Source organism: Macaca nemestrina, chromosome 8 (genome assembly GCF_043159975.1).
Source record: "Macaca nemestrina isolate mMacNem1 chromosome 8, mMacNem.hap1, whole genome shotgun sequence".
NCBI lineage: Eukaryota > Metazoa > Chordata > Mammalia > Primates > Cercopithecidae > Macaca > Macaca nemestrina.
The window spans coordinates 111,516,180-111,804,537 of NC_092132.1; the positions used below are offsets into that span (position 1 = coordinate 111,516,180).

Here is a 288,358-nt window from a genome sequence, read left to right on the forward strand (position 1 = left end):
TTGAAATCAGCAAGTATAAGCCCTTCATATTTACTTTTTATCATGGAAAATTTCAATGCAGACAGATATAGGGGAAATAATTCAATAAACCCTCATATCCTCTCAGCCAAGTACCAAAACAATCATCGACTCAAGGATATTGATTTCAATACTTTTCTCTCTCTCTCTCTTTTTCTTTTCTTTTTTTTTTTTTTTTTTTTTTGAGACACATTCTTGCTCTGTCGTCCAGGTTGGAGTGCAGTGATGCAATCTTGGCTCACTGCAACCTCTGCCTCCTAGGTTCAAGTGCTTCTCCTGCCTCAGCCTCCCAAGTAGCTGGGATTACAGGCGTGAGCCATCAGACCTGGCTAATTTTTGTATTTTTAGTAGAGACAGGGTTTCACTATATTGGCCATTTCTCAAATGGCTAACCTCAAGTGATCCACCTGTCTCGGCCTCCCAAAGTGCTGGGATGACAGGCATGAGCCACTGCGCTTGGCCCCAATACTCTTCTCTTAATCTCTCACCCTACAGAAATATTTTGAAGCAAATTCAAGACATCATATAACATCATTATAATATAAAAAATATAACTGTATCATTATCCTGCCTACAAAATTGACAATAAAGATTTCTGTGGCTCATGCCTGTAATCCTAGCATTTTGGGGGGCTGAGGCAGGCAGATCACCTGAAGTCAGGAGTTCGAGACCAACCTGACTAACATGGTAAAACCCCGTCTCTACTAAAAATACAAAAAATTAGCTGGGCATGGTGGCGTGCACCTATAATCCCAGCGACTCAGGAAGCTGAGGCAAGAGAATCGCTTGAACCCGGGTGATGGAGGTTGCAGTGAGCAGAGATGGCACCACTGCACTCCAGCCTGGGCAGCAGAGCAAGACTCCGTCTCAAAAAAAAAAAGAAAAAAAGAAAAAAAAAGTTTTCTGCTACTACCAAGATGGAGTAACAGGGATCTCCCACCTGAAACAACTAAGACAACAGGACCAAAAACACGAGACAACAGTTCTCATCAGGACATCAGGAAAGTAAGAACCATAAACTCTAAGCAATGTGAAACCTGGCCAGGCACGGTGGCTCACACCTATAATCCCAGCACTTTGGGAGGCTGAGGCGGGTGGATCACGAGGTCAGAAGACCGAAATCATCCTGGCCAACATGGTGAAACCCTGTCTGTACTAAAAATACAAAAATTAGCTGGGCGTGGTTGCGTGCATCTGTAGTCCCAGCTACTCAGGAGGCTGAGGCAGGAAAATTGCTTGAACCCGGGAGGCAGAGGTTGTAGTGAGCCAAGATTATGCCACTGCACTCCAGCCTGGGCAACAGCGCAAGACTTTGTCTCAAAAAAAAAAAAAAAAAAAAAGAATCCTGAAATTGCCTTAACTTATAGCTTATGATAACTTTCTAGGGGCTGGGTGTAGCCCTTATACCTCTAATTTCAGCATTTTAGGAGATTAGATCTCTCTAATCTCCTGAATTGCCTGAGATCAGGAGTTTGAGACCAGCCCAGACAACATAGCAAGACCCTGTCTCAAAAAAAAAAAACTAGTTGGACTTGGTGATGTGCACCTGTAGTCCCAACTTCTTGGGAGGCTTAGGTGGGAGGATCGCTTGGACCCAGGAGTTCGAGGTTGCAAGGAGCTATGATCGCACCGCTGTACTTCAGCCTGGGTGACAGAGTGAGACCCTGCTGCTAAAAAAAAAATTAAGTAATTAAAAATGTGCAGGCCATGGCTGGGCACAGGGGCTCATACCTGTAATCCTAGCACTTTGGGAGGCCAAGACGGGCAGATCACTTGAGGCCAAGAGTTTGAGACCAGCCTGGCCAACATGATGAAACCCTGTCTCTACTAAAAAAAATACAAAAATCAGCCAGATATGGTGGTGCGTGCCTGTAGTTCCAGCTACTCAGGAGGCTGAGGCAGGAGAATCACTTGAACCCAGGAGGCAGAGGTTGCAGTAAGCTGAGATCGCACCACTTTACTCAAGCCTGGGCAACAGAGTGAGACTCTGTCTAAAAAAAAAAAAAAAAAATGTGCAGGCCATGATGTAGAGAGGCAGAGCACAATGGCCCCTCCAGAACTGAAGAGGCAGCGCTGGACAATTGAGGAAGCCAGTGTGGCTGCTTTTTACGGGGCAGGATACCTGAAGGAGACAGTTACAGAGAGAAAATTCTGAAGACCTGCTGAGGGTCGCCCTCAAGTATTCAGTTGCATAACGATCAGTGTATGTATTGGAAGAATAACCAAGGATGGAGAAAGGATCACACAAAGGATTAGATGAGGGAATTCCTGAAGCTCACACACGGTCACGGATACTGCCTGTTCAGATGGATTGCTTGGGCCCAGGAGTTTGAGGCTGCAGTGAGCTATGATCATGCCACAGCACTCCAGCCTGGGTGGCAGAGCAAGACTCTGTCTTTAAAATAACAACAACAACAACAACAACAACAAAAATACTGCTTGTTTTTAGTTTTTACCACCTACAGTGAGAAATCTTAAAATTCACAGGGTATCAGGTAGAGTACTCAACAGGGTCTTCCCTTAGTTGTGGGGTGAAATTATCCCAAATGTAGACATGGTTGGGCAAGACCCAAAGGGATCAATCTGCTTCCAATTAACTTAACTGTACCCTGTTAAAAAGTTCAATAATTATTTTAGAAATAGAAAGATATTCATCATCCAGTAAAATAAAGTTCACAATGTCTGGCATCCAATTTAAAGTTTCCAGGCACACATAGAAGTAGGAAAATTTGACTCATTATGAAGAGGAAAAAATTCTCTCTCTCAAAACCAACCCTGAACTGACACAAACATTACAATCAACAGACATGGGCACTAAGACAGTTGTAACTGTGTTCTTATGATCAAGAAGCTAGCAGAAATATTCCACATGGGATGGCATTAGCAGCATATTAGACATTCTAGACAAAAAGATTCATGAATTTGAAGATACTAATAGAAATTATCCAAAATGAAACTGAGAGAAAAGATTGGAAAGAGATCCACAGAGCATCCGTGAGCTGTCAGACACCCTTAGCTCAGTAATATCTGTGTAACTAGAGTTCTCAGAGAGGAGTAGAAGGATAGAAAATAATATTTGGAGACATAATGGCTACAGTTTTTCCAAAGTGGAGAAAAATTATAAACCTACAAAGAAAGCCCAAAGAAGCCCAAGCACAAGAAATGTTCAAAAAATACATGACAAATCAAAATCAAATTGCTCAAAAGCAGTGATAAAGAGAAAATCTTAAAATCCACCAAAAAAGAAGACACATTAGGTATAGAAGAACAAACCTGGCTGGGCGGTGGCTCATGCCTGTAATCCCAGCACTTTGGGAGGCCGAGGCGGGTGGATCACCCGAGGTCAGGAGTTTGAGACCAGCCTGACCATTATGGTGAAACCCCGTCTCCACTAAAAACACAAAAATTAGGCTGAGCGCAGTGGTCATGCCTGTAATCTCAGCACTTTGGGAGGCTGAGGTGGGTGGATCACCTGAGGTCAGGAGTTCGAGACCAGCCTGACCAACATGGAGAAACCCCGTCTCTACTAAAAATACAAAAAAAAAAAAAAAAAAAATTAGCTCGGTGTGGTGGCGCATGCCTGTAATCCAGCTACTCTGCAGGTTGAGGCAGGAGAATCGCTTGAACCCAGGAGGTGGAGGATGCGGTAAGCCAAGATCACGCATTGCACTCCAGCTTGGGCAACAAGAGCGAAACTCCATCTCGGAAAGAAAAAAAAATTAGCCAGGCATATTGGTGGGCGCCTGTAATTCCAGCTACTGGGGAGACTGAGGCAGGAGAATTGCTTGAACCCAGAAGGTGGAGGTTGCAGTGAGCTGAGATAGCGCCATTGCACTCCAGCCTGAGCAACAGAGTAAGACTCCATCACAAAAAAACAAAACAAACAAACAAACAAAAAAACCTACAGATGACAGCAGATTCTCACTGGCAGCTGCAGTGGGCAGTCTCACAGATGGTCCCTAAGGAGCCTCTTGGAATTCATACCCGTGTAAAGTCCCCTCCACTCGAGTGTGGGTTGACTTCATGACCAGCTTCTAATGAATAGAATATGGCAAAAGTGGCCAGACCTGTAGACCCTACTACTTGGGAGGCTGATGTGGGAGGATCACTTGATCCCAGGAGTTTGAGGCTGCAAGGAGTTATGATCATGCCTTGAACTCCGGTCTGGGTGACAGAGTGAGACTCTGTCTCAAAAAAGAAAAAAAAAAAAATAGCGACAGTGATAGCACGCCACCCTGAGATTGCAAGACTGTGACTTCCACCATGTTTGCCCCGCTGCTCCTGCCCTTACGTCTCTAGGAGCCCTCATTTTGAGGGAAGCAAATGGCCATATTGTGAACTGCACTATGCAGAGGCCAATGTGGCAGGAAACTGTCATATCTGGCCAGTAGTTGGTAAGGACCTGAAGTGTGCCAACAGTGATGTAAGTGAACTTGGAAGCAGATCTTCCCTTCGCCCAGCTTTTTTTTTTTGGCAGGGTCTCCCTCTGTCGCTCAGGCTGGAGTGCACTGGTGCGATCTCAGCTCACTGCTGCCTCTGCCTCTTGGGTTCAAGTGATCCTCCTGCCTCAGCCTCCCCAGTAGCTGAGACTATAGGCATGCACCATCATGCCTGGTTTTTAAATTTTTTATAGAGATGGGGTTTTTGCTATGTTGCCCAGGCTGGTCTCAAACTCCTGGGCTCGAGACATCTCCCACCTTGGCCTCCTAAAGTGCTGGGACTGGCCTGGCACAGTGGCACACGCCTGTAATCCCAGCACGTTGGGAAGCCGAGGTGGGTGGATCACCTGAGGTCAGGAGTTAGAGACCAGCCAGACCAACATGGTGAAACCCCACCTATACTAAAAATACAAAATTAGCTGGACATGGAGGTGGGTGCCTGTAATCCCAGCTACTTGGGAGGCTGCGGCAGGAGAATCGCTTGGACCCAGGAGGCGGAGGTCACAGTGAGCCGAGATGGTGCCACTGCACTCCAGCCCGGGCAACAAGAATGAAACTCCATCTCAAAAAAAAGAAATACAGTGCTGGAATTAGAGGAGTGAGCCATTCTACCTGGCTTTTTGTTTTTGTTTTTTTGTTTGTTTTTTCTGTAATCCCAGCTACTTGGGAGGCTGCGGCAGGAGAATCGCTTGGACCCAGGAGACGGAGGTCACAGTGAGCCGAGATGGTGCCACAGCACTCCAGCCCAGGCAACAAGAATGAAACTCCGTCTCAAAAAAATAAATACAGTGCTGGAATTAGAGGAGTGAGCCATTCTACCTGGCTTTTTGTTTTTGTTTTTCTGTTTGTTTGTTTTTTCCTTATCAAAAGTCAGTAATATTTTTGTGTATTTCATCCTAAGAGGTTTTTCTACACATATTTTTACATTGTGATAATTAGATTTTATATACAATTTTGCATCCTACTTGTCACTTGACATATCCTCATGTTATTTATTGTAAATGCAACATCCCATCTGGAGGAACATTCCAAATTTTATTTAACTATTTATTGCTGGACATGGAGATTATTTTTTATTTTTCTCTATGTAATGTGGCATGCCCCTTTATGCATACAAGACCTTTCTGCAGGTAGGATTACTTCTTTGGGCTAGTGAAATTTTTTTAAGGCTTTGACACATATTGCCAAGTTCCTTTTTCAAAGAGGCTGTACCAAGGCACACTCTGGCAGTTGTGTTGAACATGCCTGGTACCAAAGTTGTAGACACCCTTGCAGGAGTATGGGAGTGTGAGTGAAGGTAATTTGCTTAACTCATCTCGTATTCTATTTAACGTCTTCCCTCATTCTGGTTTTTTGTTTTTTGTGTGTTTTTTTTTGAGACCGCATCTTCCTCTGTTGCCCACGCTATAGCGCAATGGCACGATCTCTGCTCACTGCAACCTCCGCCTCTGGGGTTCAAGTATTTCTTCCTGCCTCAGCCTCCCAAGTAGCTGTGATTACAGGCGTCTGTTACCATGCCTGGCTAATTTTTTGTATTTTTAGTAGAGATGGGGTTTCACCACGTTGGCCAGGCTGGTCTCGAACTCCTGACTTCAGGTGATCCGCCTGCCTTGGCCTCCCAAAAGTGCTGGGATTACAGGTGTGAGCCACCATGCCCAGCCAGTCTTCCCTCATTCTTATGTGATATTTTAATGACAGTATAACACATATATAGAAAAATACAAATTGTAAGTCAACAGCTACACAAATGATCACAAACAAGACACTCTCATGACACCCTCTGCACCAAATTACAGAATATTCCCACTGACCAAGCTGTCCTTGTGTCCCCTCCCAGGCATTCCCCCAAGGGTAATTATGTTTTGCTCGTTTTTGAACTTTATATGTATAGGCCATGCTGCATCCATTTTTGTGTCTGGCTTTTGTTCAATACTATATCTACGAGAATTACCAGTGTTGTATGTAACAGCAGTTCATTTGCTGTCACTTCTGAGTAGCGTTCTATTTTATGGATGTGCCACAACCTCTTTATCCATTTTACTTTAATGGATATGTGAGTGGTCTCCAGTTTTGACCCTTATATACAGTGCTACTGTGAACATGCTAATATATGAGCTTTAGTGAACACACGCGTGCTTTTCTGTTGGGCATATATGTAGGAGTGGAGTGGCTGGGTCATGGGGTATATGTGTTTTCAGGTTCCTGCTCCAATTTTTAATGGATCATCTTCAGTTGAAAGGAGACGGAGGTTCAGCAGCAATGATCGCATTGAGGAGTTGGGAATTCTGATCCCCAAGGCTTACGACCTATGGGGGAGGGTAGGGGTCTGGGAGTGGGTGGCAGCTGACAAGTATTATCTGTCCTTAGCCCCATGCTAGTTGCTAGGGGGGAAGCGATGGGAAGAGAGTCCCTTCTAGGAATTCACCTGAGAAAATAAGATCCTAGTCTAGTTTTGAGATGACTACAGCCAGGACAGGCATCTGGATTGCAGCTTTGTGAGAAAGTTTGAGCTGGAGGGACCAGCTGAGCAGCGTCTGCATTCCCAAGCCACAGAAACTGTAAGCCAATAAATGTGTGTTCTTTTATGTGGTCAACTTGGGGATTAATTTCTTTTTTGTTGTTGTGTTTTTTGAGACGGAGTCTCCCTCTGTCCCCCAGGCTGGAGTGCAGCGGCATGATATCGGCTCACTGCAACCTCTGCCTCCCGGGTTAAAGCAATTCTCCTGCCTCAGCCTCCCAAGTAGCTGGGACTACAGGCGCCCGCCACCATACCTGGCTAATATTTTGTATTTTTAGTAGAGACGGGGTTTCATCATGTTGGCCAGCATGGTCCTGGGCTCCTGACCTCGTGATCCACCCGCCTCGGCCTCCCAAAGTGCTGGGATAACAGGAGTGAGCCACCGCGCCTGGCCGCAATTTCTTTCATAGCAATAGACAAGAAACACAGAGGACCGGGCGCGGTGGCTCACTACTGTAATCCCGGCATTTTGGGAGGCCAAGGCAGGTGGATCTCCTGAGGTCAGGGGTTTGAAACCAGCCTGGCCAACATGGCAAAACCCTGTCTCTACCAAAAATACAAAATTAGTCAGGCATGGTGGCGCATGCCTGTAATCTCAGCTACTCGGGAGGCTGAGGCAGGAAAATCACTTGAACCCAGGAGGAGGTTGCAGTGAGCTAAGATCACGCCACTGCACTCCAGCCTGGGCGACAGGTTGAGACTCCGTCTGAAAAAAAAAAAAAGAAAGAAAGAAAGAAAGAAAAACGAAATATAGAAAAAATGCAAGGCGGAGGAAACTAGAGCAACCCCTTTAAACAACTGAAAGAAAACCCCCAGTGAAAATGTGTTTCAAAAATGGTGGCAAAGTACTTTTCAAGTTATAGAAAAGCTGAAGGAATTCATCATTAGTAGACTTTCAGTACGAAACACGTTAAGGGACATCCTTCAAGCAGAAGGAAAATGATATGAAACAGAAATCTGGATCTACACAAAAGAAGGGCAACAGAAATGGTAACTATATTGTAAAATATAATATTTTTATTCTTATGCAGTCCTCTTTAAAAGCTTAGTGACTGCTTAAAGCAAAACAAAAGTGTATTATGGGTTTAAATAACAGTTGTAGATTCAAAATATAGTAGCATAAAGCATGGGCAGGAAGAATGAAGATATACTGTTGGAGGCTCTTACACTACACTTGAAGGGGTACAATATCACTTGAAAGCAAACTGTGGTAAGTTAAACATGTAAACTATAAACCGTAAAGCAACCACTAAAACAACACAACAAAGAGTTATCACAAATATATCAACAAAGGAGATAAAATGGAATACTAAAAAATACTCAATTATTCCAAAAGAAGGCAAAAAAGGAAAAAAGGAACAATGAACAGATAGAACAAATAGAAAACAAATAGCAAGATGGCAGATTTAAACTGGCGATACAAACAATTGTATTAAAGGTAAATGGCCTAACACACGGATGTGAGTTGGATCTGTGTCCTTGACCAAATCTCATACTGAATTGTAATCCCCAGTCTCACAGGTGGGGCCTAGAAGGAAGTGATTGGCTCTTGGGGGTGAATTTCTCGCGAATGGTTTAGCACCATCCCCCTTGGTACTGTCCTCCAGGTAGACAGTGAGTTCTTGTGAGATATGATCACTTAAAAGTGGGTAGCATGGGGCCAGGTGCAGTGGCTCACCCCTGTAATCCCAGTACTTTGGAAGGCCTTGGTGGGCAGATCACCTGAGGCCAAGAGTTCGAGACCAGCCTGGTCAACATGGTGAAAACCTGTCTCTACTAAAAATACAAAAATTAGCCAGACATGGTGGTGGGCGCCTGTAAACCAAGCTACTTGGGAGGCTGAGGCAGGAGAATTGCTTGAACCCGGGAGGTTGCAGTGAGCTAAAATTGTGCCACTGTACTCCAGCCTGGGCGACAGAGCAAAACTCCGTCTAAAAAGAAAGAAAAAAGAAAAGAAAATATTCTGAACTGAATAAAAAGAAAAACGTAGTATGTAAAAATTTGCAAGATTTAGGTAAGGTAGTACTGAGAGGGTGTTTTGTTTTGTTCTGTTTTGTTTTGAGACTGAGTCTTGCTCTGTAGCCCAGGTTGGAGTGCAGTGGCACAATCTTGGCTCACTGAAAATTCTGCCTCCTGGGTTCAAATGATTCTCCTGCCTCAGCCTCCTGAGTAGCTGAGAGTACAGGTGCCCACCATCACGCCCAGCTAATTTTTGTGTTTTTAGAAGAGACAGGGTTTCACCATGTTGGCCAGGATGGTCTCGATCTCTTGACCTCGTGATCTGCCCGCCACAGCCTCCCAAAGTGCTGGGATTACAGGCGTGAGACACTGCGACCGGCCCAAAATTTCAACTTTTTAAAAATACAAGTTGATGAGCTGGTTATAAAATTCATATGGCAAAGAATCCAAATAACAAAAACAAGTTTGAAAAGGAAAAGAAATTGGAGGACTCACACTATGTGAGTTCAACATTTCTTGTAAAGCTACCACAATCAAGGTAGGGTGTTACTGGTGTCAAGATACAAATATAGATCAATGGAACCAAAAAGGAATCCAGAAATAAATAGACTTACACATTATACTCAATTGACTTCCAACAAACATGTACAATGCAGTTCAGTGGAACAAATTTCCACTTTTCAACAAATGGTGCTGGAACAGTTTATATACCCACACACAAAATAAAAAGAAAGCAAAGAAACTTCAATCCATATTTTACACTACATACCAAAATTAAGCCGAAATGGATAATAAACCTAAATGTAATATATAACATTATGAAACTTTTTTTTTTTTTTTTTTTTTTTTGAGACGGAGTCTCGCTCTGTCACCCAGGCTGGAGTGCAGTGGCCAGATCTCAGCTCACTGCAAGCTCCGCCTCCCGGGTTCCCGCCATTCTCCTGCCTCAGCCTCCCGAGTAGCTGGGACCACAGGCGCCGCCACCTCGCCCGGCTAATTTTTTGTGTTTTTTTTTTAGTAGAGACGGGGTTTCGCCGTGTTAGCCAGGATGGTCTCGATCTCCTGACCTTGTGATCCGCCCGTCTCGGCCTCCCAAAGTGCTGGGATTACAGGCTTGAGCCACCGCGCCCGGCCAACATTATGAAACTTCTAAAAAAAAAAAAAAGCACACACACACAAAAAGGAAATCTTTGTGACCTTAGGTTAGAAAAAGGTTTGTTAGATCCAAGACGAAAATTAAGAAATTCTGCACTTTGAAAGACACACTACTAAGAAAATAGACAGCCAAGCAACAGACTGGGAGAAAATATATTGCACATCAATTATCTAATAAGGTGTTTTTTTTTTTTGTTTTTTTTTGTTTTGTTTTTTTTCCGAGATGGAATGTTGCTCTGTTGCCCAGAGCTGGAGTGCAATGCCGTGATCTCAGCTCACTGTAATGTCCACCTCCTGGGTTCAAGCAATTCTCCTGCCTCAGTCTCCTGAGTAGCTGGGATTACAGGCATGTGCCACCACGCCTAGCTGATTTTGTATTTTTAGTAGAGACAGGATTTCACCATGTTGGGCAGGCTGGTCTCTAACTCCTGACCTCATGATCTGCCCACCTTGGCCACCAAAAGTACTAGGATTATAGGCATGAGCCACCACATCCAGCCATAAAGAACTTTCATCTAGAATACATACAGAACTTTCAAAATCAATAATAGAAAAATAAACCCAATAAAAATGGGAAACAATTTGAACAATAATTCCATCAAAATATATATGTATGGCAAATAAGAACATGAAATGTTCATCAAGAGGGATGAACATTAATACCACAAGATATCATTATATGCCATTAGAGTGGCCAAAATGAAACAGACTGACCAAATCAAAACCTCAGTAATACCAGTTCACACCTGCTGGAATGACTAGAATAAAACAGATGGACCCAAGTATCGGCAAGGATGTGAGGGAGCTGAAAGTCTCCTACACTGCTGTTGGGAATGTAAAATATACAACCAGTTCATAATATAGTTTGGCAGTTTGTTAAAAATGGCCGATGTGGTGGCTCATGCCTGTAATCCCGCACTTCAGGAGGCCATGGTGCATGGATTACCTGAAGTCAGGAGTTTGAGACCAGCCTGGCCAACATAGTAAAACTCTGTCTCTACTAAAAAATTATAACTTAGCCAGGTGTGGTAGCGGCCTCCTGTTATCCCAGCTATTCAGGAGGCTGAGGCAGGAGAATCGCTTGAACCCGGAAAGGGGAGGTTGCAGTGAGCCAAGATCTCACCACTACACTCCAGCCTGGGTGACATAGTTAAGCACAGGCTGGGCACAGTGGCTGAGGCCTGTAATCCCAGAATTTTGGGAGGCTGAGGCGGGTGTATCATGAGATCAGGAGATCAAGACCATTCTGGCTAACATGGTGAAACCCCTTCTCTACTGAAAATACAAAAATTAGCTGGGCTTGGTGGCACATGCCTGTAATCCCAGCTATTTGGGAGGCTGAGGCAGGAGAATCACTTGAACCCGGGAGGCAGAGGTTACAATGAGCCGAGATCGCACCACTGCACCTCAGCCTGGGGACAGAGTGAGACTCCGTCTCAAAATAAACAAATAAATAAAAAATAAAAAATAAAAAATTAAGCATATGACCTACCTATTCCACTCCTAGGTGTTTACCCAAGAGAAATGAAAGCAAATGTTCACAGGAATGCTTGTAAACAAACATTTAAAGTGACTTATTTGTAACAGCCCCCAAACTGGAAACAACTCAAATGTCTACCGCAGGCAAATGCACAGGTTGTGCATTCATAGTAATACCCATATAATGGGTCCTACTCAGCAGTTAAAAGAAATGAACTATGGGTGCATATGGCATGGATACGTTTCTTTTTTCTTTTTTTTTGGGACGGAGTCTTGCTCTGCCGCTCAGGCTGGAGTGCAGTGGCGCGATCTCGGCTCACTGCAAGCCCCGCCTCCCGGGTTCACACCATTCTCCTGCCTCATCCTCCTGAGCAGCTGGGACTACAGGTGCCCGACACCATGCCTGGCTAATTTTTTGTATTTTTAGTAGAGACAGGGTTTCACCGTGTTAGCCAGGATGGTCTCGATCTCCTGACCTCGTGATCCGCCCTCCTCGGCCTCCCAAATTGCTGGGATTACAGGCGTGAGCCACCACGCCTGGCTGCTCGCATGGATAAATTTCAAAATAATTATGTTGAGTAAAAGAAAACTCAGGCAAAATGAGTACGTACTATATGATTCCATTTACATAACATTATAGACTATGCCAAATAATCTAGTGACAGAAAGCAGAATCATTGTCGAGAAATGGGGGTGAGTATGTGGGAGCTTGGAGGGACTAGAGGAATGACAAAGGGGCCTGAGCAAACCTTAACTGGGAGTATGAACAGTTCATCACCACACACACATGTGTATTCATATTTTGGACAATATCCTTAAAATATAGTCCCCCAAGCTGGGTGCGGTGGCTCACCTGTAATCCCAGGACTTTGGAAAGTTGAGGCAGGCAGATCCCTTGAGTTTAAGAGTTTTGAGACCAGCCTGGGCAACATGGGGAGACCCCATCTCTACTAAAAATACAAACATTAGCCGGGAGTGGTGGCACATGTCTGTAATCCCAGCTATTTGGGAGGCTGAGGCAGGAGAATCTCTTGAACCTGGGAGGTGGAGGTTGCAGTGAGCCAAGATCATGCCACTGCACTCCAGCCTGGGCAACAGAATGAGATCCTGTCTCAAAAAAAAAAAAAAAAAAAAAGGCGGGGGGGTGGGCCACGCAGTGACTCAAGCCTGTAATCCCAGAGGTGGGCGGATCATGAGGTCAGGAGATGGAGACCATCCTGGCTAACATGGTGAAACCTGTCTCTACTAAAAATACAAAAAAATTAGTTGGGCGTGGTGGCAGGCACCAGTATTCCCAGCTACTTGGGAGGCTGAGGCAGGAGAATGGTGTGAACCCACAAGGTGGAGCTTGCAGTGAGCCGAGATCACACCACTGCACTACAGCCTGGGCAACAGAGCAAGACTCTGTCTTGGAAAATAAATAAATAAATAAATAAATAAATAAATAAATAAATAAGCTGGCAGGAGGATTGCTTGGGCCCAAGAGTTTGAAGTTACAGTGAGCATTGTTTGTGCCACTGCACTCTAGCTTGGGTGACAGAATGAGACCCTGTCTTATGAATAAATAAAGTCCCTCAAATTAGGCACCAGGGTACTTAATATTTTATATATAACTTTTTTTTTTTTTTTTTTGAGACTGAGTCTCACGCTCACCCAAGCTGGGGTTCAATGGCGTAGTCTCGGCTCACTGCAACCTCTGCCTCCTGGTTTCAAGTGGTTCTCCCACCTCAGCCTCCCAAGTAGCTGGGACTACAGGTGCGTGCCACCACACCCAGCTAAGTTTTGTATTTTTAGTAGAGACAGGGTTTCACTATGTTGGCCAGGTTAGCCTCGAACTCCTGACCTTGTGATCCACCTGCCTCGGCCTCTCAAAGTGCTAGGATTACAGGCACGAGCCACCGTGCCCGGCCGACATTATATATATAACTTTTTTATAGCTTATGTTACGTGCAGTTAGATACCTACCAAAAGAAGTATGAGTGTTAGTTGTGGCTTCGAACCTACCAGATTTCAGTGTGAACAAATTCAGTTTCTACCTCAGGTTTTGTTCACACTGAAGTCATGTACCTGACTGTTGTGTACCGTGAACATGCTTGGCATAGAAATGAGAAAATGGGGAAAGAGTTTACTTCAGAAGTATGGTCCTCATAACAGACATTTTCCTTCGAGTCCAGAGTGGCAGCTGTGTAACCTGGTCATCCTACCACTGAGAATTGCAGTGTGTTCTGTCACCCCATGGACCTGGTCTTGTCCACGACAGTTTTGACAAATAAGAGACGTGATGCCATGTGGTTTCCAAGGCTGGGTATAAGAAGCTGCAAAGCATTCACCTGGGTCTCTTAGGACTCTTGCTCTAGGGAAAGTTGGCTGCGTGGAATAACTCACCTAGTCATTTTGTGAGAAAATCTAAACAAGTCCTAGCATGAGCTGTGTGGAAATCTCCAATGCGCCTTGGAGGTGCCATCCATATCAGCCTGGGTGCCAGGCATGTGGGAGAGCAAGTTTTCAGATGACTCTGGCCTCACACGTCATCTAACCTAACCACACCCAAATGGGAGATCACATCTGAGAACAGCGGAGCCTGAGCTTGTCTCCAGACTCAGGAGGGATAATAGGTTGTTTGAAGACCCTAGGTTTTGGAGTGGTTTGTGATACAGCAATAGATAATCAGAACAGTAGCAAAAATATATTTAAGGCAAACCTGGCAGGCCTTTGGCTGGGGAACACTTTTTTTTTTTTTTTTTTTGAGAGGGAGTCTGGCTCTGTCGCCCAGGCTGGAGTGCAGTGGCCGGATCTCAGCTCACTGCAAGCTCCGCCTCCCGGGTTTACACCATTCTCCTGCCTCAGCCTCCCGAGTAGCTGGGACTACAGGCACCCGCCACCTCGCCCGCCTAGTTTTTTTTTGTATTTTTTAGTAGAGATGGGGTTTCACCGTGTTAGCCAGGATGGTCTTGATCTCCTGACCTCATGATCCGCCCGTCTCGGCCTCCCAAAGTGCTGGATTACAGGCTTGAGCCACCGCGCCCGGCCAGGAAACACTTATTTTTACATGGTTTTGCTCTGTTGCCCAGGCTGGAGTGCAGTGGCATGATCTTGGCTTACTTACACCCTCGACCTCCTGGGTTCAAGTGATCCTCCTGCTGAGTAGCTGGGACTACAGTTGTGCATCACCATAACTTCCATTGTGAACTTTAATGCTTAATATGGGTATCTCCAAGCAAATGAGGAAAGAAAACTTGTATTTATTTTTCTGACATTAAAATGGGTACTATTTTGGCTAAATGTATACTAGTTTTATTTTGCTGCTAACTTCACTTTGAAACTAACAAGTTGATATTTAATGTAAATATAATCAACTTCCATTCTGCTACTACCATTTTAAAGAACACCAAAGATGCCAGATTTCAATGATTAGGAGATAGCTGGGGGAAAAGGATAAATTGTAAGGATCTAAGAAGGCAGGAAAAGTGCATTTATTGCCTAAATACGGTGTCAACAATGCTTTACGTTGTGACATTAAGTTTTCACAAAGAATACCATACTCTGGCAAAATCAATCATGGCAATGTGCTAGCTCTAGAGAGAAGCAGTCATGTTTCATTTTTATCCTCAAAGGCTAATCAGCTTACAAACATAAAATACCAGCCTAAATCAACATGAAATCTACCACCAGTACTGGAAAAAACCCAAAGAATACTTCTGACTTACGCTCACTGCAACCTCTGCCTCCTGGGTTCAGCAATTCTCCTGCCTCAGCCTCCCAAGTAGTTGGGACTACAGGTGCATGCCACCACGCCCAGCTAATTTTTGGATTATTTATTTACTTACTTGCTTATTTATTTATTTATTGAGATGGAGTCTCACTCTGTTACCTAGGCTGGAGTGCAGTGGCACTCTCGAGCAATCTCGGCTCACTGCAACCTCTGTCTCCTGGGCTTAAGCAATTCTCCTACCTCAGCCTCCTGAGTATCTGGGATTACAGATGTGTGCCACCAAGCCTGGCTAATTTTTGCATTTTTAGTAGAGACGGGGTTTCACCACATTGGCCAGGCTGGTCTTGAACTCCTGACCTCAGGTAGTCCGGCAGCCTCGGCCTCCCAAAGCGTTGGGATTACAGGCATGAGCCACTGTACCCGGCCAATTTTTGTATTTTTCGTAGAGATGGGGTTTCACTGTGTTGGCCAGGCTGGTCTTGAACTCTTGACCTCAGGTGATCTGCCTGCCTTGGCTTCCCAAAGTGCTGGGATTACAGGCATGTGCCACTGCTCCCAGCCAGTGACATAATCTTTAAATTGATAGGACACAATGGCAAGTGTCAAAGGAAAGTGGAAGAATATCACCAATTATGAAGTACATTTGTCAGTTTAAGAGCAGAAAAAAGAAATCTAAGCTGAATTTTTATACAAGTCTTTATTTACAACTTGTTTAACAACTGTACACTTTTTGCAGCCTTGAAAACATTTTTGTACTTGAATGGGAAAATATAGTTTGACCAAATCTTAACTTTATTCTTCATATACATATACATATCTTATATGCATACATATAAACACATACATATAGTTAATACCATAACAAGTTGGCAGTCGTAAAATTAAAATGAGTAAGTGATATCAAAAGGAAATACAAGATTTCAAAAACACTAAAAATCCATCTTCTGGTGGTTTCCTGGACTTTATGGTTTTGTGATTTCAGTTGAAATTTCTTACTGAGGCTCTTTAAGAAGTCATTCACCTCAGAAAAACAGCAAGAAAACCCACCAACCTCAACACATAGTAAATGGTTGGAAAACTCAGTAAACAGGTGGAAAAATGCTTGGACATCATTATGTACAACATTGCTAAATCTGTATTTCATTTTTGAAGTGAGAAGTTCCAAGACCGATGTGGACATCGTTTTTGGATTATAATGACAAAGAATGAAATTGTGAAAATGTAAATTCAATACTCAATCAGAAAGAAGAATATACCTAGCAATATCCTTTTTGCAAAGACTAAAATGCAAGGTGGATTACTACAATGTCAAATATGAAACTAACAACAATTCACAGAACAATCAATAGTACTTAAGACATGAATATAAGGCTTCAGAGGTGGGGCTGTACTCAATACAGTTCCAGCTCCAATGTACTAAGGTTTCGTCCAGCTCATCTAAAAAGTTTTAAAAATAATACAAGGGGGAAAAAAAGCCTCTTTCTATCCCCAAATTTTTTGATATAATTTATTAATCAAACTAAGGCAAATTATTATTAGATATGTTTAAATTTTACTATTAAATAATAAAAAACTGAGTGTTCTAAATGGTGGGCAATTGTTAAAACATGAAAACTGCAAAACAAGATAAACCTAGAAATTATTTTCTAAGTACAAAGCATTCTGAATTACACAGAACCTGTAAACAGCAAAGTTCATGACAGCGATGATATTTTAGTGCATTTGAATTATAAATAACTAAGGCTGTTAAAAAATAAAAGATTTGGGCCAGGCGCAGTGGCTCACGCCTGTAATCCCAGCACTTTGGGAGGCCAAGGCGGGCAGATCACGAGGTCAGGAGATCGAGATCATCCTGGCCAACAAGGTGAAACCCCGTCTCTATTAAAAATACAAAAGTTGGCTGGGCGCGGTGGCTCAAGCCTGTAATCCCAGCACTCTGGGAGGCCGAGACGGGCGGATCACGAGGTCAGGAGATCGAGACCATCCTGGCTAACACGGTGAAACCCCGTCTCTACTAAAAAAATACAAAAAAACTAGCCGGGCGAGATGACGGGCGCCTGTAGTCCCAGCTACTTGGGAGGCTGAGGCAGGAGAATGGCGTGAACCCGGAAGGCGGAGCTTGCAGTGAGCTGAGATCCGACCACTGCACTCCAGCCTGGGCGACACAGCGAGACTCTGTCTCAAAAAAAAAAAAAATACAAAAGTTAGCTGGGTGTGGTGGCGTGTGCCTGTAGTCCCAGCTACTTGGGAGGCAGGAGAACTGCTTGAACCCAGGAGCGGAGGTTGCAGTGAGGCAAGATCGTGCCACTGCTCCAGCCTGGCGACAGAGCAAGACTCCGTCTCAAAAAAAAAAAAAAAAAAAACAACATAAAATAAATAAAAGATTGCTGTTAAAAATATTAAAAGGCCCCAAATCACTGATTGGCATTTGTGTACAGTCATTTCTTGTATTTAGAGTAAAATGCTATTTCTTATTTCAAACATATTGAAAACGTCTCTTAACTAATATGAATCGCTATAGAAACATACTAAAGTAGGTCACCAAGAAGATAATAAACTGAAGTCACACCACTTACTCATTTGTACTTGAACTACAATAAGAATTTCATCATAACTTGCTTGACACTGCTGGATCAAGTCTGTTGCTTGACTACAAAAATTTAAAGAGAAAGAGGAAAGCATCAAGCCTTCCTAACAAAATAATTCTAAGCACCAAGCTGACTCAAAAGGATTATGGTTAGTCCCTTATTTCCATTAAAAAATTTAGACATATTACTATAGATCCATCTAGTTATGTTAAGCACTTTAGTAACAGGCCAAGTAAATTAATACATATTTTTAAATGTTTTCATTAGCTAAGTCACTGGAATAGTAAATGCCTCATACATAAAACTTAATTTGATTCATAATGTAAGTTAATAAGAGGAGGAAGTTATGAAGATAAACAAAAAAATTGCATCTTGATGTTCCTTTGAGGTGGACTTCCAGGAGAAATGTTTAAGGGACAGAAACAAAAAAAAACTATTGGCAATGTTTATTAGATCTATATAAATTTAAAAGGAAGGATATCATCATGAAATGTATCAATCTTTATTTGAAATAAGCATTCATATCAATTTGCTTGATAAATGTTAACTATATAACATCAATTTATATTGTATATTTTTTAGAGACAGGGGTCTTGCTTTGCCACCCAGGCTGGAGTGCAGTGGTGTGATCGGACCTCACTGCAGCCTGAACCTCCTGGGCTTAAGCAATCCTCCTGCCTCAACCTCTGGAGTAGCTGGGACTACAGGCATGAGCTACCATGCCCAGCTAATATCAATTTAAAAAGAGTACATAAAAAGGGAAAAAACACTGAAGATATTAAGAAATGATTTATAAAATGATTTTATCACTTGAAAAATAAAGTATTGAGAATCTGTTCTTAGAAAAATATACACTGAAGACTAGCTTAAAGGAATGGGGTTTTGATTTTTCCCAAGGTCTTTAAAAAGGATTGGTATTAATTTTTATAAGAGAAAAACTTTCTCTAAGTATGGTGGTAAAATCTCAGAGTTGTCATAAGTTACTTCACTGCCTTTATTTTGTCCTTATTTTCTCTCTGGGCATTAAAAGTACTGTTGAATGGCATTTTCGGCAATACTGGAAATGTTCTATACCTGTACTGTCTGACAGGTGACCACTATCCACATGTGACTTTGGAACATCTGAAATGTGGCTAGGCCACTAAGAAACTATAGTTTTAATTTTACTTAATTTTAACTGCCACATGTGGCTACTGAATTACCTATAATCTACTCTTGTCTAGGTTAATAAGAAGACAATGGAAATTAAGATACTTAGAGACTTAATCATTCAACAATTAATTAGTGGAAGATATTCAGAACACTGTATTTTGTCCTTATGTGTTATGTTTCACTTTTAACTTTTTAATTTGGGAGAGAAAAAAAGCAGTCCTTTCCCTCAAAGGCCAGGGTCTAGACTTCTCTATTCTAGCATTGCTCTCTTCTAGATGAGCTTCTTATGCAAAGCACGTCAGTAAAACAGGGGATAAGGTAGAAGAGAAACGTTTTGTACTATAAAAGCACGTCTCTCATCTACAAACAGAACAAAACAAATGATAGAATGTTCTTATGAGCAAATCTCTCTATTCTTTGGCAGTAATTGTGTCCATATTTATGTAATGTAATAAACAAATATTTCAGTATTTTTGAACTATGATTTGAATATTAATATACTCAAGTTACAAACGGAGAAGTCCTGGCTCCTAAAGAAAGTCTCTTGGTAGAACAAGCTGAAAACTTTGCTATATATGAATGTAAGAAAATGGCCAAGTTCACTGGGCGTGGTGGCTCAGGCCTATAATCCCAGCACTTTGGGTGGCTGAGGTGGGTGGATTACCTGAGGTCAGGAGTTCAAAACCAGCCTAGCCAATATTGCAAAACCCTGTCTCTACTAAAAATACAAAAATTAGTTGGGCATGGTGGCGGGCACCTGTAATCCTAGCTACTCAGGAGGCTGAGGTGGGAGAATTACTTGAACCCAGGAGGTGGAGGCTGCAGTGAGCCGAGATTGTGCCATTGCACTCCAGCCTGGGCAACAGAGTGAGACTCCAACTCAAAAGAAAAAAAAAGAAAAAAGAAAACAGCCAAGTTCATAAAACCTATCTGTTACAGGGGAACTCAGAATGCTTTTGCAGCCTGCCATCTTTAGTGCCTGCCTTTCCAGTCACCTCTTCTCCACCATTTTCCTGATCCTCCGACTTGACAGCTCCTGGAACCTGGCTTTCCTGTCTTTAGGTACATGCAGTGACGGAGGCACTGCTGAAGTTAGGGGCAATCTGCAGGTTTGTATTTCAGGAGGCAGGCAAACCAAAGGTAAGAACATCTTCTGACTAACTGTAAGATGGGATAATTTTTATGAATACAACTTCAGAAACCGTCAATTTTCAAGGGTGTTTGCATTTGAAAGGATCTGGCTTCTAAGTATTACATTATAAAAGAATCTTCTTAAAGAGACATGTAAAAAGTAACTCATGTCCAGTAGCTCCAACCCAGCTTCCAACGGATTTCTAGACTTACACCTTTAGATTCCTGACTCTAAGATAATAGAAAATGCCAGAAAGGTAGAGGGGAGGAGGGAAAATAATGATCTAATATTAGTAAAGTGCTACAAATTTTGCAGTAAAATATACTACATAAATGACTAGAAGTAACAGTAAATAATATTAAGATACTATATAAAGACTATATATTCAGACACTAAATAAAATAAACACACTATAGAATGTACATGGAGTAATCACTACCCATGGGTTGACAAATACATCAGAATAAACTCAAGTCCTTTTTATTAATTTTACAACATAACTGCTAAAGTAATTATTTTCCTTCATCAAGTTAGTTACCACTCAAGTGATAATGCCTACCTGGAAGTCTCCCATGTTAAAGCCTCAACATGCTTTGGTAGTTTTCTTTTTCTCATGTAGGAGTTGCTTTTCTCATGATACCTAAATCCTCCTCTAAGCTCTAAGTAGATATAATTCAGATTTGATAGTCCCATGGGCCCAAACTTTGAGGCTGTGAACACCTCTGATTTCACCTTTATCAGGTACATAATGGCGCAATGTTGAGTATACTTTAAAAATGTCTACTTTTGCCTTCTTTTAAAACAAAACTGTGTGGGGCTACTGCGTGTAAATAAGAGGGACATAAAATTGAGCCTATGGCTTGCAAACTAGATAAGGCAGATCTAGATAACACCAAGTTGCTCACGATCTTCAGTCACCACAGATTTCTTCGCATCTCATCAAATCACAGTATCCTTAGCGACCTAAAATCACTTTCTGAGCTTTAGTAATAGCCAAACAGTCTCAAAATGAAAAAAAGTGTTTTTCCCTTTACTAATAAACATATACAATTATATTATGTGCCTAGTTAATACTCAATGAAGGCAAGGACCATTAGAAAATAAATTAGATATTTGTTTACTCTTTTACTGAATAATCATGTAATACAGAGGATTTTAGGCAAACTATTGCTTTGGGAACATCTGTTTAGATAATCCAAGTTTTCATTATATTAGGACTTCTCTCTGCCTGCATATTTGTTTATAATTAAGCTATTTCTTATCCCAATGATCCATTCCACTTCCTAGGAATGAATTTGCCTTAATAGCCTTCCATTACGTTCTTAGGTTTCTATTGTCATGCAAACACACACAGCATGCAAACCAAGTCTTACAGAGTATTACTGGAAATTATAAGAAAACAGAAAACTTCTGAAGAGACATCAAGTAATTCCTGATCTATATCTATATATTTATCTATCATAGGAAAACATTTATAACCACAATCACCAAAACTCATACACTTGCCATAATTAGGTTCAGGTCTCTTGTTTCTCAAACGAACATCCTTTTCTCTATCATTTCAGTGCAATGTGGAGAATCCAAGGATGCTCATGTTTTAAGTCAACATTAATTAAATATGTTTTATAGGTTTCTATAGTCATAAATATAATACATGTGAATTGGTTCGATAAAAGGCTATTTAAAAAATAAAATCGGCCGGGCGCGGTGGCTCAAGCCTGTAATCCCAGCACTTTGGGAGGCCGAGGTGGGCGGATCACAAGGTCAGGAGATCGAGACCACAGTGAAACCCCGTCTCTACTAAAAATACAAAAAATTAGCCGGGCGCGGTGGCGGGCGCCTGTAGTCCCAGCTACTCAGGAGGCTGAGGCAGGAGAATGGCGTGAACCCAGGAGGCGGAGCTTGCAGTGAGCCGAGATCGCGCCACTGCACTCCAGCCTGGGCAACAGCGTGAGACTCCGTCTCAAAAAAAAAAAAAAAAAAAAAAAAAAAAAAAAAAAAAATCATCTACATATACTTCCCCAGAAAATCATCAGTGATTTAAAAGAGATGGATGCCACGCCATTTGTGCTGCCTCTTGTTTTCTAGAAAGGAAGCTAAATATTAATACTTCGGTAATTTGAGGGATTGGGTGGAAATTAGCTCTGTTAGTGGCATATTATGTTTTTTAGGCTTCTGGGAACTGAACAGCATTTGCTGCAAAACTTTAGACCACTTCTGTGCTAAAACTGGACAATAAAACATTTTCAGCAAAAGGAACATATACCAATTATTATTTAAATATTCTTTATAGATAGAAAGTAAAAATTAGATGACAGATGCATTGAGAATAGCCTTCCTCATAGAAAAAACTTCATGATATATAACATTCAAAGCATTATTATAGCTATCAAGAATAAGCCCTGAAACCTCTAAATGTAACGAAACTAGGTTGGATAATTACCAAAAGAAACTGCCATTCTGACAGAATTGTAGGAAGAGAGATTATCCTTATTGAATGGAAAATTCTTCTAATTTATAAAAATGAAAAAATAGAAAAATGATAAAATAATTTTCGAAGATTCTGACATCCCATTTTATTTTGCTCAGAATAGTCTTTCATCCTACTGTATGGTATCACACAGGCTTCACTGTTAAGAAGTACAATGCTACATCAGTTTGATGGCCACTGCTAGGCAAAGAATCCCTTCATAATATAAGAATAAAAACTCAAAATATTCTTCTACAGTTTCATGAATAGACAACAAAAAGCACTTTGTCTTCATGTTGTTATTTTGCCCTCAGCAAAAAGCAAGATACCAAGCACTTTCCTCTCACTTTAGAAACAGAGATGTTCTTATCCACATGGCTGTAAACTAGCTGGGTTTCCACTAGCTGTGGGTTGTGGATGCTTTTTCAGATGAATCACACACGATCCAACTGGGGATAACTGGAGTTATCCTGGAGTCAGACATTTGGATAATAGAAGACTAAATGCAGAGTTAAGATAATTTTTAAAAGTAATTTAGATTTTTGTTTCAAGATGATTATTGTATTAGGATAAAGACTTCCAAGTTTTTAACATGCTATTATCATTAAAACAAGAGGTGAATTTTTGTGAGGGAGCAGGAGAGGCTGAAAAATATTTCAAACGATTACTTAGCTAACAAGAATAAACCAAACTGCTACTTTTCAAAAGGGGATAGGAGGCTGGCGCAGTAACTCATGCCTGTAATCCCCGCACTTTGGGAGGCCAAGATGGGCGGATCACCTGAGATCAGGAGTTGGAGACCAGCCGGGCCAACATGGTGAAACCCCATCTCTTTGTATTTTGTAAAAATATAAAAATTAGCTAGGTGTGGTGGCAGATGCCTGTAATCCCAGCTATAAGGGAGGATGAGGCAGGAGAATCGCTTGAACCTGGGAGGCAGAGGTTGCAGTGAGCCAGGATTGTACCACTGCACTCCAGTCGGGGGGAGGGGAGGGAAGGGGAGGGGAGTGGAGAGAAGTGGAGGGAAGAGAAGGGGAGGGGAGGGAAGCGGAGGGGAGGGGAGGGGAGGGGAGGGGAAGGGAGGAAAAAGGAAGGAAGGAAGGAAGGAAGGAAGGAAACAAAAAGAAAAGAAACGAGAAAAGAAAAGAAAGGAAGGAAGGAAGGAAGGAAGGAAGGAAGGAAGGAAGGAAGGGGAGACAGTAAAATGGCTCATCAATAAAATATGTATTTTCTTCAATCTAGCTCATCTTTCACTTAACAATCACTCACTACTGATCTATTTGCCCAGCATGGATTTTTATTCTTCTGTGAGAACTGCTGGAATATACAGGTTGATGTTTCTTTCCTTTTTTCTTTTGAGTCTCACTCTGTGGCCCAGGCTGGAGTGCAGTGGCACAATCTCGGCTTACTGCAACCTCCACCTCCTGGGTTCACGTGATTCTCCTGCCTCAGCCCCTCGAGTAGCTGGGATCACAGGTGCCTGCCACCATGCCTGGCTAATATTGTATTTTTAGTAGAGATGGGGTTTCACCATGTTAGCCGGGCTTGTCTTGAACTCCTGACCTCGGTGATCCGCCCGCCTTGGCCTCCCAAAGTACTGGGATTACAGGTGTAAGCCACCGCAACTAGCCACAGGCTGATGTTTCTGACTGGATAACATTTAGCTTAATTTTGTACAGTTGAGCTTTTATTATACTAACAATAAAACCTCAACAAAATTACAGACAGCAAGTTCATCCTTATTATAGTCTAATAATCTAATTAAAACCATTATATCAGGTTAAGGATGTCTAATAGAAATGTCAATCTTGGTAAATTTCGGAACACAGGGTCTTTAGGGACTTCTTTTTCTGCATTACTATCAAATAGACAAATGGTAAAAGATATAACAGAGTTTTTCAAAGTTCTTTAAAAATATGTACAATTGTACACTTGATTCTCTTTTCAGATATTATACACTACTATATTTTCTGGATTACAAACTTTAAAAATACACACTGTGGAACATAAATGCTAGGTTTTAATATTCTTTAGTTCTTTTCTCACCCTGGTTAGAAGGAAAACAGAAAGTCATCTTCCTGTTTATAAGACTTCAGACACTGTGGTGACAGCGTGCTGCAACCCAACACAGCAACCCTGCAGTTGCTCCATGCTGGTGCCTGGACAAGCTCCACTGCACGAGCCAACGTGGCCCCAGGAAGGTGCTGTATGCGGGAGTTTGTAAAAATACAGCACAGCATCACTCATGATGAGGCAAAGTTCCTAGTGTCTTTAAAAAATTTCCAGATAGACGATACAACATCGCAAATCTCCTGAGGAATCATTAATCATTACTAGAGAAACAGAATGTCATAAACCCTGTCCAAAGCCGGACACCCGACATGGAGTTGCCACCATTACAGTTAAATTTTATTCTTGGCTTTCTCATACCTAAAGTATATTCAGAAGCTATTTTTTTTTTTTTTTACAAAAGCCTGTTTTGTTTTTAAACATCATAAAATGTTTAGAAATATAATTTCTCCTATGTAATGAAACTAATATACTAAATTTTATAGGTACAGTAAAGGAGAATGAAAATTATAAATGTAGGCTGGGCGGCCGGGTGCGGTGGCTCATGCCTGTAATCCCAGCACTTTGGGAGGCTGAGGCAGGTGGATCACGAGGTCAGGAGATGGAGACCATCCTGGCTAACATGGTGAAACCCCGTCTCTACTAAAAAATACAAAAAATTAGCCGGGTGTGGTGGCCTGTAGTCCCAGTTACTCAGGAGGCTGAGGCAGAGAATGGTGTGAACCCAGGAGGTGGAGCTTGCAGTAAGCGGAGATGGCACCACTGCACTCCAGCCTGGGGAACAGAGCCAGACTTAGTCTCAAAAAAAAAAAGATAAGAAAATTATAAACGTTAACATCAAAATAATAGCATACAATAGATGCTGAAGAAAAGTCAGAAGTACGACTGGGCGCGGTGCCTCGTGCCTGTAATCTCAGCACTTTGGGAGGCCAAGGTGGGTAGATCACGGGAGACCGGCCTGGCCAACATGGTGAAACACCATCTTTACTAAATTACAAAAATTAGCCGGGCATGGTGGTAGGCACCTGTAATCCCAACTACTCCGGAGACTGAGGCAGGAGAATTGCTTGAACCCGTGAGGCAGAGGCTGCGGTGAGCCGAGATCGCGCCATGGCACTACAGCCTGGGTGAGGAGCAAGGCTCCGTTTCGAGGGAGCGGGGTGGGGGAATTCAGAAGTAAAACTCCCCTCTAAAGGCCTGGCACCTTTCCAACCCAGTTAGAGAAAAAAATATCTGGGTAGGTGGATGGGTAGGAGATTAGGACTGGGCCTGTAAATAGAAAATGAAAATGAAAACCTCTCATCTCACAGAACAAAATTCATTCAGTGAGTAGTTCACAGACTTTTTTTTTTTTTTTTCTTCTTGAGACGGAGTTTCGCTCTTGTCACCAGGCTGGGGTGCAATGGCGCCATCTTGTTTCACTGCAACCTCCGCCTCCCAGGTTCAAGCAATTCTCCTGCCTCACCCTCCCAAGTAGCTGGGACTACAGGCACACACCACACCTGGCTAATTTTTTGTATTTTTAGTAGAGACAGAGTTTCACCATGTTGGACAGGCTGGTCTGGAAATCCTGACCTCAGGTGATGCGCCCGTCTCGGCCTCCCAAAATGCTGGGATTACAGGCATGAGACACTGCACCTGGCTCTTGTTTTCATCCATCATATTCTGCAGGTACAATTTTCCCAAAATTTTAACTTACCAAGGTTAGTGCTCACATCCCAATTTGCTTTATTGATTGATTGATTGATTGATTGATTGAGACGGAGTCTCATTCTGTCGCCCAGGCTAGAGTGCAGTGGTACGATCTCAGCTCACTGCAGTCTCTGGCTCCCACGTTCAAGTGACTCTCCTGCCTCAGCTTCCCAAGTAGCTGGGATTACAGGCACGTGCCACCACGCCCAGCTAATTTTTGTAATTTAGTAGAGATGGGGTTTCACCATGTTGGACAGGCTGGTCTCACACTCCTGACCTCAAGTGATCCACTCCCGCCCAGGTCTCCCAAATAGTGGGATTACAGGCTTGAGGCACCATGTCTGGTCCCAATTTGCCTTAAAATTAGTTGGATCCTCAGGCTATTTGTGAAATACAGGTAGGGGTAAGAACAGTCTGAAAGTTTTTAATCTTTTACTTTGGAAACTTTCCAGTTGATCAGGTCTGCGTAGCCTCCTGAAGCCCTACAGCAGTTCTACTCATGGCTACCTCCGTTTATCCCTAACTCTTGCTGCTTTGTGGTCTCGTCAGGCAGAAGCATTCATGCTGTGTTCAGACTTCTGCACTTAACGTAAAAAATTAGCCATAATGTATGGCTCCACTTCTGTGTATACTCAAATCTTTCTTCAACTACGGCTTCTGAGGACAAACAAATACTACTGATTTTTGGGTCATCTTTCTTATTAAAAAGTAAGAAAGAATTTAAAAATCAAACACTTGAATATAGTTTCTAAAAATTCTTAATTACATTTAACTTGATTTGAGGTTACTTGTATTTAACATAAAGAACTAAATGAAACCTGAACTTCCAAATAGCAAGTACATGAGAAAACATCCTCCTATATTAAGTAACCTATCTAAAAATAAACAAAAAATACCATGACCTAATTTCAGAAACTTTTTGCTTTAAAAAAATGGGCTATGTTGCAAGAAAAAAGACTTAAATATAATTTGGGACCAAATACATAAGTCAATATGGAAAGTTAGAAGGCATTTCATTTTTAAATGAATATTTCGCACTTACATAGCACCTTATATATACAAAGTGCTTTACAATGATTACTTGACAGCCCATTCATCGATGTAAATAAATGTGGTTTACAATCTGTTAACAAATGTAAGCACTTTGAGGCAACCAAATACCCAAGAAAATCTATTTAGTAACAAATTCCTGGACTAGCAGATAGATGTGAGAAAAAACGTAAAGAGATCTGTCATAATATAACATACAAGAAGTTACTAATGTTAATGACTGATATTAAGATGTCAAGTGTTAGGAATTATTAAAAAATGGAAGGGTTTATATTAAAGAATAAGTAAAACACATGGGGCATAAGTCAACAAACAGCCCAAAAATAAGACTACCAATAACTTGTACATATATGAAAGAAAACTCTTTTAGATGTGGAGAGCAACTGAAGGTATGTCAACCACATTGCTAGAAAATGATCCTCAGTTACTAAGATATTCCAAAACAACAACAAGAAATTAATGCAGTGCCTGATTTTTTTCTTTTGTAATTTATCCTAAAATAACCTCACCAATACATTCACTTCTGCCAGCAAACAAGATAGCAGGAAATAATGAAATTTTATGTATTTATGTTTTAAAAATAGTCTCCAAATCTTTGGACAAATTTAATTTCCTATAAAACAATGTGAAAACTCGTTTTTTCCTCAAATAATTCTACCAGGTGCCTTAGGGAAGATGTGATTAGCACCTCTGCCAATGTATTTATGTCTTTGCAAAAAGAACACTTGTCAACCATTTTGTATAGTAAATATGCAAGTTATTTGAACTGTACTTGGAAAACAATTGAAAACACAGATTAATACATCATAAAAAGATTAATTCCCTTTAAACAAAGACATTCTTATAAAGCATGGTAACACACAGGCACAATAAAGAATATAAATTGTATTATCAATTATTGGCAGAAAATCTAATTTATTACAAATCCTACACCTTTGAGGAAGAGGACATTTTCATACAAAGAAAAGTATTACACTATTATACAACATTTTTAATTGAACATGTACAAATTTTTGGCACATTAAAAAGAACTGAAAGGACTACAAAATAAAAACCAAACAAACTAAAACAAAGATATGGGAGAGAGAAAAAGTCCTCAAAATGAGAAACACTAAGTATTGACACAGAAGAGAAACAAAAAGTAAGCTGGCTGAGTTTCCTGAAATGTTGTTGTGTGTAACAGAAGTATGCTGTGGGTGCAGGTGTCTGTGTTTGAGCAGCAGGACTTCTCTACCTTGCTGTGGCCGGCTGCACGTGGCCTGGGTACGATCTTCTGCTGCTGGTCGCTTGCCTCTGCCTTGCCAGAAACGACTGCCCTGAGCCTGTGCTTGCCAGTCTGTCTTCAGCTGCCTTTTTATGCAGAGTCATTCCCTGCAACATTAAAATAAAAAAAGGAATCAATGAAAAAATAGTGGAACATACTTTCACAAAATAAAATTTCATCATGCAGAATTTGTTACACTGTATCATAAAGCACAATTAGGAATGTTAATACTACTCACTATAGATTAAAATCTCATAGAGGCATTTTAGTTCCCACAGTTAGGCACAAATTTTCTTTTGGAAAAATTCAGGCTTAATTGTCGATTTTACAACAAACAATACAGGAGATGATAGAGACAGACATTACCCACACTCAATCATACTTCCTTTCAAATTAAATGTAGAAAGTGATTTTTTTCCAAGGAAAAGAGCATGATTGGTAGCAGTTGATTCACTCCGGTGGTGGAAATCACAGGGTTTATTTAGAATGAAAAACACAAATGCTTGTGTTGTTTCTTTAGGTGGAAAGCCACACTAGGTACTGTACATACCACCATGCTGTTTTTCTTCACTTCAAGGCAGACTTGTATTCTCAAACAAATTAAGAAAACTTCCTTACAGTCCACAACAGAGGGCCCAAACGAGAGAAGGGGGTCTTTCTTGAAGACAGGAGAAGGATCGCCTACTAGCTTAGAAGGGAGAGGAGGCAACTGCTGGACCTAGAGCACTTTAACAGGAGGGAGGAAACCTGCAGGGCACTCCCTGACTGTGGAGGAATGACAAGAATATGATAATAACACTACTTACTAAAGGCAGAAGTCTATGAGTAGATCAGGAAAAAAGCAGTTTTTTGGTACTCATTTAATAAGACAATGAAGAATCCTAGCCAGAGAAACATTAAGAACTGAGAGATGGCCAGGGTAGTGGCTCATGCCTGTAACCCCAGCACTTTGGGAGGCTAAGCTGGGAAGATCACTTGAGGCTAGAAGCTCAAGACCAGCCTTAGCAAAATAGTGAGAAACCCCCTCTCTAAAATAATAAAAAAAAAATTAGCTGGGCATGATGGCATGCCCATAGTCCCAACTACTTGGAAGGCTGAGGTGGGAGGATTGCTTGAGCCCAGGAGGTTGAGGCTGCAGTGAGCCGTGATTACACCACCGTACTGCAGCATGGGAACAGTGCAAGACCTTGGCTCAAAAACGGTAACAACAACAAAAATGAAAGAGCTGTTGTTTAATCTCACTAATGACTGAATGCAAGTAAACTGCTGGGCATAAGTAGAAGCTGGCAGCAAGGAAGAAAAAAGCAATCAAGAAGATTGCATTATTTTATCTTTTTTCATTTTTTTTTTTAGACGGAGTCTTGCCATGTTGCCCAGGCTGGTCTCGAACTCCTGGGTTCAAAAGATCCTCCCACCTTGGTGACTCAAAGTACTGGAATTGCAGGCGTGAGCCCATGCGCCCAACCTCAGCTTTGCATTTTTAATACAATTTCAGTCTATCCTATCAATCCAAATACATAATATTTTCCAAATAAGAAAAATCTAAAACATGTTTTTAAACTCAATTTGAAATCAGAGCACTTAAAGTTTTGAATAAAATTGACAAATGTTTATTGGTAATCTTTAACTTATACATTGGGCTACATATATTAAAATTTATATTTTATTTAAATATTCTAATTTTTCCACTTTCACATTTCAAGCAATTTATCCAAATTCTTCACACAGGTTAAAGACCTCAATCTATTGCAAGGGCATTCCCTGAGCTACTTAATATCTCTTCCCTGCACTCATCATTTCCATTTCCATTTAAAGTTACCTGAGATGCAGAACTTTCTGAATGTAAGCATGATGGTTTACTTATCTGAACGTAACTTCTGGGAGTCTATTTGGATTTATTCCTTCATTCTCTAAGTTAAAAATTAAGACTATTCTGGCCGGGTGCGGTGGCTCACGCCTGTAATCCCAGCACTTTAGGAGGCTGAGGAGGGTGGATCATGAAGTCAGGAGATCGAGACCATCATGGCTAACACGGTGAAATTCCGTTTCTACTAAACAAAATACCAAAAATTAGCCAGGCGTGGTGGTGGGCACCTGTAGTCCCAGCTACTCCGGAGGCTGAGGCAAGAGAATGGCATGAACCTGGGAAGCGGAGCTTACAGTGAGCCGAGATCATGCCACTGCACTCCAGCCTGGGCGACAGAGCGAGACTCCATTCAAAAAAAAAAAAAAATTAGGACTATTCTTTAGTATCACTTCACAGAATAAATCAATCTGGTTCCATAAGAAACACAATATGTGAAGTCATAAAAATCAATCCAGAATATGAAACTACTGGGCTCGGCGGGGTGGCTCATGCCCGTAATTCAGCACTTTTGGGAGGTTGAGACGGGTGAATCACAAGGTCAGGAATTCAAGAACAGCCTGGCCAAGATGGTAAAACCCTGTCTCTACTAAAAATATAAAAATTAGCAGGGCGTGATGGCAGTCACTTGTAATCCCAGCTACTCAGGAGGCTAAGGCAGAGACTTGCTTGAACACGGGAGGCAGAGGTTGCAGTGAGCCAAGATTGTACCACTGCACTCCAGCCTGGGCGACAGAGTGAGACCCTGTCTCAAAACATAGTAATAGTAATATGAAATTATTAATAAGGCCTGAAACGCAGAGCTCCCAGATTGCTAACACTAAGGTTCCAGGAGGACAGGGAAGAGACAAAATAGTTTAAAAGTCAGGACTAATTCCCAGAGAATGTCCTTAAATATATAGTTTTATTTTTTCTATTTTTTGAATTTTAATTTTCAAGAAATCTGTATCTGTTTGTTTTCTGAGATGGAGTCTCGCTCTGTCGTCAAGGCTGGAGGGCAGTGGTGTGATCTTGGTTCACTGCAACCGCCGCCTCCCGGATTCTCCTGCCTCAGCCTCCGGAGTAGCTGGGATTACAGGCACCCACCACCACACCCTGCTAATTTCTGTATTTTTAGTAGAGATGAGGTTTCACCATGTTGGCCAGGCTCGTCTCCAACTCCTGACCTTAGGTGACCCGCCCACCTTGGCCTCCCAAAGTGTTGGGATTACAGGTATGAGCCACTGTGCATGACCTGTATTTGTCAATAATAGTATTCTAACTCTGATATGATTTCCTCTTTGGTTTTTAAATTGCAATAAAATCTTTGATATGCAGTTTTTGTTTTTTAGTTTTTGTTTTTTTTGAGACAGGGTCTTAGTCTGTCACCCAGGCTGGAGTAAAGTGGTGCAATCCCAACTTCCGCCTCCTGGTTTAAGCAATTCTCGTGCCTCAGCCTCCTGAGTAGCTGGGACTAGAGGCGCGTGCCACCATGCCTGGTTAATTTTTGTATTTTTAGTACAGACGGGGTTTCACCATGTTGTGGCCAGGTTGGTCTCAAATTCCTGACCTCAGGCGATCTGCCTGCCTCAGACTCCCAAAGTGTCAGGATTACAGGCATTAGCCACTGCACCCAGCCACAGATATGCAGTTTTGACCAAGGCAAATACAGATGTGAAAATAATATATAATGAAATTTAATGAATTTTTGACAAAGATCAAATCACAGTGTTCAGAGGCCAGGGACACTAACCTTTAAGAGGCAGTATCAATTATAACTGTAAAACAAAAACAATGGTACTGTGCCAGTAACAGAGCTACAGGGTCACAGGGGGATGTTAAAAGGAATCTGGGGAGGGGGAAACTGGGCGCAGTGGCTCACGCCTGTAATCCCAGCATTTTGGGAGGCTGAGGCAGGTGGATCACAAGGTCAGGAGTTAGAGACCAGCCTCGCCAACATGGTGAAACCCCATCTCTACCAAAAATACAAAAATTATTCGGGCGTGGTGGCAGGCATCTGTAGTCCCAGCTACTTGGGAGGCTGAGGCAGAAGAATCGCTTGAACTCGGGAGGTAGAGGTTGCAGTGAGCTGAGATCACACCACTGCACTCCAGCCTAGGGTACAGAGTGAGACTCTATCTCAAAAATAAATAAATAAGTAAATAAATAAATAAATGGAATCTGGTCCCATTTCTTGTGTCAGACAACTTTTTTTTTTTTTTTTTTTAATGAGACAGAGTCTTGCTGTGTTACCCAGGCTGGAGTGCAATGGCACAATCTTGGCTCATAGCAACCTCTGCTTCCCAAGTTCAAGCGATTCTCCTCCCTCAGCCTCCCAAGTAGCTGGGATTATAGGCATGTGCCACCAATCCCAGCTAATTTTTGTATTTTTAGTAGAGATGGGGTTTCACCACGTTGTCCAGGCTGGTCTCAAACTTCTGACCTCATGATCCGCCCGCCTGGCCTCCCAAAATGCTGGGATTACAGGAGTGAGCCATCACGCCCAGCCAACTAACATTTTTTAAAGGCAGAAGTGGTCTTATTGGGAAGAACAAAAAACAAAAGGAAGACAGAAAGTCTTGGAAAAATACTGAAAGAAGTGCAGCACTCTTTAAAATCCATAAGTATTCACATCCCAACCAGGATGCTCATGAGCATTAGTTTTTGTGTTGGGATATTCAATTTCAAAATCTGCAGTGGTTCAGGGTCTAACAATGTGAACATTTTCCAAATCCCATGAGATAAACTACCCTCAATCAAATACCATCCTGCAAAGACACTGAAATAATCCCACAAAACAAAAACTATTGCATCTGTGTTTAGATAGTATTAATGTCCCTTCCCTTACAATAAAGTCTCTGAGGGACAGAAATTAGACTGACATTTATCTTTCTATCCTCTAGAAATAATGTTTTCAAAATGCTCTAACCCTGTTTACAGTGGTTCTCATATTTGCTTTTCAGTTCAGAAATAGCATTAAGATTCTGTTAGTGTATATTAGGATAGCAATTACTTTCAGATTCATTTGGTAGAGTGACTTCTACAGTAAAGGGAATATAATAAGTATTACATATTCATTGAACTTTTCTTTATGCTCCAAAGTACTATTTTCTTACCATATTGTACCAGGCACTAACAATATATTTCTCTTCCATCTCTCTTTGACTCTTTGTTTTCTCATATTCTTTCTAAAAAAAGCACATGTAAATATGTAAAGATATAAAATAACTTGATATAAATAAAATACTTAAGTTAATTGTTAAAACCCAGGGACACAATTGTAAAATATAACAAGGCTCCCAGAACATTAAAATCAAAACACAATTATTTTATTGTACAGTAGAGTAAATTACCTCTAATGAGTGGAACAGTCGGTCTCGTTCCTGGAGCTGATTTTTAAGAGCTTGGATTTCTGGTGCTGCTCCTTGATTCTGTTTAGGATCTAAAGTACGAATAACCTGTAAAAAATAATAAAAGAAAAATTCAAAAAGTCTCAAACTTAAAGAACGTAACATTTAAGAAAAGAATGACTATTTTTTTAAAATAAAAGGATAAACTTATGAAAAATCAAAGGTTATCTTACAAGGGTATTTTAAAAAGTAAATGTGGCCTGGAGTGGTGGCTCATGCCTGTAATGACAGCACTTTGGGAGGCTGAGGCAGGTGGATCACTTTAGTTCAGGACTTTGAGACAAGCCCAGGCAACATAGTAAGAACTGTCTCTATAAAAAGTGTTTAAAAATTAGCTGGGTGTGGTGGTGCACCCCTATAGTCCCAGCTACTAAGGAGGCTGAGGCAGGAGGATAACTTGAGCCTGGGAGGCTGAGGCTGCAATGAGCTGAGATCAGGTCACTGCACTCCGGCCCGGGCAACAGAGTAAGAATCTGTCTAAAAAAAATAAAAAGTTAATGTATAAAATAGTACTAATTGTTGTAACTTAAAGTAAAAATTTGTTATGGGTACATAATATTTGTGCAAACATAAAACTTTTTACTTATATAAAGAACCAATTATAAGAAGTAATTCTGGCTTAAAATTAATAAATGCAGTCATGTACCACATAATGATGTCTCAGTCAGTGATGAACCACATATATGATGGTGGTCCCATAACATTATAAAGGAGCTGAAAAAGTCCTATCACAAAAATAACTTACCATTGTGTAAGTATTTCCTTATACTATTCAGTACAGAAGCAATACTCCATACCATATAGCCTAGTTGTGTACTAAGCTATAGCATACAGGTTTGTATAAGTACACTCTACAATGTTAGCACAATGACAAAATCGCCTAAGGATGCATTTCTCAGAATGTGTCCCTGTTGTTAAATGACGTGTGTCTGTAAAGCAGACACTACTGACAGTGGTCTACTCTTTTCCTTTCCTCTGATCTGGTCTGCTAGCCTTCTGCCTCTAATCAGATAGGCACTTTGGGGAAGAGGGTCCTGACTGGTGTGTAAGCCTATCACTGTGGCCCCATTTCTTTCTCTGCCGGCAATCCTGTTTGGGCATGGATATTGGATGTGATTCTGGCTGGCCAACTAGAGGACTGCTGGGAAAGGTCTTTTTACTTCTCCACCCAATATTTTCATTTAGTTTTATTTTATTTTTAAAGACAGGGCCTTGCTCTGTCACCCAGGCCGGAGTGCAGTGATGTGATCATAGCCCACTGCAGCCTTGAACCACTGGGCTCAAGTGATTTTCCCGCCCCAGCCTTCTGAACAGCTAGGATTACAGGTGCATGCCACCATGACCAGCTAATTTTTTAAAACATTTTTTTGTAGAGACGGAGTCTGGGTATGTTGCCTAGACTGACTTGAAACTCCTGGGCTAAAGCAATCCTCCAGCCTTGACCTCCTACAGTGACAGGATTATAGACGTGAGCCACTGTGCCCAGCTCCCCTAATATTTTTACTATCAAAATGTGCAAGCCCATAGAAAACTTGAAAGGGAAGAAAAAAACCCATTTACCCTTAACCTAGACTCACCAATTGCTTCGTTGCCATATTTGATTTCTCTCCACACACACATGCTGTTACTTATTTGGGAGGCTATTTTAAAGTCTCCCAAATAAGTTATTCAGGTCTCATAACGCAGAACCTTTAAATACTTGAGCACAAATCTCCTTAGATTAAGAATATTAACCTACATAATCACAAACCATTATCTGTAAGAAAACTGACCCCCTTAACCCTCAATCCAGGACTCAGAGGTGAATGTCTTGATTCGGCAACTAGAAGGGGGCTCTTTTCAATTAGAATGGGTCCTGTGCTCTCCCACAATCCATGGCCTGTTCTTGTTTTCATGACAGTGACTTCCATTCCAAATTTGGATTTACCTGATGGTTTCCTGAATGTGTTATTTAGCTTGTTCCAATAAACCTTATTTTGCCTGTGAACTGGAAATAGAAGGTTGCTTAAATTCAGGTTAATTATTATTTACAACAATACTCCATCAGAAGGCACAGGATATCAGCTGTCCTATCACTAATTGGTGTTGTTAATTTTGATGACTAATAAGGTGGCAAGTGCCACTCATTTCCCACACAAAGTACATTTTCTTCTTGGTAATTAGTAAGTAATCCATGCAATGACCTATTTTGACCACTGCTTCTTGCTCAGGTTCTTTTTGTTATAAGATATGTTCTTCTCCTGAGAGTTTTCTGCATAAGAAGTTGCTGTAGTGTCCATCCATTATATTTGAGACTTCACTGAAATGTGATCAGAAGGTAGAGTGAGATGCCTACAAAATTCATACTTACACTTTTGGCTTTCTCTAAGTATTTTTTATATCGTTCTTCCATTTGCTTCATTTCTTCCTCTTTCTTTCGTAAAGCTTCCTGTAATTCTTCAATTTTTAAGGCTGCAGATGAAACATAGTAAAATATATACAGATTATAATATATATAGTTATAATATAAATACATTTATTTTAGATTACAATTTCAAAAATATTTTAATTGACTAATAACAAATAGTTAACAGCTTTGAGAGACTGGTCTATTTTTACACATAATTTTATTTTTAAAAAATTCAGATTTTTTTTTTTTTAACAAAAATGTTTTCTTATAAATAAATAAAAACTCCAGTATGGAAGTACATAAATAAAGAATCCATGAAGGATGAATGGATAAACAAAATGTAATACATAGATATAACACACGCTTAGTTATGACACATGCTATGATATGGAGACATTATGTTAAGTGAAGTAAACCAGATACAAAAGGATAAATATTACATGATTCTACTTATATGAGTGACCTAGAATAGTCAAATTCACAGAGACAGAAAATGGAATAGTGGTTACCAGGGGCTGGGAAGAGGGAGGAAGGGACAGTTATTGTTTAATGCATACAGAACTTCAGTTTGAGATGATACAGTTTTGTAGATAGGTAAAAGTAATAGTTGTGCTGTGTGAATGTCCTCAACGTTACTGGACTATACACTAAAAATGGCTTAAAATGGTGTGTTTTGTATATTTTACCACAATAAAAATAAGTCTATTCTCTCACCTCTTACCTCTTTATTAATACAAAAGAATTAACAAAACCAAGCTACCCACAGGAGTAAATATTTGGGAAGCACAAGTCTGGATGACTTACATGGAACTACATTATGAAAATATCTTAACATCATATAATATTCATTAGAATACAGAGTTAAGGAAAAATTCAAAGTACAATTAGAAAGTAAGACATTATAAAGATGATTATATACTCCCTATATGTAAATAGAGCCTATTTCTTTCTTTCTTTCTTTTTTTTTTTTGGAGACAGTCTCGCTGGAGTGCAGTGGCGAGATCTCGGCTCACTCCAACCTCTGTCTCCTGGGCTCAAGCGATTCTCCTGCCTCAGCCTTCCCAGTAGCTGGGATTACAGGTGTGTGCCACCACTCCTGGCTAATTTTTTGTATTTTTAGTAGAGACAGGCTTTTGTCATGTCGCCCAGGCTGGTCTCAAACTCCTGAGGTCAGGCAATCCACCCACCTCGGCTTCCCCAAAAAGTGCTAGGATTACAGGAGTGAGCCACCGCACTGGCCTTCTTTCTTTTTTTGTGAGACAGAGTCTTGCTGTGTTCCCCAGGCTGGTCTTGAACTCCTGGGCTCAAGCGATCCTCCTACCTTGGCCTGCCAAATTGCTAATTACAGGTGTGAGCCACCATACCCAGCCAATAGAGCCTATTTCTTAAATAAAAATTTAATATAGGCCAGGTGTGGTTGCTCACATCTGTAATCCCAGTACTTTGGGAGACTGAGGTGGGCAGGTGACTTGAGCCCAGAAGTTCAAAACCAGCCTGGGCAACATGGCGAAATCCCATCTCTATAAAAAATTATAAAAATTAGCTGGGCAGGGTGGCTCTTGCCTGCATCCCAACTACTGGGGGACTGGTTAGGTAGAAGGATGGCTTGAGCATGGGAGGTCAAGACTGCAGTAAGCTGTGATCATGCCATTTACTCCAGTCTGGGCAACACAGCCAGACCCTGTCTCAAAAATAAATAAACAGTTTGGGCGCAGTGGCTCACGCCTGTAATCTCATCACTTTAGGAGGCCAAGGTGAGCGGATCATGAGGTCAAGAGATCAAAACCATCCTGGCTAACATGGTGAAACCCCATCTCTACTAAAAATATAAAAAATTAGCTGGGTGTGGTGGCGGGCGCTTGTAGTCCCAGCTACTTAGGAGGCTGAGGCAGGAGAATGGCAAGAACCCAGGAGGCAGAGCTTGCAGTGAGCCAAGATTGCGCCATTGTACTCCAGCCTGGGCGACAGTGAGACTCCATCTCAAAAAAAAAATAAAAATAAAAAATAAATAAAATAAAATAAAAATTATGTAAACTCACTATCACTATGGCAGTATACAGCAAGCCCATTTAAAAACTATCATAATTAGGAAAACTCACAGCTGTTGTTAAATCTTGGCTCGAGATCTTCAATAATGGCTCTCTTCTTCTGTAGTTCATTATTGGCTTCATGCAGCTTCTCTCTGTAACAAACAGGTAAATATCACTGACTACTGTTTCTGTAATTTTTTCCAGTTCAAATTAAAGATCTAAGTTCTTTATATTTGGATTACACTTGCATTGCACACAAGTGATATGAAACAGATATGAAAAGACAAAACACAAATTTAATATATTTTAAAAATAAGTAAAAAATATTCCTCTGTTTGAAAAAGTAGTCATTTTAGTTTAGATAGACCTGCATAAAGAGAGGGTATAGATTTTTTCTAGGAATAAGAATATTGAAATAACTTTGCAAAGGTTTTACCATGCAAAATCTTGTTGCAAAAAAATGAAGTTCTAAAAATAAGAATTAACAAATAGAATAGTACATATCAATAAAAAAATGAACTAATGATATACGCAACCACATGAATAGATCTCACAGAATGTTGAACAAAGAAAGTCAAAGGGGTAACAATGTGCGATTCTGTTGGTATGTTAAAATGAGTGGAAGATGATACAGATCAGCTGTGTGGCTTGTTTTGCCTTCAATCTACTGGGAGGAAGAACGAAGAATCCTGGTAGGTTACTGGACATATTCCATATGTTGATCTGGGTCACCTAGGTTTGGGAGGCCTTGGCAGGCAGATCACTTGAGGTCAGGAGTTCAGGACCAGCCTCGCCAACAGGGCAAAACCCAGTCTTTGCTAAAGATAGAAAAATTGGCCAGGTAAATCCCAGCTACACAGGAGGGAGAATCGCTTGAACCTGGGAGGCGGAGGTTGCAGTGAGCCAAGATCGCGCCACTGCACTCCAGCCTGGATGACAGAGTGAGACTCTGTCTCAAAAAAAAAAAAAAAAAAATCTAGGAACTTAAGATGTGTACTTCATATGTTATATTCCAATATAAAGGTATTTAAATAATTAACTGAAAGTGAGATATTTTCCCCTCGTATCTGTATAATATGTGTAATTTTCCCTTTATCATATTTAATATGGCACTATATAACGTAACTAGGAAAAAAGGCTGTAAAAATGGGAAGATATAGAAAATCACTAATTAAAAAAATACATCACTTTATGTCTTTCTGATCTTTTCCATGCATGAAATATGCTTTAATAAACCTTTTTCTTTCTCAGTAAATTTTTTGAGGATGTGACTTGTATGCATTTATGACCTATGACAAAGAACATATACAATATAACAGTTAAAATAATAATAAAACTAAGCCCAATGAATCACTACCATGTTAAAAAATAGACATTGGCTGGGCACAGTGATTCATGCCTATAATCCTAGCACTTTGGGAGGCCGAGGTGGGTAGACTGCCTGAGTTCAGGAGTTTGAGACCAGTCTGGGCAACATGGTGAAACCCCATCTCTACTAAAATACAAAAAATTAGCCAGGCATGGTGGTGTGTGCCTGTAGTCCCAGCTACTCAGGAGGCTAAGGTGGGAGAATTGCTTGAACCTGGGAGGCGGAGGTTGCAGTGAGCTGAGATTGCATGACTGCACTGCAGCCTGGGCAACAGAGTGAGACTCCATCTCAAAAAAATAAATAGGCCGGGTGCGGTGGCTCAGGCCTGTAATCCCAGCACTTTGGGAGGCCAAGGTGGGCAGATCGTGACGTCAGGAGATCAAGACCATCCTGGCTAACACGGTGAAATCCCATCTCTATTAAAAATACAAAAACTTAGCCGGGCGTGGTGGTGGGCGCCTGTAGTCCCAGCTACTCGGGAGGTTGAGGCAGGAGAATGGTGTGAACCCGGGAGGTGGAGCTTGCAGTGAGCTGAGATCATGCCACTGCACTCCAGCCTGGGGGACAGAGCAAGACTCCGTCTCAAAAAAAATAAAGAAATAAATAGACCAGGAGCAGTGGCTCACATCTGTAATACCAGCACTTTGGGAAGCCAAGGCGGGTGGATCATAAGGTCAGGAGTTCAAGACCAGCCTGTCCAACATGGTGAAACTCTGTCTCTACTAAAAATACAAAAAGCCAGGCATGGTGGTGGGGGCCTGTAACCCCAGCTACTCGGGAGGCCGAGGCAGAGACTTGCTTGAACCCGGGAGGCAGAGGTTGCAGTGAGCCGAGATCATGCCACTGCAGTCCAGCCTGGGTGACAGAGTGAAATTCTGCCTCAAAAAATAAGTAAATAAATAAAATTTAAAAACATAAAAATAAAAATAAATAAAAATCATCCCAAAAACTTAGAAGTCATGCATGTCTCTATACTCTTCCCAGAGGTAATCAAAGTCAGAATTTGAATCATTCGCATGATTTTCATGATGGTTTTGTCTTCGTGCTACTCCTAAAAAATATATTGCTTAGGCTGGGTGTGGTGGCTCACGTCTGTAATCCCAGCACTTTGGGAGGCCGAGATGGGCGGATCACGAGGTCAGGAGATCGAGACCATCCTGGCTAACACGGTGAAACCCAGTCTCTACTGAAAAATACAGAAAACCTAGCCGGGCGAGGTGGCGGGTGTCTGTGGTCCCAGCTACTCGGGAGGCTGAGGCAGGAGAATGGTGTGAACCCGGGAGGTGGAGCTTGCAGTGAGCTGAGATCGCGCCACTGCACTCCAGCCTTGGGGACAGAGCAAGACTCTGTCTCAAAAAAAAAAAAAAATTTAAATTGCACAAAATTTTATGTATATATATTTTTTATGAGCAAAAAAATTTTTAAATTGCACAAAATTGTGTGTGTGTGTGTGTGTATATATATATATATATTTTTTTTCTTTTTTTTTTGAGATGGAGTCTTGCTCTGTCCCCAAGGCTGGAGTGCAGTGGTGCGATCTCAGCTCACTGCAAGCTCCGCCTCCTGGGTTGACGCCATTCTCCTGCCTCAGCCTCCCGAGTAGCTGGGACCACAGGCGCCTGCCACCTCGCCCGGCTAGGTTTTTTGTATTTTTCAGTAGAGACGGGGTTTCACCGTGTTAGCCAGGATGGTCTTGATCTCCTGACCTCGTGATCCGCCCTGCTTGGCCTCCCAAAGTGCTGGGATTACAGGCTTGAATCACCGTGCCCGGCCGCAATTTAAATTTTATACATTAATCATTATGTATTATTCTGACTTGCATCTTTCACTAAACACTACGTTCTTGAGGTTCATCTGTGTTGATGTATTAGCCATGGTTTATTTTACATTTCCCCTATTGTCTGGTATTCTATTGTTTGAATATACCTCATTCAATCATTTTCCAATCGGTGAACATTTGCATATTATTTTTACTTTTCTGTGATTACAATGTTCTTCTATACTTTCTTCTACACGCCTCCTAGTATGCACAGACAATATTTCTAGGAATCTAGGATATATATATAGTAGAACTGAGAGGTCACAGAATATGTGGCATGTTCAGGTTTACTAAGCAGACTGATGTATACTCCTACCAGCAGTGGATGAGAACTGCCATTGCTCAACATCTTCAATAATACTCAGTATGTTGGATTTTTAAAATGATGTGTAAAATGGTCTCCATTGCAGTTTGTTTTTTTTTTTTTTTTTAGACGGAGTCTTGCTCTGCCACCCAGGTTGGAGTGTAGTTCCATGATCTCGGCTCATTGCAACCTCTGCCTCCCGGGTTCAAGCAATTATCCTGGCTCAGCCTTGCGAGTAGCTGGGATTAGAGGCATACGCCACCATGCCTGGCTATTTTTTGTATTTTTAGTAGAGATGAGGGTTCACCATGTTGTCCAGGCTGGTCTTGAACTCCTGACCCTGAGTGATCCACCTGCCTCGGCCTCCCAAAGTGCTGGGATTACAGGCGTGAGCCACCGCACCCGACTTTTGTCTTTTTCTTTTTTTTTTGAGACAGTCTCGCTCTGTTGCTCAGGCTCGAGTGCAGTGGTATGATCTCGGCTCACTGCAACCTCTGCCTCCTGGGTTCAAGCAATTCTACTGCCTCAGCCTCCTGAGTAGCTGGGATTACAGGTGCACGCCACCATGCCCTGCTCATTTTTGTATTTTTAGTAGAGACAGAGTTTCACCATGTTGGCCAGGCTGGTCTCAAACTCCTGACCTCAAGCGACTGACATGCCTTGGCCTCCCAAAGTGCTGGTATTACAGGCGTGAGCCACCACACCCAGCCCATTGTCACTTTAAATGTGCATGACGCTGACCCTATTTGGAGATATCTGTGGCTCCTGTGGTGGGCTGAATTGTGTCTCCTAAAAAGAAAAATTGAAGTTTTAATTCCTAGGATATGTGAATGTAACAATATTTGGAAATTGGGTGTTTATAGATATAATTAGTTAAGATGAGGGCACACTGGATCAGGGAACGCCCTAAATCCAATGATTGGCATCCTTATCAGTAGGTCACGAGACACAGGCATACAAAGAATGACATGTGAAGGTGGAGAAAGAAACTGGAGTGATCTGTCTACAACCAAAAACATCAGGACTGCTGGCGGTTACCAGCAACAACAAGGAGCACAGAGCAGACTGTCCCTCCAAACCTCTAGAAGGAACCAGCCTGCTGCCACCTTGGTTCTTCTAGCCTCCAGAACTATGAGAGAATAAATTTATGTTGCCATAAACCATCCAGTGTATGGTAATTTGACATGGCAGCTATAGGAACTAACAGTCTCCATCTTCACTAATAAATCCTTTCTGATGAAGATTTTTCACCATGTAAATGACTGAGCACAGAATAATGGTCAGTTGGTAGTTTTATGAAATGACAGGCATTATATTTTTTGCCATAAAGGAATGAGAATTTTTTTTTAAAGGACAGAATTCAGTACTAAATTCTCATTGCAGGTAATCTCACGAAAGGCAAAAGTAATATTTTCTGTTCTAGTACATTAAGAATCTGCCCACTGCTAGAATTGCTAGCAAATCTGTTGCCAGGAGTATCTTGTGTCTCCCGTATTTACCATTTAAAACACAAAAACACCAACTGGATAGCATGAGGCAAATTGCCAGAGAAGAGAATTTCTTTCCCATCCTAGTAGAATAAATCCAAATTATCTTTGTGGTACTGAGGATGTCTGGTTTAGCACAGTGTAAAGTTGTAACACTTTAACGGGCTATCAATTCATAGTCACTAATTCAATGCTTGCCAGGAGTTTTGCTAGAAAAGGATGAGAAGGGGTGCAAGAAAAATTATGAAACATTTCTAATATGGTCAACCTCAGTTAGAGATAAAGAGAGAAGATTTCTTCTTCATGAAAAAACAAATGTGAATATTTTAAAATTTACTTTACCTTTTATACCAAAAAGTTCTTGTTTGTAACTCAAGGAAATATTTGAAAATCTACTGACAAGTTTTCACAGACTTTAAAAAATTTACTTAAGAAAGAATATTAGACTGCGTGTGGTGGCATGTACTTGTAATCCCAGCTACTTAGAAGGCTGTGGCAGGAGGATCACTTGAAACCAGGAGTTCAAGTCCAGCCTGGGCAACATAGTGACCCTGTCTCCTAAAGACCTTAGAGTCTCTTAAAGACAGGGTCTCTTTTTTAAAAGACCCTGTCTCTTAAAATTTTTTTTTTAAAATAAATAGATTAAGCTGGCAATACTTTAGAGCTGGCAAGCTATAGTCCATGGGCCAAAACCAGCCTGCTGCCTGTTTGTATCTATAAAGTTTTACTACAACATGGTCACAACCATTAATTGATGTATTGTCTATGGCTGTTTTCAAGCTACAACTGCAGAGCTCAGTGGCTGTGACAGAGACCAGCTTTCAACTCCTAAAAAACAATTATTATCTGACCCTTATAGAAAGAGGTGTCTGACCCATGATCTAGAGTGTCTCAAACTCCTAACTACGATTATCACAAAGAGAGAAAACCCTAAAGTCTCATTTGAGAAGGCAGTTCTAAAGCAGTCATTATTCTGACCTGAGAACCTTGGGCGGGAGTGACCCTTCAGACTCTCTTAATATATATTATAATTTTCTATCTCTTCAAGGGCCACCTATGCCAACGCCTAGACACACCCATAACTACCTAACACAAAGCACGTCTGTTCCACTATAGAAGAATCAGCCTCAACAGCTTTTATACTTACAGATGTTCTTCAAGCTTCTTTTTTAGAAGGACTGACTAAAAATGAAAAACAAAGTTAGTTTATTACCTCACATTTTAACTAAAATAATATTTTTTTAAGTTAAAAGTACAATAGTCAGAATTTTGAGTGAGCTCTCAGTAATTTGTTTGGTCAAAGAGCTGAAAACACACAATATACCCCAGTTTAAATCTCTTTAATAAAAGGAGACATGTAATTAGATTATAATTACATCCCCCTAAGGGATGACAATCAGTATGAAATACCCACAACTTGGATATATATATGAATTCTCTATTTATAATCAGGCAGATGAATAAAATAGGAATGAAAAAGCCACTTAATTATAGACCTAATATTCCTGGATTTGGTAGGCAGACAGGACCCTAGTAATAATAGATTTCCTTTAAGACACTTATCTGCTATTTTCCTTGAGTCATGATAAAGTATTGGGTCAGCTTCTATAAATACGTCTGACTTAATCAGTGACTTATGAAAATGCACAGGTTACAAATAATTTATGCAATGGTATGGGAATGTGAAGGATAGCATATGCACAACCTTTAATATGTTGGAGAATGTAGCTTTCACTGGGTAAAAAAAAAAAAAAAAAAAAAAAAAAGGCTCCTGAAAAGCAGGAGATCAAAATTGACCTAAAAATAAACAATAAAGACATTCTCTATAAGACCACTAAATTTCATAATTAAACTTACACAGTACATACTATTAATCAATTTTATGAAACATTTTGAGATAAATGGTTATATAATTAATTCAGTCAAAACCCAATTAATATAGGCTTATAAAACAAATTGTCCAATCAACGCCAGTGATGAGGGAAAAGGAACCCTCACACTAAGTTCTTTGGATAATAATTACCATAAATTTTTATTCATTTCCATTCTAACACAGCTCTGTAATACTTCAACTTTCACTTCTTTCCTCAATATGTTAACTATAGTTACCTCAGTAGATCCACATGTCCTCTATCACCGCTTTCCAAATATACAAAAAGATAACCCTGTTAACTTTATTTTATAAAAAATAAAAAAATAGAAACAGGGTCTCACTTTGTTGCCCAAGCTGGTCTCTAACTTGTGGGCTTCAGTGATCCTCCTCCCACCCTCGGCCTCCCAAAGTGCTGGGATTACAGGTGTGAGCCACTGCACCCGGCCAACTCTATTAACTTTCGATTACTGCTCATTCCTTCTTTAGCACAGGGGTAAAATGTAAATACTTTTTAGAAACTTTAATTCTGTGCTTATGATTTGATTAGAGTCTAGCAAAACTTTAACTCTGAGAAGATATATAATAAAATGGCTAAATGGGTGGTTAATATGCCAAACAATGCTCTAAATCGTGTCATAGACACTGTCATATGTAAACTTCACAGCCTGTGTAACAATAGCCCCACGTTACAGTTGAGGAAGGACAGGCTGGAGAACATTTAGTAGCTTTCAAGTGGCAGATCCAAAACCCAGGTCTGCCAGACCCCAGAGTCCATGCATGGCCTTCAACTCCATGCTTCCTATGCTGCAGTGCCTCTCCAAACTGAAGACTGTTCCTACCAAAGCACGGGGCAGAAGGAGGGTAGACTGTATCAAGATAATTTATATAAATGAATTAATTATAATAATGGGATGGAACAGGAGTGGAATGGGGAATAAAACCAAGAGCAGACTTCTTGTTGGTTGACTCTTTAAGAGTTCGATAACCTTTAAGTATCTTAATTGTAAAGGTCCTAAACCTACAAGGCAAGTAATCCAGATATTCATTTTGTACAAAACTACCTTAATAAAATTTTCCATACCATCAACTATGATGGCAGTCTAAATCCAAAAACTGCTCACTATATAAAAATGAAAAGGAAGCCATACTTACAATAGCCTTGAGCAGAAACCATGCCAAGAGACAGAGAGGACAAATTAGTATGAAGCAAACACAGCAGCCAAGAGAAGGAACGATTTAGTAATTCATGAACAGAAATAAAAGATATGCACTTTTTTTTTTTTTTTTTTGAGATGGAGTCTTGCTCTGTTGCCCAGGCTGGAGTGCAGTGGCACAATCTCTGCTCACTGCAAGATCTGTCACCCGGGTTCACGCCATTCTCCTGCCTCAGCCTCCCGAGTAGCTGGGACTACAGGCACCCACCACTATGCTCGGCTAATTTTTTATGTATTTTTAGTAGAGACGGTGTTTCACCGTGTTAATCAGGATGGTCTCAATCTCCTGACCTCATGATCTGCCTACCTCGGCCTCCCAAAGTGCTAGGATTACAGGCATGAGCCACTGTGCCCAGCCCAAGATATGCACTTTTTTAAAAGAAATGTACATTTTTCTTTTTTCTACTGTCTCCTCATCCTGTTTTGTGTTCTAAAGTTTTATATATTGTGGCTAGCTCAAATTATCCATATGGCTGGATATAACAATGTTTTTCTGCTTCCATGCTAAAAACAAATTACATAAAAATAATAATAAAAATGTGCAACCCCTTCTACTCTGACTTAAGATTACATGAAAGGACTGTGCTTTTGATAACAGAAGCTGGCAGAAGTTATGTTGTTCTTCTCCAGAGGAGACCATTTCCTTTGGCAGGTTGCTTTATGTGTTGTACATTCCCGAGATGCAACACTCTTAAGTTAGAGAAAGAGAAAAGTAAGACAAAAACATAAAAATATTTGCTGGGGCAAGAACCATATATCCTGTACTGTACTATTTATTTCTCTAAGCCATTTGGAGGCATGGTTTCAGCTATCTGAATCTTTTCTACATATAGAAAAGAGCTCAGAGCAAAGTTCTGCTTAGTTTACAGTAAGACATTGGCATCTGGACAATCAAATAAATGGACGAGTTTATGTAAATAGTACTTGACACGGCTGGCATCTCACTTCTGAAATACGTTCTGTTAAAGTAATGGCCCACAGCATATTTAATTAGATTTGATTACCATAGTGATACCTAATCAAGCTATGCCAAATTATCTTTTGAAGAATAAATGCTTTTATGTTTTAATGTAAGAGAACCATGCACAATGGCCATCATTGTAACACTGAAGTTTAAGTTGATTCTGATATTTCACCATTTTTACTTCCCATGTACCACATGCCCTTCCCTCACTCCCGTAACAAATCAATAAAAGTCTCCTCAGACTTTTAGAGACCAGAATGGATTTTACATTTATCTCAGTTTAAAGGACCTAGTGATTTCACTGAATTAAGAAATGTTGCTCCATTCAGTTCATCTCTAAGATACTTAATTAGGCTTAGTAATATTTTAATACACTCATGTAGTTTTGTTTCACCTCTTTGTGATTTAGCATTTTGAATAAAAACATGTTTTAAATTTTAATAAGGGCATACGGAAGCTTAAATGTTGGTGACAATTTTAGGAATCAGAAATCAATCTGGGAATCTAACAAGGACTGCCAACGCATTGATTAAGGGATGAGCTAACATCACTCATGTTAGAATGAAGAACATGTTACCAATATACACAAGATGATGTCTGGAGAAACTCAATAAGCTAGGCCATGGATGAGCTTGTTGTATCTAGTATTCACAAATTTTAAGTAACATACTTAACTCCCTTTCTTTGGTTCCTTTTGTTTTTATATCCTCTTATGTTAAAAAGGCCAAATGGAATTGGCTACATCTATAGTTTTGAAGTTAATCCTCCAAAATGACTCTATCAATGGAAACAAACATTTATGCTCAAATGCCAGAGTTTACAGCAAATTACACTGGTAACAGGAAAGAAACAAAACATCTGGTTGAAGCAAAGACTGATCACCAAAATTTTGTTTTTTCTCCTCTTTACATTATTTTTGAACACTCTTTAAGTCTTAGCTCTGTTGTTTACTGTTCATTGAACATAAAGGATTTGCAAAATTTGACTTACACTTTTGCCAGAGATAGACGACTATGTGCTACCTAAGTACTGTGATAGAAGGTTAAAACGCAGGTGTGAAGAAAGGCAGTCCTTGGCTGATACATTTACACTATTCTAGTGCAAGTGTGCAGAGTTGTGACAGAGATGCAGAGTGCTGGGGGATGTAAAAAAAGGGCCAGTGTTGGGGAACAGAAGGAGTAAGAGGGATTCAGAGATTTAGAGAAAATGCAATTCTAGGGACAGCAGTATTTTCTTAAAATCACTTTTATATTAAAAATTTCTACTTGAACATTCCAAATTCCCACTAGCAATTTTTTTTGACCAAAGGGGAAAAACCCTATACTTCATCTTTGAACACTGAGTTGAGCATATTTAAAACATAAAGCCTCAATTAATTCCTCAGTTGGTAACTAGAAATGAATTTCTAATTCCCAGCAGAGTTAATCTGAAGAGACAGATCTGGTGCTTTTTATAAGGAATGTTAGTAAAAAGGAAAACACTGTTTCTTTTCTATAACCAATATAACACTAAATTATTTTGATAAAAAACATCAAATAAAAAATAAAAGTTATTTCTCAACATTGTGAAACTGACGGACCATGGTTGGTACATATTAAAACTTACATCTTCTGCTTTTGAGCCTTGATCCTGTAAAGATTTTTGTAATTCTTCAACTTGTGACTGTACTTCCAGAAGTCTTTGATTCACCAGCCTAGAAATGAAATGTACATTAATTTTCCAAGTAGTGACTTATGTATGCCTTTTTTCCTTAGGTTGTCATAGCAGTTAGAAAGTATAATTAACAAAATAAAGTCTCATGTTATAGCAGTAGTAGTATAGTAGTGGCCTAATGTCATGAGTGGCAGCTTACTTTTCTGATTATTTTTGGTATTGCTTGAAATTTCGAATGATGACTTCTAACACAGTGTTTGGGTGGGCACATATTTTAGAACCAATGTAGTTATGCATATTTCTCTGAAATTCACTTCAATACATGTTTATGAAGACTATGTCTCAAGGACTGTGCTCAGCATTAGTATTAAAAGATCTCTGCACTCAGGCAGGGAATGGTGGCCCATGCCAGCACTTTGGGAGGCCGAGGTAGACAGACTGTATGAGCTCAGGAGTTTGAGACCAGCCTGGCCAACATGGTGAAACCCCATCTCTACCAAAAATACAAAAATCAGTCAGGCATGGTGGTGAGCACCTGTAAGTCCCAGCTACTTGTGGGGATGAGGTAGGAAGATTGCTTGAGCCCAGGAGGTCGAGGCTGAAGTGAGCTGTGTTCGTGCCACTGCACTCCAGTCTGGGCAACAGAGTGAGACCCTGCCCCACACACACACACACACACACACACACACACACACACACACAAAAGATCCCTGCCCTCACGGAATTAAAGCCCAGTGGGGAGGAAAAAGTGTAAACAAATAAAATACAATCAGATAAAAACTTCCAAGTGGTACATAGATGCATATAAAACTGATAGTTGGTCAAAGAAACAGTAACTCTCTGGACGAGTTAAAATACACTGGACTTGAAATGAGACTAGAAAAATAAATAAAACATCTGTGGGTTATGAGTGGAAAGGAGATTCAAGACAGAGGTCAGTATGTCCAAAGTATGCAGAAAAATAAGAAGATGCAGTGAATTCAGGAATGGTATGATGATGAGTATGTTAAGAGAGGAAGAATGGCTGGAGAGAAACTGGGGAAAAGGAGATCAGCACAACCATGTATGGAATACAAAGTGTCTGCTGGGATTACCCTGTAATCAGCAAGCCTCAAGCTGAAACTGGAATAACTCAGACAACCTTAAATAATGCTGACTCCACAGTTTGACTTTCTTTTATCTTTTTCTTTTTTTCTTTTTTTTTTTCTTGAGATGGAGTCTCCCTCTGTCGCCCAGCCTGGAGTGCAATGGTGCAATCTCAGGTCACTGCAACCTCCGCCTCCCAGGCTCAACCAATCCTCATGCCTCAGCCCCCTGAGTAGTTGGGATTACAGATGCGCACCACCACGACTGGCTAATTTTTGTATTTTTAGTAGAGATAGGGTTTTACTATGTTGGTCAGGGTAGTCTCGAACTCCTGACCTCAGGTGATCCACCCACCTCAGCCTCACAAAGTGCTGGGATTACAGGTATAAGCCACCGCGCCCAGCCCATGGTTTGACTTTCATAAATTCTCTAGGTCATGATGCAACATTCAGGAGACTAGCTTACTTCCAAAGGTGTTGGGTGATACTGAAGTATTGCAAGAAGGGAAAACATGGTTAGACAGATCATACAGGTAGCATGTCAGACAGATCACTTTGGTTTTACAATGGAAGATATTATTTAAAATGTTCAAGAGCAGGCATGAAGATGAGAGAATGCTATTATTACTATTATTATTACTAAATATGCCTGAAATAGAAAAGGACAGAGGAGGAAATAGAAAGGGACAGAGGAGGAACTATCTTGAGAAAAGGCAAAAGAATACAAGGATTTTGGTATTCACTGAGAAGGTAAGACAAAAGGAACAGGATAAGAAAGAAATATAGGGATCTGATTTTACATTTGTTGAAAATGAAATGCCTAGAAATTTGTCAAACAGCTAGATACCTTAATCTAAAGCACAGAGAAACCTGAGTTGAACATACAGATTTGGGAGCCATTTGGAGTTAACTGAGGCCATGAGCAAAAATGATATTGTCTAGAAAGAGTGTGAAAAACAGTGTAAAAGGCTAACAAAGATGGCCCATGGCGGATCAACCAAGGAGTAGAAAGAGGAACCTCACCCTGAAGAATATCAGAGAATGACAGAGAATATAAGAGAAGGCCATTATTGAAATAAAAAATTTGAAGAAGGGGGAACTGAATAACAACACTGAATATAGTAGAAAGATGAGGAAAGATAAAGTCTTGAGTGCTGCTACGGGATTGGCCATTTAAGAGATGACCAGTTATCTTAGTAAGGAATACTTTCGTGAAATGGTAGTAGTAGAAGCCAGACTGCTCCAAATTAAGGAGAAAACAAGACAACAAGTGTTTAGAATCCAAATAGCCAAAAAGTTTAATGAGAAATTTTTTTACTTAAATTACAAGACATTATAGGTTTATAATTTAGAAAGGATCACAATAAAAATGTAATTAAAGCTATAATAACTTTTTCACATCAAGGTAAAAAAATCTGAGTGGTTTTGAGTAACAAAAGGATAAATTATCTGAAAAATCCACATTCAATATGGGGACACAGGTCCATAAACACATTACTAGTAATACCGTAATACTGTTCAGTCTTTTCAGAAAGCAAAGTGGAAATATGTATCCAACTAAAAGATTATTTCAACTATCCATCTTAGTCATTTTTGAGATTATTTCATCAAACAATATTGTAAGCCTACTAGGTGGAAGCCATTGTAAACATCATAAAACACAATCCAGTGTGTATCAAGATGGTCTTTGGAATGGTTTAAAAACAGCTAAATTCTCTCAATGGGGAATAGGTGAGCAAAAATAGTAGTGGAACTGTTAAAGTATGAAGTATGTAAGTAACATAAATATAAGTAAAATATTTATGAAAAAAGTACATCTATAAAACACTAAAAAAACTGAAATAATATCAAGCATCTTCTCTGAACACAGTAAAACTAGAAATCAGTAACAAAAGAAATTTTGGAAACTATACAAACACATGGAAATTCAACAATATGTTCCTGAATGACGTGGGTCAATGAAGAAATCAAGAAGGAAACTGAAAAATTTATTGAAACAAATGATAATGGAAACACAACATACCAAAACTTATGGGATACAGCAAAAGCCGTAGTAAGAGGGAAATTTATAGGCATAAGTATCTACATGAAAAAAGAGAAAAACTTCAAATAAACAACCTAACAATGCCACTTAAAGAACTAGAAAAGGAAAAGCAAACAAAACACAAAATTAGTAGAAGAAATAATAAAGATAAGAGCAGGGTGGGCGTGGTGGCTCACACCTGTAACCCTAGCACTTTGGGAGGCCAACGTGGTTGGATCACTTGAGGTTAGGAGTTTGAGACAAGCCTGGCCAACATGGTGAAACCCCATCTCAACTAAAAATACAAAAATTAGCCAGGGGTGGTGGTGCATGCCTGTAGTACCAGCTACTCTGGAGACTGAGGCAAGAGAATAGCTTGAACCCAGGAGGTGGAGGTTGCAGTGAGCCATCGTGCCACTACACTCCAGCATGGGTGACAGAGTGAGACTCTGTCTCTAAATAAATAAATAAATAAATAAGGATCAGAGCAGAAATAAATGAATTTGAAATGAAGAAAACAATACAGAAGAGCAACAAAACAAAAACCAGTTTTTAAAAAAGATAAATTGACAAACCTTTAGCCAGACTAAGAAAAAAAGAGAGAAGACCCAAATAAATAAAATCAGAGATGAAAAATGAGACATCAAAACTGATACCAGAGAAATTCAAAGAATTACTGGTTATTATGAGCAACTATATGCCAAAAAATTGAAAAATCTAGAAGAAATGAATAAATTCCTAGACACATACAATCTACCAAGATTGAATCATGAAAAAATCCAAAACCTGAACAGACTAATAGCAAGTAACAAGATGGAAGCCATAATAAAAAGTCTCCCAATAAAGAAAGGCCCCAGATCCGATGACTTCACTGGCAAATTCTATAAAACATTTAAAGAAGAACTAATACCAATCCTACTCAAACTATTCTGAAAAATAGAGGAAGAAGGAATACCTCCAAGCTCATTCTATGTGGCAAGTATTATCCTGATACGAAAATGAGACAAAGATGCATCAAAAGAAAAAACAAACAAACAAACAAACAAACAAAACAAACTATAGGCCAGGCACAGTGGCTCACGCCTGTAATCCCAACACTTTGGGAGGCCAAGGCAGGTGGATCACTTGATGTCAAGAGTTTGAGACCAGCCTGGCCAACATGGTGAAAACCTGGCTCTACTAAGTTACTGCACTCCAGCTTGAGCGACAGCGTAAGATCCTGTCTTAAAAAAATATATATACATATAAGTATAGGCCAATATAACTAATGAATATTGATGCAAAAATCCTCAATAAAATACTGCAAACCAAATTCAACAACACATTAAAAAGATCTTTTATTATGACCATATGGGATTGATCCCAGGTATGCAAGGATGGTTCAACATCCTCATACCAACTAATGTGACACATTATATCAACAGAATAAAGGACAAAAACCATACGATCATTTCAATTGATGTTGAAAAAGCATTTGATAAAATTCAACAATTTATATAAAAACTCTCAAACAACTGGGTATAAAAGGAACATACCTCAATATAATAAAAGTTACATACGAAAGACCCATAGCTAGTATCATACTGAATGAGGAAAAACTGAAAGTCTTTCCTCTAAGATCAGGATCAGGACAAGGATGCTCACTATCATCCTGTTATGCAACACAGTACCAGAAGTCCTAGCTAGAGCAATCAGACAAGAGAAAGAAATAAAGGGCATCTAATTAAGAAAGGAAGAAGTCAAATTACAAATCAACATACAAAAATCAGTAACATTTCTTTCTTTTTTTTTTTTTGAGACGGGGTCTCACTCTGTGGCCAGGCTGCAGGGCAGTGGCATGATCTCGGCTCACTGCAACCTCCGCCTCCGGGGTTCAAGCAATTCTCCTGCCTCAACCCCCTGAGTAGCTGGGGCTACAGGCATGCACCACCACACCTGGCTAATTTTTGTATTTTTAGTAGAGCTGGGCTTCATCATGTTGGCCAGGATGGTCTCGATCCTCCCACCTCAGCCTCCCAAAGTGCTGGGATTACAGGCAAGAGCCACCGCACCTGGCCAAAAATCAGTAACATGTCTTTTTTTTTTTTTTTTTTTTGAGACAGAGTCTCACTCTGTCACCCAGGCTGGAGTGCAGTGGCACGATCTCAGCTCCCTACAAGCTGCACCTCCTGGGTTCATGCAATTCTCCTGCCTCAGCCTCCCGAGTAGCTGGGACTATAGGTGCCCGCCATCATGCCCGGCTAATTTTTTGTATTTTTAGTAGAGACAGGGTTTCACTGTGTTAGCTGGGATGGGTCTCGATCTCCTAAACTCGTGATCCACCCGCCTCAGCCTCCCAAAGTACTGGGATTACAGGCATGAAACACCAGGCCCAGCCAAAAATCAGTAACATTTATATAGGCCAACAGCAAACAATCTGAAAAAGAAATCAAGAATCCCATTTATGATCACTACAGCTAAAATAAAATACCTAGGAATTAAGCAAAGAAGTGAATGATCTCTACAATTAAACTATAAAACACTGATGCAAGAAATTGAAGACACAAAAAAATGGAAAGATATTCTATGTTCATGAATTAGAAGAACCAGTATTGTTAAAATGTCCATGCTGGGTGCAGTGGCTCACATCGGTAATCCTAGCTCTTAGGGAGGCAGAGGTAGGATGATATAGCTTGAGCCCAGGAGTGTGAGACCTGCCTGGGCAATTTAGTGAGACCCAGTTCTCCACTGAAAGGAAAAAACAACAACAACAACAAAGTACTCAGTATGTCCAAGTGCCATACTTTGGCCTATTGTTGGCCAGGCATGGTGGCTCACGCCTGTAATCCCAGCACTTTGGAAGGCTGAGGTGGGTGGATCACCTGAGGTCAGGAGTTTGAGACCAGCCTGGCCAACAGGGCAAAACCCTGTCTCTACTAAAAACACAAAAATTAACTGGGCGTAGTGGCTCATGCCTATAGTCCCAACTACTCAGGAGGCTGAGGCAAGAGAATCGCTTGAACCTGGGAGGTGGAGGTTGCAAAGAGCTGAGATAGTGCCAGTGCACTCCAGCCTGGGCGACAGAGACAGACTCCAACCCCAAAACAACAACAACAACAACAACAACAACAAAATCCATACTACCCAAAGCTATCTATAGATTCAAAATAATCCCTATTAAAATACCAATGATATTCTTCACAGAAATAGAAAAAACAATCCTAAAATCTATACGGAACCACAAACTACCCAGAATAACCAAAGCTATTCTAAGCAAAAAGAACAAAACTGGAGGAATCATGTTACCTGAGTTCAAATTATACTACAGACCTATAGTAACCAAAACAGCACGGCACTTACATAAAAACAGACACACAGACCAGTGGAACAGAATAGAGAAGTCAGAGATAAATCTATACATCTACAGTGAACTTATTTTAACAAAGATGCCAAGAACTTAACTCTGGGGAAAGGGCAGTCTCTTCAATAAATGGTACTGGATATCATTATGCAAAATAATGAAACTAGACCCCCTATCTCTTGCAATATACAAAAATCCAATCAAAATGGATCAAAGATTTAAATCTAAGACCTGAAAATAATAAAATGAAACTGGAGAAACGCTCCCTGGACATTGGTGTGGACAAAGATTTCTTGAGTAATGCTCCATAAGTCCAGGGAACCAAAGCAAAAAGGAACAAATGGGATCATATCAAATTAAAAAGCTTCTGCACAGCAAAGGAAACCACCAACGAAGTGAGAGACATCCAACAGAATGGGTGAAAATACATGCAAACTCCCCATCTCACAAGGGATGACTAACCAGAATATATAAGGAGCTCAAACAACTCTACAGGAAAAACTCTAATAACCCAATTTTAAAAATAGGCACAAGGAGGGCCAGGCATGGTGTCTCATCCCTGTAATCCCAGCACTTTGGGAGGCTAAGGTGGGTGGATTGCTTGAGCCCAGGTGTTTAAGACTAGCCTGGGCAACATGGCAAAACCCCATCTCTACAAAAAAATAGAAAAAATTACCTGGGCATGGTGGCACATGCCTGTAATCTCAGTCACTTGGAAGATGAGGTGGGAGGATCACTTGAGCCCGGGCTGTCAAGGCAGCAGTGAGCTGTGATTGTGCCACTGTACTCCAGCCTGGGTGAAGGAGTGAGATCCTCAAAAAAAAAAAAAAAAAAAAAAGACAAAAGATCTAAACATATTTATTCTAAACAGATATTTATATCTCAAAAGAGGCTGGACATGGTGGTTCATGCCTATAATGCCAGCACTTTGGGATGCTGAGGTGGGAGGATCCCTTGAGTCCAGGAGTTTGAAACCAGCCTGGGCAACACAGGGAGATCCTGTCTCTCCAGAAAATTAAAAAATCAGCCAGGCATGGTGGTGTACACCTATAGTCCCAGCTACTCAGAGGCTGACATGGACGGATAGCTTGAGCCTGGGAGGTTGAGTGTGATCATACCACTGCACTCCAGCCTGGGTGACAGAGTGAGATCCTGTCTCAAAAAAATAAAATAAAATAAAAAAATTAATAGGCACAGAAAATGTGGTATATGTAGATGCAGAACACAATGTAGCACTATTTAGCCATAAAAAAGAATGAAATCCTATCATTTGTAAAAACATGCATGAAACTGAAGGTCATTATGTTAAGTGAAATAACAGGCACAGGAAGACAAACTTCACATGCTCTCACTTATTTGTGGGAGCTAAAAATTAAAAAAATTAAATTCATGGAGCTTGAAAGTAGAAGGATGGTTACCAGAGGCTAAGAAGGGTAATGGGAAGAGGTTAATGGGCACATAAAAATAGAAAGAATGAATAAGACCTAGTATTTGCTAGCACAACAAAGTGACTATAGTAATAAATAATGTAATTGTACATTTAAAAATAACGAAAGTATAATGGGATTGTTCATAACATAAATGATAAATGCTTGAGAGGATGGATACACCGTTTACTCCAATATGATTATTATGCACTGCATGCCTGTATCAAACTATGTCATGTAACTCATAAATATATATACCTACTAGGTACCTACAAAAATAAAAAAAATAAAAAGTTCATCTACAAAATAAATGAGGATTATGATGCCTACCTCATGGGGTTGTTTAACAGACTAAAGTGTGCCTAGCAGAGCCCCTGCACATTGCAGGTATTCTATCAATGTGAATTGCCTCTACCTTCTTTCTCCCACACTTCAGGGATTGAGATAGTTAACATTTTAATCAAAGTCTAATTGCTGAATACATACAGCTGTGGGATGCAGGGACAGGGTGCACTTGAGATTATAGTACACTCTGAGAGGTACAGAAACAACATCAGGTCTACTTTGGCAGAATTCCTGGGGAATCCTGATGTGGCTTCCCTCTCAGCCCTCCACCCTCTTCTAATATTGTTTGAGGACTGGCAGGTATTACAGATATGCTAAAGTGCTCGCTCTTGGGAAAACTAATTGGAAAGGACTTTAGAGGTCTATGACAGACTTTGCTTTCTGACAGGTGATATACATGGGCAGTGAGCAAACTGTAACAGACTCAGTGGGACCCAATGTTGTAAACTAGTAGGATATTAAGCTAGAGTCAAGGTAATATAAATACTCATTAAATTCAGTAAGAACAAACTTAGGGTAAGTCACTTAGGACAAAAAACATCCTGTGAGAGGAAGACAGGAAAAGGAATAAATATTGTGCAAACATAGTACAAGATAAATTGGCAAGAAAGAGGGTATGGATTAGGTATGGAGGCTTTGGAGTCAGGCAGTCACGGTCTGAGTCTGAGTTCCCTCATCTGTAAAACTTTCATAAAGTAAGAAAGCATATTTAAGACACCTAGCACAATGCCTGAGACAAACAGGTGCTTAGTAAATATTACCTGTTATTATCATTATAGATCATAGTCAACCATAATCTAAGTTATTCATCATCGGTGTTGTAATTTAAGAAACAATCACAACACTAAGTTGTACCCAGCAGTAAGTCACACAGGAACTTGGGTGGTGATTAGTCATCCACAGACAAGGACACTGTATAAATGACAATTGGCTGTCCTTTCTCAGGGAAAAAGAGCAATAATTATAAAGCCTGTGAGAAACAATGCAAAGCAGTATGAAGAAAGTTGTGGGTGTTTTCTCACTAAAAAAATATCAGGGTAGGGAGAGACTTTCCTGACTAAAATACAACCCAGAGGCAAAAGATGAATGAGGCGAACATCAAGACACTTGCACCAGAGGGACTGCCCGCCCGCCAGTTGCTCCTGCAATCTCCCCCGCTCCACTGTCTCCACTTCCCACTTTTTCTGAGTACTTTAAAAAATCCCTCATTCTCTAGACTCCTAAGAGTTGATGTAAAATTTTCTCCTTCTGTTTATGCTTGATGGTGCTCTTATAATCACTCTAGCATTTATACTGATTTACACTGTTTGTTGATTCTATCTTAGTAGCTTTAAAATGTAAAGCTACAGGAAGAAGGGTAGGATGTGTACAACTGTCACAGCAATTTTGCAGATTCTAAACTTTCAAAATAAGTCAGTTGTTCCTAAGATGAATTAGTTCCTTTTAGGGTCACAATAAATAACAGATTAGAAGAAAAATGCTTTGTCAATCCAATTACGAGGGAGCTACTGCTCTCCCCACACCAACAGAGCTCCAGCACACTCCTGTGGAAATGGTAAACTCTATTAGCCCGACAACAACTGTGAACTGAAATTCTTATGAAAGACTGAATTATCAGATTTTTAAAAATCCTCTCGTTTTAATTAGTGATTAGAAAGGATAAATGGTAGAGTTGGTATCATTTTGCATGAAGAAGTAAAGAGGACACCATTCTAAAAAAGCCCAATGTTTTTTGGCAAGTCTGCCCAAAAGTGAAGAAATGGATTCAAGTTCTCTTAAAGGGAAAGAGAACAGCACATGGCCATTTTTCAAACTACAATTCAGATCTTTGTTGTTGGTTTTTTTGTTTTGTTTTTTGTGTGTGTGTGTGTTTTCTGTTTTTGAGACAGAGTTTTGCTCTATTGCTCAAGCTGGAGTGCAGTGGTGTGATCTTGGCTCACTGCAACCTCCACCTCCTGGGCTCAAATGATCCTTCTACCTCTGCCTCCTGAGTAGCTGGGACCACAGGCATGCACTACCATGCCTGGCTAATTTTTGCATTTTTTGTAGAGATGGAGTTTCATTCACCATGTTGCCCAGGCTGGTCTCGAACTCCTGAGCTCAAGCGATCTACCCTCCTCGGCCTCCCAAAGTGCTGGGATTACAGGTGTGAGCCACCATGCCCTGCCAGTTCTTTGTTTAAGGGATTCAGAATCAAGGCAAATGGGGAAAACTTATAGCCAGATGCGGTCACCTATAATACTCTACCTATTCTCTGTCTCCAGTTCATTCTTGCGTAGATTTGCATCATCTAGAAGGCTCTGCAATAAGGCTATTTTTTCATTGTCCGAACCTTCTTGGTTAAGCTTTAACATCTTATTCTCATGCTGAAGACGAATAAGTTTCTCCCTGAATGAACAAAATAAAAACTAAATATTATATACACAGTCATTTGGTGCATCAATATACAACACAGGTATCAAATCCAGCTAAGCACTCTTACAAATTTAATACCAGAACAGAAATGAAAAATAAAGAAAGTGCAACAAATTCAGCTATTATAGCTGGCAAAGACATTACATTTAAGGTTTTAAATATTTTCTTTATAGAAATAATACAGTCTCTAAATACAATGATTTGTAATAAATATGATTTCAAAATCCTATTTCTTCCCTGATTTAAATATTTAAACTATGAATGCATTTATTTATCTGTTATTTGATTCTTATTAGAGAACATAATTTCTAGTGCTATGCTCTTAAATTATCAACCATTTGGTGGCAAGATATTATATCCGACAAGAATCATTTCAAGACATTCAGACTACCAATTTCTGTAATATGTAAAATTAAATTCTTGAAACAAGCCAGATCATTACAATCAGGTTACCGGACTGCACTGTTTTAGACTCTGTATATGCCAAAAGCTTACATTAAGGGATATTAAAAACAGTATCCATACAGAACTTGCCACCATATTTACCGCAGGGACGATATAATTAAATGTTAGTTCATATGAAGACATACTTGTTGAAGATATAATTCATTCTTTTCTTTACACAGGGTCATCTTTAGGGGGCCCCATGAAGACAGTATGAACAGATACCAAAGACTATGAAAAGCTGTGGAAAAGCTTCTTGTGGATAAAGAAAAATCAAAGTAAGAAAGAAACATGCACATACACGCAATGCTCTTATTTTATAAACATAATAAATCTTTTACTTTTGCTACTGAAAAGATGAACCAAATCTGTGATCTAATTCAAGCAACTATTTAGAATTTGATGTATTCTATTATGGGCAACAGGGACTTTCTTGTTTTTTTTTGAGATGGCGTCTCTGTCACCCAGGCTGAAGTGCAGTGGCACGATCTTGGCTCACTGCAACCCCCGCCTCCTGGGTTCAAGCAATTCTTCTGCCTCAGTATGGGCAATAGGGACTTTATATTTTTCAGAAAGTTACAAAGTAAACACATACTTTGTAAGGAAGACAAATGAAAAGAAAATATAAACCCTCCATAACTATAGTGCAAAATGACTACTGCTGAAATATAGCCTTCTAATTCTATGCACGTATACTCACATGCAAACATTTTTCAAACGGGATCACACAGTACAAATTACATTGGTACCTGCTATTTACACCTAAAATTTCACAATCTTTTTACATCATTAAATATACTTGGATATTTTAAATGACATAGCATTAAAATCGTTACTTATTTAATAAACACCCAATTATTGGGCATTCAGATTGCTACCAATTTTGAGCTTTAACAAGTTAATAAGATTAGCCTTATAAATATACTTTTCTGTATATCATTGGTTATTTCCTTAGGATTAACTCCCAGAAAAGTAATTTTTGGGTCAAAAGATAGGTGCACTTTTAGACTAACAGAGATTAGACATCCTGCCAATCTCCTCAAAAGAAAGGTTGTACCATTTTAACCTTTTGCCTTTGCCTTTAGTTTATGAGATTTCCAATTTCTCCACACTCTAACTCAATGAAAAGTATCAAATATTAACCCATCATCTAAAACATGTTGTAAAATTTTCATCCCAGTTTATCATTTTTCCTTGATAGTTCTCTTCTGGACACAGAGCATATTTTAATCTGTATCTAGTCATACTCAGAAAAGCCCTATTTGCTGAATCTTTATCATCATTGTTCTTTTTTTTTTTTTTTTTGCAGACAGACTCTAGCTGTCACCCAGGCTGGAGTGCTGTGGCGCCATCTAGGCTCACTGCAACCCTGCCTCAGAGGTTCAAATGATTCTCGTGCCTCAGCCTCCTGAGTACCTGGGATTTCAGGCATGTGCTAGCATGCCCAGCTAATTTTTTTGTATTTTTAGTAGAGATGGGGTTTTGCCATGTTGGCCAGGATGGTCTCGAACTCCCAGCCTCAAGTGATCCACCTGCCCTGGCCTCCCAAAGCGCTGGCATTACACATGTAAGCCACCGCACCTGACCTATCATTGTTCCTAGTTTAAAAAACCAACTGTATTACCAATACGTTTCCTTAAAAACTGTGAGTTGTTTTGGACATAACCACTTACTTATAAACGTTCATAAATATGTGTTCATTTATTCAACAAATCTTATTAGTTCAATTATAAAGTAGCATATCAGATGGCAAAAAAGAAAAAGGTACACAAGATACTTCCAGACTTGGTGCTGCCTTACACGCCTTTTGTTTGTACTTCTTCTTATTTTTTTTTTTTGAGATGGACTTTTGCTCTTGTTGCCCAGACTGGAGAGCAATGGTGCGATCTCGGCTCACTGCAACCTCTGCCTCCTGGGTTCAAGTGATTCTCCTACCTCACCCTCCTGAGTAGCTGAGATTACAGGCATGCATCACCACACCCAGCTAATTTTGTACTTTTTTAGTAGAGACAGGGTTTCGCCATGTTGGTCAGGCTGGTCTTGAACTCTGACCTCAGGTGATCCACCCACCTTGACCTCCCAAGTTGCTAGGATTACAGGAGTGAGCCACTGCGCCTGGCCCGTTTGTCCTTCTTAAACAAATGTTAACCAACAACTACAAATTGTTTCCATTTATTCAACAAGTATTTGAAAGCTTATTTCAACTTTTACAGTGTATGAAACCCTTACACAAATGTTATTTAGTATCTACCAAGGAAGTTTATGAAGAAGCAAGGCCAGTGTCCATTTTAAAAAGGGGCAAATAGGCCCCAAAAAGGTAAAAAGCAATATTCAGAATTAATCAGTCTCCTTTTAATGGACATTTGGTGTCTCCCCCCCTTATTTTTCATTTTTATACATAAAGCTAGTTATGCATAAAAATAAATGAAACTGGCTGGGTGCAGTGGTTTACACCTGTAATCCCAGCACTTTGGGAGGGCAAGGCAGGCGGATTACTTCAGCTCAAGGAGTTCAAGACCAGCCTGGGAAACATGGCAAAACCCGGTCTCTACAAAAAATAGCCAGGCGTGGTGGCATGTGCCTGAGATCCTAGCTACTAAGCAGGCTGAGGTAGGAGGATTGCTTGAGCCCAGAAGGTCAAGGCTGCAGTAAGCTGTGACCACGCCACTGCACTCCAGCCTGGGTGACAGAGCAAGACCTTGCTTCTAAATAAATAAATAAATAAATGGAATTTTTAAAATGCTATGAATAAAAAATATAAGGTATGATTGAGGGAAGAGTAGTTTAAGATGGGGAGTCATTTCCTCCTGTCTATAGCATTATGTCTTTCCCAGACCTTTCCATGTGGTTAGCAGATAAATCTTTTTTTTTTTTTTTTTGAGACAGAGTCTTGCTCTGTCTCCCAGGCTGGAGTGCAGTGGCGCAACCTCAGCTCACTGCAAGCTCCGCCTCCTGGGTTCACATCATTTTCCTGCCTCAGCCTCCCGAGTACCTGGGATTACAGGTGCCTGCCACCACGCCTGGCTAATTTTTTGTATTTGTAGTAGAGACAGGGTTTCACCATGTTAGCTAGGATGGTCTCGATCTCCTGAACTTGTGATCCGCCCACCTCAGCCTCCCAAAGTGCTGAGATTACAGGTGTTAGCCACCAAGCCCAGCCGGTTAGCAGACAAATCTTAATAACTAATGATTTTGCATGCTGATAGCTAAGCACAACTATTGTCTACAGGCCAAATGTCTTCATTGCTTAATGTCTGCTGAGGATACTCAAGCTTAGGACATAATAATTGGCTTTGTATGTGTGAAAGATTGTCTTACTGAAGTGAGCAAATCAATTTTCCATAGGGCCAGCAGAAGAAAGATTCTAACATGTTGAAAACATAAAAATTTAACACTGAGTTCATGTTGAAAATGTTGGTTAGAAAGAATAAGGAAATGATCTTCTTCATATTGTAGAGAAGTACGTTTTCTCCAGGAATACTGTGCAGTGTAAATGTGAACACCACAATCTCCTTACCTGATTTCAGGTGTAACAATCTCTGCAGCTAGACTGTCTGAAGACTCCTGACTTCCAAGAGGCATTAACCCTATAAATATACAAACATAAATATAAGGCTAATGGAAAACACAGTTATACAACTTTCGATATGAAACCCTACTTTGAGCATTAATTTTTAACAGCAAAAATAATTTTCAAGTAAAGGACCGTGTCACAGTGGTCTTAAAATATTATTAAGTGTGGTCTTAATAAAAATACCATTTTAAGTATTTTTAAGTATACAATAGAATGGCATTCAGTATATTCACAATGTTGTGTAACCATCACTGCTACGTATTTTCAAAACTTTTTCATCATCCAAATCACAAACTCTGTAACCATTAAGCAGTAATTCCCTATTCCTCCCTCCCCTATCCCCTGGTAACCTCTATTCTATTCTACTTTTTTTTTTTTTTTTGAGACGGAGTCTCGCTCTGTTGCCCAGGCTGGAATGCAATGGCACGATCTCAGCTCACTGCAACCTCTGCCTCCTGGGGTCAGGCAATTCTTTTGTCTCAGCTTCCCGAGTAGCTGGGATTACAGGTGCCCACCCAACTAATTTTTTGTATTTCTAGAAGAGATGGGGTTTCACCATGTTGGCCAGGCTGGTCTTGAACTCCTGACTTCAGGTGATCCTCCCGCCTGAGCCTCCCAAAGTGCTGGGATTACAGGCGTGAGCCACTGTGCCCCGCCTTACTTTTTAAATGTAATCATGTGGCCGGGCACGGTGGCTCAAGCCTGTAATCCCAGCACTTTGGGAGGCCAAGACGGGCGGATCACGAGGTCAGGAGATCGAGACCAGCCTGGCTAACACGGTGAAACCCCGTCTCTACTAAAAATACAAAAAACTAGCCGGGCGAGGTGGCGGGCACCTGTAGTCCCAGCTATTTGGGAGGCTGAGGCAGGAGAATGGCGTAAACCTGGGAGGCAGAGCTTGTAGTGAGCTGAGATCCGGCCACTGCACTCCAGCCTGGGTGACAGAGCGAGACTGTCTCAAAAAAAAAAAAAAAAAAAAAAGTAATGATGTAACATACATATTACTCTCTGTCAGGTGTATAGAAAATATTCCTTATTATTATTATTATTATTTTTTTGAGATGGAGTCTCACTTTGTCACCCAGGCTGGAGTGTAGTGGCATGATCTTGGCTCACTGCAACCTCTGTCTCCTGGGTTCAAGCAATTCTCCTACCTCAGCCTGCTGAGTAGCTGGGATTACAGGCACCTGCCACCACGCCCAGCTAGTTTTTGCATTTTTAGTAGAGACAGGGTTTCACCACATTGGCCAGGCTGGTCTCGAACTCCTGACCTAAGGCAATCTGCCCGCCTCAGTCTCCCAAAGTGCTGGGATTAAAGGTGTGAGCCACTACACCCGGCCACCTTATTCTTTTAAATGGCTCTACTGTATACAGTTGAACAAGAATACTATTCCTGTATTGCTGAACTTTCAGGCTGTTTCAAAATCTCACTATTAGAAACAATGCTTTAATTCATTAGGGTAAATTTAATTCGTAGAGCAAAAGTGCTAGGTCAAAGGATACATAAACAAAGAGGGTGTCCTAATCCTTTTTCTGTTGCTTATAACAGAACTGAAACTGAGTAATTTATAAGAAACACTATTTTTGGCTGGCTGTGGTGACTCATGCCTGTAACCCCAGCACTTTGGGAGGCCGAGGTGGGTGGATCGATTGGGCTCAGGAGTTCGAGACCAGCCTGAGCAACATGGTGAGACCCCATCTCCACCAAAAATACAAAAAATTAGGTGAGCGCCATGGTGCATGCCTGTATACCCAGCTACTTGGGAAGCTGAGGTGGGAGGATCACTTGAGCCCAGGAGGCAGAGGCCAGACCATGCCACTGCATCCCAGCTTGGGTAAACAAGTGAGACCTCATCTCAAAAAAAAAAAAAAATTATTATTTACAATTCTAGAGGCTGAGAAGTCCAAGACTGAGGGGGCACATCTGGTAAGAGCCTGCCTGCTGGTGGGGACTCTGCAGAGTCCCGAGGCAACACAGGGCATTACATAGTGAGGGGGTTGAGCATGCTCACTTGTTTGCTCAGGTCTCTCTTTCTTTTTATTGAGGAGTTTTACTCTTGTCACCCAGGCTGGAATACAGTGGCACGATCTTGGTTAACTGCAACCTCCGCCTCTCATGTTCAAGTGATTCTCCTGCCTCAGCCTCCCCAGTAACTGGGATTACAGATGCCCATCTCCACACCCAGCTAATCCTTGTATTTTTAGTAGAGACCAGTTTTTGCCATGTCAGCCAGGCTGGTCTCAAACTCCTGACCTCAGGAGATCCACCCGCCTCAGGCCTTTCAAAGTCCTGGGATTACAGGCATGAGCCACTGCACCAGGCCCTCTTTTTCTTATAAAGCAACCAGTACCACTCCCATGATGACGCATTACTCCATTAACGTATTAATCCATGGATGCATTAATCCATCCCTGAGGGCAGAGTCCTCATGCTTTAATCACCTCTTGAAGGCCCCACCTCTCAAAACTACCACATTGGGTATTAACTTTCAATATGAGTTTCAGAGGGGACATTCAAACTATAGCAGCAAGGTTAAAACATATAGGTTTATAGGTGCAAAGAAACAAACGTGATAGTTTACATGAAAGGGCTTATGGTTTCTTGATTATATCAGAGCTGAGAGAAAAAGGGTTAAACTTCAGGTGAGATTCTTGAAATTGCATAAAAACTCATGTAGAGGCTGGGTGCAGTGGCTCATACCTGTAATCCCAGCACATTGGGAGGCCAATGCAGGCAGATCACCTGAGGTCAGGAGTTCAAGACCAGCCTGGTCAACATGGTGACACCCTGTCTCTACTAAAAATACAAAAAATTAGCTGGGTATGGTGGCGGGCGCCTGTAATTCCAGCTACTCTGGAGGCTGAGGCAGGAGAATCACTTGAACCTGGGAGGCGGAGGCTGCAATGAACTGAGATCACACCACTGTGCTCCAGGCTGGGCAAAAAGAGCAAAATTCCACCTCAAAAAAAAAAAAAAAAAAAGAAAAAGAAAAAACAACACTCATGTGGAGATGCTTAGAGATATCTGAAAGAACTGTGAGGCAGCAATGAGGATGCAGTTATAATCACAAACGATATACTTTTGGTGAAAAAAAGAAAGATATATAATAATTTCCTTAAGTTGTCCTTGGTAATCTAGAATAGAGAAAAAAAATTTGGATATCTCAATTAGGGTTTGACAGCTTGGTCTAGAAACAGGTCAAGAGAATAAAGAAGGGGAGTGGTGGTAAGAACAAAATGAAAATGGTTTCTGTGCAGCTGGGTAAACTGGAAAATGAAGCAAGAAGACAGCTGATTAATAAGACAACAGAGAGAGAGCAAGGAGGTGAAATGAAAGAGAGGAGCAGGGAAAAAAGAATGTTGTAGTCAGAGGAAAAGAAAAATTCTAGTTCCAGGTAACTAAAAAGCCACAGGCTGGTTACTAGTCTGGGAGTGAACTGTGAAGCCAAACAAGCGATCCATCAGCCTCCACCATCCCCAGCTGATGACAAAGGAGTGGGAGGGGTAAACCTTGAGCTAAGTGTGGTTCTTTTCCTGGGAGAAAGAGCAGTTTTCTCCTTAGGATCTAAGTTCCTTAATGGATTGACACCTACTCAACTTTTCTTAGTTGAAAAAAAATCACTGCTTTAGGAAGTCTGATGTACTTAAAAGAAAATTATCATTTTCTTTTAGAGACAGGGTCTCGCTGTCACCCATGCTGGAGTGAAGTGGCACAGTTTTGGCTCACTGTAACCTCAAACTCCTGGGCTCAAGTGATCCTCCCATCCGAGCCTTCCAAGTAGCTGGGACTACAGGTATGAGCCATTGCACCTAGTCATTATTTTTATTTTTGTAATACATATTTAGAGACAGATGGAGTCTCAATGTGTTGGCCACGCTGAACTCAAGCTCCTGGACTCAAGAAATCTTCCTTCCTTGGCCTCCCAAAGTGCTGGGATTACAGGCACGAGCCACCATGCCTGGCCCATATTCTATTTAATATTTGAAATAACTGTGTTAAGTGTGCAACATTAAATTACCTGCCACTAGGTGTGATCTTAGGGCACCAGCAAAACTAGGTCACCCTGATTTGTCGAGAGTAAATGGTTATCTGGTCGGGCGCGGTGGCACACACCTGTAATCCCAGCACTTTGGGAGGCCATGGAGGGCAGATCACCTGAGGCCAAGAGTTCAAGATCAGCCTGGTCAACATGATGAAACTCTTTCTCTATTAAAAATGCAAAAAGTGGCTGGGTGCGGTGGCTCATGCCTGTAATCCCAGCACTTTGAGAGGCCGAGGCGGGTGGATAACCTGAGGCCAGGAGTTCAAGATCAGCCTGGTCAACATGATGAAACTCCTTCTCTATTAAAAATGCAAAAAGTGGCTGGGTGCGGTGGCTCATGCCTGTAATCCCAGCACTTTGAGAGGCCGAGGCGGGCGGATCACCTGAGGTCAGGAGTTCGAGACCAGCCTGGCCAACATGGTGAAACCCTGTCTTTACTAAATATACAAAATTTAGCTGGTCGTGGTGGCAGTTCACCTGTAATCCCAGGTACTCGGGAGGCTAAGGCAGGAGAATCGCTTGAAACTGGGAGGTGGAGGTTGCGCTGAGCTTAGATTGCGCCATTGTACTCCAGCCTGGGGGACAAGAGCAAGACTTCGTCTTAAAAACACTCCAGTCTGGGCGACAAGAGCGAGACTCCATCTCAAAAAAAGAAAAAAGAAAATAGTTATCTGATATCTTCTTAAGAAAGAATATCAGAGTATTACAGCCAACTTTTCTGTATTACATTTAATACAGCACAACTTTTTCTATATTACATTTAATACTGTTTTCATTTAAAATTACATATTGGGGAGTGCTTTGCCTTACTAAGAGCATCTAAAACTCTTCATCTGGCTCTGGAGAAAGAAGTTATGATTCTCATTTTGCAGAACAAACCAAGTCTTGGAGAGTTTAGTTACTAGCTCAAGCTGCAGGGCAGAGACCATTATGATGGTATTCAACATTTATGACACCTTATGTTTATGATGGTACATACCAGTTTTCTTTTTAAAGTTGTGAATCTTTTTGGGCCTTCTTTAATGGTTAAGTGTTTTGGTTTTTTTGGGTTTTTTTGGAGACAGTCTCACTCTGTTGCCCAGGCTGAAGTGCAGTGGTGCTCTTTCAGCTCACTGTGGCATCCACCTCCCGGGTTCAAGCAATTCTTGTGCCTCAGCCTCTTGAGTAGCTAGAATTACAGGCACGCACCACCATGCCTGGCTAATTTTTCTATTTTTAGTAGAGGCGGAGTTTTGCCATGTTGGCCAGGCTGGTCTCCAACTTCTGGCCTCAAGTGATCCACCTGCCTTGGCCTCCCAAAGTGCTGGGATCACAGGCGTCAGCCACTGTGCCCAGTCTAATGGTTAAGTGTTTTAATCAAATAAAGTATACCATAAAGTTAACCTAAATATGTTTTGGGATATCTCCACACATCTTTTTTTTTTCCTCTTAGTGATTGAAAGTTTGAATGATACGGAATCATCAGCCCACCTAAATGATTGAGCTTTGGGTCTTTTTGGGTCAACCAAGGGAAAGTGAGAAGGAAGCCAAGGAAGCCAAGAAACTACTCTCACGCCCTTCTGTGGTTGGTTGTATTTGCAAGACAGGGGGTCCCCAAGTGTCTTCACTTTTTGATCCTTAGCATGGTTCCCATTTTAGAAGCTGAAGTCCCAGACTCCTTTCTGCTTATATAAGGGGTGTCAGGCAACAGAGTGTTATTTAAGAAAATTTTTTCTGTAAGTCATTTCATTAATACTTCTTGAGGACTGTATGATCTCACACTGATAACAAAGGGGATGACAGAAAGGTGAGATACAAACATGTTCTCCCAACATGTCCCAACAGTGAGGAAATGAATTTTACCTTACATCTGCCTCCATTATTCTATGCCAGAGGGCCTAAAACATTGATGTGCACAAAAAACATCTGGGGCACTGTTTTAAATTTCACCTTTCTGAACCTTGTCCCCCGAGTCCCTGATTTGTAGGCATGAGTGGACCTGGGAATCTGCATCCCAGGTGATTCTAACATTATCCACCATGCTGTAAGAAACACTATTCTTTTTTGTTTTGTTTTGTTTTGTTTTTCAAACAGAGTCTTGCTCTGTCCCCTAGGCTGGAGTGCAGTGGCACAGTCTCAGCTCACTGCAAGCTCTGCCTCCCAGGTTCACGCCATTCTCCTGCCTCAGCCTCCCAAGTAGCTGGGACTACAGGTGCCTGCCACCATGCCCAGCTAATTTTTTGTATTTTTAGTAGAGATGGGGTTTCACCGTGTTAGCCAGGATGGTCTTGATCTCCTGACCTCGTGATCTGTCCACCTCAGCCTCTCAAAGTGCTGGGATTACAGGCATGAGCCACCGTGCCTGGCCAAGAAACACCATTCTTACACAAACTTGATGAGGTTTAAAAAACTCAAGTTGCAATTAAGTCTTTGTTTCTGTCATCCTTGCCAAATTATCCTATTACTAAATTGGCCCTTTTCTTTTTTTTTTTTTTTGTTGCCCAGGCTGGAATGCAGTGGCGCAACCTCAGCTCACTGGAGTGACCTCAGCTCACTGGAGCCTCTGCCTCCCAGGCTCAAGTGATCCCCCTGCCTTAGTCTCCTGAGTAGTTGGGCCCACAGGCACATGCCACCATGATCAGCTAATTTTTAAATTTTTTTTTGTGGGGGGGTGGTCTTGCTATGTTGCCCAGGCTGCTCTTGAACTTGTAAGCTCAAGCCCTCTGTCCACCTCAGCCTCCCCAAGGGTTGGGATTACAGGTGTCACCACCATGCCTGGCCTAAATTTGCCCTTTTCTACAAAACACTGACAGCCCCTAACCTGAATAGCATTGCTGGATCTAAGCTTAAATTGTCTGCCCAAAGCAATTTACAACAAAGTAGGAATTAGATTTAAAACATCTTTTATGGCACTTGGATTAAAATATATATATATATACACATCCACATATATACACACACATCTACATCTACATCTACATCTACATCTACATCTACATCTACATCTACATCTACATCTACATCTACATCTTGGCCAGGCGCGGTGGCTCACACCTGTAATCTCAGGACTTTGGGAGGCTGAGGTGGGCGGACCACACAGTCAGGAGATTGAGACCATCCTGGCTAACACGGTGAAACCCTGTCTCTACTAAAAATACAAAAAATTAGCCGGGCGTGGTGGCACACCCCTGTAGTCCCAGCTACTAGGGAGGCTGTGGCAGGATAATCGCTTGAACCTGGGAGCCAAGATCTCGCCACTGCACTCCAGCCTGGCAACAGAGTGAGACTCCGTCTCAAAATATGTATCTATCTTAAGGGAAGTATTAAGAATACCTCTATTACACTACTTTTGTTTCTCCTTTGGAGAAATTAGCACGGCAGCATCGTCTAATTCAAAAGCTGTAGAAGTCAACGTCCACTTTTTTTCATGGGCCTGTTAAAGCCCTATCATTCATTCTTGACTCATCCTATGTCTTTGGGAAGCCTTTCTGGGTAAACCTATCCACAAGGAAAATCCTTTATGTCACTACCAGCCCTTGCACACGTTTCAATTATAGCACTTATCATCTTGTACCACAATTGCCTAATTTATTTGGTCTCCAGCTCTAATACATACAGTGCCTGGCAAACAGCAGGCGCTAAATAATTGTGGGATGAATGAGTCCGCGGCAAGAGACTAGGCCGGGAGTTTTAAAAATCAATGCTGACTGAGAAATGAAGTACGGAAATGTCAAGGGCTGCAATAAAAATAATCCCTAACAGCACAGAATCCTCATTAAGGGAACACAGGTCAGGCACGTGTCCCAGCCCGGCGGCGCTGAGGGGTTGGTGGTGTCTTCATTGTTAGGAAACATGTGGGCTCTCTCCTCCCCGCAACCCCCCAAGAGCCCGGCCTCCCAGGTTCCCACTCTTTATGTGCGCCCCACCCGTGACCGACTCTCCCCAGGCCGCTGCTTGTCCTAGCCAGAGCCACCCCTTCCAGTCGCTACGCCAAGGAGGGGCGTTCAGATCCTCCAGTGAGGGCCTAGGAGGCCTTTCATGGCCAATCAGTAGCCAGGCCCTGCAATTTGGGAGGGACTCGGCATCCACACGGACAGCTGGACTGCTGGGCGATTCCTTAGGGTGCTTGTTTTAGGCAAGGCTTAGAGGTCAAAAATAAGGGGACACAGTACTCTCAGAATGGAAGGGAGCCACACAGACTGTCTGGGTTGCCCATTTTCTAAGACGAACCAACTGCTTTTCAGATTCCTCTCCACCTTTTACGCATTCCTCTGAAAAAAGCGGGTGTGAATGATTTGGCAATTGGCTCAGTGACTGAGGGTTCAGACCACCATTTGGACCAATAAGAAAAGGCAATCGCTGGAGCCTGGGCTTTGCGAAGAGGAGTGCAAGTGGGCCCAATGTTTCATTTTTATCTATTGGTACAATCATGTTCAAGTGAACCAAATAGTTTTATTTATACTATTAGAAATAAATCATCTGGCTGGGCGTGGTGGCTCACGCCTGTAATCCCAGCACTTTGGGAGCCAAGGCGGGTGGATCACCTGAGGTCAGGAGTTCCAGATCAGCCTGGCCAACATGGTGAAACCCTGTCTCTACTAAAAATACAAAAATTAGCCGGGCGTGTTGGTGTGCCTGTAATCCCAACTTTTGGAAGGCTGAGGCAGGAGAACCGCTTGAATCCGGGAAGCAGAGGTTACAGCGAGCGGAGACTGTGCCATTGCACTCCGGCCTGGGCAATAAGAGTGAAACTCCATTTCAAAAAAAAAAGAAAGAAAAGGAAAAAATAAAAGAAAGAAATCATCTGGTTTGTGCTCCCAAAACGTTTTTACCTTGAGTTGTGAGCTGCCCTTCTTGAGCTTGTACACAACGAAGCTCTTCAATGGTTTCCTTCAGAGAATCCCTTTCTGTTCTCAGTCTCTGGAGAGACACAAAAACATGAAGGGTTAGCTTCACGTTTTAAGAATTTATTCACCAGAGGCCTTTGTCTTACCTAATAGAATGATAAACAATAGTGAACATGAACATGTTTTACCTTTTGCTTTTCTATGGAAAGATCATAGAAGGAAGAAAAGATTAAAACAATTTTTCCCATTTAACAATACTGGATATCTACTATGTGCAAGGCAATATGCTATCCACAGTTAAACAAAACTGTCTACTCCATCTTTAACAATTAGTAACTAATTTCTTTCTTTTTTTTTTTTTTTGAGACGGAGTCTTGCTCTGTCGCCCAGGCTGGAGTGCAGTGGCGGGATCTCGGCTCACTGCAAGCTCCGCCTCCCGGGTTCACGCCATTCTCCTGCCTCAGCCTCCCGAGTAGCTGGGACTACAGGCGCCTGGCACCTCGCCTGGCTAGTTTTTTTTGTATTTTTTTAGTAGAGACGGGGTTTCACCATATTAGCCAGGATGGTCTTGATCTCCTGACCTTGTGATCCGCCCGTCTCGGCCTCCCAAAGTGCTGGGATTACAGGCTTGAGCCACCGCACCCGGCCACTAATTTCTTAACATTCTTTTCACTAGACATAAAACATTGAAGAACAAAGACAATAAATATTCATAAATCATGAAAAAGTAGAAATATTTTTAAAAGATTTGAAATATGCTGAACAACAAAAAGTCCTCTATTAATCATACAGAAAACAAGAAAGCTACACAAACTTATAGAAAGTCATGAGCAGAACAATGTAAAGGAGACAACAGTGGTAGAAAAGATAACTATATAAAAAATAAATCTGAATGAAGTATTATAAAAATATTCTTTAGACTTTTTTGCCTTATTTCTGAAACACAAATGGAATTCTCCTATAGCTTAAAAATAAACAGGATTTCTAATTTTTAAATTCATAAATAAATTAATGTGGCCAAACATGAATTAAACATAAATGCCTTAATTTTAGCAGCGCTCAAAACCAAAATGCCTAATACATATACTCACATCCTTTTCTTTTTGAAGACTGTCAACTTTTTCTTTTAGCCGCTTATATTCAAAATCTAGTTTATCTGCTTTCTTTGATTCTTCGGATAATCTATTTTGTAGTTCTACTACCTGATACAGAAAGATACCATTACTTATACATAATCTGAAACATTAGAAATTATCACTATTTTCTTCTATAGGTTTAAGAAAACCAAACCCTTTCCCACCAGTACTCAAATGCATATGATCCAGCAGTCTCAACAGTGGAGAGAACTAGGAATAAAAACCTGCCCAGTTACTATGGGTTCCCAACCAGAATCATCCAGTGTAACAATGTTCAAAATCATACAAGAATCTATAGGATTTTCATTTCCAGCAATAGAGATAACTGGGTAGTCTGAAATTCTTTTTGTATAAAACAAAATAAATGCTGGAGTGGGGCAGGGGGATTCCAATTGCATAGCTAAGCTTACAAGAAAATAAGGGAAATCCTCAGAGGTTAAAACCAGAATGAGAAGTTCATGCAGATGCTCTGGGTACCATGAGGTGTCAATAGGAACCTAGAGCTTTAAAAGGAGATGAGTGGTTGTTAAACCACCCTGGGCTCTAAAAGGTAACAAATCAGCAAATAGGTGCATTAGGAAAAAAAAATTTCATCAGCTGGAAAAATAAACTGAGTGCTTTGGGATTAAAAAAGCATAACTTGGGGGTTAAGTGCAGTGGCTCACGCCTGTAATCCCAGTACTTTGGGAAGCTGAGGCGGGAGGACGGCTTGAACCCAAAATTTGAGACCAGACAAGGCAACATAGTGAGACCCCGTCTCTATAATTTAAAAATTAGCTGGGTGTGGCAGCACATGTCTTAGTTCCTCAGGCGGCTGAGGTGGGACGATCACTTGAGCCCAGGAGTTCAAGATTGCAGTGAGCTATGACCATACCATTGCACTCCAGCCTAGGAAACAGAGTGAGATCCTATCTTAAAAAAAAGGTAAGAATAAAAGAAAAAAGGGTAACTTGGAAGTTTGTAATCACAGCCTGTTAATAATACGTGGACTTGTGTTTGAATTTTTACTACTTGCATTGTCTGGGAAAACCTAAGCCAAGCAATTAGAGGAGTATTAGTTGGTAATGCTGTGGAAAATCTGCCATAAACAAACACACATATTGACCACAGAAACAAAACCTCAACCCATGAGCCTCAGGATTCCCCAAGGTAAAGATGAGCTAATGAAAGAGCAAAATCCAAAATTATAAAGGCCATAAAGAAATATGTCACAATGAACAAGACTCTGTGGAAAACATTAACAGCAATAACAACCAAAACATAATAGAATAAGATCTCTAAGGATTTCAGATTGGAATTATCAGATACAAAATACACATACTTAAAAAAATAAAGAGAAAAATCTAAATTTTAAAAGCAGTAGGAGGCCAGGCACGGCAGCTCACACCTGTAAGCCTAGCACTTTGGGTGGCTGAGGCAGGCAGATTGCCTGAGCTCAGGAGTTTGAGATCACCCTGGCGGCAACATGGTGAAACCCTGTATCTACTAAAATATAAAAATTCAGCCGGGCTTGGTGATGCACTTCTGTAATCCCAGCTACTCGGAAGAGTGTGGCAGGAGAATTGCTTGAACCCGGGAGGTGGAGGTTGTAGTGAGCTGAGATTGCACCACTGCACTCCAACCTGGGCCACAGAGCCAGACTCTGCCTCAAAATAAATAAATAAATAAATAAAAATAAAATAAAAAACAAAAAGGAGTAAGAGACCATCAAAAATAACCAAGGAGATTTGAAAAAGCACACAAAGAAGGCTTGTAGACAAAATATTATCATTTAAAAAATGAAGTGGCCGGTCACGGTGGCTCATGCCTGTAATCCCAGCACTTTGGGAGGCCAAGGCAGGTGGATCACCGGAAGTCAGGAGTTCGAGACCAGCCTGGCCAACATAGTGACACCCCGCATCTACTAAAAATACACAAAAATTAGCCAGGCATGGTGGTGGGCGCCTGTAATCCCAGCTGCTCAGGAGGCTGAGGCAGGAGAATCACTTGAATGTGGGAGGTGGAGGTTGCAATAAGCAGAGATTGTGCCACTGCACTCCAGCCTGGATGACAGAGTGAGACTCTGTCTCAAAACAAAACAAAACAAAAAACCAAAAACAAACAAACAGACGAAAACAAACAAACAAAAAACATATAGCAAACTTTGTAATATACTGGCAAAATAAAACATTCTGTATGTAATCAACAAGGAATGCTTTCCCACCATTATTGTTTTTCCCTCCAAGTTGTACTGAAATCTGGGTATGCTGATTAAGAAGAAAAAAAAGGATATGGAATAGAAAGGGAGAAATTGGGCTGGGTGCAGTGGCTCACACCTATAATCCCAGCCCTTTGGGAGGCCGAGACAGGAGGATGTCTTGAGCCCGGGTATTTAAGACCAGCCTGGGCAACATGATGAAACCCCATCTCTACAAAAATTACAAAATTAGCTGAGTGTGGTGGCACACACTTGTGGTCCTAGCTACTTGGGAAGCTGAGATGGGAGGATCACCCGAGCCTGGGGAGGTCGAGGTTGCAGTGAACCATGGCTGCACTACTGCACTCTAGCCTGGGTGACAGAGTGAAACCCTGTCTCAGAAAAAAAAAAAAAAAAAAAAAAGACATAAATTCCTTTTATTTCTTTACTATATCCCTTCTGACAAGAGAATCTACAGACATTATCAGAAGTAATATGAGAATTTGGCAAGGTTGCAGAATCAACATATAAAAGTTAATTTCATTCATATAAATTAGTAATAAAGTGAAAATGGTATCTCTATCTAACTGCATTCAAAAAACAACCCAAAACACAAAGCACCTAACACTAACTACAATGAAATATGCACAAAATCTTTAGAAGAACATTAATAAACTTAACCCAAAGACATGTAAGACCACGGAAAGGTCTCATGTTCAGACAGGAACAACTCTCCCCAAATTGATCAAGAGAGTCGAAGTAATTCCAATTCCCATGAGTTTGGAGTTTAAAGGGAAAGCAAAGGGCTGAGAACAGACTTCTGAAAAAGGACAAAATATGAGAGTCTGCACTACCACCTATCAAAATTGCTAAAAATCTGTAAAACTTGAGTGTGATATTGGTGTAGGAACAGATAAATATACCAAGGGAACAGAAGAAAGTGTCCAGAAACAACCCATAAACAACATGGATACTTTAGATATACAAGATAGAATTGCAGGTCATTGTGGAATAAAGGACTATTAAATAAATGGTGGTAGGCTGACTGGTTATCCACACAGACAAAAAGAGTCTCAAAGGGATCCCTACTTCACACCCTACACAAAAATTAATTCCAAGTGGATTAAATACCTAAATGTGCAAAACAAACTTTAAATCTTTGTAAAGAAAATAGAGAAGATTAGACTATAAACTTATGTAGGAAATAATTTCTTAAAATATAAAAAGTACAAATCATAAAAGTACTTGAAGTTCATTATGCTGAAATTATCAACCTCAAAAAAGTAAAAGGCCAAGTCATAGACCTATAGGAGATTAAGTAAAAATATATGCAAGTGATGAAGAATATCTAGAACATATAAACAACCTTTAGAAATCAGTAAATGATTCAATCTTTTAAATGGGTAAAAGATAAAAATAGGAAATTTACAAAAGAAATATGGTCAGTCAATATATTTGTAATCAGAGTAACACGAAGTATAATTAAAAGGAGACACCATTTTATACCTATGTAATTGGCAAATTTTACTTATTTTTTCTTTTCTCAAGACAAGGTCTTACATGTCCCATGTTGCCAGCAGAGTCACATGCAGCACAAAAGCAAAGCTGGAGTGCAGTGGTGCAATCATAGCTCACTGTAGCCTCTGAGGCCCGGGCTCAAGTGATCCTTCAACCTCAGCCTCCCAAGTAGCTGGTACCACAGGTTCATGCCACCATACCCAGCTAACTTAAAGTTATTTTTAGAGATGGGGTCTTGCTATGTTTCCCAGGCTGGTCTGGAACTCCTGGGCTCAAGCCATTCTCCTGCCTCAGCCTCCCAAAGTGTTGAGATTACAGGGGTGAGACACTGTGCCAGGCCAGCAAAATTTAAAGTTTGCCAATACTGTGTGTTGGTGATGATGTGAAGCAACAGTAATATAAACTGCTTGTTGGTAACACAATAACTTTAAGGAACAATCTGCTAATATCTAACTATATTGACGATACTCTTAGACAGAAATTCCATCAAGTTGTAAAACCTTCACACATGTATAGTAGAGGACCTGTACAATACTATTTATATGGCATTTCTTTTAATACAGGAAAAAAAGCTGAAACAGCCTGTAGGACTCTTAACAGGAAAATGGGTAAATTTTGGTACAGAGACTAACTGAAATACTACACAGCAGCGGAAATGAATGTTATAAAGCTATACCTATCGTGATAAACAAATCTCACTGAGCAAAAGAAAAAAAATTTATATAAAGTTTTGGAACATGTCAAAATGCTATAACTTTTTAGGGATAAATATATATATGTAGCAAAAGTATAGAGAGACAAATGGGAATGAAAGCTGCAGCATGGAGGCTGCCTGTAATGAGGAGGGGGAGAGAATGTTTTATTCAAGCATGAATATTTACTGAACTATGCTTTTACATTTGTGTATTTCTTAAGTATTACATAATAAATAAATAAATAAAAATAAGTAAATAAAAATAAAAGTACCTGCTATGGAGAGTTTAAAGCTCGTTAAATATAAGATAAATATAAATAAATACAATAGGCCGTGCATGGTGGCTCACAGTGGCTCACACCTATAATCCTAGCACTTTGGAAGGCCGAGGCTGGTGGATCACTTGAGCTCAGGAGTTCAAGACCAGCCTGGGCAACACAGTGAAACCCCGTCTCTACCAAAATACAAAAAATTAGCCAGGTATGGCGGCATGCGTCTGTAGTCCCAGCTACTCGGGAGGCTGAGGCAGAAGAATTGCTTGAACCTGGGAGGTGGAGGTTGCAGTGAGCTAAGATCACGCCACTGCACTCCAGGCTGGGTGACAGAGTGAGACTTAGTCTCCTAAAAAAATAAATACAATAAAGAAAAGATAAAAAATAGAATACCATGAAAACAAGTCAGTAATTTTGGTAAGCTACATGCTATAACTGAGAGCTTGCCTGAAACCATCATCAAGATGCTGTGTTTCTTTTACCTGTCTCTTGTAAGTTTCAAGTTGACTTCGCGCTGCGTTGGCCTTTCTTAACTCTTCCTCTAGACTGACAGTGTTCTGCATATACACGGTATTCTTCTCTTCTAAGAGTTTAACCTGCCGCCTTAAATCACCAAGGTCTTCTAGCTTCTTTTTATAAGATTCTACTTGACCTTCTAGTTTAGACACTTTATCAGAAGAATGTCTAGAATTAGATGGGAAATTAAAAAATCAGAAACACATCCACACTTGTCAAATTGTTTCAGTATTAAGAAGGATTGCCAGGAAACACACATCTAATGAAATAAGACAAAAGTGATTCCAGGTTAATTTTCTGCACAGGTTAAAATATATGACCTAAGTTACAATTACATGTTTAATGGACAATAATAATTTAAGAAACCAAGCAGGAGAGGGCAGCCAGCAGAGTCACACGTGGCACAAAAGAAAAGTAAGTTTAACAGTGTCCAAATAATCTGGCAATTATCAGTGACGATCGGAATAGCAGCTTCAGTGGGGCAGTGTGGGCAGATAGTAGGGTCGAGGAGAGAACGTCAGTTTTACCTTATGTAATCTAAGTTTGGTTCTGGTGGGAAGGAGAGAGTAATAACTCCCTCTCTTTTTAAGATTAAAGAGACCTAAATGTGCATGTGTACAAAGGAGAGAGATCCAAAAGGCAAAAGAAATGAGGATTGATGTAACACAGTCCCTGTGTAGGCCAGAAAGGTGGAGGTCCAGAGCACTGAAGAAGGAATTAGCCCTGAACAGGAGGAAGAATAACAGGTTTACACTCTCTAAAGAAAGGGTGGATGGGAACCCAGTGAAGTTTAGAGGTGCAGGAGACAAAAGACAGGGAGAGTCCAGCAGTTCATGGCCTCTTTCTTCCCTGCTATAGGAGACAAGGTCATCTATTGAGACTAAGGCATGGGAGGTGTGGGGGGAGGGCAGCCAGGGGAGTAGAATCCTGAAGAATCGGAATGGCTGTGAGTGAGACAATGAGCAGGGGGAGGGCGGGTCATTGGGAAGAACCCAGCTCAGAAGGAAGCCACCGACTGGCAGCAGCACAAAACTATCAATTACGCATTTCCCCTGTTCTCAGTATTCAAAGAGCAAAAGTAGAAAATGTAGATGGTTGAGATAATCAACAGAGGATAGGAGACTGTACAAGAAGAGGAGTGAAAAAATGAGGTGGCAGGGAGTGAGGCACCTCATGAGAGAACTGAAGGGATAACAACAAGGCCCAGCAAGAAAATGAGGCCTTGCGGGCGTGGCGAGAGAACAGTTCCAGAGCTGTACAAGTAAGAAGTGATAGTCAGAATTTCTATTTTACAAACACTTGTGTATCACTTAATTGCCAGACACTGTTGCAAGTGTTTACAAATATAAATTCACTTAATTCCTCATATAAACCTGAGGTAGGCATGTGTATTGTTTCCATTTTGCAGATGAGCAAACGGCCATACAGAGGTTGCATGAGCAGTAGACCCGGGATCTCAGCCCAGGTAGCCTGGCTCTTAAGCTTGCTAGATGCTCAGAAACCCTAGAGTTTCTAACACTAGAGCCAAACTGTGCTGGGCAGTGAAGGTGAAGGTGAGGTTTTTACCTCAGCACGTCGATCTCATCTTTCAGAGACTGAGCTTCATCTGCCAAAGTGGTCAGTTCATCATTCTGTTGCCGAAGTTCAGAGATCTCCTTTTCTAACTCTTCACAGCGTATTCGATAATCATCTTTGGCTGCTTCTAGTCTGTAACCAATACATAATACATCAAGATAGCACTATTTACTGCCTCCTCATTCTCCTTAGAACAGTAAAAGAAAAATATAAAGCATGAGAATAAAGCCTTCTTGAATATGTCTCCCATGTTAGTGGCCACAAGCTGCATTCTCAAATATTAACTGTCATAAAAATGGACTCCACTGTCCCAAGTCTTGGGAACGGTGACAACTGGTTACTATTTCCCTACCAGAAGGCAAGACAACATGCAATGCTTTTCAGTACTGCAGATACAATTTATTTAAGGGCTTTTAAAATTATAAAATTAACACATATGGTCTGGCACAGTGGCTTACAGTAATAAACCCATTATGTTAATAAAAACAACATACTGTTTACGAAAAATAACTATTTTCTAAAACAAAAAAGTGAGAAGAGTGGCACTGTTTTACATTTTTGTGATTCTATTATCTGTTTTAATAGAAGACAGCTGGGTTCTCATATTTGTTTCTACACTCATCTGTTGGTGACATGTTGTTTTTGGCTGAAGTATATGAAGAAAATCTAGCCTTGCAGACACATAGTTGGAAAACAGAGGGTCTTGCAGATTCTTCAAAATGGTCTCAGAGGACCTCCAGGAGCCTCGACCATTCTTTGAACTACTGATGTGGACCAAAGGGAATGGACTGTTTCTAAGGTTTCTAAGGAGCCTAAGAAAAGTTTATTACTTTTTCCTGTTAAGGTGAAAGAAAAAAAAAATCCAGAAACATTTCACTAAGGAATAACGAGAATAGTAGTTATGTTACCATACTCAGTTACTCAGTAAAGTAAAAATCTAATTGATGTTTAATTTCTCTGTTTTAACACTAGAAATCTATGGCTAGGTAAGAAACAAGTCATGATGCACTTTTTAGTAAACCGTAACAAAGTATTTTCTTCAGACTCTTAGTAAGTCTTTCAATTTTGTGCTTCTGTCTTATCTTGCAGAACATATTTCCCTTTTTCTTCTTTTTCCTTTCACCACCCAAAGGTCAAAGGGCCCTTCTTCCTTTCTTTTGGACTTTTCTTCCCACAGAATATGTCTGAAATATTGTTCCTTTAAATCTTGCCTGTCCTTTTAAATCAGCTCACCCCTTTAAATAAGCCTATTTCTATAAACACACACATACACACACACACACACATATATATAGATTTCTATAAGTCTATAAATCCATCTGTCTTTTAAAAATCCCTGCCTGCAACTTTTCATGGCATCTGGCTCTTCCCGAAGATGTGCTTATTTTGAAACCCCTAATCTGTGGTTTATGGTCTACTCTGACCATTACTTTTCCAAACAAAAGTCATTTCAGATTTTCAGTGAAATTTAATCTTTCTGGTGATCATGCCAACTCGCCTGCAGGCCGCTTCACAAATGTTCTTCCTCAGTCTTTCTTGAAAGTTTCCTCAGTCACCTTTGTTTCCCAGAGGGGCAGGTGTGGGGTGGAGGGCTGGTGTCTGATTTCTTCCTGTCACTCAGTTATTCTGGCATTCTGTCTTCAAGTAATAAGGAAGGTGGCGCTCTGATAGAACATTTCCTAGATGTGAAGTAGTTTCATGTTGTATGAGGAGATTCTGAGAAGTTGTTCATTATGGAGCCTCAATGGTCTACAGTTTCCCAGAAGTCCTAACATTATAATCTTTTTTTTTTTTTTTTTTTTTTTTTTTGAGACAGTCTCGTTCTGTTACCCAGGCTGGGGGTGCAATGGCACGATCTCAGCTCACTGAAATCTCCACACCCCCAGTTCATGCAATTCTCATATCAAGCCTCCCGAGTAGCTGGGATTACAGGCACCCGCCATCATGCCTGGCTAATTTTTGTATTTTTAGTAGAGATGGGGTTTCATCATGTTAGCCAGGCTGATTTTGAATCCCTGAACTCAAGCAATCAGCCCGCCTCAGCCTCCCAAAGTGCTGGGATTCCAGGCATGGGCCAATGTGCCTGGCCAATATATTCTTAACTTTAAATGACAGCTAACAAATTTTTAAAAATCAGATTTTAATGAGTTGTCTTTTACCTGAATGTTTCTTCTTGGAGCTGTTCTAATTGAGTCTGGAGCTGCAAATGCCTTCTTCCTGCTGGACTGTTAGGGTCTTCTATAGAATCAGATTGATTGAGTCTTTCCATTAATACCTGATTCTCTGCCAACAAACTACTTTTCTCTTCCTGCAATGCTGCAACCTGTTGGAATACAGGACGATGGCAGTTATTTCTTCTAATTACACTGGCATCAGCTCAATCACTTGTGAATTACCATTACAAATTAAAGCCTATATATATATTTTTTGAGGTGGAGTCTCGCTGTCACTCAGGCTGGAGTGCAGTGGCATGATCCCGGTTCACTGCAAGCTCCGCCTCCCAGGTTCATGTCATTTTCCTGCCTCAGCCTTCCGAGTAGCTGGGACTACAAGTGCCCACCACCATGCCTGGCTAATTTTTTGTGTTTTTAGTAAAGACGTGGTTTCACCGTGTCAGCCAGAATGGTCTTGATCTCCTGACCTCATGATCCGCCCGCCTCGGCCTCCCAAAGTGCTGGGATTACAGGCGTGAACCACCGCACCGGCCATTAAAGCCTATTTTTAAAGAAGTACAATCAATCTCCACTTAAAACATTTACATCATTTTGGAATACTGCACGTGCAGAGCAAGATATAAGAGTGACAATTCATTCCTACTTCATATTTGAAAAAACACCTCACCAGACAAGATACAGAGATGGCAAATAAGCACACTAATAAATAATCATTAGCTATCAAGGAAATGCAAATTAAAATCACAATATTATATAACTACACTCCCACTAGAATAAACAAAATTAAAAAGACTGACTGTACCAAATGTTGGCAAAGAAACTTGTGGTGAGAATATAACATGTTTCAAACACTTCGGAAAATAGTTTAGCAGTTTCTTAAATAATTAAACATGCAACAACCACATGACTGATTTAGCCATCCTACTCCTAGGTATTTACTCAAGAGAAATAAAAGCATATGCCCACACGAAGACTTAGGAAGAATGTTCATAGCAGCTTCATTTGTGATGGAGGAAAACTGGAAACAACCCAAACATCTGCCAACAAGCAAATGACTGAATGATTTGCAGTATATCATATAGGTTGAACATCCCAAATCTAAAAATCCAAACTGAGAAATGCTTCAAAATCTGAATGTTTCTGAGCACCTACATGATACTCAAAAGAAATGCTCATTCGAGCCATTTCAGCTTTTGGATTTTTGGATTTAGAACACTCAACCAGTAAGTATATAATGCAAATATCCCCAAATCCAAAAATATCACGAATTTCAGATATGGAATACTCAACCTGTATAAAAGAAAACTACTCAGCAATAAAAAATAATTAAGAATTTGCAGCTACAATACAGATGAATCTCAAAATAATTTAAGAAGTCAGACAAAAGGCCGGGCACCGTGGCTCACGCCTGTAATCCCAGTACTTTGGGAGGCCGAGGCGGGTGAATCACCTGAGGTCAGGAGTTCGAGACCAGCCTGGCCAACATGGTGAAACCCCATCTCTGCTAAAAATACAAAAATTAGCCGGGCATGGTGGCAAATGCCTGTAATTCCAGCTACTCAGGAGGCTGAGGCAAGAGAATCGCTTGAACCTGGGAAGCAGAGGTTGCAGCGAGCTAAGATCTTGCCATTGTACTCCAGCCTAGGGGACAAGAGCAAGACTTAGTCTCAAAAAACAAACAAACAAAAAAAACACCATAAAAAAAGAAGTCAGACCAAAAAAAGTCAATATATATAGCAGAACTCCATTTTACACACAAACAACAGACAAAAAGAATCTAATTTTCAAAACAAACATGGCTGGCATGGTGGCTCATGCCTGTAATCCTTGTACTTTGGGAGACTGAGGGAGGAGAATTACTTGAGCTAGGAGTTGGAGAACAGCCTGGGCAACACAGTGACACCCTGTCTCCACAAAAAATAAAAAATTAGCTGGGTGTGGTGGTGAATGCCTGTGGTCCCCACTACTTGGGAGGTTGAGGCAGGAGGATTGCTCGAGTCCAAGAGGTCGAGGCTGCAGTGAGCCGTGATCACACCACTGCACTCCATCCTGGACGACAGAGCAAGACTCTGTTTCAAAAACAAAACAAAACAAAACAAAACAAAACAAAACAAAACAGGGCAGGTACAGTGGCTCATGCCTACAATCCAAGCACTTTGGGAGGCCAAGGTGGTACGACTGCTTGGGGCCAGGAGTTTGAGACCAGCCTGGTAGCATAACAAGATCCCATTTCCACCAAAAAAAAAAAAAAAAAAAACAAACAACAAAAATTAAGCCAAGCCTGGTGGTACGTGCCTGTGGCCCCAGCTATTTGGAAGGCTAAGGTGGGAGGATCACTTGAGCCCAAGAAGTTGATTGCACCAAGCTGTGATCATGCCACTGCACTTCACCCTAAATGACAGACAGAGCATGACCCTGTCTCAAAAAACAAAATGATGAGCCAGACGTGGTGGTTCACACTTGTAATCCCAGCACTTTGGGAGATGGAGGTGGGCAGATCACTGGAGCTCAGGAGTTCAAGACCAGCCTGGGCAATATGGCGAAACCCCAACTGTACAAAACATAAAAAAATTAGCTGGGCGTCGTGGTGTGCGCTTGTAATCCCTGCTACTCAGGAAGCTGTGGTGGGAAGATTGCTTTAGCCCAGGAGGCGGAGGTTGCAGTGAGCCAAGATTGCACCACTGCACTCCAGCATGGGTGACAGAGTGAGACCCTGTCTCAAAAAACAAAACGAAACATAAACATGATTATTTAAGAAAATAACAAAGCAAAGGGGCTTATAACGAACGAAAAGCTACAGTTTCCTATGGAGTTTTCCCACTCTCCAGAGAATAGTTTTTACTGTTCCTAATTTTACTGCTTTTGGTTGTTACTTTCCATATCTAAATAATGTTACACAATTATTTCTTGACTTATCAACCTTAGACATTATCTAGTGACTCTCTCCTCTGACATGTTTGATTACAGCAACTTGTGCCATTCCTTCCTACCATAAATATAATCACTATTCTCACTTCCTTCACTGATCACCTCTGCAACTTTAAACTACTTATTGATATTTCACTCAGTCACCCACCCACTCACTCATTCACTCACTCACCTACTATGAGCTAGGTATGGTATCCTTGCACTTTTCTAAGTGCAAGGGATATGGAGATGAAAAAAGGGAAGTTCTTACTCATGTGTTATATATTCGAAACAAATTATAAGTAAAAACAAATCATTGCACAAGAAAGTAAATTAATAAATACATGTAAAAACTAGAAATAAAAAGTGCTATGCAGTGCTATGCAGAGTGATATGGTTTGGATATTTATCCTCTCCAAATCTCATGTTGAAATGTAGTCCCGAATGTTGGAGGTGGGGCCTGGTGGGAGATGTTTGGATCACAGCACTGGATCACTAATGAATGGCTTGGTAGTGTCCTCATAAGTGAGGGAATTCTTGCAAGACCTGGTTGTTTAAAAGCGTATGGCAACTTTCCACCCCTTGCTCCTGCTCTTGCCATGTGACACAGCTGCTTCCCCTTTGCCTTCTGCCATGATTGGAAGCTTCCTGAGGCCCTCACCAGAAGCAGATGCTGGAGCCATGCTGGAAAGCTTGCAGAACCGTGAGCCAATTAAACGTCTTTTTTCTTTATAAATTACCCAGCCTTGGGTATTTCTTTATAACAATACAGCCTAGTACACAGAGAATTAAAATAAGAACAACAAAAAAGACTGGTTGATTATTTGGGATTACTCAACATGGAAGGCCTTCCTGAAGAGACCTACTTTAGACCTACTTCAGTGCCTGATGCATTCCAGTGCCTGACATTTTATGACAAATAAATCAGGTGATTTTTGAGCTGAGGTTGGATGACAAGGAGCAGTTAGTCATGTAATGATTGTCTCCCTGTAGAAGTAGTTCTAGATGTCCTACTTGGTAAGATGAAAGCCATCATTTCTGGCTGTCCCTTTCCTTCATCACTCCTGTTTTACTTCTCAAACTCTGTCATTGGCATCTTAACTTTTACAATAATGTTTCTCTATAGGACAATTCTAAATGTTGAAAACCAATAAAGTTTACATTAAAGATTACATGCTTATGACTGTGTTGCTGTTTTCTCCACAGCAAAACATGCTGTAGGGCTACGTCTTCTCTTCTCATAACCTCTCTGCAACACTATCATTCATTTTGCAATCTGTCCATACCTGAGATTGGCAAACTGTTCTGGTGTAAAGGACCATATTGTAAATGTTTTAGGCAAGTACTCCACTCTGTCATTGAAGCCTGAAAGGAGCCACAGACAATACATAAAGGAGCCATGATAAAATTGTATTTGTAAAAACAGAAAGCAAGCCGTAGTTTGTCAATCTCAGTATATAAATTTAATTTTATGTTACTAAAGATACTTATATTCTGCTTATAAAAATAATGTAATCTTATAACTCTTAGCATTTGTATATAAATTCTAAAATCTGAAATGCAATTAACAGCACTTACATTATGACTTTGTAAATATTATTTCCTAGATAACCCAACAAGTGTGATGTGATTACTTTCTTCAATATGCATCCAATGCAGTGACCAACTCATATGCCTTTCAAAGCAAAATGCTTCTTCTATTACAAAAGTATTATGAACTCTACATATGCATAACCTGGCTTTAACAAGTACCAAAACATGGCCAACTATGTCTCCCATGTATGTCCCCCCACTTTAGTCAAAGTAAATTCCAGACAAATAATCTTATTCTTGTCTGTTATTTGTGAAAGGTATTCTCAACTTTAATTATGCTCTTGAATTTTTTTGTTTTGACAATTCTACTTAAAATTTTTTTTTTTCGAGACATAGTCTTGCTCTGTCACCCAGGCTGGAGTGCAGTGGCACAATCTTGCTCACTGCAACCTCTGCCTCCGAGGTTCAAGCAATTCTCCTGCCTCAGTCTCCCAGGTAGCTGGGATTACAGGCGCCCGCCACCACACCCGGCTAATTTTTTGTATTTTAGTAGAGATGGGGTTTCACCATGTTGGCCAGGCTGGTCTCGAATTCTTGAGCTCAAGTGACCCCCCACCTCAGCCTCTCAAAGTGCTGGGATTACAGGTGTAAGTCACTGCGCCCAGCCATTTTTTCCCTAAAAAAGAGTTGCGTTATAGTTAAGATGTACTATATGGCAGTACACAGCACATTTGGTGGTACTAACAGTGCTATGTTTCAAAGAGGCAGTGCACAGAACAAATTTCCTACCTGCATATCCAATTCATGGCATCTTTGAGCAATTTCTTCCTTTGCTGACAAAGCTTCATTTAGTTCCTCTGTAGTTTTCTTAAGCTGGTTAGAAACAAAGAGATAAACATTTTAATATGAAGTGGTAACAATTAATAATTTGTATGTTCAACACAGAATTAAAACATTTCCCCCCCTTTCTTTCTTGAAGAGGGAAGGGTACAGGAGGAAATCAAGAATCCTGTGGAAGAGTACAAAGACGGCACTTTTAACTTTAATTTCTTTTACTCTGTCTTGTCTTTTCCGTCCTTTGAATTTGGCTCATTCCCCATATCAAGTTTTTTTATGCATCTTTTTTGATCTAGACTACCTGGTTCTTGGTAAGGATAATTCTTTAATAACTGAGAAATTTTACCTTCGTAAAATATGTATGTGCTAGAGGAATAGGGATTTTAATTGTTAGAATATGCAGCTAGAACATTTCAACACAAGTGTTTTAGTCATATTAAAACCTTACGCTGAGGGTGGGCGAAGGAGAGTCATACCAAAATCTTATGGAAGGGCAAGGGGAGGGATAGCATTAGGACAAATACCTAATGAGTGCAGGCCTTAAAACCTACATGATGGGTTGATAGGTACAGCAAACCACCATGGCACACGTATACCTATGCAACAGACCTGCACATTCTGCTCAGGTATCTCAGAACTTAAAGTTAAAAAAAAAAAAAACTATCAAAAACTCTCGTGAAAAGAGTTAGAATATGATGAAAATTTGCATCTCCTGAGATTAAGAAAACAAAAATATTTCTGAAGGAAAAAATCTTATGTTAATTTGTGTAGCACCATTAAAAAATTTATTTACTGTCAACATAAACCAAACATTCCTGAGTTGTATCTCATTACTATATAAACTCTTTAAGTTAGCAAAAGTATGAAAAAAATTGATTGAAAGAAAATTTTATTGTCTCTTCATTTCATGTGACCAAACCTCTGTGTAGTAGACAAAAAAAAAAAAAAAAAAAAAATTAAAGCTTGGGTGAAAATTGCAACATGTCCAAAGGTTTTTCTGCAAAACATTTTGAAACCATGGGGAGGGAGTGAAATAAGACAAAGAAAACAAAGATTTCTATTCATGTATTGCGTGAGATGTACAAAACAGCTTGAACACAGAACTTGACAGTGTAATTAACACTTCATTAAGAAGAGATATTTAGACCAGGCGCGGCGGCTCACGCCTGTAATCCCAGCACTTTGGGAGGCTGAGGCTGGTGGATCACAAGGTCAGGAGATCAAGACCATCCTGGCTAACATGGTGAAATCCCATCTCTACTAAAAATAGAAAAAAAATTAGCTGGGCATGGAGGCAGGCGCCTTTACTCCCAGCTACTGGGGAGGCTGAGGCAGGAGAATGGTGAAAACCCAGGAGGCGAAGCTTGCAGTGAGCCGAGATAGTGCCACTGCACTCTAGCCTGGGCGACAGACTGAGACTCTGTCTCAAAAAAAAAAAAAAAAAAAAAAAAAAGGAAGCGATATTTAAAAGTACAAAGTAACTTTTCTGTTAAAATCATAAAAATACATTGCAGGATTCCTTTAAAAATATAGTAGTTCTTCAGAGCATTTAATTATTCACTACTTCACAGAAATGAGGGGTGGGATCGAGAAGACATCTTCAACTGACAAAAGGAAATAAAAGGTAAGTATCTTTTGCATTAGATACAAATCATAAAAATAAATTCATGTCATTTTCCAGGAATCTGACATGTCATTTTTCAAGAAAATGACAACTGTATATTTCATTTTTCTAGCAAATGACATGAATTTATTCTTATGATTCATATAATCATAAGCTGTAACATCTATTGTGTTAAATGTGGCACATTGCTATCACTAACAGAAAAATAAAAATTCATGATTAGAAAACAGGAATCACAATAAACTAAAAAATTAACCTATTTCAAAGTAGGTTATGCAATGGCACTTTAATTGCAAATGCATTTTATTACAAATTACAAACTTAATTATAAATGTGTAAATTCCATTAGTAAAATAGCTTATGTACTTAAAATTTTAGGTAAAATATAAAGAATTATACCAATATAATCCAAAAGCAATTTTAACCCATTCTTCTCATTAACATCTGAAGCTTATCCTTTTCAACCTTTTCATGAATAAAAACAATGTAAAATTATATACCTGGCGATCAAGGTCAACATAGGCATCATTTCCAGCAGAGACAGGAGATTCTTTACTCATCAGCTGAAATCAAGATTTAAATGACTATAACTATAAGACAAAAAAGACATTCTACATAAAATACTTAACATAAGAAGATTAATACCCAGCCACTATAGAAATATAAAAATTAAAATGAAAACACACATGTAAAACACTTTGCATTACATTAAAGCTTCTGAGTCTGGAACTTTTTTTGTCCCCACTCCAGAATAATGCCTTCATTTAAAATTAGAGGGCTGGGAGGCAGAGGAGGGCAGATTATGAGGTCAGGAGTTCAAGACCAGCCTGACCAACATGGTGAAACCCGTCTCTATTAAAAATACAAAAATTAGCCAGGCATGGTGGCGCCCACTGGTAATCCTAGCTACTCAGGAGGCTGAGGCAGGAGAATCACTTAAACCTGGGAGGCGGAGGTTACAGTAAGCCGAGATGGCACCATTGCACTCCAGCCTGGGTGACAGGGCAAGATTCCTCTCAAAAAAATAAATAAATAAATAAATAAATAAACAAACAAACAAATAAATAAAATTAGAGGGCTATCAGCACCATAAGACAGGGCAAGAAAAAAAGAAGTAAATAAAATAATAAATTGAATTAGAGATCTAAATCCTGACGCTCTTTTTCACTGCAAGCCTAGTAATAACAATCTAGTATTACTTATTCTTATCACAAAAACAAGTTATTAAGATTAAAATGTGGCTACATACTTAAAAATAGTGGCTTCTCACTAAAAATAGCAATACCATTTATTTCTAAAGAACAAATGTGGACAACATCAGTATTAGCAAAAATTACTGCTAATGTTTAATGATAACACACACACACTGACGCCCTAACCCTTACGTTGCAAAGAGAGAAGATCCAGAGATCTTCTGGATCTCTGGGGAGAAGGGAACAGAATTCTGGTTATGACAACTGTCAGGGAGAGACTCAAATGGTCCCAGTCGCCTGTTGTTTCCTTCTTATATTCTGTTTTAAAGACAAAAGGGAGAGGGACAATCAGTAATGTGGGGATGTATAACTGGGTGTTGTGGTACACACCCTTTAGTTCCAGCTACTCGGGAGGCTGAGGTGGATGGAATGCTTGAGCCCAGGAGTTGGAGAATACAGTGAACTGTGATCACACCTGTGAATAGCCACTGCACTCTAGCCTGGGCGATGTACTGTTGAGATCTTGTGATTCCAGCAACAGCTCTCAATAAAAATCTAGGTATCCTACTTTGAGCACAACCATCTCTCATCGTAGGCCTCTCAGTATATTTTATCTGTTCCTCAACATCAATAAGACTTCTGGGCCCCATCCCTCTTTACTTTCTCCTTGTCTTTCAGTCTTAGCCCACCGTTTCACTTTCTTCCTCACTTAGCTCAGACTTGATAGTGAATGTAGTTGATTTCTTCTGCTAACATTGTCTACCATTGTCCCCTCCCTATTTTCGATTCCTAGGTTCATCACTTGTTTAATCAATTATTTTCTCTAGATTTCATGTCTTTCTATGACTTTTGTCAATATTCTCTACTCTCCTCTGACCTCATTTTTTCTGTCAAAATCTCAATCCAAGATTAATCCAGCTACAACTGCCTAAACGCTACCTACATCCTGACTGCTAAAGTCACCCCACGGTATAGATGGGGAACTGGTTCTAGGACTCAGGCATATATCAACATGCACACACACTCAAGTCCCACAGGCAGCCCTGCAGAACTTCCCTATGTGAAAAGCTGGTCTCTGTACATGTGAGTTTCACATCCTGCAAAGACAGTATATTCCATCTGTGTTTGGTTGTAAAAAAACCAAAAAAACAAAACTGCGCAAAAGTAGACCTGTGCAATCCAAACCTGCATAAAATAGACCCGTGCTGTTTAAGGGTCAACTGCATTGAGAAGGTTTTTAAAAAAATTTAAAAACCACAAAAATGGTGTCATTATTAATAAAGTTTTCAATCTCAACTGGGGCTTCAATGCTACTCAAAAAGCATAGCTGTTTTCCCCAGCCAACAGCCTCATTTTCATCAGAGATTATTCCACACTGTTCCTGCTTCTCAAACCTCACCAACTCACCCACACTCATCATCAGACTATCTTGCCTTCAGATAAGAATTTCCAATACCCTAATTTACAAACTTAGTGACAGGCATGCCCACCCCTTCCTTTCTTCATTTCTGTTACAACACAAGGGCTCTTCTTCTCACCCAAGGCTAATCCCTGACTGTGCTTTCAACTCCATCTCTTCCAGCATCTCCTATGAGACTTATGCTTTGCGAGGCAAGAGACCATGTCTATCTTTTTCATGGTTGTATCCGTAGTGCTGACTACAGTGCTTGGTACATACTGGGTACTCAATAAGTATTTGCTAAATGAATATGCAAATAATAGACATATTAAAACTCTAATTGGGATTCTATTTTACATACAACTTTATATCTTGTTCTGGTCATTTGACATTTAAAATTTTTTCCTTCTGTTCTAAGATACCCTTTCACACATTTTTATCAACTATGTAATATTCCATCATATGGATGTACCACAATTGAAACACTAGCTTACCAATGGATATACATTGTTTTCACGTTTCTGTTAATATAGAATAGTTTGATAAACATTGTTGTGTCCAGTCTTGGTCTGAGTTTTTAAATAATTCCTTGGGATAGGTTCATAGAAAGTCACTTGGTCACAGATTTAATTTAAAAAAATTCCTGGTTATAGATATACCACCTGTTATTATAGAAAAAATTTAAAATATAGAAAAGGGTAAAGAAAATTCGGGATAGGTTCATAGAAAGAAAGTCACTTGGTCACAGATTTAATTTTAAAAACATTCCTGGTTATACATATACCACCTGTTATTACAGAAAAATTTAAAAATATAGAAAAGGGTAAAGAAAATTCAGCTATTTGGAGAGTTAACATTAAGTAAGTTTATTTGTTTTCCTTCATCTTAATTTTTAACAGAAATGGGATCATATTGTTCATGTGCTTTCTGTCTACCTTTTTAAACCTAGTATGAGTTTTCCCTTATGTCATTAAATATTTTTCAAAGATATGCTTCAATATCTATGCCAGTATATTGGTATACCATAATTTATTTATCCATTGTCCCACCGCTGGGTAGTTATTTCTAATGCTTTAGTACTAGTAAATAATACTGAAGCACACTATATTGAGGGGATATAGCACAATGGTTGTAGGTATGGGCTCTGCACTCAGACTGCTTAGACCTGAGTGCTATCTCAGTCACTACTTCCTGTGTGAACCTGAGCAAGTTATTCAAACTCTCTGTTTCTTTTTATAAAATGAAGACAATAATATACACCTCACAGGATTGTAGTGAATTTTCCTTTATACTGTGATAAATATACATGACAAAAATTGCCATTTTAACCATTTTAAGTATAAATTTGGAGGCATTAATTGCAAGTGTACAGAAATTTAAATGGGCTAACAAATGGAAATTGTTTAGTCACAGCCCAATCAAATGCTTGTTATGACCATTATGTATCTTTGTATTTTACTTTTTCTTTCTGAGATGGAGTCTCGCACTATCACCCAGGCTGGAGTGCAGTGGTGCAATCTCAGCTCACCACAACCTCCACCTCCCGGGTTCAAGCCATTCTCCAGCCTCCCGAGTAGCTGGGATCACAGGTATGTGCCACCACGCCCGGCTAATATTTGTATTTTGAGTAGAGACGGAGTTTCACTATGTTGGCCAGGCTGGTCTTGAACTCCTGACCTCGTGATCCACCCGCCTCGACCTCCCAAAGTGTTGGGATTTACAGGTGTCAGCCACCGCGCCTGGCCATATTTTACATTTTTTTTTTTTTTTTTTTTTTAGGATAAATTCCTAAAAGTGGAATTACAGGATCAACTACAGTAAAGCAGAATGGTTGGCGGTCCTCTTATTCTTTTCCCTGCTCTTGCTTGGTAACAGAAGCCTGGAATTTTGGTTGGGTCCATGACTATCTAGAATAAGGACCCCATTTCCCAGACTCCCCCATGTGGCTAGGTGGGTAATATCTGGCTAACAGGAGTGAGAATTCCTGCAAATTTACTTGCAGGAGGTGGATAAACCTTTCCTCAATCCTTTCTGCTGGCTGGAAATACAAATGTGAAAGCCAGCACTGAACCACTAGCTGGGAATCACGTATTAAGAACGGCACAGCAGCAAGATGGAAGAAAGCTGGGTTCCTGATGACTATAGAGCCTCCACACCAACCCAGGACCACTTGAGAACAAATTAAACTCATATCTTGGTTGGGTAACTATAGTTTGGTATTTTAACATGACCAATCTAATCTTATATTATATAAAAGGGGATAACATTTTTAAAAGATACACCAGTTTGCATTCCTGCCATCTGGTGCTGACTGCTGACTGCTAAACTAATTAACTCGTTAAAAGCTTTGCTGGGTAATAAAGAATTTCCCTAGAGACAGGAGTTGTCTTTGCTATTCGCAGTGGGCCCCTAGATAGTTTAAGCTAACGAGATGACTCCAGATAGGAGTTGGCCACTCCAGAAAGACTAATCATGTGATCAGAAGGCTGGGGCTTTGTTATCAGCCTGACCTCTGGGAAACAAAGGAGGCTGAAAATTGATTTGGACATCATGGTCACTGATTGAATCAAACATACAGATGTAATGAAACTCCAACAAAGATTCTGGATATAAAGGCTCAGGTAAGCTTCTCTGGTTGGCAATACTCTGCATATTGCTACCATGGGGTGGGGGACAAAAGAAACTGCATTTGGGACCTTCCCTGACCTCACCCTGTGCATTTTTTGGTTTAACAGAAACTTAATCCAGAAATGCATTTAATTTTATTTATATACACTTGCTGTAATAAAGCTGTTATCCTTCCTGACTTCTGTTAGTTGTTCCAGTAAATTACAGAATGCGTGGAGATAGTGGGAATCCTTGAATTTGTAGGCAGTTGGTCAGATGGCAGGGTGGACTGGAGACCCCTGAGCCTGGAGCTGGTGTCTGAACTGTGGGCAGTCTGTAGACAGTGATACCTTTAAATCTGTGAAGTTTGGCCTAACTTTGGGTAGTTGGTGTCAAAAGTCATTGGAAGATTTTTTAAGCACAACTTCATCTTAATTTGCATTTATTTGATTATTTTTCATGTTTTTCTTTTGTATTTTTTGCTTTTTTTTTTTTTTTTTTTTTGAGATGGAGTCTCACTCTGTCACCAGGCTGGAGGACAGTGGTGTGATCTCAGCTCATTCCAACCTCCGCCTCCTAGGTTCAAGCGACTTTCCTGCCTCAGCCTCCCGAGTAGCTGGGACTACAGGCATGTGCCACCACACCCAGATAATTTTTGTATTTTTAGTAGAGACGAGGTTTTACCATGTTGGCCAGGATGGTCTCAAACTCTTGACCTTGTGATCCGCCCGCCTTGGCCTCCCAAACTGCTGGGATTACAGGTGTGAGGCCATCGCACCCGGCCTGTCTTTTTGTATTTTTCAATGTTAGGTGCATATTCGTGTCCTGCATACACTTTGTGATTTCCCTTAAGGGTTTCTTCCACTGCTTTTATGATTAAAAACATTCTCACATCCTGAACTTGACCAGCTATTAATCTCTATTTTATTTTTTACAGTTTTAGGTTTTACATTTAAAACGTAAATATTCATGTAGAAATTGCTTTGGGAATGGCTGGAGGTGAAGATTCATTTTCTACCAAACAGGAAACCACTAGTTAAGTGTGAGGAAGACTGCTGGTTTAAGATAGATATTATTTGGCCAGGCGCCATGGCTCACGCCTATAATCCTAGCACTTTGGGAGGTTGGGGAGGGTGGATCACCTAAGGTTCAGGAGTTCGAGACCAGCCTGACCAATATGGTGAAACCCTGTCTCTATTAAAAATACAAAAACTAGCCAGGCATGGTGGCATGTGCCTGTAGTTCCAGCTACTCAGGAGGCTGAGACAGGAGAATTGCTTAAACCTGGGTGGCAGAGGTTGCAGTGAGCCAAGATCACGCCATTGCACTCCAGCCTGGACAACAGAGTGAGACTCGGTCAAATAAATAAATAATAGATATTATTTATTATTAGCTTTAGGAATTAGTCTATTACTATTTCATTAAGGGCACTTTAAAAAATTAGGAACAGCTGGCTGGGCATGGTGGCTCACACCTGTAATCCCAGCACTTTGGGAGGCCAAGACGGGCAGATCACGAGGTCAGGAGATCGAGACCATTCTGGCTAACACGGTGAAACCCCATCTTTACTAAAAATACAAAAAATTAGCCAGGCATGGTGGCACACACCTGTAGTCCCAGCTACTCGGGAGGCTGAGGCAGGAGAATCACTTGAACCCAGGAGGCAGAAGTTGCAGTGAGCCTAGATCGCACCACTGCACTCTAGCCTGGGTGACAGAGTGAGACTCCGTCTCAAAAAAAAAAAAATTTTTTTAGGAATAGTTATATCTATATCTGCAAAATAAATGTTTAAGATTTAAATAAAATCGGAAAATTTAAATGAGTATGATTTTTTAGAACAAAAACAAGAAAAGTTATATCATAAATGCAAAGTAAAAACTCTTTAAAAATGAGGAAAATCTCTTTCAAATTTTTCTACTTGTATTATTTATACTCACGTTCACTCCTTTAATTTTTCATAAACTATAAGCATGAAGCTCCAACATACCTCTTGAATGGCTGTCATGACAACATGTTGAACAGATTCCTCCATCATCATAATGGCTTGGATGTACTCTGAAAACAAGAACAATCTGGAATGTCACTGTTCAAGTTAAACATAGTCAAGGCAGCTAAGGCTCATACTTCATAAATCCTTATAAGTCGTTCCCCTGTGTTTTGATTCTTCGTAGGAATCCCACATACACCATTAAATGTATTGGTAAAGTCCGAAAATCACACTATTTATCTTTCCTTAAGATCTTTTCTTTCCCTTTCAACATTCCTTCTAAAGTTGAGGCTACAGCTACAGGTCACGAGAATGGAATATTGGCATGAGTACGTGCCAATGTAAAACGATGAAATGGTAAAGCCTGAAACCAGGATGGAAAAAACTCCGTATTTTTTTTTTCTAAAATCTAAAAATTACCTTTCACATTACTCTTTGCTATACAGTTTAAAAAAAAACCTGAATTCTGTGCTTTATTTTTATGTGACATCAACGTGCTGCATTAATTTCTGCCTTAATATTTCCTTTCTTTTTTTGAGATGGAATCTCACTCTGTCGCCAAGCTGGAGTACAGTGGTGCAATCTTGCCTCACTGCAACCTCCGCCTCCCGGGTTCACTCAATTCTTCTGCCTCAGCCTCCCAAGTAGCTGGGACTACAGGCGTGTGCCACCACGCCCAACTAATTTTTGTATTTTTAGTAGAGACCTGGTTTCACCATGTTGGCCAGGATGGTCTCGATCTCTTGACCTCATGATCCGCCCGCCTCGGTCTCCTAAAGTGCTGGGATTACAGGTGTGAGCCACCGTGCCCAGCCTGCTTTAATATTTTCTTCAACAGCAAATAAAAAAAATGAAACTGAGAGCTGCTTAGGACAAAGAATTGAGATGAATTTAACATACAAATTGATACCATAGTTAAACAAATATTGTATAATCCCAGGCTTTAAAATAATTATTGACTGGTCTAAGGGTAGTGAGTTATCACAATTGACTGTTCACGGTTACAGATGAACTCCTTGTTCTACTACTTCCCCCTTCTCACTAAGGCACTTGAACAGTCAAACACAAAAAATAAAATGATCCACACCTCCAATAAGCTAAAGCAGCAACTTCATCAAATATATCCTCACTACTGCCAAAAAATAGAAAGATCTCTTTGTTATTAGTAATGACAAACTTGAAAATAATTTCTTGCCTTCTAAAAGAGCCCCGGAAGCAGTTTTCATTTCTGAATCCAACAATGGATTACAAAAGTAATATTAAGGATAAAAAGGCAACAGCCCAGGTGGACTCCAACAAATACGGTAAATATGTTGCAGTAAGAAACACGTAAAACAGTAAAGTAATTAGGAAATTTTAGGCTCAACGTACCTCTCCAACCCCATATATCCAAACAACGTACACAATAAAACCTCACTCCTTGAGGGGTCTTACCATGAAAGGCCCCTCAAGAGTACTTTAGATAGTTTCAAAGTACTCTTTTGACAAGAGATTCATGTAGTTGAAATGACAGTTGTAATCCTCTACCCAATAGAGGATTTAAAATAAATGAGGTATTTTTACAATACTATTAAATTATGACTTCTGGTTAATGCTAAAGCTTTAGTTTATCAGAAACATGTTTTTAAGGAAGTATTGTCCTAAGGCTACTTGTACCCAATCAATTGTTTGGTTGTAAGTACAAACATACATAACACGACTAAATCATAGGCATTGTTCTTAGGCCAACAATAGGAATATCATAACTTAATAGCTATTTAGTAAAAAAAGAATTCCTTTAGTCTGAGCTCAATTTTTAGTTTTGTTTTCTTAATGAGAATCACCCTATGAGTGTTGGAATACAGAAAGGGAGATTTTAGATGCTCTGTTCAAAAGTATCGAACACAGAATTCAAAGGCTATGAAGAAACCAGCACAGGTAGGATGATTAAACAGCTCTAAAAGTGACACTGTGAACATGGAAGAGAAGCAGCAGCGGCACTGATAATGGGGAAGGAGAATTTAATGACAGCCTGTTGAAAGTGAAGGAAATAACAGTGGACTCGAGGGGTGAGGGGTTAGTAGGTGTGAGAGGGGAAGCGTTAGTTAAGAAGCGGTGTTGCCACGTCAAGGCCCTTCCCCGCGAACACCGTAAAATGCTAAATGATAAAATGATGATGAGAACTAAATTACAGTACAGTTTTTTAAATAAAAAAATTTATGAATCTTTAAAAGTCCAAAATACAAATGATATGATATTACTGGGTGTGTGTCTATGAGGCAATGCTGGAGAATGAGGTGTGCTATGTGAGGCAGCTCATCCTGAAGGCTTCACTGTCTAAAATTCACAGCATAGTTTATCACAGGGAATATTAAGTTTAAATGTGGAAGAAACATGAGTTTTTGTCCTTGTCTAGCCTATCACAGGTAGGAAGTATTGGGCAAGTCACATAACACTTACGAGTCCCAGCTTCCTGGTCTGTAAAAAGCATTTTTAGGTACCAGACAGAAGGAAGATAATAAATAACAATTATTATTAGTGTGTCTTCTACTACTAATCTTTGTTTTTTCAAATTTACCACCATTTTATTTGCCCCAATTTGAGAAGTAAGATAGCCAAGACAAATGTGCACTGAGTCAACATCCCTAACAGATGCTCCTCACTTCTTCTAATTAGGAAACACATTTAAACATAAGCCCCTTTTAATCTGTACAGTGTTTTATGGAGTACAAAGCACACACACACACAATTTCATTCACTCCTCATGTCAACCAGCTTTTACATCCTTACTGTACAGACAAAGACACAGGTTAAGAATCTCATCCCAAGTGAGTCAGGTAGTAAACAGCAGAACTGCTTTAGTGAGTTTTATGTTATATACCATAAATATGCAGTGACAGCTAATATTTAACCACTCAGACACTCATGTACTTGATTCATAGCACTCTACTGTGTTCCTAAGAGCAGAGGATGTCCTGAATCTAGACAAATGAGATGTTAAAATTTTGTTCAATAAGTTTCCATTATTTACACAATTTTGGGGGGAAACTCAATCTAGGTGTTCCTACAGAAAATTTGTTCTGAGTGAGAACTTCAAAAAGTATTATAATTGACTATCTTCTTTCCCATTGGAATATGCATATAGGTAACATCTCTGTCTTTTCCTAGTCCTATTCTGTAGTAAATATAATTAGCTGACTCTCAACAGTTATGCACTTCCAAAGACCCCTACATATTAAGGAGAATTCCAGAAGTCAATGAATTTCCTAAAGGGATACATAAGAAGTTATTATCTGATATTAATCAACTTTAATTAAATAATTTCTATCCCTACCTTAAAATCAAAGCATCTACTCAGAGATTTAATGTCTCAAATCTTACGTATACTAATCTCCTAATCTATGACAGAAAACTTGTTAGACACCTCAGGAATATACATAGATCACAATTTCAGAAAATTCCATATTTAATTCTTGAGTTAAATTGAATAAGCAAACTAAAATTTACCGTAAGAAAATGGTGGCTGGGCGCGGTGGCTCACGCCTGTAATCCCAGCACTCTGGGAGGCCGAGGCAGGCGGATCATGAAGTCAGGAGTTCGAGACCAGCCTAACCAACATGGTGAAACCCTGTCTCCACTAAAAATACAAAAATTAGCCAGGCGTGGTGGTGCGCGCACCTGTAATCCCAGCTACTCAGGAGGCTGAGGCAGGAGAATTGCTTGAACCTCGGAAGCAGAGGTTGCAGTGGGCCGAGATCACACCACTGCACTCCAGCCTGGGTGACAGACTGAGAATCTGTCCCCCGCCCCGCCCAAAAAAAAAGAAAGAAAGAAAACGGTATGATAAAATAGGAATGGGGCTAGAGAGAAATACATTGTTTTAAAAAATACTGAATTAGAGACCAATAAAATTAGTCATAGCTTCAAGAAAATAATGCTGTCTATTATTAAACATACCACGGAACACCAAAAAAGTACAAACAACAAGTTAATAGAAATCTGCTTTGCACTACAAGGGGTAAAGGGTGCGGAAACAAGAAAAAAACCTTTGGGCTTAAAAAAAAATCCATCATCTTCAACATAAGTGATAGTTACATACTGTGCTGTCATCACTTATAATAGCCCCTATCTCCTGCCTAATTTTCCTTCATCCTTTTCTCACTATACCCCAATTATAGTTTGGCGGGTTTTCTAATTCCTCAGAGATAACCTAGGTCTTTCCTACATTCAGTTTCTACTATTTACATTACTCTTAACCCACTGTCTTCCACAGTTTTACTTAAATAACTTCCCTGACCCCAAACCCAGGCTATCTCCCTTTAAGCTGTAGCTGCACAACACTCGCCTCTGCGCTCACCATACAGGTTATCTGTGGCATTATTTAATGTCCTTCCACTCAAGTTCCTCCAGGGCAAGCACTTGTCTGTTCTGTCTAACACTGTGTTCCTAGCCCCTAATGTAATGTATAAGTTCAATATTTGTGAAATAAATTGAATATAGAAGAAAAAATGAATTTAAGGTAAAATTGATCTACTTTATTGCATAAATTTGAACGGCAGCTTTTAGAAAACAAGTGATTTCTATGCAAATCAGTAGTTGTCAATAGAGGAAAAAAGCTATTTAAGATTAGATAAGCACTCTGGAAGAACTATAAAAAGATATTAATTACATTATTATCTATATATCAAGACTGGTCTTCAAGTAGCTTCAACAAAGTGCAAATCTGTCAACTTGGACTTGCTGTACACATAAAACTATATTTAATTAACAAAATCTGTAAATTAAAAGTTAACTTACTGAGAATAGCCTTCTCTAATTCTACTTTAGTGGTTTTACTAATTTACATTCCATTTATTGATAAAATAAATATAATCATTGCACACCACCTAATGACATTTAAAAAACTGTGGCTACTGCCGGGCGCGGTAGCTCACGCCTGTAATCCCAGCACTTTGGGAGGCCGAGGTGGGTGGATCATGAGGTCAGGAGATCGAGGCCATCCTGGCTAACACAGTGAAACCCCGTCTCTACTGAAAATATAAAAAATTAGCCGGGCGTGGTGGCGGGCGCCTGTAGTCCCAGCTACTCTGGAGGCTGAGGCAGGAGAATGGCGTGAAACCGGGAGGCAGAGCTTGCAGTGAGCTGAGACGGCGCCACTGCACTCCAGCCTGGGCAACAGAGCAAGACTCTGTCTCAAAAAAAAAAAAAAACAAAAAACAAACAAACAAAGAAATTGTGGCTACCTGAAAGTTCACAAAAACACACAATAAAACAATTGAACAAAAATGTTTTAAAATACTATATATAGGCTGGGGTGGTGGCCCATGCCTGCAATCCTAGTGCTTTGGGAGGCTGAGGTGCATGAAGTCAGGAGTTCGAGACCAGCCTGACCAACATGATTAAACGCTGTTTCTACTAAAAATACAAAACATTAGCCAGGCATGATGGTGCACGTCTGTAATCCCAGCTACTCAAGAGGCTGAGGCAGGAGAATCGCTTGAATCCAGGAGGCGGAGGTTGCAGTGAGCTGAGATCATGAAACTGCACTCCAGCCTGGGCAACAGAGCAAGACTCTGTCTCGAAAAAATAAAATAAAATAGAATAAAATATTATATGTAAAACTTATAATGTGTTCACGTTTCCTAGTAATAACTAATGTTTTGTGAACCACTACTATGTGCAAGACACTGTACTGTTCTACATACACGATCTTATTTAGTTTCCACAATAACCTTAGGAGGTAGGTACTATACTGAATCTCTATTTTACTAAAAAACTAAAATACAGAGATTAAGTGATCTACTCAATGTCCTTCAGATTGTCTGCAAGAGGTAGAAACGAGTGGAAATTCACGGGTTGAGGCACACTGCAGCTCATCCTCTTAATCTTGTACTTCAATGTAATAATAATGATATAATATATTGGGTCATTTCAGCTCTGGGAGCTTAAAATGGGGTATTTTAGATTGCAATACAAAGGACATGGGAAAAAATAAAAGACAGTTTTCAGATTTACATGCTTAGCGAGAAATTTTTCTAGCAGTGATAGATAATTTATTTTATTATTTTTTTCTGAGAAAAAGTCTCAATCTGTCGCCCAGGCTAAAGTGCAGTGGCGCGATCTTGGCTCACTGCAACCTCCACCTCCCAGGCTTAAGTGATTTTCCTGCCTCAGCCTCCCGATTAGCTGGGATTACAGGCGCCCACCAAGGCGCTCGGCTAATTTTTGTATTTTTAGTAGAGATGGGGTTTCACCATCTTGGCCAGGCTGGTCTCAAACTCCTAACCTCGTGATCCACCTGCCTCAGCCTCCCAAAGTGCTGTGATTACAGACCTGAGCCACTGAGCCTGCCCCCATTAATTTTACAAGCCTGTTTATCGATGTGAAAATTAATCCCAAGGTTTTCCAGGTTTTTCAAGGTTTCCTTGCCAGAGTATGTGAATACAAAATATCCTGTGGTATTCCTTTTCTCTTTTTTTGAGACATGGTCTTGCTCTGTCGCCCAGGCTGGAGTGCAGTGGTGCGATCTTGGCTCACTGCAACCTCCGCCTCCCAGGTTCAAGTGATTCTCATGCCTCAGACACCTGAGTAGCTGGGATTACAGGAGTGTGCCTCCACACTCAGCTTATTATATTTTTTTTTCCTTTTTTTTCTAGTAGCGACGAGGTTTCACCATATTGGCCAGGCTGGTCTCCAACTCCTGGCCTCAAGTGATCCGCCCACAGTGGCCTCCCAAAGTGCTGGGATTACATGCATGAGCTACTGTACCCGGCCTCCCATGGTATTTCTAAAAGTTGTACAATTATTTTAAAATAAATTAAACAATTTTGATATACATAATACTATTCTTTCCTTTAAAAGATAGTCAAGGCAACATCTAAAATATAAGTCAGGGAGTAATTTCTTTTTTATTTATTATTATACTTTAAGTTCTAGGGTACATGTGTACAACGTGCAGGTTTGTTACATATGTATACATGTGCAGGTTTGTTACATATGTATACATGTGCCACGTTGGTGTGCTGCACCCATTAACTCGTCATTTACATTAGGTAGATCTCCTAATGCTGTCCCACCCCTCTCCCCCTACCCCACAAGAGGCCCCAGTGTGTGATGTTCCCCTTCCTGTGTCCAAGTGTTCTCATTGTTCAATTCCCACCTATGAGTGAGAACATGCGGTGTTTGGTTTTTTCTCCTTGAGGTAGTTTGCTGAGAATGATGGTTTCCAGCTTCATCCATGTCCCTACAAAGGACATGAACTCATCATTTTTTACGGCCGCATAGTATTCCACGGTGTATATGTGCCACATTTTCTTAATCCAGTCTGTCATTGATGGACATTTGGGTTGGTTCCAAGTCTTTGCTATTGTGAATAGTGCCGCAATAAACATACGTGTGCATGTGTCTTTACAGCAGCATGATTTATAATCCTTTGGGTATCTACCCAGTAATGGGATGGCTGGGTCAAATGGTATTTCTAGTTCTAGATCCTTGAGGAATCGCCACACTGCCTTCCACAACTGTTGAACTAGTTTACAGTACCGCCAACAGTGTAAAAGTGTCCCGGTTTCTCCATATCCTCTCCAGCACCTGTGGTTTCCTTTTTAATGATCGCCATTCTAACCGGTGTGAGATGGTATCTCATTGTGGTTTTGAGTTGCATTTCTCTGATGACCAGTGATGATGAGCAGTTTTTCATGTGTCTGTTGGCTGCATAAATGTCTTCTTTTGAGAAGTGTCTGTTCATATCCTTCGCCCACTTGTTGATGGGGTTGTTTTTTTCTTGTAAATTTGTTTGAGTTCTTTGTAGATTCTGGATATTAGCCCTTTGTCAGAGGAGTAGATTGCAAAATTTTTCTCCCATTCTGTAGGTTGCCTGTTCACTCTGATGGTATTTTCTTTTGCTGTGCAGAAGCTCTTTAGTTTAATGAGATCCCATTTCTCAATTTTGGCTTTTGTTGCCATTGCTTTTGGTGTTTCAAACATGAAGTCCTTGCCCATGCCTATGACTTGAATGGTATTGCCTAGATTTTCTTCTAGGGTTTTTATGGTTTAGGTCTAACATTTGTCTTTAATCCATCTTGAATTAATTTTTGTGTAAGGTGCAAGGAAGGGATCCAGTTTCAGCTTTCTACATATGGCTAGCCAGTATTCCCAGCACCATTTGTTAAACTGGGAATCCTTTCACCATTTCTTGTTTTTGTCAGGATCCCACAGAAATACAAACTACCATCAGAGAATACTATGAACACCTCTATGCATATGCAAATAAACTAGAAAATCTAGAAGAAACAGATAAATTCCTTGACACACACACCCTCCCAAGACTAATCCAGGAAGAAGTTGAATCACTGAATAGACCAATAACAGGCTCTGAAATTGAGGCAATAATTAATAGTCTACCAACCAAAAAAAGTCCAGGACCAGATGGATTCACAGCTGAATTCTACCAGAGGTACAAGGAGGAGTTGGTACCATTCCTTCTGAAACTATTCCAATCGACAGAAAAAGAGGGAATCCGCCCTAACTCATTTTATGAGGCCAGCATCATTCTGATACCAAAGCCTGGCAGAGACACAACCAAAAAGAGAATTTTAGACCAATATCCCTGATGAACATCGATGCAAAAATCCTCAATGAAATACTGGCAAACCGAATCCAGCAACACGTCAAAAAGCTTATCCACTATGATCCAGTGGGCTTCATCCCTGGGATGCAAGGGTGGTTCAACATACACAAATCAATAAACGTAATCCAGCATATAAACAGAACCAACGACAAAAATCACATGATTATCTCAATAGATACAGAAAAGGCCTTTGACAAAATTCAGCAGCCCTTCATGCTAAAAACTCTTACTAAATTAGGTATTGATGGGACATATCTTAAAATAATAAGAGCTATTTATGACAAACCCACAGCCAATATCATACTGAATAGGCAAAAACTGGAAGCATTCTCTTCGAAGACTGGCACAAGACAGGGATGCCCTCTCTCACCACTCCTATTCAACATAGTGTTGGAAGTTCTGGCCAGGGCAATCAGGCATGAGAAAGAAAAAAAGGGTATTCAATTTGGAAAAGAGGAAGGCAAATGGTCCCTATTTGCAGATGACATGATTGTATATCTAGAAAACCCCATCGTCTCAGCCCCAAATCTCCTTAAGCTGATAAGCAACTTCAGCAAAGTCTCAGGATATAAAATCAATGTGCAAAAATCACAAGCATTCCTATACAAAAATAAAGACAAGCAGAGAGCCAAATCATGAGTGAACTCCCATTCACAACTGCTTCAAGAGAATAAAATACCTAGGAATCGAATTTACAAGGGATGTGAAGGACCTCTTCAAGGAGAACTACAAACCACTGCTCAACAAAATGAAAGAGAATACAAATGAATGGAAGTACATTCCATGCTCATGGATAGGAAGAATCAATATTATGAAAATGGCCACACTGCCCAAGGTAATTTATAGATTCAATGCCATCCCCATCAAGCTACCAATGACTTTCTTCACAGAATTGGAAAAAACTACTTTAAAGTTCATATGGAACCAAAAAAAGAGCCCACATTGCCAAGTCAATCCTAAGTCAAAAGAACAAAGCTGGAGGCATCACGCTACCTGACTTCAAACTATACTACAAGGCTACGGTAACCAAAACAGCATGGTACTGGTACCAAAACAGAGATACAGACCAATGGAACAGAACAGAGCCCTCAGAAATAACACCACACATCTACAACTATCTGATCTTTGACAGGGAGTAATTTCTTAAGGAAAAGTATGTACCAGATTTTGGGTTAGGAAACCCAATTCAAAATTTCTTTTTATTATTTAAACATTGCATATAATGATACTCTTCCCTCTCTTTTTCCCCACAGCAGAGGCAAACTTGCAAATGTTTTCCAAATACAATATGCCTAAAAAAAGAAAAGGAAAACCTGAAGGCATCTGTTACAGATATATGTTGGGATGGCAGACCTGAATATCTATTAAACTGCTGTATGTCTCTGCTCATTTTTTCCAGATTAGGTAGATGTTGTCAATTTACCAGCAAATTTCACTGCATTCAGTGTCATTATCTACTCAAGGAATTGTGTGGTATTGCACAAAGGAAAAAATATCACCCCAATCAAATTTATTTTAATGTGCAAAATTCATTTAAGCTTAAAAACAAATTACTAGTAAAACTGTAGAAAATGGCATTCTTTGGGGGTGGCCTTAAACAGATGTTACTGTTGGTACTGGTGATTTATATATAAATATACAATATACAATACTTTCCTTCATTATTTTAAATGCAAACATGAACTTGAAACAAATTACCTTGCTTCTGTTCACAGTTCACAGCACAGCCTAAGATGAGCTGAAGCATCCTTCCAAGCTCTGCTGCATCAGAATGCTCCCCAATAAGGTTGACATCAGGAAGGGTAAAGTCATTAATTTGCTGTCCTAAAATCTGAATGGAGATAAAAGGATTATAATTGCATTTACATTTATATGACCAAAAAAAAAAAAAAAAACTTGATCGAGGTTAGTTTGTTTTACCAGAAACTCATTGCCAAGGACAGAATGATTATGTTCCATTTCACTCCCAATTTCTATTTTTACCTACCATACCCTAAATTATAACTATCTTGAGTTACAGCAACTTAGTTCCTAGTCTGGTATGTGGCATGTATATCGAGATAAAAAACAAAACAAAACTGAGTACTCCAAGAAGAAAGGTGTGTATATTCTTTGAAGAAGTAGACCTAGAGAGGTTAAGAACTAGGGGGAACCAGAAAGACCTGAGATTAAATATAAATTCATGTCCCCAACAGTAAGATTCTTACTAGTCACCTTCACTCCATTTGATTGCCAAAACACTGGCAGCAAAATACGTATGTCAGGGAGGAGCATGAAGGATTTCTTTATAGGGAAATTGACTGTTCCCACATGAAATGATTCATATGCAGACAAATGGGCAGGTCTCTGCCTGACAATCCTACAGTGAAATGTACCACTCAAAAAGCACCCCCAACTCAGATTCCAATCAGTTTTTGATAGTGGTTTACTTTTAAATGTCAACAAACAACCAAGGACCATTAAAATATTTGAGACGTTTCCAACATCAAAAATAGACAAAAACAATGAAAGCAAACTCAGAGAAAAGCAAATAATGCAGCAAATGAAAGAAAATAAAATTTTAAACATCCTATAACTAGATGTACACACAGGTGGTAAAACTATCAACACAAACAAGAAAATAATTATTTAAAAACCTGAGAATCATGGTTTTCCCTGGATAGGAGGTGAGGAAAGAGGTTGTGATCAAGAAGGTAAACACAAGCCCTGGAAGGTGCTGGTGACATTCAACTGACCTATGTCACATGGCTGCTCACTTCACAATTACCTTTAAAATGTACATGTACATACAGTACGCTTTTTTGAATGTATGTTTATTCTACACTGAAAAACTACTGGGGGTTTTGGAGGAGTGGGACTGGTATTTTATTTTTTCTTTCTTTTTTATTTTTTGAGACTGAGTGTTGCTCTTGTTGCTGGAGTGCAATGGCATGATCTCGGCTCACTGCAACCTCCCAGGTTCAAGTGATTCTCCTGCCTCAGCCTCCCAAGAAGCTGGGATTACAGGCGTGTGCCACCACACCCAGCTAATTTTGTATTTTTAGTAGAGATGGGATTTCACCATGTAGGTCAGGCTGGTCTCGAACTCCTGACCTCAAGTAATCTACCTGCCTGGCCTCCCAAAGTGCTGAGATTACAGGCGTGAGCCATTGCACCTGCCCAAGGGATTGGTATTTTAGATGGATGGTCAAAGAAGCCCTCTATGCTAAGTTTAAAACTGAGCAGAATCCTGGAATGAAGAGGCAGACCATACAGTTATAGGTGGGGGGATGCAAGACAGAGGTTACGACGGGCAGAGTTGTGAGGCAGCAGTGCACTTGATAAACTCCAAGAACAGTAAGGTCAGTGTGGCTGGGGAAGGGGTAGAAGACAAGGTCCAGGGGTCAGGATGGGGGAGGCATGTCACTTAGGTCCTCAGAAGTTATGTCAAGAATGGGGGTTTTATTCTAAATAATCAGGAAAACAAATTGAATTAAATGAATAGAAATATACCACCAATCAGATTAAATTAAATTTTTTTCCTTGAATACAAAAATCAGTTCCTAAAAGGACAGAAAAGAAATTGCTGGCCAGACACGGTGGCTCACGTCTTATTTTTTTTGTTTTTTGAGACACAGTATTGATCTGTCGACCAGGCTGGAGTGCAGTGGCGCAATCTTGGCTCACTGTAACCCCTGCCTCCCGGGTTCACGCCATTCTCCTGCCTCAGCCGCTCGAGTAGCTGGGACTACAGGCACCCACCACCACGCCTAGCTAATTTTTTTTTTTTTTTGTATTTTTAGTAGAGACGGGGTTTCACTGTGTTAGCCAGCATGGTCTTGATCTCCTGACCTCGTGATCCGTCCGCCTCGGCCTCCCAAAGTGCTGGGATTACAGGTGTGAGCCACTGTGCCCAGCTGGCTCATGCCTTTAATCCCAGCACTCTGGGAGGCCGGGGCGGGTGGATCACCTGAGGTCAGGAGTTCGAGGCCAGCCTGACCAATATGGTAAAATCCCATCTCTACTAAAAATACAAAAATTAGTTGGGTGCGGTGGCAGGTGACTGTGGTCCCAGCTACTCGTGAGGCTAAGACAGGAGAATTGCTTGAACCTGGGAGGTGGAGGTTGCAGTGAGCCGAGATCGTGCCACTGCACTCACTCCAGCCTGGGTGACAAAGCAAGACTCCATCTCAAAAATAAATAAATAAATAAATAAAATAAACAAAATGAAAAGACCAAACCTATGTTTGATTGGTATACCTAAAACTGACAGGGAGAATGGAATCAAGTTGGAAAACACTCTTCAGGATATTATCTAGAACTTCCCCAACCTAGCAAGACAGGCCAACATTCAAATTCAGGAAATACAGAGAATGCCACAAAGATATTCCTCAAGAATAGCAACCCCAAGACACATAATCGTCAGATTCACCAAGGTTGAAATGAAGAGAAAAATGTTAAGGGCGTCCAGAGAGAAAGGTCAGATTGCCCACACAGGGAAGCCCATCAGATTAACAGCAGATCTCTCTGCAGAAACCCTACAAGCCAGAAGAGAGTGGGGGCCAATATTCAACATTCTTAAAGAAAATAATTTTCAACCCATAATTTCATACCCAGACAAACTAAGCTTCATAAGCGAAAGAGAAATAAAATCCTTTACAGACAAGCAAATGCTGAGAGATTTTGTCACCACCAGGCCTGTCTTACAAGAGACCCTGAAGGAAGCACTAAATACGGCAAGGAAAAGCTGGTACCAGCCATTGCAAAAAACATACCAAATTGTAAAGACCATTGACACTATGAAGAAACTGCATCAACTAACGGGCAAAATAACCACTAGCATCATAATGACAGGATCAAATTCACACATAACAATATTAACCTTAAATTTAAATGGGCTAAATGTCCCAATTTAAAGGCACAGACTAGCAAACTGGATAAAGAGTCAAGACCCATCAATGTGCTGTATTCAGGAAACTCATCTCACATGCAAAGACACATATAGTCACAAAATACAGGGATGGAGGAAGATTTACCAAGCAAATGGAAAGCAAAAAAAAAGCAGGGCTTGCAATCCTAGTCTCTGATAAAACAGACTTTAAACCATCAAAGATCAAAAGAGACAAAAAAGGCCATTACATGATGGTAAATGGATCAATTCAACAAGAAGAGCTAACTATCCTAAATATATATGCAGCCAATAAAGGAGCACCCAGATTCATGAAGCAAGTCCTTAGAGGCCTACAAAGAGACTTAGACTCCCACACAACAATAGTGGGAGACTTTAACACCCCACTGTCAATATTAGACAGATCAACAAGACAGAAAATTAACAAGGATATTCAGGACTTGAACTCAGCTCTGGACCAAGCAGACCTAATAGACATCTACAGAACTCTCCACCCCATATCAACAGAATATACATTCCTCTCAGTACCACATTACACTTATTCTAAAATTGACCACATAATTGGAAGTAAAACACTCTTCAGCAAATGCAAAAGAATGACAATCGTAACAAACTGTTTCTCAGACCGCAGTGCAATCAGATTAGAACTGAGGATTAAGAAACTCACTCAAAACTGCACAACTACATGGAAACTGAACAACCTGCTCCTGAATGACTACTGGGTACATAACGAAATTAAGGAAGAAATAAGTAAGTTCTTTGAAACCAATGAGAACAAACATACAATGTACCAGAATCTCTGGGACACAGCTAAAGCAGTGTTTAGAGGAAAACTTACAGCACTAAATGCCCACAGGAGAAAGCAGGAAAAATCTAAAATCGACACCCTAACATCACAATTAAGAGAACTAGAGAAGCAAGAGCAAACAAATTCAAAAGTTAGCAGAAGACAAGAAATAACTAAGATCAGAGCAGAACTGAAGGAGACAAGACATGAAAAACTCTTCAAAAAAAAAAAAAAAAAAATCAATGAATCCAGGAGCTGGTTGCTTTTTTAATGATTAACAAAATAGACCACTAGCCAGACTAATGAAGAAAAGAGAGAAGAATCAAATAGACACAACAAAAAATGATAAACAAGATATCACCACTGATCCCACAGAAATACAAACTACCATCAGAGAATACTGTAAACACCTCTATGCAAATAAACTAGAAAATCTAGAAGAAATGGATAAATTCCTAGACACATACATCCTCCCAAGACTAAACCAGGAAAGAAGTCAAATCCCTGAATACACCAATGACAAGTTCTGAAATTAAGGCAATAATTAACACCTTACCAACCAAAAAAAGCCCAGGACCAGACGGATTCACAGGCAAATTTCACCAGAGGTACAAAGAGGAGCTGGTACCATTCCTTCTGAAACTATTCCAAACAACAGAAAAAGAGGTACTCCTCCCTAACTCATTTTATGAGGCCAGCATCATCCTGATACCAAAACCTGACAGAGACACAACAAAAAATGAAAATTTCAGGCCAATATCCCTGATCAACATCAATGCAAAAATCCTCAGTAAAATACTGACCATCTGAATCCAGCAGCACATCAAAAAGCTTATCCATCACCATCAAGTCGGCTTCATCCCTGGGATGTAAGGCTGGTTCAACATACTCAAATCAGTAAATGTAATACATCACATAAATAGAACCAATGACAAAAACCGTACGATTATCTCAATAGATGCAGAAAAGGCCTTTGATAAAATTCAACATCCCTTCATGATAAAAACTCTCAATAAACTAGGTATTGATGGAATGCATCTCAAAATATTAACAGCTATTTATGACAAACCCACAGCCAATATCATACTGAATGGGCAAAAGCTGGAAGCACTGCCTTAGAAAACCGGCACAAGACAAGGGTGTCCTCTCTCACCACTCCTATTCAACATAGTGTTGGAAGTTCTGGCCAGGGCAATCAGGCAAGAGAAATAAATAAAGGATATTCAAATAGGAAGAGAGGAAGTCAAATTGTCTCTGTTTGCAGATGACATGACTGTATATTTAGAAAATCCCATTGTCTCAGCCCAAAATCTCAAGCTGATAAGCAACTTCAGCAAAGTCTCAGGATAAAAAAATCAATGTGCAAAAATCAAAAGCATCCCTATATACCAGTAACAGACAGAGAGCCAAATCATGAGTGAACTCCCATTCACAATTGCTACTAAGAGAATAAAATACCTAGGAATACACAACTAACAAGGGATATGAAGGACCTCTTCAAGAAGAACTACAAACCACTGCTCAAAGAATTAAGAGAGGACACAAACAAATGAACAAACATTCCATGCTCATGAATAGGAAGAATCAATATTGTGAAAATGGCCATCCTGCCCAAAGCATTTTATAGATTCAATGGTATCCCCATACAGCTACCACTAACTTTCTTCAAATAATTAGAAAAAACTACTTTAAATTTCATATGGAACCAAAAATGAGCCAGTATAGCCAAGACAATCCTAAGCAAAAATAACAAAGTTGGAGGCATCAAAATACCTGACTTCAAACTATACTACAAGGCTACAGTAACCAAAACAGCATGGTACTGGTACCAAAACAGATATACAGACCAACGGAAGAGAACAGAGGCCTCAGAAATAATGCCACACATCTACAACCATCTGATCTTTGACAAACCTGACAAAAGCAATGGGAAAAGGATTCCCTATTTAATAAATGGTGCTGGGAAAACTGGCTAGCCATATGCAGAAAACTGAAACTGGATCCCTTCCTTACATCTTATACAAAAATTAACTCATGATGGATTAAAGACTTAAAGGTAAGACCTAAAACCATAAAAACCCTAGAAGAAAATCTAGGCAATACCATTCAGGACATAGGCATGGGCAAAAACTTCATGACTAAAACACCAAAAGCAACTGCAACAAAAGCCAAAACTGACAAATGGGATCTAAGTGAACTAAAGAGCTTCTGCACAGCAAAAGAAACTATCATCAGAGTGAAAAGGCAACCTACAGAATGGGAGAAAATTTTTGTAATCTATCCATCTGACAAAGGGCTAATATCCAGAATCTACAAGGAACTTAAACAAATTTACAAGAAAAAAACAACCCCATCAAAAAGTGGGCAAAGGATATGAACAGACACTTCGCAAAAGAAGACATTTACATGGCCAATAAACATATGAAAAACAGCTCATCATCATTGGTCATTAGAGAAATGCAACTCAAAACCACAATGAGATACCATCTCACACCAGTTAGAATGGTGATCATAAAAAGTAAGGAAACAACAGATGCTGGAGAGGATGTGGAGAAATAGGAATGCTTTTACACTGTTGGTGGGAGTGTACATTAGTTCAACCATTGTGGAAGACAGTGTGGCGATTCCTCAAGGATCTAGAATCAGAAATACCATTTGACCCAGCAATCCCATTACTGGGTATATATCCAAAGGATTATAAATCAATCTACTATAAAGACACATGCACACATATGGTTATTGCAGCACTATTCACAATAGCAAAGACTTGGAACCAATCCAAATGCCCATCAATGATAGACTGGATAAAGAAAATGTGGCATATATACACCATGGAATACTATGCAGCCATAAAAAAGGATGAGTTCATGTCCTTTGCAGGGACATGGATGAAGCTCAGAAACCATCATCGTGAGCAAACTATCACAAGAACAGAAAACCAAACACTGCATGTTCTCACTCATGGGTGGAAACTGAACAGTGAGAACACATGGACACAGGGAGGGAACATAACCCACTGGGGGCTGTTGCGGGGCGGGGGGCTGGGGCAGGGATAGCATTAGGAGAAATACCTAATACGGATGACGAGTTGATGAGTGTAGCAAACCACCATGGCACGTGTATAGCTATGTAACAAACCTGCACATTCTGCACATGTATCTCAGAACTTAAAGTATAATACTTTTTTTAAAAATGAAAGTAAAAAATATCTTCTATGATTAATATTCTCATAGAGATAAGAGACACTATATATTCATAAAGCAAGAACAGGATATAAAAGTTATATTCAGAAAACAAAAAGTACTCTTGCAAATTAAAAATATGATAGCAGAAATGAAAAATTCAACAGGCAAGCTAGAACAAGGTGTATAATCATCTCAGTAAGTAGAGCAAAAACACAAGAGAGAAAAAAGGAGAGACAGGGTTAGATAATTAAAGGATTAACCCAGGAGGTTCAATAGCTAAATAGTTCAGAAAGAGGATAGAGAAAGTAAAGAAAAATATAGTAGTAAAATAACTAACTAACTAACTAAACAAATAAATGAGATAAAATAAATAATAATAAGAAAATTTCCTAAAACTAAAGCTAGTAGGCATTCAGACTTTTAGGGTGTGCTAAGTGCCAAGTACAATAAAACAAAAGAAAACAACAACAAAAAAACTCCTTCTCATACCAAAGCACAGCAGCATGAACATGGAGATAAAAAGGACCTAAAAGGTTCCAGAAAGTAAACAAGTTACCAACAGAGAGTGGGAGTCCACATGAGAGATGTCAGCAGCAGCATTGGAAGCCAGAGGGCATCGGCATGTAGCAATGATTTCAAAATACGGAGGAATGACTTCCAACCTGGAATTCCATATTCAACTCAACCACAGTGTAAAGAGAACTAAGATTATTTTCAGATTTGTGGGGCTTAAAATAAGTATCTATCATGTATTTTTCTGAAGATGCCACCGGAAAATGGACTCTACCAAAACATGAAAGTAAACCAAGAGAAAGAAATACACAGAATTCAGCAAACAAAATAAGACAGGAGAAAGACAAAGGAATTCCCAGGAGGAGGGTGAAAGGTAATGACAGAACCATGAATGTATTCTTCTTCTTTATCCTAGAGTGAATAATCTTACATTTTGCTGCAGAAATGTTAATATAATGGAATAATGGTGTAACCCCAGGCCCCACTGGGGTATTTACACAATATGTGGTGTATGCATCATGTTACCTTTCTAAAAATCTGAAAAACTCCGGATTCCAAAATGAATGTGGTCTAAAGGATTGGGATCTGAAATTGTGGACCTGCATATACATTTTTATAAACACATTTATGTATATTCACATAAAACTGGTATCATATGGCATATACAATCTCACACTTTTATTTTATTAAAGAATATTTATACATACGTATTTTCATGGCTGAATGGCATTTGTCCTACAAAATGTTTCATAATTTTCTTATTGTTAGACATTGGGTTATATTCAGTTTTTGCCTACTATGAAATAATGGTGAGGTGGATAGCCTAATGTAGATCTTGAAGACCAATTTCTAGAAATAGAACTATGATGTCAAAGAGGTATGCATCTGCAAAACGTTTAAATTTACAGGCAAGTACCTTCATCTAGTTTATGAAGTAGAACACACAAAATGAATTAGTAAATGCACAAATAAATATATAATTCAAATCACAGTAAGCAGTAAGAAGGAAAAGAACCTTGGGCTATGAGAATAAATGGGGAAACTGATACTGAATCATACAGGTACGGGCTCACTAAATGGCAGTGTAGGCTCAAATTAAGCAAACTGCAACTACACATACTAATTTTAGTTTTACTCATGCTCCAACTCTTTCTCCTAATCATGTAGTAATGAATAGGTTTCTAAAAGGGCATAAGTTCCAAAGACACCACACGATTTTCAGAGAGTGGATTTCTTCTTCCTCTCAGGCACGCTCAGGCTAGGGGATGCTATGTGGGGCTACAGGTAACACCAGCAGGCCTAGGACCCAAAAATGTCAGGGGGCTGGGTGAGGGGGAGGAAAGAAAGGAAAATTACAAGAGGGGAAGAGAAAGAGGTACACATGTGCCTCGGTTTCTTATGTATGAGGCGAGGATAATGGCTCGGACTTCCTCTGGGTGGCTTCCACTGAGCGAAAGAGTTGGCTCAGGATGACACTCCTGAAACAGCATCACTATCTTCAATGCCATACATTTTCCATTCTTTTTTATTGTAATATTTTTTATAAAACTACTTTTTTTTATATATAATAGGCATGATGCTCAGAACAAAACTGATCACTTCTCCTAAGCCCAAAAGATCTAGTAAATGTAAGCACTTCTGGACGAAGGAAAAAAAAAAAAAAAACACTTTTTGTCAACATGTCTAATACCAACCCTATGTTCACACTTACATGTATCTTAAATATGTTTTTCTTGGAAATTAACATTTATTTGACGTGATTAGGAAACTCTGAGTGCCTGCAGTGTGATAGCACTGTCCTGAGGGCTGAGATGTACCAATGACTATATCAGGTCTGGGTCCGGCCTCATTTCATGGCTCTAAGAACATAATGGGGTAGCCAGGCACAGTGGCTCATGCCTGTAATCCCAGCACTTTGGGAGTCCAAGGTTGGTGAATCACAAGGTCAGGAGTTTGAGACCAGCCTGGTCAATATGGTGAAACCCTGTCTCTACCAAAAATACAAAAATTAGCTGGGCATGGTGGTGCATGCCTGTAGTCCCAGCTTCTTGGGAAGCTGAGGCAGGAGAATCGCTTGAACCCAGGAAGCAGAGGTTGCAGTGAACCAAGATTGCGCTACTGCACTCTAGCCTGGGCGACACAGCAAGATTCTGTCAAAAAAAGAGAAGAGAAGGCCGGGTGCGGTGGCTCATGCCTGTAATCCCAGCACTCTGGAAGGCCAAGGCGGGCGGATCATGAGGTCAGGAATCGAGACCATCCTGGCTAACACGGTGAAACCCTGTCTCTACTAAAAATACAAAAAAATTAGCCTGGCGTGGTGGTGGGTGCCTGTAGTCCCAGCTACTTGGGAGGATGAGGCAGGAGAATGGCATGAACCTGGGAGGCGGAGCTTGCAGTGAGCCAAGATGGCACCACTGCACTCCAGCCTGGGCGACAGAGCGAGACTCCGTCTCAAAAAAAAAAAAAAAAAAAAAAAAGAAAAGAGTGTAATGGGATGAGACAACCAAATAATAAACCAACAAATAAAGAGACTGCTGATATGGCCAGGATTAAAGGGAATAAACAGGGTGATGTGACTAAGTAAATGGGGCTGAGGGGTGAATGTGGCCCTGGCTGAGACAGCATATGCTCAGGGAAATTCTCTGTAAGGAGGTGACAGAAAGTTCAAATAAGCAAGAGCAAGAAATGCCAGGAGCTGAGGGAAGAACACTGCACATGGCAACAGCAGTGGGGCAAAGGCTAAGGAAGAAAAGGACTTGGCAGATTCCAGGCACAGAAGGAGAGGATGTGGCTCCAGTGCCTTAGGTGCGGGAAAAGTAGTTAGGAAGTCGTTCATGGTAAGAATGTGGATGTGATTCTCAATGCAAGGAGAAACCACAGAGGACTTTAAGGAGACTGATGAGATCACCTTTGAATTTTTAAAAATTACACAACAGTGAAATCAGGGTCACCAGCAAGACTACTTTAGTAACCTAAGCAAGAGTGAATGATGGCTTGGCATAGTTGGTGGCCACACAGCTGAAGAAAGTTCTATTTTGAAGGTTTGACTAATGGGTCTTGCAGATGATATTAGAAGAAAGAAGGATTGTAGGAGGATTTCTAGGTTCTGGGGTTCAGTAATATGGTGAATGGTAGCGTCACTTACTGAGATGGGGAAGATCAGTGCTACGGGTATAAACATGGGTACTAAATGCAGGTAAGCTTGCGGGAAAACACAGTAGGGAAATAACTAGGGTATGGTATTGTGTCCATTTGGCATCTTTGATTGTGAAATTTAAAGTAAAACTAGTTATTTTCCACTGCCTGATTTCTTCCCCAGCAATGACTGTTCTGATGCAGACTCAGAGGACAAACTGAGTTCATCTAGGCGTGGGGGGTTTGCCAAGGAATAAAATGAAAGTAGACAATGGTGCATGAACTCTAAAACTATCCTTACAAGGAAGAAAAGACAGAATTAATAGATGACATAAAGTAAAATTTGACATTAATTAGTAATCATTTACAAACTACCCATAATACAGTGAAAAGGATCATCCATCTATTAACTGACTCACAGATGGTTGGTTGAACCATCATCCTATTACAGAAACTATAAAATGAAGGACAAACTGATGATTAATTTTGAAAGCAATTTTTCCTTAACTTGAAACTATTATAAATTAAACTATCCTATAGTAATACTTCTAAGCAGAATGAGAAAAAAGTCTTTACCTCATGATTATAATCCAAGATTCCTTTTAAAATTTTCTTTAAATTGCTTATCTGTTTAAAGAGAGAGAAAACAACTGGGTAAAAGGCATGACAGATGAAAACATAATTTAACACAAAAAATTTCTGAGCCAACCAATCACTGCAGTTAATCATAAAGTAAATATTAAAAAATAAAATTCAAAGGCATATTTGAATTATTATCATCATCATCAAAAAGTACTATTATGGCTTTATATAATCCAAGAGATTTATAAAACAAATTATGTTTCCAATTATGTAGAATTTTCAATGTTATGACCACACTGACAACAACTGGAGGGTAACTGAATGAGACTTAACAATCAGATTAAATTATTTAGGTTTTCTGTGGGTAAAGTAAAAATATGCCATCCTTAATGAAGACTTGAGTTCAGAGCTATTCTCCCCAGAAAAGTCAAACTGCATCTACATAGAAATTAACTTCTAAAGAGAGTATTAAGCAAAAATTATAGTAAAATCTCTTTAAAATAACCCATAAAGTATAATGTCTTTAAATTCTTCCCCTACCAGAAAAAACAAACAAACAAACTACTGTTTCTTCAGTTGATCATCAAACTAAATGTTTATGAGCCATGTTAGGTGAAGAATGGGCAGAATCACCTGCCCTATTTATTGTAAACTATAATTTTTTCTTTTTGTTTGACCCAACTCATACAGTTTTGTGTTAGGTTAAATGGGTATGTGATATAGCTCTATTGATTTTATTTTATTGATCTAGCTTTCCCTGGCTGGTGTCTGTAGTTGAGACATCCTAGAAAACAAGCTTGTAGGGACTGAGGCTTTCAAATAAGAACGTGAATCACAGCAACGTGATCCAGTACTTAATTAAAGGCATATTTATTTGAAAGGAAGAAAATAAATTGAAAACTTGCTTATTTATTTTTACAGGTCTCATAAAATTAACATGCTTAAATGTCTATAAAAATTTGTAGATATGGAAAACGCATAATATGCTTTATCTCTTTCATTCTAGGATGTTCATTTTCCCATATTTTTAATGTTTGAAATTAAAATGCCTTGAAAATCAACTGCCATTCATTTAAAATGGTAGTTTTTAAAATCACATCACAAAAAGCTATAACTTATCTTTATTTATTTATTTTTTGACACAGAGTCTCCCTCTGTTGCCCAGGCAGGCTAGAGTGCAATGGCGCGATCTCGGCTCACTGCAACCTCTGCCTCCCAGATTCAAGCAATTCTTGTGCCTCAGCCTTCTGAGTAGCTATGATTACAGGCACCTGCCACCACACCTGGCTAATTTTTGTATTTTTAGTAGAGATGGGGTTTCACCATGTTGGCCAGGCTGGTCTCGAACTTCTGACCTCAGGTGATTCACCCACCTTGGCCACCCAAAGTGTTGGGATTACAGGCGTGAGCCACCGTGCCCGGTCATATATCTTGTCTTTAATCAATGGCATCATAAAATTGAAGTATAGCATAAAATAAAGTATAGAGAATAAGAAGTTCAGTCCTGAGTGTTAAGACTATGATAAACTTTTCTACCCGTCTCCATATACTACCATTGCCCTACTCATGACACTGGGGACAGCATATGTGGGTATGTATATCTATCTGTGTGCCTGCTGGGAGGAGATATACAACTCCTGATCAAGCCAGTAAGCAGACACAAAATGATTAATAGCATTATTTTAAATATCATAAATTGTTTTAAACATGCTGTAACATTAAAAAAAATTTTTTTTTTTTTTTTTTGAGACTGAGTCTTGCTCTGTCACCCAGGCTGGAGTGCAGTGGCGCAATCTTGGCTCACTGCAACCTCCGCCTCCTGGGTTCAAGCAATTCTCATGCCTCAGCCTCCAGGGTAGCTGGAATTACAGGCACCCGCCAAAAAAACCTAATTTTTTTTTTTTTTTTTTGAGACTGAGTCTTGCTCTGTCACCAGGCCGGAGTACAGTGGCGCCATCTCGGCTCACTGCAACCTCTGCCTCCAAGGTTCAAGTGATTCTCCTGCCTCAGCCTCCTGAGTAGGTGCGACTATAGGTGCGCAATACCACGCCCAGTTAATTTTGTATTTTTAGTACAAATGGGGTTTCACCATGTTGGCCAGGATGGTCTCCATCTCCTGACCTGTGATCTGCCCATCTCGCCCTCCCAAAATGCTGGGATTACAGGTGTGAGCCACCGTGCCTGGCCTAATTTTTATATTTTTACTAGCAACGGGGATTCACCATCTTGGCCAGGCTGGTCTTGAACTCCAGACCGCAAGTGATCCACCTGCCTTGACCTCCCAAAGTGCTGGGATTACAGGTGTTAGCCACCGCGCCTGGCCTGCCAGGTTGAGGCAGGAGGATGGCTTGAGCCTAGGAGTTCAAGACCGGACTGAGCAATATAGCAAGACCTCATCCCCACAAAAATTTAAAACGTTAGCCTGGTGTGTTGGCATGCACCTGTGGTTGAGCTCAGGAGGTGGAGGCTGCAGTGAGCTGAGACTGTGCCACTATACTCCATCCTGGGTGACAGAGTGAGATCTTGTCTCAAAAAAAGTAAATAAAAATAAATAAACTGCCTGCCCTTGAAAGATTGTTTAGAAATTAAAACAGGGCCGGTCGGGCGCAGTGACTCACGCCTGTAATCCCAGCACTCTGGGAGGCCAAGGCAGGCAGATCACCTGAGCTTAGGAGTTCAAGACCAGCCTAGCCAACATGGCAAAACCCTGTCTCTACTAAAAAATACAAAAATTAGCCGGGTATCATGGCGTGCGCCTGTAGTCCCAGCTACTCGGGAGACTGAGGCAGGAGAATCTTTTGAACTCGAGAGGCGGAGGTTGCAGTGAGCCGAGATTGCACCACTGCACTACAGCCTGGGTGACAAGGTGAGACTCTGTCTCAAAAAAAAAAAAAAACAACTAAAAAAACAAACAAAAAACCCCAGTGCCATTAAACAGTTTTCATTTACTAGCTTAGTAAAAAGAAGGAACTAGATTTTGGCAAACCCAATACTTAAGCAATAAATAAATATTTGTGTTATCAAACACGTTTCTTGGGGAAAATATAAAGATAACTCAAGCTGAACATGTCTTAAGTTCAGCGCCTTGCATGCTTAAATCATTTTTATGTCTGAGTTTTCACCAGTCTGTATCAAGAAGAAATGGTTGCAGGTTTCTCCACTGTTAGACAGGAAAACTATTGGGTCATAACAATCAATTTAATGTTAAAATCACAAAGATGGAGAACAAATTACGGGTTGCATGGGATTAGGGGTGGTGTGGATGTGGATATAGAAGCAGCACAGGAAGCTGTGTGGTGACGGAATAGTTCTGGGTCTTCACTGTGGTGGTAGTTATAAGAAGCTACATATGAGACAGAGCTACACAGAACTGCACGCACTAACACAGACTGCAAGTAACCTTGGTGAAATCTGAATAAAATATGGACTGTACCAATGCCAGTTCCCTAGTTTTGATATTGTATTATAGTTATGCAAGATGTTACCACTGGAGAAACTGGGTAAAAGGTACACATAACCTCTTAGTACACGTTTTTTGCAACTCCTTGTGAATCTATAATTATTTCAAAATATAGGCCAGGTGTGGTGGCTGATGCTTGTAATTCCAGCACTTTGGGAGGCCAAGGCGGGCGGATCACCTGAGATCAAGAGTTTGATACCAGCCTGGTCAACAGGGTTAAACCCCATCTCTACAAAAATGCAAAAATTAGCTGGGTGTGGTGGCGGATGCCTGTAATCCCAGCTGCTTGGGAGGCCGAGGCAGGAGAATCACTTGAACCAGGGAGACAAAGGTTGCAGTGAGCCAAGATTGCACCACTGCCCTCCTGCCTGGGGGACAGAGAAGACTCCATTTCAAAAACAAAAACCAAAATATAAAGTTAAAAAAATAATTTAGTGGATTACAACAAACATTTTAAAAAATAAAATGCAAACATTACTGCCTAACATAAGGGCAAATACCTGTTCAGCTATATATATGCACACATTTAGGTGGGAAATTGGTTGCAATGTAAACTTTTTTTCTTATTGTAAGTTTTGGTTAAAGAAGCTTGTAAAATACTTAAAGGTTACTAGGAAGGAAATGGAAATGTTTCATTCTCTGAGTGTTTAGGATACAGTTAATAATGAACAATATTATCTTATTATAACTACCACATGTACTGTTCTAAGTACTTGGCATAATAACTCATTTCTGTGAGGCAGAAGCTATATTAATCCTCATTTTACAAATGGGGAAACCAAGGCAAAGGAAGGTCACAACACTTCCCCATAGACAGTAAATGGCAGAGCTATGATGTGGACACAGGCACACTGGCCCCATGCCCTTGGTCGCTATGCGTTACTAACTCATATTATGTTATGCATAGGTGCACAACTCCAGGTGAGTTCAATCTTCAATTCTACATTATTTCATTGCAGGCTACCTAAGTTTCTAAAGCTCACCGGATACATTAGACCAAAAAAATCAACAGATATTATACACATACAAATATTTAAAGATTTAACAGATGGAAAAATAAAATACCTTTAGCCTCCAATTATCTCCTACTTCAGTTTTGATTCTGTTTAGCCAATTTTCATCAAAATATGCAGGATCTCTGCAAAATAAGAAAAAGCTTACATATTAAGATCATGTAGCTATCAAGCTAAACAAAGAAAATTGAATCTTATCGCATATCATCACTTAACTGCAACATAAAAATGTATTTGACACATATCAGCCACTAAATAACTTTACATGTTAGTAACAGTCAAGTTGGCCAGGTGTGGTGGATCACCCTGTAATCCCAGCACTTTGGGAGGCGGAGGTGGGCCGATCACTTGAGGTCAGGAGTTCAAGACAACACCTGGCCAACACGGTGAAACTTTGTCACTACTAGAAATACAAAAATTAGCCTGGTGTGGTGGGACACACCTGTAATCCCAGCTACTGAGGAGGCTGAGGTGGGAGAACCCCTTGAACCCAGGAGGCAGAGGTTGCAGTGAGCCAAGATTACACCACTGCACTCCAGCCTGGGCGACAGAGTGAGACCCGGTCTCCAAAAGAAAACCAACAAAAACAACAACAACAATAACAAAAAACAGTCAAGAATCTACCATAATTGCAGATTCTCTTAAAAGTCAACTTGACTGTTAACACATAATTAATGACACATTTTTTGGTTGTTTTTTTGTTGTTGTTGTTTTGAGACAGAGTCTCACTCTGTCACCCAAGCAGGCTGGAGTGCAATGGTGCGATCTCGGCTCACTGCAACCTCTACCTCCCAGGTTTAAGCGATTCTCCTGCCTCAGTCTCCCAAGTAGCTAGGATTATAGGCCCACACCACCATGCCCGGCTAATTTTTGTATTTTTAGTAGAGATGGGGTTTTACCATGTTGGCCAGGCTGATCTTAAACTCCTGACCTCAGGTGATTCATCCACCTTGGCCTCCCAAAGTACTGGGATTACAGGCGTAAGCCATTGCCCCTGGCCAATGACGCAGTCTTTAAACTGATAAATATATAAAGAAAGTTAAAATAAGTTTTTCAGTTAATATTTCAATGAAATCCATCACCTAATACTTCAAAGGTCACCAATAACATCACTAAATTCCGATGTATTCAAATAATATAAACTGAGAATCTATTTTCTCAGATGTAGTACTAGGCTTTGGACACATCTGAACACCACTGTTGTTTGCAAAAGACTTAAAAAATTTAAGATAAAACACCAGTATGGACAAACACATCGAAACGAGGATAGAATCTGAATATCCTTTATATTTTCCCAGGAAAATTTTCTATGGAAAAATTTCCCATATTTCTAATAAACACTAGGAAGGAAGGAAGGCAGGAAGGGAGGGAGGGAGGACAAAACTTTTCAAACTCAGCATGAGCCTCATTTTACAGGTTTTGAAATTGATCCTCTAAAAATTAAATTATTTATCTAAGACCACAGACAACATCTAAGTTTGTCCTGCTTGAGCAACTGCTAAGTCTAAAAATCTTTCCATAACACTACAACTGTCTCTATTCACCTCAAAAAAACAGAAAGACAATGAGACTGATAGGTAAAGAAAAAAACATATGTTTCGACTTTTACTGTAACCCATACTGATAAATACACAATCAGTATTAAATTTTATTCAAATTAGCTTAAAATGAAGCAACATGATATTCAGAATTTTTACCTATTATGAAAAAAGAAAACTGTATTTATTTTAGGTAATAAGCATGTTTTTTTAAAGTTACAACTAAGTTACCTCTACAGAAATCTGTTATGATTATTTTTGAAGCCTGTCTCATATCATTGGATAACATATTAACTTCATTATCTATTTACTTTTAAAAACAGCTTTATTGAGAAATAACCCACATGACACAATTTACCCATTTACAGTAGACAATGCATTTTAGTATAGCCAGAGTGGTACACCTATCACCACAATCTAGTCTTAGAGCACTTCCATCTTTCCAAAAAGAAACCCTATCTCCATTAGCCATCACTCCCGTTTCCCCTTCTATCCAGCCCCTGAAAATCAATAATCTACTTTCTGTCTCTATGAATTTGTCTATCCTGGACATTTCATATAAATAAAATCATACACTATGTGGTCTTTTGTGTCTGGCTTCTTTCAATCAGCACATTTTCTAAGGTTTATCCATATTACAGCATGTATCAGTACTTCATTCCTTTTTGTGGCTAATTAATATTCCATTTATAGATATATCACATTTTGTTTATTCATTTATTTGCTGATGTAACTTGGGTTATTTCCACTTTGGGGCCATTATGAATAATGATGCCTTGAACACTGCTGTACTAGTTTCTGTGTGGACATTTGTTTCATTTGGGTATATGCCTAGCAGTGAAACTGATGGGTCCCATGTTTAAAATGTGAGGCAAGGCCAAACTCTTCCAAAGCAGCTATATTTTGCATCCTCACCAGCAATGTATGTTCTCTACAGCCTTGCCAACACTCATTATTGTCTTTTTAGTTATAGCCCTCCTAGTGGATGTGAAGTGGTGTCTCACGGTGGTTTTGATCTGCAATTTCCTAATGGCTAATGATGCTGAGCATCTTTACATGTACTTGTTGGCCATTGTATATCCTCTCTGGACAAAAAGCCTACTCAATTATTTGCACATTGAAAAACTGTTGCCTTTTTTATTGAATTGTAAGAGTTTTGGTTTTTTGTTTGTTTTAATATTCAGGATACCAGCCAACAGACATATGACATGTGAATATTTTCTCCCATTTTGTAGGCTGTTTTTCCACTTTCTTTTCTTTTTTTTTTTTTTGGAGACAGAGTCTCACTGTGTTGCCCAGGTTGGAGTGCAGTGACACAATCTCAGCTCACTGCAACCAATTCTCCTGCCTCAGCCTCCCAAGTACCTGGAGTTACATGGCATGCACCACCATGCCCAGCTAATTTTTGTATTTTTTAGTAGAGACAGGGTTTCATCATGTTAGCCAGGCTGGTCTTGAACTCCTGACCTCACCTGACCTCAAGTGATCTGCCCACCTCAGCCTCCCAAAGTGCTGGGATTAGAGGCTTGAGCCACTGTGACCGGCCATGTCTTTCTACTTTCTTGATGGCATATTTTGCAAACAAAGTTTTTAATTTTTTTTTAAGAGATAGGTTCCCACTTTGTTGCCCAGGCTGGAGTGAAGTGGCATGATCACAGTTCACTATAACCTTGTATTCGTATTCCTGAGCTCAAGTCATCTTCCCACCTCAGCCTCCAGAGTAGCTAGTGGTAAGACATACTACCATGCCTGGATAAAATTTTTTTCTTTCTTTTCTTTTCATTTTTTATTTTCTGGAGAGATGGAGTCTCACTATGTTGCTCATGCTGGTCTCAAACTCCTGGCCTCAAGTGAGTCTCCTGCCTTGGCCTCCCAAAGTGCTGAGATTACAGGCATGAGCCACTACACCAGGTCACCGGTGTCAAATTTTGATGAGGTTCAATTTATCTATCTTGAACTTTCTGTGTCACATCTAAGAGGCTCCTGCCTAATCGAAAGTCATGAAGATTTATTGGTATGTTTTCTTTTAAGTTTTATATAACTTGGCTCTTACATTTAGGTCTATAATCCATTTGTGCATGGTGTAAGAAAGGGAGCTAACTTCATTGTTTGGCACGTGGATAATCATACTCATCTATTATTATTTTAAGCTACTTTATTTGAGGTTCTTCTAAGACCTAATACCATAAAAACCCTAGAAGAAAACCTAGGTAATACCATTCAGGACATAGGCATGGGCAAAAACTTCATGTCTAAAACACCAAAAGCAACGGCAACAAAAGCCAAAATTGACAAATGGGATCTCATTAAACTAAAGAGCTTCTGCACAGCAAAAGAAACTACCATCAGAGTGAACAGGCAACCTACAGAATGGGAGAAAAGTTTTGCAATCTACTCCTCTGACAAAGGGCTAATATCCAGAACCTACAAATAACTCAAACAAATTTACAAGAAAAAAACAACCCCATCGAAAAGTGGGCAAAGGATATGAACAGACATTTCTCAAAAGAAGACATTCATACAGCCAACAGACACATGAAAAAATGCTCATCATCACTGGTCATCAGAGAAATGCAAATCAAAACCACAATGAGATACCATCTCACACCAGTTAGAATGGCAATCATTAAAAAGTCAGGAAACAACAGGTGCTGGAAAGGATGTGGAGAAATAGGAACACTTTTACACTGTTGGTGGGATTGTAAACTAGTTAAACCATTATGGAAAACAGTACGGCGATTCCTCAAGGATCTAGAACTAGAAGTACCATATGACCCAGCCATCCCATTACTGGGTATATACCCAAAGGATTATAAATCATGCTGCTATAAAGACACATGCACACGTATGTTTATTGCGGCACTATTCACAAGAGCAAAGACTTGGAATCAACCCAAATGTCTATCAGTGACAGACTGGATTAAGAAAATGTGGCACATATACACCATGGAATACTATGCAGCCATAAAAAAGGATGAGTTTGTGTCCTTTGTAGGGACATGGATGCAGCTGGAAACCATCATTCTCAGCAAACTATCACAAGAACAGAAAACCAAACACCGCATGTTCTCACTCATAGGTGGGAACTGAACAATGAGATCACTTGGACTCGGGAAGGGGAACATCACACACTGGGGCCTATCACGGGGAGCGGGGAGGGGGGAGGGATTGCATTGGGAGTTATACCTGATGTAAATGACGAGTTGATGGGTGATGACGAGTTGATGGGTGCAGCACACCAACATGGCACAAGTATATATATGTAACAAACCTGCACGTTATGCACATGTACCCTAGAACTTAAAGTATAATAAAAAATAAAAATTAAAATTAAAATTAAAAAAAAGAAACCAATTTGAGCAAACTTATGCAAAAAAGGCAACTTACTGTAAGATCACTGATATTATGGTACTAAAGATAGCTGGGCCTCACCAAGTATTGGACAATACTGTCTGACTTTCATCTTTGTTTCTTTCTATCCATCTACACCATTTTCTCTCCATAGACCAGCCTTTTCCTATTTCTCCATAAACAATACTAAAAATGGCTGCAAGTATGTTCCAAGCCTGTATCACTTCAGTCCAAGCAATTTGTTTGAAGACCAGCTGTCATTCAGTCCCAATTCTAAATCCCCAGGAAAACCTCAATGATCCAGAAAGTCTCTTTTTTCATTCCTGGTCCAATTACATGCAGCGAAAAGGATGGGGGCTGCAAGGAGGACACACAGGACTTTAGGGACCAACTGAAGTGATTTCTACTAAAACATTAAAGAGTTATAAAAATCAATTCAGAAGTCAAAAAATATTCAATATTATTTTTGATCCTTAACCTAAAAAGCTATCACTTAAAAAGCATAATCATTAGCAATCAAGTATTGCTTTCCAACTAAAAAAGACTCACACATGAATCTGGTGCCCTGCAGCTGATGACCATCCAAAGCCAAAGAAAGGCATGAACCCACCAGAACCTACCACCCGAGAGGCAAGTCAGGTTCACTCAGTTGAAGGACTTAGTGTTGCTCTCACCAGAAAGACCTTTACTTAAAAAAAAAAAAAAAAAAATTTTTTTTTACAATGTCCAAGAAATTATGTATTCCAAGATATCCGAGGTTATAAAACACTTCATGTACAATTTAGAGTAATACATCTTATGAATAAAAGAACTCAGAGAAGTTCAAATACAATATTTCAAATCAGGCATGATACAGCCTGCTTATTCCTTGAAAGACTACCAAATCAAAACCTAAGGATCATGTCTGAGCTCAGAAGGGTAGACAACAAAATCAGTTGCTACTATCATGTATGTCATGTATGACACCAGTAACATCTGTATTATATCAGCAACATACCAGGCATTGAACCAGGCACTGCACATTCACAAAAGCACTGCAGGGAAGGTAGGTATTATTATCCTTATAGTTAACGAACATCAGACTCAGAAATTAAGTAATTTTCCCAAGCTCAATCAGACAGTTAACTGTCAGAGTTGATAGTATAATTATTTTTGTTAAAACAGATCAGGAGAGTTCAACACATAACCAGTTGTAGTAAAACACTAAGGTCCTGTGGCTAATTATCCCCTTCATGCTCTGTAAACTAGGTCACAAGTAGAAAAAGACCAGCGTCATTCTATTACCTTCTTGTTCATGAAGGGCAGGCATTTCCTCTTATTCCTTGCTATCCTTCCCAATCCCTTGTGGCTGGCACACAGCAGCTTCTCAGTAAATTTGGTTAAAGGGACGGCACTTAATAAGTTTCCAATCTACTACTCAGGCAAAATACACCAAGAATGGTAGTCTTAAGCCTTCTCATATTCAATATTACTTTCCCTGGTAAATTCTGAAGCCATATAGGCAGGCATCTAGCCGTAGCTTCCATTGCCATAAGTACTTCACAATTTCAGTAATGTTTTCTAAAGATTCCTTAATTAATGGTCGCAGGCTAGAACAAAACAATATAAAGGTAACTTTCTCAAAACTCTTAAGAGATGACAGTTCTGCATAGATATGTAAATAACAAGTGGTAATCTTACTGGGGAAGCTCTTCATGAGTAAGAAGCTATTATTAGCTTCTCGTTATGTCTTAACTCCTGCTAAAAGAAAATACACAAAATCATTTCCTTAATTTGCCAGTAACACATTTACTTGTTTTTAACTTTTGTAGCAGTCATAGCTTAAGCTAAAGGAAAAGCCCACTAATTTTAATTCTTAGAAAAATTCCAGAAGTATATTGTCTTCTTACATCAAATGCCTTCACAGAAATTAAAAAAAAAAAAAATTAAATTTTACTTCTACTGCTAGAATTATTTAAGCAATGCAATCTTCTTTCTTTTCTTTTTTTTTTTTTTTTGAGAGAGAGAATGTCTCACTTTGTTGCCCAGGCTGGAGTGCAATGGTGTGATCTCTGCCTCGGGGGTTTAAGTGAATCTCCCACCTCAGCCTCTCTAGTAGCTGGGACTACAGGCATCCACCACCAGGCTGGGCTAATTTTTTATATTTAGTAGAGACAGGGTTTCACCATGTTGGCCAGGCTGGTCTCGAACTCCTGACCTCAAGTGATTCACCCACCTCGGCCCAATGTAATTTTCTTAATGAAAGCAAATTAAGATGGGATCCAAAACAAACGTATTTGGTTTCATTTCTTAACCAGAGCATCTTTACTAGCAAATTTTAGTGTTTTTTACAGATACGTTGATTCTTAGGCATGACTATTTCCTAATAACCTTTTAATGACCTAAAATAATCTTGGTACTCTGCCATTAAATATGTGTTAGAGTTGACTATAATAAAATTTCACATCCATAATGACAACAAAAATTTGGCAATTTACACTAAGGCCCTAAGTCAAAATAAACAATACAGGTACATAAGGGATAGATTCCAACAGACAACTTAGTGTACGACAAAAAATATCCATTTATGAGACATTCCAGCAGGGGCCACAGCTTGACTTTCATCCTATTTTCTTTTCCCCCTTCTCAAACTTTGAAAACAAAAACCAGTGGCACTTGGAGGCACAACTTGGCACTTCTGACCTTACTCTTTCAATCAAGCATGTGGTTGTGTTATAATAAAAATTATATTTGGTCTCTGTCCCTTATTTCCTGGCACTGATCTCCTAAACTCTTGGAATTTCCTGAGTGGAGTGTCTTTTGTAGTTCATAAGGAGTTCCTTTAAACCATACCACAGTTTGTTGGCCCCTTTATTGCTTCAGGATGGGGGCTTGTCACAGAGGAACCAACCTTATTAGAGGTTGGAACATTCAGCCCCAAAGGGAAAGGGAGGAGGTACTGGAGACTGAGTTCAATCACATGACCAATGACTTCAATCATACCTATGTAATGAGATCCCAAATAAAAACCATTAACAACAGGGTTTGGCGAGCTCCCAGGCTGATGATCACCTCAACGCGCTGGGTGGGAGGCATGCCCAGAGAGGGCAGGGAAGCTCTGCACTGCCCCCAGTTTTGTTTTTTGCCATATGCTTCTTTTACATTGGCTGTTACCGAGCTGTATCCTTTATAATAAAACTGATTGTAATTATAGTGCTTTCTGGAGTGCTGTGAGTCATTCTAACAAATTATCCAACTTAAGGGCCCTGCTCTTAAAGCCCCTGCTGGTCATGGGAACCCTTGAATCTGTGGTTGGCTGGGTAAAATACAGGTGGCACTGAGGACTATTTCCAACTAGTTGTCTTTTGGCACTGGGACCTTAACTTGAATTTGTGGGGTCTGTACTGTCAACCCAAAACGAAGAGGATGAAGCACAAAATATGATTTAAAGAGTTTACCTGAGCCAAAGCAAAGACAGCTGCCGAAAACACTTAGACCCAAGTAACCTTGGATATGAGCTCCATTTGGCCTTTGTTATGTGCAGGTTTGTATTTAAAGGTTTCAAAAAAGGCGGGGTGGGGAGACAGAGAGTAGGTTGATACAAAGTTGTTAGGAATTCTCACTGATTTACAGAAATAGCATTGATTAGTGACTGGCTAGACACCTTTAAGTTACAGGTGTGGATTAGACTGTCCGGTGCGGCTTTATTAGGTTAACGTACAGCTACTTGTGGCAACAGCAAGCACTTTCATGAGATGAACACACAGTGCAAAGCGGGAGTAGGATGTGACTGCTGATCCATCTTAATGTCTCTCTGGGTCTTATAATTTAAAAGGACTCATTCCTGAGATAAAAGTTCTTTTCTCAATACTTATTCTGTGTAGTTCCTGTCAGAATTGAAGGATTATGCCCTTAACTTGTGAGGTCTGAGCTAACTCACGTAATTAGGATCAGAATCCAATGGAACTACAGGGCACCTAATTGGTGTCAGAGAAAATGTTGACAGAAAACAAGAGTGGTAAACCCTTCTTGAAAACAAAAGGCCAAAAAAAGATAAATTAGCTTTCTTTTAATTTTACAGTTAAATTGTGTAATTCCATATTCATTTATTCAACAAATATTTTCCGGACACCTACAATAGAGCAGGATAAGAGGAGGTGGCAATATTAAAAAGGGTGGGCAGGGCAGGCTCCACTGAAAAACTTACCAATGTCGGGGGCGCTGGAAGGTGGTGAGGAGAGTGGGAAGGGAACACCTGATAGAGAGGCAGAGGATCAGCCACACCAAAGCATTTAGGCATGAGATATTTGGTGGGCCTGGGATGAGCCAGGGAGCCGCTGTGGGAAAGGATGCTGGGTGAATGAGGCCAGAGTGGTGACAAGTGGCCCACATCACTTAGGATCTCATGTACTACTGTAAGTACTTCGGTTCTTAGCCTGAGTGAAATGGGACACTAATGCAGGGTTCTCAGGAGAAAATCTGATTTTTTACTAAAGAACCACTTCAGTATCCTGGAAGTCAAATTTTAAATGTGTTACAAGGAGGTAAACATGATAAGTGTTATCAAATGACGCTGACAGGTTAGGAGAAGAACTGAGAATGGACCATTAAAGTTAGCAATGTATGGCTGGGCATGGTGGCTCATGCCTGTAATCCCAGCACACTGAGAAGCCGAGACGGGCGGATCTCCCGAGGTCAGGAGTTTGAGACCAGCCTGGCCAACACGGTGAAACCCCTAAAACACAGTGAAACTCTACTAAAAATACAAAAATTAGCTGGGCATGGTGGCGGGCACCTGTAATCCCAGCTAACTGGGAGGCTGAGGCAGGAGAATCACTTGAACCCGGGAAGTGGAGGTTGCAGTGAGCCGAAATCGTGCCAATGCTCTCCGGCCTGGGTGACAAGAGCAAGACGCTGTCTTAAAAAAAAAAAAAAAAAAAAAAAAAAAAAGCAATATATACATCATGGTAGCCCTGACAAGTGCAGGTTTTTTGGGCCTTGTTTTGTTTTGAGACAGAATCCAGCTCTGTTGCCCAGCCTGGAGTGCAGTAGCACAATCCGACTTCTAGACTCAGTGATCCTCCTGCCTCAGCCTCCCAGGCATGGGAAGTTAGGACTACAAGCATGCGCCATCATGCCCAGCTAATTACACTTTTGTAGAGACTGAGGAAAGCGAAAATCACCTGGTGACCACTGGACAGACCCTGGAGACAAAAACTTCTCATCTGAGGAATTTAGAAGGGAGCAAAGCCCACCCAGTGACTAACAGGCCACCAGGAGGCAAAACTCCTTATCTGGGGAAAATTAGAAGAAATCAAACTTTCCTGGTATCTAAAGTCAGCATCTAGTTCCTGGCCTCTTCCAACTTTTATAAGTAATTTCTATACATCTCTGGAATGCCATACTGAAACTCAAGTGATGGGATTTTGGGTGCCCATGTTGGCCAGGCTGATCTTGAACTCCTGACCTCAAGTGATCCGCCCATCTCCACCTCCCAAAGTGCTGGGATTACAGGCATGAGCCACAGCGCCCAGTGGAGAAATATTTTTAAAGATAAAAGAAATAACAGTTTGCTTCTATGCTTAAGGATATGATCCAGTAGAGGAGGGACAACTGATGATGCAGGAAAGAGGGGAGAACTGGTAAAGAGATGATTTTGAGTAGATTTAACCAGAGTTGTGGTACTGTCAAACAAATACAAAGAAATACGAGAAGAGCCAAGGAACTAAAAATGTGTACAAAGAGCGAATACGATTGGCCATGGAATCTCAACTGACTAAAAGGAAAGAGACAGAACAGCATACAGGTGAAGGGCCATGTTGAAGTCCCATCAGTGCTAGAGAACTGAAGAATTCTTGGCATCTTGGTACCAGAGCAAGTGACAGGGAATGACAGGAAGTAGTGATCAAATAGAGGTAAATAGAAAACTGAGATTGTTGAGGGATTACATATTATTCATAATTATAGGGTATAGGGCATAATCATGGGAATGAGTAGGTGAAGATGGAAGTTGAGTGGAAGACAAGATTAATGGAGAACAGCTCAAGAAACAGAGGCAACAATATGAAAAATCATCTAAGTGCATACTTAAATCACTAAGAGTTTAGACAAGAGTACTATATCCATCCAAATTGTTGGGAAATGAGGGAGAATTACAGTAACAATGAAGGGCAGAGAATGTTGTCACAAGATTCAAAATTATAGGGCTTTAGGAAAAATGAAGGTGTGGCTAGAAGCAATATGGAGAAGCACCACCATGAGTTTCCTGGTATATGAAGCCTGTGGGAGAAACAACAGCCATCACTTGAGAAGTCTGACAAAGTAGTCCTGTTAGGAGAGAACCAAATTTCTTTCAGATCAAGGTAAAGGGAACCAAAGTTGAATCAGGGAAAAGCATTCACTGTATTTCTGGTATATGTACTGTGTAGGTTCACCAAGAACTAACTACAAGTTCTACAGCATCAACAATGAATTTAAATTCTTTTTTTTTTTAATGACTGGCAAAGGAAACATCATTAATCATTATTGAAATGAAAATTAAAACCACTAGACAGCCACTAGAATGGCTAAAATGAAAAGACTGACCTTAGCAAGTGGTGGTGAGACTGTGGAGCAACAGGAATCCTCATATACTGTTGATGTAAACGTAAATGTCACACTGGCTTTGGAAACAGTTTGGCAGTTTCTTGAATATTAAGCATAGACCTACCATATGATCCAGCCACTCCTCTCCTAGGTGGAACAGAATACACCCAAGGGAAATTGAAGCATATGTTCATACAAAGAATTGTACACTAATGTTCACAGCACCTTTATTTGTAATAGCCCCACTGGAAATAACCCACATGTTCATCAACAGATGAATGGATATGTAAATCGTGGTATATCCATACAATGGGAAATGTACGAACTATTGATACAGATAACAACATGAATCACAAAATTATACCACATGAAAGAAGTCACATTTCTTCCCTCAAAACACACTGAGTCCATTTATATAAAATTTAGAAAATGCAAATTAATCTAAAATGACAGAAAGCAGAGCAGTGTTTGCTTGGGGATGGGAAAGAGGGTAGCAGGAAAGAAGGGGTTACAATGGGACATGAGGACACTTTTAGAAGTGATGAATGCCTTCATTGCCTTGCTTGTGGGGATAGCTTCACAGGCATATACACAGGTCAAAATTTATCAAATTGTATACTTACTATGCAGACAGTAGATAAAAAGATTAGGGCTTCCCGGGTTTGGGGAGACGGATAAATAGGCGGAATACACAGGATATTTATGGCCGAGAAACTATTCTGTTATACTACAATGGTAGATATATAAAACACATTTGTCAAAACCCATAGGATGTACAACACCAAGAGTGAACACTAATGTTCACGATGGCCTTTGAGCAGTATTGATGTGCCAGTGTTGGTTTATCTATTGTAACAAATATACCACTGTGGTGGGGGAAGGCAGTGTGTGGTGGGCAAGGGGGATGTAGGAACTCACTGTATTTTCTTGCTCATATTTTAAAAACTTTTTAAACATTGTGAAATATACACAACATAAAATTTACCATTTTAACCATTTTAAAGTGCACAGTTCAGTGGTATCCAATACATTCATACTGTTGCACAACCATCACCACCACCCACCTCCAGAACCTTTTCACCATCCCATACTGAACTCTTTTCCACTCAATTTTGCTCTGAAGGTAAAACAGCTCTTAAAAAGTCTATCAATTTTTAAAAACCTAAGTAGGGGACATGAATCTGCATAGACAAAAAGAATGAGAGAGATGTCAAGAGCAATAAAATTCTGAAAGCTGTAAAGCAGATAAAACAACTTAAAAGACCAAACAGATATAAAAACTTGCACTAACAAAGAGCATACTTAGATCCATTCACATTTCAAATTTCTCCTAAAACTACAAAATGATGTCTCACTTGTCAGCTCAGACAAAATGAAAAGGACTGATGTTTCCAGTAAAATCCTCTTTTTGGCACCCACACTCACCTGGCTTTCCTCCTACCCCTCTGGCCGCTCTGCCAGTTGCTCCTCTACCCAACAATTAAAGGCCAAAGTTCAAGGCTCAGGGGACAGATTTTTTCCTTCTTACCCAATATTCTCCCCTAAAGTGATTTAATCCACACTTACAGCTTCAATTAAGAGATAGCCAAAGAGATATCTCCAGTTCGGACTCCTGTTCTGAACTCTAGACTGTCAGTTTCACATTTCCTCTTGATTTTTTTTTTTTTTTTTTTTTTTTTTTGAGACGGAGTCTCACGCTGTTGCCCAGGCTGGAGTGCAGTGGCGCGATCTCGGCTCACTGCAAGCTCCGCCTCCCGGGTTCCCGCCATTCTCCTGCCTCAGCCTCCTGAGTAGCTGGGACTACAGGCGCCCGCCACCGCGCCCGGCTAATTTTTTGCATTTTTAGTAGAGACGGGGTTTCACTGTGGTCTCGATCTCCTGACCTTGTGATCCGCCCGCCTCGGCCTCCCAAAGTGCTGGGATTACAGGCTTGAGCCACCGCGCCCGGCCGTCCTCTTGATTTTTCAATACCATTCGGATTTGATGTCACCCAAACTACACTCATGACACATTTAGCTTCCTTCCACAGCAGATCTTCTTTCAGTTTTCCAATATCAGTGGTTTATACCCTCTGCAGTGTATTTGCTTAAGTTAAAAACCTGAACGTCAACTCCCCCCATACCAACCATCAAAATATGCTGATTTTATATACCATTTTGAGTCCACCCAATTGTCTTCATATTCTTCAGCACCTCCTAGTCTAAGGTACCACTATCTCCCTTCCAAAGTATTACAAATTTCTTCCTAACTAATTATCCCTCATCACCCTGGCCTCTTCCAATTAATTTTATACCTGCAGCCAGAATATTTTTCAAAATGTAAATGCAATTCGTTAATCCCCCCAACCGCCAAGCCTTCAACTGCTTCTTATAGCCCTTAGATTATGTCTTTTTTTTTTTTTTTTTTTTTGAGACGCAGTTTCGCTCTGTTGCCCAGGCTGGAGTGCAATGGCACAATCTCGGCTCACTGCAAACTCCACTTCCCCGGTTCAAGCTATTCTCCTGCCTCAGCCTCCCTAGTAGCTGGGATTACAGGCGCGCGCCACCACGCCCGGCTAATTTTTTTACTTTTGTAGAGACGGAGGTTCACCATGTTGGTCAGGATGGTCTTGATCTCCTGACCTTAGGTGATACACCCACCTTGGCCTCCCAAAGTGCTGGGATTATAGGTATGAGCCACAGTGCCCAGCCTCTTATAGCCCTTAGAAAAAAGACACGGCTCTGCATGGTCTGGCTCCATCTACCTTTTCATTCTGATCTGTACAACGCTCACCCTCTGTGCAGTAAACACTTGCACCTTTCCTTTCCATAGCAGTGCTCACCATATTCCACCATCCTGCAGGGTCTTTGAGTAAGTTCTTCCCTCCATGAAGGTATCGGTGACTTTTAGATTTAAATATCCTTTACTTTCTCAGGTAAAATGTTCACGACCTCCTAAACTAAGTTAAAAATATACCCTGTGTAAACTTTCATAACATTGTACCCTTCTCTGTACCACTTGTTACAACAGCAGTTTTGTTCTCATAGTTAATTAAAATGTTTTCCCCACTTATGAACCTCCTGAGGGTGGACACCATGTCTATGTGGCTGGTAGTTTTATCAGGGATGCTGGACACAAAGTAGCCATTCAATAAATATCAAATTGACAAAGAAGGAATCAATGTTGGTGAGGCTGTATATATCAAACAACTATTTAAAATAGATACTGTGTAACAATATGGATAAATCTCACAGACATTATGTTGAATTTAAGACAAACACGAGAGTACATACTGTATGATTCTACTTACAAGACATTCAAGAACAGGCAAAACTAATTAATGGCAGGGAAGTCAGAATCATGGCTATCTTTGGCATAGAGGTATTGAGTAGGGAGGAGCTGGAAATGTTCTGTATCTCAATCTGAGTAGAGGTTATAGGAGATATGCAAAACATACATGCAAAATTATCACTCTTTGTAGAATGCTTTTCTGTGTGTGCCATATCTCAACAAAAGGAAAAAAAAAAAAAAGGAAAGCATTCTAGGAAGAAAGAAAGATTGAAAACTGAGTATTGATAAGAAATATGCCTATAAGACTTTGGTAAATGAAAAGACCACTTTGCGGAACACAATGTATATCTTGTTTATTTCAATTCATGAAAAAAATTTTTCAAAATTTACATTGACAAACTGTATTTATGGGTACAAACTGATATTATGATATATGTATACAATGTGGACTTATTAAATCAAGCTAATTAATATCCATTGCCTCAAATTTTTGTTTTATGGTGAGAACATTTGAAATCTGCTCCCTCAGAATTGCGAAATACACATTATTAACAACTATGGTCACCATGCTTTGCAATAAATCTCAAAAAACTGTATTCCTCCTAACGGAAACTCTGTGCCCTCTGACTATCATCTCCCCATTCCCCTCGCCCCCCTGCCTCTGGTAAACACCATTCTATTCTCTGCTTCTATGAGTTCAATTGTTTTAGATTCCACATAAGTAAGACTTATTTGTCTTTCTGTGCCTGGCTTAGTTCACTTAGCACAATGTCCTTCAGATTTGTTCATGTTGTTGAAAATGACAGAATTTCCTTCTTTGGGAGCATGGGCACGTTGGCTTATGCCTTTAATCTCAGCACTTTGAAAGGCCAAGGCAGGAGGACTGCTTGAGCCCAGGAGTTCAAGACCAGCCTGGGCCACACAGTGAGACCCCATCTCTACCAAAAAAAAAAAAAAAAAAAAAGGCTGAGTGTGTGCATGCCTGTGCTCCCAGAAGCTACTAGGAAGGCTACAGTGGGAGCATCATCTGAGCCTGGGAGTTTGAGGTTGCAGTGAGCCCTGGTCAATCTACTTCACTCCAGTCTGGGTGATAGAGTGAGACCCTGTCTCGATCAATCGATGAATAAAGGCTGAACAGTATTTCATTGTGCACATATACACCACATCTTTTTTATCCATCCATTAGCTAATCGGCACTTATGTTGCTTCCATAAACTGGGTACCTTGAATAATACTGCAAGAAATGTGGAAGTGCAGGTATCTCTTCAACATACCAGTTTCAAATCCTTTGGCTATATACACAAAAGCAGGATTGCTGGATCATATGGTAATTCTATTTTTAGCTTTTTGTACAGTTTTCCATAATGGCTGTACTAATTTACATTCCCAACAACAGTGCATAAGGGTTCCCTCTGCTCCACATCCTCACCAACACTTATCTTTCACCTTTTTGATAATAGCCATTCTGATAGGTGTGAGGTGACACCTCATTGTGGTTTTAATTTATATTTCCCTGGTGATCAGTGATGAGCATTTTTTCATATGCCTGTTAACCAGCTGTATATCTTCTTTTGAAGATGTTTATTCAGGTCCTTCATGCTTTTTAAATTCAGTTATCTGTTCTCTTGATATTCAGTTGCTTAAGTTCCTTATACAGACTGGTTAGAAACCTCTTATTAGATGTATGGCTTGCAAATATTTTCTCCAATCTGTAGTTTGTCTCTTCACTCTGTTGCTTGTTTCCTTTATCATGCAAAAGTTTTTAGTTTGATGTAATCCCATCTGTCTATTTTTGCTGTTGTTACCTGTTTTGGGGTCAAATTCAAAAAATCATCTCCCAGACCAATATGAAGAAGCTTTCCCCCTATGTTTCCTTCCATTCGTTTTTCAAATTCAGGAGGTATGTTTAAGTCTTTAATCCATTCTGAATTGATTTTTGCATGTGGGGTGAGATAAGGGTCTAACTTTATTCTTCTGCATATGGATATCTACTTTTCCCAACACCCTTTACAGAAGAGACTTGTCCTTTCCTCACTGGGTGTTTGTGGCACCTTTGTGGAAAATCAACTGACTATAGATGTATCGGTTCACTTCTGGAATTTCTATACTGTTCCACTGGTCAATGTGTCTATTTTTATGCCAGCACTGTGTTGTTTCAAATACCACAGCTTTGCAAAAGAGTTTAAAATCGGGTAGTGAGATTTCTCCAGCTTTGTTCTTTTTGCTCATGATTGCTTTGGCTATTTGGGGTCTTTTGCCATTTCATATGAATTTTAGGTTTGTTCCTTATTTCTGTGAAGAAGGTTATTGGAATTTTTATAGGGAATACATTGAATCTGCAGATCACTTTGGGTAGTATGGACAGTTTTTTTTTTTTTTTTTAATACTTTAAGTTCTAGGGTACATGTGCACAACATGCAGGTTTGTTACATATGTATGCATGTGCCATGTTGGTGCGCTGCACCCATCAACTCATCAGCACCCATCAACTCATCATTTACATCAGGTATAACTCCCAATGCAATCCCTCCCCGCTCCCGCCTCCCCACAATAGGCCCCGGTGTGTGATGTTCCCCTTCTGTGTCCAAGTGATCTTATTGTTCAATTCCCACCTATAAGTGAGAACATGCAGTGTTTGGTTTTCTGTTCTTGTGATAGTTTTCTGAGAATGATGGTTTCCAGCTGCATCCGTGTCCCTACAAAGGACACAAACTCATCCTTTTTTATGGCTGCACAGTATTCCATGGTGTATATGTGCCACATTTTCTTAATCCAGTCTGTCACTGATGGACATCTGGGTTGATTCCAAGTCTTTGCTCTTGTGAATAGTGCCACAATAAACATACGTGTGCATGTGTCTTTATAGCAGCATGATTTATAATCCTTTGGGTATATACCCAGTAATGGGATGGCTGGGTCATATGGTACTTCTAGTTCTAGATCCTTGAGGAATCGCCGTACTGTTTTCCATAATGGTTTAACTAGTTTACAATCCCACCAACAGTGTAAAAGTGTTCCCATTTCTCCATATCCTCTCCAGTACCCGTTGTTTCCTGACTTTTTAAATGATTGCCATTCTAACTGGTGTGAGATGGTATCTCACTGTGGTTTTGATTTGCATTTCTCTGATGGCCAGTGATGATGAGCATTTTTTCATGTGTCTGTTGGCTGTATGAATGTCTTCTTTTGAGAAATGTCTGTTCATATCCTTTGCCCACTTTTTGATGGGGTTGTTTTTATCTTGTAAATTTGGCTGAGTTATTTGTAGGTTCTGGATATTAGCCCTTTGTCAGAGGAGTAGATTGCAAAACTTTTCTCCCATTCTGTAGGTTGCCTGTTCACTCTGATGGTAGTTTCTTTTGCTGTGTAGAAGCTCTTTAGTTTAATGAGATCCCATTTGTCAATTTTGGCTTTTGTTGCATTGCTTTTGGTGTTTTAGACATGAAGTTTTTGCCCATGCCTATGTCCTGAATGGTATTACCTAGGTTTTCTTCTAGGGTTTTTATGGTATTAGGTCTAACATTTAAGTATCTAATCCATCTTGAATTAATTTTCGTATAAGGAGTAAGGAAAGGATCCAGTTTCAGCTTTCTACTTATGGCTAGCCAATTTTCCCAGCACCATTTATTAAACAGAGAATCCTTTCCCCATTTCTTGTTTTTGTCAGGTTTGTCAAAGATCAGATGGCTGTAGATGTGTGGTATTATTTCTGAGGGCTCTGTTCTGTTCCATTGGTCTATATCTCTGTTTTGGTACCAGTACCATGCTGTTTTGGTTACTGTAGCCTTGTAGTATAGTTTGAAGTCAGGTAGTGCGATGCCTCCAGCTTTGTTCTTTTGACTTAGGATTGTCTTGGCAATGTAGGCTCTTTTTTGGTTCCATATGAACTTTAAAGCAGTTTTTTCCAATTCTGTGAAGAAACTCATTGGTAGCTTGATGGGGATGGCATTGAATCTATAAATTACCTTGGGCAGTATGGCCATTTTCACAATATTGATTCTTCCTATCCATGAGCATGGTATGTTCTTCCATTTGTTTGTGTCCTCTTTTATTTCACTGAGCAGTGGTTTGTAGTTCTCCTTGAAGAGGTCCTTTACATCCCTTGTAAGTTGGATTCCCAGGTATTTTATTCTCTTTGAAGCAATTGTGAATGGGAGTTCATTCATGATTTGGCTCTCTGTTTGTCTGTTACTGGTGTGTAAGAATGCCTGTGATCTTTGCACATTGATTTTGTATCCTGAGACTTTGCTGAAGTTGCTTATCAGCTTAAGGAGATTTTGGGCTGAGACGATAGGGTTTTCTAAATAGACAATGATGTCATCTGCAAACAAAGACAATTTGACTTCTTCTTTTCCTAACTGAATACCCTTGATTTCTTTCCCTTGCCTGATTGCCCTGGCCAGAACTTCCAACACTATGTTGAATAGGAGTGGTGAGAGAGGGCATCCCTGTCTTGCGCCAGCTTTCAAAGGGAATGCTTCCAGTTTTTGCCCATTCAGTATGATGTTGGCTGTGGGTTTGTCATAAATACCTCTTATTATTTTGAGATACGTTCCTTCAATACCAAATTTATTGAGAGTTTTTAGCATGAAGGGCTGTAGTATGGACATTTTAACAATAATTCTAATCTATGAACACAGAGTATCTTTCCTTTATTGGAGACTTCAACTTCTTTCATCAATGTTTTATAGTTTTCAATGTACGGATCTTTCACCTTGTTGGTTAAATGTATTCCTATGTATTATATTTTACTTGGTAGCTACTATAAAAGGGATTGTTTTCTTGATTTCTTTTTCAGATAGTTTGTTGTTAGTACTTAGAAACACTACTGATTTTTGTAGGTTGATTTTGTATACTGCAACTTTACTATATTCATTTACCAGGTCTAACAGTTTTTTCTGGAGTCTTTGTGGCTTTTTGTATGTAATGTCACATTGTCAGGAAACAGTGACAATTTCATGTCTTTCTTTCCTGTTTAGATACCTTTTACTTTTTTATTTTATTTTACTTTATTTTGCCTCATTGCTCTGGTAAAGAGTGCTGAACAGAAGTGGCAGAGTCGATATCCTTGTCTGGTTCCTGAAATCTTGTTTTGATGAAACAATATATATATATACTTTCTTCCTTCTGGTTTCTCTAAGTGATAAAGATCCTACTCAAACTAGCTTAGGCAAAAAAAAAAAATCATGTATTGACCTATACCTGTAAAGTTCACTGAGCTAAGCCCACACGCTCAAATAATTTTTATTAAGAACTTCTAGAGTGAAACTCTTCAGACAATGGGAAGGCTAAAATTAGGGCACCACTCAGAGGGGACCATGAAAATGACAAAATTACTCTTCTCAGAGTGCTCAAACCAGGGCAGGACAGGTTTCCAACAAGCCTTTTTTTTTTTTTTTTTTTTGAGACAGAGTCTTGCTTTGTCGCCCAGGCTGGAGTGCAATGATGCCATCTCGGCTCACTGCAAGCTCCGCCTCCTGGGTTCACGCCATTCTCCTGCCTCAGCCTCCCCAGTAGCTGGGACTATAGGCTCCCGCCACCATGCCCAGCTAATTTTTTTTTTTTTTTTGTATTTTTAGTAGAGACGGGGTTTCACTGTGTTAGCCAGGATGGTCTTGATCTCCTGACCTCGTGATCCGCCCGCCTCAGCCTCCCAAAGTGCTGGGATTACAGGTGTGAGCCACCGCGCCCGGCCCCAACGAGCCTTCTTGAGCTTCATTAAAAAACCTGTGTGCCTATATATCTGGAAAAATGTACCATGCGCTTTAAGTTATAAAAGAAAGTAAAAACAAGCTGTAGAGTTCAAACATGAGTACCCAGTTCTAAAGGCAAAGAGACAGATAATCTGAAATGTTGGCATCTGAGCTCTATGGCAACTCTATGTAGCTAATTGCAAAGTATACCAATAATTCACTTAATAATGACACTGATTTTCAACAGAAATGCGGGGCAACCCAGCTAGTGATATGTAAATCTTTTTAAATCATCAGGCTGACAAGTGTTCATGGCTTCAAAGTATAAAAGTATCAGCAAATTACAACAAACCCAATGACTTCTTAAATTCACACATAATCCTTTATTTTAAAAAATTCCTAGGTCAAAAGTTGATAGTCATATAATACCAATTTCATAACTATTATGTTTTCAAAGTACTTAGAAGAATTGGGTATGTTTTATATATCCCAAACAAATACGCCTTCCTTTAGTCACTCAACAAACATAAGCACCCACAATGCATATTAAACTAGGAGGAACTGCTGATTTTGATTATTTTTACCTATAAAGAAGAGCAATTTCATATGGTTCAACATGAAACCAGGCATTTGCCTGTTGCTTGTATACAACAGTGAAAACAAATTCCCTGGCTCCATGTAGAGTTTACATTCTGTGTGTATGTGTTTGGAGATATTGGGGCATATATATGAACAACCAAATATATGGTATATCAGATGGTGTTACAAACTTGAAAGAAGAACACAAAAGCTTAAGGGGGATAGGAAGTATAAGGGAATTGTCATTGCCATTTTATGTGGCTACTCAGGGCAGGTGTCACTGATGAGATGATATTTCAGCAAAATCCTAAAGAAAAATGGAGTAAGCATCTTAGATACCCCTTTAACAGCAAAATCTGGCTACTAACAAGAAAATTTCTGCCAAGTTTATGCCAAAAAATACAAGAACAAATAATTCTGCTAAAACCATTAGAGTACTAAAACAATTACAGCCCTTATTAAACTTGCAACCCAATCTATCCCTAACAAGTACATTCCATCAAAACTAGTGCTGCTGCCACCTACAACTCTTACTTTACACACGTTTCATGTAAGTACTTTATTTTTTAATCCATGTTTTCAAACTAATAAATATCCATGTGTAAGAATATACATAAAGATAAGCAATTTATTCTTACATCTTTTGAAGAACCTGGGCCATCACAACCCCATTCGTTAAATCTTCCACGGTCTGCCATGGTGCATCCACATTAAATGTCTGGATCTGAAGGGAAAAAAAGGGGGTGGGAAGAGATTCTGTGGTTACCTATATAGAAAATTTCTTAGGCTTTTTTTTTTTTTTTTTCCTTTGAGACAGAGTCTAGCCCCATCACCCAGGCTGGAGTGCAATGGCCCGATCTCGGCTCACTGCAACCTCCACCTCCCAGGTTCAAGTGATTCGCCTGCCTCAGCCTCCCAAGTAGCTGGAATTACAGGAACACGCCACCACGCCCTGCTAATTTTCTGTATCTTTAGTAGAGACGTAATTTCACCATGTTGGCCAGGCTGGTCTTGTACTCCTGACCTCAGGTGATCTGCCCGCCTCGGCCTCCTGAAGTGCTGGGATTACAGGCGTGAGCCACAGCACCTAGCTGAAAATTTCTTAGGCTTTTTTTTTGAGTGATTATCTCATATTAGGAATTGGAATACATTTCAAAAAGAAGTCTTAATTGGAAACTTTTGCCTTTAAGGGAAATGTCCTGCCAAGTATTACCGTAATTTTTCCCCATCGGTAAAAGAGAAATCGTGGTGGATACTGGGTGGCTTTCCAGCATCCATTCTACTCACACAACATCAATCTACAAAAATCACGGCACCTTCATCCCCTCTACCAGTGACTGACTCAGGGACACACAGGGAAAAGACAATTTGAACTAAAGAGAGATAAGGAGATGCTTCTGGGAAAGAAAAGCCAATCTCCTGTTGATTTAAGTATGCTGCCTCCATTACTGTGAACAGTCATCTCATGACTACAAAGGCAATCATCTTAAGATTAGGCCAATGCAGTGAAAGGCAGAGAGAAGAACTAGAAAGAACTACATCCCCTCCACCATGGCCCCCACACCAAAAAAAAAAAAAAAAAAAAAAAAAGAAAGAACTATGTCCTTAAGGTAAAAACTGTACTGAATTTAAAGAATCTTGATGCCTCCTGGTATGTGAGATGAATTCATTTATTATTTACGCCTGGTGAGGTTCCAGTTTCTGTTACTCGGAGGTCAAATATGTTTATAAAGATGTAGAAGTCACTCTTAGAATAGTTAAGTTAAATACTCACTTCATTTTGATTTCAAATATATTCTGAAACTTTGTACTAATCAACATGATGTAGCCAAGAAATGTACTTTCCCTAACAGTATAAATTATCTCTCAAAGTAAAAAAATGTAGCTGAGCCAACAATGATTATACCCAGTAGTGTCCTCAGGATTTAGCAGGAAATCAATCCCTGAGAATAGACACAGGCCATCCTCTCATAGAACTTACAACTAGGAAAAATGAAACAGTATAATAGAAGTGTCAACAGCAGGCACAAAGATGAGAAGGGAGAGTGGGATGCAATCTAGGTATGAAGAGCAGCTTGGTATAGATTGGGTAGGGGTAAGAATTGGAGGAAGAGACAGAACAGGGGAAAAATAAAACGGTGAAAGACAGGGCAAAAAACTGAAGAATTAACATATAAAACCTTAGAAGCCACATTAGGACCTTATCCTATGAATAAAGTAAACAAAGGATTTGAACCAGGAGAGTAAGCCATGAGGTTTGCATTGTATTAATATAAAATCTGGCCGGGGGCAATGGCTCATGCCTGTAATCCCAGCACTTTGGGAGGCCGAGGTGGGCGGATCACGAGGTCAGGAGATCAAGACCATCCTGGCTAACACAGTGAAATCCTGTCTCTTCATTAAAAATACAAAAAATTAACCAGGCGTGATGGCACGCACTTGTAGTCCAAGCTACTCAGGAGGCTGATACAGGAGAATCGCTTGAACCCGGGAGACGGAGGTTGCAGTGAGCCAAGTTCATGCCACCCACTGCACTCCAGCCTGGGCGACAGAGCGAGATCACAAAAAAAAAGAAAAAAGAAAAAAAAAAGATCATACTGGCTGCAGTATGAAGGAAGGAGTAAAGGGAAAGAGACAGGGAGACCCATTTGAGTAGGTTTACATATTAACATCGATGAAGCTAAACTCAGTACTGACAATGGCAATACTGGGAATATCACTCAGGTGACCATATGTCTTCACACATATTTTTATTTATTGGGTTTGAAAAGAAGTAAAATTGCTAAGTCAAAAAGTGTATGAACATTTTAAGGTTTTTGATAAAACTATCAAACTGCCCTAAATATACACTGTAGCAATTTATTCTCTTACTAAGGGTGGATGAGTGGCTACTTCTCTGCACCGTATCAATTATCAAATCTTTTTTTTTTTTTTTTTTTTTTTTTGAGACAGTGTCTCGCTTTGTCGCCCAGGCTGGAGTGCAGTGGCGCAATCTCGGCCCACTGCAAGCTGCGCCTCCCGGGTTCGCGCCCTTCTCCTGCCTCAGCCTCCAGGGTAGCTGGGACTACAGGTGCCCACCACCGTGCCAGGCTAATTTTTTGTATTTTTAGTAGAGACGGGGTTTCACCATGTTGGCGAGGAAGGTCTCAATCTCCTGACCTCATGATCCACCCGCCTCGGCCTCCCAAAGTGCTGGGATTACAGGCGTGAGCCACCGCGCCCAGTCAATAGCTGTCTTTTAAAGATTTGATAAATGAGGTCTCTACTAAAATGAGGTCTCTACTTTAGTAGAGAAACCCCATCTCTACTAAAAATACAAAAAATTAGCCGGGCACAGTGGTGGGTGCCTGTAGTCCCAGCTACTCGGGAGGTTGAGGCAGGAGAATGGCATGAGCCCGGGAGGCGGAGCTTACAGTGGGCCGAGATCGCCCCATTGCACTCCAACCTGGGCGACAGGGCAAGACCCCGTCTCAAAATAAATAAATAAATAAATAAGACAACTATTAACAGTACAGTCAGTAGCTTCTTCATATATAATATAGGAGAGTCTTGCAGGTAGAGACAGTTATGGTGGTAGAGGCCCAGGGAATTATCTTAAAGATCCTCATAGCAAGTTTTTACTTAAGTGTCTATTTGGAAAGGTGATAAGAGGATCCTTCCAAGCTACCCTGACATAAACCTAATACCTGGTAGAGATGCAATAAATGATTAGTAAATGAATAAATGAAACAAATAAACACCATCTGTGGGAACTGATTTTGAATTTTACTCCATACTATCTCCAGCTGCCTGCTCACTAGTAAAAGAAATAAGCACTTAAAAGAAATAAGCACTTGCTTTCATTTTATAGTTGCTAAGTCTATGACCCATTTTCAAAAAAAAAAAACCAATCTCTTTCTTGTAGGTTTGTTTAGAAGGAAAAATAGGGGCAGCAGTGAGGACCATGTCTCATTCTTCTCTTTATCACTGACCTCAGCACAATGCCTGATACGAACAAGCCCTCAGTGAACGCCACTTTGAATGAAAGGAGCTAATTCTAATCCCTACTTTTGCCCTGTAAATTTGGACAGGCTATTTCATCTCTCTCAATATCAGTTTTTTCATATAAAGAAAGATTGGGGAAAAAATAGCTTATAGAAGGGTGTGTTGCTTCAGAATGAATGCCCATGAGGTATTTTGCAAAATCTAAAGCAATGGTCCCAAACCTGGGTGTGTAGGGGAATCATCGGGGAGATTTCCATTTTGAAAATACACATTTTGGCTGGGCATGGTGGCTTATATCTGTAATCCCAGCACTATGGGAGGTCAAAGATGGAGGATCATTTGAGCCCAGGAATTTGAGACCATGCTGAAAAACATGGCAAAACTCTGTCTCTACAAAAAATACAAAAACTAGCTGGGTGTGGTGGCTCATGCCTATAGTCTCTGCTATTCAGGAGGCTGAGGTGGGAGGATCACTTGAGCCCGGGGGGGTCAGGACTGCAGTGAGCTGTGATTGCACCACTGCGCTTCAGCCTGGGCAATAGAGTGAGACTGTCTTAAAAGAGAGAGAGAGAGAAAGAATATACACATTTCTTGGCTCCCCCTACTGAATCAGAATCTGTGTGTAGGAAGCTGGGGATCTATTTTTAACAAGCTCATCAAATAATTCTTACACAGCTGGGCACTGGTTTGGCATTTGGAATCCTATGATCTAAAGTACTACTAAAGGGAAGGGATGCAAGATTGGAAACCAGACTCTGGCCAATCAGAAGAAGCAACTCAACAAACAGGTAATTCAAAAAAGCAAGTAACTTGGTTGTTAAGACTTGATCTGGGCCCAGCGCGGTGGCTCATGCCTGCAATCCCAGAACTTTGGGAAGCCAAGGCTGGCAGATCTTCTGAGGTCACGAGTTCGAGCCCAGCCTGGCCAACATAGTGAAACCCGTCTCTACTAAAAAATACAAAAATTAGCCAGGCGTGATGGTGCATGCCTGTAATCCCAGCCACCAAGGAGGCTGAGGCAGGAGAATTGCCTGAACCCAGGAGGTAGAGGTTGAAGTGAGCTGAGACTGTGCCACTGCACTCCAGCCTGGGCAACAGGGCAAGACTCCACCTCCAAAAAAAGAAGACTTGATCTGTTTTTTCTCTTGGGACTTAGGGAAAGCTAAATTTTCATTTGTTTTTAAAACGTGGTTTTATTCAATTATTTTCTCTGTATTAGCCCTGGAGGTACATAGTTGCTCATAAGGGTCAGAGATGTCCACCTCTGCTGCAAGACCAAAGTGAAACAGATCCTAAAGAAAATTTATCCCCTACAGAGTTTTATTTTTGGGGTGATGAAAGTGTTCTTGGAACTAGATAGTCATGATGACTGCACAATCTTGTGATCATACTAAAAACCAATAAAGTATACACTTCAAATGGATGAATTTTATGGTATGTAAACTGTACCTTAATTTTTAAGAATCTGTCACATACCAGTTCTCTGAGCGGACATCTATGGAGTATTTCGGGATAGCAATACAGTAAAACTGAAAGACAATTGCACCTAACTGCATTAAGGCATGAAACTCTCTACCTGAAGGGTTCTAATCTTTCTTTTAATTCCAAGAAGCTCTATTACCACCACCCAACTTCTACCTCCCCCTCCCCAACAAAAGCATGAAAAGAGTAAAGCATGAGATCACCTGGAATTACTATCTCTAGAGTAATGGATAATTTTGCTCCGGAGGAGACATTTTTGGCTGTGAGTTGGGTGCTATTGTCATCTAGCTGGTTGAGGCAATGGGATGCTACTATTAAACGTAACACATAGTGCAGTGCCCACAGCAAAGAACTGTCCAGTGCAAAATGTCAAATAATTTTCTAGAGTCATGGTTCTCAAAATGTGGTCCCTGCATCACCAACAATGGCATCACCTGGGAACCTATTAGAAATGCAAAATCTCAGGCCCAGCCCAGACCTACAAAACTAGCAACTCTGGGCATCCGCGCTTTAGCAAGCTTTCCAGATGATGCAGATCAACACTAAAGCATGAGAATCTCTGAAGTCAGCAAACATAAAGTTAAATATCAACGCAATCAAAACACAGAGGTAAAGTTACAAAGTCACCTACAGTTAGTATAGAACAAAACCAGGATTTGAACCCAGGCTGCCTAATGTCAGAATCTGTATGTACTCTTAGGCTATACTATCTTTTAAAGTACTTTAACTTTTGTACAGCAGTGACTTATTCTTCCATTAGAGGACAAAAGTTGTTGGCAGAATCGAGTTAGGCAGAGGAGGATGGAATGGGGGAGATACCACCATAATAATTATACCACCCCCAATTCTATACACTAGTATGCATTTTATAGGCTGCCAAATAAGTAATATGAAAACAATAAGAATATATTAATGTTGTTAGATTACCCCAAAGTGTACTGAACCTATGTGATGACTTTTTTTGGTCATAACTCGGTAACATCGAAGACTTTGTTTTTCAGTCTCTAAAACCTGGAAAAGTCCTATTTCTTCATTGAGATTCACGTACAGTTCAAGAAATTAGGCTTGACAGATGTAGTAGGCAGGGCAGATTTTGACTCAGAGGGTGGAGAGGAGACACAGTGGAAATTTTCAAGCATGTCCTGCTGAACTTGCTTGCATAAACTTTGATTTGGAATTTAAGCTTAAGATGTTTCCCCTTGGTAGGATGATACTTAACTGTAACTCTCTTTCAACAAAAATTTGGAACTATATGGTTCTTGGGCCAGTAGGCTGTCTGATAAAAGGGCAATTTATCCACCATGTGAGGCAATGAGACGTTCCATTGAGTTCTGTATAGGTGACAGAATCATCCCTTTAAGTGCTTGAGCTTTTATTACTTTAGCCATTTCTAGAGGAATAATTTCTAAAATGTACTATATACATCTGTCCAATCTCAAACTAAATGCTATGTAGTGAAAACAAACTTTTATCTGATACTCAGGAATATAATTATGATCTTCAAAAATTGAACATGGAGGCTCTAAAAGTACATAAGGCTGTCATCCCAAAGACGGAATCACTCAGCTCTTGGATCTTGTCTGTCTCTGACAGTTGTCTGCATTTTGCTGAGTGTCACAGTCACCTTCTAGCTTACTGTGTGAGAGCAAAACCCCCCACACAACCAAATTGACTGGAAGTTGACATAAAATCAAGAAAATTAATCTAAATGAGTCTTTTCTTTGGAGTGTACATTTTTGCTTGCATTTGGTTTTAGAATTGTACTTAGCATTAATCTGGCTTACAGATAGGAGGGGTGATATTATACATTTAAATGTCATCAAACATTGCTCATTGAAACATTTATTCTGCTTTTTATAATGACAGCTAAAAGAAAACAAACCCAGCATTTAAACTCTATTTTGAAACGTGTTTTAAAGTGTTTCCAAATCTTAGAACTGTACATCTTCAAGAACACTGCCCTCCAGTTTTGTCACTGATAATCTCTAATCTTATCCAGAAATTTTCATTGATGAGTTTCCAGTGACATTTCAAAAAGACTATTCTACGATACCACACTCCCTGACCTCTCTACAGCTGATAATGTGGATTACCCGTTTTCTTGACATTTTAGGAGATTCTAAATAGATTCTCTCATGTTGTCAGGTTCTGTCAGTAGCCCTTCAAACTTCTAAGATTTTTCCTCTATATTTTTATCAGCATTTCTCACTTAAATAAACGCAATTACTACGTACCATATTTTGTGGATGCCATTCAAATACAGACGGTCCCCAGCTTAGGATGGTTTAACTTGAGACTTTTCAACTTTACAATGACGCAAGAGATACACATTCAGTAGAAACCATACTCTGAGTCCCCATACAGCCATTATATTTTTCATTTTCAGTACAATGCTTAATAAAGTGCATCATATATTCAACACTTTATTATAAAATACGTTTTGTGGTAGATATTTTGTCCAACTGTAGACTAAGGTAAGTGTTCTGAGCACGTTTAAGGTAGGCCAGTCTAAGCTACGGTGTTTGGACGGTTAGGCGTATGAAATGCATTTTCAACTTACAGTATTTTCAACTTATGATGGGTTTACCGGGATGTAACCCCATCGCAAGTTAAGGAACCTCTGTGCACCTCTTTATTTCCATGTCTTCCCCCCCTCCCAGATTTTAAACAATGTAGCCCTACTTAGATTCAATTAGCTTCATCTTTGCCTTCTTGCTTCTTTTTCTAGCACAAAGGGAAGCACTACTTGCACACTCAAAAACTTAAATCTTAAGTTTCTCAGCATTCTGTTTACAGATGTACAGATTCTGCCAAATCTATTCCTTCCACAATATCAAAGAATTTAATAATTCTTTCCTCTCTCTCTCCCCTGCCTAGTCAAACCTCGGCCACATTATGCAACTTACCAGTTTTCCTCTCTTCTGAAATACAGCAGTGAAAGCCATCTCCTTGCCTGGAGGCAGAACTCATAAGTGTAAGCTGCATGCTAACTACATACTGCTGCTAAAGATGTGAAATCCCCGAAATGGTCTGATATGCAACTGGCTACGCAAGCTCTACCAAGTCTATGTTTCAAGGACAGAAATTGATTCGTGACGTAGCCAAATTATAAAAACCTCAGACTATTTTTACTAATTTTTTTAACAACCAACGTAAGGCAATACTTCTCCAGTCTTTCCAGCAAAGTGCCTTGCACAGGATCGTGACGTCTACACTCCAAGGATCCTGACTCGTAACCCAAGACACCGCTAAACAGAATTTCTCTCACATCCGTATTTTACCTTTAAAAGTAATACAAATGCTGTAGTCGCCTCCATAAACACATCCGTAAACATTTAATTAACATTCTCAGCAATGAGTGAAACGGAGGCTCCCGAAGGCAGCGCGAGGTCCGCCCCGGCTCTGCGCATCCCTCTCCCTCCGCGGCCGACGCCGCGGCAAGAACGACTAGAACCCGGGCGTCGGTTCCCCGGCCGCGTCCTGAAGACCCGGCTTCAGGAAGGAGCGGCCGCTGACGTGAGAGGTGAGTGTGTATTTACTTCAAAGTGTGAGAAATCTAAAACCGTTTAAGAATTCAAAATCAGAATCCCACACGCTGTACCCCAAGGCCTTCGAGTTCCATTGTTGACGCCCAGACACCTCCAGAGTCCTTTAAACGTCTGCCCGACGCCTCTGACAGGCGTCCGCCCCTCGCTCACTCCCATCCCCAGCGGCGCCTCGCATCGGAAACTGGGTCCCCGGGCGCCTCCCGCATTCTCCCCACGCTCTCTCACAGGTGCTATCAGTTCCCGGGCCGGGGCCGGGCCCGTCCTCCGCGAACGCTGCAACAAAGGCGAGGAGCCGCGGCGGGTCCCGGGCGCGGGGCAGTCAGGCTCGGCCACCCCCGGAGCTCGGCGCAGCCCCAGCTGCGAGGAGCCGCGCGGATCCCAGAGTCGCCCGCCGCGTCCCCAGCCCAGCCCTGGCCGGGGTCCGCCCGGAGTAGGACGCCTCAGGCCCGGCAAGTTTCTCTCGGACCCTGGGCCAAGCCTCCTCGCCCCGCCCGCCCCGGGCCCCGGATGTGACGGAACCTTCGCCCGCAGCGCTCGCCCCCCGGGCCGCGCGTGGAGGGTCCCGGTAGGTGGGGGGGAGGGGGTCTTCCCGCCAGCCCGCGGCCCCCACATACCCAAGTGAGGAGGCTCTCGCACAGCTCCGCCCGCTCCAGCGACTCTACGCTGAACATCTTCCCCGCCGCGGCCGGGCAGCGCCTCCCGCCTGGCCAGACACCGCCGCCGCTCGGTGGGGGGATCCGGGGGCCTGCGCAGCTGACTCGGCCTCAGGCCCGCTTGCTCCTCGGATTCGGCCGCCGACTCTCGCCCAGCGCTTGCAGCGGCTCCGCACCGTCACCCCCGGCGCCCCTCCTTCTCTTTTCAATCGGGACCGCGCGCCAACCGCGCGCGACTCCGGCCACGCCCGCCGGCCCGCGTCCCCGCCCCCGGCCGCCCACACCGCTCCTCCCCGGCGCCGCCGCCCTGGCTGGAGCCGCGGCCGAGGAGCCACTGCGCACGCTCGCGCCCCGGCCGACCCGCGCCGCCGCCGCCGCCGCCGCCGCGCGCGCCCCCGCCACCAGCTCGCTGCGTGTCGAGGCGCGCGCGCGCACGAGCACGCGCCCCGCCCTGGAGGCTGCGGCGGCGGGTCTTCCTCCGCCGTTCGGTCGCGCCCTCGCGGAAGCTCGGCAGTGCGCGTGCGCCCGCACCCGCACTCCAAATTAGAAAGGGGACGTGTACTGGGTTGCCCGGGAGGGGTGGCGGGAGCGGTCCCGGAAATAATCTGTCCTCTGTCACCGGGAACTGGCGAGGTAGTTCCTTCGCGGTGGAGAGGTACGTCCGGCGCGCGGCGGCCACGCCCACCCTATCGGGGCCAGCGGAGCCGCGGACGGCGGGGCCTGGCCGTCTTGGGGTCGCTCTGGCAGCCGAGGCTCTGCGGGTCGGCGGGAATCGCCGCCTCCTCCCCCCCTCCTCCCCGCCCTCCTCTGGAAGCCCCAGAATCGCTCCGCGGCTGTCCGGAGTCGCCGGCGACAGTGGAGGGGCCGACGCAGAGAGCGGCTGTAGTGGGCTTGGCCGGCGGCTAGGACACCGCCGCTCCCTCTAGGGTCGCTCGGAACGCGACCCTGAGAACTCTCCTTAATGCAGGAGGGGTGTGCGCCCGTTCGCCAATCCGTAAGGACCCCGGCCGACCCCGGGCCTGCGTTTCTCAGCGTTCGGAGTTGGCTTCGCTTAATGGCGAGGCGGATCGTTCTGGAGCTCCCGCCTCTTTAGAGGCACGATCTCTCTGCAGGGCTGCCGATAAATTTTTAACAGATATAGCATACGCAAAAAAGTGCATACGACATACACGTTTAAAGAAGAATTAATAAAACACCCAGATAAAAACGAAAAGGGCATTGCCGGCACCCCAGGAGTTTCTCACCCATACCCTGTGCTCCTTTCGGAGCCTGATTCTCTCAGCCTGATTAGTGTGATCTTTTCCTTACAGTTTTATCATCTGTGTGTGCATGCAATCTCGTTTTCCTTTGCCTGTTTTCGAACTTTTGCGGGTAGATGACAGTGTGTTGTTTTGTGGTTTTCAATCAGTATTAAATTGGTGTACTGTGTATCTATAGGTAATTTTCATTGTTGCCTAGTATTCCAGTGCGAATAGAACAGTGAATCCATTCTACTCTGGGTGGGCGTTTTGTTCAGACTGATGCTACTCAGAACAAGGCTGTAAACATTCTGGTGTACCTGGAACCTAGTGCAAATGTGTTGGAATTCCAGGACATGCGCCTTGGAGTCCTTAGAGAATTGTCGATGCAAACAGAGAGTATGCGTAACTACCAGCCAATGCAGAGTTTTTATTTGGAGTGCGACAAAGCTAACTTCCCAGGGCACACTTTCACTTTGCTTCGTAGTTCCTGGAACCCCTTTCCCCCACTTTTTTTTCCATTGAGAGTAGGTTTTCTCATTGAGCACTCAAAACTACCAAGACAAGGCCGGGCGCGGTGGCTCAAGCCTGTAATCCCAGCACTTTGGGAGGCCGAGACGGGCGGATCACGAGGTCAGGAGATCGAGACCATCCTGGCTAACCCCGTGAAACCCCGTCTCTACTAAAAAATACAAAAAAAAAAACTAGCCAGGCGAGGTGGCAGGCGCCTGTAGTCCCAGCTACTGGGGAGGCTGAGGCAGGAGAATGGCATAAACCCTGGAGGCAGAGCTTGCAGTGAGCTGAGATCCGGCCACTGCACTCCAGTCTGGGCGACAGAGGGAGACTCCATCTCAAAAAAAAAAAAAAAAAAACTACCAAGACGGCATTGATTGGGGTTTTGGTGGTGGTGGTGGTGGTGGTGGTGGTGGTTTTTGAGAAAGGATCTTGTTCTGGAGTACAGTGGCGCAATCTTGGTTCACTGCAACCTGTCTCCTGGGCTCAAGTGATCTTCGTACCTCAGCCTCCCAAGTAGCTGGGACCACAGGTTCAGGCCACGATGCTCAGCTAATTTTCTTATTTTTTGTAGAGAGGGGGTCTCACTATGTTGCCCAGGCTGGTCTCAAACTCCTGGGCTCAAGTGATCCGCCCGCCTTGGCCTCCCAAAAGTGCTGGGATCACAAGTGTGAGCCACCGAGCCTGAGCCAGCATTGAGTTTTTAAGGATGCCTTACAGAGTACCACTTGATAGTTGACCCCTGATCCTTTAGCATTTTGTAAGTGTAAAAAAAAAAAAAAACTTACCTGAAGTATTCTCAATGGTCTTTTTTTCAAGCATTCTTCCCTACACCAAGGGCAGAGAAACCTTTAGAAATTACACATATGTGGCCGGGCGCGGTGGCTCGCCACTGTAATCCCAGCATTTTGGGAGGCCAAGGCCAGCGGATCACGAGGTCAAGAGATCCTGGCCAACATGGTGAAACCCTGTCTCTACTAAAAATACAAAAATTAGCTGGGCGTGGTGGCGGGCTTCTGTAGTCCCAGCTACTTGGGAGGCTGAGGCAGGAGAATCACTTGAACGTGGGAGGCTGAGGTTGCAGTGAGCCGAGATCACGCCACTGCACTCCATCCAGAGGACAGAGCAAGACTCTGTCTCAAGAGGAAAAAAAAAAAAGTTACACATGTGTATCTTGCCTGTCTTTGGTTCCTGTGTTGGTGCCTCTGGATATTTGTCAAACTAGAGTTCCTACATTCCTTATCAGGTTATTTCTATCGAATTTCTAGCACTTTTAAGTGACCTATAATCTTGTAGGCAAACAAATGAAGTCAGTGAGTATATGTCACATTGACTTACGCCGGACTCACATGCAGCTTGTCTTTAGATGGGCAGACAAGATGCTAGCCGTACTGGAGTGGCTGTGGCTGTGCTGTCCTGAGCACCCTTCCTCCAGTGGCCCGGGTTTTCAAGGCTTTGACACAATTGACCTAAAGCCTCCTTTTTCAAGAGTGGCTGCATATCCACAGTGCTTTTGTGCATGATGTTGCGTTGTTCTGGAGGTTTCATTTTGTAATTCCAGTTATCTTTGATGAAAGAAATTAGTAAAAACGTTTGGATGTGAGTAATTGCAGAAGCCATGTGGCTGTCAAGTTTCTACATGAGCCTTAGGGTAAAAAGGCACTGAGATTCTCTCCTTTGTTCCAGGAAGTCCTGGAATTTCCTATTTTTCTCTTATTTTCTCTATGTGGTTTATTTTTTTCCTTCCCTGAAAACTTTGGAAATGCCTGAGGAGAGGTGAGTTGAACTTGTCTTGGCTGTCTCTTACTCCGGTTAGTTGGAGGCTGGTTCTCACCCACAGCTGCTTATTGGATTAAAGAGGGCATGTCCTGTGTGACAGTGCTCCAGATTGCATCCTGTCTTCCCAGGGAACACATACTTAGAACTGTGATTAAAGAGAGTTTGAGATGCTATGTGGAGCAGCTCTGGGGCAGGCATGGCTAGTTTTTATCGTAGTTCTGCTGAGTCCTTGGCAGTTGTTAATAATATTAACCAAAACACTGTAGCTTCCATTTACTGAGAGCCTATATGATGTGCCAAGCAGTATTCTAAATGCCTTACCTTCATTATCTCATTGTAAACTTCACAAGGCAAGGCACTTCCCCCCATACCGCCTGCCCCCAAAAAGAGTGGCAGTTTGATATGGTTCAACCTAATGCCTTTTACATATGAGGAAGCTGCGACAGAGACTTTATGTAAGTCCAGGGCTGTCTGACTCTGGAACTTGTGCTGCTTTGCTGTCTGAAGATACTGCTCAATAAGATGTAGCCAGCTGAGCAATAGCAAAGCCAGTTTCTTTGCAAACTTCTATCAGTTATACTGCACAGTTTCCAAGATGGATGGGGTTCAGTTTTTGTGAATCTTAAACAGTTCAAAACCGAGTATTAGTAACTCTTCTTTTCATATTTTATAGGATACCATGAAATAGATTACATTGCATGTTTTATGCATTTAATAACGTTTTTGGGTTTAATGTAAATAACATTTAGTGGCCACTACAACATGTAAGACCCTGCTCACTACTAACAGGAATAAGATACGATTCCTGACTGAAAGGAGTTCATTATTTAAAAATGTATTTGTAATTTTTACGAATGTATAATAGTTTTACATATTTATGGGGTACCTGTGATATTTTCATACAAATATATACAATGTGTAATGATCAAATCTGGGCAGTTTTTTGAGACGGGGTCTTGCTCTGTCACCCAGGCTGGAGTGCAGTGGTGTGATCTTGGCTCACTGCAACCTCTGCCTCCCAGGTTCAAGCAATTCTCGTTCCTCAGCCTCCCGAGTAGCTGGGATTACAGGCATGTGCCACCACATCTGGCTAATTTTTGTATTTTTAGTAAAGATGGGGCTTCACCAAGTTGGCCAGGCTGGTCTCAAACTCCTGGCTTCAAGTGATCCACCCACCTTGGCATCCCAAAATGCTGTGATTACAGGCATGAGCCACTGCACTGGCCTGAATGTCCAAATAATGTGAAAAAATAAAATAAATAAATCCAGTAAGATGTTACTTTATATGCTTGGAACTAAGTGCTTAACATTCTGTGATTAATAATAAATTTTGAAGGTGAAGCAATTGAGCATAGTATCTACATATTCTAAAACTAAACTATAGTCACTTGTAGATTCTGTAAATATTTGGCACCAATAAACATTTTTGGCTGGGCGTGCTGCTTCACGCCTGTAATCCTAGCACTTTGGGAGACCTAGCTGGGCAAATTCCTTGACCCCAGGAGTTCGAGACCAGCTTGGGCAAGATAGTGAAATTCGTCTCTACAAAAAATAAAAAAATTTTAGCTGAGCTTAGTGGCGCACGCCTGTAGTCACAGTAGGAAGATTGATTGAGCCTGGGAGGTCGAGGCTGCTGTGAGCCAAGGGTGTGCCACTGCACTCCAGCCTAGGTGACAGAACAAGACCCCGTCTCAAGAAATAAATTTTAAAAATTAATTTATAAACATTAATTTGAATAATATCTTTTTCAAAAAGGAAGTTCATGGTGTAGTGAGAGTGTTTAGCAGTTGACATGCCAGTCATGCCACTTAGGTCAGTGTAGGTGCCTCCGGAGTAGGCACCGTCAGGAAACTGAGCGACTGGGTGGTAGATGAGAATGGTCACTGACTGGACATTGAAGCTCTATTTGCATACCAAGAGAGGAAGCAAGTATTGGCTTTATTTTTCTTGTTAAAGTAATTCATACTTGAAAGAATTGAAACTGAAACTGTGTCCTAGGGAGGGTGTTGGTCTGACTTTGCCAGTCCAGCTGCTCACTGATAACCACTCTAATGCTAGCTTTGATCTGGCCTTTTCTCTATTCTGAAACTCTGAATCAGAGAAATTTAGCAGTAGAAGGAAGTGAAGAAATAAAGTCACAGTTGTTAAGCTAAAATAATTTAAAAGGTCAAAATTGAGTTTAAAGAGAGTTTAAGTGTAAAGGTTGAGGACAGGCCACCTGGGAAAGGACAGATTTAAAAGCATGGAAGTCAGTGCTCTTAGTTATAGACATTTGGGATTGTTTATATAGACAAAATCCTATATTTAACAGAATTTTAATATCTTAATGTAAGGCTTAATGTACAGTTATAATGATCTGATTAGTCAAGGTGTCTTTTTTAGGGGAGAAAGAGTGTAACTGTCATGAGATCCCTGTTTGGGGCACCATCTGGTCTGAGTTCCATACAGGACAATAAAAGAGGCAGTTAATCTGTAATAAAGATCAGCAGTTAGAAGGAGGAGATCTGGTCTCTTTTAAAAAAAAGACTTAGTCTTTTCTTAGTTGTTTATAGAACAAGAACAATCAGGAAGAGTTAAGCTAAAAATCTAAGAAACAGAATTGTAAACCTGTTACATGACCCAGATCATAGTCACATCTCTCTCAAGGCTTAAGGCGTTTTAGAGGTTCTAACAACTTTTAAATTTTATTTACTTTTACACAGTTGTTGTGACAGAATTGGAACTAAAATTCAGGGCTCTTCATGTCCAAGCAACAACTGCTTGGGCTTCAGTTTACAGCCTGTATGGTTGGACAGAATCAGCAGCACTGTTTAGTTCTGGATAATCACTGACTGAACAACAAAAGTTGGAGAACAGAAGTCCTCGATTTTGGAATTCATTTTCAGGACTGAGGTATATGTCATCTCCCCAAGTAGGAAATTTTGTTTCCTATTTCTCTTCTGGAGTTTTAAATCAGACCAGCCTCTTTCCAAACTGAAGTGATGGTACAATACCTCATTTTTAGGCACTAGCACCTACAGTTGCTTTTTTACTTCAATTTTATGAGAAACTATGGCAGAAGTTGTGCTATAGAAGCCCCCAACAAGCAGGTCAAACGGCATTAGTAGATCTCCATTTGACAGCCTGGCTTTTGTTGGGATTTCCATGGGACAAGAAAATGCGGTGCCCTTCTCTTTTCCTCTAAACACTGCTGGGAATATCTGCTCTCAAATGATGCAAATGAAATAATATGGCCATGCAATACTTAAATATCCTGGATCTCTGAGCTCTTGGAAATGTACATGAAGCAATATTTTAAGAGTATAATCGCAGGCCAGGCACGGTGGCTCACACCTGTAATCCCAGCACTTTGGGAAGCTGAGGTGGGTGGATCACGAGGTCAGGAGATCGAGACCATCCTGGCTAACACGGTGAAACCCCGTCTCTTCTAAAAATAGAAAAAATTAGCCAGGCATGGTGGCCAGCGCCTGTGGTCCCAGCTACTCGGGAGGCTAAGGCAGGAGAACCCAGAAGGCGGAGCTTGCAGTGAGCTGAGATCGCGTCACTGCCCTCCAGCCTGGGCACAAAGCAAGACTCCGCCTCAAAAAAAAAAAAAAAAGCATAATCGCATAGTAGTCAAATATAATATATATTATATGTATATGTTGTATAGTATAATTTATTTGCATTACCATTGATTGCACCTTGAAGGACATAGGAACAAATGTAATGCATTTTTTTAAGTACAAAATAATAAACTGCCTAAATGTATGGCATAGGAGAAAATGTGAGTAGGAATAATTACAGTGCATTTGTTTATAGACTTAACTTACAAAGCACTTTCACCTCTGTTAATTTTTTTTTTTTTTGAGATGGAGTCTCGCTCAGTCGCCCAGGCTGGAGTGCAGTGGCGAGATCTCCGCTCACAGCAAGCTCCGCCTCCCGGGTTCACGCCATTCTCCTGCCTCAGCCTCTCGAGCAGCTGGGACTACAAGTGCCCGCCACCACACCCGGCTATTTCTTGTATTTTTAGTACAGACAGGGTTTCACCGTATTAGCCAGGATGGTCTCGATCTCCTGACCTCGTGATCCGCCCGCCTGGGCCTCCCAAAGTGCTGGGATTTCAGGCGTGAGCCACCTCGCCCAGTCTGTTAATTTGTTTTAACCTTCACAGCTCTGTGGGATAATTAGAGGTTGGAAATCTTGACATGGGGGATAACATTTGGGTTATCTTTGAGCAGATGCAAGTAGTTCTCACTGCCCTTAGGACTTTTGAAACAGCTATAGCATCTCTAATTTTAAAAGAGGAAACCTGATGAAATAAAAATCTAAATTGACTCCATGGCCCACCTCTAGCTTATTTGAGGCTCTTCAGTTCAATTGGCAGCTCATTTAACTGTTCTTTTGAATAAAAATACTGCAATTAGAGCTCTTTCTGTGAGTTTCTTGGTGTGCCCCTTCGTAATGGCTATTTGAAACCAGTCATTAAAAGTTGCATGTATCAGGCCATTACTCCGTGTAAAGCTGATGAAAGCTGCCTTTCATCTGTTTGCGTAGGTTTCTTCCAGGAGCGATAATTTTCTTACTAGCAGCCAGTTCAGATTATTTTCAAAGGTGTTGAGACGTCTATACTCAAAATACCTGACTAGTGATGATATTGAATAAAACTTATTTCAGCTCAGTAAGTTACATAAATGCAGAACTTTATTTTAATTATTCATATATATTTAATTGAATATTTCCTTAATTTCTCTTTAGGTGTATTATAAGACTTTGACACTTCCTGTTTTGTCTGAAAAAAATGTGAATTACCTGTGATATTTGGACTCCAGTGTGATTGGGCTATCTCCCCTCATACCTATAGAATTGGGTACTACCATTTTTCTCTAGTTTAGAGTATGGGAAGGAAAGTTTCTTATCCTCCCTTTTCTCTTTATAAGGAAATGCAGCATCAAAGTGATTCTATATTCCAAGCAGTTCAAAGAATTCTGAACCATAAGCTGAGCTTAGTTTCAGGTGGGCAAATAGTTTTTCAAGCACCAGAATTTTCATTATTTCAAGTAGTTTTAGTATAACTATAAATGTTCTATAGCCTAAATGTCTTTTACTTTTCAAATTACTAACACTGTAAGTATGGTAAGTCACTTTTATTTAAACAAATATCTGTTAGGTCCTATTATGTACAGGGTATATGCTAGAGAATATGAGAATGCTTACAGAAGACTATAATATATTTTCTTTCCTGTCAATACATGGGTAATGCCACAAGACATACACATGCTGTGAGGGGGAAGAGGGATCTGATCTATGTAGAGAATTTATTTGCTATTCAGGAATAAGAAAAGAGCAGTTGGACAAGAATGGCTTTTATTTATTTATTGTTTTTGGCGGGGAGGGGGACAGGGTCTTGCTCTGTCTCCCAGGCTGGAGTGCAGTGGCGCTATCTGGGCCTCACTGCAACCTCCGCCTCCCAGGTTCAAGCGATTCTCCTGCCTTAGCGTCCAAAGTAGCTGAGATTACAGGCGCACATCACCCGGCTAAATTTTGTATTTTTAGTAGAGACGGGGTTTCACCATGTTGGCCAGGCTGGTCTCAAATTTCTGACCTCAAGTGATCCACCTGCCTTGGCCTCCCATAGTGGTGGGATTACAGGCGTGAGCCACTGCATCCGGTCCAAGAATGGATTTTTTTTAAAAGGGGTTAAGCTTGAAGAGGAAAAAACATTTTTAAAAACTACATAAATAAATGATAAATTATAGTAATTGTTTTCTTTAAAAGAAATAGAATTTGACTGGGTGCAGTGGCTCATGCCTGTAATCCCAGCACTTTGGGAGGCCGAGGCTGGTGGATCACGAGGTCAGGTGATTGAGACCATCCTGGCTAACATGGTGAAACCCCATCTCTACTAAAATACAAAAAATTATCCAGGCATAGTGGTGCGCGCCTGTAGTCCCAGCTACTTGGGAGGCTGAGGCAGGGGAATTGCTTGAACCCAGGAGGCGGAGGTTGCAGTGAGCTGAGATCCATACCACTGCACTCCAGCCTGGCAACAGAGCAAGACTCCATAAAAAAAAAAGAAAGAAAGAAAGAAAAGAAAAAGAAATAGAATATTGTACTCCACAAAATAATGTGTCTGGCAAATTTTAAAGAACTCAATGATGGGGAATCCCTACTGGAGTTGTACTTAATTGCAGCCTATCAGAAACTAAATATGTTAGAAGTCAGTTGTATTTACATTGTTTTTATTAGTATATTTCATTTTCACTGTGTCATTTGTAACTCTCATCTTGTTTCTTCTTATTTTAGACCTGGAATGGCCAAATATCAAGGTGAAGTTCAAAGTTTGAAACTGGATGATGATTCAGTTATAGAAGGAGTAAGCGACCAAGTACTTGTGGCAGTTGTGGTCAGTTTCGCTTTGATTGCTACCCTGGTATATGCACTTTTCAGGTAAGACTAAGGACAAAAGAATTGAATACATTTGCAAGGATTGCTGACTTTTTGACCCCTAATAATGTATAATACTTAATATGAAAAGCAAGTAACAGAGCTCAGTGATTGTAGATGTTTACTAAGGTATGTTATTTTCCACAGGGCTTTGAATCTAACACATATATTTTCTGTCATCAGCTGTCTTACCAGATAATAATTAAATTCATTATCCACATTTTGAATAAAATATTAGTATTTTCTATTGGTATATGGCAATTAAAAAAACTTTAATTTTCATAATTAAATCCGTCAACTTGTAGGTGATATAGATAATAAGTACAAAATACCTTGTTTTAAATGGAAAAATTAAGGCAAAAAAAGACTTGTGTAGTAAAAAGGGAACTAATGTTAGAATTAATTTAATTTTTTAACTTATTTATTTATTTATTTATTTTTTGAAACAGAGTCTCACTATGTCGCCCAGGCTGGAGTGCGTGGCACTATCTCAGCTCACTACGACCTCCACCTCCTGAGTTTAAGCGATTCTCTTGCCTCAGCCTCCCAAATAGCTGGGATTATAGGCACACACCACCACACCTGGCTAATTTTTTTTTTTTTTTGAGAGAGTTTTGCTCTTGTTGCCCAGGCTAGAGTGCAATGGCACTATCTCAGCTCATTGCAACCTCTGCCTCTGGGGTTCAAGCAATTCTCCTGCCTCAGCCTCCTGAGTAGCTGGGATTACAGGCATGCACCACCATGCCTGGCTAATTTTGTATTTTCAGTAGACATGGGGTTTCTCCATGTTGATCAGGCTGGTCTCGAACTCCCAACGTGAGGTGATCCACCTGCCTCACCCTCCCAAAGTGCTGGGATTACAGGCATGAGCCACTGCACCTGGCCCTAATTTTTTCATATTTTTTGTAGAGACAGGGTTTCGCTAGGTTGGCCAGACTGGTCTCAAACCCCTACCTCAAGTGATCCACCTGACTCCGCCTCCCAAAGTGCTGGGATTACAGTCATGAGCCACTATGCCCAGCCTATTTATTTATTTTAGAGACAGGGTCTCGCCGCATTGCCCCAGTTGGACTTGAACTGCTGGACTCAGGGAGTCCTCCCATCCCAGCTTCCCAGGTTGCTGGGACTACAGGTATGTACCACTGCACCTGATTCTAAAATTAATTTAGGCTGGATGTGGTGGCTCATGCCTGTAATCCCAGCACTTTGGGAGGCTGAGGCAGGCGGATCACTTGAGGTCAGGTGTTTGAGACCAGCCTGGCCAGCATGGTAAAACTCTTGTCTCTACTAAAAATACAAAAATTAGCTGGGCATGGTGGCAGGTGCCTATAATCCCAGCTACTTGGGAGACTGAGGCATGAGAATCACTTGAACTCGGGAGGCAGAGGTTGCAGTGAGCCAAGACCGCTCCAGTGCACTCCAGCCTGGGCAACAAACTGAAACTCTGCCTCAAAAAAAAAAAAAAAAAAATTAAATTAATTTAAATTGACTATTATAGACTCAAGAACAATATTTAAAAGGCTCAGCTGTCTGTCTACCAGTATGTGGAAACTAGATAATAAAGTAGAAATTTAAGAGTTAATACATGAAGATAGGTTAAATTTTGTATAAATTATAGAAAATAAATTTTTAAAATTATAAAATAGAAAAATGATTCTAAAAATTACAAGTAAGTGTATTTCCTGTATAAATTATAGAAAGAAGTATTAAACAAAATGTGAAAACTTAAAAAATTGGTGATTAATTTACTTTTTTACCTCTGTATTGATAGTTTCTTTTTAGGGTAACATTATCTTGATTACAATAGGGTATTTTATAGAGTGATAATCCAGAGTGATTGACACTGGTGATACACTGTGCATATCATGGGGGAAATAATGACTAGATCATAGCAGAGTTAAGTGAACTCCACCAAGCAGGTTGTTCTTAGGATTCATGACTAATGTTTTAATATACACCAAATAGAAAATATTGTATATTGCTGCAGGGCTCTGTCCTTGGGCCTTTTCTATTATTATTATTATTTTTTTGAAACCAGGTTTCACTCTGTCGCCCAGGCTGGAGAACAGTGGTGGTATCACACCTAGCTGCAGCCTGGACTTCCCATGTGCAGGTGATCCTCCCACCTCAGCGTCCTGAGTAGCTGGGACTACAGGTGCACATCAGCATGTGCAGCTAATTTTTTTCTATTATTATTATCATTATGTTTTGGTCAGATGGGTTTTTGCCATGTTGCCCAGGCTCATCTCTAACTCCTGGGCTCAGGCAATCCACCTGCCTCAGCCTCCCAAAGTGCTAGGATTACAGGTGTGAGCCACTAATTGTCAGTTGGGAGGGATAGCTAACATTGGTATAACAGAATTAAGATTCAGAAATAGTCAAGCCATATATCTATGGTCAACTGACCTTTGACAAGGGTGCCAGGACCACTCGGTGGGCAAAGGTTTCAACAAATAGTGCTAGGACAATTGGGTAGCCACATTCAAAAGATTAAAGTTGGACCACACCACACCAGATTAACTCAACAATCTAAATATCAGAGCTAAATGTAGGGGTAAATCATTATGACTAAATTTAGCAAAGGATCTTAGATATGATAACAAAAGCATGAGCAACAAAAGAAAAAGTAGACAAACCAGACTTCATCAAAGTTAAGGTATTTGGATAGGTACAGTGGCTCATGCCTGTAATCCCAGCACTTTGGGAGGATCACTTGAGCCCAGGAGTTGAAGACCAGCCTGGGCGACAGAGTGAGACCCTGTTCAGGCTGGAGTGTAGTGGCTGGATCTCGGCTCACTGCAACCTCCACCTCCCAGGTTCAAGCGATTCTCCTGCCTCAGCCTCCCGAGTAGCTGGGATTACAGCCACCGCACCCAGCTAATTTTATATTTTAGTAGAGATGGGGTTTCACCATGTTAGCCAGGTTGGTCTCGAACTCCTGACCTCAGTTGATCCACCCACCTCGGCCTCCCAAAGTCAGGGGGTTACAGGCGTGAGCCACCACGCCCAGCCTACCAAAAATTTTAAAATTAGGCGGGTGTGGTGGTGCACCTTGTAGTCTCAGCTACTTGGAGGCTGAGATGGCAAGATCACTTAAGCCTGGGAAGTCAAGTCTGCAGTGAGTTATGATCACACCACTGCATTTCAGCCTGGGCAACAGAATAAGACCCTGTCTCAGAAAAAAACAAAACAAAAAAATAAAAATACACGCAAAGGACCTATATAGACATTTTTCAAAAGAAGACATACAAATGGCCAAAAGGTTTATGAAAAAATGCTCAACATTACTAATCACCAGGGAAATGCAAATTAAAACCACAATGAGAAAAAACCTTATATCTTTTAGGATGGCCGTTATCAAAAAGATGAAAACAATAAAGATGAAAGAAGCATTGGCATGGGTGTGGAGCAAAGGGAACTGTGGTGCACTTTTTTGGGGAGTATAAAATGGCACAGTTGTTGTGGAAAACAGTATGAAGGTTCCTCAAAAAGTTGAAAATGGACTACCGTATGATCCAGCAATCACACTTTAGGGTAGTATATATCAAAAGGAAATTACATCAGTATGTTGAAAAGATATCTGTGCTCCCATGTTCATTGCAGCATTATTTACAATAGCTGAAATATGGAATCAAGTTAGGTGTTCACCAGTGAATGAATGAAGAAAATGTGATGTGAGTATGTAGATCTCTCTGTATACACAATGGAATGCTTTTCAGTCCCTAAGAAGGAAGGAAATTCTGCCATTTTCAACAACATGGATGCACCTGGAGGACATGATGTTCACTGAAATAAGGCACAGAAAGACAAATACTGCACAGTCTCACTTAACTGTAAAATATGAAACATTTGAATTCACAGAAGCAGAGAGCAGAATGGTGGCTGTCAGGGGATGGAAAGATGTTAGTCAAACAGTGCAAAGTTTCAGTTACACATATGCATTTTTAAAAAGAGAGGCGGGGCACGGTGGCTCGTGCCTGTAATTCCAGCACTTTGGGAGGCTGAGGCAGGCAGATCACCTGAGGTCAGGAGTTCAAGACCAGCCTGGCCAACATGGTGACTCTGTCTCTACTAAAAATATGAAAATTAGTCAGGTGTGGTATCATATGCCTGTAGTCCCAGCTACTCGGGAGGCTGAGGCTGGAGAACTGCTTGAACCCAGGAGGCAGAGGTTGCCGTGAGCCCAGATCGTACCACTGCACTCCAGCCTGGGCAGCGACAAGACCAAAACTCCCATCTTTTTTTTTGTTTTGTTTTGTTTTGTTTTGTTTTTTGAGACGGAGTCTCGCCCTTTTGCCCAGGCTGGAGTGCAGTGGCGCGATCTCAACTCACTACCAGTTCTGCTTCCTGGGTTCAGGCCATTCTACTGCCTCAGCCTCCCGTGTAGCTGGGACTGCAGGCACCCGCCATCATGCCCAGCTAATGTTTTGTATTTTCAGTACAAACGGGGTTTCACCGTGTTAACCAGGAGGGTCTCAATCTCCTGACCTCGTGATCCGCCCGCCTCGGCCTCCCAAAGTGCTGAGATTACAGATGTGAGCCACCGCGCCCGGCCCAAAACTCCATCTTAAAAAAAAAGAAAAAAAGAAAAAGATCACAAAACCTTTTGTAACCTATCATGTTTAAAATTATATTTATAAGACTTTTTTTTTTTTTTTTAAATTTTGAGACGGAGTCTGGCTCTGTAGACCAGGATGGAGTGCAGTGGAGCAATCTCGGCTCACTGCAAGCTCCGCCTCCTGGATTCAGGCCATTCTCCTGCCTCAGCCTCCCGAGTAGCTGGGGCTATAGGCGCCCACCACCATGCCCAGCTAAATTTTTTGTATTTTTAGTAGAGACGGGGTTTCACCATGTTTGCCAGGATGGTCTCAATCTCCTGACCTCGTGATCCACCCGCCTTGCCTTGGCCTTCCAAAGTGCTGGGATTACAGGCATGAGCCACCGCACCTGGCCAAGACTAATTTTATTTTAAATATTTTTCTATTATCTTCTGATTTCTCTACTATGAATATTTATTATTTGCATAATAAAAGTTTTTTTTTCCACATCACCAGACTAGAATGATGTGAAGCCCAAACTAAAAAGTTTCCATTTTTGCTGGCACAGTGGCTCATACCTATAATCCCAGCACTTTGGGAGGCTGAGGCAGGTGGATCCCCTGAGGTCAAGAGTTCGAGACCAGCCTGGCTGACATGATGAAATCCCCTCTCTACTCAAAATACAATAATTAGCCAGGTGTGGTGGTGGGTGCCTATAATCCCAGCTACCCAGGAGGCTGAGGCAGGAGAATTGCTTGAACCCGGGAGGCAGAGGTTGCAGTGAGCTGAGATCGCACCACTACACTCCAGCCTGGGCAACAAGCAAAACTCCATCTCAAAAAAAAAAAAAATTCATTTAATAAGGCAATGGTATATTGTAGATGCTGAAAACTTTATTGGCTACTTTTATAAAATTAATAGCTAAAGGTCAAATCTGCATTATGTTCAGTTTGGGACTAGCATTTTAAACTGGAAAACATTCAGGGGAGACTGTCAAAATAGGGAAAGCTGAGGAAACAAATCATAAAATGCTTGAAGGAAGGAGGGATGTCTAGCTTAGGGAAGGGACTCTTGGACAGTAAAACTGTCTTTGTGATGAGGGCTTGGTCTTGTTAAAGAATAAAATTTTAATTTGTGCAGCAGCAATAGAAAAAAAAAAAAATTAGAGCCAGGCTCAGTGGCTCACGCCTGTAATCCCAGCACTTTGGGAGGCTGAGGTGGATGGATCACTGGAGGTCAGGAGATCAAGACCAGCCTGACCAACATTGTGAAACTTCCGTCTCTACTAATAATATAAAAATTAGCTGGGTGTGGTGGTGGGCGCCTATAACCCCAGCTACTCGGAGGCTGAGTCAGGAGAATCTCTTTTTTTTTTTTTTTTTTGAGACGGAGTCTCGCTCTGTCGCCCAGGCTGGAGTGCAGTGGCCGGATCTCAGCTCACTGCAAGCTCTGCCTCCCGGGTTTTTACGCCATTCTCCTGCCTCAGCCTCCCGAGTAGCCAGGACTACAGGCGCCCGCCACCTCGCCCGGCTAGTTTTTTGTATTTTTTAGTAGAGACGGGGTTTCACCGTGTTAGCCAGGATGGTCTCGAACTCCTGACCTCGTGATCCGCCCGTCTCGGCCTCCCAAAGTGCTGGGATTACAGGCTTGAGCCACCGCGCCCGGCCTAGGAGAATCTCTTGAACCTGGGAGGCGGAGGTTGCTGTGAGCCAAGATCACGCCGCTATATTCCAGCCTGGGTGACAAGAGCGAAACTCCATCTCAAAAAAAAAAAAAAAAAAGAATTAAATTTATTCTGCATGGTTTCATGGGCAGAACTGGGGCCACTGGGACAGTGAGTGGAGATAAATGATGAGATTTTCACTCAGCCTACAGTGACATCTTTTCAAGTTACATAATGTGCTCCCGATTACTTGGACATTGTCTTGAGGTAATCAGTGAAGTAATCGTGATTACTGAGGTAATCATGATGTGTTGGGGAAGGGATGGCATGTGTAGTTTAAAATTCAGACAGGTCTCTTTTTTTTTTTTTGAGACAGAGTCTCACTCTGTCTCCACCCAGGCTGGAGTGCAGTGGCACAATCTTGACTCACTGCAACCTCCACCTCCTGGGTTCAAGCGACTCTTCTGCCTCAGCCTCCTGAGTAGCTGGGACTACAGGCACACATCACCATGCCTGGCTAATTCAGACCATTTTTAAGTGTGTAATTCTGTGGCGTTAAGTACACTCATATTGTTGTGTAACCATCATCACCATCTACTTCTAGAACTTCCTCATCATCCCAAACTTTATTTATTTTTTTATTTTTAAATTTTAGATTTTGGGGGTGTGTGTGCAGGTCTTTTACATGGATATATTGCATAATGGTGAGTTTGGGCTTCTAGTGAACCCATCACCTAAATAGTGAACACTGTACTCAATAGGTAGTATTTCAACCCTCACCCTCTTTCAGTCTCCCCACTTTTGAAGTTCCTGATGTCTATCATTTCCATCTTTATGTTTAGCTCCCACTTAATAAGTCAGAACATGTTATTTTTCTTTCTTTTTTTTTTCTTCTTGAGACAGGTTCTCTCTCTGGCGCCCAGGCTGGAGTGCAGTGGCACAATCTTGTCTCACTGCAACCTTCGCCCCCCAGGCTCAAATGATCCTCTCACCTCAGCCTCCCAAGTAGCTGAGACCACAGGCGCACACCACCATAGCCAGCTATTTTTTTGTATTTTTGGTAGAGACAAGGTTTTGCCATATTGCTCAGACTGGTCTTGAACTCCTGGGCTCAAGCAATCCACCCACCTCAGCCTCCCAAATTTCTGGGATTACAGGTGTGAGCCACTGTGCCTGGCCTGACCATGTGGTATTTAATCTTCCCTAACAGAAACTTTATGCCCATCTAAGTAACAACTACCATGGTTCAGCTCTGGGTAACCTGTGTTCTACTTTGTGTCTCCATTAATGAGCTGATTTTATGCACCTCATAAAGTAGAATCATACAGTATTTGGGCTTTTGTGTTTAACTTGTTTCACTTAGCATAATGTTTTCAAAGTTCATTTATGTTGTAACACGTATTAGAATTTCCTTCCTTTTTATTGATAAATAATATTTCATTGGGTATGGTGCTCACACCTATAATCCTAGCACTTTGGGAGGCTGAGGTAGGAGGATTGCTTGGGCCCAGGAGTTGGAGACTAGGCTGGACAACAGAGCAAGACCTTGTCTCTAAAAAATATTAAAATTTAAAATTTTTCATTGTATGTACATACCATATTTAGTTTCTCCATTCATTTGTCAGTGGTCATTTGGGTTACTCCCACCTTTTGGCTGTTGTGAATAATGCTGTTAGGAACTCTGGTGTACAAGTATCTGTTTGAGTCTATGTTTTCAACTGGAATTTCTGGGTCATAAAGTAATTTCTATGTTTAACATTTTAAGGAACCTCCAGACTGTTTCCCACAGTAACTGCCCTGCTTTATATTCCCACCAGCAAGGCACCATGGCAGTTTCTCTACGTCCTTGCCAACACTGTTATTCTCTATGTGTGTGTGTGTGTGTGTGTGTTTTAAATAATAACTATCCTTATAGGTATGAAGTGGTAACTCATTGTGGTTTTGATTTGTATTTCCCTACTGAGTAATTATGTTCAGCATCACTTCACATGGTTAGTGGCCATTCATCTGTCTGGTTTTTGAGGTTTCTTTTTGAGATAGGGTCTCACTCTGTTGCCCAGGCTAGAGTACAGTGGCGTGATTATGGCTCACTGCAGCCTCAAACTCCCAGGCTCAAGTGATCCTCCCACTTCAGCCTCCCAAGCTGGGACCATAGGTGTGCATCACCATGCCCAACTAATTTTTGTATTTTTTGTAGAAACGGTGTTTCACCATGTTGCCCAGGCTGGTCTCAAACTCCTGGGCTCAAGCGATCTGCCCACCTTAGCCTCCCAAAGTGCGGAGGTTATAGGCATGAGCCACTGCTCCTGGCCCTAGTATTTGATTTTCTGTTTCTATATTAATTCACTTAGGAAAATCACCTGCAGCTGCATCCATGTTGCTGCAAAGGACATGATTTCTTTCCTTTTTATGGGTGCATAGTATTCTATGGTGTATATACACCACATTTTCTTTATCTAGTCCACTATTGATGGGCATCTAGGTTGATTCCATGTCTTTGCTCCTGTAAATAGCAACACCAGAGTTTTGACCTGCTCTGTTTTCATCCTGGGCCAGTTCACTCCTCCTTAGGCAACCTGATGGTGCCCTGCTCCTGGGACGTCATCATATTGATGCCAAAGTTAGTGGGGACACCCAAGTGGCGTATTGCATTACAGCTTAGAACTCCTAGGCTCAAACAATTCTCCTGCCTCAGCCTCCCGAGTAACTGGGACTACAGGTGTGCACCACCATACCTGGCAGTTTGTCTGTCTTCTGTGGAGAATTGACTATTGAAGACCATTGCCCGTTTTTGAATTGGGTTGTTTACTTTTTTGTTTTTGAGTTATGAGTTCTATATATATTCTGATATTATTATCAGATACAGTCATACCCCATAGATATTTCAGGTTTGGTTTCAGACCACTACAATAAAACGAATAAAGTGAGTCATATGAATTTTTTGGTTCCCTAGTGCATATAAAAGTTATGTTCACATTATATCATAGTCTTTGAAGTGTACAATAGCATTATGTCTAATAAACAATATACATACTTTAATTATAAAATACTTTATGGTTAAAAAATGCTAACAGTTATCTATCTGAACCTTCAGCAAGTCGTAATGTTTTTGCTGGTGGAGGGTCTTGACTCCATGTCAAGGCTGCTGACTGATCAGGGTGGTGGTTGCTGACAGTTGAGGTGGCTGTGGCAGTGTGATTTTTTTTTGAGACAGAGTATCGTTCTGTCGCCCAGGCTGGAGTGCAGTGGCATGATCTCAGCTCACTGCAACTTTCACCTCCTGGGTTCACGCAATTCTCCTCCCTCAGCCTCCTGAGTAGCTGGGATTAAAGGCGTGCACCACCATGCCCGGCTAATTTTTGTATTTTTAATAGAGACGGGGTTTCACCATGTTGGTCAGGCTTGTCTTGAACTCCTGATCTTGTGATCCGCCCGCCTTGGCCTCCCAAAGTGCTGGGATTACAGGCATGAGCCACTGCGCCTGGCTGGCAGTTTCTTAAAATGAGACAACAAATAAAGTTGCCACATTGACTGACTTTTCCTTTCACAAAAGATTCCTCTGTATGTAGCATGTGATGCACTTTGATTGCATATTATCCACAGACTTTCTTTTCAAAACTGGAGTCAATCCTCTCAAACCCTGCCTGGCTCTGCTGTATCTACTTTGTTTATGTAATATTTTAAATCCTTTGTTGTCATCTCAACAATGCTTACAACGTCATTACCAGGATTAGATTCCATCTTGAGAAACCACTTCTTTTGCTCATCCATAGGAAGCAACTCCTCATCTGATCAAATATGGTCATGATGTAGCAGTTTGGTCACATCTTTAGGCTCCACTTCTAATTCTAGTTTCCTTGCTGTTTCCACCATATCTGCAGTGACTTCTTCCTTTGAAGTCTTGAAACTCTCAAAGTCATCCATGAGGGCTGAAGTCAACTTCTTCCAAACTGCTGTAAATGTTGGTATTTTGATCTCCTCCCATGAATTAAGAATGTTCTTGGCGGGGCATGGTGGCTCACGCCTGTAATTCCAGCACTTTGGGAGGGCGAAGCAGGCAGATCACTTGAGGCCGGGAGTTTGAGACCAACCTGGCCAACACTGGTCAGCACAGGGCGAAACCCTGTCTCTACTAAAAATACAAACATTAGCCAGGCATGATAGCACACACCTGTAATCCCAGCTACTTGGGAGACTGAGGCACGATAATTGCTTGAACCTGGGAGACAGAGGTTCCGCCAAGCCAAGAGTGTACCACTGTACTCCCAGCCTGGGCAACAGGGTGAGACTGTGTCTCAAAAAAAAAAAAAAAAAAAAAAAAAAGTGCTGGGCGCAGTGGCTCAAGCCTGTAATCCCAGCACTTTGGGAGGCCCGAGACGGGCGGATCATGAGGTCAGGAAATCGAGACCATCCTGGCTAACCTGGTGAAACCTCATCTCTACTAAAAAATACAAAAAACTAGCCAGGCGAGGTGGCAGGCGCCTGTAGTCCCAGCTACTCGGGAGGCTGAGGCAGGAGAATGGCGTAAACATGGGAGGCAGAGCTTGCAGTGAGCTGAGATCTGGCCACTGCACTCCAGCCTGGGCGACAGACGGAGCGAGACTCCGTCTCAAAAGAAAAAAAAAGTTATTGGCTGGGTGCGGTGGCTCACGCCTGTAATGCCAGCAGTTTGGGAGGCCGAGGCAGGCGGATCACAAGGTCAGGAGATCGAGACCATCCTGGCTAACACAGTGAAACCACGTCTCTACTAAAAAATACAAAAAAATTAGTCAGGTATGGTGCGGGTGCCTGTAGTCCCAGTTACTTGGGAAGCTGAGGCAGGAGGATGGCATGAACCCGGGAGGCAGAGCTTGCAGTGAGCCGAGATCACGCCACTGCACTCCAGCCTGGGCGACAGAGTGAGAGATCTGTCTCAAAAAAAAAAAAATTTTTTTTGTTATTGAGCATAGCCAGCCTTCGTCAATGATCTTAGCTATATCTGGATAACTTGCTGCAGCTTCTGCATCAGCACTTGCTATTCCTAAAATAAAAGTTTGGGCTTCGTCTTTCCTTAAATGTCATGAACCAACCTCTGCTAGCTTTCAACTTTTCTTCTGTAGCTTCCTCTCCTCCCTCAGCTTCACAGAATTGAAGGAGGGAGGGACTTGGTCTAGATTAGGCTTTGGCTTAAGGAAATGTTGTGGCTGGTTTGATCTTCTATCCGGAGTACTCAAACTTTCTCCATGTCAGCAATAAAGCTGTTTTGCTTTTTTATCATTTATGTGTTCACTTGACTAATACTTTTAATGTCCCTCAGGAATTTTTCCTTTTAATTCACAACTTGGCCAGCTAGCACAACTTTTGCCCTAGCTCGACTTTCGACATGTCTTTTTCACAAAACTTAATCATTTCTGGGTTTTATGTGAAATGAGAGACATGCAAGTCTTCCTTTCACTTGGACACCTAGAGGCCACTGTAGAGTTATTAGTTGACCTAATTTTAATATTGTCAATGCCTCAGGGAATAGGAAGGTCTGAGGAGAGAGAGAGAGACTGGGGAATGGCTTGTCAATAGAGCAGTCAGAGCATACACAATGTTGATTGATTGATTGATTGATTGCAAGTATAACCAAAATGTGACACAGAAACATGAAGCAAGTGCATGCTGTTGGAAAAATGGTGCCAATAGTCTTGCTCAACACAAGGTTGTCACAACCTTCAGTTTGTAAAAAACACAATATCTGCTAAGTGCAATAAAGGGAAACAAAATCAGGATTTCCTGTATATGATTTGCCAATATTTTGTCCCTTTCTGTGGATATTCTTCTTACTCTCTTAAGTGCCCTTTGATATACATAGTTTCTAATTTTGAGAAGTCATCTTTGTGTTTTTTTCCTTTTTTTGGCCTGTGCTTTTGTCTTATATATAAGGAATCATTGCCAAAATCCAGTGGCATGAATATTTTCTTGCTTTTTCCTATAATCTGTATAGTTTTAACTCTTAAGTTTAGCCCTTTGATGCATTTTGAGTTTTTATATTTTTAATATGGATATTCAGTTTTCTGGCACTTATTTGTTGAAAGAGGATACTTTCTCTATTGAATGGTCTCAGCACCCTTGGCACCCTTGTCAAAAAGTATTTGACCATTGTCTAAATCAGTTTGGCTTGTTATAACAAATAACCATAGGCTGGGTGCGGTGGCTCACACCTGTAATCCTAGCACTTTGGGAGCCCGAGGCAGGCAGATCACTTGAGGTGAGGAGTTCAAGACCAGCCTGGCCAACATGGTGAAACCCCGCCTCTACTAAAAATATACAAATTAGCTGGAGATCACTTGAACCCGGCAGGTGGAAATTGCAGGGAGCCAAGATTGTGCCACTGCACTCCAGCCTGGCAACAGAGCAAGATCTGTCTCAAAAACAAATTTGTGGCCAGGCGCGGTGGCTCACACCTCTAATCCCAGCACTTTGGGAGGCCGAGGCAGGCGGATCATGAGGTCAGGAGATTGAGAGCATCCTTGCTAACACAGTGAAACCTCATCTCTACTAGAAACACAAAAAATTAGCTGGGCTACTCGGCAGGGTGAGGCAGGAGAATGACGTGAACCCGGGAAGCAGAGTTTGCAGTGAGCCGAGATGGCGCCACTGCACTCCAGCCTGGGCGACAGAGCAAGACTCCGTCTTAAAAAAAACAAAACAAAACAAAAAACAAGGCTGGGCATGGTGGCTCACGCCTGTAATCCCAGCACTTTGGGAATTCAAGGCAGGCAGATCATAAGGTCAGGAGATTGAGACCATCCTGGCTAACAAAGTGAAACCCCGTCTCTAGTAAAAATAAAAAAATTAGCAGGGCATGATGGCGTGCAGCTATAGTCCCAGCTACTTGGGAGGCTGAGGCAGGGGAATTGCTTGAACCCAGGAGGCAGAGGTTGCATTGAGCTGAGATTGTGCCACGGCACTCCAGCCTGGGCAACAGAGCAAGACTCCGTCTCAAAACAAAACAAACACACACACACACACACACACACAAAACAAACCCCCCCCCAAAAAAAACAAATAACCATAGACTGGGTGGCTTAAACAACAAACATTTATTTCTCACAGTTTGAGAGCCTGGGAGGTCTAAGATCAAGGTGTTGTCAGATCTGGTGTCTGGCGAGACTCGGCTTCATGGGTTGTGGATGGTGGTTTTCTTGCTGTGTCTTTATACGGAAGAGAGTAGAGCAGGGAGCAGGTTATCTCATGTATCTTTTTGTAAGGGCAGTAATCCTATCACAAAGGCACCACCCTCATGACCTAATTACCTCCCAAAGGTTTTGTCTCCAAATACCATCATCATGGGAGTTACAGGCAGTATTTAGCAGCTTGGGCTATTTGTTCTTGTTTGGCTTCACAACAAGATGTAGGAATTCCTAAATCTGGTGGTAGAATATTTTAAAAAATATATTCTATTTAAATATATTTTTAATTTATATATATTTTAACATATAATTAAATAAATAGAATATTATATATTTTAAAAATACATTTAAATAGGATATATTTTTTGAAATATTCTACCACCAGATTTAAGAATTCTTACATCTTTCTTATAGAAAGAAGCCAGAGGAGAGGCTTTCCAGTCACGTGGTTCATGTCTGTACTCTGAAACGTCATCACGATTTTTTTTCCAATGAAAAGGGAATGGTTTTCTACTCTCAAAGAATGGAGAAATGCCATTTAGCTAGGTATTCACTGGTATTTAAATGAGATGGTTCCTCTGCTAGTTAGATTGCTCCTTGACAGGGTGCTTTCATATAGTGAGTGCTTTCTTTCACAGATCATCTGTTCAATCATAAGAATGTGCCTTATTTTAAAATGAAGAATGCATCAAGCTTTAACAGGTTTAGGCCGGGCACAGTGGCTCATGCCTGTAATCCCCACACTTAGAGAGGCCGTGGCAGGCAGATCACCTGAAGTCAGGATCGAGACCAGCCTGGCCAACATGGTGAAACCCCATCTCTACTAAAAATACAGAAATTAGCCAGGTGTGGTGGCACATGCCTGTAATCCCAGCTACTCAGGAGGCTGAGGCAGGAGAATCGCTTGAACCTGGGAGGCGGAGGTTGCAGTGAGTTGAGATTGCGCCACCACACTCCAGTCTGAGACTGGAGACTCCGTCTCAGCAACAACAAAATAAGATTTAACAGGTTTAAACAGAGTTCAAATTGTTTCATTGTTTAGATATTTGACTTTAAATTGCTTTTATGTCTTCTGTGAACTAACAGTTATATTTAGTTGATTTCTTTTTCTAAAATTTGCAGTTTTTTGCTAACAATTGAATAATCATAGGATAGATTTCTATACTTCTCCCTATCACATTCGAATATGAGAGTTCTTATCTCTGTTGGATATTGGCTTACCCAGAGAGTAAAGGCTCTTCTGTGGAGTAACCTTGGGACTGTGTAGACTTAAAATATTCTTGTTTAAGACATTTATGTTTAGAAGATACATTAATAGCCAAATGAAATTAAGCTGTGATAACATGTAACACTTTGCCCTCACCCTACCTACCAGCCTGACCAACACATCTTTCTTTTTTTTCTTTTTTTTTTTTTAAGACAGTTTTTTGCTCTTGTTGCCCAGGCTGGAGTGCAATGGCACAATCTTGGCTTACCACAACCTCCACCTCCCGGGTTCAAGCGATTCTCCTGCCTCAGCCTCCCGAGTAGCTGGGATTACAGGCATTTGCCACCAAGCCCGGCTAATTTTGTATTTTTAATAGAGACAGGGTTTCTCCATGTTGGTCAGGCTGGTCTCGAACTCCTGACCTCAGGTGATCCACCCACCTCGGCCTCCCAAAGTGCTGGGATTACAGGCATGAACCACCGCGCCCAGCCAACATCTGACTTTCAATATGGGATGTTTTATCCCATCCATTTATGTTAGCCACTAACCGCTTGCCTTTGATTCACCATTTTAATTGTTAATGTCAAGATATTAGTGACATGTTAAGTTTTGGCTTTTCTGCCTTTTTTTTTTTTTTTTTTGAGACAGAGTCTTGCCATTGTCAGCCCAGGCTGGAGTGCAATGGCGCGATCTCAGCTCACTGCAACCTCTGCGTCCTGAGTTCCAGCAATTCTCCTGCCTCAGCTTCCTGAGTAGCTGAGATTATAGGCACCCACCACCAAGCCTGGCTAATTTTTGTATTTTTAGTAAAGGCGGGGTTTCACCATGTTGGCCAGGCTGGTCTCAAACTCCTAACCTCAGGTGATCCACCTCAGGTGATCGGCCTCCAAAAGTGCTGGGATTACAGGCGTGAGTCACCACACCTGGCCAAGTTTTGGCTTTTCTACATTAAATAATTTTAGTTTCTGCTCTGTTCCCCTCCCCTAATACCTGAAAATTAGGAGAAGGATCTAATTAGATGTGGAAAAGCATTCAAATGCATAATAGTAGGTAAAATTAGATAACTGCTTATTTTGAAGAAATTTCACCAAAGAAACAAATGTTCTTTACATTATTTGTAAGCTTCCATTTACAATAGATTTCCAAGGTACTAGGCCTCTGGATTTTACCATTTGCCACTTAAACCTGAAATTGGCTAATAATCAGTGATCTCAGAAGAACTCACCACAGGACAGCCTGAAACGTACAGTCCCGGAAGTGAAGTGCTTGTATGCCATCAATTACATTAATTACCAGTAGTTATAAGTCAGAAAGTAGACCCATGAATAAAATGGATTCATCTGATAATATTTTCTATTCAAAATTTATTATATTCTATTCAACAGAAATGTACATCAAAACATTCACCCAGAAAACCAGGAGCTAGTAAGGGTACTTCGAGAACAGCTTCAAACAGAACAGGTATTGTATATATATTTATTTGAGGAGTAGATGTGATAGCTCCCTTTGCATGTGAAATTGTGATAGAACATTAGTAAATTACTTTTAGGAAACATGGGCTTCTTTCCGGCTTCAAATTACCTTATATTATTTTATAGATTGTATATTTGCAGAATGGGCAAATTGCCTAGCCTTAATCTATTCAGATGTCTTCATGTTTGTTTATTATTAATTTGCTTTAAAATATAGCAGTTTTCCTATTGTTTATTAGTGTAGAAATAATTGCTGTCTAATTGACCTTAATGAAATGTAGTGGAAAAACCCTTTTTTTCTGACATATATTCCCTAACATCTACAAAGAAATAACTAGAAGAGGTGGCTGTTTTGGTTTTTTTCTCCTTTTTTCTTCAGTTGCCAAAGTTGTAACAATAAAACTAGCTAGGCAAAGAAAAAAATTAATTTCTTTCCTGTTTGTTCTTTGCTTTTTACCAGATGGAATCTCTAAGAATTGGAGATATACTTTATGAAGCCTGGAATAAATAGGATATTGTACACCTTCATGCCGAGATATCTAACATCAAGAAACAAAATTAAAAATTCCTTTCCTACTGATCAAACTTCACTTACAATAAGGGTTTCGTTTTTTTAATTAAAAAGAGACAGGGTCTCACTATGTTGCCCTGGCTGCTGTCTAACTTTTGAGCTCAAGCACTCCTCTCACCTCGGCCTCCCAGAGTGCTAGGATTACAGTCTGGGCATGGTGGCTCACACCTGTAATCCCAGCACTTTGGGAGGTCGAGGCGGGAGAATCACTTGAGCTTAGGAGTTCCAGACCAGTTTGGGCAGCATGGCAAAACCCCGTCTCTACTAAAAATACAAAAGCTAGCTGGGTATGGTGGTGCACAGCTATAGTCCCAGCTACTCAGGAGGCTGAGGTGGGAGGATCTCATGATCCTGGGAGGTTGAGGCTGCAGTGAGCTGTGCTTGCTCCACTGAAACCAAAGTGCTGGGATTATAAGTGTGAGCCAGCACGCCTGGCCCCAATAAGGGTTTTATAATTTATCCATTCACCAAATATTTTTTGAACATCTACCACATGCCATACATTTTCTAGGCATTGGGAATTCAATCGTGAATTAAACAGACAAAAATTCCTACCCTCATGGAACTTATATTCATTGATACAAGAATAACTTAAGCAGGGCCAGGCACAGTGGCTCATGCCTGTAATCCCAGCACTTTGGGAGGCTGAGGTGGGCGGATCACGAGGTCAGGAGATCAAGACTCTCCTGGCCAACATGGTGAAACCCCATCTGCACTAAAAATACAAAAATTAGCTGGGCATGCTGGTGCACACCTGTTGTCCCAGGTACTTGGGAAACTGAGGCAGGAGAATCACTTGAACCCCGGAGGGGGAGGGTGCAGTGAGCTGAGATTGCGCCACTGCACTCCAGCCTGGTGACAGAGAGCGAGACTCCGTCTAAAAAAAAAGCAGTACTTTAAGCCTATTAGTAGTACTCTGTTCCATAACAATTGTTACCCATAATTCATGTTGAGATAGGTTTTATAATTTACAAAGTGATTTCCCAAACAACAATCGTATTTAATCTTTAGACATAAGTAAGGCAATTATAATTATTCTCATTAACATATGAGACTGCTAAGATTTGCTAACACTGACACTAGCGATTTCATGACTGGGTTCAGCTATGGAGGGGCCCCAGATTGAAGTGAATCTTCCAGGTCTCCTTGCAGCAGTGTCCACTCATCTGCCTCACCTCTTCCTGAGGCCCGGCACACAGCTCTCAGAGTGAAAATAAGGGTGGCGATGTAGTCTATTCTTTGCTGTCTAGTATGACAGCCACCAGCTACCTGTAGCTATTCAAGTGAGTTAAATAGAATCTGAAATTAAGTCTTCTAGTCACACTGGCCACATTTCAAGTACACAATGGCCACATGTGGCTCGTGGCTACTGTATTGGACAGCACTGATAAAGATTTCAATTACTGCAGAAAGTTCTATTGGACATCTCTGTTAATTGATTTTTGTCAGTTTCTTTAAAAATTAATAAGGAGAAGGCTGGGTGCAGTGGCTCACGCCTGTAATCCCAGCACTTTGGGAGGCTGAGGCAGGCAGATCACCTGAGGTCAGGAGTTCAAGACCAGCCTGGTCAACATGGCGAAACCCTGTCTCTACTAAAAATACAAATTTAGCCGGGCTTGGTAGTGGCCACTTGTAATCCCAGCTACTCCAGAGGCAGGAGAATCACTTGAACCCGGGAGGCAGAGGTTTCAGTGAGCTGCGATTGTACCACTGCATTCCAGCCTGGGTGACAGAGTGAGACTCTGCCTCAAAAAGAAAAGAAAAGGTGGAGAAGGGAACATAAAGTGCTGTACACTTTTTGTAGCATTAAAACTGACATAAGTGACTATAACATCAAGGTGTAGCCTTGGATCACAGAATATTCTGGTGATTTAGGGCTATTTTGGAAGTATGACCTTTTAGTTATGTTTATTATTATTTAAATTTATTAAATTTGTTTATTAATATTGAGTGGCAAAAATCTGATTCACTTAAGAACAGTTCCTATTTAGTAAATTTGATACTTTTTCTGTAATTAGATATTTTTCATGCTGGCAACTTTATCTGCTGGGTTCCATCAAAACAAGTTTTGATAAATAAGTATTTTTACAATACAATAACATAAGATACACGTTATGTAGACACTTCTTTTTTTTTGAGACAGGGTCTCTGTTGCCCAGGCTGGAGTGTACCAGTGTGATCTCGGCTCACTGCAGCCTCCACCTCTTGAGTTCAAGTGATTCTCCCACCTCACCCTCCCAAGTAGCTGGGACTACAGGTGCACGCCACCATGCCCAGCTAATTTTTGTATTTTGTGGTAGAGACAGGGTTTCACCATGTTGGCCAGGCTGGTCTCAAACTCTTGACCTCAAGTGATCCACCCACCTCAGCCACCCAAAGTGCTGGGATTACAGGTGTAAGCCTCCGTGCCCAGCCATGTAGACACTTTTCTAAGTCCTGAGGTACAATGAGTCCTACAGATAAATCCCTTGCCCTCATGATCCATCCTAGTGAGGTCATTGATATCTGGATGTTTCTTGCATACATGCAACACTTTTAAAATGAAAAAGACGTTGAAAATGAAAAAAGTGAAGACTTAGAAAACAGTTTGACATTTGATATTGTTTTCTTTTTGAGACAGGGTCTTGCTCTGTAACCTAGGCTGGAGTGCAGTGGTGCAGTCACGGCTCACTGCAGCTTCAACCTCCCAGGCTCAGGTGACCTCCCACCTCAGTCTCCCAAGTAGCTGGGACTACAGGTGCATGCCACCACCACTCTTGGCTAATTTTTCTATTTTTTATAGAGACAGGGTTTGCCATGTTGCCCAGGCTCATCTGGAACTCCTGGGCTCAAGTGATCCACCTGCCTCGACCTCCCAAAGTGCTGGGAATACAGGCATGAGTCACTGCACCCGACCTCAGTATTTATTATTGTTAGGTTATGCACTAGCTCAGCCTTGTGTTACTCAGAATAATTTATGTATTCCAGTAGAGTAAAAGATGAACTCTTGAGTTAATCTAAGTTTTTGTCTTTAAATTGTGTTTAGGAAGGAAAGTGGAGACCATGCAGCTTAAATAAAAACAATGTAGCCTCATAATGTTCTTAAAATTATAACCTTAAACTATTGCACGTTTACAATGTGATGAGGGTTACACACTGTTGACTCTGTTCTCAAATATAATTTAACATGAGATACTGTTGAGGACTACATGTGTTGTATTCCAATGTGTGCACCTGTGTTCTTATTAGGATGCACCTGCTGCTGCTCGACAGCAGTTCTACACCGACATGTACTGTCCCATCTGCCTGCACCAAGCCTCCTTCCCGGTGGAGACCAACTGTGGACATCTTTTTTGTGGTAAGCAAACAACACTATACTTGGGAAAAGTGACTGTTTAGACCAAGACCAAGACCTCTATGTGTACAAAGGCTGGATTCCTAATTTTCTCTTTGTCACATTTTGTATTTTGCGAGTAGGGTAGATTACCTCTGATATCCTGCTCTACTTGTCAACCAAGTATACTTAGCATCTAAATAATATACTTACTTATTTACTTTCTATTTAGTTTGTCCATGTAGCAGCTATGGGTTCAGAATTTAAAGAAACTATTCAGCTTCCCCATAAACAGAAGTGTGTTTCTTTGGACAGTAGTTCAAGTACATCCATAGCATGAGGGATTCACTGAGTCCCTCTTTGTTCATCACTCTTTGGGAGTTTCATTTATTATTCATCCTTCCCAGGGCAGGAAGGTTCTTCTCTCAAGAACCTGCCCAAGACCCTGCATTGCCCTCCTGCCTCTTTTGACTCTGAGTTTGTACTGAAAGTCTTAAAGGTCTTAGTCTCAGTATGTTTGTCTCTGTCTCTGTCTGTCTCTCTCTCAACCTCTTGAGGTTTAGTGAGGGAGAATGAGAACCCTAGAGCATGCCTTGGGGTAAGAAGGGAATAATTTCACACTTACTTAGTATCAGGAAGGAGTGCTTTCCACCACTCCTCATTTTTCCTGAATCTGCAGATTCAGGAAAATCTTCTATGGCTGATTATGCCATAGCAGGTTGAGGGGCAAAGTATCAGTTATTACAAGCCTATGTATTGGACATTAATATACTTCATCTAACCCCACCTATGAGGAAACAGGCTTTAGAGATATGAAGAAATGTTACAAAGAGACCAGGCACTGTGGCTCACACCTGTAATCTCAGCATAGGCAGGAGGATTGCTTGAGCCCAGGAGTTGGAGGCCAGCCTGGGAAACATAGGGAGACCCTGTCTCCACAAAAAATAAGAAATTAGCCAGGTGCAATAGCTCACATGTGCAGTCCCAGCTACTGGGGAGGCTGAGGTAGGAGAATCGCTTGAGCCCAGGAGCTTGAGGCTGCAATGAGCTGTGATCATGCTACTGCACTTCAGCATGGGCAGCAGAGCAAGATCTTGTCTCAAAAAAATAATAATAATACATTTTACAAAGAGTAGGCCAGCTGTTAAGTGACAGAGCCAATTTTTTTTTTTTTTGAAATGGAGTCTCACCTTGTCGCCCAGGCTGGAGTGCAGTGGTGTGCTCTCAGCTCACTGCAACCTCCGCCTCCCAGGTTAAAACGATTCTCCTGCCCCAGCCTCCCAAGCAGCTGGGATTATAGGTGCCTGCCACCATGCCCAGCTAATTTTTGTATTTTTAGTAGAGATGGGGTTTCACCACGTTGGCCAGACTGGTCTCAAACTCCTGACATCGTGATCCACCCACCTTGGCCTCCCAAAGTGCTGGGATTACAGACGTGAGTCACCACACCCAGCCCAGACAGAGCCAAAGATTTTAAACCTAGGTTTATCTTCAATCCCTGTGCTCAATTCTGCATGATTAGTGGTTCATACAATAGTAAACACTCGAAGCCACTTTGATTTGTCCAGTCACTAGACCTAGTTTTTTATTGTTTCTGTTTAAACAGTTGTGTTCAAGATAGGGTCTTATTGCTCCCAAAATGTAGGAAATTTTCATATAGGGACTAATTTAAAATGTAGCATATAATCATCCTGTAAATTGTGTTGGCCCTTTTGTCTAACTTCATAGTATAGAATTATTAGATACAGTGTTATTTGTGCAGTTGGAGATGGCATATTTGGAACCCATACCATGTAATGGCAGGGTTTTCTGTACCTTGTGCTCTTTCAGTAATCCAGTCTCATCATTGCTTCATCCACTCATTCCAGTCTCTTCTTTAAGGTTTTCACTTAAGTAACTAACAAAGTATAAAACGCTTATTTCAGTTTTTAATCTTTTAATTTTCTATTGGAAATGCTAATCACCAGGCAAGTTATGAAAGATTGGGCAGGGAAAATTAAATGGGCATCAGAGAAGGTAGATACATTTCTCCTCTTGAACCTAATCCACATGACACTCCTTTCCGACATTTGCTCTTGCTGTTCTTAAAACCTGAAGTGTCCTCCCTCCTGTTTTCTGCCTATCTAAATCTCATCTGTCCTATGAAGTTCAGTTCAAATCCTTTGTTCTCTACAAGTTACTCTCTAATGCATACTTCTCTGCACTCCTTTTTTGTATTTCTTCTTTTTTTTTTTTTTTTTTTTTTTGTGAGACGGAGTCTCACTTTGTCACCCAGGCTGGAGTGTAGTGGCACAATCTGGGCTCACTGCAAGCTCTGCCTCCCGGGTTCATGCCATTCTCCTGCTTCAGCCTCCTGAGTAGCTGGGATTACAGGTGCCCGCTACCACCCCCAGCTAATTTTTTGTATTTTTTAGTAGAGATGGGGTTTCACCATGTTAGCCAGGATGGTCTCGATCTCCTGACCTCATGATCCACCTGCCTCGGCCTCCCAAAGTGCTGGGATTACAGGTGTGAGCCACCGCGCCCAGGCCTTTTTTTTTTTTTTTTTTTTTTTTTTTTGAGACAGAGTTTCATTCTTGTTGCCCAGGCTGGAGTGCAATGGCGCGATCTTGGCTCACTGCAACCTCCGTCTCCTGGGTTCAAGCAATTCTCCTGCCTCAGCCTCCCAAGTAGCTGGGATTACAGGCATGCGCCACCAAGCCCAGCTAATTTCGTATTTTTAGTAGAGACAGGGTTTCTCCATGTCGGGTCAGACTGGTCTCGAACTCCAGACCGCAGGTGATCTGCCTGCCTCGGCCTCCCAAAGTGCTGGGATTACAGGTGTGAGCCACTGTGCCTGGCCCTTTTTTTGTATTTCAAGTTAATATGACACAGTTGAAGATTTGCCTTCTACATTGATTTGAGTATGTCACCTGGGTCTCCTCAATTGGATTGCCATTGCTTGTTCTGAATTCTGAACACTTACTTGATCTGGAGGAATAAGGAACACAGGAGGGCTAAGCCAGGTTGCTCAGGCAAGAGCAAGAATACACAGAGGTTCCTGGAGGGAGAAGGGACACTAGTTCAGCACTTAGCACTTAGTTCAGATTCACAGTGGGACCTGGATAGTTGAAGATGCAGGTGTCCTACAAAAAAGAAAGTGGATTGGCTCCTTAAATACCAGACAGTGTTCAAAACTATTCCTTCACCTGTTATTGGCCTAAAGTTTGGTGCTTATACACTTGGCACACCTGTGCCTTCTTGAGGTCGCCAGACTCTTCCTTCAGGCTGTGTTGTCCATCTTCGGCTGGCTTGCTGCTTGTGAATACCTTCAAGCAGAAAAATCCAATCCCTCTAGTGCAAGAGTTGATTCGATTCTTGAACTGGACTATACACTTCATTAGGGCAGAGCATATAATCTTTTTGTGTCCTTTGATTCCTTGCTTGTACTATTTTTTTTTTTTTCTGAGATGGAGTCTTGCACTGTAACCCAGCTATAGTGCAGTGGTGTCATCTCAGCTCACTGCAACCTCTGCCTCCCAGGTTCAAGCGATTCTCCTTGCCTCAGCCTCCCAAGTAGCTGGGATTTATAGGCACCCGCCACCAAGCCCGGCTAATTTTTTTGTATTTTAGTAGAGACGGGGTTTTACTATGTTGGCCAGGCTGGTCTTGAACTCCTGACCTCATGATCCACCTGCCTCAGCCACCCAAAGTGCTGGGATTACAGGCGTGAGCCACCGTGCCTGGCCACTTGTACTATTAATACCTAATTACTATTAGTTAATACATTGATAATTTGGTTTTCTAAACTCTTTTAAAAGTTGTGTTTTGTAACATAGCAAATTTAGAACAGAAAATTTATGCTCTGATTTGTTGGTTGTTATATTTACAATGATGTTTAATTATTGTTTTATTTATATTACATAGGAAATATAATATTTTGTATGAAGCTTCATAGTATTAAGGCAGTTAATGTATACTTACTTTTGATTGTGTACAACTGTAGCTTAGCTTGGAGGTTTTTTTTTTTTGAGACAGAGTCTTGCTTTGTTGCCCAGGCAGGAGTGCAGTGACACGATCTTAGCTCACTGCAACCTCCAGCTCCCAGGTTCAAGCAATTCTCCTGCCTTAGCCTCCCAAGTAGCTGGGATTACGGGCGTGTGCCACCACACCTGGCTAAATTTTGTATTTTTTTAGTAGAGATGGGGTTTCACCATGTTGGCCACGCTGGTCTCAAACTCCTGACCTCAAGTGATCCACCCACCTTGGCTTCCCAAAGTGCTGGGATTACAGGCGTGAGCCACCGTGCCCGGCCTTAATCTGGAATTTAAATTAAAACAATTTTAATGGCTAGGAGTTCTTACTAGATATGAATTTGCCTGAAGGTTGTCTGGATGAAGTAAAAAGTATTTTTAAATAAGGTGGTACTGTTAAAATATTTCAGATAGTTGAATCTTTCTGACGATATATGGACTTTAAAACCTCAATATTAATGGATTGTTTGTTTTGTTTTGTCTATTAGGTGCCTGCATTATTGCTTACTGGCGATACGGTTCATGGCTTGGGGCAATCAGTTGTCCAATCTGTAGACAAACGGTAATGTTTTGCGTGCAGAAAGCGTAATTTATGCTATTTTGTACATTTTTATAGTTTTTGTATCTACATTTGGAATTATTCTTTTTAGCAGAACTTCATTTATCCAAATCTTCTTTGATGTTACTCTATTGTTTTTATTACTTTTTTTTTTTTTTTTTTTTGAGAAAAGGTCTTGCAGTGCAGTGGCATGATCGTAGCTTCCTGCAGCCTCGACCTCCTGGGCCCAAGCAGTCCTTCCACCTTAGCTTCCTGAGTAGATGGGACTATAGGCATGTGCCACCATGCCTGGCTAATTTTTTTAATTTTTAGTAAAGATGAAGTCTCCCTGCATTGCCCAGGCTGGTCTCAAACTCCTGAGCTCAAGCAATCCTCCTGCCTCACCCTCCAAGGGTGCTGGGATTACAGGCTTGAGCTACCATGCCCAGCCCATGATTTTTTTTTAACAGTACCTGGCCCATGATTTTTCTTTTTAAACTGTCATTGAGATACCACTGAAAAAGGGAATCCTATTTGAAATCCTACAGTTGTAGTGAAAGACAACTGGTAAATGAATCCTTCCCAAAAATCCCAATAAAGTCTTTGTAGCAGTACCAGCAAAGGAATAACCAAACTACGTAATCAGACTTGAACATATATCCTCTACATACACTTGTTTTGAAAAAAATTTTTTTCCTTTTCAATTTATATTTAATCTGTCTTTTTCCAGTGAGGACCCAGATAGCTTTAAATGGTATATAATGACTTTTTTTTAAATGTTTTGTTCCTTTTAGAGACATGGCCACATTGCATTGTCCAGAACAGCTTAAACCATGACAGTTAGCATCGAAGCCACCTCAGGAGGGAGGCAGTAAGTAAACATGAATGTGAGACTGAAATGTCACTGCAGATGAGACATGCCAAATTCTCTCCATTTCTTTGATAAACTGGAGAAATGAAATACTGAACAATTCTGAGAAACCAACAATCTCAGTTTTTAAGTATGACAACATAGGACATTTTATCAGTTATACACTGTTTTTCATAATTTCCTTTATATTTATTTTTCATTTAAAATAAAAAAACAGGCTGGGCGCAGTAGCTCATGCCTGTAATCCCAGCACTTTGGGAGGCCAAGGCAGGAGGATTACTTGAAGCCAGGAGTTCGATACCAGCTTGGGCAACAAAATGAGATTTCATCTCTACAAAAAAATTTTAAAAATAAAATTAGCCAGGTGTGGTGGTATATACCTATAGTCCCAGCTACTTGGGAGGCTGAAGTGGGGGGATTGCTTGAGCTCAGGAGGTTGAGGCTACAATGAGCTATGATCATGGGACTGCACTCCAGCCTGGACAATAGAACCAGATTATATCACTAAAAAAAAAGTATTCCTCCACTTAACCCATGGGTGGAATGTTCACACACACACACACACACACACACACACACACACACACTCTCTCTCTCTCTCTCTCTCTCTCTCTCTCTCTCTACCCCCTCCTTTGGCCTTTATTGTAGTTGTCTGTTTCCCTTCAACTGCCCTCTTATTTTGGTGTAAAGAGGGAGGTCCAAGTCATTTTCTTACCATTCTTGCTTCTACATTCCCAAATTCTGCCTCTTTCATATTTTACTTGTGGTCACATGGTCAGGAGGAAAACTGATGTTTCTGTATGCCTCTCTGGCTGATTTGATGTGTGACACAAGGCAATCAACATTGAAGCTTATGGCCGGGCGTGGTGGCTCACACCTGTAATCCTAGCACTTTGGGAGGTTTGAGGCGGGCAGATCACAAGGTCAAGAGATCGAGATCATCCTGGCCAACATAGTGAAACCCAGTCTCTATTAAAAATACAAAAATTAGCTGGGCATGGTGGTGCACACCTGTAGTCCCAGCTACTCGGGAGGCTGAGGCAGAAAAATCACTTGAACCCGGGAGGTGGAGGTTGCAGTGAGTCGAGATCGCGCCACTGCATTCCAGCCTGGAGACAGAGCGAGACTCCATCTCAAAAAAAAAATTAAAAAAAAAAAAAAAAAAAAAATTGAAGCTTATTTGCCAGTACCACCTCTTGGCATCTTTTGCTCTCAGTCAGCAATATCCAAACCAAGGAGTAGGTCTGACATTACAAAAATAGTTCCAGGCCCTCCCCCTTCTTGGTTCTGCCCATGGCTTTTCATAGGGCATGTGTACAGTAGCCGGTGGTATCCTGTGTACCATCCATAAATTGACTAGAGGCTCAGAAGGTCGAGATAAAGTTGTCTTAATATCATAGCTCTTGGTTCTCTAAGCGAAGAGTAATTCATCCTGGAGGCATGATAGATGGCAAAAGCTTGTTCTACCTCCTGTTTTCAGTAGGCCCCTTCAGTAAATGGTCATGGAAAGAGCAATACACAGGCCTTTGACTGGAACACACTCACTGCTTCTCCCCTTGAATATGTGTACACCAACCACAGTCCTACCACTGTTTCCAGGCTTAGCTCAGTATCAGGCTTTCTGACCACCCCAGAAAGAAGAGATCCTCGCTCTCACAGCAGCATTCTTGTACCTGCCCCAGGGCCATGTAAGGCTGTCAGCCAGGTCTGCGTCCCCTTTCATTGTGGGTGCTGTAGTCACCCTGGAGCAGGCTTGTGTCTTCATTTTTTTGGCATACCTAGCACTTAGCAGAGTGCCTGCCCCGCCATAGGTGTTCCATTAATGTGTATTGAAAGAATGCATTTTCATTAACAAATTTGTGAAGGAACCGATGGCTGCACCTGCTGTTCTCACCACCTTCTGTGCTTAGTCACGCCTTCATTTAGCTGTTTGGAAAGCATGTAAGCAGTGGGAAGCCTTGGTTTTACAGCTGAACTGAGGAAGGATAAAACAACAACTAAATGATTTAAAACTAAATCGGCCACCACTCCTTCTTTTATGTCATCATACAATCATTAGTGACCATTTTCTGTAGGGGTGCTACGTCCTAAAGTGTATTTATTTTTCAAGGTACTGTCACTGTCAGATTACCCCAGTATGGTCCTGGGACATTTGTATATCCTTGTTACCACAACCATGAAGGAAGCATGGTTAAATGTATTATGTTATATAACAATATCAAAAATTTCTTTTTTTTTATTTTAGTAGGAATTGGTGTTTGAGAGCTGGTCCCTGCAATAACATAATCTTTATATTATGGTTGGTAGCATTCAAAGATCTTTCAAATACCAGTAAGAATAACCAATCATTATTTTAATACTGAAAAAAAAAAGTAATTTTTTTGTCTTAAAGTGACAGTTATATATTGTATGTCACTTTCCTCCTGAGTGTTTTCTCATCATTCTTGCATCTTCAAATATCTGTCAGCCCAATTAGAGAACTACTGAATTTATCCCTAGTGTGGACAGGAAACTATTAGACCAGTAGTTGGATATGGTGCCTATTTTATCTTATAGGAGTTCAAATTCTATGCTGCACTGGATTTTATTGCAAAGCAGTTACTTACTCCCCTCCTCCAGGTTGCCTTTATTTAAAAATGAGTGAAATATAAATATAGAAGCCTTTACCATTCTATTGAATAATAACACAAAATGAAAAACATAATGATGCAGAAAGTTGAAATATTTTTTTTTTCTGTAATATACAGGTAACCTTACTCCTAACGGTATTTGGTGAAGATGATCAGTCTCAGGATGTTGTGAGATTGCATCAGGATATTAATGATTATAACCGGAGATTCTCAGGGCAACCCAGATCTGTAAGTAATGCTAAAGCATGTTCAAAGTTAGAGGAAGACACATTTCTTCTCTTTTGTAAAGTGAGGTTTACCAACAAGTATTCTTTGACTATGAAAAATCTTGGCCAGGCACAGTGGCTCACGCCTGTAATCCTAGCACTTTGGGAGTCCAAGGCAGGTGGATCACTTGAGCCCAGGAGTTTGAGACCAGCCTGGGCAACATGATGAAACCCCATCTCTATAAAAAATGCCAAAAAATTGGCCAAGAGTGTTGGCACATGCCTGTAGTCCCTGCTTCTTGGAAGGCTGAAATGGGAGGATCACCTGAGCCCAGGAGGTCAAGGCTGTAGTGAGCCATGATCGCATTATTGCACTCCCACCTGGGTGGCAGAGTGAGACCCTTTCTCAGAAAACAAGAAAAGAAAAAGAAAAAAAATATATCATTATATGTGTTCGGTCAAGTTTTTACCTTCATTGCTGCCAATCACTATGTTACAGCTTTCCCAAGGACTACAGTTTTCTTTCTTAAAAAACAAATAGCATTATAAAAATTTTTATGAAAGAAAAACTAGCAGAAAAGCAATAGAAAAAATTAGAGGGAAATAGAAAATTATTTACTTCTATGTGATACTAAAACACCGTTTGTTTTTTGAGAAAAGTTACAACTGAAAACTTCAACAGTTTCACAGTTACGGTTTATTCTATTTGCCCTAGCCCCGTTTGAAATGTTCCCTTAAAAAATTCCAGGTTGGGGCCGGGCATGGTGGCTCATGCCTGTAATCCCAGCACTTTGGGAGGCCAAGATGGGCGGATCACAAGGCAGGAGATAGAGACTATCCTGGCTAACACGGTGAAACCCTGTCTCTACTAAAAATGCAAAAAAATTAGCCGGGTGTGGTGGTGGGTGCTGGTAGTCCCAGCTACTTGGGAGGCCGAGGAAGGAGAATGGCGTGAACCCAGGAAGTGGAGCTTGCAGTGAGCCGAGATTGCGCCACTGCACTCCAGCCTGGGCAACAGAGCGAGATTCCATCTCAAAAAAAAAAAAAAAAAAATTCCAGGTTGGCCGAGTGCGGTGGCTCACACCTGTAATCCCAGCACTTTGGGAGGCCAAGGTGGGTAGATCACCTGAGGTCAGCAGTTCGAGACCAGCCTGGCCAACATGGTGAAACCCTGTCTCTACTAAAAATGCAAAAATTAGCTGGGTATGGTGGCTTGCGCCTGTTGTCCCAGCTACTCAGGAGGCTGAGGCAGGAGAATCACTTGAACCCAGGAGGCAGAGGTTGCAGTGAGCTAAGATCGTGCCACTGCACTCCAGCCTGGGCAACAGAGTGAGACTCCATGTCAAAAAAAAAAAAAAAAAAGTTTGGAGGGATATGTTTATATGTCATCTTAGCTATTTAAAAGCAGAACACTGTACAGATAACCTTTCTTCCCCTTACCCTAGAAGTATTTGATAAATCAAAACCTAGCACATTTTACTGACTCATTCTTGTTTTATCAAAATCTAACACATTCTTAGAAATGTAAAACTGAATAAGTACTTCAAAAACTAGAATGTACTAAATCCAAATTTATATGGACAGCCCAGACCTCTCCTCTCTGAGCTCCAGACTCTGTAGAGCCAACTGCTTCACTTCCATTTCAGCATGGGTGCTCCACAGGCATCTCTAACTTAACATGTGGAGTATTTAGCTGATTCCCTCCTTGACATAGTCTATTCTTTTCTCATTTTTTATTTCCTCCTCTTCTTCATTCCTCTCATCTGATCTATAAGTAATCCTATCTTTTCTTTCTATTTTTGGGGTATCCTATTATTTTTACTGCATCAACATATTCTTGCTGGCAGGGCACAGTGGCTCATGCCTGTAATCCCACCACTTTGGGAGACTGAGGCAGGCAGATCACTTGAGCTCAGGAGTTTGAGACCAGCTTGGGCAACTTAGCAAGACCTCATCTCTACCAAAAAATACAAAAATTAGTCAGGCATGGTAGTGTGCACCTGTAGTCTCAGCTACTTGGGAGGCTGAGGTAGAATTGCTTAAGCCCGGGAGGCAGAGGTTGCAATGAGCCAGGATCACGTCACTGCACTCCAGCCTGGGTGATAGAGTGAGACCTTGTCTCAAAAAGAACAAAAATGTCTTGACTGTGTTGTTGTTGTTGTTGTTGTTGTTGTTGTTGTTTGAGACAGGGTCTCACTCCTTCCCAGGCTGGAGTGCAGTGGTGCAATCACGTCTCACTGCAGCCTCAACCTTCCAGGCTCAGGCCATCCTACCGCCTCAGCCTCCCAAGTAGCTGGAACCACAGGGGTGCGTCACCACACCTGGCTAATTTTTTGTAGAGACTAGGTTTTGCCATGCTGCCCAGGATGGCCTCGAACTCCTGGGCTCAAGCAGTCCACCCCCTCAGCCTCCCAAAGTGCTGGGATTACAGGTGTGAGCCACCGTGCCCAGCCTGTGTCCACTTCTTTCAATCACTGTAGACATTGTACCGGTCCAGCCCTGTCATCTCTGCTCACAGCAACCACAGTGGCCTCCTCACTTCTACTTTTTTCCCTGCCACAGCAGCCTGATAAATATTTTCTGGACATAAATGAGACCATGATGCTCTTGTGTTTGAAAACTTCCATTTTGTTTGTTTGTTTTGAGGCTTGAGTGTGGTGGCGCAATCTTGGGTCGCTTGCAACCTTTGCCTCCTGGGCTCAAGCCATCCTCCCACCTCAGCCTCCCAAGTAGATGGGACTACAGGTGCATGCCACCACAACCCAGCTAATTTTTATATTTTTTGTAGAGATGGGGTTTCCCCGTGTTGGCCAGGTTGGTCTTAAACTCCTGGGCTCAAGTGGTCCTCCCGCCTTGGCCTCCCAAAGTGGTGGGATTACAGGCATGAGCCACCACTTGTGGCCCAATGTCTTTAAATGTTCCAACTCCTTACTGTGGCTTACAAGGCGCCACAGAATCTGGTCCTCCCTCCCTTTCCAAATTTCTGTTAACCGCCTCAATCACCACCCTGCAGCCACCCTGCTGTATGCTCTCAGCACACACACAAACTCCTTCCACCTTAAGGCTGTCACACCTGACACTTCCTCTGCATGAAATGCTTGTCCTTCTGCTCTCATGGTGATTTCCCAGTCTTTAGATGACAACTATCTTTTTTTTTTTTTTTTTTATACTTTAAGTTCTATGATACATGTGCATAACGTGCATGTTAGTTACATATGTATACTTGTGCCATGTTGGTGTGCTGCACCCATCAACTCGTCCTTTACATCAGGTATAACTCCCAAGTAGACCCTTCTTGGAGAAGCTTTCCCTGCTCTGTGGCTGCCCTCTGTACCTTTCCTTCATGGCGTTTATCATAGACAGCACTCAATTCTTGTTCGTTATCTTTCTCTCAGTAAACTAAAAGCTTCATAAGGGTAAGGTCCATTTTTATTTATTTACCATTGCCAAGTTTATTTATTCACCAGTGCCAAATTCAGTGCCTTAATGTGTGTTGAATAAATGAATGAATTACTGTTAAGGTAAGAATTGATACTGCTGCTCCCAGCCGAATATATTAAGCTATGCAGATGCTTCAGTGTTAAACAGACATGTGCTCATGCTCCATTGTTCCTTGTTCTGTGAGGTCGTGTACATTTCAGGGCATAGAGTTTCAACTGTTATGAATGATAATGGGTAGATTTACCCATTTTTCATTAAGCAGTAAAAAAACTTAATCTAATCATGTTGTCCTCCATAATTATTTGGGAGCCTCTTCTGCCATTTTGATCCAGCAATTTTTTTTTACATATCCTCTGATGACATCAATAGGATGGTTCTTTAAAAATGCAACCTGTTTCAAATTTAAGAGCTACCACTGAACTTTAAAAAGTCATTTAACATTTTTTTTTTCATTTCTTTTTGAGAGAGTCTCGCTCTGTTGCCCAGGCCAGAATGCAATGGCGTGATCTCAGCTCACTGCAACCTCTGCCTCCTGGGTTCAAACAATTCTCATATTTCAGCCACCTGACTAGCTGGGATTACAGGTGTGTGCCACCATGCCCAGCTAATTTTTGTATGTTAGTAGAGATGGGTTTTTGCCCTGTTTGCCAGGCTGATCTCAAAACTCTTGGCTTCAAGCAGTCTGCTAGCCTTGGCCTCCCAAAGTGCTGGGATTACCAGTGTGAGCCACTGCATCCGGCCTTTAAAATTTTTCCTTCATATTTTTAAAATGTGAAGCATACTATTACTCAATTATTATTTTTTGTGTCAGATATTTAATGAGTAAGAAAGCCTGGTAGATGAAATTATAACAGAATAAAGGCATTTAGCTCTTTAATATTCTGCCTCCTTCAAATTTGGAGTAAGTTTATGCAGAAACATTTCTTACTAAACCATTTCATATTTCTTGTCAAATTATTAAAGATTTTGTATAAATGATGATACTATATTACAAGTGAACAAAATAGCTCTGAAAAAGGACAGAAAGGTATTCAAAAGACATGCTGGCTGTTTGTTAGAGTATCTAAAGTCATTTATTATAAACTTTGTGAAAGTGATAAGGCTATTTTGCTTTAGATATTAGTTCTTCCACAGAACATAGGAAGTGATTATGAAACAACCATTCTTGTACTTTGGTGATCATTGTTCCAAAAGGAGTCACAAGATGGTTTTCTCTTGGTCTGGGGGTTTAAAAAACTATTTTCTCCTCACTTGCTCAGTTCTTTGTGTTTTTGTCTCTGTCTCCCTCTCAACTTATTTGGCACTTGTTACATAAAACGCCTATCTAGAGTTTGGGTGTATGACTGTTAACACAGAATGTTAAACATAGCAGAGGAATGACCAGAGGAAGTGATTCGCTGGAAGGAATCAGTTTCACTGCTATTCTTAAACTATTTAAACCTTCAAAGTTCCTATGTCTTTAATATATAATCACTTCTATATTGTCTGGCAAGTTATAAAGGTCTTTCATACACAGTATCTCTTATAGTTATTTTTTTCTTTTGAATTTTCGTTCTTAACAGTCCTTGCACATACTCAGTTGTTGAATTATCTCTAGTAGGTTAAGCAACTGTTCCTAAGATCACCTGGCTAATAAGTGATTGATTTTGAATTCAAACCCAGATCTGTCTGACTTTAAAGCTGAGACTTACGCTCAAGTCTCAGACTCTAATCCTGTGCACTAGGTTCTTTGGTTTATTTTACTAACAAATCAGATGTTACTTGAGGTTTGCATTACTTTATCCCATATTTTAAGCTTGATGACACTTTAGTTGCTTTTCAGTTATCTGCAATAAGATCTATTCTGTAAGAACTAGTATTCAAAGAGCTATTTTTAAATACAACGCATAATTAGAAAATATGATGTTCAATCAATGTGTAACTCATTAATTCATCTTAACTAATCTTAACAATGTTTACACATAGTAAGAAAATTACATTATTTTGAAACCTGACACATTAGATGCTAAATCATAATATTTGTTTTTCCTTCTACCAGATTATGGAGAGAATTATGGATCTACCCACTTTACTGAGGCATGCATTCAGGGAAATGTTTTCAGTCGGGGGCCTTTTCTGGATGTTTCGCATCAGAATAATACTTTGTTTAATGGGAGCTTTTTTCTATCTTATATCTCCTCTAGATTTTGTACCTGAAGCCTTGTTTGGAATCCTAGGCTTTCTAGATGATTTCTTTGTCATCTTTTTATTGCTTATCTACATCTCTATTATGTATCGAGAAGTGATAACCCAAAGGCTAACCAGATGAAAAAAAAAAAAAACTGAGTTTACTAGGATATCTGAGCTAACGTAGAACATCAAACAGAAGGACCCATGGCAGTATAAAGCAATGAAGTAATGGAGTATTATCTCACAAATATAAAACCACTATAAGACAAACATTTGATTATCATTTGACAAATGCCTAGGAATATATAACTGGAATTTTCACATGTTGCAAGTTCTAATACTAAGTTTAGAATTATAATGATCTACAATTGTATCTTGATTCTATGTTGTCTGGAAAAAATAAGGAATTATATAAAAAGGGATGCTTTTATATATTTTTCTTTTCCCCAGAATTACTTAGATTAATTGGATGTATAGTAAAATATTGTTAAATGTCAGTTTATCCACCTTATCCTTCTCAGTGGGTACCTATATGATAATATATAGCTGTGAAACTCATCTAAATATTTTTGTTACAATAAAATATTATATACTATTGGGGAAAATTCAGTATTTCTTTTAGTGCTAGCTAAGTTTTGTGCATTTGGAGCAGTTCTGCTTTTTCATTCTGGTATAATTATTTGTTATCAGCTGAAACTGAAAGAAGAAACTTGAACTTCATACTTCAATATCATATTTTAGTTTACAGAACATATTTTAATCAATAGAAGAATTAAGATGAAAAACATGGCCGGGCGGGGTGTTTCACACCTGTAATCCCAGCAGTTTGGGAGGCCGAGGCAGGTGGATCATGAGGTCAGGAGATTGAGACCATCCTGGCTAACACAGTGAAACCCCGTCTCTACTAAAAACACAAAAAATTAGCAGGGCGTGGTGGCCGGCGCCTGTAGTCCCAGCTACTCAGGAGGCTGAGGCAGAAGAATGGCGTGAAACTGGGAGGCGGAGCTTTCAGTGAGCCGAGATTGCAGCACTGCACTCCAGCTTGGGCGACAGGGTGAGACTCCATCTTAAAAAAAAAAAAAAAAAGATGAAAAACATTTATCTCCAGTCAGCACACTTGATGTTCACAGTTAGACATTTAAACGAGCTCATCCTTTCATAGTAGATATAAAAGTAATTTGTAAAGGGAAGATTGTTTTAGGAACCTGGGCGATGCTGCAAACAGAGTAGCCTGAGGCATTTCTGAGGAAGGTGGATTTGAGCTTCAAGCCCATAGGAAGGTACTGGGAACAGTATCTACATTTGACAAAAGAAATTACTGGTTAGCTATAGCAACAGATTGGACAAACTTGGTTAGTTTTCTGTTGTCAGAAATTTTTATAGTATTGTCTCAGGAAGGCAACACACAGCTCAGATTCATGTCTTGAGCCAAACAAGTGAATATATCTGAGAAGACTCAATACCACATGGTATTGGGAGATCTTACTCACTTTGGCTGGTGTTGGTCATTACTGAATGTATAACAGCAGGATATGACGGGATGCCCAGGAGTCAGTGTTAGCATTGTCATCTGAGATCACTGCTATTAATATCATCCATTAATTTATTAGTGAGCTTCACTATATGCAGACTGGGAGATAAGAAGAAAATCTGTCACATTCTGTCTAGTTAATCAGATCAGCTACCAATTAATGAGATTCTGAATGAAATATCAGTATGTGTTTTTCTAATTTGGACCTAGGACAGAGCTGTTGCTTGTCATAGAGAAAGACAATAATGCTTAAACATAGCACACTATAATTAAAGCAGTTACTCACATACTTTTCATTTTATCCTTTGGACAATTTTGTGAGGAACGCTGGGCACCAACTTCCCTTTCATAGATAAAATCTCTATGCTATTGATGAAAGTGTTTTTGAATGAAGTCATACAACAAATAACTGATCAAAGTGGCATTAAACCAAAATCTTTTAGTAGGACTCCTGCATAGAATGTTTAGATAGACGTGGAAGTTGTTAAGAGGAACGGCAAGAAAGAAACTGGTTCTTTGGAAGTCTTTCATGCTACATTATACCTCCATCAGAGTAAGACAGCTTAGGCACTCCTAAGAGGAAAGGTCTGTGGAGATGACACCTGAAGATTGCATGAATCCGAATTCTACACTTCCAAATCAAATAGGTAAAAGGGTAGTATACATCACAGAAAATGCTTGCTGTCACCAACTTGAAAAGCAAATGAGTAGGAGTTTGTCACACTGCCACGTACCAGACTGAAAATGCATTTCCTACCAGTTACACATTTCGTGTGGGGGAATGGTGATGTCATTTTTTGACAGCATTTTATTTGTGTGCATGCGTTCTGCTCCAAGTGTCACAATTCTGGTTACAATAATTATAATATTTGGAGTTACTACTAAGACTTTCCTGAAAGAGGTGTACTGTACCAAATTTTGTAACGTAAAAAAAATACTAAATGATCTTAAAGCTTACTAAATTGTGAAAAGGATACGTGCTAACATCTCAGAACTTTAGGCCTGCTTATTGTCATCTTTACCGATCTCTGATCATAAATGCAGAAGGGATCTGAGAGTTTTTAAAGCAAGTAGAGTCAATCAGTGTTTTGAACATTATAGTAATACTTCTGTGATTCAGAGTTAGATCATATAAATCAAAGTAACAATTTGGATTTTTTTTAAACAACAGTATCATAACTGTCATAAAACAGATGGTCCAACCCCAGGAGCAGACAATAACTTGGGCAGCTCTGTGGGGAATAAGATGGGGAAAACAACTGTTCTAACTGCCCACTAGAACAGTGGTTTCAACTACTACAATTCTCAGTGTTTGAGAGGTACAAGGGAAGAAAGGACTGTGTGGATCCCTTGTGGCTATGCAGATACCTACCTCACAGAGTTGTTGTAGAAGACTGGTGGTTTGGTTCAAACCTTGTGATTAAAGAGTTTGTCAAGCATTTTATTCTTTTGAATAAAAGCAACATATATAAAAAATTTTAAAGATGTTATTTTTCTGTTTCTTTAACATTTGTTTGCTTTCAGAACTCCTGAAAGAGCATTCAGTATAATGGGTGCAATGGCTTTCGTTATCACTAATGGACATCCAATATCTCATCACATTTCTAATTAATTTTGTTAGGTTTTTTATTTTGTTTGTTTGTTTGTTTGTTTGTTTGGTCAGAGACAGGACCTCACTGTGTTGCCCAGGCTGGAGTGCAGTGGCACAATCATAGCTCACTGCAGCCTCGAATTCCTGGGCTCAAGTGATCCTCCTGTCTCAGCATCCCAAGTAGCTGGGACTATAAGTGTGTGCCACCCTACCTGGCTAATTGAAAAAAAAAAAAAAAAGTTTGTAGATGCATGGTCTGACTGTGTTTCCCAGGCTGATCTCAAACTCCTGGGCTCAGCCCTTCAAAGTGCTGGGATTACAGGTGTGAACCACCATGCCCAACGCTGAAAATTATTTTTCTATTAAGCAAATAAATTAATTTGCAGACCACAGTGAAAATTTAGTCACAGGGATATTTTACAAAGAAAAATTCAACATTCAGTTCAATGCAACAAATTTTGTTTTAAATTGTATGTAATTTGGCTGGGCGCAGTGGCTCACACCTGTAATCCCAGCACTTTGGGAGGCCAAGGTGGGAGGATCATAAGGTCGGGAGTTTGAGACCAGCCTGGCCAACATAGTGAAACCCTGTCTCTACTAAAATACAAAAATTAGCCGGGTGTGGTGGCATGCGCCTATAGTCCCAACTACTTGGGAGGCTGAGATGGGAGAATCACTTGAACCTGGAAGGCAGAGGTTGCAGTGAGCTGAGATCACGCCATTGGACTCCAGCCTGGGTGACAGAGTGAGACTCCGTCTCAAAAATAAATTAAAAAAAAAAAATGAATAAATAAATTATATGTAATTCACCATACCAATGATAAGTTTACCATTTTGAAATAAGGAAATATAAGGATTATATTCAACAGGTAATAAAAGTATATATTTCATTTCCAAGTTATGGATCACTGGAAGACAGGAAACAAGAAAAGGGAACAAGGAAGAGAACTTGGCTGAGGGACGCTACACTGACCAGTTTCATTCTAGATGGATTAATGATCACAGACACCAACAGGGCACCCTGCTGGCAGGCGATCCTTGGGTGCTGTTTGAGTGGCTTGTGCCCCCAGCTTCTCTGAACTATAAGTCTTATACGTTCATTCTCTTCTGACATTCCTGCACCTCCCAGGTGACAACCTAGTTTTCCTAAATCACTTCTCCCCCGCCAAGGCCTTTACTTTGCTGACGGAAATAGTTCCCTTTTTATTAAAGGCTGTTTGCATCTCAGTAAAAGGAACCACCATCCATCCATTAGCTCAAGCCAGGCCAGCATGGTGGCTCACACCTATCATCTCAGCACTTTGGGAGGCCAAGGCAGGAGGATCACTTGAGTCCAGGAGTTTGAGACCAGCGTGGGCAACATAGTGAGACCCCGTCTCTACAAATAAAATTAGCCAGATGTGGTGGTGCATGCCTGTGGTCCTAGCTACTCCAGAGGCTGAAATGGGAGGATCACTTGGGCCCAGAAGTGAAGGCTGCATGAGCCTTGTGGCTTGCACCACTGCAGTCCAGCCTGGGCGACAGGAGATCCCATCTCAGAACAAAACGCTAAAGCCAGAAATGCAAGCTTAAGTCTGTGTTAATATCTGAATCACTCTCTTATTTTCTCTCTTTTTTTTTTTTTTTTTTTTTTTTTTTTTTGAGACAGTCTCACTCTGTCACCCAGGCTGGAATGCAGTGGCACAATCTCAGCTCACTGCAACCTCCGCCTCTTGGGCTCAAGCAATTCTCCTGCCTCAGTCTCCTGAGTAGCAGGGACTACAGGTACCCACCACCACACCCAACTAATTTTTGTATTTTTAGTAGAGACGGGGTTTCACCATGTTGGCCAGGCTGGTCTTGAACTCCTGACCTCCGGTAATCCGCCAGTCCCGGCCTCCCAAATTGCTGAGATTACAGGCTGAGCCACTGTACCCAGCCTCCTCTCTTACTGTTATAACCATCTATCAACAAGCCCTGGCATTTCTACCATTGACATGTCGATTCCCATCACTCTATACCCTCTGCCACCACCACGGTCCAAGGAGAGTTCTGTGCGTCCAGGAGCCCAGTGGGGGCTGTGGTGGTAGAGCCCAGGGAGCTGGGAGGGGAACATGAAGTGAGGCTGAAGAAGCAGGAAGACTGTTGATTTGGATTTAAGTGCAGTGGGAAGACATGATCTAACAAACATTTTTAAAAGGTCATCTGACTACCGTGTGTAGGGTTCATCAGAGGAGAGCAGCCGTGCAAGTGAGCAGACCCATTAAGAGGCTGTTGTGTGGCTGGACACACAGAACACTCCTGCCTGAACAGTCAGACGCAGGTCAGGGCCTCAGCATATACCCCATGACTGAATGTTCCCTTCAGCCTCACCACTTTTATTCTTCACATTACTAGACTGTGTTTCCATCCTTTGGTTCTCAGGTTAAATGTTCCCTCCTCACCCAGACTATCCAATCACTCCAACAAAGGCGGCAGTGACCCTCCCCTCCCCTTACCCCGGGGCACTCTGAGGCATTCAGACATCTCAGCACAGCATCATTGTATTGACATTTTAATTGTCTGTCTGCCTCTCACTAGAATACAAGTTCTATGAAAATGTTATGACAATGTTAGTTTTGCCCACCTGGATATTCGCAGATGTACCGTCACGCCTGCCACCACAGTAGTGCTCAACACCTAAAGATTAATAAATAAAGCAAGGGAAAGACAGGAAAGGGCAGAAGACAAGGAAAGATCACTTCTTACTCCGTCGTGGCTGCCGCCCAGGTCTAAGCCACCCTCATTTCTCACCTAAAGGATCACAGCGACCTTCCGGGCAGTCTCCCAGGCCCCAAGTGCCTGGCTACCTACATGCAACGCAGCCCAATGATCATCTCAGGTGTGACTGCTGGAAAGCCTGCTCTCCCTTTCTCAGAGAGTAAAGGTAAAGTCCTCACGCCAGCCTGCAAGGCCCCACATGACTTTGGTCGCTCATTTCTCTCTAACTTCATCTCACATTTGTCCCCACAGCTCACTCTGCTCCAGCCACCCAGTCCTCCTTGCTGTCCTTTGAGCAGGCCAAGGATGCCCAGCCTCAGGAGCTCTGCCCTGGGCAGTCCCTCTGACTGCCAGGCTCCCCCGCCCGGGGCATCCTTACAGTCAACTCTCACCAACTCCAGATCTTTGCACAATAGCCATTTCCTCTGTTAGGCCTGTCCTGTCCACCATAAGGCAACCTGCAACTCCCTCAGCCCACAGAGCACTTCTCACCGGCTAACATACTCTGTGGTCACATGTTTGCTATCTGCCTCCCTAATCCCACAAGAATATTAGCTCTCTGAGGGTAGAAATCGCCTTCACTAATGTATCCCAAGCCCCCAGAACTATGCATGCAGCATAGTCAGTAACTATTTGTTGAATCAATTAATGAGAAAACAATTTCAGGGAACTATAAGTTGAAATACACTTTTTCAGTTCACAATGTTATCCATTCTGACATTTATCAGACACATGCACAGAGGACCTCAGAGATATGCCCAGTGGCCTCAATACCCATGGTAATGCTAATAAACTACTATTCTGGTATTTTGATACCAGCAGACCTCATTTTATTGTACTTTGCTTTATTGATTTTTGCAGATATTGTACTTTTTACAAATTGAATGTTTGTGGCATCACTGCTTCCAGCAAGTACGTTGGCACCATTTTTCCAGCAGCACGTACTCAAGTCATGTCTCTTTGTCACATTTTGGTAATTCTTGCAATATTGCAAACTTTCTCATTATTATTATAGCTGTTATGGTGATCCGTGATCAGTGATCTTTGATGTTACTACTGATCTTTGTTTTGGAGTGCTACAAACTGCACCCACTTACGGTGAGCTTAATTGATACAAGGTGTATGTGCTCTCACTGACTGGCTATCCCCTAGACTCACTCTCCTTGGGCCTCCCTATTCCCTGAGACACAACAACATTGAAATTAGGCCAATTAATAACCTTACCAATGCCCACTAAGTCCTCGCTAAGATTCTTACTTTCAATCATAAGGTAGAAATGATCAAGCGTGGTGAGGAAGGCATGTTGAAAGCCATGACATGCTGAAAGCCAGGCCTCCTGTGCCAAACAGCCAAGTTGTGAATGTAAAGGAAATTTTTTTTTTTTTTTAAGACAGAGTCTCGCTCTGTCGCCCAGGCTGGAGTGCAGTGGCACTATCTTGGCTCACTGCAACCTCCACCTCCCGGGTTCATGCCATTCTCCTGCCTCAGCCTCCCGAGTAGCTGGGACTACAGGAGCTTGCCATCATGCCTGGCTAATTTTTGGGTTGGTTTTTTTTTTTTTTTTTTTTTTTGTATTTTTAGTAGAGACGGGGTTTCACTGTGTTAGCCAGGATGGTCTCCGTCTCCTGATCTTGTGATCTGCCCACCTCAGCTTCCCAAAGTGCTGGGGTTACAGGTGTGAGCCACCGCACCTGGCGTAAAGGAAAAATTCTTGAGGGAAATTAGAAGTGTTAGTCCAGTGAACACACGAATGATAAAAAAGCTAAGCAGCCTTAATGCTGATATGGAGAAAGTTTAAATAGGCCGGGTGCCATGGTTCACACCTGTAATCCCAATACTTTGGGAAGCCAAAGTGGAAGGATCACTTGAGGTCAGGAGTTCGAGACCAGCCTGGCCAACATGGTGAAACCCAATCTCTATTGAAAATATAAAAATTAGCTGGGTGTGGTGGTGCGCACCTATAATCCCAGCTACATGGGTGGCTAAGGCAGGAGAATCGCTTTAACCTGGGAGGTGGGGGTTGCAGTGAGCAGAGATTACGCCACTGCACTCCAGTCTGGACTACAGAGCGAGACTTGGTCTCAAAAAGAAAAAAGTTTAAATGGTCTTCCCGTAAACCAAATCCCTAACCACCCCCCCCCCCAAACTCTGTTCAATTTTGCGAAGGCTGAGAGAGGTGAGGAAACTGCAGAACAAAATTGGAAGCTAGCAGAGGTCAGTTCAGGAGGTTTAAGGCAAGAAGCCATCTCCATAACATAAAAGTGCAAAGTGAAGCAGCAAGTGCTGATGGAGAAGCTGCAGCGAGTTTTCCAGAAGATCCAGCTCAGATAATTAATGAAGGTGGCTACACTAACAGCAGATTTTCAATGTAGATAGAATGGCTTCTATTGGAAGAAGATGCCATCAAGGACTTTTAGTAGCCAGGAAGGAGAATTCAATGCTTGGCTTCAAAGCATCACAGGACTGACTGACTCCCTTGTCAGTCAGATGCAACTGGCTGATGCAACTGATGACTTTAAGTTGAAGCCAATGCTCATTTACCATTTCGAAAATCCTATTGGTCTTAAGAACGATGGTAAATCTACTCTGCCTGTGCTCAACAAATGGAATAATAAAGCCTGGATGACAGCACATCTGTTTACAGCATGGTTCACTGAATATTTTAAGTCCACTGTTACACCTACTGCTCAGAAAAACAGATTCCTTTCAAAATAATACTGCTCATTGACAATGCACCTGGTCACCCAAGAGCTCTAATGGAGATGTACAAGGAGATGAATGTTGTTTTCATGCCTGTAACACAACATCCATTCTGCAGCCCCATAAATCAAGGAGTATTTTGACTTTCAAGTTTTATTACCTAAGAAATACATTTTGTAAGGCTATAGCTGCCATGGATAGTGATTCCTCTGATGGATCTGGGCAAAGTCAGTTGAAAACCTTCTGGAAAGGATTCATTATTCTAGATGCCCTGAAGAACATCAATAATTCATAGGAGGAAAAATATCAACATTAACAGGAGTTTGGAAGAAATTGATTCCAGCCCTCATGAATGGCTTTGAGTTGTTTAAGACTTCGGTGGAAGAAGTCACTGCAGATGTGATAGAAACAGTAAGAGAACTAGAATTAAAACTGGATCCTGAAGATGTGACTGAGTTGCTGCAATTTCATGATAAAACTTGAACAGATGAGGAGTTGCTTCTTATAAATGAGGAAATAAAGTAGTTTCTGAAGATGGAATCTACTTCTGGTAAAGATGCTGTGAACATTGTTGAAATGACAAGGGATTTAGAATATTTTGAATATTACATAAACCTAGTTGATAAAGCAGTGGCAGGGTTTGAGAGGATTAACTCCAATTCTTAAAGAGTTCTACTGTGACCAAAATGCTATTAAACAGCATTACTTGCTACAGAGAAATACTTAATGAAAAGAAGAGTCAATCGATGCAGCAAACTGCATTGCTGTCTCATTTTAAGAACTTGCCACAGCCACCTCAACCTTCAGCAACCACCACCATGATCAGTCAGCAGCCATCAACATCAAAGCAAGACTCTCCATCAGCAAAAAGATCACCATTTGCTGAAGGCTCAGGGGATCATTAGCTTTTTTTTTTTTTTTTTTTTTTTTTTTAGCAATACATATCTATGTGTGTATGTGTATAAAATTTAGAGATGGGATCTCACTGTCATGATCATAGCTCACTGCAGCCTCAGATTCCTGGACTCAAGGGATCCTCCTTGCCTCAGCCTCCCAAGTAGCTGGAACTATAGGCATGCACCACCATACCCGACTAATTAAAAACAATTTTTTTAGAAACAGGGTCTCACTATGCTGTCCAGGCTGCCTTGAGTCCCTGCCTCAGCTTCCTAAGCCCTGACACCCAGCTCGTGGTAACTGTTGGTTTGCTGTTGCTCAGGCTGGAGTACAAAGGCATGACCACAGCTCACTGCAGCCTCAACCTTCTGGGTTCAAGGGATCCACTCAACTCAGTCTCCCAAGTATCTGGGACTACAGATGTGTGCCAACACGCCTGGCTAATTTTTGTATTTTTTGTAGACACAGGGTCTCACTGTGTTGCCCAGGCTGGTCTTGAATACTTGGGCTCACGTGATCCACCTGCCTCGGCCTCCCAAAGTACTGGGATTACAGGCGTGAACCACTGCGCCAGGCCATTAAGCCACATCTTAAGGGTGGACAGGTCAGGGATGGGCATTTCAAGTCAAGAAAACAGCCTATTTAAAGAAACCACAAAAGAGCCTGCCCTCTAAGACATGAAGCTGGAACAGAGGTAAAGACAAGTGGAGGGAAATGATGGTGGAAGAGAAGTACCTGGTCCTAAAGAGCTTTATAACTCACCATAAGAAGTTTGGATTTTATTCAGTACAGCAGGTAGCCTTGCAAAGATACGAGCAGGGGCATGGCAGGCATGCACAACCCTTCTATGGAAGATAGAATGGAGAGAGGTAAAACTGGAGACTAGGATAGTTAAGAGGTTGCTGCAAGGTTAAGACCATGAGAGCTTGGTCAAGAACAGTGAGGAAGCAAGGCACCGTGGCTCATATCTGTAGTCCCAGGACTTTGGGAGGCCCTGGCTGACTGATAGCTTAAACCCAGGAGTTTGAGACCAGCCTGGGCAACACAGTGAGACCTCATCTCTATTAAGCATAATAATAAAAATAATTAAAGAACAGTGAGGGTTGGGCGCGGTGGCTCATGCCTCTAATCCCAACACTTTGGGAGGCCGAGGCAGGCGTATCACCTGAGGTCGGGAGTTCAAGACCAGCCTGGCCAACATGGTGAAACCCCGTCTCTATAAAAATACAAAAATTAGCCGGGCATGGTGGCAGGTGCCTGTGATCCCAGCTACTCAGGAGGCTGAGGCGGGAGAATTGCTTGAACCCGGGAGGCAGAGGTTACAGTGAACTGAGATCATGCCTTTTCACTCCAGCCTGGGCGACAGAGCGACACTCCCTCTCAAAAAGAAAAAAAAAAGAAAAAAAGAACAGTGAGGAGACATGCAGAGGGATGGATTTAAGAGGCATTTATTTATTTAGTCTATAAAATTAACCTGGTCATCAAAGGATCTTATGGGTGACAAAAACTAATCCAAGATGACTCCAAGGTTTCTGGTTTAGGCAACTGTTGAACAGATAATTCACAGATGATAATCCCAAAGGCAGAACGGATATACAAAGGAAATAAAACATGAGAGAATTATGGTATTTGGTTCAGTTTAAGGAGCAGGGTGTTTAGGAGTTACAGGAGGCCAGAAGATGGAACCCTGGGGAAACACCAACATTTAAAGGGGCAGGAAAGGTAGAGAATAAGGGCGAAAGGATTACTCAACATTTTGCTCTCCAGGTTTGCCTGGCTCAGATCTATATAAAGAAAAGGAGCAGGGAATGAAGTAAAACTGTTACAGGAAAGGGGTCCCAATCCAGACCCCAAGGCAAGGTTCTTGGATCTCATGCAAGACAGAATTCAGGGCGAGTCCACAGTGCACAGCAAAAGCAAGTTTATTAAGAATGTAAAGTGGTGAAAGTACAGCTACTCCACAGAGTAGGGTGTTCCCGAAAGAAAGAGAAGGAACGCATCCACCCTAAGTACAACACTTAGTTTATATATAGAATAATAGAATAAAACCCTTGTGCTGTGCTACAAGGGTTTGTGATAAAGGATTAATTACTATATTATGTAAGAATCGATATCTTTATTTATGAGACAGAGTCTTACTCTTGTCGCCCAGGCTGGAGTGCAGTGGTGCAAGCACGGCTCACTGCAACCTCCGCCTTCCCAGATTCAAGCGATTCTCCTGCCTCAGCCTCCAGAGTAGCTGAGATTCGAGGCATGTGCCAACCACACCCGGTTAATTTTTGTATTTTTAGTAGAGACGGGTTTCACCATGTTAGCCAGGCTAGTCTTGAACTCCTGACCTCAAGTGATCCGCCCGCCTCAGCCTTCCAAAGTGCTTGGATTACAGGCGTGAGGCACTGTGCCCAGTCCATTATTATCTTTAAAGCAAAATTAGGAATGCTTCTGTTCTCAAAATATCGAGATATCTGGACACTTCGAAGTCTGGGTCTGTTTAGTAAACATTATCAATCTGTTGCCTTAATGGTATACATCTAGAGGCTAGGAACACCTAACTTTCCGGGAATGCAGCCCAGCAAGTCCCAGCCTCATTTTCCTAGCCCTCACTCAACACAGAGTCGCTCTATTTCGAACCCCTCTGACATATTCTCTCTCAGATGTGAAAATTGCTGCAGCAGCTCCCTATTTGCAACACCGCACATGGAAATCACAGCAATGGACAGCCCTTCAGAAAAGCTTCTGGGGAGGGAGGGCCTGGTGGCTCAACTCCCGTAATCCCAACCCACTGGGAGGTCGAGATAGGTGGATCCCTTCAGCTCGAGTTCTAGACTGGCCTGGGCAACGTGGGGAGATCCTGCCTCTATTTTTTTAAAAAATTACATATATATATATACACACACACGTATATATGCATACATATATATAATGCTTCTGCGTTGGCAATTCAGATGATTTGGCGAGTGTGTCTTTTTTCATTGCTAAAAACCTGTCACGTTGGCTCTCAGAGACTTGTGATGCCTGAAGACAAAGGTAATGGGAAAAAGATCAGCATTCTGGGAAAAGGTTCCACAATTTTATTAATCATACACCATCTGTGTCCGCCCTTTTAGAGAAATGGGCGCAATCAGACAACGACCTCGGCTTTACACCTGTTCTCCATGAGGCCCTAGTTGTTTCCTACTGTAAGCCGCCCCAGAAAAGCTCCGCATCAATTAACCCACGGGAACAGCCCGGGCTGGAGGATGCCCCTGGAATCCAGCCTCCCGCCGCGCCTCCTCCCCCGCAAGCTGTTCCTTCCTGCCTACCGGAAGTTCAGGGCTCCGCCCACTTCCGCAACTCTGAAGCCACCGCCGGAAACACCTGGCCTCAGCCAATAGTTAGCTTCCCAGGAATCGTTACCTCTGACCTCGGGGCTAATCAGAGACAGTGGGACGCACCCCTCGCGAGAGGTGAGGTTGAAGCTGCCTCCGCCATCTTGGAGATGGGAGACGGGCGATGGCTGTGGTCCTTCTGCTAATGCAAACAACAAAACGGGCACACTAGTCACCCCCGAGGGAGGCCACCATCACTGTAACTGTTGGCCAAAGCTACAAAAGAGCGAGGGTGTCCAACCGAGCGCGGCGACACTGAAAGCAGCTTCCCCTGCCTTCTGCGGCGGCAGAAGTGAAGTGCCTGAAGACCGGAAGGATGGTGCAGTCCTGCTCCGCCTACGGCTGCAAGAACCGCTACGACAAGGACAAGCCCGTTTCTTTCCACAAGTGAGGACCCTGCGCGCCTCGCGGGGCCGGTCTTAGCCAGGGTGGGGGCGCGCGACCGGCGGGGCCGGGGGCGGAGCCAGGCGCGTGTCCGCGCGAGGGGCGGGTGGGGTCTGGGGCCGGCCGCGCGAGGCGTTTCCCGCCGCGTCCTGCTGGGAACCGTCGCCCGATCGCGCGTTCTCGGCGCGCGTCTCCGCGGCGGTTGTTTCTTGCGCTCTCGGAACAGGTCCTCGTTGCAGGCTTCGCTCCAGGCCTCGGTTGACGAGTTTGGAGCCCGCGGGCGATGCCTATGGTGGCGCGGGTTTTGCCGCCACCAGGGTCACGAGCAGCCAGGTGTTGTAATAACGTCTTAGGGGTAAATTTGAAATATAAACAAAGGCCTTCAAACGAAGAAATCACTATTTTTTCCCTTGCCGTGGATGGGAGGCCAGCATCGTAGCAATTAAGGGTTTTTTGGCTGGGAAATCCCGGAGAATTTTTGCCCCAAATCTCTAGGAACTAAGCTTTAAGGACCCTGAGTTTTGAAGAAAGCTTCAGGTACTGCCAAGATAAATCGTTATCTTTTCAGCACACAATAATGATAATATGGACAGTTACAACATGGATCATAATAAAATGACTCACACTGATCTTTATTTATTACGGCATTACCTGTGCATAGAGGAAGCTCTTTCGAAAGAAACTGCCCCACAGCTTTCAGAGCTGTCTTATCCAATAGGTAGCACAGTTAAGAGTGCTAGGATCAAAAATATTCTCTTGAAAATAGGAAAAAAAGTGCAAAGTTGCAATTACTTATGATAATCAAACGCTTGTAAAATGTGACATAACATTCAGCTGAATTTGTTTACAAATTTTAATTACATTTATGTTAAGTTTTCTTTGTAAGAATTCCTGACAACTATATGCAGATGATAGCTAAGAAATCAGATCCAGGGGTAAACTATACAAATTAGTCATAGGTAATTAGCTAATTATCTTTTATAATTAGGTAATTACAAAAGCAAAATGTTAAATATCCTTTCAATTTTTTTATTTTGGTGTGGAGCCATCTATGTTTACTAGGGGAGTGTCCATGCATTTTTTAAGTGTTTGATATCATGTGAGATGGACCCTATAGAAATAAGAGTGTGTAGAACACAGGTCTCCAGAGTAATGATGTTACCCCTTGGCGAAGGGGGTAGAACACTTACAGGATTCAGTTCAGGATATCCTAATATTGTCTCTTAATTTAATTGGAATTTCTGTAAACATGATGTTCTTTCGAAATGTAGGAAAAGGTCAGGTGATGGTAACAGGATTACATGTGCAGCTCCCCACCCACATTTCTGATGGCATGGCAGAAGGAATCTAAAATTATGGAAAATGTTTCACTGGCACTGGAAACAAGTTTAAGGAGGGTATTCACACGTCAGAAATAACTGTGTTTTTGGCCAGGCACAGTGGCTCATGCCTGTAATTCTCAGCACTTAGGGAGGCCTAGGTGGGCAGATCACCTGACGTCAGGATTCAAGACCAGCCTGGCCAACATGGCAAAATCCCGTCTCTACTAAAAACACAAAATACAGGCGTACGCCTGTAATCCTAGCTACCTGGGAGGCTGAGGTAGGGGAATTGCTTGAACCTGGGATATGGAGGTTGCAGTGAGCTGAGATCTTGCCCTGCACTCCAGCTTGGGTAACAGAGCGAGACTCCATGTCAAAAAAAAAAAAAAAAAGAGAAATAACTGTTTCTGCTAGGTGTTAAACACATACGGATTGAATCAAAAGAAGAGCTAACCTGCATCTTATCCCTTATCTAAAAGAGCAGGTTTAGGGAGAGTAGATGGGAAAGATTTTAACAGAATCTCACAAGCAGCTGTAAATTTGTGGTCCTTGTGCCAGGAGGCCCTAGGTACTGAATTTTAGCAGCAAATGCTACCATAGTTTATGCTTACAGAGCCAGGAGGCCATAGGTACGGAATTTTACCAGCAAATGCCACCCTAGTTTATATGTATAGAGGCCATTTCCAGCTGAGATTTTCTTCTTCTCTTTTTGAGATGGAGTCTTGCTCTGTCACCAGGCTGGAGTGCAGTGGCACGATCTCGACTCACTGCAACCTCTGCCTCCCCGGTTCAAGCGATTCTCCTGCCTCAGCCTTCTGAGTAGCTGGGACTACAGGCGCGCAACACCACGCCCAGCTAATTTTTGTATTTTTCATAGAGACGGGGTTTCACCATGTTGGCCAGGATGGTCTCGATATTTTGACCTCCTGATGCGCCCTCTTCAGCCTCCCAAAGTGCTGGGATTACAGTTGTGATTACAGGCCACGCCCAGCCCCAGCTGAGATTTTCTAGGAGTACCACTTATCCCACCGTCTGCATAGTGGCAGCAGAGAGTGCTATGTTGTACAAAGAAAAGGGACTGTCATAAAGATCTCTTACTAGCAGAGTCAGGCTCTAGCATATTGTACATGGAAGAGAAAACTGTGAAACGTAAATTCAAAACCCCCTTCCTTTGTTTTTTTTCCTAATCCCCCCAGTTTACCAAATCCTTAATTTGGAAGAGTAAAACCACAATAAATTTAAACTCTCACTATCCCCGTTTACCTGGGCCTAATGGACATCCCAGTTGATTAGAAAATAAATACTTTTCTGTCGTTATTATCTGCCTTTAATTCAAATTTAGCCTGTTCGTATTTGTCAGACTGATGCTAAGAGAACTAGAAGCCCCTCTTTCCCAGTACATAGATACAAATGTGCAATGTTTGTCTTCCTGTGCAGCACACAGAAAATTACTGGTAAAAATAGAATACAGTTTTTTTCTTTTTGAGACAGGGCATGGCTCTGTCACTCAGGCTGGAGTGCAGTGGAACCATCTCAGCTCACTGCAGCCGTGACCTCCCAGGCTCGAGGAATCCTCCCACCTCAGCCTCAGCCTCCCAGTACCTGGGCACATACCACTATACCCAGCTAATTTTTGTATTTTTTGTAGAGACAGGGTTTTGCCGTGTTGCCCAGGCTAGTCTTCAACCTCCTGGACTTAAGCAGTCTCTCGGACCTTGGCCTCCCAAGTGCTGGGATTACAGACATGAGCCACGGGCACATTTATTCTATAGTATGTATTTTACTTGAATCTTTTGGTGAACTCACTATAAAAAGTTAAACATTAATAAATGAGGGCCCAGCGCAGTGGCTCACGCCTGTAATTCCAGCACTGTGGGAGGCCAAGGTGGGCGGATCACGAGGTCAAGAGATCGAATCCATCCTGGCCAACATGGTGAAAGCCCGTCTCTACTAAAAGTACAAAACTTAGCTGGGCGTGGTAGCATATGTGGTGGCAGGCGCCTGTAGTCCCAGCTACTTGGGAGGCTGAGGCAGGAGAATCACTTGAACCCAGGAGGTGGAGGTGCAGTGAGCCAGGATTGCGCCACTGCACTCCAGCCTAACAACAGAGCAAGACTGCGTCTCAAAAAAAAATTTTTTTAATTAATAAATGAGATAGATAACTAGAGCTAATCTTTAATCCAGTATGATAATACCATTGTAACATCTTTAATACCAATGTAAGATCTTTCCTAAGTTGGAAAGTTTGGGTGCCTTTATTTTAAAAAAATCAGCACAGATAATTGAATTATGCCTTCTTCTTAGGTTTCCTCTTACTCGACCCAGTCTTTGTAAAGAATGGGAGGCAGCTGTCAGAAGAAAAAACTTTAAACCCACCAAGTATAGCAGTATTTGTTCAGAGCACTTTACTCCAGACTGCTTTAAGAGAGAGTGCAACAACAAGTTACTGAAAGAGAATGCTGTGCCCACAATATTTCTTTGTACTGAGCCACATGACAAGGTAATATGCGTTTTAAAATATTGGGTTGTTTTCTGTTTATCAAACTGATATGTTCATTGATTAAAATGTGGAAAATTCAGTTAAAGAGAATAAATGTGCCTGGAACTTTGTGTAGTTAACAGTGATACACTTCTGAAAACACAAAATGCGGTTTATTTAAGATAAATATCCTCACACTAAGAAACTTAGTCCAGCCCTTGTAACTTACTTAAAAATCACTCTGTACTGCCAGTTATATATTGATAAGTTTTGGGTTTTCTTTATCAGTGACAGTTTAGTTTCAAAGCATTTTTTTCTCCTCAGTGCTTAGTATTTAATTGGATCTGATTATTCATTTTGTCTCTTTCTTGCACCGTCCCTTTATTGCAGGTAGAAAAGTTTATTCAAACTGAAACTGTTTTCTCATTTTGGAATGTTTCTGTACCACTGATTCACCACAAAAGTCTAATATTTCTTAAATTCCACAGAATATTTATTTATTTATTTATTTATTTATTTATTTATTTATTTTTGGGAGACAGAGTCTCTCTGTCACCCAGGCTGGAGTGCAGTGACATGATCTTGGCTCACTGCAACCTCCGCCTCCTGGTTTCAAACAATTCTCTTGCCTCAGCCTCCCGAGTAGCTGGGATTATAGGCATACACCACCACACCCGGCTAATTTTTGTATTTTTAGTAGAGACGGGGTTTCGCCATGTTTGGCCAGGCTGGTTTCAAACTCCTGACCTCAGGTGATCCGCCCACCTCTTCCTCCCAAAGTGCTAGGATTACAGGCGTGAGCCACTACCCCTGGTCAGTCCACAAATTGTTTTAAACTGTTATTTTTAGTTACTAAATTCAAACATACTTTGTACTTTTGTTTTAGAAAGAAGATCTGGAGCCACAGGAACAGCTTCCTCCACCTCCTTTACCGCCTCCTGTTTCCCAGGTTGATGCTGCTATTGGATTACTAATGCCACCTCTTCAGACCCCTGTTAATCTCTCAGTTTTCTGTGACCACAACTATACTGTGGAGGATACAATGCATCAGCGGAAAAGGATTCATCAGCTAGAACAGCAAGTTGAAAAACTCAGAAAGAAGCTCAAGACCGCACAGCAGCGATGCAGAAGGCAAGAACGGCAGCTTGAAAAATTAAAGGAGGTTGTTCACTTCCAGAAAGAGAAAGACGACGTATCAGAAAGAGGTTATGTGATTCTACCAAATGACTACTTTGAAATAGTTGAAGTACCAGCATAAAAAAATGAAATGCATATTGATTTCTAATGGGGCAATACCACATATCCTTCTCTAGCCTATAAAGGAGTTTCATTTAAAAAAATAACACTTGATTACATATATAAAAACAGTTCAGAATATTTTTTTAAAAAAATTCGATATATACTGTAAAAGTATAAATTTTTTTTGTTTGTAATTTCAGGTTTTTTACATTTTAACAAAATATTTTAAAAGTTATAAACTAACGTCAGACCTCTAATGTAAGTTGGTTTCAAGACTGGGGATTTGGGTTTTTTCTTTTTTAGTATTTATAGAAATAATGTAAAAATAAAAAGTAAAGAGAATGAGAACAGTGTGGTAAAAGGGTGACTTCAGTTTAAAACTTAAAATTAGTACTGTTTTATTGAGAGAACTTAGTTATATTTTAAATCAGAAGTATGGGTCAGATCATGGGACATAACTTCTCAGAATATATATATATATGTACATATTCTCATATGTAAAGTCACATGGTTCATTTATCTTTCTGAATCAGTTATCAAAGATAAATTGGCAAGTCAGTACTTAAAAAGAAAAAAAGATTTGATTGTCTTCACAGCAGAAAAGAGTCATTGCGTATCTGATCAATATCAATAACTTTAGATTCTAAGAGTGGATTTTTTTTTTTAATGGGCTCCTATTTTTTCCCCTACTGTCTAGCATTATAAAATTAGAAGTGTATTTTCAGTGGAAGAAACATTCTTCAATAAATAAAGTAAGGCATTGTCATCAATGAAGTAATTAAAACTGGGGCCTGATCTATGATATGCTTTTTTCTTTCATTACCCTCTAGCTGAAGGACATCCAGTTCCCCAGCTGTAGTTATGTATCTGCCTTCAATGTCTCTGACAAATGTGCTGTGTTAGTAGAGTTTGATTTGTATCATATGATAATCTTGCACTTGACTGAGTTGGGGCAAGGCTTCACATAAAAAATTATTTCTTCACTTTTAACACAAGTTAGAAATTATATCCCATTTACTTAAATGAGTGATTTATATTCAGAACAACCTACTATGTAGTGTTTATTTTACTGAATGTGGAGATTTAAACACTGAGGTTTCTGTTCAAACTGTGAGTTCTGTTCTATATTTGTGAGAAATTTTACATATATTGGAAATGAAAATATGTTCTGAGTAAACAAATATTACTATAGGAGTTATTTAGATTTAGAATAACTGTTCCAATGATAATTATTACTTTTATATTTCAAAGTACACTAAGATAGTTGAAGAGTAATAGACCCTTTAAGACAGTATTAAAGGTGTGAAACAATGGTGTTCAAAGTGTCTTTTGTAGAACTGGTTTTCATTGTAGTTCACTGCCATGCTGCCAGTGGATAGCACTGTGATTCATGGATATTTGATGTTTTATGAACCAGTATCTCAAAAATAGAAATAATGATTGGAAGATTACTTGAAGTTGGGCTGGGCACCATGGCTCACGCCTGTAATCCCAGCACTTTGGGAGGCCGAGGCAGATGGATCACAAGGTCAGGAGTTCGAGACCAGCCTGGCCAATATGGTGAAACCCCATCTCTGCTAAAAATACAAAAACTAGCAGGGCATGGTGGCGAGCGCCTATAGTCCCAGCTACTTGGGAGGCTGAGGCAGGAGAGTTGCTTGAACCTGGGAGGTGGATGTTGCAGTGAGCTGAGATGGCACCACTGTACTCCAGCCTGGGCAATACAGCGAGACCCCATCTCAAAAAAAAAAATTACTTGAAGTTACATAGTCTGATAACATCATTTAGAACTAATGCTGATCAACCAGAAGACTTTTACAGATTATTCATGGAACTCATAACTGTTTTTAGGGGCTACAGAGTATTCAAGTAGTTTGGTTTTATATGTTGTCTTTCTAGCAATTCCTGGAAGTACTCAGGAATATTTAGATTTATTCCTGAATACTTTGAAAAGTATATACCTTTGGCTGGGCATGGTGGCTCATGCCTGTTATCCCAGCAATTTGGGAGGCCGAGGCGGGCGGATCACCTGAGGTCAGGAGCTCGAGACCAGCCTGACCAACATGGAGAAACCCTGTCTCTACTAAAAATACAAAATTAGTGGTGGTGCATGCCTGTAATCCCAGCTACTTGGGAGGCTGAGGCAGGAGAATCATTTGAACCTGGGAGGCAGAGGTTGCAGTGAGTGAGGGCGGCGCCATTGCACTCCATCCTGGGCAACAAGAGCAAAACTCCGTCTCAAAAAAAAAAAAAAAAGAAAAAAAAGTATATACCTTCAATCTAAGTACTCTTCTACATAAAAGATAAATCCTATGTGTGTGTCCCAGAATGAAGAATCCAGGTTAGATTATAAAAATGGAAATCATAATTACTTAGCATATTAGCATTATTATTTAACCTCAAGCTACTTTCTTTTCATAACAGACATAAATCCCCATTTGGAGAGAACTAAGCAAGCAGCATGTATGCCAACTGCTTTCATTTAAATAATTTATCATAGTAGTTGAACAGAAGTTTGAGGCGCAGGTACTTATTTCTGAATTGACTATTGTATTGTTTATAACATTGCCAAGAAAAGAAGGTCTGCCAAGAAAAGTAGGTTCTGTTCAGGCATAGTGAAACAGTCTGACACAAACAGGGACAAGGACTCAATTTTTTTTTTTTTTTTTTTTTTGAGGAGTCTCGTTCTTGTTGCCCAGGCTGGAGTGCAATGGTGCAATCTGGGCTCACTGCAACCTCTACCTCCCGGGTTCAGGGGATTCTCCTGCCTCAGCCTCCTGAGTAGCTGGGATTACAGGCATGCACCACCATGCCCAGCTAATTTTGTATTTTTAGTAGAGACGGGGTTTCTCCATGCTGGCCAAGCTGGTCTTGAACTCCCAACCTCAGGTGATCTGCCTGCCTTGGCCTCCCAAAGTGTTGGGAATACCAAGCGTGAGCCAGCATGCCCAGCCGGTCTCAATCTTTTAATACTGCCTTATAATACAAATATAAAGGTCACTTGAATTGCTGCTTGGCTTGAATTATCACATTCCAATTGAAGTTTTAAGTTTTTAACAACTAATTTAAATGTTTACTAATTGTATATGAGTTATGTGTACTAAAAATAATTCTGTTGTTGCAGTGAGAACATAGTAAAACTTTGTACTTGGAAATCCAAGTACATGAGGGGATTTTTTTTCTTTCAGTTGTAATTTATGTGATCCCTTTCTTAGAATTATAATAATTGTGATGGCAAATGAAAGTTTCACGTGATATGGGCTTTTTAGCTTGCATTAATATTCCCTGATCATCTTTTAGTGCTAAAAAAAAATACATGTGTGGCCAGGTGCGGTGTCTCACACCTGTAATCCCAGCACTTTGGCAGGCAGAGGTGGGCAGATCACCTGAGGTCAGGAGTTTGAGACCAGCCTGGCCAATACAGTGAAACTCCGTCTCTACTAAAAATACAAAAATTAGACGGGCGTGGTGGCGTGCGCCTTTAGTCCCAGCTGCTCAAGAAGCTAAGGCAGGAAAATCACTTGAACCTGGGAGGTGGAGGTTGCAGTGAGCCAAGATCATGCCACTGCATTCCAGTCTAGGCGACAGAGCCGAGACTCCATCTCAAAAAAAAAAAAAATACATGTGTACACATATCCACCACCTATAGCTTTTAGAAAGTTGATAGTAAACAACGTATTTTAAAATCCATTTGTGTTCCAGAATTTTAAAAAGATAGTCCACCCTGAATAGCATTTAAAGAAAAAGAATAGATTTTCCAGCTGATGGTAAATGGTGTTGCTTGGCATTATGATTTTATATAGTCTTGTGTTTCAAAGTACAGTCACTCAAATGAAAGAAAAATACTGAAGAGCAACAACAGTGCTTTGCAAATAAGCAATACTATTATACTTAAAAGTAATAGAAAAATTTGCTGAAGGTAATGTTCTCTTATAATTCTATGTCTTTTTAAACCTTGGATATAGCTTTATTCTACTGAGATTTTTCTGAATGATAAATATTTTTTAAATTAAAAATCTGTTGAATTTTTATTTGTTCTCTTTAAATTCATAGTATTTTATGTCTTGAGATTATAAAAAATTTATTTTTAAAATATCCTAAGGGATACAAATAAACTTCATTGTTTTAGTTTTTAGTAAAACCGTAGAATACAAACAATAATTTAATAGAAAAATGACTTCCAAAGTGTATTGGCAAGAAAAAAATTTTTTAAAATAACCATTTAAAGTCTCTGCCAATTGTCCTAAGGGAATATAGCAAATGAAGAAATGATAAGGAAAGTTTACTAAATCTCTATAAGGACATTGAGTCTGTGGCATTTAGGCTACAACCCATTTCTCCCTAACCAAACCCCCTATCCCAACTCGGTGCTATAGAAGCTCTACTCTGAAGCTCCACTCAATCTTCTTGGATATGGTCAAGAAGATCGTACTCCCTTAACTCCCAATCAAGGGCTATGGTATCTTTCAGGGAGGGGCTGGTTGCCAGTATTTTCATGTCCCTCTAGCTTTGTGTTGCAGAGACTAAATTCCAGGAGGGTCCAGCCAAGAGGTCAGGGACTCCCTACAACCGACTTCCACTCTAGGTGGAGGGTCTACCATAGGTATGGCAGGCCAAGACAGAGGGCCTTGATCACCTTCTCCAAGATGAATTTTCCATGCCAGGAGAAGTAAGCCAAGAACCCCAGAGGTTATAGTCTCAACTGAGGATATAGTCTCAACTGAGCCCATAAAGCAGGCATGTAACTCCCAGAGAAGCAGGCCACTTTCCTCACTCCTAGCTCCAGAGCAATGACTCAGATTTTCCCAAGGGAGATGCAGGTTATAAGAACAGAGAGCTCTGGCTGGGCGTGGTGGCTCACGCCTGTAATCACAGCACTTTGGGAGGCTGAGGCGGGCGGATCATGAGGTCAGGAGATCGAGACCATCCTGGCTAACACGGTGAAACCCCGCTGAGACGGCGCCACTGCACTCCAGCCTGGGCAACAAAGTGAGACTCCGTCATCTTAAGAAAAAGAATAGAGAGCTCTGAAGCTATTTCCAAATCTATTTCCAAACTGACAATTTGGAACACTGGGAAAGTTCAACCCTAAGGATGCTCTCAAAAACAATGGAGAATTTAGTGGTAAACAAGAGGAAGTTAGTAGCTCCACAACAAGAGCTAAATTGTAGGTTAGTAATTTACCAGAAAGGACCAAAGGAAGAGACAGCTAAGAAGGGCCCTCCTGGGTCAGAGGCCGGCACTGTGGCTCACACCTGTAGTCCCAGCACTTTGGGGAGCCAAGGCAGGTGGATCACCTGAGGTCTGGAGTTCGAGACCAGTCTGACCAACATGGAGAAACCCTGTCTCTACTAAGAACACAAAATTAGCCAGGCATGGTGGCGCATTCCTGTAATGCCAGCTACTTGGGAGGCTGAGGCAGGAGAATTGCTTGTACCCAGGGTGCAGAGGTTGCAGTGAGCCCAGATCGTGCCATTGCACTCCAGCCCGGGCAACAAGAGCAAAACTTGATCTCAAAAAAAAAAAAAAAAAAGCAGGGGCCAAATTTAATAGGATCACACTGTGGAGCCATTCATGCCTTGGGGCATTGTCAAAAACAATAGAGAAATCAACTGGAAATTGGAGACTTAACAGCTGAGTGTGAAACCAACAAACACAGCAAAATAAGCAGTCAAAGACAGACCTGCTGAAACTACTGTTATCCCTGGTGACTGTATACCTAAGGCTGCACCTTTTAAGGAATGAAATCAGAGACTTCACACTGAAGAAGATATAAACTTAATTAGTGCAGCCAAGTAATGAAATAAAGGAGCAAACAGGGCCAGGCACAGTAGCACATGCCTGAAATCCCAGCATTTTGGGAGGCTGAGGTGAGCAGATTGCTTTAACTCAGAAGTTTAATACCAGCCTGGGCAACATGGTAAAACCCTATCTCTACAAAAAAACCCCAAAAAATATTAGCCAGGCATGGTGGCTCATGCCTGTAATCTTAGCACTTTGGGAAGCCGAGGTGAGCAGATTGCCTGAGCTCAGGAGTTCGAGACCAGACGTGGTGAAACCCCATCTCTTCTAAAATACGAAAGAAATTAGCCAGGTGTAGTGTGGTGCCCCTGTAGTCCCAGCTACTCAGGAGGCTGAGGCAGGATAATTGCTTGAACCCCGGAGGTGGAGGTTATAGTGAGCCAAGATCACACCACTGCACTGCAGCCTGGGCGACACAGCAAGACTCAGTCTCTACAAAAAAAAAGAAAAAAGAAGCTCAACAGTAGTTCAAGCTGGCAGAAGAAAAATCAGTAAACCTGAGGTAGAGATCATGCTATCTGAAAAACAGGAAAAAAAAAGAATGAAGAAAAATGAACAGAGCCCCAGAGAAATACGGGACTCCATTAAACACACCAAATATGCTTAATGAGAGTACCAGAAGAAGAGGGGCAGAGGGAGAGCAGAAAAAATATTTGAAGAAAAAATGACTAGAAATTTCTCAAGTTTGATAAAAAAGCACACACTCAAGAAGCTCAATAAACATCAAGCAGAATAAATGCAAAGAGATCCACTCCCAGACATAATAGTAAAAAATGCTGAAAACCAAAGACAAAAATTTGAAAGTAGTAAGAGAAAAATGACTAGTTCCAAGGGCAACAGCTGACTTTCTCAGAAAAAAATGGAGGCCAAAAGGCAGTGGATGGCATATTCAAGGTGCTGAAGGGAAAACTCAATCAAGAATCTTCTATGTAGCAATATTATCTTTCAAGCATGAAGGTAAAGGGGGCTGCTTCTGGGAAGATGACACAGTAGGAAGCACCAGAAATCTGTCTCACTACCTACACTACAGTGGGACTGGCAAAATTTGATGTAACTATTTTGGAACTCTGGAGTCTATTGAAGGCTTGCAACTTCTAGTGGTAAGGCTTGGATTACAAACTGTGATTAATTTTGGTCAATTTCAGCTCTCGACTTGGTAGCAGTTACTCATCTCCCATCCACAACCCCATGGCAAGTAGTGCACAAGCTACAGGAGTAGCTTGCATGTGACTTGACTTGTGGAAGCCAAGGTGGGCAATATCCAAAATTCAAATATCGGGATTAATGTCTGATCACTGATTGCTGCTTAGATCAAGGACATGCAAACACAGGTGAACAGCCTTTGTGACATCCACCCCACAGACAGTTGCAAGTCCCTTCCCCTTTAGCTAAAGCAAATTCCAAGGAAGTTAAAGGGTTGGTGTCTTCCCCTCACTCCCTTCGTTTTTCTTCTTTTACCCTTTTGAGAGCCAGGCATTAAATCAAAAACAATTGCACATATAAGGGGGAATTAGAAAGTCACTGTGCATAGTCAGAGAAGGGTGCAGGTTCAGAAGAGACCTGAGAATATGTTAAGTTTACACCTCAGTCTAATGCTTGCCACAGAGACAGCTTAAAAGCATAAAAGCCAAAACAAGACAAAAATAAAAAACAACCAACCTTGAAGAGGGGAGAGAACCTAATTTCCACGGTTTACCACATCATAAAATTCAAATGTCCAGTTTTCAACAAAAATCACGAGGCATACAAACAGGAAAGTATGGCCCATTAAAAGGAAAAAATAACCCAACAGCAACTATCACTGAGAAAGACTATATGGCATACCTATTTTTTAAAAATGTTAAAATAATGGTGTTAAAGATATTTAGAGGAAGTATCTTTACTTATTAATTTTTGAGACAGACTCTCACTCTGTTCCCAGACTGGAGTGCAGTGGCGTGACCTCGCCTCCCGGGTTCAAGCAATTCTCCCGCCTCAGCCTCCTGAGGAGCTGAGACTACAGGCACATGCCACCATGCCCAGCTAATTTTTTTGTATTTTTTGTAGAGATGGGGTTTCACCATGTTGGCCAGGCTGGTCTCAAAACTCCTGACCTCGTGATCTGCCTGCTTTGGCCTCCCAAAGTGCTGGGATTACAGGTGTGAGCCACCGTGCCCAGCCTAGGAAATATCTTTAATGGAAGACATGAAGAAAGTCAAGAAAATGCTGTATGAACAAAATGGAAATATCAATGAAGAAATAGAAAACCTTAAAAAAAAATCTGGTGCTGAAAAATACAAAAAATCACTAGAAGAATATAAATTTGAGCAGGCAAAAGAATCAGTAAACTTGAAGATGGGACAATTGAAATTATCAAGTCAGAGTAAGAGAAAGAAAAAAGACTGAAGAAAAGTGAACATCATAAGGGACCTGTGGGACACCACCAAAGGGATCAATGTACACTTTGTCCCAGAAGAAGAGAGAGAGAAAAGGGCAGAGAAGTTATTTGAAGAAATAATGGCTGAAAACATCTCAAATTTGATGAAAAACATGAATAGAAACATTCAAGAGACTCAATGAATGTCAAGTAGAATAAACTCAGAGACAACACTAAGACTTTCAGTCAAACTGTAAATCATCTTAAAAGAGCAAGAGAAAAACAATTCATCACACGTAAAGGATCTTCAATAAAATGATCAGCAGATTTCTTAACACAAACTTTGGAAGCCAGAAGGCAGTGAGCTAATATATTCAAAGTGATAAAAGGAAAAAACTGTCAACCAAAATCTCTAGAGAGAAAAATCAGGACCTTTCCAGATAAACAAAAGCTGAAGGAGGGAGTTTGTTATACTACTGGACCTGCCATATAGGAAATGCTGAAGAGAGTCCTGCAGGTTAAAATGAAAGTACCCTAGGCACTGACTTGAAATTGCCTGAAGAAAAAAAATCTAAGTAAAGGTAAATACATGGGCAGAAGCTGGTACTGTAAAAGCTGATATTGTTGTAACAATGGTTTGTAATGCCACTTATTGTTTTGTACATTATTGAAGAGACTAATACATTTAAAAGGAGATGATTATTAGTCTAAAGGTTAGTATTATTGTAACGGTTTGTAACTTCACATATTTTCTATATAATTTAAGAGACTAATGCATTAAAAATAATTATTAGTTTTTATTTTTAGACACACAATGTATAAAGATGTAATTTTGAGACATCAGTAACTGAGTGAGGATGGAACTGTAACAGAGTAGAGTTTTTGTATGGACTAAAGTTAAGCTGACATAAATCAAAATTAGAGTGTTATAACCAAGCTGACATAAATCAAATTAGAATGTTATAACCTTAAAATGTTAAGTGTAATCCGCAAGGTAACCACAAAGAATATAGTTATAGAATTATACACGAGAAAAATGAGAAAGTAATTAAAATATTTCACTATGAAAAAAGTCAACTGAACACCAAAGAAGATTCTAATGCAGGAAATAAGGGACAAAAAAGCTATAAGACATTTATAAAACAAATAGCAAAATGACAGAAGTAGATCCCTCCTCATCAATAATTACTTTAAATGTATTGGATTAAACTTTCCAATTAAGAGATAGAGATTAGAAGAATGGATTTTTTTTAAAAAAGAACGAGAGACCCTGCTGGGTGCGGTGGCTCATGCCTATAATCCCAGCCCTTTGGGAGGCTGAGGCAGATAGATCACCTGAGGTCAAGAGTTTAAGACCAGCCTGGCCAATATGGTGAAAACCCATCACTACTAAAAATACAAAAATTAGCCAGGCGTGGTGGCAGTCACCTGTAACCCCAGCTACTAGGGAGACTGAGGCAGGAGAATTGCTTGAACCCAAGAGGTGGAAGTTGCAATGAGCCGAGATTGCACTATTGCACTCCAGCCTGGGCAACAAGAGCAAAAAAAAAAACAAGACCCAACTATATGCTACCTGTAAGAGACTCATGTTAGGTCCAAAGACACAAATAACAAGTGAAAGGATGGAAAAAGATATTTCATGCAAATAGTAATCAAAATGAGCTAGTTGGTTGTATTAACAGAAGATAAAATAGACTTTAAAAAAGTTACAAGAGACAAAGCAGGCATTAGATATTAATTAAAAAGTTTAATACACCAAAATACATAGCAATCATAAACATTTTTGCACTTAATAACAGACCACCAAAGTACATGAAACAAAAATTGGCAGAATTAAAAGGAGAAACAGACTGATCTACAAAAATGAAGATCAAGCAGAAACATTCTCAGAAAAAGAAAAACAGAATCTGTTGTTAGCCAACCCACCTTAAAATAAATACTAGAGGAAGCTCTTCAGGCTGAAAGCAAGTGACACCTAACAGTAATTCAAAAAAGCAAAGATTGCCAGTAAAGATAATTATGTAAGTAATTATAAAAGACACATAGCTGCATCTTTTTTCTTATTTAAAAGCAACTGCAAAAACTATATATAACTTTAGTGTTAGGCCTGTAACATAGGGAAATGTAATATGTTTGATAGTAAGAAGCAGATGAGAAGCAAGCTGCACTGAAATAAAGAAATAACACCAGATGAGAACTTAAATCTATAGGAATAAATATGGAGAAACAAATAATAAAGATTGATTAAACTATAAATACATACTTGCGGCCAGGCATGGTGGCTCAGGCCTGTAATCCCAGCACTTTGGGAGGCTGAGGCGGGTGGATCACAAGGTCAGGAGTTTTGAGATCAGCCTGGCCAACATGGTGAAACCCCATCTCTACTAAAACTACAAAAAGTCAGCCGAGAGTGGTGGTGGCCACCTGTAGTCCCAGCTACTCAGGAGGCTGAGGCACGGGAATCACTTGAACCCGGGAGGCGGAGGTCGCAGTGAGCTGAGATCGCGTCACTGCACTCCAGCCTGGGTGACAGAGCTAGACTCTGTCTCAAAAAAAAAGAATTAAAAAATAAACATATACATACATAATTGCTCAGCCTTTTTTGAGCTTCCTCAGAAGACATAAAATTATTAAAATAATAATTATAAAAATGCATTATTGGTTTGTAACATGTAGATGTAACATGTATATTAATGATAGTACAAAATGGGAGAAGAGGTAATAGAACTATATATAGCAAAATATCGCAATGGTAAGTTGAAGTAAATTATAATAAGATATATATGGTAAGCCTATAGCAACCACTTAGAAACTAAGTCCAAAGTGTAGTGAAGAAAATCATTAAAATAATTAAAATCTTAAACTAGAAATGTTTACTTAATGTAAAAGAAAGCAGTTGAAGGAAGACTAGAGAAATAAGACATGAGACTAAAAGGCAAAATGGCAGATGTAAATCCAGCTATACCAATAATAGCATCTAATGTGAACTGATCTAATCAAAGGGCACAGATTGTCAGACTGGATATGAAAAACAAGCTCCGTCTGTAGGAGACACACTTTAGCCTTATGATAAAAGTAAAAGGATGGAAATGACAGACTATGCAGACAAGGACTAAAACAGACGTGAAGTGGGTATGGCAATATGAGGCAAAATAGGCTTTTACAAATGTTATTAGAGGCTGGGCACAGTGGCTTATGCCTGTAATCCCAGCACTTTGGGAGGCCGAGGTGGGTGGATCTCTTGAGGTCAGGAGTTCAAGGCCAGCCTGGCCAACATGGTGAAACCCTGTCTCTACTAAAAATACAAAAATTAACTGGGCATGATGGTGCGTGCCTGTAGTCCCAGCTCCTCAGGAGGCTGAGGCAGAAGAAATGCTTCACCCTGGGAGGCAGAGGTTGCAGTGAGCTGAGATCATGCCACTGCACTCCAGCCTGGGCAACAGAGCAAGATTTCGTCTCCAAAAAAAAAAAAAAAAAGTGAACAAGCAAGAAACATGGAAAAGCATGTTTTCTCATACAGGTAGTTCTAAATTTTGAGACTTCACCTCAAAAAAAGTAAATAAATAAATAAATGTTATTTGATATAAAGGAAATTTTGTAATGATACCAGAGTCAATCTATCAGGAAGATATAAGAATTATAAACACATATGCAACTAACAATAGAGCCCTGAAATACATGAAGCAAAAGCTGACAGAAATGAAGGGAGAATTCAACAAAAATTGAACAACAGTTGAAGACATCAGTACTCCACCTTCAATATTAGACATAACAACTAAGCAGGAGATCAACAATGATAGAGAAAACTTTAACTGCGCTATAAACAAAATAGATCTATCCGACTTCTATAGAACATTGCACCCAACCATAGAGAATATATATTTTTTTCAAGTCACATGGAGCATTCTCCAGGATAGACCACATACTGGGTCACAAAACAAATCTCAGTAAGTTTTAAAGTATTAAATCATATAATTTAGAGATCCCCAACCCCAGGGACACAGATGGGTACCAGTCTGTGACCTGTTAGGAACCAAGCCACACAGCAGGAGGTGAGTGGTGGGCGAGCGAGCGTTACTCCCTGAGATTCACCTCCTGTTAGATCAGTGGGGATATTAGATTCTCATAGGGGCATGAACCTTATTGTGAACTGTGCATGCGACGGATTTAGGGTCCACGCTCTTTATGAGAATCTAACTAATGCCTGATGATCTGAGGTGGAACAGTTTCATCCCGAAACCATCCCCCACTCCCAGTCCATGGAGAAACTGTCTTCCAAGAAACTGATCCATGGTGCCAGAAAGGTTAGGGGCTGCTGACGTAATGTATATTCTCTGACCACAATGGAATAAAATTAGAAATCAATAACAATAAATTAGATAAACTCACAAGTGGAAATTTAAAAACACATTTAAACAACCAATGGGTCAAAGAAGTCACAAGAGAAATTAGAAAATACCTTACCATAGATAAAAACGAAGACACAAAATACTAAAACTTCTGGTATGCAGCTAAAGCAGTGCTTTGAGGGAAATTTGTAGCTGTAAACACCTATATTTTTAAAAAGAAGAAAGACATATCTTTATCTTTAAAAAGAAAAATTCAATAACCTTAAGACACAGAAAAAAGAACAAAGCTCTTTTAAGGTGAAGGATTAAGTTGTTGCTTCTGATCCCTCCTACAACCAAGAATGAGGCACAATGCCAAGTTGGTCTATTTAGATTTTGGAGGCAACGTATTCCTCCTTTTGGGTGTGTTATGCTGGGTCATTCACGAGTGATCCAAAAATCTGCTAGTTTTGAGTAGTATCCAGAATAGGAGAAGGCTCTACAATGGGTCCAGGCTGTTGTGCCAGCTTTGCCACTTGGGCCATATGATCCAGCAGATCTAATGGTGCGTGTGGTGTCTGTGTCATACAGGGATGCTGTTTGGAGTCTTTGGCAGGACTCTATAGGTGAATCACAGTGCAGGCCTTTAAAACTTTGGAGCAGGGCCCTGCCATCATCCACAGATAAATACTCTCCTTTTGAGAGACAGCTCTTGACCTGCTAATGGACTGCAGTAGAAACTGAATGTTTGACCATAGGCCGCCAAGTTACCATGCAACCTGAGCTGCCTATTATAAACTGGATGTCATCTGACCCACTAAACCATAAAGTTGGGCATGCAGAGAAGAACTTCATTATCAAATGGAAGTAGTATAAACATGATTGGGTCCAAGCACGTCCTGAAGGCACAAGTAAGTTACACAAAGAAGTGACCCCAATGGTTCCTATTTCCAGTTCCTATTTCTGCTACACTGCCTTTTCTCTCCCAGCCTGGGCATTTGGCCTCAAGGGAAGTACTCTATGATCTGTTGACAAAGGAAGGAGAAGATGTGCACCTGGTTTATGGTTCTGTGTGATATTCAAGTACTAGCTCCTGAGTAGTTGGGATTACAGGCACCCACCACCATGCCCGGCTAATTTTTGTATTTTTAGTAGAGAAGGGATTTCATCAGGCTGGTCTCAAACTCCTGACCTCAGGTGATCCACCCACCACGGCCTCCCAAAATGCTGGGATTACAGGCATGAGCCCATAAACTTTCTTAAAACTTTTTTTTTGTTAAAGCTTATCAGCTATCATTAGTGTTAGTGTATTTTATTTGTGGCCCAATACAATTCTTCTTCCAGTGTGCCCCAGGGAAGCCAAAGATTGGACACCCTGTGCTAGATATATATGGTGAAGAAAACCACGCTTATCATATATGGCAGCGTTCTTTATAAAAGCAAACAATCTGGAAAACCAGGGCTTAACTAGGGTTTCAGATTCTTAAGAATAAGAAACGGTTACACATTTCTAATATGCCGAATTCCAGCTTTCCCTGAGGAAGTATTTTAAATACTAGAAGCAATTTGGAAATGACTTCGTGAAATTATTTGCACAAATTTCAGGACACGTGGAAAGTTTACGAATACTTGTGCAAAGTTGAGTAATATCTAAGAGCCTGAACTCCAAACACTCACCATTTCTTGGTGTCATTTTCTACCAGTGCTTCTGTTGGGGCCCTTTCACCTAAAAACTGCTCTGCTGGCAGATGAATTATGCATCTGGGGACAGAGAACTGGATTTTCTGTTCTGTACTAACTCCTCAGGGAAGTTTTCCAAGGTTGAGCTGCAAGCTGTACGCCCTTGAACTTGCTTCTAATGTCTGCAGAATAGGCTCACAGCTATGAAAAAATATGAGTTTATTTGGTTCATAAATGGACACACACAAAACCTGGGGCAAAGAATTGCCCTTCCCCATCTTCAATGCACTGCAGACTTAGTCTACATTTTTAGATCATGTCTAGAAAATGTCAATGTCAAAAAAAAAAAAAAAAGACCTCATTCGCAAAGATATTCTAGAGGCTAAAACACGTGGGTGACAAATTCAAATTTTAATATATACATCATCTTTTTTTTTTTTTTTTAGACAGAGTCTCGCTTTGTCGCCCAGGATGGAGTGCAGTGTCGTGATCTCGGTTCACTGCAAGTTCCACCTCCCAGGTTCATGCCATTCTCATGCCAGCCTCCTGAGTGGCTGGGACTATATGCGCCTGCCACCACTCCCGGCTAATTTTTTGTATTTTAAGTAGAGATGGAGTTTCACCGTTTTAGCCAGGATGGTCTCCATATCCTGACCTCCTGATCCGCCAGCCTCGGCCTCCCAAAGTGCTGGGATTATGTAGGCCGGGCGCGGTGGATCACGCCTGTAATCCCAGCATTTTGGGAGGCTGTGGTGGGTGGATCACCTGAGGTCTCTACTAAAATACAAAAAATTAGCCGGGCGTGGTGGCGGGCGCGTGTAGTCCCAGCTACTGGGGAGGCTGAGGCAGGAGAATGGCGTGAACCTGGGAGGTGGAGCTTGCAGTGAACCGAGATCGCACCACTGTACTCCAGCCTGGGCGACAGTGAGACTCCATCTCCAAAAAACAAAAACAAAAACAAAAAAAGCTGAGGGCAGACTTTGGCCCTTTATAAGGAGAAACATTTAAATAATCAGACTTGTCCAAGAATGTCATGGATCACGTTGTGAAGTAATGAGTTTGCCATCCCTGGGCATGATAAAGAAGACCTTAAATGATCATTGGTTTGGGACATTGTGGAAGGAATTCCTGGCTTGAGAAGAAAGCTGTTTATGCTAAAACAAGGTGGTAGGTAAGCAGGGGAGAGGGGGGAAGAGGAAGGGGAAAGGGGGAAGCAGGGGAGGGGGGCAGGAGGAAGGGGAAAGGGGGAAGCAGGGGCGGGCCTTGGCTGGAAAGAAAGGAATCAGTCACTTTGTAAACCGCCGTGGCCAAGTTCCAAGCTCCAAGATGCTCAGCGTCATCCTGTATGTATGTTGTTGACCCCAGGACCTTCCCTCTTGATAAAATACTGCAGTCTCTGGGGACCTTAGGCATCCCTGAGACTTTGGTTTCTGAGTGGCCTCAGGGTATTTGTGGTTCTAGCTTTCCCTGATTTTTCTTTACAGACAGGGTCTACTGTCTCCCAGGCTGGCGTGCAGTGGTGCAATTTTACCCACTGCAACCTCCGCTTCCCTGGCTCAAACAATTCTCCAATCTCAGTCTCTCAAGTAGCTGGGACCACAGGTGCACATCTCCATGCCCAGTAGGGACAGACTTTTGCCATGTTGCCCAGGCTGGTCTCAAACTCCTGGGCTCAAGCGATCTGCCCGCCTGCACCTCCCAAACTGCTGGGATTACAGATGTGAGCCACTGTGCCCACCAATTGTGATTTTTTTTTTTGAGACAGTGTCTCACTCTGTCACCCAGGCTGGAGTGCAGTGGCACTATCTTGGCTCACTGCAACCTCCACCTCCCAGGTTCAAGCTTTTCTTCTGCCTCAGTCTCCAAAGTAGCTGGGACTACAGGTGCGTACCACCATGCCCAGCTAATTTTTGTATTTTTAGTAGAGACGGTTTCACCATGCTGGCCAGGACGGTCTCAATCTGCTGGCCAGGATGGTCTCAATCTCCTGACCTCGCGATCCATCCGCCTGGGCCTCAAAGAGTTGGGGTTACAGGCGTGAGCCACTGCGCCCAGCCAACTGTGATGTTTTCAACGTGGGCCTCAAAAGAAGGGCATTATAATTTCACCAGGAAATCTCACCCCAGTTCTTCCTGTATGGATATTTATCATTCTTTCTGGCTGCCCCACATCTGAGTCTCCTGTTTATATTTGGAGAATTCCTTCTTCTTTGAGTACTGGCCAGAGACCAAGCCCATTTGATACTATAAAGGCCAAAAATGCCAGATGTTTGTTCCCCAGTTTCCCTCTGTGGCAAGGGCATTAATACCCACAATAGTCTTTGTCTGAAAAGCTAATAATGCACAAAGGTGAGAGATTGTCTCCAGCAGGCTTTACAACCCAGCTAGACAGAGGTCTGGTCAGTATTGGCTAGGACACGGGGAGCAGCGGGACAGGGCTGTTAGTGGTGGGAGCGGCAGCATCCATGCTTTGGAGGGGTGAGATGGTAGTGGCTGAGGGTGGTGGTGGTGGAGCCATGTCCACGTTATAGCATTTTTCTGCATGATTTTGGGCATTTTTCCTGGCTTCTTGACCTCAGCTTGGTTCTTCAGCCCTCTTAATGATTCTTTAGGACGTTAAATGTTCAATGAACTACTATTTCATATCATTCACTATGAAAGAAAAACAGCTGCCAATTTAATAATGATAAAATGCCTTCTTAGGCCGGGTGTGGTGGTTCACGCCTGTAATGCCAGCACTTTGGGAGGCCAAGGCGGGTGGATCATGAGGTAACGAGTTCAAGATTAGCCTGGCCAAGATGGTGAAACCCCGTCTCCACTAAAAATACACGTGTTTTGAAAAATTAGCTGGGTGTATTGGCAGGCACCTGTAATCCCAGCTAATCAGGAGGATGAGGCAGGAGAATCACTTGAACCTTGGTGGCAGAGGTTGCAGTGAGCCAAAATCGCGCCACTACACTCCAGCCTGGGTGACAGAGTAAGACTCTGTCTCGAGAAAAAAAAAAAAAAAAAAAATGACTGGGCGCGGTGGCTCACGCCTGTAATCCCAGCAGTTTGGGAAGCCGAGGTGGGCTCTACTAAAAATACAAAATTAGCTGGGCGTGGTGGCACATGCCTGTAATCCCAGCTAGTCAGGAGGCTGAGGCAGGACAATTGCTTGAACCTGGGAGGCGGAGGTTGCAATGAGCCCAGATCGTGCATTGCACTGAGCAACAAGAGCAAAACTCCATCTCAAAAAAAAAAAAAAAAAAAAAACAAGGCTTCTTATTACCAGGAATTTTTAACTTATATATTCATCAAAAGTATTTTTAGACCTATTTAGACATAAGGCCTTATCATATATCACTTGTGGAAACATAAAATATTATCAAAATAGGCCAGGCGCGGTGGCTCATGCCTGTAATGCCAGCAGTTTGGGAGGTTGAGGTGGGCGGATCACCTGAGGTCAGGAGTCTGAGACTAGCTTGGCCAAGATGGTGAAATGCTGTCTCTACTAAAAATACAAAAATTAGCTGGGCATGGTGGCACGCACCTGTAATCCCAGCTACTTGGGAGGCTGAGGCAGGAGAATCGCTTGAGGCCGAGATTGCAGTGAGCTGAGATTGCGCCATTGGACTCCAGCCTGGTTGACAAGAGCAAAACTCAGTCTCGAAACAAACCTATATATATATATATATATTTTAAAAAATCAAAATAAATTATACAGTTTCAAATAAATAGAAGGAGGGTATTGAAACTTCCCAAAACAAGGATGTGATAAAGGTTTGAGATGAAGGATATGCTAATTACCCTGATCTGATCACTATACATTCTATGTACTGAAATATCAGCTGGGCGTGGTGGCTTATGCCTATAATTCCAGCACTTTGGGAGGCCGAGGCGGGTGGATCACGAAGTCAGCAGATGGAGGCCATCCTGGCTAACACAGTGAAACCCATCTCCACTAAAAATATAAAAAAACTTAGCCAGGCATGGTGGCACACACCTGTAGTGCCAGCTACTCAGGAGGCTGAGGCAGGAGAATCACTTGAACCTGGGAGGCAGAGGTTGCAGTGAGCCAAGTTTGTGCCACTGCACTCCAGCCTGAGCAACAGAGCAAGACTCTGTCTCAAAACAAACAAATAAATAAAAAATAAATAAATTTATGACTAAGTAAAACAAATTAAATTAAAAAAAATAAAACAGCAAAATAAAATAAAACAAGGCTGGACGAAGTGGCTCAGGCCTGTGGTCCCAGTTACTTGGGAGGCTGGAATGGAAGGATCACCTGAGCCCGGGAGGTCAAGACTGCAGTGAGCTATGATGGTGCCACTGCACTCCAGCCTGGGTGACAGAGTGAGACCCCATCTCAAAAAATAGATAAAAACAAAATAAAATAAAAATAAATTGCCTAAGGCCTAAGGGGTTCTTAAAACTTCTCCCCATTCAGAGTTTTTTTTTTTTTTTTTTTTTTTTTTGAGACAGAGTCTAGCTCTGTCGCCCAGGCTGAAGGGCAGTGATGCAATCTCAGCTCACTGCAACCTCCGCCTCCCAGGTTCAAGAGATTCTCCTGACTCAGTATCCAGAGAAGCTGGGATTACAGGTGCCCGCCACCATGCCAAGTTAATTTTTTTGCATTTTTAGTAGAGATGGGGTTTCACTGTGTTGGCCAGGCTGGTCTCGAACTCCTGATTCAGAGTATGATCTTTAAGAGTCCTTAACAAACATTTTTCCCCATACAACATTGTTCTCTGTGTTATTAAGAACTTGGGTGATGCAGCATTTATTAAAAGAGTGTTCTAAGCCTGGGCAACATAGGAAGAGTCCATCACTACAATTTTTTTTTTTTTTTTTTAATTTCCTGAGCATGGTGGTGCACACTCATAGTCCCAGCTACTTGGGAGGCTAAGGAAGGAGAATTGCTTGAGCCCAGGAGGTTGAGGCCGCAGTGATGTCTGATTGCTCCACTGCACTGTAGCCTTGGCCACAGAGTGAGACCCTGTCTCTAAAAACAAAGATATAAATAAATAAATAATAAAATAATGTTCTACTATTGTCTCCTGAAGTTTCTTCCAAGTCCCTGATAGCAATTATTGAAGCTGTGATAGTAACACTTTCTTGATCTTACTAGAAGGTGTTAAGAGAAGATTCTCAGACAAAATCCAGGACTCATGCTCTTTCCTCAAATAGACCTTAAAATGGCTTCTTGGCAGAGCCATCCAGGGCTGCAGTTTTTCATCCTGCCAATTGGAAAATCAACCAAGTTCGCATATGTTGATAGCATATGGCAACTGTCATGACTGTACCTGGCCAACAGCAGTGACAAGGCATCATCTATTGGAAGATGCTTCTGATTTCAAAAGATGTTGAAAGTGTAAAAAAAAAAAAAAAAAAAAAAAAAAAGGTGTTAAAGAATTAATGAAACACGGGCATTTCTTTATGTGTGTAAGTTACCCAGATCTGATTTCTGTTCACCAAGAACCTTGACTGGTACACTTCCTAACTTACACATTCAAATTTAACATTCAGAATATATAAGGTCCTAAAATCGAACTCATTTGGCAACCGGGTGCTCAGGAGGCTCTACAGTGTGCCCACCCCATCCCTTCTCCATTCTACCATCTAAGGCAGGACTCCTGGTTGTCAGCTGGGTCCTCTTCTCCATCTCAAGGGGACCCTGTGGAGCCGGGTCACCGCTCAGCTTGCTCAGACAGATGCATCAAATGGCCCTGCCAGCTGATGAGGCACGGGGGGTTTGGGCTTCTTACCTACATTCTCATCTAGGGAGTTTTGGGAAAATTTCAATAATTGATCAACTTCTGGCTTGGGACAATTGCTGGATACTGAGTGATAACCATTGACTAGTTCCTCTGTCACTTTTTATTTGAAACTCTGATTCTTTCCTGACTTTTGGAACGTCTAGAAAAATCACGACTCATGTTTTCCCTTGGGGGCCTGATGGCAGCACTAGGTCAGAGCAGGCCATTTGGAGGGCCAAGTGTCTTATGTTCATATCATCTGATACAAGATGCCTGGAGGGTTAGCACTTGCTCATCCTGGGACTGCTGGCCGTACTGCTATGATATAGGACACTGACGATCAAGGCGAAGGCTGTTTAACACTTTAACAACGTACTTACAGCTAGGTCATTTGATCGTTCTCACCGATAAAAAGGCAACCACACAGAATGTAATTAATGCATATGCACTGGATGAGATAGTTCATTTTGCTATCATTTTATCCTAAGAGAGATCTAGACAAATGCTTCTGATTAGAAGAGGCTCATGATGCTTCTCCGTGGGTCAAGATTTGTAAGTAGCTCTTCGTTTTTTTATTTTTGAGATGGAGTCTCACTCTGTTGGCAGGCTGGGGTGCAGTGGTGTGATCTCGGCTCACTGCAACCTCCGACTCCCTGGTTCAAGCAATTCTCCTGCCTCAGCCTCCCAAGTTGCTGAGATTACAGGCATGTGCCACCACGCCTAGCTAATTTTTTTTTCTTTTTTTTCCTTTTTTCTTTGTATTTTTAGTAGAGACGGGGTTTCACCATGTTGGCCGGGATGGTCTTGATCTCCTGACCATGTGATCCACCCGCCTCAGCCTCCCGAAGTGCTGGGATCACAGGTGTGAGCCACTGCACCTCACCTCTTCTTTCATTTATTAATCTTCTAGAAATATATGGTGACTATTTTATTCTCATCGGTTCATATTAACAGTAAGAGTAGCCCGGGCACGGTGACTCACACTGGTAATCCCAGTGCTTTGGGAGGCCAAGGCAGGAGGATTATTCGAGGCCAGGAGTTCAAGACCAGCCTGGGCAACATCGTGGGATCCCACCTCCACAAAAAGTTTTAAAAATTAGCTGGGCATGATGGCGCACACCTGTAATCTGAGCTACTCAGGAAACCGAAGTAAAAGGATCACTTGAGCCCAGGAGTTTGAGGCTGCAGTGAACTGTGATCACACCACTGCACTCCAGCCTAGAAAAGCCCAGTAAGTATAGTTGCTGTAAGGGAGAATATGGTTAGGCTCAGTTTTACATTTTCTTAGTGAAAAAGGCTGCTATTTAGGAATTTCAGCTACTTATCAGTCCTCCTTGAACAGATTTTTCTCTAATCTGGGAAGAATCACCTATTGTGTATTAGGTAAATGTGTGCAGATAGGTACTGCATGCAAAGAGGAAACATGTCTGTGTTTTTGGTTTGACTAGGTTGCCCTGTGACAGAATTTTTTTTTAAGAAACTGATAGATAAGAAAGAGGTAAATAGATCTGTATAAAGACCAGGGATTTCCCTGCAAAGTAAGAGACTAAAACCTGGGCCCTTTCCCTTTCTCTCTTTAAAAATAAACTTTTTAATTTCAGAATAATTTTAGATATATAGAAAATTTGGCCAGGCCTGGTGGCTCACACCTGTAATCCCAGCACTTTGGGAGGCCAAGGCAGGAGGATTATTCGAGGCCAGGAGATCAAGACCAGCCTGGGCAACATAGTGAAACCCCATCTCTACAAAAAAATAAAATAACAATAAAAAACTTAGCTAGGTGTGGTGATGTGCATCTGTGGTCCTAGCTACTTGGAAGGCCAAAGCAGAAGGATCTCTTGAGCCCAGGAGTTTGTGACAAGCCTGAGCAACAGAGTGAGACCCTGTCTCTACAAAAATAGAAAAAAAGGAGGGAAGGAAGGAGAAAGAAAAGGAGAAAGAAGAAGGAAAGAAGGAAGGGGAAAGAAAGAAAGGAAGGAAGAAAAAAAGGAAGGGAGGGAGGGAGAAAGAACATTTGTGAAGTTCCTATGTATTTCCCATCCAGTTTTAGTTTCCTTTAATGATTTCAGTTTCCTTTAATGATGAGCAGGGTAGCTTTGTCAAAACTAAGTAACCAACACTACTGTATTACTCTTAACTCAATTCCCAACTGTATTCTGAGGTCACCGCTGTTCCCCTTAGAGTCTGTTCTGGGAGCCCCACTGCGTTCTGTCCTCACACCAGACTTTGTTTTTCATGACCTTGGCAGTTTCAGGAGAACTATGGACTCCTTCCCCTTGGAGACCCAACAGTATCAGAACTTCTTGAGGGACCGAGTGCCGTCTATAGGCAGGGAAAGCCCCAAGGGGTTCTCCAGGGAAGCGCAGTCTGAAGAAAGGGAGCCCAGGCCTGGTGAGAGAGAGCCCACCCAGGGCAGTGGGTGAAAGTCTCGCTTTATCTTCCTCCACCTTAGAGGGGTGTGCTTGGGCGGCATCACACCCAGCCAGCCCGAGTGTGAACTCAAATGCACGACTGGGCTGCAGCTGAGTGAGGGGTCACCGTGCAGTGGCTGTGATGGGGAGTGGTCCTCGCTGTGGGGTCATAAAGGAGCAGGGGCCAGTGCTGTGCTGTGGCTGCCCCAGGGCAGTTAGTACTGACTTGGCTTCCCCACCCCTTCCCCTGCAGGCTGTTTGCACTGCAGGTTTGGTGCCTGCCTGCATCTGATTCTTACTTTGGGACAGGAGCCCAAGAGAAAGATCATGGACTGACGTGCACGTGGTGAGTTGAGTGATCACTCAGAAATAAACATGAGGTGGGGTGATTTAAGTCACCCTGGTGAAACGGGCCACACAGCTGCCATTTATGAGGTTCCTGCTGCTACACTGCAGCCTCATGATAACCTCGTGAAGCAAGTGTTAATATTAACCCTCCGGAATCATAGACGAGCTGAGGGGAGACCAGTCCAGGTGGCTCCAGAGGGCAACAGCCTATTTGGCAAGAAGTTGACCAGCAGGCCCTACACATGGAAACTGGAGGCTGCGTCTGGACGTCCCTCATTCTAAAAAGGCCACTTCCTAGTATTGGAGGTTCCCATAGTTATGGCTTCACTTAAGTGTTCCCTCTGCACCCCCTAGCCCTCCACATATTATGTTAATATGGGAGGGATGTCCCCTACTGGGCGCTTGCATGGTGAGTCCAACTAGCTCAGCCCATTTTGTGTTGCTATAAAAGAATACTTGAGACTGGGTAATTTATGAAGAAAAGAGGTTTGTTTAGCTCATAATTCTGCTGGTCGAGAAGTTCAGGGGCATGGCCCTGGCTTCTGGTGAGGGCTTTTGTGCGACGTCACAACATGGCAGAGACGGTCAAAGGGAACTGGACACCAGTGAAGAGGGGGAAAGCTGAGGAGTCTCCTGGCTTTACAGCAACCCAGTCTCATGGGAACAAATCCATTCCCATGGAAACTAATCCAGCCTCAGAGAGCTAGAACTCACTACCCTGAGAGCAGCACCAAGCCATTCCTGAGGGATCTGGAGCCCAAACATCTCCCACCAGGCCCCCCACCTACCAAACACCACCACACTGGGGATCCAATTTCAACATGAGCTTTGGGTGGGGACAAACAAACCATATCCAGACCATGGCACTAGCCACCCCTGCCCAACCCAGCTTGTAGGTGGCACAAGGACAGGGAATCTTTGGAGTCTGTGGTCTGTCTCCCTGTGAGTTTCCAGATAAACACTATTCTTCATGTATACCTCATGGCCCCAGTAATGGGTGGATATATGACCCTTTTCCACGAAGGACTCACAGAGAGAGGTTCATGAACTTACCCAGGTCTCACAGCTAGCAAATGGGATTTGAATGTGTGTTCCAAATGTCAAATTTCCTCATTCTTTTTTTTTTTTTTTTTTTTTTTGAGACGGAGTCTCGCTCTGTTTCCAGGCTGGAGTGCAGTGGCGCGATCTTGGCTCACTGTAACTTCGGCTCACTGCAACCTCCGCTTCCTGGGTTCAAGCGGGTCTCCTACCTCAGCCTCCCGAGTAGCTAGGACTACAGGAGTGCACCACCACACCCAGCTAATTTTTTTTTTTTTTTTTTTTGAGAAGGAGTTTTGCTCTTGTTGCCCAGATTGGAGTGCAATGGCACAATCTTGGCTCGCCGCAACCTCTGCCTCCCAGGTTGAAGCGATTCTCTTGCCTCAGCCTCCCGAGTAGCTGGGATTACAGGCATGTGCCACCACGCCTGGCTAATTTTGTATTTTTAGTAGAGATGGGGTTTCTCCATGTTGGTCAGGCTGGTCTCAAACTCCTGATCTCAGGTAATCCACCCACCCTGGCCTCCCAAAGTGCTGGGATTATAGGTATGAGCCATCACGCCTGGCCAATTTTTTTTTTTGGTTTTTTTAGTAGAGATGGAGTTTCACCATGTTGGCCAGGATGATCTTGATCTCCTGACCTCATGATCTGCCTGCCTTGGCCTCCAAAAGTGCTGGGATTACAGGTGTGAGCCACCACGCCCAGCCTCCTGATTCTTTCAGATGCCATCAGCTGCCCACTGCCTCTTATTTTTTGCAAAAAAAGCATAACACAATTTCTTATACTTTACAGCATTTCTTCATTCCAAGCCGGGATGTTGCTGAAATGTTGATATTACACAAAGCACCTAAGTGGCCCTTCAGAACAGCATGAACAGATTAAAGGCCATAGTGAGTGGCTGTGACAAGTGAAATGACCTGCTGTTTTATGCCTTCTTGCCTTTGATCGGTTCTCCAGCAGCAGGGCAATGCCTCCTACCTTTGTGGTCTCCTAGTAGACCTGACTATCTCCTCCTCAGTGCTCCCCTGAGCTGTGTGTAGACTTTTTGTCAGGCTACCTGTAGTATGTCACTGAGCTTAGTTGTTTATCTGGCTGGCTTTTTCTTTTTTCTTTTCTTTTTTTTTTGAGACAGAGTCTCGCTCTGTCACCCAGACAGTGGCGCGATCTCGGCTCACTGCAACCTCCAACTCCCGGATTCAAACAATTCTCTAGCCTCAGCTCCCCAAGCAGCTGGGACTATAGGCACGTGCCACCACGCCCGGCTAAATTTTTTGTATTTTTAGTAGAGATGGGGTTTCACCATGTTGGCCAGGCTGGTCTCGAACTCCTGACCTTGTGATCCACCTGCCTCGACCTCCCAAAGTACTGGGATTACAGGTGTGAGCCACCGCTCCCGGCCATCTGGCTGTCTTTCTCTACAAAACTTGATACTTGAAAATGAAGTCAAGTTTTATTCACCTTAGTCCCCTACCAGAGTGCACAGCACACAGTAGGCATTCAACAGTTAAACTGTTGAGAAAAGTTATCCAAAACATGGAAATAAGTTAAAGGATGACTGCACGTCCCTTCCATGCCATGCCAGAGCACATCTAATGGGCCCCCTCAAAGACTGTTAAGTTCTCTAAGAAATTGTGCCTTTTGTTTAATTTATTATTTACTCTTGATCCAAGACTAAGAGTCTTTGAAGTTGATTTTTGTGAGTATGGATGCATACGATTTCTGTTCAGTAAAAGAGATAACTCTAAAGGTTGCAGTTTTATCACCGGGAGGATATTAATCTGTTTCGTATCTAATGGAGCCATTGTATTCCAGCATGTCTTTCAAACACTCTGAACCAGCCTTTTTTTTTTTTTTTTTTTTTTTTTTTTTTTTTTTTTGAGATAGAGTCTCGCTCTGTTGCCCAGGCTGGAGTGCAGTGGCGCCATCTTGGCTCTCTGCAAGCTCTGCCTCCCGGGTTCACGCCATTTTTCTGCCTCAGCCTCCCGAGTAGCTGGGACTACCAGCGCCTGTCACCATGCCTGGCTAATTTCTTGTATTTTCAGTAGAGACGGGGTTTTACTGTGTTAGCCAGGATGGTCTCTATCTGCAGACCTCATGATCCGCCCGCCTCGGCCTCCCAAAGTGTTGGGATTACAGACGTGAGCCACTGCGCCTGGCCTGAACCAGCTTTATCATCCTACTGGTACCCTCATGAACAAGTTAAACAATCTTTGACATATGCTCACTTTATATTCATGTGAAAGTCATGCTTTAATTAAAAAAAAATGACCCCAGGCAACATAGCAAGTCCCCATCTATACGAAAAATAAAAACTAACCAAGCATGGTGGTGCACGTCTATAGTCACAGCTACTTGGGAGGCTGAGGTGGGAGGACTGCTTGACCCTAGGTAAGAGTTTGAGGCTGCAGTGAGCTATGATTGTGCCATTGCACTCCAGCCGGCACAACAGAGACCCTGTCTCTAAAAAATAAATGAATGAATAAATAAGTAAATATTTTGACAGGTTTTTTTGACAGTTTTGGAGGCCCCACCAGAATGTTCATGTGGATTTATCTGTCAGAATCAATTAAACTGTGGTGCCCAAGAAATGCACGTCATGGATTGTTTAGCCCTGGGCACATCTTTCTCTAGCTTCCAGAATGAATCCCAAGTGGAAATAGAACTTGTCCTTCATTGACTCTCTGTTTTTTACTTTGTTTATGGTTCTTTGTCAAGTCTGTTAGTCCTTTAATGGTTTGGGCTCTGATCCTTTTCACAGCTGGGTCCAGGGACTGGTGTATGGTGGACCACTGTACATCAGCCTTTGTGAGTAGAATGAGAACATTCTACGTTTATATAACTATAATTTGGACATGGCAAACAAATTATTCCTCATTGGCAGCAGCAATATCTGACAATCTATTTTATGTTCTGACCATTTGGTAATCTCTGTTGAGATGCTGGTATCTATTCTCTGTTGGATAAGACATAACAGATAATATGTTTTTGTTTATTTGTTCATCTACTTGTGACTCCAAATTAATTATGAAGATATCTTGTCATTTAGACTGAGTTTTTGTTTGTTTACTTTTTTTGTTTTTTTTTGAAACAGGATCTGGCTCTGTCACATAAGCTGGAGTGCAGTTGTGTGATCTCCTCTCCCTGCAGTCTCTGTCTCCTAGGCTCAAGTGATCCTCCCATCTCAGCCTCCCAAGTAGCTGGGGCTACAGACATGCCACCACACCTGGCTTTTTTTTTTTTTTTTTTTTTTAACTTTTGTAGAGATGGGGTCTTGCTATGTTATCCCGGCTGTTCTCAAACTCCTGACCTCAAGTGATCCTCCTGCCTCAGCCTCCCAAAGTGCTGGAATCCCTGGCATGAGCCAGCATGCCCGGCCCCTCTTTCTTTACTTCTGACCCGTGACTGATGCTGTAAAATTGAAGCTGTGAGAACTCTGGGTATTTGGCTGTAATGGAGAAAAGTCCTTACTTTTCTTTATGTGTGTGAAATATTTTCCTACCTCTGAAACATATTCAGAAATTAGGTTGACAGTCTCTTAAAACTGGGGTTCTGGCTGGGCACGGTGGCTTACACCTGTAATCCCAGCACTTTGGGAGGCCTAGGCAGGCAGATCACTTGAGGTGAGGAGTTCAAGACCAGCCTGGCCAACATGGTGAAACCCCATCTCTACTAAAAACATAAAAATTATCTGGTCATGTCAGCACAGAACTGTAGTCCCAGCTACTCAGAAGGCAGAGGTGGGAGAATCCTTTGAACCCAGGAGGTTGAGGCTGCAGTGAGCCGAAATCGTGCCACTGCACTCCAGCCTGGGCAACAGAGTGAGACCCTGTCTCAAAACACAAAATAAACAAGTTGGCCGGGCATGGTGGCTCATGCCTGTAATCCCAGCACTTTGGGAGGCTGAGGTCAGGAGATCAAGACCATCCTGGCTAACATGGTGAAACCCAGTTTCTACTAGAAATACACAAAAATTAGCCCAGCAGGGTGGCAGGCGCCTGAAGTCCCAGCTACTCGGGAGGTTGAGGCAGGAGAATGGCATGAACCCGGGAGGCGGGGCTTGCAGTGAGCTGAGATCACGCCACTGCAGCCTGGGCGACAGAGCGAGACTGTCTCAAAAATAAATAAATAAATAAACAAACAAACAAACAAACAAGCAAACAAACAAAACAGGAGTTCTCCTCTGATTTGTTTGTAGAGACTGATTAAGCACTTCCATAAATCTACTGTGCCCAGAATTCCCAGCAAATAAACAGAACTTCTAATATGTTAAAAGCCTTTTAAGAAAGCCTTTTAACTGACGGGCACAGTGGCTCACACCTGTAATCCCAACACTTTGGGACGCCGAGGTGGTCGGATCATCTGAGGTCAGGAGTTCGAGACCAGCCTGACCAACATGGAGAAACCCCGTCTCTACTAAAAACACAAAAAATTAGCCGGGTGTGGTGGTGGGCACCTGTAATCCCAGCTACTCAGGAGGCTGAGGCAGGAGAATGGCATGAACCTGGGAGGTGAAGCTTGCAGTGAGCTGAGATTGTGTCACTACACTCCAGCCTGGGTGACAGAGTGAGACTCTGTCTAAAAAAACCCAAAAAACCTGCTAACTCAGAAGCAATTTTCTATAAGAAAACAAGTTCACGTAATCAAGGTGAATCCTTGGACAAATCAGGCTGGTTTAACATCTCATGTCAGAGAAGCAAGTCTTTTTTCTTATTTCTGACCCATAATTTAGTAGACTATGCATTTATAATGTGAAATGAAGTAATCTTTAAATGTTCTCACTGACCTCTCGGAATGCAGGATCAAATATTTCTACTGAATCTTTTAGTAAGAGAATGTATCCCAATTTATTTGGTTGATATACCATAACCAGACAAAACTGCAAGAAAATTACATACTAAGCTCACTTATTCTGAGCTATTAAACAAAATTTATCCCAAAAATGCAGGGATAGTTTAACTCTTGGGAAGAAATCTATAATGTGCCAGGCACAGGGGTGCATGCCTATAGTTCTAGCTACTTGGGAGGTTGAAGCAAAAGAATCAGGAGTTTGAGGCTGGCCTGGGCAACATTTGTGAGACTCCGTCTCTGGAAGAAAAAAACGCAACGAACTATAATATAACTCACTAGATTAGTAGAATAAAGGAGACCAAATAGAACTGTCATTATCTGCAAGGTCAAAAAGATAGTTTTTGTTTTGTTTTGTTTTGTTTTGAGACAGGGTCTCATTCTGTCATCCAGGCTGGAGTGCAGTGGCACCCGGCTAATTTTTATATTTTTAATAGAGACGGGGTTTCACCGTGTTGCCCAGGCTGGTCTCAAACTCCTGACCTCAGGCAGTCCGCCTGCCTCGGCCTCCCAAAGTGCTAGAATTACAGGGGTGAGCCACCACACCCTACCAAGAGTATTTCTTAATAAGATCAAGGGCTATACATGGGTGCTGATTTTCACCATTTCTATTCAACACTCGATTAGGTCCTAAGCAGCATAATAAGGTAAGAAAAATAAAGGAAATGAGTTTGAAAGGAAATAAAGAATGTCAAAATTCATAGAAAATGATTGTTTTCATAGAAAATCCAAAATAATTACAAATAAAGTGTTGGGGGTTAATGAAATAATTTAACAATGTTGATGGACACAAAATCAAAATTAAAAATCAGTTGCATTAATATAGTCCAGTTAGGGTATCAAAAAATTAGTTAGGAAATGTCATTTTGGCCAGGCCCAGTGGCTCACACCTGTAATCCCAGCACTTCAGGAGGCTGAGGCGGGTGGATCACTAGAGATTAGGAGTTGAGACCAGCCTGGCCAACTTGGCAAAACCCCATCTCTACTAAAAATACAATAATTAGGCCGGGTGCGGTGGCTCACGCCTGTAATCCCAGCACTTTGGGAGGCCGAGACGGGTGGATCACCTGAGGTCAGGAGTTCGAGACCAGCCTGGTCAATATGGTGAAACCCCGTCTCTATTAAAGAAAAATACAACAATTAGCCGGACATGGTGCCAGGCGCCTGTAATCCCAGGTTCTTGGGAGGCTGAGGCAGGAGAATTGCTTGAACCCAGGAGGCAGAAGTTGCAGTGAGTAGAAATCGCGCCATTGCACTCCAACTTGGGGGACAAGAGCGAGACTATGTCTCAAAAAAAAAAAAATTCACAGGAAGGGGAACATCACACACCGGGGCCTGTTGTGGGGTGGAGGGAGGGGGGACGGATAGCATTAGGAGATATACCTAATGTAAATGACGAGTTAATGGGTGCAGCACACCAACATGGCACATGTGTACATATGTAACAAACCTGCACGTTGTACACATGTACCCTAGAACTTAAAGTATAATAAAAAAGAAAAAATAAAATGTTAATTTTTAATTATTTGCCAGCCGGGTGTGGTCATCCCAGTTACTTGGAAGGCTAAGGCAAGAGAATCACTTGAACCTGGGAGGTGGAGGTTGCAGTGAGCTGAGATTGCCCCACTGCACTCCAGCCTGGGCGACAGAGTGAGACTGTGCCAAGAAAAAAAGAAAGAAAGGAAAGAAAGGAAAGAAAGGAAAGAAAGGAAAGAAAGGAAGAAAGAAAGAAAGAAAGAAAGAAAGAAAGAAAGAAAGAAAGAAAGAAAGAAAGAAAGAAAGAAAGGAAAAGAAAAGAAAAGAAAAGAAAAGAAAAGAAAGGAAGGAAGGAAGGAAGGAAGGAAGGAAGGAAGGAAGGAAGGAAAGAGAAAGAAAGAAAGAAAGAAAGAAAGAAAGAAAGAAAGAAAGAAAGAAAGAAAGAAAGGAGGGAGGGAGGGAGGGAGGAAGGGAGGAAGGGAAGAAAGAAGGAAAGAAAGAAGGAAGGAAAGAAGGAAGGAAGGAAAGAAGGAAGGAAAGAAGGAAGGAAAGAAGGAAGGAAGGAAGGAAGGAAAGAAAGAAAGAAGGAAGGAAAGAAGGAAGGAAAGAAGGAAAGAAAGAAGGAAGGAAAGAAGGAAAGAAAGAAGGAAAGAAAGAAAGAAGGAAGGAAAGAAGGAAGGAAGGAAGGAAAGAAGGAAGGAAAGAAGGAAAGAAAGAAGGAAAGAAAGAAGGAAAGAGAGGAAGAGAGGAAGAGAGGAAGAAGGAAGGAAGGAAGGAAAGAAAAAGAAAGAAAGAAAGAAAGAAAAAAGAAATGTCATTTTAAAACAATACACTTACAATGCTTTAAGAATATGAAATAATGAATGAATCTAACAAAAAAAATTGCAAGGTCTCTACAGAGAAACTTATAAAACTTTATTCAAGATGACCTAAATAAATTATGTTTGTGTATGGAAAGCCTCAATAGCAAAAGTTCTCAAGTGGATTTCCACGGCCCATGCAAAAGTCCACCAGGGTCATAAAACCATAGAAATAGCGTTACACACCCACCCGAACTGCAAAAATCCAGAAATCAGACCATAGCAAGTAGGGATGATGATGTAGTGCAGTGGGAACCTTTATGCACTGATGGTCAGCGCATAAATCGCTACAACTATTTTGGAGCACAATTTAGAAATGACAAAGACTGGAGATGTGTTTATGACAAAGCAATTGCATTACTGCCGTCTACCTAAGAAATCCAACACTTACACATGGGGACATATTGTAGAATGTTCGCAGAAGCAGTATTGGTATTAGTAAAAAATTAGAAATCATCTAAATGCCCATCAACGCAAGTATGGCTGGGCATGGTGGCTCACGCCTGTAATCTCAGCAATTTGGGAGGCTGAGGAGAGAGGATTACTTGAGCCCAGGAGTTTGAGACCAGCCTGGGAAACATAGTGAGACCCCATTTTTACCAAAAATTAAAACAAAACAAAACAAAACAAAACAAAAAACAGGTGTGGTGGTGCAAGCCTGTAGTCCCAACCACTGGGGAGGCTGAGGTGGGAAGAGCTCTTGAGCCTGGGAGGTCCAGGCTTCAGTGAGCTATGATGTGCCACTGCACTTCCAGCCTAGGTCACATGAGACCCTGTCTCAGAGAAAAACAAAATGAGTATGAACAAATAAATGATGGCAGCTCCATAAATAGAATTCTAAACAGCAGTGAAAATGATTATACTGATAAATGTAGATGACTCTCATAAACATGTTGGTTTTAAAAGTAACCTACAGAAGATTCCATATAATTATATCATATAAATTTTATGCAGAACAATACCACTGTTGCTTAGTGATACACACATATGGAGAACAATTATAAACAAATGTATTGGGATGATAAACATATAGTTCAAAGTACCGGATACTTTCGAGTAGGAGGGAGATGCAATTAGGGAGGGGTATGCAGATTTCAAACTTCATTACTATTTTATTTATTGGCCAGGAGCGGTGGCTCACACATGTAATCCCAGCACTTTGGGAGGCCGAGGTGGACGGTTCACTTGAGGTCAGGAGTTCCAGACCAGCCTGGCCAACATGGCTAACCCTCGTCTCTACTAAAAATACAAAAATTAGACGGGCATGGTGGCATTAGCCTATAGTTCCAGCTACTCGGGAAACTGAGGCGGAAGAATCACTTGACCCAGGGAGGCGGAGGTTTCAGTGAGCCGAGATCGCGCCACTGCACTGTAGCCTCCCGGCTGACCGAGCGGAGCGAGACTCCGTCTCAAAGCAAAACAAACAAAAAACATCGTAAATGTCGATGTGCACACCCCCCAGCTTAAGAAAGAATTTCCTCTGTCGCCCAGGAGGCAGTGGCGCGATCTCGGCTTACTGCAGCCTCCGCCTCCCAAGAGTTAAAGCGATTCTCTGCCTCAGCCTGCCGAGTAGTTGGAAATACAGACGTGTGCCACCAGGCTACTTTTTAAAAATTATTTTCACAACAACCTCTAGTTCTAATATACCACATCTTATTCAGAATTTTTTCATTGCAAGCAACAGCCAGTAGGTGGCAGGAGAAGCTTGGTATTTGCTGTGTCTGACAAAAAAACACAAAACAAAACCTTCTTCCCCCCCAACCACATAAACCAAAGGCTTCCTTTAAAGTCCCTCATCACATGTCACTTTCCAAATAAAATGAATTAACTAAAACCATTGCTTTCCTTATTCATGCATATTTGCATTCTGGTATTCATTGTTCCTAATAGTAACACTGTGATCTTTTGAAACATTATTAAACTTTCCAGTGGAGCAACTCTGGTTTTTATCCCCTGGTGCCACTACTGCAACGCTTCTGTGAAACAGGCTGCCACCGCAGGTTCCGACAACAGGGTTATTGCAGCATGTGCACGGCGGTGCAGTAGGGGAGTGGGACTGCAAAAACGGCAGCCATCTTATGCCTGAGTTCCTTCCCATCTCGCTGACCTTAGGTGCAGACAGTCAGGCACATTGCTGAAATCTGCTTTCACACTCTCTCCCAAGAACGTTCTACTTTTCTATTGGGGGTGAGGGATGGGGGTGTGGAGGTGGCAAATGCCACATAAATATCTTGCTTTATGTCGAGCAACTAAGCAATACAGACTAGCTTAGCAAAATGATCTGTCTGCATGTTTTCCTAAATAAAACAGCAACCTAAGACATCTTCTATTTTCTGCTTAGGGCAAAATGAGAAAATTATTGCAGGCCGGGCGCGGTGGCTCATGACTGGAATCCCAGTACTTTGGGAGGCCGAAGCGGGCAGATCACTTGAGGTCAGGAGCTCAAGACCATCCTGGCCAACATGGTGAAACCCCATCTCTACTAAAAATACAAAAATTAGCCAGGCGTGGTGGTGCAGACCTATAATCCTAGCTACTTGGAGGCTGAGGTATAAGAATCGCTTGAACCTGGGAGGCAGAGGCTGTAGTGAGCTGAGATCACACCACTGCACTCCAGCCTGGGCCACAGAGTGAAACTTCCTCTCAGGAAAAAAAAAAAAAAAAAAAGAAAATTATTGCGGGTCATGGTCTGAATCTGGCTGGTGGATTTATTTTGTGGGGCTACTGCCATTTGAAGTGTTTTTTTTTTAATTGGTCAAAATTAAAATTCAGGAGAGATCACATAGAATTAAGATTTTAGGTTTCTCTTTAAAAAAACAAAAACCAAAAAACAGATATTCTGGCAATGCCTTTCCATGTGGCCCAGTGAACAGGAACAGAGCCGAGCTGGCCCTGCCTCTGGAAGGGGAATATGTAGCTGTCTCACCCAGGCCTTGTACTCCTGGCTGTCTGTTGTTTTGCCCTGACAAAGACTCTCTCCTTACCCAAACTCTGGCCAGGCTCCTCTGAGCCCTTTCTCCACTGGACCTCGACGTTGGCCTAGAAAGAGTTGCGCAAAACAGTGACCCAGTTTCTAGCAGCTTAAAGCCACTTCTCTAGGATGTCCCCAGAGGAAAAGTGCCTGCCTGAGGAAACTCAAGCTGCCAAAAGAATTACCGACTCCCAATCTCCGTGGGGACACAGGAGCCTAACTTGGGTAACACCAGGCCCTCATTCTTGCTTTTCATAACTTTTCACTTCCCTCAGTCTATTGAGCCCCTGCTCACTCACTTCACTGCTCCCTCATTCTCCTCTTTAAACCTCCCAGTCACCTCTGTACAAATCGAGGTTGAGTTCAACTCACGGTAGACTCTCTCTGTTACTGAAACACCATGGGTTCAGTCTCGGTCCTGCCACAGGCTGCACAGAAAGCCAATGACTGAGACCACCACTGCTGCCAAGGAAGAAGGCTTAATCCGGTGCTGCAGCCGAGGAGATGGGGGCTCAGCCTCAAAACCATCTCCCTGACCCACTAAAACTAGGGGTTTCTATATAGCTGAAAAGGAATGTACCAGAAAATAGGAACTCGGAAGGGCCAAGGAGGCAATCATGATGAATTATGGGTCCATCTTATTGTCACGATGTGGTGATCTGGTGAGTTTCTGTTCCCTGATACTTTTTTTGAGCAGCCTGAAGGTTCATTCCTGAGGAAAGAACTCAGATAAAACAAATGTAAGCTTCAAGCTTTAAGACCAGAAGGGTCCATTTCTATGTCCATCCAAAAAAACTGGCTGGGTGTTGTGGCTCACGCCTGTAATCCCAGCACTTTGGGAGGCCGAGACAGGTGGATCATGAGGTCAGGAGTTCAAGACCAGCCTGACCAAGATGGTGAAACCCTGTCTCTGCTAAAAATGCAAAAATTAGTCGGACGTGGTGGTGGGCGCTTGTAATCCCAGCTACTCGGTAGACTGAGGCAGAGAATTGCTTGAACCTGGGAGGTGGAGGTTGCAGTGAGCCGAGATCACGCCACTGTACTCCAGCCTGGGCAACAGAGCAAGACTCCATCTCAAATTTGCCCTGCCCCCCCAACCAACTTAAATGTCAATAAGACTTTTTTTTTTTTTTTTTTTAAGAGACAAGGTCTTGCTCTGTCACCCAGGCTAGAGTGCAGTGGTGCAATCATAGCTCACTATAGCCTCGACCTCCTGGACTCAAGCAATCCTCTCACCTCAGCCTTCTGAATAGCTGGGATTACAGGTGTGCACCACCACATATGGTTAAGTTTTTTATTTTTATTTTTATCTTATTTTGAGATGGAGTTTCGCTCTTGTTGCCCAGGTTGGAGTGCAATGGCGCCATCTCAGCTCACTGCAACCTCTGCCTTCCAGGTTCAAGCGATTCTCCTGCATCAGCCCCCCGAGTAGCTAGGATTACAGGCCCCCATCATCACACCTGGCTAATTTTTCCGTATTTTCAGTAGAGATGGGGTTTCACTATGTTGGCCAGACTGGTCTCGAATTCCTGACCTCAGGTGCTCCACCCACCTCAGCCTCCCAAACTGCTGGAATTACAGGCATGAGCCACCATGCTTGGCCTAAGTTTTTTATTTTTAGTAGAGATGGAGTCTTGCTAGATGATTTTTAGTAAAGATGGGGGCCTTGTTGCCCAGGCCTGTCTTGAATTCCTGGGCTCAAGCAATTCTCCCGCCTCAGCCTCCCAAAGTTCTGGGATTACAGGTGTGAATCACTGCACCTGGCTGAATTTTTTCTTAAACACAAGATTTTTGTAGCAGATAATTTAGAATTACCTGTATGAGAAAACATGCCCGTTTGTGTTTCTTGCTTGTTTACTTTTTTTTTCTTTTTTTGAGACGGAATCTTGCTCTGTCACCCAGGCTGGAGTGCAATGGTGCAATCTTGGCTCACTGCAACTTCCACTTCCTGGGTTCAGGTGATTCTCCTGCATTAACTTCCTCTGAGCTGGGATTACAGCTGTGTGCCACCATGCCCAGTTAATTTTTGTATTTTTAATAGAGACAGGGCTTCACTGTGTTGGCCAAGCTGGTCCTGAACTCCTGACATCAGGTGATCCGCCTGCCTCAGCCTCCCAAAGTGCTGATATTACAGATGTGAGCCACCGTGCCTGGCCTCTTGCTTGTTTACTTTTTAAGTAACCAATATGACCAGGTCTTTTATTCTGTTTAATAAATTCACTTTCTCTTTACTATCTCATATTAAGCCCTAATTTTAGATGGGGCTAGATGTGTTATTGTTCTTCTTCCTTCCGTACTTCTGTTCTCAATAACGCGAGCAACTCAAGGACACGAGATTAGCATTTTCAGTCATCTGCAGTTTTGTCTTTTTTTGTTGTTGTTGTTATTACCAATTTTAATTTCAGACCCAAACTTCACTTGATTAAATTTGTTAGAATTTGTTAGAAGCTCTCTTAATGCCTTGCAAAGCAGAACTGGGGTTTCCAAATGAGTGTCTCTGATGTATGTGTAACCCACAGTCAACAAAACAGCCCAAACTTTCTGGTCCAATCCAATCTGGCCATTGCTGTATAAATATTACGTTAAGACTAGAGGTCTTGAAGTTATTTGATTTGGTGCTTAGCTTTCAAGCTACCATAATCCTGTCCTTTAGCTCCTTGACATTTAAAATGCCATTTCACACAGAAAGTCACTGATACTGGTTAGTGATTCTGGCAGAGTAACCAAGCCTTCAAGTTTTTCTTGCCCCTCCCACCCACCCCATGATTCCAGGTCTTGTCTGAATTATTCAACCTTCTTTCCCATCTTGCCTTTACCATCTCACTATTTTGTGCATAAATATGGTCTCTGTGCATTGTATTTATGTAATAGGTCATTCCCTCAGTCAATTGTAAAGATATGAAGAATCTATAAAGTAAGACCATGGCCTTTAAGAGCTTACCTTCTGATTTGAGTACTGGTTTGGAGTTTGAATTTCCAAGCCCTAAGTAAGTTTGTTGAAGGTGACCACTGTGTTTGATCTGAAACATCCACTCCACCCCAGATGATTAAGCTCTAACCCAGGGCAGCAGCCCTGCTCTCCGGCCTGGTGGGTCAGTTTTAGAATCCGGTGCATGAATTAGTTCTGACAGTGGAGATGAAGGGGAAGTCAGCCGAGGGAGTCTCTGGGAAAGTTCTCTCTCCTAAGAGAGAATCACAAGAGAAGAGCTTCTTGTTAAATCTGGTGGATTGGAAAAATGCCTCTCATCCAACAGAAGCTCCATTAAAATGCTATAAAAGGCTGGGCGTGGTGGCTCATATCTGTAGTCCCAGCATTTTGGGAGGCTGAGGCAGGCAGATCACAATGTCAGGAGATCTAAACCATCCTGGCTAACACAGTGAAACCCTGTCTCTACTAAAAATACAAAAAAAAAAAAATTAGCTGGGCGTGGTGGCAGGCGCCTGTAGTCCCAGCTACTCGGGAGGCTGAGACAGGAGAATGGCATGAACCTAGGGGGCAGAGTTTGCAGTGAGTTGAGATTGCACCAAGGCACTGGGCGACAGAGTGAGACTCCATCTCAAAAAAAAAAAAAAAGCTATAAAAGAGATTTGAAACAGTGTAAGTTCACAAGGGCAAAGATGATGGGAGAAATGGATAACATTTTGGAAGCGAGGAGAGAGAGAGGACTGATGATTGACCCAATGAATCCAAGAAGGCAGAAACCTCAGCCAGCAGTGGAGAAAGCCCTAAAGGAAGTCAGGTGGTGTTGGGTACCCCAGAAAGGCCCAAAAACTGGGGCACCGAGCACTTATGAAATGGGGGTGCATGTGGTGATAAAAACGGGAACTTTTCTGAATGTGTGTCCAACAAGCACTAGACCCCAGATCTCCCTTCTTCCTCCAAGCAAAAGAGTAGCGTTCATTCTCTCAAGACACTAAGCCAAAGGGACCCAGGCTGGCTGAGGATGAAGATACGAAGTGGGTACTATGGTGAAAATAGGGAGATAAAGTGAAACGCTTTGTGTTGAGTAAGATCCTTCCCACAGGCAAAATGAGTGAGGCACTTGTAGGCACAAAATTTAAGGGAGCACCAAAAACTCAGTAATCTAGAGAAATAGTATTCATGCACATCAATCCACATGTTTTTTATTTTCTTTGCTTGTGGTTTCTTTTTTTTTTTTTTTTTTTTCCTGAGACGGAGCCTCACTCTGTCACCCAGACTGGAGTGCAGTGGCGCAATCTCGGCTTCACTGCAGCCTCCGTCTCCCGGGGTCAAGTGAATCTCATGGCTCACCCTCCCAAGTAGCTGAGATTACAAGCATGTGTCACTGCACCTGGCTAATTTTTGTATCTTTAGTAGAGACGGGGTTTCACTATGTTGCCCAGGCTGGTATCAAACTCCTGACCTCAAGTGATTTGCCTGCCCGGGCCTCCCAAAGTGCTGGGATTACATGCATGAGCTACTGCACTCAGCCTCATGGTTTCTTCTTTCATCTCTGATCTTCCTTATGTGATCATTTCCCTCCTTTTGAAGTTACTATAGTGAGGGCCACTTTGTGAACTCTTAGATTTTATTAACTCTTTCTGAAAAATGTCTTCATTTCATCCTGTTTTTGAAAGATAGTTTTACTGGGCCAGGTGTGGTGACTCGCCTGTAATCCCAGCACTTCAGGAGAGGTGGGCTGATCACTTGAGCGCAGGAGTCCAAGATCAGCCTGGGCAACATGGCAAGACATCACCTCTACTAAAAATACAAAACATTAGCCTGGCATGGTGGCACGTGCCTGTGGTTCCAGCTACTTGGGAGGCTGAGGAGGGAGGATCACCTGAGCTCAGGAGGTCGAGGCTGCAGTGAGCTGTGATCAGACCACTACACTTCAGCCTGGGCAACGGGAGTAAGATCCTGTCTCAAAAAAAAAAAAAAAAAAAAAAATAGTTTTACTGGGTTTGCAACTCTGGGTTGACTCTTGTTTTTTCTAAGCATTTTGAAGATACTATCCCACCATCTTCTGATGTCCATTGTTGCTGTAGAGAAGTTTACATTCAGTCTAAATACTACTTCTTTGTTCATGATTGGTCTTTTCTGCCTGCTTGCTTTTGAGATTTTTTCCTTTGATGTTACGCAGTTTTACTGTTGTGTGGATTTCTTTTTCATTATCCTGCTTGGTATATGTAGCCATTTGTGAATCTGATGTCTTTCACAGATTCTATAAAATTTTCAGCCATTGTCTTTTCAAATTTCTGCATCAACTCTCTTCTTTTTATCCTCTCTTTCTGGAATACTAATAAAATGTATTTTAAACATCGAACTCCTGGGTTCAATGATCTTTTCACTTCAAGCTCCCTAGTAGCTGGGGCTACAGATACATGCCACAACACCCAACTAATTTTTTCTTTTGTCTTTTTTTGTAGAGACAGGGTCTTGCTATGTTACCCAGGCTGGTCTTAAACTCTTGGCCTCAAGTGATCCTCCTGTTTGACCTCCCAGACTGCTGGGATTATAGGTGTGAGCCACTGCGTTTGGCCATTGCTTCTCTCCTTAGATCAGTGTTTGACCAAGGGTAGTCTGAGAACTCCTGCCTTATGTACCTGGTAAAAATTGGAGTCTTTGGGGCTGAGATACTGGCATTTGCATTAATTAAAAAAAAAAAAATCTTGGCCAGGCGCAGTGGCTCACGCCTGTAATCCTAGCACTTTGGGAGGCCGAGGCAGGCAGATCACGAGGTCAAGAGATCGTGACCACCCTGGCCAATATGGTGAAACCCCATCTCTACTAAAAATACAAAAATTAGCTGGGCATGGTTGAAGCGCACCTGTAGTCCCAGCCGCTTGGGAGGCTGAGGCAGGAGAATTGCTTGAACCCAGGAGGCAAAGGTTACGGTGAGCCGAAATTGCGCCACTGCACTCCAGCCTGGCAACAGAGCGAGACTCCGTCTCAAAAAAAAAGAAAAATCTCCAGGTGAGTCTTAAACTCCTATAAGTTTGAGAACTTTCTAGATTTTAAATATATGAGGATACAGATGACTATTATTTATCTTAGTAACCTTCTCGCTCTACCCCAATCCCTTACATTAAGTGGATACTCTGTGAACAATTTTAAATGAAAATGGAACATTAAATGTATGCTACCAAAACACAATACATTAGACTGAACCATTAAAAAACGGCCATTTCTGTAGGTCAAAACAGTTGAATAGCAGCAATTTCCTTTAGTGTCAAAAGACAAAATTACAGCAAACTTAGTTTAAAAATCTGATTGGGTTTTATCTGTGATACTTGAATTGGGAAACACTTTATTCCATAAAATAGACTAAGTACTCTGATGAGCTGAGCAGAGGAGCTTGGCTTTACATCCAGAAAAGGGCTGAAGAAAGCAGGAACAGAGAACAAAAAGTGAATTGGTCATTTCAATGTTACTTTCCTTCTAAAGGTTAAAGCAGAGAGAATTTCTTTATCATGCCAGTTAAAACTGACCTGTTTAGGGAGTTGGCTAAACAAGTCCCTAATCTCCAATTCTTTCTCTCTCTCTCTCTTTCCTGATTTCATGGAAGATCAGATGAACCAGTTAGTTTTGGCTTGGTGGCATGGAACTTTAGCATAAGTAACTCCATTTTGGTTACATCTATTGACCCTAATGCAGGAGCTTAGTCTAAACCAACAGCTTTCTGTAATTTTTTTCTTTTCTTTTTTTGAGACAGGGTCTCGATCTTGCTCTTTCACCCAGGCTGGAGTGCAGAGGCACAATCACAGCTCCCTGCAACCTCAACTTCCTGGGCTCAAGCAATCTTCCTGTCTCAGCCTCCCAAGTAGCTAGGATCACAGTTGGGCACCACCATGCCAGGCTAATTTTTGTAGAGATGGGATTTCACCATGTTGCCCAGGTTGGTCTGGAACTCCTGGACTCAAGCAATTCACCCACCTTGGCCTCCCGAATTGCTGGGACTACAAGTGTGAGCCACTGCACCTGGCCTAGATTTTATTCAACAGGTTCAACCTAGTATTTGTTAAAGAAAGTGAAAAAGTCTTGCCAATTTTCTCATAATCTAATAATTAAAGAAATGTATGAACCATAAGATGTCAAGTAATTAGACTTCTTAGTTTTGAACCTTTTGGAGAGCATATGGAAACCACCTAAACACATAATTAAAGTCTTAAGTTATAAATTCCTAAAGTTCAAACTAAAACATAAAAATGGTTAATAGCATACTATGGGTTGCAGTAGTCTTTAATGTTTATTATAAGCTATGAGAGCACTGAACTAAAAAACGAGCACTGGGCTTTAGAGTCTTGGTGATAGATGCAGGAGGCAGATAAGGTGGAGGATCCCTGGAGAATGTCTGACTTGCTTGCACACAGGGAGGACAGGGTGGAGCCATGGGAAGCTTGTGCCATTTGCATAGGGGAGGAGCCTAGTCTCTTCAGTTTCTGCATGAAACTGATTGATTCCTGTGTCCTGAAATGAATCTGTGAGGTGGGGGCCTGTTAGCAGGAACTCCTCTTGCTTTGCTGAGAGGTTTTTTTTTTCCCTTTTAGCTGAACCCAGATTTAGCTGAACTAAAAAGCAGAAATTCTGCAACACTGGGATGTCTAAAGGCACCAAGAATATTCATTGGGGAAAGGACAGTCTTTAATAAATTTGTGGTGGAAAAACTGGATATCCATATGCAGAAGAATGAAACTAGATTCCTATCTCTCATTATATACAAAAATCAACTCAACATTGTTGAAAGGCTTAAGTGTAAGACCTGAAACTAAAAAACTATTAGATGAAAACTTTGAGGAAACCCTTCAGGACATTGGTTTGGTCAAAGATTTTATGAATAAGACCTCAAAAGTAAGGGCAACAAAAGTGAAAATAGACAAATGGGGTTACATCAAACTAAAAAAGTTTCCACACAGCAAAGGAAACAATTAACAGAGTGAAGAGACAACCTATAAAAATGGGAAAAAATATTTGTAAACTATTCATCTAAGAAGAGATTAATATTCAGAATATACAAGAAATTCAAACAACTCAACACCAAAAATAATCTGATTAAAAATGGGCAAATGAGCTGAACAGAAATCTTTCACAAGAAAATGTGCAAATGGTCAACAAGCTATATGTTAAAATGCTCAAGATTACTAATCATCAGGGAAATGCAAATCAAAGCCACAATGAGATGTTATCTCACCCCAGTTAGGATGACTACTATCAAAAAGATTAAAAAATGAACACTGGCAAGGATAGAGAGAACGGATAACTCTTATACACTGTTGGTGGGAATATAAATTAGTACAGACATTATGGAAAACAGTATAGAGATTTTTCAAAAAAACTAAAAATACAACTATTATATGGATACAGGAGATAAAAGAATTACTTAGGCAGTTAGTGAGGGTAAGAGAGCCCTTGGTAAGGCTTCTTTTTTTAGCAAAAAGCAGCCCCCAAATAATTTCTAACAAAAAGCAGCCTGTAAAATCGAGCTGCAGACATAGATAGGCAAGCTGGAAGTTTGCATGAGTGAATGCCGGCAATTGTGCCAATAGGAAAAGGCTACCTGGGGGCCAGTCAAGTTCAACATGGAGGCTCCACCTTCCCTTTCATTTTTTTTTCTTTTTTTGCGGGGCGGGATGGAGTCTCGCTCTGTTGCCAGGCTGGAGTGCAGTGGCACGATCTCAGCTCACTGCAACCTCTGCTTCCCAGGTTCAAGCAATTCTCCTGCCTCAGCCTCCTGAGTAGCTGGGACTAAAGGTGCCCACCACCCCGCCCAGCTAATTTTTGTATTTTTAGTAGAGATGGGGTTTCACCATGTTGGTCAGGCTGGTCTCCATCTCTTGACCTCGTGATCTGCCCGCTTCAGCCTCCCAAAGTGCTGGCATTACAGGTGTGAGCCGCCGTGCCTGGCCCACCTTCCCTTTCTTTGTCAACCACATTTACATAAAGGAACAGGCAACACAGGGCCGGCCAGGTACAGACCCCTTCTGCATAATAAAAGATTAGGGTGGAGTGGCCATCTTCTTTGTGCACTCTGCAAATGGCAAACCTGGTCCAACCAATCTCTCAGGCTCTATGTAAATCAGACACCACCTCCTCAAGCTCATCTATAAAACCCTGTACATTTCATCATGGAACTGGAAGACCCACTCGGGAGCCCCTTCTTCTCTGCAGAAGAGAGAGCTTTTCTCTTTTGCCTATTAAACCTCTGCTCTTAATCTCACTCCTTGTGTATCTACGTCCTTGATTGCCTTGGCATGAGGCAATGAACCTCGGTATTACTACAGATGATTGACACTGCTTCAATATAATCCAGGAATTTCACTTGTCAGTATACATCCAAAAAAAAGGGAAACCAATATTGTTACCAAAACACCAGGGGTTCAGTCTTGATCCTGCCGCTTACTGCAAAGAAAGCCAATCACTGAGACAACGATTATTTTCAAGGAAGGCTTTGAGTGGTGTGGCAAAGGAGAAGGGAAATCAGTCTCAAATTCATCTCCACCACTGACTAAAATTAGGGGTGTACAGAGCAGAGAAGAAATGTAACAATGTATGGGAAGACAGGAACTTGGGAGGGGTGAGGAAACAATAATGATGAATGAAGGCCCTGGCATCTGATTGTATGAATATGGTGACATGGTGAGTTTCAGTTTTTTGATACCTTCTGAGAGGCCTGGGGGTCCTTTCTTGAGGAAGGAACTCAAATAAAATAAAGGTAAGTTTCAAGCTTTAACACCAGAAGAGTCAATTTCTATGTTTATCCCCCAAAACTGTCGATGGGACTGTTGGGTCAGTTTCAATATGTTGAAGAGATACCTGCACCTCCATGTTTATTGCAGCACTCTCATGATAGCCAAGGTCTAGAATCAACATAAGTGTCAATCAACAGATGCGGGAAAAAGAAATATATACACAATGGAATACTATTCAGCCATAAAAGGAATGAAATCCTGTCCTTCACAGCAACATGGATGAAACAGGAGGTCATTACGTTAAGTGAAATAAGCCATGCACAGAAAGATAAATACTGCATGCTCTCATTCACATGTCAAAACTAAAAAAGTTGATCTCATAGAGTAGAATAGCGTGAATTAGAAGCAGAGAGTAGAAGCTGGGCGCAGTGGCTCACACCTGTAATCCCAGCACTCTGGGAGGCCGAGACAGGTGGATCACCTGAGGTCAGGAGTTTGAGACCAGCCTGGTCAACATGGTGAAACCTCGTCTCTACTAAAAATACAAAAAATAAGCCAGGCATGGTGGCGGGCACCTGTAATCCCACCTACTCAGGAGGCTGAGGCAGGAGAATCACTTGAACCTGGGAGGCAGACGTTGCAGTGAGCCGAGATTGTGCCATTGCACTCCAGCCTGGCTGACAACAGCGAAACTCCATCTCAAAAAAAAAAAAAAAAAAAAAAAAAAAGTAGAGTAGAATAGAATAGTGGTTACTGGAGGGGATGCGGGTGAGATAGTGAGAGGTTGATTAATGTATAAAATTACAGTTAGATAGAAGGAGTAAGTTCCAGTGTTCCATAGCACTGTAGGATGAGTCAAACTGACAACAATTTATTATATATTTTCAACTAGCTAGACGAGCAAATTTTGAAAGTTTCCAACCCCCCAAAATGATAAATATTTGAGGTAAAGAATTTTCTAATTACCTCGATTTGATCATTACACATTGTATACGTGTATCAGAATATCACACTGTACTCCCTAAATATGTGTAATTATTATGTGCCAATTTAAAATATTAATAAAAGCACAAAAGAAGTAGGACGTGGGCCAGGCACGGTGGCTCATGCCTATAATCCCAGCACTTTGGGAGGCTGAGGCAGGCAGATCATGAGATTGACATATTGAGACCATCCTGGCCAACATGGTGAAACCCCGTCTCTACTAAAACTACAAAAATTAGCTGGGCATGGTAGCATGCCCCTGTAGTCCCAGCTACTCAGGAGGCTGAGGCAGGAGAATCACTTGAACCTGGTGGGAGGCAGAGGTTGCAGTGAGCCCAGATTGCACCACTGCATTCCAGCCTGGGTGACAGAGTGAGACACCATCTGAAAAAAAAAAAAAAAAGTAGGAGGTGAAACTGGCTCAATAGTCCCATAGACAGTTTTTTGGATAAATATTCTGGTCTTAAAGCCTGAAGCTTATATTCGTTTTATCTGAGTTTCTTCCTCAGGAATGGATGTTCAGGCCTCTCAAAAAAAGTATCACGGAACTGAAACTCACCAGATCACCATATTCAGACAATGAGATGCCCGGCCTCCCATTCATCATGATTGCTTCCTTGTGGCTCCCTACTTCCAGTTTCCTCCACATTATTACATTTCTTCCCTGCTATAGAAACCCCTAGTTTTAGTTGGTCAGGGTGATGGATTTGAGATTGAGCTCACATCTCCACAGTGCAATATCCAATTAAAGCCTTCTTCTGAAGCAGGAATTAAAAGAAATTAAAGAATGAATACGCCAAAACTCAATTGTATGTAAAAAAAAAAAAAAAAGCCCAATTCCCCCTGAGGAAAAGAAAGAGCTAAAGTCCTTTAAAAATTAACTGCCTGTTTTTCTGTGGCTAGTGAGCCTTATCTCTCCCTTTCCCAGGCATTGTGAAGACCCTGCTTCTCTAGCTGTGCAGCTGCAAGGTCACTAGGTAGATAAACTCAAGTTGTAAAACATGTTTTTCCTTGAAAAGTTAAGAAATGATGTAATGCATGTCTCAATTGAATAACTGTCTTTGTTTCTCGCTTCTGTAATATGCTTCCCCCTGCACAGATCTCCCCCTGCCCCACAAAATGCTTAAAAGGTAACTGGACTCTTTGTTCAGGGCTCAGCCTTTTTGGATGTTAATCTGACTGGGCTGATGCACCTAAATAATAAATAATAAGTACCCTCTTCAACCCCTCGGTCTCTCTGATTCCTAAATTATCCCACTGCACTTCCTTGGCAATACTTGTCCTCTGAATCATCGGCTTTCTGTGCAGCAAGCAGCAAGCCCTCACCAAACCTTGGTGTTTTGGTAACAGATGTCTGGAGTGGATTAATTTAATGCATTTCAATACTCTTCAATTCTTCAAAATATTCTAAAGAAAATACATTAGGCTGGGCATGGTGGCTTATGTCTATAATCCCAGGACTTTGGGAGGCCTAGGCAGGCAGATCACAAGGTCAAGAGATAGAGACCATCCTGGCTAACATGATGAAACCCTGCCTCTACTAAAAATACACAAAATTAGCAGGGCGTGGTGGCACATGCCTTTAGTCACAGCTACTCGGGAGGCTGGGGAAGGAGAATCTCTTGAACCTGGGACACAGAGATTGCATTGAGCAGAGATCTTGCCAGTACACTCCAGCCTGGGTGACAGAGTGAGACTCCCATCTCAAAAACAAACAAACAAAATATATATATATAAATTAGCTGGGCATAGTGGCACATGCCTGTAGTCCCAGCTACTCAGGGAGACTGAGGCAGGAGAGTCACTTGAACTCAGAATGTGATGGTTGCAGTCAGCCAAGATCATGCCATTGCACTCCAGCCTGGGTGACAGAGTGAGACTCCATCTAAAAAAAAAAAAAAAAAAAAGAAAACAAAAAGAAAATATTTATAAATATTAAAAATAGATTTAGGGGTTACAAGTGCAGTTTTGTTACATTAATATACCACATATTGATGAAGTCTGGGCTTTAAGTGCAACCATCACCCAAATAGTGTATCCTGTACCCATTAGGTGATTTTTCATCCCTCACTATTCTCCCAACCTCCCACCTTTCCGAGTTTCCATTGCCTATTTCTGTTATTCCAATCTTTATGTCCATGTGTACACATTATTTAGCTCTCACTTTTAAGTGAGAATATGTGGTATTTCACTTTCTGTTTCTCAGTTATTTCACCTGCAAATAGTGCTGCAATAAACATGTAAGTACAGGCATCTCTTTTTGATATAATGATTTTTTTTTTTCTCTTTGGCTAGACACTCGGTATTTCATTCAGTATTGGGATTGCTGGATCAAATGGTAGTTCTATTTTTAGTTCCTTGAGAAATATCTATTTTCTTTTCCACAGAGGTTGTAATTTACATTCCCAGCAAAATTGTATAAGCATTCATTTTTCTCTGCATCCTTGCTAACATCTGTTATTTTTTGACTTTTTAATAATAGTCATTTTGACTAGTGTGAGATAGTATCTCATTGTGGTTTTAAGGTGCATCTCTCTCACAATTAGTGATGTTAGGCATTTTTTCATATGCTTCTTGGCTACTTGCATGTCTTCTTTCAGATATTGCCCATTTTTTAATGGGGTTATTTTTTTCTTGTTGACTTGTTTTAGTTTCCTGTAGATTCTGGATATCAGTTCTTTGTTGGATGCATAGTTTGCAAATATTTTCTCCATTCTGTAGGTTGTCTGTTCACTCTGTTGATTATTTATTTTGCTGTGCAGAAGCTTTTTAGTTTCATTAAGTCCCATTTGTCTATTTTTTGTTTTTGTTGCATTTGCTTTTGAGCTTATAAATTCTTTGCCTAGGCTAATGTCAGGAAGAGTTTTCCCTACATTTTCTTTTTTTTTTTTTTTTGAGATGGAGTCTCCCCCTGTCACCCCGGCTGGAGTGCAGTGGTGTGATCTCTGCTTACTGCAACCTCTGCCTCCTGGGTTCAAGCGATTCTCCTGCCCCAGCCTCCCAAGTAGATGGGATTACAGGTACTTGCCACCATACTCAGTTTTTTTTTTTCTTTTTTTTTCTTTTTGAGACGAGTCTCGCTTGGTCTCCCAGGCTGGAGTGCAGTGGCACAATCTCAGCTTACTGCAAACTCCACCTCCCAGGTTCACGCCATTCTCCTGCCTCAGCCTCCCGAGAAGCTGGGACTACAGGCACCGGCCACCATGCCCGGCTTTTTTTGTGTGTGTGTGTATTTTTAGTAGAGATGGGTTTTCATAGTGTTAGCCAGGATGGTCTCAATCTCCTGACCTCATGATCCGCCCACCTCAGCCTCCCAAAGTGATGGGATTACAGGCGTGAGCCACTGCGCCTGTTCTTTCGTATTTTTAATAGAGACAGGGTTTCACTATTTTGGCTAGGCTGGTCTCAAACTCCTGACCTCATGATCTGCCTGCCTCGGCCTCTCAAAGTACTGGGATTACAGGAGTGAGCCACCATGCCAGGCCCGTTTCTTTCTTTCTCTCCCTTCCTTCCTTCCTTCTTTTTCTTCTTTCCTTTCTCCTTTTTTGTTTTTTATTTGTCTGGAGTCTTGGTCTGTCGCCCAGGCTGGAGTGCAGTGGCATGATCTTGGTTCACTGCAACCTCTGCCTCACGACGAGTTCAAGTGATTCTTCTGCCTCAGCCTCCGGAGTGGCAGGGATTACAGGCGCTGGTCACCACCCCTGGCTAATTCTTGTATTTTTACTAGAGATGGGGTTTCACGATGTTGACCAGCCTGGTCTCACGATCTGCCTCCGTCTCCCAAAGTGCTGGGATTATAGGTGTGAGCCACCGCACCAGGCTCCCTACATTTTCTTCTAGGATTTTTCTAGTTTGAGGTCTTACATTTAAGTCTTTAATCCATCCTCAGCTAATTTTTGTAAATAGTGAGAGGTATGGGTCCAGTTTCATTCTTCTGCACGTGGAAATCCAATTTTCCCAGCACTACTTATTGAATAGGGTGTCCTTTCTCCAGTGTATGTTTTTGTCAATTTTCTTGAAGATCAGTTGGCTGTAGGTATTAATATGTGGCTTTATTTCTGGGTTCTATATTTTGTTCTATTGATCTATGTGTCTATTTCTTTTCTTTTTTTTTTTTTTTGAGATGGCGTCTCACTCTGCCGCCCAGGCTGGAGTGCAGTGGTGCAATCTCTGCTCACTGCAAGCTCCATTCCCCGGGTTCACGCCATTCTCCTGCCTCAGCCTCCTGAATAGCTGGGACTACAGGCGCCTGCCACCATGCCCAGCTAATTTTTTTTATATTTAGTAGAGATGGGGTTTCACCGTGTTAGCCAGGATGGTCTCAATCTCCTGACCTCATGATCCACCCGCCTCAGCCTCCCAAAGTTCTGGGATTACAGGTGTGAGCCACCGCTCAACCCTTGTGTCTATTTTTATACTGTGGTGTTTTGGTTATTACAACCTTGTGGTATAATTTGAGGTCAGGTAATGTGATGCCTCCAGATATGTCCTTTTTGCTTAGGATTTCTTTGGCTATTCAGGCTCTTTTTTGGACTCACAAATTTTAGGAATTCCTCCCTCCCTCCCTCTCTCCCTCCCTTCCTGTGACAATGTGCTAGCAGCCCTCACTCTCTGTGCCTCCTCGGCCTCCGCATCCACCCTGGCAGCGCTTGAGGAGCCCTTCAGCCTGCCACTGGCACTGTGGGAGCCCCTCTCTGGGCTGGCGGAGGCTGGAGCTGGCTCCCTCTGCTTGCGGGGAGGCATGGAGGGAGAGGCCCCCCGTGGGAACCAGGGCTGCACACAGTGCTCACAGGCCAGTGAGAGTTCCAGTGGGCGTGGGCTCGGCAGCCCACACTCAGAGCGGCTGGCGGACCCCTGGCCCAGGGCAGTGAGGGGCTTAGCACCAGGGCCAGCAGCTGCGGAGGCTGCGCAGGGTCCCCCAGCACTGCCAGCCTGCATGCACCACGCTTGAATTCTCACTGGACCTCAGCCGCCTCCCCGTGGGCAGGGCTAGGGACCTGCAGCCAACCATGTCCCAGCCCCACCTCCGCGGTGGGCTCCCACCGGCCTGAGCCTCCCCTACCGCACCACCTCCTGCTCCGTGGCACCCAGTCCCACCTACCGCCCAAGGGCTAGAGGAGGGCAGGTGCTGCTTCAGACTGGTGTGCAGCTCAGCCTGCAGCGGGGGGGTGCTGGAGCCACTAGGTGAAGCCAGCTGGGCTGGTGAGTATAGTGGCGACTTGGAGAACCTTTATGTCTAGCTAAGGGATCGTAAATGCACCAATCAGCACTCTGTCAAAACGGACCAATCAGCGCTCTGTAAAATGGACCAATCAGTTCTCTGTAAAATAGACCAATCAGCTCTCTCTAAAATGGACCAATCAGCAGGAAGTGAGTGGGGTCAAATAAGGGAATAAAAGCAGGCTGCCAGACCCCCTCCCTGCCCCCACCCAGGGGCAATTTGTTCGGGTCCGTTTCTACATTGTGGAAGCTTTGTTTTTTTGCTCTTTACAATAAATGTTGCTGATGCTGGTTCTTTGGGTCCACAATACATGTGAGAGCTGTTAACAATTACCACGCTCTGTAGCTTCACTCCTGAAACCAGCAAGACCAGGAACCCACCAGGAAGAGAACAACTCCCGACGTGCAGCCTCTAAGAGCTGTAACACTACGAAGGTCTGCAGTTTCACTCCTGTCAGTGACACCAGGAACCTACCAGAAGGAAGAAGCTCCAGACATGCTTGAACATCAGAAGAAACAAACTGTGGACACACTCTCTTTGAGAACTGTAATAGTCATTGCCAGGGTCTGTGGCTTCATTCTTGAAGTGCGCCAGACCAAGAACCCACCAATTCCTGACACCTTTCCTTCCCTCCCTCCCTCCTCTCCATTGCTTCCTCCATTCCCTCCCTCTCTCCCCTCCCTTTTTTCCCTCTCTCCCCTCTTTTCTCTCTCTCCCTTCTTCCCTCCTTCCTTCAGCTCTTGTTGGCCAGGCGCTCACTGCAATCTCTGTCTCCCTGGTTGATGCAGTTTTCCTGCTCAGCCTCCCAAGTAGCTAGGGTTATAGACATGTGCCATGGCTCTTGGCTAAATTTGTACTTTTAGTAGACGGGGTTTCTCCATGTTGGTCAGGCTGGTCTGGAACTTCCGACCTTAAGTGATCTGCCCATCTTGGCCTCTCAAAGTGTTAATAGTATAGGCGTGAGCCACCGCGCCCAGCCTCTTTTTTTTTTTTTTTTTTTTTTTGAGACGTAGTCTGGCTCTTATCCAGGGAGGAGTGCAGTGGCATGATCTCAGCTCACTGCAACTTCTGCCTCCCAAGTTCAAGCAGTTCTTCCTCGTTCAGTCTCCCCAGTAACTGGTTACAGGCGCTCACCATCATACCCAGCTAATTTTTGTATTTTTGGTAAAGACAGCGTTTCACCACGTTGGCCAGGTTGCTCTCAAAACTCCTGACCTCCAGTGATCCGCCCACCTCAGCCTCGCAAAGTGCTGGAATTACAGGGATGAGCCACTGTGCCCGGCCTGTTTTTTCTAATTCTATGAGAAATGATATTGGTATTCTAATAGGAATTGCATTGAATATGTAGATTGCTTTGGGCAGTATGGTCGTTTTAATGATACTGATTTTTCTAATCCGTGATGGCGGGATGTTTTTCCATTCATTTGTGTCATCTGTAATTTCTTTCTTTAGTGTTTTGTAGTTTTCCTTGTAGAGATCTTTCACCTTCTTGGATAAATGTATTCCTAGGTGTTTTATTTTTGATAGCTGTTGTAAATGAGACTGACTGAGACTGACTTCTTGAGTTTGTTCTCAGCTTGATTATTATTGATGTATAGAACTGTAATTAACTTTCATACATTAATTTTATATCTTGAAACAATTTATTCATCAAATTTAGGAGTCTTTTGGAGGAACCTTTAGAATGTTCTGGGTATAAGATTCTATCATCGACAGAGATAATTTGACTTCCTCTTTTCCAATTTGGATGCATATTTTTTTCTCTTGCCTAATTACTCTGGCTAGGACTTCCAGTACTGTGTTGAATAGGAATGGTGAAAGTGGGCATTCTTGTCTTGTTCCAGTTCTTAGGGGGAATGCTTTCAACTTTTCCCCATTCAGTATAATATGGACTGTGGGTTTGTTGTATATGGCTTTTATTATTTTGAGGTATGTTACTTTTATGCCTAATTTAAGATTTTATCATGAACGGATGCTGAATTTTATCATTTTTTTCTTTATTGAGATGATCGTATGGTTTTTGTTTTTAATTCTGCTTATATGGTGAATCATATTTATTGATTTGCTTGTGGTGAAATATTTTTGCCTCCCTGGAGTAAAATCCTCTTAATTATGGTATATTATCTTTTTTATGTACTGTTGGATTCACTTTGCTAGTATTTTGTTTAGAATTTTTGCTTCTGTGTTCATGAGGGATACTGGCCTGTAGCTTTCTTTTTCTATTGTGTCCTTGTCTGGCTTTGGTATCAGGATGATGCTGGCTTCATAAAATGAGTTAGGGAGGATTCCCTTCCGCTTGATTTTTGGGAACAGTTTCAATAGGATTGGTACCAGTTCTTTGTATGTATGGTAGAATTCAGCTGTGAATCCATCTGGGCTTTTTGTTGTTGGGAGATTTTAAATTGCTGATTCAATTTCACTACTTGTTATTGGTCAGTTGAGGATTTCTCTTTCTTCCTGGTTCAATCTTTTCTTTTCAAATTAGTTTTTGAGACAGGATCTCACTCCGTCAGCCAGGCTGAAATGCAGTGGTGCAGTCATAGCTACTGCAGCCTCAACCTCCTGGGCTCAAGTAATCCATAGAACCCTGAGCAGCTGGGACTGCAGTAATGTGCCACTACTCCTGACTAGTCTTTCTTTTTCAATTTTTTGGTAGAAACAGGGTCTCACTGTGTTGCCTCAGGCTGGTCTTGAAGTCCTGGCCTCAAGTAGTCCTCCTGCCTCAACCTCCCAAAGTACTGGGATTACAAGTGAGAGCTACTGTGCTTAGCCTTTAATCTTGGGAGGTTATATCTTTTCAGGAATTTTTTCATTTCCTTCTAGAGAAAATACTTATAAAATAAATTATTGGCTGGGAGCAGTGGCTCACGCCTGTAATCCCTGAACTTTGGAAGGCTGAGGCGGGTGCATCATGAGGTCAAGAGATCGAGACCATCCTGGCCAACATGGTGCAACCCCATCTCTACTAAAAATACAAAAATTAGCTGGGCATGGTGGCGGGCGCCTGTAGTCCTAGCTATTCAGGAGCTAAGGCAGGAGAATCGCTTGAACCTGGGTGGTGGAGGTCACAGTGAGCCAAGATTGCACCACGGCACTCCAGCCTGATGACAGAGTGAGACTCCGTCTCAAAATAAATAAATAATTAAAAACCAAAAGCTTGATACTTCAAAATAAACACAGTGCAAGGTGGAGGTTAGTTCTTAAAGTTCAGTTTCCATCATGTTTTTTCTTTGTTCAAACCTTTCAGTGGTTCCCTGTTACCCCAAGACCAAATTTGTTAGCTTAGTGATATGGTTTGGCTGTGTCCTCATCTCAGTCTTGACTTGAATTGTATCTCCCAGAATTCTGACATGTTGTGCAAGGGAGAGGTAATTGAACCATGGGGATCAGTCTTTTCTGTGCTATTCTCATAATAGCAAGTAAGACTCACGAGATCTGATGGGTTTATCAGGGGTGTCTGCTTTTGCTTCTTGTTCATTGCCACTGCCATGTAAGAAGTGCTTTTCACCTCCCACCATGATTCTGAGGCCTCTCCAGCCATGTGGAACTGTAAGTACAATTAAATCTCTTTTTCTTCCCAGTCTCGGGTGTGTCTTTATCAGCAACATGGAAACAGACAAATACAGTAAATTGGTACCAGAAGTGGGGTGTTGCTGAAGATACTTTAGGCCCGGCATGGTGGCTCACACCTGTAATCCCAGCACTTTGGGAGGCCGAGGTGGGCAGATCATGAGGTCAAGAGTTTGAGACCAACCTGACCAACATGGTGAAACCCTGTCTCTACTAAAAATACAAAAATTAGCTGGGTGTGGTGGTGCATGCCTGAGGAGGCTGAGGCAGGAGAATCACTTGAACATGGAAGGCAGAGGTTGCAGTGAGCCGAGATCCCACTGTTGCACTCCAGCCTGGGCAACAGAGTGAGACTCTGTCTCAAAAAAACACACACAAAAAATTTTTTCCTGAGTTGTCTAAAACTTGGGGTCAGGAGAAAGGAATGTTAAGGTGTGGCCTGAAGGTATGACGCTCTCCAGTTCCCTCAGGAAAAAACTTACAACAAAGAACGGAGTCTGGGTTTAGTTCTCATTCACCCCTTATCTCAAATCCACATGACAGTGGGGTAGCATTTTTCATCTGATGGGGATACAGTATTCAGAAAACAAGAGCATATCTTAACATGTTATCTTTTAGTTTTCTGTTTGTTTGTTTGAAGATGGAGTCTCACATTGTCTCCCGGGCTGGTGTGCAGTGGTGCGATCTCAGTTCACTGAAACTCCCGCCTCCCAGGTTCAAGCAATTCTTCTGCCTCAGTCTCCTGAGTAGCTAGGATTACAGGCACCCACCACCACTCCTGGCTAATTTTTTTTCTTTTTCGTATTTTTAGTAGAGACTGGGATTCACTATGTTGGCCAGCAGGCTGGTCTCAAACTCCTGACCTCATGATCTGCTGCCTTGGCCTCCCAGAGTGCTGGGATTACAGGTGTAAGCCACTGCTATCTTTAGTTTTTACAAGGAACCAGAACACCTTGTGACTGTAACTTGGGAAAGTATTATTTAAATTATTACTATCTCTTAGCTTATTGAGTTGTTTATTTACTTTTAATGCTAGCTACGTGCCTGGAAATTTCTTTGAAGGGGCTCAAGATTTTTTCTTTATTTTCATGTCTTGGATGGGGAGGTCTCGGTAGGCCCCTAAGAAGAGTCCCTGCTTTGTCTCAAGAGGGGCAGTTTCTAGCAGATAGCTATGCAGCCCTTCCTAAAAAAATCGCCTTTATTTGCAACAGAGCTTATTACAAGTATCTAAGAGCATTGTCCAAACCACTAGAGATTTACATGATAAGCAACTAAGAGGAAATGAAACAGATCAGCTAGAAGTTTACCAGGAAGAACCAGGGAAAGAACGAGCTAAGAAGGCCCCTCCTAGGGTCAAAGCAAACTACAAAGCCTGGCACCACCCTGACTTTAATTTAATTAAATCATACCATAGAGCAACTTTTGCCCCACTATACTGTCAAAAACAATAGATGAATCAGCCTGCAACTAGTGCATGCTAACATCTGGGTGTCATTCTTGCTGAGTGAGTGACCAGCCAGAGCTTAACTGTGAGATAAGGGGAATAGACAGCCTTTTCTTCTCTTAACTGATTTTTAAAGCAGTTGCAAAAATGTATGTACATAATTGCACTGTTGGTCCTGTAACAGATAGAAATATAATATATTTGACAATAATAGCACAAAGGCTGGTGAGGACAAAGCTGTGCTAAAGTAAGGCTAGGATTCCAGATGGGCACTAGAATCACAGGAACAAATGGAGAGGAACAGAAATGATAAATCAGAAGGTTAGTATAACAAACTGTAAATGTACACTTTCTCCTTTTGTTTTCCATAAAAGACAAAACATTATATAACATAATAATTATAATAATGCATTGTTGGGTTTGTAACATATATAGACATCATATGCATACCAATAATAGCACGTAAAAAGGGAAGGAACACGTTCTAGATATTTGCTATATGACATTGTGCCCATAGTTAAAAATATGATGATGTGCTCTTAAAATTTTGCTAAGAGGCCAGGCGTAGTGGCTCACGCCTGTAATCGCAGCACTTTGAGAGGCCAAGGCGGGTGAATCACTTGAGGTCAGGAATTCAAGACCAGCCTGGACAACATGGCAAAACCCAGTCTCTACTAAAAATACAAAAATTAGCTGGGCGTGGTGGCATGTGCCTGTAATCCCAGCTACTCAGGAGGCTGAGGCAGGAGAATCTCTTGAACCTGGGAGACAGAGGTTGCAGTGAGCCAAGTTCACGCCACTGCACTCCAGCCTGGGCCACGGAGCGAGACTTTGTCTCAAAAAAAAAAAAAAATTTTTTTTTTTGCTAAGAGGATTGATCTTGTTAAATGTTCCACACACACACACACACACACACACACACACACACACACACACACACAAGAAAGAAAAACCCCACAAAAGGACACAAGAAAGCTTTTGGAGAGGATGAATATGGTTATTACCTTGATTGTGATGACGGTATCATGGGTGTATGTATATGTCCCAAATCATCAAATTATTTAATTTATACTGGACACGTGCATTTATAAAATATAAAAGATATCTCAATAAAGGTGTTTTTATAACTGAGGAGGAGAAAGGAACAGAGCTTAGAAGTGAAGTTTCTGTATCTCACTTGAAATAAGCTAGTTAAGGCTCTGAAGTAGATAGATTATAAGATGTATATTGTAAGCCCTAGATCAACTATAATGAAAATAAGTGAAAAATGTAGCTTAAAATTCATTAAAAATACACTAGAGGCCAGGCACGGTGGCTCATGCCTGTAATCCCAGCACTTTGGGAAGCTGAGGTGGGTGGATCACGAAGTCAGGAGTTTGAGACCAGCCTGGTCAACATGGTGAAACTCCGTCTCTACTAAAAACACAAAAAATTAACTGGGCATGGTGGCGCATGCCTATAATCCCAGCTACTAGGGAGGCTGAGGCAGGAAAATCACTTGAACCTAGGAGGTGGAGGTTGCAATGAGTCAAGATTGCACCACTGCACTCCAGCCTGGGTGACAGTGCGAGATTCCATCTCAAAAAAAAAAAAAAAAAAAAAAGTGTTCTGGAAAAATTATCTGGAAAAATAAAGACTATAAAGGAGAAACAAAGGAGCAAAAGGGATATGAGACACAGACAACAAAAAACAAAATGGCAGATGTAAATCCAACCATATCAATAATACCAGTAAATGTGAATGGATTAAATAATTCAATAAAAGGCAGATATTGTGAGACTGGATTTAAAAACATAATCTAACTATATACTGTCTACAGGAGCCATGCTTCAGATTCAAAGATATAAATAGATTGAAAGTAAAAGAATAGAAAAGATACATTATGCAATAAAGGATCAAAACAGAGCTTGAGTGACTATACTAATATCAGACAAACTATACTTTAAAACAAAAATGTTAATTCAGCTAAAGTGGGATATTTTATAAACATAAACTTGCTAATTCATCAGGAAAAATAACAGTTATGACCACATATACACCTTATAACAGAGCACCAAAATACATGAAGCAAAACCAATTAGAAGTGAAGGGAGAAACGGACAATTAACAATAGTTGGAGATTTCAACGTTTTACTTTTTTTGAGATGGAGTCTCGCTCTGTTGCCCAGGTTGGAGTGCAGTGGCGCAATGTCAGCTCACTGCAGCCTCTACCTCCCAGGTTCAAGCAATTCTGCTGCCTCAGCCTCCTGACTAGCTGGGACTACAGGCACACACCACTATGCCCAGCTAATTTTTGTATTTTTACTAGAGATGGGATTTCACCATGTTGGCCAGGATGGTCTTGATCTCCTGACCTCATGATCCACCCGCCTTGGCTTCCCAAAGTGCTGGGATTACAGGCATGAGCCCCTGTGCCCGGCCTCAATGCCTTACTTTCAATAATGGTTAGAACAACAAGGCAGAAGAACAGTAAGGAAATAAAAGACTTGAGCAATATAAACCAATGAGACTTAACAGACGTCTATAGTACTTCCCACTCAAAAGCATCAGAATATAAATTTTTCTCAAGTGTGCACAGAACATTCTCCAGAAGAGACCATATACTAGGCCATGAAAAAGTCTCAATAAATTTATTAATTAATTTGTTTGTTTATAGAGTTGAGGTCTCAATCTGTTGCCCAGGCTGGAGTGCAGTGGCATGATCATGGCTTACTAAAAACTTGAACTCCCGGGCTCAAGTGATCCTCCTACCTCAGCCACCTGAGTAACTGGGGCTACAAGTAAGCACTTCCATTCCTGGCTAAGTTTTTTATTTTTGTGAAGGTGGGATTTTGCTATATTTCCAGGCTGGGAATAAGCATATTATTCTCTCATCACAATGGAATTAAATTAGAAATGAATAACAAGATACTCTGGGAAATTCATGAATATGTGGAAATTAATCAACACACTCCTAAATAATCAATGGGTCAAAGAAGAAATCAAAAGAGAAATTAGAAAATGCTTTGAGATAAGAGAAAATAAAACTACAACTTATAAAAACTTACAGGATGCAGTTAAAGCAGTGCATAGAGAGAAATTTATAGCTGTAAGTACCTATATTATAAAAAGAAGAAAAGATGATTGGGCACAGTGGCTCATGCCTGTAATCCCAGTACTTTAGGAGGCCAAGGTAGGTCGATTGCCTGAGGTCCGGAGTTTGAGACCAGCCTGGCCAACGTGGTGAAACTCTGTCTCTACTAAAAGTACAAAAATTAGCCAGGCATGGTGGCAGGTGCCTGTAATCCCAGCTACTCAGGAGGCTGAGGCAGGAGAATTGCTTGAACCTGGGAGGCAGAAGTTGCAGTGAGCCGATGGCACCACTGTACTCTAGCCTGGGCGACGAGAGCGAGACTCCTTCTCAAAAAGAAAAAAGAAAAAAGAAAAGACCTCAAACTAATAGCCTAGTCTTCTCTTCTACTTTAGAAACTGTAAAAGCCCAAGGCAAGCAGAAGGAAACAACACAGATTAAGGCAGAAATTAATAAAATACAGAATAGGAAAAAAAAAAAAAAAAGGAAAATAATCAATGAAACCAAAAGTTTGGGCTTTGAAAACAATCAACAAAATTGGCCAACTTTTAGCTAGACTGACCAAGAAGAAAAGAGAAGAATGCAATTACTAAAATCAAGAATGAAAGAGGAAAACAGTCTCTACTGATCTTACATAACTAAAATGGAATATTTTGAATGCCTGTATGCCAAAAAGTAGATGACTTAGTTGAAATGACAACTTACTAGACAGACACAAATAGACCTATAAGAACTAAAAAGATTAAGTGCTATGTTTTGAATATGTCCCCTAAAGTTCATGTGTTCAAAAGTTAATCCCCAATGCAACAGTGTTGAGAGGTAGAGCCTAATAGGTGGTGATCAGGTTACTGATGCCTCATGAATAGGTTAATGTCATTATTACAAGATTGGGTTAGTTATTGCCAGAGACGACTGTAATAGAATCAAATTTGGCCCACTCTTGCTCTCTCTCCCCTGCCCTCTTGCTCTTTTTGCCTTCTGCCACCGTATGACACAGCATGAAGGCTCTTGCTAGATGTCAGCCCCTCATCCTTGGACTTACCAGCCTCAAGAACTGTAAGAAATACATTTATTTTCCTTATCAATTACCCAGCCTGTGATATTCTATTATAGCATCACAAAATGAATCAGGGCAGTTGGTAATCAAAAAGCTTCCAACAAAGAACAGACCAGGATCAAATCGCTTCACTGGCTAATTCTAACAAATGTTTACTCTCTTTTAATTGATGTGTTTTATCCATTTACATTTTTTTTTTTTTTTTTTGAGAAGGAGTTTCTCTCCTGTTGCCCAGGCTGGAGTGCAATGGTGAGACCTCTGCTCACTGCAACCTCCGCCTCCCAGGTTTAAACAATTTTCCTGCCTCAGCCTCCTGAGTAGCTGGGATTACAGGCATCCGCCACCACACCACTAATGTTTTGTATTTTTAGTAGAGACAGTGTTTCACCATGTTGGCCAGGCTGGTCTCAAACTCCTGACCTCAGGTGATTCACCCACCTTGGCCTCCCAAAGTGCTGGGATTACAGACATGAGCTACCGGCGCATGACCCCGTTTGCATTTAATGAGTTCTTAAAATATCCATTTTACTACTTTTTCCTATTTTTTGTTTGCTTGCTCTCCTTTTCCCCTTTGTTTTGTGTTAAATAAATATCTTTTATTATTCCATTTTATCTCTTTTCTCAGCTTATTAGCTATGTTTTTCTTTGCTTTTTTCCTACTTCTTGTGAACACAAAGCTATGCATTTTTTGTTATGTAGGTCTAGTGGTTGCCTTAGGATTTATAGTATACACCTTTAACAGATCACAGTCTATCTTCAAGTAATATTACACCATTTTACATGTAGTGTAAGAACATTATAACAATAGACTTCCATTTTTCCTCTCCTGACCTTTGTGCTATTATTATCATACATATTTTCTAACCCCACAGTACATTTAACATTAAGAGATTTTTATTGTATTGTATTGTATTTATTTATTTATTTATTTATTTTCAGACATGGTCTTGCTCTGTCACCAAAGCTGGAGTGGTGTTGCGAACATGGCTCCCTGCAGCCTTGACTTCCTGGGCTCAAGCTATCCTCCTGCCTCAGCCTCCTAAAGTGCTGGGATTACATACATGAGCCACTGCTCCCAGCTGAGATTTTTTTGTTTTTTTGGAGATGGGGATTTGCCGTGTTGCTCAGGCTGATCTCAAACTCTTAGGCTCAAATGATCCACCCACCTCAGCCTCCCAAAGTGCTGAGATCACAGGTGTGAGCCACCATGCTTTGCCTGCAGCTGAGATTTTTAAAATAAAAAAAAAAAAATCTTTTATATTTACACACATTTGTCATTCACTAAGCTCTTCATTTCTTTGTTTAGATCCACATTTTTATCTGGTATTTTCTCTTCTCCTTGAGTAGCTTTAAAACATTTCTTATAGTATAGGTTTGCTGGTGATGACATTTTCCTGCTTTTACATATCTGCAAAAATATTTATTCCACTTCTGCTTGCAAAACAAATTTTTGCTGGGAATAGAAAATTCTATTTTCTTTTTTGTACTTTAAAAATATTGCTCCATTGTCTTCTGGCTGGGCATAGGTTCTTTCTGGCACCCCTGCCTGGATCCCCCTCCCAGCCCCATTTCTCATCCTTCTCCCACTGACTCAGACTCCAGGGTGGCTTTGGCATTTGGGAAGGCTGCTGTGCCCAGCAAGGTAGCAGGGAAGCCTGGGGCAGAGTCAAACTCTCACAGAATCCTAAATAACAGGGCAGTTTTGGGAGAGGGCTGCATTCAGCATGACTGTAGGGGGTTAGAACTGGTGCAGTTAGAACCTTGTGATTAATATCCCAGTTGTATTCACAGACTGGAGAGACCGAAGCCCTATTTTGTCCATAATTAATTTAACTGCGTCTTAAAAATAGAAAACTGATACAACATTTTAATAACTGCAACAAAGGGAAGTTTGAGTTATTATCTTGGAATTGACTTTTAATTTTGCTTTTTTGTGGACAGAGAATATTCTATATGATACAGATTTTTTGTTGCTTGTTGAGACTTTTTCGTGCCTTAACAAGAGGTCAATTTTTATAAATCCATGGGTGTCTGAAAAAAATAAATGTCATTTTGTGTAACTATTTCAGCATCTATCACTGTGCCCAGGACATAGTAGAGTTTATTCTAATGTTGAGTTAGCTTTCTCACGTGAAACACTGTACCTTGTATAGCAACTTTGGAATATCTCTAACATTTTTGCTTTGTGACATACAAATTTATGGGGACACAGATGTCCCAGAAACGTCTAACTCTATAATATCACAGAACCACACCGTAAGTGAACTGCGTGGACATCTTCCTGCAACTCTCTGGAGGAGTGCTCCTCAGATGTGTAGTGCTGGCCACCTGCATCAGGATCAACTCTGAAGCTTTAAAAGAATGCAGTTAAATCTGGGTCCCCACGCCAGATCCACTGAATCAGAATTTCTAAGGATGGGGCCTGTAAACTGATCTTTTAAGATTGGCCAGCTGGGTGTGGTGACTTACCCCTGTAATGCCAGTGCTATAGGAAGCTGGGACAGGAGGATCACTTTAGGTCAGGAGTTCGAGACCGAGCCTGGGCAACGTATTGAGACTGTTTCTACAAAAAGTAAAAAAATTATCCAGGCATGGTGGCTCACACCTATAGCTTCAGCTACTTGGGAGGCTGAGGTGAGAGGATTGCTTGAGTACAGGAGTTTGAGGCTGCAGTGAGCTGTAATCATGCCACTGCATTCCAGCCCAGGTGACAGAGAGAGACTGTTTCTACAGAAAGTTAAAAAATAAAAAAGGCTGGTCGCAGTGGCTCACGCCTGTAATCCCAGCACTTTGGGAGGCCAAGGCAGGAAATCACCTGAGGTCGAGAGTTCGAGACCAGCCTGACCAACATGGAGAAACCCCATCTCCACTAAAAATACAAAATTAGCCAGGCGTGGTGGTGCATGCCTGTAATCCCAGCTACTTGGGAGGCTGAGGCAGGAAAATCGCTTGAACCCAGGAGGCGGAGGTTGCAGTAAGCCAAGATCCTGCCATTGCACTCCAGCCTGGGCAACAAGAGTGAAACTCCATCTCAAAAAATAAATAAGATTGCCCGCACCCTTGATTCTGATGCGCATTAAAATTTGAGAACTGCTAATTAAGAACCGTCATATCTACAGATTTTCAGGGTTTTTTTTTCTTGAACAAGAAATTGGTATAATTTTTACTTTTTTTTGGTTGTTTTGTTTTTGTTTTTGTTTTTTGAGGCAGAGTCTCACTCTGTCACCCAGGCAGGTAGTGCAGTGGCGCAATCTCGGCTCACTGTAAGCTCCGCCTCCCGGGTTCACGCCATTCTCCTGCCTCAGCCTCCCGAGTAGCTGGGACTACAGGCGCCTACCGCCACGCCCAGCTCATTTTTTGTATTTTTAGTAGAGATGGGGTTTCACCGTGTTAGCCAGGATGGTCTCCATCTCCTGACCTCGTGATTCGCCCGCCTCGGCCTCCCAAAGTGCTGGGATTACAGGCGTGAGCCACCGTGCCCGACCAGTATAATTTTTCTGTAAAAGCAGTCAGTTTCTGGGTCTTCCTACTGGCTCCAAAAGCCTGTCATTATACCCATCAAAATGTTGTTCTCTGGAAGAAGAAAATTAATGTGCATTACCCCATGTATTTCAGTAGCTGCTGTTAGTTACGTATTCTAATTAAATCCTCACCACAATCGTGGGACGTGGTGTAGTGAGCTGAAGGGTGGCCCTCCAAAAAAATACGCTCACGTCCTAACCCCTGGTACCTGTGAATGTGACCTTCTTTAGAAAAAGGGTCTTTGCGAATGTAATTTAATTAAGAATCTAGAGATGAGATTAACCAAGATTACCTGGGAGGTCCCAGAATAACCAGCTTGCTTGTAAGAGACAGAAGAGGAGAAGGCACAGGCACAGAGAAAGCCATGCAACCACAAAGTCAGAGGCTGGGGCGATTCCAGCCAGGAGCTGGAAGAAGCAGGGAAGGATCCTCCCCTAGATCCTCCACAGGGAGTGTGGCCTTGCCCTAGCACCTTGATTTAAGACTTTTAGCCTCAGCCAGGCATGGTGGCCCATGCCTGTAATCCCAGTGCTGTGGGAGGTCAGGAGTTCAAGACCAGCCTGGCCAACATGGTGAAACCCTGTCTCTACTACAAATACAAAAATTAACTGGACGTGGTGGTGCATGCCTATAATCCCAGTTATTCAGGAGACTGAGGCAGGAGAATCACTTGAACCTGGGAGGCAGAGGCTGCAGTGAGCCAAGATTGCGCTACTGCACTCCAGCCTGGGCAACAGAGCAAGACTCCATCTCAAAGGAAAAAAAAAGACTTTTAGCCTCAGAACTGTGAAAGAATGACTCTTTGCTCTATGAAGTCACCAAGTTGGTGGTAATTCGTTATAGTGGTCCTAGGAAACAAACACATTGGTATTGTTATTTTCATTTACAATCACAGAGCTGAGTCTACTACAGTAGAATAAATTTTATTATAATAACTGCTGTGTTCTAGGACAGTGATAACTGAATTGTTTTAAGGGACTTATAATTTAGGCACATTTCCTTCTACCTTGAAAGGCCCAGAGATGATCATTAAAGGTTGGAGGGAAATAATAGAAGGTTATTACTGATAGAGGGCTCTCAAAGGTCTGTACAGGAATCATTCTGGCTGGAGGTGTGTGGCCCATGTGCTCTCCACCAGCTCTTAGCTTGGAGATGTTCATAGCACAGCTAGCAAGAGCACAACCTGGATGGGTGTGGCTGTCATTGGCCACTCTCCCAGGGTTGGAAACTTGCCTGATATTAGTTTGTGGCCTAAGAGGGCACTCTCCCCAGCTCCCACTTCTGTCTGGCATTATGTCCGTTGTTTCAACTCCCTGTATTAATTAGTCTTGGCTTCCTCACCTTGTGGAGTGGAACAAGGGGATCAGTGGTGAATAATGACGCAGGTGGAGCTAACCATGGCCCATGTCAGTAACAGCTTTCTAGAAATATATTGAACTTATAAAGTATTTATGGATTAAACAGCACTTTTGGATCACCTTAAGGTTAAAGCATAGCTTTGATATAGACGGACCTGGATTGGAATTCCAATTCAGCCACTCATCAGCTGCGATGGACATTTAAGCGAGTCACCTTGCCTCCCTGAGTGTCCAACTCCTAACCTGCAAAATCGGGTCTTGCTTTATAGAGCTGCTGTGAAGATTAAAATAGATAATTTAGAGACCCTGGCATGGTGATTGACACATAGGACGTGCTCAGAGGAAGCTCTAATTATTATTCAATGTGTCAACATTTTCAACAGTTTTAACTTTCACTGCTTGACACCATCCCAGTTTCTAAGCCTCTCTTTTTTTCTTAAAATTTTGATGGACAAAAGCTGGGCATTGTAGAGTTAATTTGAGCCTTCCTTATAATTAGCGATTTATTAAATGTTTCTTTGTGGTTTAAAATTAGCATTTAATTTGAATACTTACCCTACTGCTGTTTCATTTTCCCTGCGTGATTTGGACATGTCAAGAGTGGTGGATGTGAAATATTACCGACTAGGGATGTAGAACATGTGAGAGTTAATGACAGTGGATATTTTAAAAAAGCAGATGGGATCATTAAATTATTGATGATGTTTTTTGCTGCAGTGGAGTTATAAATAATACATGTTTAAAGGGCTATTTCCTTTATATTTCTTTATGGACAACTAAAGAATGTTCTCATTTTGAGTTTAAAGAGAACTGACAGTTGGAGAAAGGTCAACAAAAATGTTCATTTGTGCACTTTCTATGCCAAAAAACCCTCAAACTTCAAACAAGAGCATAGCCAATTTTGTAGAACCATATCAAATCATCTTTATTTTCAGAGCAGAATGAAGCACTGGATTTAATTTAGCAAATGGGGGTGGAGGGGAAGCTTGAAATAATTTTTATAATAAAAGTTTCGGCTAGGCGCGGTGCCTCACCCCTGTGATCCCAGCACTTTGGGAGGCCAAGGTGGGCGGATCACGAGGTCAGGAGTTTGAGACCAGCCTGGCCAACATGGTGAAACCCTGTCTGTACTAAAACAAAAATTAGCCAGGCGTGGTGGCAGGTGCCTGTAGTCCCAGCTACTCAGGAGGCTGAGGCAGGAGAATCACTTGAACCTGGGAGGTGGAGGTTGCAGTGAGCCGAGATCGCACCACTGCACTCCAGCCTGGGATGACAGATGAGACTCCGTCTCAAAAAAAATAAAAATAAAAAGAGAAAGAAAAAAGAAAAAAAAAGTTTTGTATTCAACAGTATCAACCTCTTTTTTTTATTTCAGAAAACCTCTAAATTGAAATGAGCTTCTATAAATAAAACAGAAAAAGAAACCCAACAATTATTCCCTGAAGTCTATCAGTTTCCTAATACATTAGCTCTTTAGAATGTATTGTTTATTTATTATTATTATTATTATTTTTTGATGCCGGGTCTCATCTCACTCTGTTGCCCAGACTGGGGTACAGTGATACAATCACAACTCACTGCAGCCTTGGCCTCCTGGGCTCAGCGATCCTCTCATCTCAGCCTCCCAAGTAACTGGGACTACAGGCACACACCACCACACCCAGCCAAGAACGTATGATTTTTTTTTTTTTTTTTGACGGAGTCTCACTCTGTTGCCCAGGCTGGAGTGCAGTACACGATCTCAGCTCACTGCTAGCTCTGCTTCCTAGGTTCACGCCATTCTCCTGCCTCAGCCTCCCAAGTAGCTGGGACTACAGGCACCCGCCACCACGCCCAGCTCATTTTTTTTGTATTTTTTAGTAGAGATGGGGTTTCACCGTGTTAGCCAGGATGGTCTCAATCTCCTGACCTCGTGATCCGCCTGCCTCAGCCTCCCAGAGTGCTGTGATTACAGGTGTGAGCAACTGTGCCTGGCCCCAAGAATGTATGATTTTTTAAAAGGGATGGTATAGAGTGACTGGGAACAGATACTGGGGGAAACTATGAAACCAACTATGGTTGGTTTTTTTATGAATCTGTGAGTTCCCAGAAGTCATATGCAAAATTCTGTTTAATCTGCATATGTATATGGGGAGGTATAGGATCCATAGCTTCTTTCTTTTTTTTTTTTTTTGAGACAGAGTCTCATTCTGTCACCTAGTCTGGAGTATAGTGGCGTGATCTCAGCTCACTGCAACCTTCACCTCCTGGGTTCAAGTGATTCTCCTGCCTTAGCCCTCTGAGTAGCTGGGACTACAGGTGCACACCACCATACTTGGCTAATTTTTTTGTATTTCTAGTAGAGCCAGGGTTTCACTATGTTGGCCAGGCTGGTCTTGAACTCCTGACCTCAGGAGATCTGCCCACCTCAGCCTCCCAAAGTGCTGTGATTACAGGTGTGAGGCACCATGCCTGGCAAGATCCATAGTTTCAATCTGACTCATGGACCTGAAAAAGTTAAGATCCACTGCTGCTTCTTATTTCCCTTTAAAAATGGCTACGAGGAATGAGGGGTAATGTGAAGAGGGAAATAAGGGGCAGGAGACACCAAAGCTCTTCCAATATTAATCAGCCTCTTTCTGTCCAGGGTTGCATGTATCCCTCCACTTCCCTTTATCCTTTCCACCTCACTAAACCTTGGACAGCACTCTAAAGTTTAGACTGTTTAAACAATATAGCTGAACAAAAAATAATTGCTGGAATGTGAACATGAAGCAGTATCAGGTAACATCAGGAAACGACAGAATGTCTTTAAATTTTTGGTTTTTTAAATTTATTTTTTGAAAACATATTTATTTTCTCCCTATACATGTGTTTGCTTTTAACTTCCATCTCTGCAATTTTCTTTTCTTTTGAGATGGAGTCTCACTTTGTCACCAGGCTGGAGTGCAATGGCACGGTCTCAGCTCACTGCAGCTTCCACCTCCTGGGTTCAAGCGATTCTCCGGCCTCAGCCTCCCGAGTAGCCAGGATTACAGGCGAGTGCCACCACACCCGGCTAATGTTTGTATTTTTAATAGCAACGGAGTTTCACCATGTTGGTCAGGCTGGTCTCAAACTCCTGACCTCAAGTGATCCTCAGGCCTCGGCCTCCTAAAGTGCTGGGATTACAGGCTTGAGCCACTGTACCTGGCCTGATCTTTGCAATTTTCAAAAAGAGTTTGGAGCAGGATGAAAACCTGTAAATTCAATGACAAATCTCAAGCATTTTTCTGATGATGGGGGCACAGTTTAAATGTTTTCTTTGAATGGAGAATGTATTTTCTTTATAAGCACTTAAACTGTATCCTCCTTACAAGCTGAGGCGCCAACTTAAATATTGTGTTATCTTAAATATTACTTAAATATTGTTACTTAAATATTGTGTTATCTATTTGAACTGGCAAGAGAGTGAATAACAATTACATGCAAAATTGGTAGAGAGAGATTCAGTGATTTATATTACTAAATTTAATCACATTTTTCTGATGAGGACAGACTGAGGTAGCTTCAGCGACTTGCCCAATGTCCCCCAGGTGAGTCTCAGGACCAGAGTCCAGCTCTGGGTTTGTCTGACTCCAGAGTCCATATTCTCTCTCCTGCATTCCTTGCCTCTGGGGAGCTCTTCTGCAACCTCCGGACATGAAAAGTCCCATCCTCCTGCTCTGCACCCTTGGTATAGTGGCATGCAGTTCACCTACTCCTAGAATGGAGCAAGCACTGACTTTTGGCGTATTCCAAAGGACTCCTCCTCTAGAGTGGCTTTTTTTTTTTTTTTTTTTTGAGAAAGGGTCTCATTCTGTCACCCAGTCTGGAGTGCAGTGACGTGATCAAGGCTGTCTGCAGCCTTGAACTCCTGGGCTTGGGTGATCCTCCCACCTCAGCCTCTCAAGTAGGTGGAACTACAAGTGCATGCCACCATGCCCAGCTAACTGTTTTGTGTATTTTTTGTAGAGACAGGGTTTCACCATGTTGCCCAGGCTGGTCTTGAACTCCTGAGCTCAAGGGATCTGCCCGCCTTGGCCTCCCAAAGTGCTGGGATTATAGGCATGAGCCACCACGCCTGGTCTTTCTTCAGTTCTAACTCCTCTTTGACCAACACTGATATCTGGTCAGAGGCTCAATTAATTAGAAACCCACTGACATGGCCGGGCGCCGTGGCTCACACCTGTAATCCCAGCACTTTGGGAGGCCGAGGTGGGCAGATCACAAGGTCAGGAGATGGAGACCATCCTGGCTAACACAGTGAAACCCCGTCTCTACTAAAAATACAAAAAATGAGCTGGGCGTGGTGGTGGGCACCTGTAGTCCCAGCTACTCGGAGGTTGAGGCAGGAGAATGGCGTGAACCCGGGAGGTGATCCACCATGCTTTGCAATAAGAATATTTAAATAAATGTGAAAATATCCAGGTGGTATCCATTCCTCTCATTCTCTGACATCTAGTCTCTAGTCCTGGATGATCACTGAACTCAGAAAAGGCACTGGAAGCCCTGGAGTCAGAAAAACAAAAACAAAAACAAACTTCTGTTCTCTCCAAGCTGCACTCATTAAGAGAGAAATGAGGATTCATATTGCAGAAAGTTTTCTAACAAGGTTAAGCCTTGATTAACTGGAGAACTCCATGAGTCAGAACAAACTTGTTGGGACCTAGCGTGAGCTTTACCTGTAGTTGGAGCTCAGTGAATTCCCCTAAGATTATGGTTGAAATTGCACCACAGAAAGATCTCAGCCACTCACAGGTGCTTGTCGTCCCAGGGTCCTGTCTGCCCCAGCATTTCCTTTCTGCTTTTCTTCCCCTTTCTTGCATGAAGAGACATCTAGGCTGATAGGAAATGTGATGACTCATCTGACATCAGATCGAATCCTTTTTATTCGCCCTTCATGTCTGCCTCAGTCTCTGATCCTGGGAATAACCATGTGAAGTCCTGGGGATGTTTTGATTTCTCAGAAGACAGACACAGATTGCAGTGGGCTTCTGATGATGTCAAGGTTGGATGCATGTGGCTGACTGATAGTTCTTTGTTTTCCACAATCCTTTGCCTAGAAAAAAGGAATCCAAGTGTGTTTTGACCATGCCGACCAGCAAGGGGCAGGGATTCTTTCACAGGGGCTTGTATCTCTGGCTGTGTGTGTTCACACCTTTCTTTAAAGGTAGGTTTCATTTCTGCTTTATCTTCTATTTCCTTTTTAGCTACATGTATTTACTCTCTTTTCTAGTTGTGCTTGAGAAGATACATTAATAAAAGATTCTGTGGTCTGCATAGGAACCACCACTGTTACAACTGCTAATTAATCTATTTGGTTTTTATGCGTTAGGTGTAACAAAAGATGAAATCTGAGGGGTACGGTGGGGAGGAGAGGACCATGAAACATAGTGCAAACCATATTTTATTTTATTTTTCCCAATGAAAATATAAGAAAAATGATACAGTTTTCTATTGATCTCTGCTGTGACTGTATTGAACTTATTTATTGGCAGTTATGTTTAATGTTTTTTCAAAGTGGTAATATATTTGTTAGCTGATATTATTACTCAGTCAATGAACTCTTCCATTTTGTAGGTAATTGTGTTCATTTGGGGAAACACATCACATGATTATGCTGAAACGCATCCCATGAGTAAGATCATTCATTTTAAAAGTTACAACTTAGAAATGAACCACTGCTGTTGTGCTGAATAAAATCACATTTTTATGCTGTTAGATTTGCAGGGGACTTGCTTTTCAAGGCTGATGGAGGGTTTATCTGCTATAAAAAGTCTTCAAGAGGAAGAAAATGGGTAATAAGGATTATTTGTTGTCTGCCATGGAGAAATATGTTTATCATGATTAATTACGATGTCAAGAATGATGTTTTACCTTAAATTTGTCCTTCCTGCTAAAACCCTAGCATTTCAGTGTTTCCAAAGGCATTCGTCAGGCAACTCTTTCCATTTAGTAATTTAACAGAGATCTTTCCATTCGTGTTGCCTGATGAACTTTTCAATCCCTTTCCATTTTTTTTCCTTCAATGTATAAATCCCTTTGGGAAATTTGTGGCGTCCTACGTTAGGTATCAAATTTAAATTCTGTGAGGGAAAATGTAGAGGAGGTAGTAATGAAATCAATTATGTCAAATGAGGACAAGTAACCCCACTTTTAAGGTTTTCTTGGAAAAATACAAAGAGATATGCATAAAGTTATTGTCTAAAATTTAGTGAATGAAAGTGCTATTATTTAAAAACCAATTTCAACTTTTAAAAACGTTTCAAGTGGCCAGGCGCAGTGGCTCACGCCTGTAATCCCAGCACTTTGGGAGGCCGAGGCAGGCGGATCACGAGGTCAGGAGATTGAGACCATCCTGGCTAACACGGTGAAACCTCGTCTCTACTAAAAATATAAAAAATTAGCTGGGCTTGGTGGTGGGCGCCTGTAGTCCCAGCTACTTGGGAGGCTGAGACAGGAGAGTGGCGTGAACCTGGGAGGTGGAGCTTGCAGTGAGCCGAGATTGTGCCACTGCACTCCAGCCTGGGCAACAGAGTGAGACTCCATCTCAAAAAAAAAAAAAAAAAAAAAAGTTTCAGGTAAATTTGCCTTAAAAGCCTTGCATTCTCAGAAATCTCCACAATAACTGAATTTCAAAGTTGATTTTTGTTTTATTTTAAGTTCTGTGGTATATGGGCAGGATGTGCAGGTTTGTTACACAGGTAAACGTGTGCCATGGTGGTTTGCTGCACAGATCAACCCATCACCTAGGTATTAAGCCCAGCATGCATTAGGTATTTTTCCTAATGCTCTTCCTCCCTGGACCCCCTCAAGAGGCTCTAGTGTGTGGTGTTCCCCTCCCTGTGTCCATGTGTTCTCATTGTTCAGCTCCCCCTTTAAGTGAGAACATGCAGTGCTTGGTTTTTCATTCCTGTGTTAGTTTGCTGAGGATAATGGCTTCAAGTTCCATCCATGTCCCTGCAAAGGACATGATCTTGTTCATTTTTATGGTTGCATAGTATTCCATGGTGCATATATACCACATTTTCTTTCGGTTTTTTTTTTGAGACAGAGTATCGCTCTGTCGCCCAGGCTAGAGTGTAGTGGCGTGGTCTTGTCTCATTTCAAGCTCACTTCAAGCCTCCCGGGTTCACACCATTCTCCTGCTTCAACCTCCCAAGTAGCTGGGCCTACAGGCACCCACCACCACACCCGGCTAAGTTTTTGTGTTTTTAGTAGACACGGGGTTTCACCATGTTAGCCAGGATGGTCTTGATCTCCTGACCTCGTGATCTGCCTGCTTCGGCCTCCCAAAGTGCTGTGATTACAAGCGTGAGCCACTGCGCCCAGCCTATACCACATTTTCTTTATCCAGTCTATCATTGATGGGCATTTGGGTTGATTCCATGTCTTTGCTATTGTGAATAGTGCTGCAGTGAACATACACATGCATGTATGTTTATAATAGAATGATTTATATTCCTTTGGTATATACCCAGTAATGGGATTGCTGGGTCAAATGGTATTTCAGGTTCTAGGTCTTTGAGGAATCACCACATCATCTCCCACAATGGTTGAACTAATTTGCACTCTCACCAACAGCGTAAAAGCGTTCCTATTTCTCCATAGTCTCTCCAGCATCAACAGATTTCTTGACTTTTTAATTATTGCCATTCTGACTGGCGTGAGATGTTATTCATTGTGGTTTTGATTTGTGTTTCTCTAATGATTGGTGTTGAGCTTTTTTTCATGTTTCTTGGCCACATAAATGTCTTCTTTTGAGAAGTGTCTGTTCATGTCTTCAAAGTTGATTTTTTAAAAGAACATGACTTGCAAAGACCATCATGAAATTACTAGTTATTTCAGTTTCCTTGGTGAAGATTCCCCAGCTAAGCGCCTTGCTGGTGTAGATACAGATGTTAGTTGATTCAGTATTTTAGACAAGAAAGGACAGGATTTTCCTGAATTACTGGAAAGGGTCTAGTGCCATCAGTAAGACGGCGAGTTACTTCAGTGGCATAAGCGAAGATTCCAAGCCTTGTGTCTACTCCTTTATATCTGCAGTGCCTTAGACTTTAAGAAATGCTCTGACCAACATAATTTTCTTTGATATTGCTCTAGTCCTGAAATTCAGGCATTACTCTTTTTATCTCCACTGTAAAGGTGAACAGCTGAGGCATAGAGGGTGGGGTGAGATGGGCACTGGTGGAGCATGCACAGGTGGGGACACCACCAGGATGCAGTCATGGGCTGGGACATCCACTCCCCACAGGGCCCGGGAAGAATTGCCTAGAATCTCTGCAGCGGCCAGTGGCCTGGCTGGCTTTAACTCTCCCCTCTGTTTGGCCTCACAGGCGGTGCGGGCTGTGCAACTGAGGAGAGGCTTTTCCACAAACTGTTTTCTCATTACAACCAGTTCATCAGGCCCGTGGAAAACGTTTCTGACCCCGTCACGGTGCACTTTGAAGTGGCCATCACCCAGCTGGCCAACGTGGTGAGTGCCATCTGATCAGAGCTTTCCCCAGCATTGTTACGCTTTTGCAGGCGGTAAATGAAGGAATTTTAGAAACACAGATAAATGCAGATCTACAGAGATCTGGCCCTTCAAAGCCATCCATTTGGGAGGCAGGCACTTTTCCCACCAATGCTGTACCTGTCTGTGTGAGGCAGTGTTTTTCCTTGAAGTGCTTTCAGAACCAGTTTATGAATCAAAAAGTTGCAGGGGGAGTGAAAGGCAGCTAACTTCATGGGGCACCCATTGTGCACCAGACGCCTGTTAACACTGCGTGGCCAACATCTTCATCTCACTGCTGAGGAAATGGAAGTTCAGTTAAGTGACTTTCCCAGGGTCACTTAACTATAACTATAAAATGGCAAAATTGAGATTTAAATCCAAAGCTCGTGCCCTTTTCACTCCACAGTTAAAAAATTGCTTTAAGGCTGGGCGTGGTGGCTCACCCCTGTAATCCCAGCACTTTGGGAGGCTGAAGCAGGCGTATCCCTTGAACTGAAGAGTTCGAGACCAGCCTGAGCAACATAGCAAGCTCCTGTCTCTACAAAAATGCAAAAATTAGCCAGGTGTGGTGGCACATGCCT

The 288,358-nt window shown here is 41.5% G+C and overlaps 4 protein-coding genes and 1 long non-coding RNA gene across 16 annotated transcripts in view; 3 read left to right on the forward strand and 2 right to left on the reverse strand.

Annotated features, from left to right (window-relative positions):
- Positions 1-28,329: 28,329 nt before the first annotated feature.
- On the reverse strand, positions 28,330-153,740 carry LOC105476513 (hook microtubule tethering protein 3). Of its 3 annotated transcripts, none has more exons than XM_011732484.2 (22): positions 153,518-153,740; positions 144,528-144,613; positions 122,947-123,019; positions 118,416-118,466; positions 107,030-107,162; positions 96,724-96,791; positions 90,038-90,100; positions 87,866-87,949; positions 82,622-82,785; positions 80,454-80,594; positions 78,854-79,055; positions 73,667-73,777; positions 72,561-72,648; positions 63,650-63,719; positions 59,521-59,661; positions 49,006-49,093; positions 44,497-44,531; positions 38,440-38,522; positions 36,302-36,402; positions 33,895-33,999; positions 33,658-33,729; positions 28,330-28,805 (listed from the first exon to the last, which is right to left on the reverse strand). In XM_011732484.2, the coding sequence occupies exons 1-22, from the start codon at positions 153,572-153,574 to the stop codon at positions 28,665-28,667; spliced, it is 2,157 nt and encodes a 718-aa protein (XP_011730786.1). In that variant the 5' UTR covers positions 153,575-153,740; the 3' UTR covers positions 28,330-28,664. The 3 variants fall into 3 exon arrangements, with proteins under 3 accessions (XP_011730786.1, XP_070924409.1, XP_070924408.1); XM_071068308.1 differs by lacking the exon at positions 153,518-153,740 and adding an exon at positions 153,129-153,501; XM_071068307.1 differs by lacking the exon at positions 153,518-153,740 and adding an exon at positions 152,262-152,677.
- Positions 153,741-154,035: 295 nt separating this feature from the next.
- LOC105476515 (ring finger protein 170) lies at positions 154,036-197,906 on the forward strand. 5 transcript variants are annotated; one of them, XM_011732492.3, is made up of 8 exons: positions 154,088-154,211; positions 159,789-159,978; positions 163,372-163,515; positions 179,463-179,538; positions 183,349-183,457; positions 187,935-188,008; positions 191,603-191,713; positions 197,171-197,906. In XM_011732492.3, the coding sequence occupies exons 3-8, from the start codon at positions 163,379-163,381 to the stop codon at positions 197,438-197,440; spliced, it is 777 nt and encodes a 258-aa protein (XP_011730794.1). In that variant the 5' UTR covers positions 154,088-154,211; positions 159,789-159,978; positions 163,372-163,378; the 3' UTR covers positions 197,441-197,906. The 5 variants fall into 5 exon arrangements, with proteins under 5 accessions (XP_011730793.1, XP_011730794.1, XP_070924410.1 ...); XM_011732493.3 differs by lacking the exon at positions 154,088-154,211 and adding an exon at positions 162,006-162,081; XM_011732491.2 differs by lacking the exon at positions 159,789-159,978 and having other exon boundaries at positions 154,036-154,211.
- Positions 197,907-198,237: 331 nt separating this feature from the next.
- On the reverse strand, positions 198,238-210,324 carry LOC139355854 (uncharacterized). 2 transcript variants are annotated; one of them, XR_011607065.1, is made up of 3 exons: positions 210,194-210,324; positions 203,029-203,081; positions 198,238-198,367 (listed from the first exon to the last, which is right to left on the reverse strand). It is a non-coding gene; the product is annotated as an uncharacterized lncRNA (long non-coding RNA). The 2 variants fall into 2 exon arrangements; XR_011607064.1 differs by having other exon boundaries at positions 210,156-210,289.
- LOC105476514 (THAP domain containing 1) lies at positions 210,201-216,863 on the forward strand. 3 transcript variants are annotated; one of them, XM_011732487.2, is made up of 3 exons: positions 210,213-210,514; positions 214,138-214,333; positions 215,199-216,863. In XM_011732487.2, exons 1-3 carry the CDS (start codon positions 210,444-210,446, stop codon positions 215,568-215,570), a joined length of 639 nt encoding a protein of 212 aa, XP_011730789.1. In that variant the 5' UTR covers positions 210,213-210,443; the 3' UTR covers positions 215,571-216,863. The 3 variants fall into 3 exon arrangements, with proteins under 3 accessions (XP_011730791.1, XP_011730789.1, XP_011730790.1); XM_011732488.3 differs by lacking the exon at positions 210,213-210,514 and adding an exon at positions 210,695-210,844; XM_011732489.2 differs by lacking the exon at positions 214,138-214,333 and having other exon boundaries at positions 210,201-210,514.
- Positions 216,864-284,022: 67,159 nt separating this feature from the next.
- Positions 284,023-288,358, forward strand: part of LOC105476516 (cholinergic receptor nicotinic alpha 6 subunit) — a 15,805-nt gene continuing 11,469 nt past the window's right edge. For all 3 annotated transcript variants that reach the window (XM_011732496.2, XM_024791175.2, XM_011732497.2), the window contains exons 1-2: positions 284,023-284,450; positions 287,617-287,756. In XM_011732496.2, the coding sequence (XP_011730798.1) occupies positions 284,372-284,450; positions 287,617-287,756 (219 nt within the window). In that variant the 5' untranslated portion in view covers positions 284,023-284,371. The remainder of the gene's footprint in view (positions 284,451-287,616; positions 287,757-288,358) is intronic.

Bases quoted from the DNA above. Each gene is read 5' to 3' on its own strand.
- LOC105476513 (XM_011732484.2), bottom strand. From the start codon at position 153,574: ATGTTCAGCGTAGAGTCGCTGGAGCGGGCGGAGCTGTGCGAGAGCCTC. The intron at 87,950-90,037 runs GTATATAATTTT...GTTTCTAACCAG, and splicing joins ATGTTGACCTTGATCGCCAG to CTTAAGAAAACTACAGAGGA. The intron at 38,523-44,496 runs GTAAGTATAAAA...TGTTTGTTACAG, and splicing joins AAGAAGCTTGAAGAACATCT to AGAGAAGCTGCATGAAGCCA.
- LOC105476515 (XM_011732491.2), top strand. From the start codon at position 163,379: ATGGCCAAATATCAAGGTGAAGTTCAAAGTTTGAAACTGGATGATGAT. The intron at 179,539-183,348 runs GTATTGTATATA...TGTTCTTATTAG, and splicing joins AACAGCTTCAAACAGAACAG to GATGCACCTGCTGCTGCTCG. The intron at 188,009-191,602 runs GTAATGTTTTGC...TGTAATATACAG, and splicing joins GTCCAATCTGTAGACAAACG to GTAACCTTACTCCTAACGGT.
- LOC105476514 (XM_011732487.2), top strand. From the start codon at position 210,444: ATGGTGCAGTCCTGCTCCGCCTACGGCTGCAAGAACCGCTACGACAAG. The intron at 210,515-214,137 runs GTGAGGACCCTG...CCTTCTTCTTAG, and splicing joins AAGCCCGTTTCTTTCCACAA to GTTTCCTCTTACTCGACCCA. The intron at 214,334-215,198 runs GTAATATGCGTT...CTTTTGTTTTAG, and splicing joins GTACTGAGCCACATGACAAG to AAAGAAGATCTGGAGCCACA.